The sequence below is a fragment of the Tenrec ecaudatus genome, chromosome 12 (assembly GCF_050624435.1).
Source record: "Tenrec ecaudatus isolate mTenEca1 chromosome 12, mTenEca1.hap1, whole genome shotgun sequence".
Lineage (NCBI taxonomy): Eukaryota > Metazoa > Chordata > Mammalia > Afrosoricida > Tenrecidae > Tenrec > Tenrec ecaudatus.
The window spans coordinates 535,806-812,276 of NC_134541.1; the positions used below are offsets into that span (position 1 = coordinate 535,806).

Genomic DNA, 276,471 nt, shown 5'->3' on the forward strand with positions numbered 1-276,471 from the left:
TCCAGTCTGTTGGGACTCCACGCCCTGGCCCCAAAGTCCACCTTCAGCATTCCCTGGGGACCTCGCCGCTCCATTCCCTTGCTGTTCTGTTGCACCCACTTAGTGTTTTGCCTCGGTGTGGTAGGATCAGATCGGGGGCAATTCCCACACTGTGTCTCCGGTATTGTCCCCTGTAGGGCTATGGGCCAGTGAGGGATGGCCTGTCTCATAGTGGTGCCAGCCATGTGGCTCTCTCTGTGGACTGGCTGCTCTCATCAGGAACATTGTCCTCAAGGCCTGGTGGGCCAGGATGTGCTCCTCCTTCTCCTCCTCCCCCTTCATCTGCTCTCATGTGCTCCAATCAGATACGTCCCTCTCCTGGAACTGCAGATTCAATGCGATCCTTTGAAATAAATTATTCCGGGGGGGGGGGGGGAGGCAGGTGTCCACGTAGTTGTTGGGATTGGGGCCAGCCCCTCAGACCTCTCCACTGGTTCCCTCCTCCATGCCGGCATGTTGCATTCCCATCTTGGAGCAGTGGGTTGAAGTCTGGTCCCTCTTTCCCTGTGGAGATATAAACAATACCCTCCCCTTGGGTGGGTTAGTGCCCTGTGCCCCGCTACCGATTTCTTTTTTATTGTTCTTATTTTTTTTCCTTTCCCCACCTCATTTTTAGTTGTCTATCATATGTATTCCTGTATTTGGTCTGGTCCCTGCCATACTACCTGGTCCTCACCCCAGGAATGTTTGTATACTGTAGCTTTTTCCCTGTGCCCCTTTTGCATTTTTTTTTTAGGCTTACCTCAGTGGACTCATGTTGTACTTGTCCTTTTATGCTTGGCTTGCTTCAGTTAGCATGATTTCCTCCCGTTCTTCCCATGCAGATATGCTTCATACATTCATCACTGCTTTTTAGCGATGCGTAGTACTCCATTGTATGTATATACCACAGCTTTTTAATCCTCTCATCAGTTGATGGAAATTTGGGTTGCTTCCTGCTCCTTGCAATTGTGAACTGTGCCGCAATGAACATTGGAGCACAGATGTCTGGTCTTGGTTTCTTTCTTGCCTCTTCTGGGTATATGCCTACTAGGGGAATTGCTGGGTCTTATGGTAACTTGATTTCCATCTGTTTTAGGTATCGCCAGATTGAGTTCCATAGTGGCTGTACATACTTACAGGCCCACCAGCAGTGGATGAGAGTTCCTGTCTCCCCACAGCCCCTCCAACACTTGTTGCTTTCTGATTTTTTGAATTGGGCTACCTTTGAGGGTGTTAGGTGGTCTCTCATTGTTGTTTTAATTTGCATTTCTCTTATGGATAAAGATCGGGAACATTTTCTCATATGTTTGTTGGCCATTCGGATTTCTGCCCCTGTGAAACTTCTGTTCAAGTCCTTTGCCCACCTCTCAAGTGGGCTATTAGTTTTTTTCTTTTTGGAAGCTTGCAAAGTATTATAGATTTTAGTAATAAGACCATTGTCTGATGTGTCATTGCTAAAGATGTTTTCCCAGTCTGTGGACTCTCTTATTATTCTCTTGGTGAATTCTTTTGATGTACACAGGTGTTTTATCTTCAGTATATCCCATTTGTCAATTTGTGCCTCCTCTGTGTGTGTGTCCTTCCCTATTTCTGATAGCCTGTGTATTCCCTGCGCCAAAGTTCTCAAGTTAGTCCCAATTCCCTCACTGATGGCCCTAATAGTTTGGGGTTTAACTTCAAGGTCTGTGATCTACCTTGAGTTTATTCTTGTGCATGGAGTGAGATAAGGGCCTTGCTTCATTTTTCTGCAGGTAAATATCCATTTTCTCCAGCACCATTTGTTGAAGGGGCCATCTGCTTCCCATTTGATATTTTTTGGGCCCTTATCAAAGATCAGTTGTCTATGCTGATGATTTCCTTTTTGTGGGTTTTCTGTTCTTTTCCATTGGTCCGAGTATCTGTCGTTGTACCAATACCATGCAGTTTTGACAACTGTGGCTGTATAATATGTGCTAAGGTCAGGTAAAGCAAGCCCTCCCACTGCGTCCTTCTTTTTGAGGAGTTCTCTGCTAATTCTGGGCTTCTTCCCTCTCCATATGAAGTTGGTAATCAGCTTTTCCATTTCTTTGGAGAAAATGAGGGTAATTGTATCAGGATTGCATTAAACTTATATAGTGCCTTTGGCCGGACTGACATCTTAATTATATTGAGTTTTCTAATCCACGAGCATGGAATATTCTTCCATTTGTTGAGGTCGCTCTTGGTTTCTTGTAATAGTGTTCTATAGTTTTCCCTGTATAGATCTTTTGTTTTTTCAGTCAGGTATATCCCTAGATATTTCAATTTGTATTTGGCTATTGTGAAGGGTACCACCTTTTTGATCTCTTCTTCTGTGGTCTTATCTGATGTGTATGGCACTCTGATGGACATCTGTTTGTTGGTCTTGTATCCTGCCACTCTGCCAAACTCCTCTATTGCTTCCAGTACTCCCCTTGTGGAGCTTTTGGGATTTTCCATATGTAAAATCATGTCATCTTCAAATAATGGTAGTTTCACTTCTTCCTTCCCCAGTCGAATACCTTTGATGTCTCTTCTTTGCCTCATGCTGTTAGCTAAAACCACCAACACGATATTAAATAAGAGTGGGGACAAGGGGCATCCTTGTCTGGTCCCCTTTTTCAGTGGGATTGTGTTAGTCTTTTCTCCATTGACTGCCACGTTGGCTGTTGGTTTTTCATGTATAGCTTGTATTGTCTTGAGCAACTTTCCTTCCATTCCTATCTTCGCAAGTGTCTTAAACAGGAATTGGTGTTGGGTGTTGTCGAATGCTTTTTCTGCATCTAACAATATTATCATGTGGTTCTTACAGTTTTTCATGTCAGTGTGGCGAATGATACTAATGGTCTTTCATATGTTGAACCATCCCTGCATCCCTGGTATGAATCCCACTTGGTCGGGATTTTTTTTTAATGTACTATTGCTCTTTGATATAAAGTTCTCTCTCATACACACGTGAGTATCTCTGGAGTTGTTTCTCGAGTCGACCCGGACTAACACACCAATGGATTAAGTACATTAAAGAGAGTTGAGCCTTCACCACCGCAATCGACCTTAGAAGAATTCCTTCATTCTTGTACTCAAGATTATTAGCTCTCGGTTGCCCCAGCTGCACCTCGACCCTCCGCCACAACCCTGAGAAAGCGTTCATCTAGCTGCTGTCGGTGTAGATTTACCTCCCCGGAGTTCACATACCCAAAAGAGAACAAGACAAAAGACCACCCCCAGAATAAAACACGGGAAATTCCCAAAGAAAGCAGAAAGCAAGAAAAAAACCCAAAAACCCAGCACAAATGAAAACTGGATGAAGGGGAGAACCAAGGAGAAGATGTGAGGGTCTGACCTAACTTCACCTGTGGCCATCCACCTTCCAAGGCTCTGTCTGGGGCCAGGGTTGTCCACATCCCAGGCAGATGCCCCCACAGAGCTCGCTGGAGGCATCCCCCTGTGGGGATTTGTGGGATATAAAAAGGCAGTTCCCCAACTCCTCTCCCCCAAATATATGTCAGAACTAGGACACTGCTTGCAACTAATGCTAAATGACTGTCAAGTTATCTCCCTGAAGGCAGTCTGCCATCCAGAGCAGGCAGACTACTGTCTGGTCCTCCGTAGGTGGACTCACATCCTATTGATAGGATCGTGACTGCTTCCCTGGAGAGCTTAGAACAAGTCAAACCTGCTCAGTGACATCCAGAGTTAGGCTGCCGGCCTAAATCTAGGATCTGCCCATCTTGTCACATGTATACCCCAATTCCTCCTCTTCCTATTGCATGTATGTCCCTAGATTGTCCCCCTCTCATTGCTGTATAACCTATAGTGCAACCCCTTCCTGTGACGTATGTCTTTACCTGTAATTAGGGGGCTTGCACTCCCCCAAGGATATATAAGCCCCGGTAAGAAACAAATTACCCTCTTCCCTGCCATTCCCATCTTCCACATCCCCACGTGGACCACCAAGGAGGGCTGAGGTGCGCATAGTCCCATGAAATGTGTCTGATTCCTTTATTTTTCTCTTATTCTCTATGACTTTACTATCATCTTTATATTTTATAGCTGTATGTGTTAGTTTGGGTATTTTAGAGAAACAAATCCACAGAAACTCATGTATACGAGAAAGTTTTATATGAAGGTTAAGTGTGCATCAAGAAAATATCCCAACCCAGTGCTGCCCAAGTCCACAAGTCCAACATTAGCCCATATGTCTGACACCGATCCACAAAGTCCTCTATCTCACAAAACACACACAATGATGCCGACTGCAGGAGGAAAGCCGAATCAGTGAATGTGTAAGCATCTCAGCGCTGGCAGGGGTCTCCACACAGCTGGTCCAGCACCCAGACTGCATCAGGGTAGGTCCATGCGGCTTCTCCTCAGGGATGTCTTGCAGGAAATGAGCCTGGCCAGCTGAACCAGGCAACTGGCTAAGGCATCTGCACCTGGTCTGATCATCACAAACCAAGAGACCCGAAAACTAGAAAGGTGAGGCTCACTGAGCTATTTATCTCTCCGCCCTTCAATTAATCCCACATGTGTAGATTTATTGGCCAGGTTGGCACAACAAACTTTAACTACTTCACTGTACAATTACACCTACCGTGATAGTGAGGGGCTGGTTTCCTCCACAGGGACTCTGCAGCTGACCATGACCTCTCACTGCCGCCCACAGCTTTCTGCACACCAGGCTTGGTTTTTATCCTTGCCTCCCTTCAACCCCTAAAAGCCACTAACAAGCTGGGGTCTCTGCAGCACTTTAATCAGGGCACCACCAGGGTCCCTAGCCAGCACTTTGTCTGGCAACATTCTACTGTGATCCGAGGGGTACAGGGGCTTCCTCTGGGAAGTCGGTCATCAGGCCTTTGTTCCTGGTGTGTCTGCGTCTGGAAGTCCTGCTGGACTCGTCCACCCAGGTAGCCGGCTGGTGTTTGCGATGTCAGTGACATTGCTCCCAGCATCACCTCCTAGCACAGTTTGCTGCGGTGCAGCCTTACTGTCTAAGCCTTGCTCCGCCTTGCCCGGCAGGGCCCTCCCAGGTTAACTCAGCCAAGGCTCCACCTTGGGGCCCTGGCCTTGGGAGGCCACATGTGTGGTCACCCATGCAGTTTTAGAACCCAGACCAGTTAGAGTTTTCAAAAAACCCCAAAACCAAACTCATTGCCAGCAAGCTGATTCCAACTCCTCACCACCTTACAGGACAGAACAGAACTGCCTGGTGGATCTTCACAGGATCAGGAAGCCTCATGGTTCTCCCTCAGAGCGGCTGGTGGTTTTGAACTGCTGACCTTGTGGTTAGAGCCCAGCACACCACCAGGGCTCCACAGAAAAGAGCATTCTCAGACGGCTTGTAACATGAATGCACATTCAGAAATGACGACAGGCATCCGGCTGAGCTAAGCCTGGTCTCTACGGGCAGAGCCAGTGTGTCCACAGTGAAAGCAGCCCACCAGGGGTCAGGGAGGCCCAACCAGGGCAGTCCTCTAAGTCCTCTCCCTCTGGTACCCCAGAGCTACATCCACACACTTCCACACATACACACTAACACACACAACGCTGACGCACAGGTACACACCCACTAGTATATGCACATAGCGCGCGCACACACTAACACACAGTTGTACACTCACATAAGCATACACACTAATATCCATTCACACATGCATGCAAGCAAGCACTAACACACACCTGCATACAGACACATTTACAAACCTGCATCCCCAGAGCACATCACCTGTCTTCAGCTCTCCTCATCTGCCCTCACCTGCCCTCATCTCACCTGCCCTGACCCTACAAGGCAGGTAGAACAGCCCCTGTGAATTTACGAGACTGTGACTTTTTATGGGAGTAGAGAACCACCTCTTTAATCCTCATGAACAATAAACGTATCTTAAATATTCTCCTCACTTCCTTAACAATAACTATTCTCTCATTACCTTCCTGAGACAAGAAATGGTCCTTGAAGTCAGCCACTCTGTGGCAGTCTGTCCCTCTGCCACCCTCTCCCATGGAACCCGACCCGCACTTCAGAGATGAACCTTGTCTCTGGCTTCCTCACGTGAGGGTGGGTGTCCGAGGGTTTGTGGACATTTGTGTCTGAGGGGAGGGGTGAGGCTGGGTGTGGGGAGAGGAGAGGTGATGGAGAAGACAGACTCAGGGTGAGCCTAGGGGAGAAGAGAAAGCTGGGGGTGAGGGGGAGCGGAAGGGGAAGATGAGGGTGGGGGCGGAGCTGAGTGGGAGGTGTACAGAGGACAGTTCACTGCACAGGCTGCAGGGAGACTACTGCAAGAGCCCCCACTGAGAGCCAGCGGCCCATCTCCAGCAAGTCCTGCAGAGAAAGCGAGGGATTAAACCTCTGTAGCGGTTAGGCTTGCCACGATCCACTGCAAAAGCAAGGTTTGCGGTTCTCAGCGTGTCTTCTATCGAATATCTTCCCCCATCATGGAACATAGTACCAGACACAGTAGGTTCAGTGTATTTCCATGTACACGTATGCTAGCTCCATGATGCTGGGGGTAAGCATAATTCCATTAATGTCTGGGTATTATATGTGGATAAAGCATTGCGTTCTAGTGACAAGTTGGCAAGGGGTGGACTCATAGTCAGGTTCATTTTGCCAACCAGGCCTCCATAGGAACATGTGGGTGGAGTTTAACCAGGTCTCATGCAGCTTGATTGGAGGGAAACTGAGATAAATACTTTCCAAGCCGGCATCCCCTCTCTCTTTCTCCCTGGTGATTGGACCAGTGCGCTGCTTCTTGAGCTAGTTCTTTGCCTCTACCATGCACTGCACTACCTGTGGGCCGAGCCAACTCACGGATTCTATAGCTAGAGCTTGAGGGTGCTGCCAGTGTGTATGTCGCTTGAATTTGAGATCCCATCGGCGCCTGCTTTGGTAAGCTCCCAGCACTGCCGACTGTTGCTGCCCTACCCTGCTGTCTGCTTCCCTAGCCTTGGACTGGCAGCCTGAGTGAGTTAAGGACCTTCAGTGTAATAACCGTTCCATGAGAGTGAGTTGGATTGAGCCCTGTGTACTGCTGTGTGGACTAATTGGCCGCTATATTCCTTCTCGCTGTATAAACCTATATTTAGTCACAAATGTCCTGGCTTTATTTCTCTAGAGAACCCTGCCTAACACCCCTCCCAACAAGGGTGACGCGCCCAACAGGCTTCTCTGCCCACCTGCAGTGACATCTCTGTGCCCACATGTCTTTGTTAGCCCTGTGCCCCAGTGACCATCTTCCCCCCTCCCTTTCAGCCTCCCCTCCCCTCATCTTCCTTCCTCAGCCTGGGAAGGGGTGTGTGTTGGACTGTAGGCCCATTTGGGCCACCGCAGGAGCAGAGCCACTCTCCCTGCCTCTCGGTCCTCAGCCTGGGTGGGCATTAGGACAGAGAGGGATTTGAACCCTACTTCCCAGTTTGGGGCAGGATCTTTGGTCCTGAGCTTCTTGGTAAGGGTTCCCCCCACCCCACCCCGAGGCCAGCTGGCCTTTCAGACACCTGACCAAGCTCTGTGCTCAGCAAGCACCGGGGAGGGGAGGCAGGTGGGTTCGAGGGGGAGCAGGTGTGTGTGGGGAGATTGGCTGCTTCTTCTGGTGACTGGTAGTGGTTTTTACTGAGGATGACAATGGCTGTGTTAATGTTAATTACCTTGATGACTGCAGCTCAGTAATGACGGTGTCACAGGGATGGCTGTCCTGGGTCCCACAGGAAGCCTGCAGTCATGGGATGTCCTCTGCAGGCTTTTGGTCCTTCCATCACAGCGTCCGTCACTCTGAAAGTGCCCAGAGGGTCACCTGGAACACTCGGGAGGGTGTTGGAAACTCCCAGCTCTAGGTCCAGGACATCCGCTGTTTCTCTGACCACACAGGCAGCTCCTCTTCTCTGCTGGCCTGCAGGAGACAGGGCTGTGGTCAGGAAACACAGGAGGACCAGCTCTGACAAGCAGGGTCAGGGACTCAGACTGGGCTCCCCTCTTGCCCGGCTGCCTTGGTCAGGGACCCTCGTCTGTGAATAGAGTGAGCACCCAGCCTCTGCCTGGGAAGGCACAGACATGCCACCTGTGGGGGCAGGCAGAGGGACACACAGACCACATAGCGGCTGGCTCAAAGGGGTGCTTGAGGAAGGCCCTGGCTGGCCAACCCACAGGGCCAGGGGCACGCAGCTTTGGAAAGAGCATGTCCTGAGACTGTGGTCACAGCTCGTCCCATGTTTGAGTACAATGGACAGGTGGCAACAACCCCCATAGGGCCACCCTTCTCCATGGGGCTGTGCACTGGTCTGGCCAGCCCACCAGGTGCCCCCTACAACAATGTGCATCACCATATTCTACCTTTACTGTGCAGCCGGCCAGTGCCGCCTGCATCACCTGTGCCTCCTCCATCACCTGTGCCTCCTCCATCACTTGTGCCTCCTCCATCACCTGCCTCCTCCATCACCTGCGCCTCCTCCATCACCTGCGCCTCCTCCATCACCTGTGCCTCCTGCATCACCTGCGCCTCCTCCATCACCTGTGCCTCCTCCATCACCTGTGCCTCCTCCATCACCTGTGCCTCCTCCATCACCTGCGCCTCCTCCATCACTTGTGCATCTTGCATCACCTGTGCCTCCTCCATCACCTGTGCCTCCTCCATCACCTGTGCCTCCTCCATCACCTGTGCCTCCTCTATCACCTGCGCCTCCTCCATCACCTGTGCCTCATCCATCACCTGCCTCCTCCATCACCTGCCTCCTCCATCACCTGTGCCTCTTCCATCACTTGTGCCTCCTCCATCACCTGCACTTCTGTGTCACCTGTGCCTCCTGCACCACCTGGGCCTCCGCCATCATAGCAGCTCTAGGCCCTTCATCAGCTGAGAACCACCACACCACTGGGCACCTCTCACCGGGCCTTGGAGCTCATATTCCAAAGTCCAGAGATGGGTGCTCTGCTCCCACGGACAGGAGATGTCACATGACTGTTCCCAGGAGGTTCCCTGCCTCAGAAACCGGGGTGCCACCTACGGAAACCCTGGATGAGCCAAATGGGGTCCACACGAAATGAGATCCTCAAGCTCCGATGTGTCACAGACAGGGGCAGGTGAGGACAATGGGGCTCAGAACCCACCAGAGCCACGCCCATTCCTGAAGCTGCAGTCCCCCCTCCCAGTGAAGGCCCAGCACCCTGTCCCTTTGGATCCCCCTCCTTCTGCTTCCTCCTGGGGCATTCCGTCCGTCTGTCTTTCTTCCTGAGAACTGATGAGCCCTCTCCCCTGGAAACACTGTCCATGCCCCCTGCCATCTGCAGCTGCCCCTCTGTGGTCTGCAGAGAGAGGCACAGAGGCGTCTGCGCTGGCACCGCCTATCCCTCGGACACTTCTCGGAGGGGCAGAGTTTGCAGGGAAGCAGTTTCTCTCCAATGAAGCACACAGGGGGTGATGCACCAGGGTGGGGTGCTGCCTGAGAGTCTGTCTTCTGTCTGTGTCCCTTTCCGCTCCCCACCCCCATGAATACTGATGCATCTCTTTTGTAGGGCCCGCCTGCTGCAAAGCCCTGTGGCTTTGGTGTTGGTGCCGGCTGGCGACAGATGGGCGGGTGCTCTCAGCCTCTACCGGAGCCGAGCCTGGATGTGTCTAAGTGACCAGGGGCCTCCGGGCAGGTTGAAATCCCTGCTCCCCTCCGGCTCCCACGTTTTATCAGTCAAACGCCTGGAGCACTTTGTCAGCACAGACATCTGGCCTCATGTTTAGGAAATTTTATTTGCTGAAATATTTAGAAGTACGGCAGGGGTTCCACTGGAGATGCGGGCGGCCCAGCATGTGCTCCAGCAGCCACACAGGCCCACTGCCGGGCATGGTCCTGTCCCAGTGGCTCTTCTGTGGGTGGGAATCACAGGACATGCCCATGGGGGTCCTGAGGGCTGCTGCCAGTTAGTACTGGGCCCACAGGCACCTCAGAAGACAGGCCTGGCAATTTCCTTCTGAAGGGGACTGAGTGAGGCCCACAGAATCAACACCAGCTCACATCCCATGCCTCAGCGAACAGATGCTGTTCAGCCACACATTAGGGTCAGTAAATGAAATATTGGACCAAATATAGCAGGTCTAGTTTGGGTTAGGGGGTTATACATCATAAAGAAAAAGATCCCCAGCCATGACTTAGAGCCACAGAAGCAGTGCCATCCAGCACACATGGCCGCCAACAGATGAGGTAAACACGCGGTGCTGGTCATCACTGGACAGTGACTTGGCCATGAGACGGAGGGAGCTGGGGCCACACAGTTGCCACGATCTGACTCTGGAGTTGGCATGTCATCTTTCTCCGCCGGAGCAGCTGGTGAGTTTGAACCACGACGCTGTGGTTAGTTGGTCACTTCGTGAACCTACCACACCACAGGGGCTCCTGGCAAAATGCGGAGAAGTAAATCCATAGAGACCAGAGCACTGTGAGTGGAGGGAAGGACGGAGAGTCTGTAGAGGTCTGTGGTTTGGGTTAGGGGGAGTCTGCAGGGGTCTGGTTTGGGTTATGGGGAGTCTGCAGGGGTCTGGTTTGGGTTATGGGGAGTCTGCAGGGGTCTGGTTTGGGTTAGGGGGAGTCTGTAGGGGTTTGGTCTGGGTTAGGGGGAGTCTATAAAGGTCTCTGGTTTGGGTTAGGGGGGTCTCTAGGGGTCTTGTTTGGGTTGGGGGAGTCTATGAAGGTCTGGTTTGGATTAGGGGGGTCTCTAGGGGTCTGGTTTGGATTGGGGGAGTCTGTAAGGGTCTGGTTTGGGTTAGGGGGAGTCTGGTTTGGGTTAGGGGGAGTCTGCTGGGGTGTGTGGATTGGGTTAGGGGAAGTCTGCTGGGGTCTGGATTGGGTTAGGGGGAGTCTGTAGGGGTCTGGTTTGGGTTAGGAGGAGTCTACTGGGGTGTGTGGATTGGGTTAGGGGTAGTCTGCTGGGGTGTGTGGATTGGGTTAGGGGGAGTCTGCTGGGATGTGTGGATTGGGTTAGGGGGAGTCTGCAGAGGTCTGGTTTGGGTTAGGGGTAGTCTGCTGGGGTGTGTGGATTGGGTTGGGGGAGTCTGCTGGGGTCTGGTTTGGGTTAGGGGGAGTCTGTAGAGGTCTGGTTTGGGTTACGGGGGAGTCTGCTGGGGTGTGTAGATTGGGTTAGGGGGAGTCTGCAGGGGTCTGGTTTGGGTTAGAGAAAGTCTGCTGGGGTGTGTGGATTGGGTTAGGGGGGTCTCAGGGGTCTAGTTTGGGTTGGGGGAGTCTGCTGGGGTGGGTGGATTGGGTAAGGGGGAGTCTGTAGAGGTCTGGTTTGGGTTAGGGGGAGTCTCCTGGGGTATGTGGATTGGGTTACGGGGGAGTGTGCAGGGGTGTGTGGATTGAGTTAGGGCCATGAACATACTGTGCTGGTCATTGTAACAAGCGTGGGGCAGGCTGACCTCTACAAAGAGGAAAACCAAAAGCCAGACACCCTGCCCTGCAGTCAGTCCTGACTCGTGTGTCCCTGTGGACTGAGCAGCACTTCCTCTGTGTGTTCCTGAGACTATCACTCCTTCTCCAGGAGTATAGAGCCCCGTCTTTCTCCCTGGAGTGGCTGCTCATTTCGAACTGCTGATGTTGCCATCGGTGGCCCAAAGAGTAACCAACTCTACCATGGAGTGAGGGGAGTCAAACTCAACTCCCCCCCCCCCGGCCGATTCTGATACCTCCACTTGCCAGGCCGCCTTCCTGACCATTCTGACAACAACACTCCCCCCACCCCATCCCCAACCTCTGACCCAGGACTCTGCTTTTATCTGCTGGGTTCAATAATATGAACTCATAGCAATACTCACAGTGACAGACTTTATTAAGGAAGTTAACAGGGTACAACTCAGCATCAGAAATGTTCAGGATACAGTTCTTTGGTCAGAAGTGCCTCTTCTCAACCATGCCTGCAGGCAGACCTCTTTGGGTTTTGCTTGGACACGTGTTAGAAAGCTCCTAGAGATACGTAAGTGCCCAAGTGCTGGTTAAGTGCCCACAGGACTCTGCAGTCCGTCAGAGGCCTCGGCCTGAGAGCACCCAGCTCTGACTCCGCGGGTCAGCAAACCCAGCTCTCTCAATGAAGTGCCTGGTGGCAGCCTACTCCCCAAACCTCCCTCCCGAGGAAGACACTCCGCTCTCTCCCTCCAGGCCAGAAGCCTGCTGCTCTCTGCTGCCTCCTGCTGTTGGTGCGGGGTCACTGCTTCTCGGCCGCCCTCACCATCTCTGGTGCCACAGCTCCGTCTCCAGATGGAGGCTTCCGGCCTCGGGGGCCTCAGGGTTCAGAGGACGAAGTTCACCCCCCTCCCCAGCTCTTCCTTCTTGATGGTGCCGAGACCCCCATTCTTAGTTTCTGAGGTGGCACGCTTTCTATCCAGCAGAAGGGTTAAGCTGATCAATTCCCACATTAGTGCTCAATCCCTCACAACTGGGCCATTTAAGCCACTCAGCGCCCCCTCCCCACCACGGTCCCATGGGTGTCGTCTGGCAGGTGCTACAAACAAGAAGTCACAAGAGCCACATCTGGTGACCACTTTCTTGTCCGTGAGGATCTTCATGTCTGAAAATGTCTCTACATCACCCACGGGCTCTCCGTGGCCAGTTCCTCACACGTGCATGGCCTGCCCCTGAAACAAGGAAGACTGAAGAAGACTCTTCGGCAAAGAATTGTGGCAAACAGTCAGGGTGCAGTGTAGCAAAGATGAAATATACAATTTTCCTCTAGTTCTTGAATGCTTCCTCACATCCACTATCATGATCCCAATTCTTACATATCCAGCTGGACCGGAAGATGTACACTGGCACAGATAGGAACTGGAACTGCAGGAAAGCCAGGACAGATGGACCTCTCAGGACCAGTAGTGAGAGTGGCGATATCGGGAGGGTGGAGGGAAGGTGAGGGAGAAAGGGGGAACAGATTACAAGGACTACATATAACCTCCTCCCTGGAGGATGGACAGTGGAGAAGTGTGTGAGGGAGATGTCGGATGGTGTAAGAGATGACAAAATAATAATAATATATAAGTTATCAAGAGTTCAGGGGGAAAGGGGGAGGGGGAGGGGAAGAAGAGGAAAAAATGAGGAGCTGATACCAAGGGCTCAAGTAGAAAGCAGGTGTTTTGAGAATGATGATGGCAACATATGTACAAATGTGCTTGACACACATGATGTATGTATGGTTTGTGATAAGAGTTGCATGAGCCCCTAATAAAATGGGGGGAAAAAGAATTGTGGCAAAGAATATTGAAAGGATCACAGACTGCCAGTGAAGAGGCAAATCTGTCTTGGAGGAAGTGCAGTCAGATTGTTCCTTAGAGGCAAAGGGCGGAGAGACTTCCTCTCATGTACTTTGGGCACGTCATCAGGAGAGCCCAGTCCCTGGAGAAGAACATCATGCTCAGTAAAGTAGAGGGACAGAGAAAAAGAGGAAGGCCGTTGTTTCAGTCTGGGTTGACCAGAAACAAACTCATAGACACTCATGTGTATAAGACAAAACTTTCTATCAAAGAGAAATCGTGTATGAAGAAAACATCCCAGCCCAGTCCAGATCAAATACCAGTCTATAAATTCCTCTTCAAAATCATGCAGCCCATGCAACGATGCCAAATGCAGGAAGGTCACAGGCCAGTGGTAGAAGGTCTTGTGGATCCAGTGGCAGTGGAAGCATCTCAGCATTGGCGTGGGTCTTCACGTGGCTCCTCCAGCTCTCTGAGTGTTTCAACAGGAAAGGGAAGGCAGGGAGAGTGGGTCTGGCCTCCAGTGAGCTGTTTATCTCTGTTGAGCCTCCAAGTGAGGTCATCGAGCTGCGACCTGATTGACAGGCTAGACTCCACCCCTTCACAAGTTGACAGGAGAGGCTGTCACGGCCACAGCCCTCAAGCAGATGGACTGACGCAGTGGTTGCGACAAGGGGCTCAGACGTCACAATGGTAAGGCTGGCGTGGGACTGGGCAGTGTCCTGTCCTGCTGTGGGTGGGGTCGCTGCCCGGCAGCACCTCACAGCAGTGACACACACGGAACACGCAAACCCAGTTGGAACGGCCCCTGGTGTGTTACATATATCTCACCACAGTAAGAGTTTGAAATAAACAACTCCACATCTTGTTCCGAGTTCTAGCCCGGGGCTGCAGCGGGTCATGTTGGAAACTCCCTGAGTTCACAATGAGATGGTGGCCAGGGACCTGACCAGGGGGCCCAGGTCAGTGGGCCCCAGGAAGCAGGCTCTGAGAGCAGGACCAGCCAGCTGGCCAGCAGAGACACTGCAGCCAGTGCCAGGCAGTCCTGCAGAATCGGCAGAAGCCTCCCCCCACTGGCTCCTGCCTTTATGGGGTCAGCCAGAACTGTCCAGTTCTGGGGCTGGGTCCTGCCCTGCTGGGGCACTGTCTGTCCTGGAGCTGCTGGAGGGGGGCTCAGCAGGGGTCTCCAGGAGGGTGGGAGGGAGACTGATGGCTAGTGACTGGTTAGATGGGAGAATAGTTCAGCTGGACAGGTGTGAGGCAGAGGCAGCCAGGGGTGGCTGTATGTGGTCTGGGAGCTAAAATAGGGTCCCCTCCTGGTCCCTCTCAATTGCCTCCGATTCAGGACACAGAACCCTGGGACTTGCTCCAGGTCAGACATGGACACTCTTGAAGCTGCAGCAACCACATCTGGACAGGTGTCCCCAGCAGGACCCTGCCTACATGTGCTGAAGGCCAGTGTCCGGGCCACATTGCGTCCCCTGGACCTGCCCACCTACCCCAATGCACAGGCGTAGCCACGGCTAGGGGCGCATCCATCAGGTGGACAGATGGGGCTTCCAGGGTGGGGATGGGGAGATGGCTCCTTGTGAGCCCGTGACTGTGGCCTGACTCCTGTGAGCACCACCAGGCTGGGGGTGCCTGCAACCTGTCCCTCTCACAACGTCTTCAAAGGGTGTGAGCGTCCTCTCCCAGCTCACACCCCCTGCCCGCGGCGGCACTCCGTGGTGGGCGGCTCTGCAGCCTTTCAACTTGACACTTGAATCACCGGTTCCCCCCACCCCACCAAAGTGCACCTGTCACATCTTCTCGGGTGCCATCCATTCCCAGGGGCACCATGGGCCTGGGCTACAGGCCCCCGCCAGCACAGCTGGGACCCCAAGCCAGCGGCTGCAGTCTGTTGTTCTCTTAGCTTTAGATGTTCAATGGCATGAATATTCTTATTTCTCATTCAAAACTAATTTGGAGCTCTGCTCTCCAAGGGGCTTCTAATCGCCACAAACCGCCCCGGGCAAGCGCTGACTGGCAGGCTCTGGAGGCGGCTTCTGAAGCGTCCGCCATTGGCAGCCTGCACCCAGGGGCCGCTGTGCTCGGGCTGTTTGCGGGCGCCCAGGGAGCAGGGCCAGCAGCTGCTTCCCAAGCGGGCCGCACCTGTCAGACACCAGGACGCGCCAAATGTCACGTTGCACCGCACTTTGTTTAGAAAGTCATTCCAACCGAACGTCAGAAAACCACTGTCTCTTCAACCAAGCAGCGTCTGGCCAGGGCGGAAACCAGCCTGGTTCTCTGTGGGCCGGGACCCAGGTGAGTGGGCGGCAGGTGCAGCAGCAGCCGGTCTGGCCGGAGGGGCTGCAGCCTAAGTGGACACCTCACAGAGTATGGAGAGCATTCTGACCTGAAGAGTAGGTTGGGGAAGCAGTCCATCCCCACAGCATCGTCCTCCCCCCACAGTATCCTGTCCCCACAGCATCCTCCTCCCCCACAGCATCCTCCTCTCCCCACAGCATCCTCCACCTCCCACAGCATCCACCTCCCCCCACAGCATCCACCTCCCACAGCATTGTCCTCCCACAGCATCCTCCCCCCACAGCATCCTCCTCCACAACATCCTCCCCCACAGCATCGTCCTCCCACAGCATCCTCCCCCCACAGCACCCACCTACCCCCACAGCATCCTCCTCCCCTCACAGCATCCTCCTCCTCCCACAGCATCCTCCTCCCCCACAGCATCCTCCCCCCCACAGCATCCTTCCCCCCACAGCATCCTTCCCCCACAGCATCCTTCCCCCACAGCATCCTCCCCCCACAGCATCCTCCTCCCCACAGCATCCTCCTCCCCCACAGCATCCTTCCCCCACAGCATCCTCCCCCCACAGCATCATCCTCCCCCAGCATCGTCCTCCCCCCACAGCATCCACCTCCCCCCACAGCATCCTCCCCCCCACAGCATCCTCCTCCCACAGCATCCCCCCCACAGCATCCACCTCCCCCCACAGCATCCTCCTACCCCACAGCACCCTCCTCCCACAGCATCCTCCCCCCCACAGCATCCTCCTCCCCACAGCACCCTCCTCCCACAACATCCCCCCCCCACAGCATCCTCCCCCCCACAGCATCCACCTCCCCCACAGCATCCTCCTCCCCCCACAGCATCCTCCTCCCCCCACAGCATCCTCCTCCCCACAGCACCCTCCTCACCCAAGCATCCTCCTCCGCACAGCATCCTCCCCACCCAAGCATCCTCCTCCTCCCATGAGAGCCAGGCTCTGCTCTCCCCCCTGCCCCCCCTCTGTCCACCCATGTTTGTCTTCTCTAGTTTTCTTCTGTCTGCTGAGAACTGTCGCAGAGCTGTCCACCAGGGCTGAGTTGAGCTGGTTTGTGAGGGGAAACCCAGCAGTCCCACGTGGGGTCAGAGTGGCCCACCTGTCCAACGACTGTCACTGCACTGGGCTGGGCTGGGTCTCCACACTGGAGGCCAAGGCCGCAGCTGCTCTGACCTCCTTCCCCACCGTCCCTGAGGTGGAGACTGATCTGACTGCTTACAGACCCCAAACTGCTGCGCAGCCCAGAGCAGTGTAGAGGCTGCAGTGGGGGGCTGCCCTGTGGTGGGCCCAGAGCCCCCAGGTGGCAGGCCGCACCTTCCACCTAGCACATGGGATGGAGGGCAGGAGGGGCAGCTGGAGTCCAGGGGACCTGGTGGCGTCATTGGATGGGGGGTGAAGAGCCAGGCTGGAGGGCCCTCCTTGACCGAGGACCTCCATAGGTCACTCACTAGATGTAGTGGGTGTTGGGCAGCAGGCTCGGGCTAGGCCCAGGCAGTGGGAGCTCACTGGGGCTTCAGCCCCAAGGCCCCTGGAGAATAGATCTGTCTGCGGAGTGTGACTCCATGCTGAGCCAGCAGCCACCAGAATGCTGACAGAGATCCCTGGACCCCGGATACAGGACACTGGACCTGGAGAAACAGAGACTCTGTGGGGGAAATGCAGGGACCCCTGGCATGCTTGGACCAAGGGGGGCCATGTCCTGTAGTCAACAGAACCCCTCCAAAAGAGGTGGGAGCTGATGAGCCCCGAGAAGCTTAGCTCAAGAAGTCAACTGACTTAATGAGGTCAACCCAAGACAACTCGGCACCCCAAATCCATTAATGTGATGGGCTTCTGCCATTAGCGTGGAGACAGATGGTCCTTGGTATCCTAAGGTGGGCCCTGTGGATCCGCCCGAGTGAAGGTCACCCAGGGGAGGCAAAGGGCAGGCCCGCTCTCTTTCCCAGAACAAGCACTGGGACCAGAGAGCTTCAGAAGCCACTGGGCGGAGCCCGTGGACAGCACTCCAGCCCCAGACCCTGTGCTTGCCCACAACAGGATAGTCCTGTCTCCTCCACCCAGTGAGCCAACAGGGGGGAGGCCGCCACCATGCCACAGACCAGGCTCATCCCCAATTCCTGCCAGTAGCGCGGGGACCTTCACAGGACCAGCAAAGCAGGGGCAGCTGACATCTGAGGGGAGGGGTCACCCAGCCTCTGAATGGCCCCCGCAGACCTTCCGGAGTGGCTTCGGACCTATGCAGTCCAGATGCATTTGGGTGACGGCAAGCTGCACCTACAACCGTCCAGCCAGTTTTGTTTTGCACGTCGGGTCTTTCGTGAAAGAAGCCCTGGAGGCCGCAAGCCCAAAGGTGGACAGCTCGGACCCACTAGCTGCTCTTCTAGAGAAGACAGCTCTTTCCTTCCGCAGGATTTCTCCGGGGCTGCCTGGGGGCAGTTCTACTCTGCCCGATGGGGCTGCTTCGGGTCAGACCATTGTTAGTGACTGCCTGCAATTTGCCAATGGCACCATTCTCCCAGGAGAGCGGAGCCCCGGCCAGCTTCCCATCGGCTGTGACTCTCAGGATGGACCGGACAGACGGCCATGTCACCGCAGACTTGCCACAGCCTCTGGGAGTCACAACAGACACTCATTTCTAAGGATGATGTTCGGAGCTGGTAACAAGGACAGTGGTGGGTGCAGGCATCCAGCAGCCACCACCTGACTCTTCCCCAAGGACACTGTCTCCTGCAGGCGACCCACGCGGGTGTGGAGTGGTGACTCCACCTCCCATCGAGGCAGCGGTGGATCAGCGTGCCTGGCAGGTGCCCTCACCACCTCCCAGACATCCCGCCCCAGGCGGCGTCTGCTCGGGCTCCAGCTCCAGCAGATGAGGGCCACACTGCGTGGCCTCTGGAAGAATCCCCACAGTCGTCCTGTGCCCGGAACGTCTGCCCAGGCTGGGAGGCAGCGGCACCCACAGTGCAGTTCCCTCGGACCCAGGCCCAGCAGGAAGTAGGAGGTAGTAGGCCTCAGAGTCCCCACTCCGGGAGGGCTGAGCAAGGTCACGTGTGGGGCACAGGGGTGTTCTCATGTGCCTGTGATGTGCTGGGCTAGGGAAGCTGACTGAGGGCTGGAAAAAGCTAGGTCTCCTGCTGGGGAGCCCCCACCCCCACCCCCACCCACAGCCCCACCCCCACAGGGCCCCAGTTTCTATGGAAAAGGACTGTCTTTTGTATTACCCAGGCCAGGCAGGCTTGCCTTTAATTAAAATGCTCATCCTTTAATTAAAGGCCCATAACAGGAAGGACACTCACTGAAATAAGATGCAGGGTGACACAGTCATTACCCTGCTGTTAATTACTAATTAATGAAGCTATTTCAATTAATAGAGCCGAGGCCCCCAGTTGCAGCCCCAAACGCTAGGGGAATATTCATGCGCCAAGCCTCCCCCAGCAACAGCTCCCTAGTAAGAGCCCAGAGCCAGAGTGGCCAGGATGATCAGTCTCCCAGCAGGGACGCTGCTCCCGTCCACCTGCAGAGCCCCCCCCCCCCCCCCCCGTGCCAGCCAGGAGGGGAGGTCCCTGCAGGCCCACCTGCCCCACTGTGAAGACTCAGCCTGCTCTGGGGGGCTCCTGCCCCCCTGGGTCTCTTGCCATACCCAGTTTAGCTCCTCCCCCGCCTCCTCACTGTGGGGGACACCAGACCTGGGAACGGGGCTGGAGCAGGGCCCAGGTTCTCTCTTTCTCTCTGCCCCTCACACTCACCCTCCCTGCCCTCATCATCCTACCAAGGTGACCTTGAAAGGCAGGAATGCTCTTTCAGTGGGGCAGGAGGGGCTAGGCCCAGACCCAGGAGGGGGAAAGTGGGTGGCCTCATGCCAGACGGGCGCAATCCTGTCCGATGGTGCCCTCTTTCGACCAGCCAAGGAACAACAGCCTGTACTGCAGAGAGCCTGCCTTAGCTGTGCACACTCACCCACTCACTGTCCCCACCCACAGACACACACACACACTGTCCCCCACCCACAGACACACACACACTGTCCTCCACCCACACTGTCCCTCAGACACACACACACACACACACACACACACACTGTCCCTCACCCACAGACACACCCTGTTCTCACACACACCAATTGCCCTTCACCCATCCTCATTGTGTGTGACACAGCCACTCACACATTAACATGCAAACCCTCACCACCATCCCCATACACATACTCTCAGGCATTAAAGGGACGCCCCCACCCCCAGCAGCAGCCAAGAGGCAGGAGTGGCTGACCTTGTGTGGGAGGGGGAGGGGCAGGGGCAGCTATGAGACACACCAGGGAAAGGAGTGGAAGGGAGGGGGAGTTCATGGGGAGCAGGTTAAGGAGGGGTGCTTGGCTGGTGGGTGTCCACCGTGTGGCTGGTGTGGAGAGTCGTATAAGGGACACCCCCACAGGCCAGCTGTCCCAGAGCACACTGTGCCCCTGACCCCGGCCACCACCTCCTGCTGCCAGGCTTCCTGGGTGCCCACCTGCAGGGCCAACTCTACCAGGCCTACACAGACACCTGGGACAGGGACATGTGCACATACCCCCAGCTGTGCCCGGGCCTCCCTGGCCTTCACTTGTGGGTACATATGGCCAGGGTGGACCCAGGAGTCCTGCCAGGGCTGAGCCCACCTGCATCAGTGACCTGTAACAACCACAGGTCCCCCCAAGGGTGGGGAAAAAAAGGTGGCAGAGCACCCCAGACGGAGGGTTCCCAGGGAAGTTCTGAGTAAAAATCAGACTTTTCTAGAGACCTTCATTTAAATAGCTCTTAACAGTCATCATTTACATAAGGCTTTGGGACTCAGGCTCTGAGAGGGCTTCACACCCTCCCCTCAGCTCCTTCCCTTCCAGAAGGGGCCAGCAGCAGTGGGTGTGGACAGCAGAGGCCTGGCAGGCTTCTTCACTGGCAGTCACTGCAGGGTGCCTGGATGATGGGCATGGGGGTCTGTGGCAGCTGCTGGGGGCCCATGACATTCTCAGAATGCAAAGTCAGTTGGCTGGTGCTGAGAACCCCGGGGCAGCCTGCACCCCCAGGAGGAGGGGCAGCACCTCTGGGGGCCTGTGTTCGAGGCTGTGGGTCTCAGTCTGGGAGAGTTCCCCCTGAGGCCATTTAGGGGGGTCATTTGTGGTTTTCAGGACTGCACTGGGATGGGAGACTACTGCCCCAAGTGGGCAGGGGCCCCCTGCAGCACCCAGGACAGCCCACCAGGAAAGGACACACTGTATCTGAAGCCTGAGCACCTGGTCCCAAGAGCTGGGTGGTTAGAGATATGGGTTCCCTGCAGCTGCATCTCCTAGACACACCCCCACCCCATATACACACAGTCCCCAGCTTGGGTGGGCCAGCCGAAAAGGCAGAGTCTGCAGTGAGGCCATGGTGACTAGTGTGTTGGCACCCAAATCTTTGGTGGGTACCCCAGCCTGTGCCAAGTGGGACAGCCCCACTGCTGCTGGGGAGCCCAAGCTCTGAGAGGGAAGGCCTGGGCCTCAGGAGGAGGGGGGAGGCCGGGCCGCTCTGCCAGAGTGGCTGGAGGGGTTACAGGTCTTCGTGAGAGGGGCTCAGGTCCATCCGCCGGGCCTCCCCGAACACCAGGAAAGAGCAGAGCCCCAGGACACTGACCACGGCCACCAAGTCAAAGAGGGAGGCCCAGGAGCCTGTGGTCTCGATCAGGTAGCCGCCCAGGTACACGCCCACCACACCTGGAACAGAGAGAGGAGGAGGGCCAGGTGGGCTGGCAGAACCCAGGGTGCCCCAGAGATAGTCCCTGGAATTGAGGGGTGTCTGGCATGGCCCTGTGGGGCTGATGGGGAGAGGGACTCTGGAATTCCCCTGCCAGAGGGCTGGTGCCTCAGAAGCCCCACCTGATGGAACAGCCCACTTGGTGAGGGCCTTGGGCCTGAGCCCTGTGCTCCCTCAGAGGGGGTGGGTCCTGCGGGTCCCTGGGGCTGTGACAGGGACACTGGCTGCGGGGATGTGGCAACTCGGCTAGTGTTCCCCCACATCTGAGTCTGGGTGGGACCCCTAGTGACCAAGGGAACTCCCGTGCTCCCTCTCCCCACCTGCCCTGGGCAGGCCTGGAGGAGCCAGCAGGGATGGGAGACTGGGGCAGGGGGAACCCTGCCTCTGGGGATCCATTGTGGCCTCCCTTACCTGCCAAGGCCCCTGCAGTGTTGGCCACACCTGTGAATGGGCCAGAGGGCAGGGATGGGGCTGGTCAGTCTGAGAAGATGGCCAAGACCCTCCTCACAGCCTTTGGGGGGAAGGATGGATGTCGGGGGGGGGCGGTGGGGACCCTGTGTGCTCACCAAACAGGAAACCTGCACAGGACGGGGCCAGGTCCTGGATGTTGACAGAGACGCCACTGAAGGGGAACCGGAAGATAGCACCGTGTGACCAAGGGCCAGGGCCATGCCAACCTCCAGACACAGCCCTGGCTCCCTGTGGGGGGTCATACAACCCCCCCGACTGTGGGTCCCTCCCACCCTCTCCTTGTGGGGGTCACAGACGCCCCCGACTGTGGGTCCCTCACTCTGTCTCCCTGTGGGGCACACAGATGGCCCCCCCGACTGTGGGTCCCTCCCACCCACTCCCTGTGGGGGTCACAGGCACCCCCTGACTGCAGGCCCCTCACATGTTCTTGGGGGAGTGCCTTGGGGCTCAGGGCAGAACAGAGAACAGGGGTGGGGGCAATGAGGCAGTCGCTTGCTCAGAGAGCAGGCTTCCTGGGACGAAGGGGGCCCCTGGTATTGGGGCTGGAGAGAAGTGCCTCCTGTCCCACCCTGTCCCCCTGGGAGCCTGGGCCCCCCTCGGGCTCACGTCAGCAGTCTCACCTGTGGTTGAAGGTCTGGAGGCCGATGGAGGCCGACGCGAAGGCCACAGACTGCAAGAAGCTGGAGGTGTGGCCCAGGCCCAGGGCGCAAACGCCAGACAGCCCGAGACCCATGGCCTGCGTGCGCACAGAGGGCGTGGGAGAGCTGCAGCAGGGCTGCCCTCCCAGCTGCCGGGTGCCTGGACATGGCCGGTGTGCCCACACGCCTGCCTGTGCCCTGCCTCCTGGGAGGGGCCTAGGCCTGGGCATCTCCCCAGCATGTGCCTGTGATGCTCAAAGTGAGCTGCCCTGACCCGCTCCCCATACCAATTGATGCTAATAAGGTGACCAGGGGCCCTCAGGGACATGGGGGGGCTGGAGACCGCACTCAGCCACCCAGGGACCTAGCCATTGTGCCCCCGTGAGCACCCCCGGGACGTGGTCACAGCAGTGAGCCTCATGGTCAGCATCACGCATGGGCCAACGCATGCCACAGTCAGGTGCAGATGAAGCTGCCCAGAGCCCCCATGAGCCCAGGCCCCTGGAGGGGTGTCCGTATGCCAGAGGCACAGGGCCCATGTGGGGGCCCAGGGGACACTCCCGCCAGAGGCGGCTCGAGCTCCAGCATGGGCCCCAGAAACCGGCTGACTTGGGGGGCTTGTCCTTGAGTGCAGAGCACCAGGTGAGTGTGTTCTACCTGCATGAACTTCCGCACCGTGATGGTCCTGTAACCTGAGGGCGGGCGGGTGGGAAGGGGCTCGTTAGCCATGTGGCCCCTAGGCCTTCCTGGTGGCATAGGGAGGAAGGCCACACAGGTGGGTCCCCAGGACAGGAAAGAATTCGTGGACACACATGTGTTCACCTGTGTGGTGTACAGAATACGGCATGTGAGCTTGCCTGGATATGTGCACGCATGGGATGCACATCTACACGGCATGTCATGCCGGTGCACACGTGTGTGCGCATGGGCCTTTGTGTGGCACCCACATGCACACACGCTTGAGACATGTGTGTGGGTACCGAGTGTCCTGCGTGATGTGCATCCACTCACAGCCCCAGGGACTCCTGACAGTCACGTGGAGACACCTTGCCCCGGCCCGGCCTCTGGGCGAGTGAGCACACTCGGGGGGCTGTGTGTGCTTGAATACAGGAGCACTGGGGGGGAGGGGCTGGACCGCAGTATAGGTGGGCATGCTCAGAAACAAGGGTGCCCCATGCTGCCCACTGACTCAGGCCTGCCCGCCCACCCGCCGCTGGGAGAGTGGCCTTGCCACGTCCCTCTGCCATTAACAAACGGGTACACCGCCGAGGCAGGGCAGCAGCTCCTCCGGACCCCTGCCTCCCCCTGCTGTGTCCATGCTGAGGCCAGCCACTTCTGGGCTGTAGGCCTCCTCCAAGTGGTAGCTGTACCCCAAGGACCCCAGCGTGGTGAGGCATTCTAAGACCTGGCCAGCCCACAAGTGGGCACTCACCATGACTGATGAGGTAGTCCGCGAGAAACCCACTGAAGAGACCAGCGGGGATCGCCACCAGCCAGGGCACCACATTGAAGACCCAGCCCTAGGGGGGGAGGAGGGTGGGTAGTTGGGGGGAAGCTCAGGGGGCTGGCCATGCCACATGACCCACTGATCCCACAGCCACCCCTGGGGTCAGCAGGCAGCAGTGCCCTGAGCCAGCCCATTCCCCCACTGCTCCCCTATAGGAACCCCACACCCCGGGGCAGGCCGGGTGGTGCCCCTTCCCTGGAGAGTCCCAACCACCTGAGGCCAGGAGATGCAGCGTCTCTCCCCACCCAGGACTTCTGCCCAGCCCCTTCTCCCCATGTCAGCTCTCAGGGCAGGTTCTCAGAGCCCGCAGAGGACATGGGACAGGCCCTCAGTCAACACTGCCACCATAATAGGAAGCAGTGCAGGACCTGAGTCCCCAACCTGCCTGAGAGCAGGTACTGACTGCCCGGGTCCCCAGGGTCACCAAGCCTGGCCAGGGTGCCTAGAGACCCCCGTTTCAAGCCCAGCCCAGCCTGTCCCACCCAAGGCCCAGAGAGACCCACCTTGGAGCTGGGGAAGGTCTCCCTGAAGAAGGTGGGCAGCCAGGAGAGCAGGGTGAAGAAGGCACAGGCAGAGGACAGCTGGGAGAGGACAGCTGCCCTGGAGTGGGAGGGCAGGGATCCGTCACTGTGTGTGTGTGTGCATGTGCATGGCCACCCTGGGGCAGGCGGCAGCTCAGGGCAGGGGTATAGGTGTGTTCAGCCTATAGCTGAGATGGCTAGGCCAGGAGGCGGGCCAGTACCAGCCATCCCCAACTCACCAGACTGCAGGCTTTCGAAAGAGCTGCCCCCACCGGACCTTGGTGTGTCTGGACATGGGGCGGCCTCGCGCCAGTGCGCCCAGGACAATGAGGAGGTCTGAGGAGAAACTTGTCAGGGCACTGTCCCCTGAGCAGGGGGCGGGACACCCTAACAGGCTGGGGCGGGCTGAGAGGTCTGTGATCTCCCACCTGTTCTGTACTAAGTCCCCTGGGCCTACCTCCCATTGTGCGGCTGCTTCCCAAGGGCGGGGGGGGGGGTTAGCTTCTAGGGCAGGTCCCAGGTAGGCATCCCAGCCTCCTTCCTGAGCCAAGGGCCTGTCCCCAGTCCCTGCAACCCTCCCTCCAGGGCAGCAGCCTTGTCTCCAGATGGAATGTTCTGGACTAACAGGGTGAACATGTCCAGGGCTCAGAGTAGGAAGAAAGGCCTGGTGATCCACGTCAGGACTACGGTGATGCTGCAGGACCAGGCGAGGTTCACTCTGCTGTTCCCGGGTTCCCATATCACAAGGCTCTGCAGTGAGGCTGCCTGAGGTGGACCTGGACCCCTGAGGGGAAGGGCAGCCAGGCCCTGGCCCCCTGGCCTCGTGTCCTCACCTTTCTCACTCAGTAGGCACCTGTACACGTAATACACCCAGAGCAGAGTGAGCCCACCGGCGAAGTAGAAGACGCTCGGCCAGCCATGCCACTCCAGGAGCAGGGAGCCTACGCCGCCGGTCACCAGCGTTCTGCAAGGACACGGCCCAGGCCACGTGCTCAGCCGAGTGCTGCCGGAGACACCCTGGGCACCCTCTCCATATGGCTGTGGTCCCCCAGCCCCTGTCCCAACTGCCATGGGACTCACCCAACCTGAGAGCCAGTGCCCACGGTACTGTAGGCGAAGGCCCGCTCACTGTCCGGCACCTTCTGTGACAGCAGGCTGGTCAGCGCTGGGAAGTAGACGCCTGGGACAGAAGGGCAGAGGCCACGCCCCTGCAGTCACTTGGGGCTGGAGGGTCTGGGAAGCAGAGGGGAGCACCTCATGGGTCCTCACCCAATGAGGAGGGTGAACCAGGCTCACATCCTACAGTAGAAAGAGCTCTGCTTCCCAGTGGCACCTCTACTCCACTGACATATGCACACATGTGTACACGCACGCACACCCCTCCCTCCGACACACCACCTACAGCTGTGCTCATGGAGCCCTTGCCCCCCTCCCCCGAGCCCTGGGATGTGGGGAGCCCAGGTAAAGCCCACAAAGGTGGGGCTGTCCCAGCAGACCGGTCTCCGTGTCCTCAGGTGGTGTGAGCAGTCCACTGCTCTCAGGCCCACCCAGAGCCCCTGGTCCTAGGGGAAGAAGACACCTCCCTGCAGACAACATGCCCTCATGCAAGGGACCCCGCTGGCCTACCGGGAGGTAGCGAGGTGCACTGACCAGAAACACCAGCCACATGGAGGAGGAACATCTGACACTAAGACTTGGGGGGCTTCCAGGGGATTATAGAACGTAGATGAGTCTCAGGTGACAAGTGCAAACAATCACGCCACCATCGAGGGCGAGCACACGGTGAATGGACCCCGGACACCCCGTCCTGCAGCTCGGGCCAGGAGCTTCTGAGGCCAAAGGCAGCAGCTGGAGGCGACCAAAGCCTATCTTGTGGGCTCTCCACTACCCCCTCCCCGGCAGCCTGCTCTCTGCCACAGAAGCTGCTCAGTCACTCGCTCGTCCCCTCCTCTGCCGTCCCTTCTGCCACCACCGAGGGCCTCCAGTGAGTTGGCACTGCTACGTGTTTGGGGGGGGGGGATCTGAGTGGGCCACGGCCACACAACAACTGTGGCCGACCAGACCAGATGGCAGCCCTGGGCCCTGAACGGCATAGGACGGGGCGGGAGTATCCCTGGAAGCCTGGGGAACCTTCACGAGGGCAGCTGCAAGCTCAAGACATAGAAAGGTGTGCAAACCGGAAAAGAGGGGGTCCCTCTGGAACATGTTGTTTTCCCAGGACTGGGGTGTGTGGTGATGAAGGCCAGGGCCACCGGTGGCCCCACCTTGTGGCTCCTGAGAGCCTCTAAGTACACTGCCACATACACATACACATGTGGACACACGTGATCAGTGCAAACCCACACCTGCACATACCCATGAGAACCCCACGCGGAGCCAGGCCCCCGCTCACACTCACCTTGGAGCAGGCCCATGAGAACCCGTGAGCAGGTCATGAGGGCCAGAGGGGTGCCGCCCAGGTGGGCGAGCAGGGGGGTGGCAGCTGTGATAAGGCCCCAGGCAGAGGCCGACAGCAGGATAACTTTCTCACCCCCGATCCTGGGGAGAAGCACGGGGTTCAGGGTGGGCAGGGGAGGGAGGTGGAGAGCCAGCAGGGGGACAACTTGCTATCCTCCCCTCTGTCTGTCTCCATGTGTCCACTTGGCCCCATGGGGCTGGGCCACTGGACTGGACCCTCAGGACCCTCCCCAGCTGACCCCCTTCTGCTCCCCACTCCATTGGTCAATGGCCCAGGCCCCTTCCTCCTGCCACCAGCCAGCCCATCCTCCCCCTGCTCAGAGGCCCAGGTTGGGGGCAGGTGGGGAGAAGGGGTATTACCGGTCCCCCAGGTGGCCGCCCACCACCTGCGTCAGGCAGTAGCCCCAGAAGAAGCTGCTGAGCACAACCCCCGCCTCCTTTTTGCTCCAGCCGAAGTCCTGGCTCATGGCGGCGGCGCACATGGGCATGCTCACGCGGGCACAGTACAGCAAGCACGTGCCCAGCAGCAGAGTCCTCGTCCATGCCTGGCACTCAGGCCTGCGGGCACAGAATGGCAGTGAGACCCAGCCCCTCCTCTGTCGCCCAAGCCGCCATGGAGGCACAGTCGCACTGCCCAGGAAGATACCCAGCCTCTCCCGTGCTCCTGAGGAGCGGCCAGGCACAGGACGACCCAGCCTCCCTCAGGGGCAGAGGGCCAGCAGGGAGGGTTGGGTCCTTGCTGCTGGGATCCACACACTGACTGGTGGGGGCGTGGGGAGGGGGGAGGGCAGGAATGGAAAGTGTGAGAGAGGATGAAAGGCAGCAGGGCTGGGCCTCTCTCCGCCCCACCTCAGCCTGCCCATGACCCTGACCGAAGGAAGTTAGGGGACTTGCTTTAGTGACATTGCTCAAGGCAGGCCTCAGCTGGACACCTGGGGCTGCAGGGTGTGCCAGGAATGAGGCAGGTAGCTGGGCTCCTCTGAACCTCCATCTCTTCCTCTGGGAAGGGGGTTCACTCCCAGTACCCCCTGATGGGCCGGGAAAGGGGTGCACCCCCAGCACCCCCAACAGGCAGGAATAGGGGCCAGGGAAGGTCTAGCAGCACTGGATGGCGGCACCTCTGACCAGAAGGTGCCCGTGGCAGGCAAGCAAGAGGAGCCGCTGTGCTGGTGGGGGAGGCCTGCTACTCGGGGACACGCCTGCCAGGCCTGGGTCCACTTTGCTGTATTGTTCCACCACTTGGTGAGCAAGGCTGGCCCCAGGCCTCAGGTCTTTGCGGGTGGGGCCCCGTCCTCCCTGTGCATGCCCCCCCTCCAAGGGGCCCCCCGATTCCACCGGCAACTTCCTTGCCCCTTCTCCGTATAGGCTTTCTGACCCCAAAGCCTCCCTTCTATTCTAGCAGGGGGACTTCCCAGAGGGTGCTTCTCTATGGAATGTACCCCCCTCAGCACCTGGCGGGGGTCAGGGAGGCAGGACCCAGGGCCAACTGCTTGTGGACCTGCTTCGGATGCGGTTCCCTGGGGCACTATGAAGGACTCCAGCCAGTGTCCACAGGTGGGGCCTGGAAGGCGGTGACAAGCTCTGCTGGCACATAGGTGTTGCCTTTTCATTGCCAGTTTGCGGAGGGGGAGGGCAGGGGCCTGGGGGCAGGGCTGCAAATGTCCACCAACTGCTGACTGACATGTGCCTAGGAAAGCACCTGGTGCTGCCTTTCCAGGCTGGGCGGACAAGCAGCGCTGCTGGCCCACAGGCTCAGCCTGAGGCAGCTCCTGGTGGCCTGGACCTCCGCTCCCTCATGGGTGGGGGTGAGGGTGGGGTGGAGAGCAGCTGGGATGGGACCGTCCAACAGGTTAGAACGGTTCAGGAGCAGCAGAGCCATTTCCCTAGCCTGCAGGGGCCTACTTAGATGCCCCTGTGCTCCAGCAAAGCCCCACCCCTGCCTGCTCCACAGGTTGGAATGGGGATGCATCCTATGTGGCCTTTAAGATGAGATCATGAGGACAACCGTGCTGGCCCACAGCAGCGTGCAGGCCCTGCAGACTGAACTGCACCTCGGGCGTCAAGTATGCATAACATTCTGACACCCCCCCCCAAGTTACTCCTGGTGAGCCAAGAGCTAGGCCCACCCACGGGTACAGGCCGACTAGACAGGCAAGAAGGGGTGGGGAGAATAGGCTAGCCTGGGAGGGGTGGGGGTGGGGCAAGAAGGAACCTGAAGGTTGAGCAGGAGCAGCCTGGACAGGAGGAAGTGAGCAGAGAAGCAGGCCCCTGATCTGGGCACTGGAGGGCAGACCCTCCCCCTAACTGGCACTTGGTGGGGAGAATTGATGACTGTAATTTCAGGGGTCACTGCAGGTCCACCATGCTGCCCTCCCCACAAGCTGGCCTTTGAAGCGTCGGTCCCTGGGCCTCCCTCCCCGCTACAGCCCCAGCCTCGGATGGACAAGTCCCCACCTGCTGCCCTTCTGGCTGTCTAGTGCTCTGGGTCCTGGCTCTGCAGGAATGAACCCTGAAGGGGTGCTGGGCAGAGCCAGAGATGGAGCATGGCTGGTTACAGGACAGGCCACTAGGTAGCTGGGCTGAGGTCGGGGCAGGGTGGGGATATTGGCAGGATGCAGGCACCATTCCCTGAACTCACAGTGGCTGCACCTGTGTGACAGACAAGACCCCTTTGGAGGGGGTGGGGTGTGGGATCAGAGCAGGGCAGTGGAAAAGCCACTGTGAGGAGCCCTGGGCGGGGAAGGAGTAGGGGACATGCCTGGCCTGTCACCTCAGCCACCTCCTTCGTGTGCAGGGGCTGCAGCCATGGGGCAGCTAGTGACCATCCTGGGAGTGGACCTGCTGGATAGTGTCAGCTCCAGGACACGGGTGTCCCTGTGCCTATCCTCAGCAGTGTGACCGTGTCACCGGACAGTGTCAGGCCAGAGGATGTCCACACAGGGGCTTCCCACGCCAGGTCACCAAGGAGAGGCGGGTCTGGGGTTTGGTCCACACCCATCAGCTCTTCCTTGGGAGGGGCGCCCCAGGAGGCCCCCAGGCTGAGCCCAGCCACCCTGGCCGGCTCCCTCCCTGCCCAACCGCCGCCCCAGACCCTGCTCCCGCCTTGGCACCCTCTCCTTCCCAGCGGCAGAAGCGCCTCTCCTCTGAGCTCCGAGCAGAGTGGGGCTCACCTGGACCACGGGGCGTCCTGCGCCGCGTCCCCGCGGGCCTCGTCCGGGGTCGGCTGCATCGGCTGCACGGCGGGGCCTGGCTGAGCCCACACCGCAGGGCCACCGCCCAGGGCCACGTGTCAGTCCCGCGGAGCTTCCGTCCGGCGCTCCCAGGACGTGTCGCCCCCGGACGGCCACCCTGCGGGCGGGGCGGGGCGCCACCACGGTCCCCGCCCCGCGCCGCGGAAATGAGAGGCTGGCCTCCCTCCCTCTCGCGGCTCCCTGGGCGTCCCGGGTCGGGGCCGCACCCCCGAGCCCCGCTGGCGCCCACCCGCCAGACTCGACCCAGGAAGCGGCATCGGCTCCGGCCCCGGGGGCGTCCTCACGTCCGTCCGCAGAGGACCCTGGCTACACTACCTGCAATCGCCCCTGGAAAGCAAGGGCGAGGCAGACCCCGGCCTTGCAGGTCTCAGCCCCACCTCTAAAGGAGGGAGGGGCGGGGCAGACACCACCTCCGGGACCTCAGCCCCACCTCTAAAGTGGGGGTGGGATGGGGCGGGGCGGCCCCCAGGGTCCTGATAGCGCAGTGCTGGAGCGCCTAGCAGCTAACGGTCGCTGTGGTTCAAACCCACCTGCCACTCCGGAACGGAGCAGAAGCGCCCTGCGCCCAGCGCCCAGTGCCCAGCGAGGGTCCAGCCTGGGAGCCCGCAGGGGCAGGCTTGCCTTGGCCCCGGAGCCACTGCCAATCTCAGCGGAAGCCATTATGTCGCCTTGCGTTTTGCTCTGCTGATGGGGACATTCCTCCACCTTACAGGGCCTCTGTCCGCCACCTACGAAAGCGAAAGCGGGGCGCGGACTGACCCTGGCCCCGGTGACCTGGTGGCTAAGAACTCGGCTGCCATGAGATACGTCAAGCTGCTCAGTGAAGCTGCTCAGTGAAGATCGACAACCTTGAAGATAGGGCAGGTCTGCTCTGTGTGACAGGGTGGCCATGAGTCTCAATTGATTTCATTCTATTTTTTGGGGGGGGAATGATCCCCATCTTGAAGATGCTGGAAGAGGTGGAGACAGACCCCGACCTCAAAGGACTGTGAAGAGAGGGTGAGTGGGTTGGAAAGAGGGAACTGATTACAAGGATCTACATGTGACCTCCTCCCTGGGGGACGAAAAAGGGGTTGAAGGGAGATGCGGAACAGGGCAAGATAGGAAAAAATAATAATTTATAAATTATCAAGGGCTCATAAGGGAGGGGGAGCAGGGAGGGAGGGAGAAAAAGAGGACTTGATGCAAAGGGCTTAAGTGGAAAGCAAATGCTTTGAAAGTGATTAGGGCAACAAATGTACAGATATGCTTTGTACAATTGATGTATGTATGGATTGTGATGAGTTGTATGAACCCCTAATAAAATGTTAAAAAAAAAAAAGGACTGTGCAGATCTAATGAAAACTGCAGCAGCTGAGTTAACCAAGTGTCCCCCACCCCATCCAAGCCTGCCCCCTCCCACCCCCCAAGATCTATAAGGGGGCCTGGATGGTGGTCCAAGAGAGCTAGTCACTCAGTAGAGGGCTGCTGGAGAGACTGAGCCTTAGAAGTCCACAGGGCAGTTCTGCCCTGGCCAGTCAGGTGAGGTGTCCTGAGCACCTTCTAGGGCTGCCCAGACTGAGGGGGCCCACAGCCCTCCCTGCTCTGAGCCACCTGCCCTCCCAGCATTCAGGTGGCAGTACCTGTGGTCATGCACTCACAGCTCAGGAGTGGTCAGTGGTCAGCTAGCCAGCCCTCTGCTCCCACCCAGGGCAGCACCCTTGGGAGGTAGGTGATGAGCGGGGAAAGGATTTCCAGGGTGCCGGGGTGGAGACAGTTGGGTGGGGCTCTAGTGAGAGGAAGGGGCAAGCGCTGCAGGGATTCTGTTGGCTGGTGGAGGGGAGGGGAGGGGAGGGGAGAGGAAGGGAGAAGTAGCACCTTTTCGGCCAGAGACCCTGAGGCCTTGTTTGGAGAGGGCACTCCTGTCCCCTGGCTGAAGACTCAGGAGAGGAGGGCTTCCTGACTTGGAGCCCTCCTCCGGGAGCCGCCTGGTGCCAGAGTGCAGGCCATGGTGTGGGGGCAGGGAGGGCAGGTCACTGCCGTCAGCCAGTAGCAGAGGCAAGGGGTGCTGCCAGGGCAGGGGGTATGGATGGGTGCAGGTGTGCGTGCCACAGACCTGGACTGGTATGAGTGTATGCAGCGGGCAGTGTATTCGTGGGACAGACCTGTACAGATGTGTGGGTGGGTGTGGCAGGCAGTGTGTGTGTGGTACACACCTGTACTGGTCTGTGTGTAGAGCACTGGTAAGAAGTATGTGGGGGTGGGGGAAGAGGGGGCAGCAGGGAACAGTGCCCACCTCATTCTCCCACCCCTAGGAACCCTGAAGACTGGCCTGCCCTGCTGCAAGGAGACCTGTTTGCAGAGCAGTGTCTGAGTCTCAGGAAATGAGCCCAGGCAGCCAGGTGGGGAGCGATTCCTGGGCAGCAGCTTGGGGGCAGGGCACCGCATGCCTGTGGTACAGCCCCCCCTCCCCCTTCCTCTAGGGCAGTGTCTCTCAACCTTCCTAATGCCACAATCCTTTAATACAGTTCATGTTGTGGTGACCCCCAACCATAACGTGATTTTTGTTGCTATTTCTTAACTGTCATTTTGCTACTGTGATGGAGACCCCTGTGAAAGGGCCGTTTGACACCCAAAGGGGTGGCAACCCACAGGCTGAGAACCACTGCTCTAGGGCCGGTGCCACACATGGAGTTCATAAAGGGCAATGGGGACATCCACTTGTCATTTTATTTTGGGGACAGCGGGTGTCAGGCCTAGAGGCCAGTCGTGTAAAACCCCACAGCCACGTCAGTACCCACTTCCTGCTACAAAACATAAGCATGCACTCAGAGGGGAAGACATCTTGCCCCTTCCGCGCCCCTTCTCAGGCTGGCATCTGCGTCCTGAAAGGCAACAGGTTCAGGCCATGCCAAGGCTGGTCACATGGCGGCCAGGCCCTCCATCCACTTCCTTTGGGAAAGAGGCATGTAGGAGCGGGAAGAGCAGATGAAGGCTGCATCCAGACCGGTCACTCAGCAGGCAGGGGAGAGCTGGACCCGGGGCAGGCCATGCCTCTGCTGGGTGGGGAGAGGGACAGGGGCAGTGAGGGGCAGGTACCCGTACCTCTGGGAAAAAGTGGCCCATCTGTCCTTTGAGGTTGGGAAGCCAAGTGCAGGATGTGGGCTGGTTGGGTTATTTATGTTTGCAAATTTCCATTAAAAAATGTGGTATTGTAACTTAAACCCTGGGGGGTGGGGATGGGGAACAAAAAATAGCTCCAGCCTACAAATAAGAGACTAGGAGCCAGGCAGAGGGGACACCCTGGCAGGCCGCACCGCACAGGACCAGAATGTGCCACACAGCACTGTGGCCGGGCAGCACACCATGTGTCCTTCGCCCTGACTGGGCATCACTAGGGCCAACCACCCAAATCGAGCTCGTAATGACCGTGATGCTGTTCCCAGGCAAATGGGAGCGCGTCACTATCAGAGTCCGAGCAGGCGGCTGGCCGTGCAGCCTTCAGAGATAGCGAGGGCAGGAGGGGTGGGGCTGGGCTGAGGGAAGGCAGCCAGATGGCTGATGATGCGCTTAGTCGTGTGGCAACAGTGTAGTCTGCGGAAAAGCTAAGGGAATGCTTTGCTTCCTGAAGCAAAAGCACAGCCATTATCCAAACGGCACCGTTGCAGTGGCTTAGAACTTGCCAACAAAGCAGGGGCCACTGAGGGCTGCAGGAGTCCTGTGTGCTGACCCAGCCTCGGCTCCGGATGGTCAAGAGTCCTTTGGCCTCATATAAAATGCACCAGGATCTTCCTGAAAGCCCTGTTCCCACCATGCTTCCAGGTGAACAGTGTGCAGAAGGCAGAAGCAGGGAAGTACAAATCAACATCCCTTGCCGAACATTGTCTGAACTAGTGTCCAGGTCTGCGGATCTCAGCATGAGGGGTCAGCTGGAAGAGGCCCATGCTTGCCAACCTGTATTTCTACAGCAGCATCCACAGGACCACCAGTCTGCAGCCATGTGCCAACTTGGATCACCAACGCTGGTTCCTGGAAGTGTGTGCCATTCCAAAAACCCAGACACCCTGATTCCAGGAGTCTCAGAAAGATTCTCCTGGGAGGGTCCCTCCTGTGGGTTTGAGCGGTCAGAGGACCAGCACTCCTCACGCTGCATTGACTTCATGGCACTTTCCACGGGGAGGTGCGCCAAGAACCACCTGTGACACTCGCCCAGTGTCTGGGCCTGGCCTGAGCAGGGGCGGCAACAGGGCTCACAGGCTCCCCGCTCTCAGGGCTGTTTGTTTGCTTGCTGAAATAGGAAACAAAACACCTACAAGGTGGGGAAAAGTCTGGAGTGAGGACCCCAGGGTTCCCCCCCCCCCCGCCAAGGGGAAGTACTGCCCTGGGCCTGGGGTTCACATTGGTGGTGGCTCCTGTGGATGTGGGCTGCTCAGGGCAACACCTGCATTGCTCTTACCCCCTCTGGTGCCTCTGCCAAGAGCGGGCTGCTCTCGTGCGAGCACTGGCCTTCCGCAGCCAGACCCTCCCTTCAGATGTTGACTGAGCCACATGGACTCAGGAGCCCTGGTGGCGCAGAGGGCTGCTGACCACAAGGTCAGCCTCTTGAGTCCAACTACTCCTCAAGAGGATGAGCTGTCTGTCCCAGAGGGGTCCTGCTGCCTTTGTGCAGGGTCGCTGTGTCGGGGCAGCATCTGGGTCCCGATGGCTACATGTTCACACGTGAACTCTCACGTACTCCTTGCAGGTGAGCAGGGATCCGCTGAGCGAGCTGGTGCTGCTCCAGACCGTTTCACCACACTTCTCTCCAGACAAGTAGGCCAGCTTCTACGCTAGTGACCCACCAACGTCCCAAGCGTGCAGCTCCCTCGAGGTTTCTTCTGTCCTCAGCCCCGGGCAGATCCCAGCTGAGGACTGGCTACAGCTGGCAGGAGGAGGGCACTTTGCACCCAGGGCCGAGGGCAGGGTATGAGCACCTCCCAAGGACCCTTGAGTGCATCATCTGGGTATGCTGAGATGACGTGTCAAGTGAGCCATGCCCTTAGGAAGTAACAGCAGAGCTGGACTCCAGGCAGATGCACCACCACCTGCAGCACAAGGGCCTGTGCACACCTGCCAACTTGCCTCCACCGTCCGTGTGGACAAGGCCACACCCATCTAACCTGAGTGGCCCAGGCACCCCTTGCTTCCTAAGTCACAGGCATAAACATCCCCACCATCAACAGGACTGGCATCCTCCCTAAGCCTTGGTTCCCATGTGTGTGCTCGCGCTCCGTGTGCCAAGGCAGTCGGAGGATCCTCGGCCCCTGGCATGGCGTCCAGCCCGGCCTTTGGGAAGCCCCAGGCTCAGCACACACTTCCCACCAAACCCAGGCAATGGTGCAGGTGACAGATGAGCACCAAACGCTACCCTGGATGGATGCTTTGAGCTCTAACTGGGTCATCCATGGCTCTCGTGACGGCCTCACACAGGGGCACCTCCAGCACCCAGTGCTCCTGTCGCCCACAGCATGGAGTCTCACACCATCACAGGACACCCATGTCGGTTTCCAGTGAGTAAGATGTCCTGAGGTCGTTTGGTCACTGTTGAAATCAGAGAAGCCTTTATTTCCAGCAAACTGTCTAGAAAAGAGGGTCACAGGCCGGTGTGGCGCAGCTCTCAATTCCACCCACGCACACGGAAAAACAGGACCACGCAGCCTGCCCCCCTACGCACGCACACAGCCTGAAGCACACAGCCCAAGGCCCCAGGGAAGGAAATCAAACTCCAGACCCGCACGCATCACAAGTCCTTGCATGAGGATTTACAAATGTATATATTGTCCTATGAAAAATGAACAACCGAGGGAGGGTGCCATGTCTCACCAAAAGCCTGCCAGCCCAAAGGGGTGTGAGGAAGCCCGCGTCTGCCTCTAAGCCCTGAGAGAAACAGACCCATGCTTCCTCACCCTCCCAGCTGGGGCCTGAGTAGGCCATGTCCCCCAGTAGGCAGCCCTCAGCCCTCGGTGCCTGTGAGGAGCCCTGCAGCGGAGGCTCCGAGACAGCGACAGGTGGTGCCGCCCCAGCGCTCCAGCACCTGCAGCAGAGCAAGGCTCCGGGAGAGAAGCTGCCTCAAAATAAAACCCAAGCCCGTGTCCGTCTGTCCTCTGCTGCCATCAGTCCCGGACATATGGCGCGCTGGGGCGCCAACTGGTGGACCTACTTGGGCTCCTCAATCACCCCCTTGCTGAGGTCTGTCATTTTGGGGTACTTCACTTTCTTCTGGTCCAGCTCATTCTGAGCCCAAAGCAGGAGTTTCAGTAGCTTGGCCAGCTTGGGGGTGGACTCTCGGTTCTCATAGTCGAGGACAGCTTGGTTCACCTCGCTCCACACCTGGGAAGTAAGCATGCTGACTGATGATGGTAGGGCGCTGGGGAGAGCAAGGGCCTGCCACATCCCGCCCTCTGAGGGGGACAGACGCAGACAGACGGGTAAGAGCAGGTCCTGTCTGTCGTGAGAGGTGGGGAGGGAGGGTGTGTTTGGAGACGTGACCCACTGTCGTGTTTGGCTGGGAACGGGCATGACTGAGACCCCGCTCTGCTCTCTCTGGAGCTCAGCAGAGGGAGATGAGCTGCGCAGTCCAGGGCCTCAGCCTGGAGCCCGAGCAGCAGGTGAGCGCCTTGCTGACACTCACATCTTAGTCGGTCCCCTGAGGCTCCCTCCCCACCCACCAGCACCTAACCTTCTGCCGCTGCATCATGTTGAGGAGGTCTCCGAAGGGCGACTCCTCGGGGCTGTCGAAGGCCAGCAGGGCCAGTGTGCGCTCCATTTCCGTCAGGCACTCTCGGCTCTCCTCGCCCTGCTCGGCCAGCTGTGTCTGGGCAAACTCCAGCGCCGCTTCTGTCTCCCGCTGCCTGATCAGCTCGATCAGGTGTTGCTGCTGCTCAGGGACAAAGACAGCAGCTGAGGTGGCACAGCTGGGTGGCTGCAGTGAGACAGGCCCAGCACCAACCCCTTGTGACAGCAGCACGCGGTTGCGCCTGCACCGCTCACCTGCAGATGGAAGTACAGGTAGCGGTTAGTGTCCAGCAGCTCGGGATGCAGGCTGTTGATGAGCGCGATGGCCTCTTGGATCTGCCCTTTCAGGATCATCTCCCGGATCTTGATTCGCTCGTCCAGCGTTTCCAGGTCCACACTAGGCTCAATCCCAGACTCCAGCCGGAACTTTTCTGCAGCTTCCTTAAAGCCCTCTGACAAGGAAAGGTCCCTCCCATCAGGAGCTCAGGCAGGAGGCTCTCAGGTCCAGCCTACAGCCTTCCTCTTCCAGGAGCCCTGGGCGCCACCCCACAGCCTCACTGGGACACTGACGACTCGAGATAGCCCCACTCCCCACCCACCACACCCCTCTCCACCCAGGGACAACTCCCCTCTGCTGGGCGCATGGCACGAAAAGGCCGAGACCAACCGCACAGACGCTGGTCAGCCTGGGCTGGTGCCAGGTGAGTCTCCAGCGAGGCAGTTCTTCCCAACATCAAAGCCAGAGTCTGTGCCGCCCAGGCCACGCATGCCCCATCACCTTCCAAACCTTCTTACCCGCCTCTCCTTGGGATCAAGTGGAGAGAACTTGCTTTATGAGTAAACTCCCAGACCGTTGTGAGGGCTGCTGAGCCTGAGGACCTGCAACCACTTTTCATGCCTCTGGCCAGGGGACCTGACTCCTGCTTCAGAGCATCCTTAATTCTCCTAAGTGCGTGACCATAAAACCCAAAACTAAGGCCCCACGAGTCCCCTTTGGTCTGAGATCCCCGAATACCTGGTCTCCTAGAAGCGTCTCTCACAAGATGAAGGGCACAGAGGTACCTGCTGCTTAATGCCCAACTATACCACATCAGCTCCTAAACCCAACCCCGCAGGCAAGACGGCCCCAGGCTCACCGGCCCTGTGGGAGATGGGGCACAGTACTTCACAGTGCCCCACAGTGCCTCAGAACACATCTTTATGGGGTGGGCAGCCTCCCCCTCTGCCTCTGGTGCAGCTGGCAAGTTTGACTCCGGTCCTTGCAGTTAGCAGCCCAGTGTGTAACCACTAAACCGCCAGGACTCCTGTGTTACGTGGAACAGGACCGTGTGCACCTAGATGGTGACTCAACAGCATTATCAAAGCCTCATGGGAGCACACTGTGGGCTGTCCTCGTGGGGCCTGGGCAGCTAGAGGACTGGCAATGGCAGGCAGAGCAGAGTACAGCGGGAAGGGTCACCCTGCCAGGCGGCTGTTTTGCTTGCCTACAACAGGAGCAGCAAGCACTGCTGCCACCGCCACTACCACTGCCCACTCACCAGACAACACCGAGCTACCCAGTCTGTAGCCGGGACCCATCCTTGGCCTCATCTGACTGTGGTCCAGTGTGGCAAGTTTGTGTTTGGGGTCTTAAAAGTCATTATCCATCGCCATCAAGTCAATTCTGACTTGAGAGCAGGGGCGCACATGCAGTCAGATGCCCGAGCAACATTAAGCGACATGCACACCCACCCGCATTTATGACGTGTCTGCACACAGCAATCACTCCCCGGTCCTCAGCAACAGGGAAACACGTACAGAAGGGGAGTGTGTCCGAGGACTCCCACCCCTGGTGTGTGCACACCGTTACCTGTGACGAGGTAATTCATGATGAGCCGGTTCATGTCTGCTCGCTGAACGTGTAAGTTATTAAGCTTCTCCACCCACTCATCTTTAGTGATCTCGTCGGGCTTCTCTGTGTAGCTCATTCTGGTTACTCTACAAGGAAAAGAAAGCCCTGGCATCTAGGTCCGACCAGTCAGCGCTCCAGAAATGGAGAGCAAGCTGCTGGTGGGTAAGCACGGGGAGGGGGAGGAGACCATCACCCTGGAAGCCAGGCCCGAGGTACAAACGTGTCTGGAGACCAAGAAGATGGTTACGTGATTAGAAGGTAAGAGAAAGGTGCTGAGAGATCTAGAGCAAAGAGACTAAGAGATTGGAGAAAGATACCAAGACTCCACTATCCATTCAAGGCAGCCCCTGGGGAGCTACAAGCTTAAAGATGACAGGCTCTGGTCATACACCCACTCAAAAAAGCAAAACAAAACCCGCCAAACTCACTGCCATGGAGTCCATGCCGACTCATAGCGACCCTACCAGACAGGGGTGACAGCTCTGTCTTTCTCTGGTGGAGTGGCCGGTGGTTCTGAACTGCTGACATGCAGCACACAGGGGAAACCCCCATGCCACCAGGACTTGTGGACGGAACAACTAAGAAGCCTGACAATACCAAGTGCAAACAAAGCCTGGAATCCCCTGAACACTTTCCCACTGCTCTTAGAATACAGGGGTGGAGAGAGACCAGCCCCTGGAAGAGGACGTCAGGCTCGGTGGAGTGGGAGGGCATCAAGAAGACAGACTGGCGTCAAACATAATCACCAGTGAGGTGGCACTGGGCTCTGCTGCACAGGGGGTCACCATGCCTTGGCCTAACAACTGGGAACCAGCTGGCCCACGTGCGCTCCCAGTCCTTACCAGCAGCTGTTGAGTGACTCACAGAACACACTGCGGGTCGGCTGGCTCGTGCAGGCTGCCCTGTGCTGGAGGACACTGCTTTAGCCACTGCGTATTGAGGGGCTCATCCTCCGGCACCACACTGGACCACGCTCTGCTGTGATCCACAGGGTTTTCAAGGGCTAATGTTTGAAGGTGGATCGCCAGGCCTTTCTTCCTAGTTTGTTTTAGCCTGAAAGCTCTGCTGAAACCTGCCCACCACAAGTGACCCGACTGGAATGTAAATACCAGTGGCACACTTCTGACATCACAGCCACCAAGTGAACCACCACAGGATGATGAGCTAGTAGATAAGGTGGCGGGGAGGGGTTCTTTTTCCCAACCCAGCAACTCCACCGGGGCTAGATGTGGACTCTAAAAAAACTCACAAATGTGCACCAGGGGACATACAGCCTGCTGCCCTAAACAGCTGTGGGATGGAAGGGACTCAGGCTCCATTGGGGTGATGTGTTCTAGAACTCAGAATCCTTCAGAGTGCAGAACATACATGTGGCACAATTCACCCTACATTATGAAGCATCCTCACTGCGAGAGGGGCGTTAGGGTTTCTGAGGCAGGCATCTCGTAATCAGACATCCTCCCACAAAGCAGCCAAGCAAAGAAGACAAAGCCTGTTAAACAGTCATAATCAGGCAGTTTTATCCCCAGAGGGGTTACAAGCAAAAGGGCGTGGTTTTCAGAGCTACTGGGTTTTCTGGGTGGCCAAGAAGGAACTGCAGCTGCTCACACAACACAACTTGACCTTGAAGTTGTACAGCAAGCTCACAGTCACAAAGATGACTCCCAGAAGCTGCCCAGGTGCAAGTCGCACAGGCCCAAGTGTGGTGCCACAGCTTTGCTGACATCAGACACAACCTGCTTGAAGAACACATGCAGATGTAGCAGAACCATGTTTTCACGACAGGGTTTCACTCACCGCCACCACTGAGTCCACTCTGACTCAGGGCGACCCTACAGGGTTAATGATGAAGGGCAGGAACTAGCAAGCCTGGATGTTACCTATGGGGAAGGGGGTGCTAGCTCCTAGGATGGGTCATGGGTGTGCAACGGCCCATCATTCTGTAGTTTTGTGAATTACAGGTGCACAAACACTGTGGGTGTAACTTTATGCCCAGGGACACACGTGGAGTTGTGTCACTGGTAAAATAACTGAATAAGAGTGCTGGACGGAATGCAGGTCAGTGGGCCGAGGAGAGGAAGGCAGGCCAGATCCAATGATTTGGGTACTGACGCCACAATGGGACATGGGGAGGACCTTGGAAGACTGGAGGTGCCAGGATTGAGACCTTTGGCATATGGGGCCAGGGCTTAGGAAGATGAACTGGCAGTGGAACAGGTTTGGGGAGCAGGGCAAGTTTGGGGAGACTATTAAGACAAGTAGGTGGAGAAATCAAGTAGGACACTGATTACAGGTCCCAGGCACTGGAAACATCAATTAAGAAAATATCCACAAAGAAATGCACTTCCCTGCGCAGGCTGGGCGAGCTCACCTAGGGAGAAAGTGCCCGTGGGGAAGCAGAGGAGCGCAGGCCACAGCCCAGGAGGCCAGATCCCAGAGTCGCCCGAGACTCCCAGGAGCTATGCTGGAGAGATATCAAGGCAGTGTTGTGTCACGCGCATTCCTGAGAGAAGACCTGGATCCGGAGATGGCCCCGACCTGTGAAGCAAGCGCCCTTCTCAGAGCCCACGGCGGTGTGGGCTGCCCACCCCCAGCACAAACTGCCCAGGTGCCCGGACCTCCGGGCCTCCACCACCAGGGGCTTTCCTGCCCCGAACCGGCTTTTAAGAAGCAGGCTTGCTCCGCGTTCATCCAGGGCGGCCCTGCCAGCCAGGCACCCCCGGGCCCTCCCAAGGGCAGGCCGGCTGACAGCTCCCAGGTCCCCCCAGGCACGGCACGGCACGCCGAGCAGCCTGTCCATCGCGGGTGTGAGCACGGGGCCGTGAGACGCCGCCACACAGCGAGTCCAAGGGGACACACGTCCGCTGTCGCCCCTCGCGCCCGCGACACTCCCACGTGAGACGCCCCTCGGGCCGGTTCGGCCCGGCTACAGGCTCCAACCTGCCCACGGGCCCCGGTCCGCCCGCCCTCCCCGCGCTCCGGCGACGCTCGGCCGCAGCGGCCATCTTACCGTGGGGCCCGCCGCCCGCGCGGCGCGGTCTAGACGGCGGCTGCTGGGTGGCCGCTCGGGGGCTGGGACCGGGCTGAAGAGCGGGCCGTGGCGCCCGAGGAGAGGAGGCGGCGGCCGCAGCGGGGCGGGGGCGAGGGCAGGAGGCGACACACCGGCGGCCGCCCCCTCAGCCTCCTCTCGCGATATCTTCAGCCGGCAACCAATGGAGCGCTCCCGCGAGGGGGGCGGGGCCCGGCGGCCGCCCGGAAGCGCAAACGCACTTCCGTCCTTGCGCAGAAGTACCCCTCGCGCGGTGCCCTTGCTACGGGTTGGCGCGAGAGTCAAAAGGCATCGACCACTTCCACAGGGGGGTGGAAAATGGCTGACGAGGCGGCGTCCGGATGCAGAAACTTTGCGCGGAATGGCGACGTCTAAACTCATTTGGGTGCGAAGATTCCGGCGTCCTTTCCCGTCGTTTGTGTGAGGCTTGGGGAATGGGACAAGGGTGGGGGAAAAGCTGTCCGGGGCTCCTATGTCGCCCCGCAGACGGAGCCGCTTCCCGACGGCCTTGCATCCCGGGCGCTAGCCCTCTCCAGGCCAGAGGGCGGTGCCGTTAGGCCGGGCCGGGCGCGGGTTTTGACGAAGGCCGTCGAGGTTATTTCTCGAGGGTCGTGGAGCGCAGACCCCCTCGAGGTCAGATGGGTGAAAGAGCCCCGCAGGGAGCCCCTCCGGTTCAGCACTGTCACCTCGCCCCACAAACGCTCGTTTGCGGCGCCTGCGCCGACGGAAGGGACCGGCCGGTTCGAGAGGGTGACCACGGGGCGGGGGTTCGAGGAGGACCACCCTGAGAGGCGGGCACGCGGGGGAGCGCCCGCCGAGGCCAGAGCGCGCGTTTGTGGGTCTGATTGCTTATTTGATTGCATCTGTCTTGACTTCCCGGTGCTGGAGGGAGGGTCACGGTGAAGGTGTCACTGCGCAGCAGGGCGGACGTGTCCTTAGAAACTTTGAGAGGCAGCCCGCCGTAGCCTCCGGCGAGAACTAGACCAGGAGTGAGGTGGGTTGGTGGCATTCATTGCTCGTTCACCTTTGCAACCTGAAGCCTGCCCAGAGAGGTGAAGACGGGTTCGGGCTGTTCTCTTCCAGCCAGTGAACACACTGGACTTGCAGGTCTCGATTTCGACACCAGTTATTGAAGCTGCAGCTGCACCACTATCACAAATTGCGTCCTTTGCAACTCTGACCTGTGATCAATAATCTTAGGTGCCAACTTAAAAACTAGCAAGGGAAACACAGCTTTAAAATGCTTTTCAGAGTTACTCGTGCAGAATTCTCAAAGGCAGTGAGTAACCATTCCAGTCTAAAGAGGCTGGGGCTGTACCCAGCTCAGCACTCCCTCCCCTCAACAACCAGTCCCCTAGCCCTACTGACATCCTCCTCCCCGATTCCAGGGAATAGACAGCGCCTTGCTACTGCTTTCCAGCCTTTTTGCACAAAAAGCTTTATTATTGAGACGGCATTAAAACTGTTCCCAAGGCATCATACACCATCGGATGAAGCGATTGTCAAGAGGCAGAAAAGTGCTCAGCTAGAAGCAGATCCCCTACCTGGAGGTGCACAGGTCTGGGGCGATTTGCTGCACACTCGGGAGTCTGTGTGGAGGGTACCAGATGAATATCAAGGAGAGGGTCTTGGTCCAGCCTGGTTAGGACACAGGTTCTCAAGAAAGACTGGTCTCAGTTGGGACAGGCAGGAAGTGTCCTGCCCACAGGGGTCTGGCTCTGTAGTGCCAGCTGGGAGAGCTTGCTGGTGGGAGAACTGAAGGTACTACTAGGTGGGTGGGGTGAGGCTGTGAGGCGTGGCTCCTGCCTGTGTTTGAGGAGTGGGCGTCACCCCTGGAGGATATTAAGAGGACAGATGTTTGGGTCAGGGGAGTAGCAGGTAGGCCCTCTGGGAGGGATACCAGTTAGGGTGATGCGGTGATAATCTCAGGGGCCAAGCTGATGATGGCTTGGAATTGTGAGGATGTAAGGAAAATGCAAATTAAAAAGATTAACGAAGAGGGGTCCCCTTTTCCAAGTTCTTTATTTTAGATAACTCGTCATGGCAACCTCTTTGTCCCTTGCTGCCACTTGGAAATGTACCTGCCCATATCCTGGAAGATTAGCATTCCCTCCGGGGGCACTTACCCCACCGCAACACCAACTCTGCCTCCCACATGGAGACTTGCTGCCATCGAGTTTGTGTGACACACCTCAACTCCGTTGTTGTTCGCTGCCAGCAAGTCGGGCACTCTGCACAGCAGAACAAAACCCTGCCGGCCCTGCGCCATCCTCACAGCTGTGCTGTGTCTGAGCCTTTGTTGCAGCCACGATGTTCGTCCCCATCCTCCACAGAGTAGGACTGCCCCAGAGGGTTACCAACACAATAACCTTTAAGCCAATTGGCCAGTTGTTACCTACTTCTTTCTCCTGAGGGCCAGCTGGTTTGGAACTAAGGACCTTTTAGCCTCTTGCACCGAAGATAATAGGTAATTACCAATTTATCTTGGAACCAAAGAAGGTGGGTTGTCTCCCCTTACCTGTGCAGTCGGGTGGTGAGGGCCCTAACTATCCGCAGTCGCAGCCAGGATGAAAAGGTGTCCGGGGACTGGAGGGTGCACCAACAGCCCTCCTCAGTGATGGCCAGTTTGTGGGAGCTGGAGTTGGGCATGATGGTTGGAGGAGTCTGCGTAGGCGTGTGTAGCTCAGGGAGTGAGCAGGGCTGGATTGAAGAGTTTATGGTCATGCATAGGGAGATTCAGTGCTTGGGACAAGGGGATTGCACCTAGAGTCCAGGAGACCACAGCTGTGGTCATCTGTGGGAGACTGTCACCCCCAGACCACAGAAGTAGTCAGAGGTGGCTGACAGGAAGCACCCAGGGCCTTTGAGGACTGCCCGGCAGTCTTCAAGTCAAGGGAGTTGGAAACAGACAATCTTAGCGTCTGCAGAGAAAGATTGGGGCTCCCAGATGAGGTTGCAGCTAGCTGGTGAGGAATAAGCAAGGGGAAGGCTCTTTAAGGGTGGTCGGGAGCCCACCAGGTGTTGGGAGAGTGGTGGGACCGAGGCCAGGAAGTCTCCGCTTCTGCTTGTGGATTTGGGATTCAATGGAGTGTATAGGGGCAGGAGATGGGTTGGGAATGGCCAGGAAGGCTGTTTTTGCCAGGAAAAGTTATGTTTTCTTTAAATGTTTTATTTATTATGAAGTTGGCGAGGGTTTGCAGAGCAGCTCATAGTTTTACATGCAACAGTTCATACCCGTTCTGATCTAATTCACCCACCCCCTCAGTGTCCCAGCTTGTGTCCCCCTCTTCCCTGTGTCTCCTCCCTGTGTCTCCCCCTCACTCCCTGGAAGGGCTCTGAAGCACCAAGCAGAGGTTGTGGTAGAGGGTGGAGTTAGGGGTAGTGGGGAGAGGATGAGCAAGCCTGGGGGTGGGGGGCGGGACGTGCAGAGCTACAGGACTTACTATCAGAAGGTTGGTGACCCAGGGGACCAAGATCCAGCCTGGTGAATGCTGGGCCTTGGGCAGGCAGGGGCAGAACTCCGGCATTTTTCCAGCCAGGGTGGTGCCTTTGACCTTGCGAAGTGGTCTCTTTAAGCAGTTAGCAGTGGTGTGCCTTGGGGTTGCTTTGTACCCTGGCCGATGCCCCACAGAGGTGACTAGGCTGGGATCTGTGGGGGCTGATCCCCAGTCTTTCCCCACAGAGTGAGTGCTGGGTTCAGCTGCCAGTTGGCACCCAGCACTGCTTCCCAGCACACCCCGGTTCCTCAGAGACATCGGCAGCCCCTCAGAGTCTTGAAAGCACATTTGCTTTAAAAATAACACGAATGAGGTTTTTAAAAGGGGGAAAAGTGTTTTGAGACTAAAACACCATGTTCTTTGAGACCATAGAGGATTAAAAAAAACAGACTATCAACCATGTTTTGCCTATTACTTGGGGAGATGTTTTTGTTTTTCTTGCAAGACCCAAAAGTGTAAAGCCACACCTCCAGAAGGGAGCCCTTGCTTTCCCCAGAGCATTGATCACTAGGTAAAGCCCCGCCGGTGTGGGGGGCCAGTTAGCTGTCCCAGGTGCCCATGATTTCCAGGGTAGAGGGAGTGTTCTCCTGTGGTTTGGCTGCATCCCGGGCATTAGAATTGAGGCTGAACTGAGGTGCTGGGTGGCGGTGCAGTGCTGCCAGGCTGCTGACTGAAAGGGAAACCTCTGGGAAAGGCCTGGCTGCCCACTTCTGAGAGTCCGTCTGGAATCCCAGTGATGCCGGAATCACCCAACCTGGACTCCTGAGGGAGTTCCCTGTGGAGCCTCGTGCCCCATCTCTGCTTCCACATCCTAGCTGGATCCGGTGACCCTGCTGGACAACCCTGGTACTGGAATGCCGTTCTGGAACACGCAGCTACCGGGCTTGGGTTGGGGAGAAGTGGGCGTTGGCATTCTCATGATTCTGTTTGTGAAGTTTCGATGCCTGCCCAGGTCGAGCAGCCTCTGCGCAAGCCCAGGGCCCACCAAGCCCTTATGACGAGCCTGCCACCACCAGCAGAGCACGTCCCAGCCCGCACTGCCCTCCAGCCGCAGTTCTCTCCATGCCCACTGAAGGCGCCGTGCGTCTGTACTGTTGCTCCTGGTGCCTGCACATTTGGATGGGCCCACAGGGTATGGTGTATGCATGGGCTTGGGCTTGAAGTTTTCTTTTCTGTTTGAATAAAATGTGTGTCTGGGTATGGGGGTGCGTGTGTACACCTAGGTACCACAGACCCAGAGCGGTCTGCCTGTCACACAGCTGGGGCACCAGTGTCAGTGGGGGCAGGAGCAGGACGCAGAGGCCACATGCTCCTTGTGTTGTTTTACACACGTACCTTTTTTATTCTCTCTCGACTTTTGAATCAAAGCCTCTTGCAGTCATTCTTTTTTGGAAAACCTTTTATTGTGAGTGAGGAGCAGGTTTAGAGCCAATTACTACTTTACACATACAACTTATGCGCCTTCTGGTGCAGTGCAGGCGGAGACCCCTCAATACACCAGCGCTCATCCTTCCACCCAAGTTACCTGTCTCCCCTCCCGCCCTCCCAGCCCTCTGAACTTTGACCTTGTGGGAATGCTGTCCTTTTCATCCTATTTGGTTGATGATTCTAACTCAGGGTGAGTTCAGTTCCAGACCCGCGGGGGAGGGCATGGTCTTGAGGGTCCCACCTGTCTCATTCCCACCAGGGAGCCTGATAGTTTATAATCACACTATAAGTCAGCATTTCTCAATGTGTGGGTCGCTCGACCCCTTTGGTGTTGCCCAATATATCCTGCATATTAGATATTTACATTACGGTTCATAACAGTAGCAAATTATCGTTATGGAAGTAGCAACAGAAGTAATTTTATCACCACATGAGGAACTGTATGAAAGGGTTGCAGCATTAGGAAGGTTGGGAACCACTGCTGTAACTGCTTTTTTTGAGGGGGGGGTTGAGAGAAACGGGCAGGATTTGTTCTCTGTAGAAGAACCGCAGTGACTGGCATTTATGGGCATTGATTTTGTTGAAGTTCAGAGTAAAAGAAAAGGCCCCTTTTGGGTCCCTGTTGGACCCCCTCCATAGCACGGCCATGCTGCGGGAAGCCAGGCAAGGCAGGGAGTAATTTCGTGCTTCAAACGCCCCTCTCACTGCTTAACCGCTTCCCTTAGGGGAGATTGTTACGCACAGCGTCCTGTGTGAGAACTGTAGCATCCCGCTGCCCTACCACCAATCATGATAGGATGGAAAGAGAATGGAATTTCTTGAAGGCGTTGTTGGGGTTTCCACCTCTTCTCTGTCCTGCAGGTCCCTGCCCGCTGCCTCTCCTCACCGCACTAGTGCTGTCTTCAACAGCTGCCCCGTGAATTCTGCAGTGGGCCCCATCGCAACTGTGCCCCAGAGGCAGCACAGGAGTGAGGTTCAGGCCAGGCCTGGGACGCAGCTCAAGGACAAAGTGGGGGTGGGGAACTAGAGCCTAGGGATGGGGACACGGTTCAGGGCTGTCTGCTGCTCTGAGAGGAGGGGAAGCTGAGCGCCCCACTTGCCCATTGGGCATCTGCATTTCTGAAGCTGGGTCCATGCAGGTAGGCTTGTCTGAAGTTAACTGTGATACACAGTTAGCTTTTAGCATGTAAATACATGAATACCCGTCTTGCAAAAAGCATGCAGTGATTGTAGCTCTTGTTAGCAATAAAAGCTACTCTAAAAAAAAAAAGCTACTCTAACTTGCCCTATGAATGTGTGCTCCATGGTGGGGTGGGGAGGTGCACTACATAACTCCCTGTCAATTCCTCAGTTCGCAGGGTTGTTGAAGCTCCCGGTTGTCTGGGTGTCACCCATGTTGTGAACTTGGAGATATGTTGTCTGTCAAAAGCCCAGACTGCCAGCAGGAGGGGTCCCCCCTGGCATGGGCTGGGTTGCCGGCTTCAGGGCTACTGAGTTCTCTGCCCCACTTTCAACCTCTCAGAGGCTTCAAGTCCTAGTGTGAGACCCAGTCAACAGAAACGTGTCCCTCAGGTGGTCATTTGGAAGAGTCCTGTGGTTCTCTCAATGCAGAGCTAGTGGTAGAAGCACAGACCCTACCACCCTGCACCTCGTCTGTAGGGTGGGCGGGACTCCAACAGGCCCCTCCCACCCCTATCTGGGAGTGCTGATCCAGGCCTGGTACTTTGGACCGAGTCAAACAGGCTGCAGAGGAAGAGGGACCCCCTCTAGGGTGGGCGCAAAGACTGAGCATGGCATCACGAGGGGCAGCTGCAAGACTCACTCACTCACTCATGGTGAAGCCTACAGGACAGAATAGAACAGCATCCCCCACCCCCACCCCATGTGTTTCTGAGACTAAGAGCTGTCTTGCCTCCAGCAGGAGCTGCTGGTGGTTTCAGACTACTGACCTTGTGGTTGGCAGCCCAGTGTCTACCCAGTGGGCCACCAGGGCCCTTTCTGATAGGCCAGGGCTAACTGCTTGCTCACCTCTGACTCTTCTGGATTCCAACTGAGGGTCTAGTAAACTGGGACTTGCTGATGTGTCCCATGGTTTTAAATCTGTTCTCATTAAAGGGGTTGATCATCTCCATTGAAGAAATGATATTGCAGTATCAGAAAGAGTAGAGGGCTGGAGAATTGGGGAGTAATGGATGCACCAGAACTGATTGTGATAATGTATAGATCACTTTTATTTAAAGCGACTTAATTATATAAATAGTATGTCAAGGAAGCTACTAAAAAAAAGGAAACCAAAGTTGACCAATGGCTACCATGGGTGAAGGAGGAAGTGTTTTTGCTTACGGAGCATTTAGTTTACGTGAATGTGGGAAGAATCATTTGGAAGAGGCTAGCAACAAAGGTTGCACATGAAGAGTGTAGTCAGTGGCACTAAATTATACATGTACAAGTTGTTGAACTGGAGAACATTTTGTTGTGTATATTTATGCCACAATTAAAAAATAATTTACTCTAATGAGTACAAGGAAGAAGAGAATTTTCTAAAGTTGAGTGTGGTAATGAATACAATTCATGATACGGTTGAACTATGGTATGATACACGAATGAAGTGCAAAAACGAAAGGAGAGGGCTGACACCAGGTGACTGGTCTCGGTCGAGAGGAAACTCGCTGTGAGAGCCTACACCTTAGCGAGGACAGGCACTAGTTGGTTTTGCTCCTGAGCAGGGCTGGACACAGGACCCTGTAAACAGGTGGGGAGGACTGTAGGCATTCGGGAGCCCTGGTGGTGTAGTGATCTGTTGGGCTGCTAACTGCGAAGTTGAGACCATCAGCCAGAGAGAGACACACGCTGAGACCTTCTACTCCAGTAGTTAGTCTCTAATCCACAGGGGCAGTTCTGATAGCACCGACCCAATGGCAGTGAGGTTTTGTTTTGTTTTCTGGAGCGACGCTGCCGGACAGGCTAGAACTGCTCCACAGGGTGTGCGAGGCAGGACTCCTAACGGACCTGCCGGCCATGTCTTTCCACGGAGGAAATGCTGGTGGGTTCAAAGCCTTGACCTGCGGTTAGCAGCCAGCAGGTAACCGCCGCAGCACTGTGCAGTCAACCCAAGAAAAGGGCTCTTTTCCTTTTTCCTGTTCGCCACGTCCCCGGGCGCCGGAGTTTCCCTCAAAGTGGGGCGTCTGTGTGCTGCCCACCAAGTGCTGGCTGGATCCTGGGACGCGGGCCTCGCCTCAGTTTGGGAGAGCGGGAAGCCACCGCCCGGAAGATTTGCCCTGGGGTCGCCCAGGCGCGTGCGCACTGGGCAGGCTGCCAGGTGCGGTCCTCCGGCCGCGCGGGGGCGCCACTCGTAGCTAGGCGCTCTGGCTGCTCGGCGTCACCTCGGTGGCTGACGTCGCGCCGACTCCCGCCGCCCCTTCGCGGTACTTAGGAGGAAATGGCTGCGAGACCCTGGAGGCCGTGAGGCCCGCGGTAAGTGGCGGCTGGGATGCGGGCGGAGGGCTGGCACACGGGCCGCGCGGGAGCGGAGTTGGCGTGCCGAGGGCTGCGTCCCAGCTCGGCCGGCGGGCCCCACGGAGCCCGCGCCGCTCCCACAGAAAATGGCTGCCGCCGCCCCGGGGGGGAGGGGCAAAAGTAGCGCAGACGCGCGGGTCCAGGCAGCGGGGCTGTGGACCCCGGGCGGGTCTGGCTGCAGGTTTGGGGCCCTGCGCTCTTTCTGGGGCTTGGGGGAAAGCTGGTGCGGCGACATAGCCCCAGGCCGCACTCGGTTAGCGGCGCGAACGGACGTGGGCAGCCCTTTGCCCGTGGGTCCGAGCGGCCGTCCTCGTGACGCCCTGCTGCGGGGCGGGCCCCGGCCCCTGGTCCTCTGCGACTCGGAGATGGACTGACCATCAGTGCTGGGGCCAAGTGGTTGTGTCCTTGTCGCTGTTTGGGCGGAGAGCGCGTAGGATAGGAACAGTACCACTGCCCGGCGAGCCGGTGAGCGGTGCCGGAGGCCGGATCTCAGAACCCAAAGGCGCTGGGCGGGGGCGGCGCTGCTCCTGCGCGCGGTCGTCACTGTCGGGGTGGGGCTTTGGGACCCGTGGGAACGAGTCTCCGCCCTGTGGGCAGCCCTGCGGGGAAACGGCTGTGGAGACCGAAGAGATGTTTCTGGTGTTTACTTTCACTTGTGACTGACCGAAGGACGAGCTGTTTCCTTTGGGGAAAGGTAACTGCTGCCGGGCTTGTGGCATGTTCGGTGCTGTAAGCAGAGGCTTTCAGGAAATGGGTGTCGTTTCTTCAAGAGCAAATGCCTAAACTTAAAATGGGTTTTTTTTTTTGGGGGGGGGGCTATTACTGGGTCGTGTGTATGCTGGCCCTTCCTTGTTTGTGTAAGCTTTGCCCTCCAGGAATGGTGGAAGTAGAGAGAGCGGCTTTTCATGTTGGCTGCCCCCTTGCTCCGTCTCCCACCCAGCTCTCCTCTGTTGGGGTGACCACCAGACTGGAGGTCAGGCTGGCTGCTCTCTCAGAAGGTGGTCATGAGTGTCCTGTTTGGCCCTAGGTAACAGCAACTTGGTTGATGAAGAGACTTTCACGTAGATTGAATAATGACGGGACCCAATTTGAGGGTAACAAATTAGGCACATTTTACAGGCAGAGAAGGCACATACCGACTCCTGGGACAGTATGGCGTGTGAAGCTGTGTCTCGGGGGTGCTTACAGAGCTGGGAGCCCAGGGCCTGGTGGCAGGGTGGTGCTAGTGTTTCTGTCCCACCTCTTCCTTTTCGGGGAAGCTGAAACCCAAGGCGGTGACTTGCCCAGGATTTTGGAGCTGAGTATGCAGACCTGGTTGGCCAGTTCCAGAACCTGAACTTTTCCATTGCTCCACCAGCCCTGTTTCTTTCGTGTGGCTTCCCCAGAGCCACATGTGCCCTGGCTGAAAGAAACTTATAAGAAAGATGTGTCCGCCGAGCATTTTAAGAAAGTAAAGCCTGTTAGCCCCACTTCTGGGTTTGTGCAGCATTGCTGCGCCCTGCAGTAAGCCCAAAGGGGTGCTGTCTTCATCCATCCCAGCCTTGCCAACCGGTCTGCCCTGTTGTGCTTCTGTTAGAGCAGCGGTTCTCAACCTATGGGTCGAGACCCATTTGGGGGATTGAACGACCCTTTCACAGGGTAAGACCATTAGAAAACATAAATATTTCTCAATATATAGTTACATATTTTGTGATTAATCACTATGCTTTAATTATGTTTATGTTCCATTTGTAATAACGAGAGTACATCCTGCATGTCACGTGTTTACATTACGATTCCTAGTAGTAGCACAATTACAGTTATGAAGTAGCAACGAAAATAATTTCATGGCTGGGGATCATACCACAACCTGAGGAACTGTATGAAAGGGTCGCAGCAGGAGGAAGGTTGAGAACCACTGTGAGAGGGTTCCCTCTGACCATTCTGCTCCTTGCTTTCCCATTTTGAACCCAGGAAGGCTCTCCCATCGGTTGCCTTCCCTCCTCAGCCCTCATGCTCACGGAGAACAGTGAGCTGCAGAGGTGGGAGATCTCACTGACTTGGGAATGTGTATCGTTAATTTCTTCAGACTTTTCTATCCACAAACCTGCCATCAAAGTCACTTCCAACTCATAGCTAACCCTACATGAGACAGAGTTGAGCCGCTTCTTGGGGTGTTTGAGTCTGTAAACTAGGGGAATTTATACCCCAAACTCCACCTTTCTGTGGATCCAGACTATATTGATACTGTAGCTCTTCAAAGAGCAGGTGGCCCCATCTTCCTCCTGTTTCTGCCCACAGCTGCCTTTACTGGTATTTTATTAAATTTGGATTATTCCCATCCGGAGTGAATTCTGTTAAAAAGGGCAGAAACACGTAAAATAGTGACTGCCCCGTGTCCTCCTCATCCCCTAGTGCCCATGGCGACGCTTTCTCTCCCACAGACAGTGCAGGTGTGAGCATCACAATGGCTGGCTGAGGAGCTGTGGCCACAAGGGTAGCAGGTGGGCTTGCCTTCCTGTGGGCTGGGAGCAAAGACTTCCTGTGGGTCACAGCAAAGACTTCGACTCCCATTGCCCTTTGGCAGTCAAGTTTGCAGGTCCTACTGTTGATACTTGTAAGTCTTTCCAAGGACATCCAGTACCTGCTTAGGACGGGCCAACCCCGTCCAGTCTTGGGGAGGCGTTCTCTGTAACACTTCTCATTCACGTGTAGTCTGTTCACAGCTCACATGGGTTTTAGCCTCGGGGAGCTCTGGTGAGACTTAGTGGTCTCTTGTGGCTCCTACCGGAGAAGAGGTAGAAAGCATCTATAGGTGTGAGTTCTTGGTGCCCTGCAGTGTGGCCTGCCCACAGGGCTATGCTGTCTCACCTGCCTGGTGGGCATAGGAAGTCCACTCAGCACACTGTCCCTCAGGAGCATCCCCCTCATTTAAAGGAGGTCCCTTTCAGTGAGCACCTGTGTTAATGGCTTTATGGCCTCTATTGGCCATTGTGTCAGTGTTAATTCCATCTTGGAGATGAAATCACTCCCGGAGAAAGGCATGGTGAGGCTAGGTCTGAACTGTCCTGTCAGCCAGCTGCCGTGGAGTGTCTAATACGTAAGCACCCTTTCCTTTATGAGTCGCACATTTGAGCAGACTGGTCATTACAGGAGTGAATGTGTAGCTGTGCAAACTTTGGGAAGGATTCTGTGTCTAGTTCTAAAGCAGACATTTCCCTCGGTGTCGGGCTGGCCTGCGTGGGAGCACGCAGACGTTTGAATGGCGTATGGAAAGTTCGGTGTGTTCGGGATGGTGGTGGCTGTCACTGTGTTTTGGTTCCAAAGACAATTCCTACATGGGAAATGAAAACCATATGGAAAAGTATAAAGACAGCAGTGAACCACCACCCAGAAGTCCCAGCAGGGCAGTGGGAATTATGGGGAGGCACCCTGTATCCTGCTGACTGGAAACTGCCCTTTCCATGCCCTGAGCAGTCATCAGCCCTTTAACTGTGGCCCTAAAGGGATTGGATTGCTTTTCCAAACCCGACTCCCAGCAGGATGATAGGTACTTGACTGCCGGTGCCGTTTCCTCACCATTGTTTAAAGCGGAGTTCTTGGGTGATGCCACCCCCAGAGTGCGCAGTGGCTAGAATGACCCGACGGGACTGCAAAGGCAGACCTAACTTTAAAATGCTGGATTATGGGCTGTAGTACAAACGTTGCTCACTGCCAGGGGCACTGAGAAGGGGCCAGTCGACCACATAACTTAGGGAACCCATAGCCCTTGACATCCTTATCAACGTCCCTATCCTCGCCTGCTGTGTACGCCCCACAGCCCAGCAAAGCATGCTCAGCCCCTTACAACCCAGTGCAGGAGTACCCGGTAGGCTCGCTGCCACCCACACCTTGGAACACCTCCTGGGCCTTTCTTATTTGCTGCATGCAGGCGTGTGTGACCGGACACAGGGTCATTTCAGAAAGCCGTTTAAGAAGCCCTGCAAGACGCCTGCTTTACAGTCAGGATGCCGGGGCATGTGGGGGACATGTGAGCAGACACCCAGGGTTACATCTGCCCCAAGAATGTAAGCCCAGGGTACCCCTCCCTGAAATCTGCCCCGTGGAAGTGTATCCAGCTTGGTTTTGTGGTGGGGATGGGGGTGGGCACCAGGGCTGTAGATGTTGCGCCCTGGCTGCTGAGTCAGCCTAGAGAGGAATGCAATGAAGTGGTCACACATGGTGACAATGACAGAGAAAGCCCTGTCCCCTGTGAGGTCACCTAGACCTCCCCTACCTTGGAATCCTCTACCCAACCACTGCCAGGCCCAGGAACTGGGGAGGGACCAGGGAGGCAGGGAGAGTCAGGACAGACGACACAGCCAACTTGTGGTGGCGGCCTTCTGCGTGGAGCTCCACCTCTGCCAGCAGCTGCCTGGCCCTCCTCGGTCCTGTCCCTTCTGAGTGAGCCCACAGGCAGCCCCCTGTGACTGTCACCACTTGATACCATCACCTTCTGATTGGCAGTGGGCAGCCCTGACCAGAGTGAGAAGACCCAGGCCGTGGGACACACCCTGGCGTCCACTGCTCTGTCGCTGACCCTCCCTCTCATACCGACCTCAAGACCTCTTTGTTGCCCTAGCATTTGAGTCCACCTAGAACTCTGATCTTGTCTGCCAGTATTTTACCAGATTTAGGCATTCAGAATTTTAAAATCTTAATCATTTTAATGAATCTTTACATGAAAATAAGTAATATTAGATGAGAAGGCGGTCTGCCTGGGCCGCAGGTCTGTCTGGGCTGCCTCTGTGCTTGGCCCCCCTAGTTCTACTTGGAGAGCCTCTGCTCTTGATGGCCCTGCAAAACTCCCTTATCCCCAAGAAACAAGTTTAAAAATGCAGTCACTGCAACACTGACAGCATTTAGGAATAAACATGGGCTGTGTCTAAACTCCATCGTCAGTCCCCAGGTGCAAGTGCAGCTGGTAATGGGCGTGCAGCTTTGCCTCGGTGATCCCACCTGATGAGGCCAGGTGCACTTGCTGTGGGGCAGCCTTCCATCGCCCCAGTGGGAGTAAGGGGGCAGTGTAGTGCAATGGGGGGCATTGTAATGCGGGCGGGGCAGCTTTGGCCACGTAGAGGGCTCTCACACAAGCCTTGGGGGAGAGGTAGCCCAAAAGGGTCAGGAAGGCTATGGTGCTTTCACTCTGAATGACCACCAGGACCTCTCCCTCCACTCTGGGCTTACAGTCCACCCCGCCAACCTGGGCAGGTGTCCTGACAAGACTGGGACGGACAATCTGAGTGACTCAGTCCTGGGGAGCAAGTGGCCTCCACTGTGCAATTCCCCATGACCCCAGTCCTGCTCTGCCTCACAGACCCTCTACTGGACACACACCTGCCACATACAGCTCCCAAGGTGTGTATGTTGGGAGAAAACGCCACCAACCGCTTCCTTTAATAGCTTGGTTTCTCGGTGTTTGTTTACCTCTTGAAGACAGTTGGACTAGCCTGGCAAAATGTAACTTGGGACTTTGCCGTGGGCTTCTGAGGGATTTCAGTGTAAATGGAAGCACTGAGTCTGTGTCCACTGTTAAGTGGGTGCTGCTGTTCTCCCAGTGTGCAGGCCTGAGGGGGACAGGTGCTGGGGCTCATTTCCTGCCCAAAAGATGACTCATCAAAAACTTCTGTGACCCTGCAAACGGCCCCTTGCTGGTAGAGAAGATCCATAACAGACTAGTGGATTTAAAGCAAGCCACCATTGCAGCGGGGAGGAACCAGACTGAGGCCTCACACGCTCCAGGGGGTTCAGTGGGGGGGGGGGGGTCAATCACCAGGCCCTCGTGGTGTGGTTCGTCGCTGAGCATACCACTACACCACTGTGTGCCATTCAGTGAGTTCAGAAGTAAATTAAAATGTTTCTCAGAACTAACAAAAATCGGAAGCCAAAATAATGAGGCTTTGTTGCAACATGCTGTGAACTCTCCAGCTGGTGGGCCTAGAATTGTTTTCCGCTGGACACTGTACCGTAGAATTTTTCTGAGGTTAAGAACTTGCTGTTTCCATCCAGTCTGGAGGTACTATGGGGTAAGCATTGGGCTGGGAACCAAGCAGTCTGTGGTTCAGACCCACGGTCCACTCTGCAGATGAAAGATGAGGCCATCTCCTCATAAAGAAGACAGGCTGGGAAACCCATGGGCCGTTCTACTCTGTCCTGTAGGGTCACTGTGAGTGGTGGCCAACAATATCGATGGGTGGGGCTGCTGCTTTGGAATGAAGCAGGTGGGCACAGCTGGCTTGCTGACTGGAGGTAGGAAGGCCTGTGTTGAGACATCATGGTGGCTGTGGATCATTCAAGACTTGGCACATATGTGGAACTAAAGCTCATTGAGCTTTCCCTCGTGTATTTTAAAGCTTCGTCAAGACGAGCGAGAGCCACTGGGTCCTGGCTACCACTGGTGGCTCTTCGCTGTGCACTCCAGCCTGGGTTAGGGGAGACTTGAAGCCTGTGTAGCGGGGTGGTGTAGGCTGCTTTGGGTTTTTAATCTGATAACACAAAACAGATGTTTAGGGGTTGTTTATTTTTAAGACATTCTACTTAGGAAGCTTATCATTTTACTTATTGGGGAAGTGGAGAGCCACTGAAGAAGGGTTTGTGCAAGGAACTGTTTGCAGTCCTCAGGCTGGAAGGGCTCCCAGCCAGGGCTGCCATCCTCGCTGCATGCCGCTTCTGACTGTTGCTTGGGGAAGTTCTAGACTGAGCAATCACCCAGCACCCTCCTCCCTTCAGTCACCTACCAGCTACACCCCACCCCCCACCCCCAATTCATTTCCCTCGCCAGTAACCAGGGCGAGATGGGTGCACTGTGGCAGCGTAGGTGACGACCCTGGGCGTGTGGCAGCTGTGTGGCCTAAGGACAGCTACGGGTGGTATTTATTACTCGGGACACAATCCAGGCCTTCCAGCAAAGTGAGAACTTCGGACAACTTGTCTCTGCCATGGTGAGCCTGCCAGCTCCTGATGGGGGAGGTGGCTCCTGACAAAGTCTTGTCAGCCAGGGTCCCCGTGCCAGCCTCACCCCAACTGAGCATGGCCATAAGTGGACCACAGGGGTCTGAGTTCCAAACCTCTTGATTTTGTTGTGATGACTTCTGTTAAGCTAGAGAAAAATCTAAACGTTTGCTCTATAGCAAATGCACCCTTTTCTCCATGCTGCTCGTACATTCCCTGTTGCTGCTGAGGTGGCTGTCAGGGCTGTGGCTCCAATGGCCACGCAGTACCTGGACTGCCCGGGGCCGTGAGCATGCCTATTGCAGGTGCGGAGCCACTGAGGGTCCACAGCGCCCCACCTGCCCATTGTCCGGGGGGCAGTGTGCAGTGGGGAGAGTTGTTAGGAACTTCACCACCCCCACCCTTTTTCCTTCAACTTTCACCCTGATCCGTATGCTGTTAATTCCCCATGCTGACCAGAATTGCAAGGGTAGCCTTTGTGTTGAAGAAATGGAAAGTCACCTTGTGCCAGTTGCATGAGAAGTCAGGACAGGAAGTGATCTCAGGGTGTTGTGTCAACCTCGGGTCCCAGTTGGCACAGGGCTTCTCCGTGGGGGGTGTCCTGCCTGTGCTCACTGTTGTGCGCACAACTACTCTCGCTGCCATCGAGTTGATGCAGACTCAGTGGCTCCCGCAGTCTCCCAGGCTGTAATTCTCAACAGGAGTAGAAAGCTCTGCCATTCTCTCTCAGTGGCTGGTGGTTTTGAACTGCTAACCTTGGACTTTGCAGCCTAACCCATAACCACGAGCCACCAGGGCTCCTTATTTCCAGCTCTTTTGAACCAACCACCAAGTGCCTGCACTCGCTCAGAGGTCATTCCGGGGCTTAGGGTGCTACCACTGGATGTGGCAGGGCAGAGTGCTATCCCTTGCCTAGGCAGGGGTCTCTGGGGAGTGAGAAGACACTGTCTCTTTAAAAGGAACCTTGAGTGCCCCCTCCTCCCCCAGAGTTTCTGCCCATTGTTCCTATTCCTAGTTGTCATCTCCAGGGAGACCACAGTTAGAGGGAGTCAGTTGAATGCAGGTGGCCAGAGAGGGAGAGGTAACACTAGCGTGTGCCTGTTGGGGTGCCATTTGAAAGAGGCCATAGAGGGGCTGGTGGGTTTAAATCCACACAGATGGAAAGGAAACATGTGTATCTAATTTAAATTTCAGTTAAAGCCATACCAAATAATAATAATTTAAAAATAAACATACCATGCTGTAATGATGAATCAAGAAAGAAACCCAGAAGCCTGACCACCTTTGTTGGTGACAGCACTGTACCCCGTGTGTGTGCGGTCGCATAGACTGGGTTGGGGAGAGGGTGCCCTTCTCAGCAGTGTTGGGAGATGGGTCTGAGGGTGGGGTGCCCATTGACAAGAGGCTGGCTTATGGGCCTCACCTTGGCCTGCTCTCCGTTCTCAGCTGGGTGCTCTGGTCCCTGGACTCATGGGTGGCAGCCAAGTGTGTGAGGCATGAAGCTCACCACTCAGTGTGTGCTGCCTGAGCGGTTTGGCGCCTTCTCTGGGCGGGTGCGAGGTGTACCTGTTACCTTAGTCATAATAACCCTTTTCTCCCTCTCTTTCAGGAGTGGACGCCACAGGAGTTGGCAGTCGATAGTTTGAGTGGTGGAGACCACAAATACTTTAATTTTTAGACAGCCTTGTTTGGACACCTTTCACTTGATGACCCAGGACCAAGTGATTCCATCGTGCCTGTGACCCCAGGAAGCGTCTCAGGCTCTGCATTGGGTGGGGCCAGGTAAAGAAGCTGCATGTGCCCAACGGCAGCGCAAGTCGCTAGTTCTCTTTCTGAAGTGGCTGCTATGGAAAGACTCTTAGGTGCCGGAGCCCACCTGAAAGATTTGGGGAAGATTTCACTTGTTAGGGATGTGGTTTGGGTGTCCCTTTGTTTGCATTGCTGCTTCACTGGGGCACATACTTACTGCCATCAAGTCCCTCTGACCCGTGGGTTTGCCAGACCGTGCCCTCGACAGAGATAGGCAACCTCCTAGTTATCTCAGGCTGCTACCTTGGGGTCAGCAGCCTGACAGCCCCGTGTGTAACCACTGTCCATCCACCAAGGAGAATGAAAGACGAGGCCTCTACTCCCACGGTGTTAGTTTTTCCCCTAGCAGAGAGTTTGTTTTGGTTCTGGAAGGAGCCCTGGTGACACTGGTTAGACACTGGACCGCCAGCCACTCGAGCCCAACTCCTCTGCAGGGCGGAGAGTGCCCCAGAACCGTCCACACCGTCTCGGGAACCCTACACAGGGAAGCTGAGTCATGAGCCACTTGGTAGCAGTGGGTTTGGGGTCCCTGCACCTTGCATAGTCTCCTTCGTGAGAGCCGAGTTTGTAGGGGAGTTGTTGAGGTGGGGGGTGAGCCTGGCATCGGGACCCTGCTTGGTTCAGCATTGCTGGTGTCACAGCCTTTCAGCTTGAGGAGGAAACAATTACGTGAACGCTCCGCTCTCCCAGGGTGGCGACTGTTTTGCTGCGCCTTAGTTTGCCTCAGCGCAGAGGTTCCAGATGCTGGAGGGACAGTATGTTTGTGAGTAGGGGGTTTGTGTCCATTACCATAGCTAAGCCACCGTTGGAGATTAGCTGGTATTCAAAGCAGTGCTGTGCAGCTGACTTGGGGCCCCCCGTGGGAGCAGGAGGTACCTGCCCTCGGGCTCCATGGGTACCTGCTCCCAGGCATGCGAGCCTTGGCTTCAGGGACGTGGACATAGGCCACCCTGATGGAGTTCAGCTGGGTCCTTTTACAGCATTTTAAGGGACAGAAAGAAACTCCAGGTTTAAGAAAAGTATCAAATCTTAAAACAGGCCAAAGAGGAGGCAAAGACCACAACCAGGAGGAAGGGGCCACCTGCACGAGGTCACAGTGGTGTTCACAGAGAACCAGCAGCTTCATTGGGGACCGGCCGGCAAGGGGAGCTGTCAACGGCTGCCGGAGAGGCACCGTGGTGGGATGCACGTCTCACGCTCGATGGAGAGCACCCCATTTTCCTTAATGGCAGCCCCAATCAGTACTCATCCAGGGCTGGGCTGCCTGGGTGGGCGGTCAGGGGATTGGTGGTGAGCCCTCTGCTTGAGGTTTATTAAAAGACCGGAGCTCAGTGGAGGTCCCGCTGTATGGGGATTTGGCAGTGGAGTTAAGACCTCCCTGTCAAGATTGGCCTTCAGCAAATTAGTGCTCAGTAACAGAGATTGACACAAGTAGGTCCTGCCTGGTGAACTGAGACGTGTGTTGTCAGGTATCGTGGTGGTCGAGTACAGCAGAGGTCACTGTCGGCAGCAAGTGAGAAGGCGGAAGCTAAAACACAAAACCTCAGGTGGCAGGAAATTTGAATGTACGTATTTTATGTTTTTAAGGTTTTTGCTGTATGCCAGACATTCCCTTAGGATGGACCATGGCATCAAGTTGGGGGCATCACTAGCTTCTGGATGCAACTGACACCTGGCTGCTTGAGAGACACTACAGGTAAGGCCTGTCCTGTTGGGGTCCTACAAAGCACCGAGAGGCTGCATGGTCATCCCACAGAGAGGGCAGAAACTCAAGCTCGGCATCTTCTAAGTGTCCAGTGAGCTAGGGCTGCACGACCACTAGCCTGAGGCCAGTAGCTTCAAATGCCGTGACTGGCCGACGGCCGCTTTGTGCAGGACTCAGTGGGGCGGTTCTCTCCTCGGTATCCACCAGGCCCTGCAGCATCTGAGCTGATGTTGGGAGCCGAGGGTCGGTTTAGCTCGCTCTCGGACACTGGGGCCACAAGAGCCCAGAACAGACATAACATTCCTGAAGTCCTGACCCAGATCTGACCTTCATCCCACGTCCCTGCTGTGCTGCCACCAGCCAGTGCCGGGAGATAGGGGCGGGCCTTTTCCATTTAGGCAGGTGTGCAGGTGTAGACTTGAGTTACTAGCTGCGTTTCTTTGTCGTGAACATTGAGTAGATCTACTGAATTTTTCTTCACAAAGCACCTCCAGGCACATCACGCTGCACTGGGCGCTTTGAGAAAGGCAGGTCATAGCGGCTCACCCTAGTTGAGGGCTCACAAGTCCAGGCAGTGGTCTTGGAGCTCCGTGGTGTAGGGGTTGCTCACTCAGATGTGTAAGTGCCTTGTTGGTTTCTCATCAGGCATGGATGATAAAGGGGACCCGAGTGGGGACGAAGCACCCAAGGCCATCAAACCCACCAGTAAGGAGTTCAGGAAAACCTGGGGCTTCCGGAGAACCACCATTGCCAAGCGCGAGGGTGCGGGTGACGTGGAGGCTGAGTCCCCAGAGCGGCCACTGCAGCCGGCACAGAGCCTGTCCCTGCGGCGCAGCGGACGGCAGCCCAAGCGCACGGAGCGGGTGGAAGAGTTCCTGACGACTGTCAGGCGCAGGGGCAGAAGGAGCGCGCCCGCCACACTGGAAGACACCGGAGAGCCCACGTCTTGCCCGGTCACTGACGCTGAGACGGCCTCGGAAGGGAGTGTAGAGAGTGTCTCTGAGGCCAAGAGCGGCCTGAAGCCCGGGGCCACCGACACCAAGGAAGGACCAGGCTCCCTCGGGAAGGAGGGGGACACCTCTGATAGTGACAGTGATGGGCTAACTCTGAAAGAGCTTCAGAATCGCCTCAGGAAGAAGCGGGAGCAGGAACCAGCCGAGAGACCCCTGAGCCGTCTGAAGAAGAAGCGGCACGAGGAGGACCCGGAGGAAGCGATGGGTGTGGAGGCAGCCCCTGCCTCAGGGAGTGCCCAGCCTGGCCAGGGCCAGCCCGAGGCCGGCCAGGCGGCCAGGGACGGTCAGCCAGAAGGGAGAGTGTCTCAGGGACTCGGAGCGCATGAGCCCACAGAGTCGCTCAAGCACAGGCGCGAATGTGAGGGGTACGACCCCAGTGCCCTGTACTGCCTCTGCCGGCAGCCCCACAATAACAGGTGGGTCCTGGTCGGTGGAGCTGCTGCGGAGAAGCTGCTGGGCCTGGTATGAGGCAGATGGGAGGTAGTTTGTTCAGCTGAGAGAGATGAGGAAGTTAGTACCCACCCCTGCCACCTTTAAATACTAAGCCAAGGAGTGGGTCGGGTTTGCTGAGAGCTGCCCCACCTAGTGTGGTCACCACTGGCACTCCTCACGGTCATGGTGATGCGCTCCCTCCTTGAACATTGAGCCGTGGCAGGGCCAGCATCTGGGGTGGCAACTTGGGAGCCCAGTGGTGTTGGGGAATCCCTGTCGGGCAGCAGTGTTGAGTTTTGAGGGGTTTCGGGGCAACTTCAACCCTACAGTGCTCCATCAGAGTGCTCCGGTCCATGGATAACCTAGAATGAACACAGGGAGGGCCTGGGGGGTGTGGGCAAGAGTTCTCTGCCTTTTGGTACTGAGGTGCTGCAGCCTGCTGGGTTGGGCTTGTCCTCTGAGTGGCCCCCTGACCCTGCTGCCTTCCTTTCTGACTAGGTTCATGATCTGCTGTGACCGCTGTGAAGAGTGGTTTCATGGTGACTGTGTGGGCATCTCTGAGGCACGAGGGAGACTTCTGGAGAGGAACGGGGAGGATTACATCTGCCCCAACTGCACCCTTCTGCAAGGACAGGATGAGGCAGACGCCCAGGACTCAGAGCAGCAGGAAGCCACACAGCGGTCTGGCCGGGTAGACGGCACTGACCTCACCAGCATAGGCACAGTCGAGCAGAAGTCCAGTGAAGACCAAGGGATCAAGGGTCGCATTGAGAAAGCGGCAAACCCCAGTGGCAAGAAAAAGCTCAAGATATTCCAGCCTGTGAGTCATTGGTCCACAGAGGTAAACGCTCAGGGCTGGGCAGCTGGGGCTCCGACCTATAGGCGCAGGATATGGCTTAGGTCACGAGTGCTGGGCCACCGCTGTCATGTGCCCTGCTGACACCATCAGGGATAGCTTCTCTGCCTGCCTGCCTCCTGCGAGGTTAGCTACTTGCTGGTCTCTGAAGTGACTGCTTTTTCAGTAGTTCCCTCTGCTCGTGATGGTAGTTAACAAAGCTTCATGTTGGAGAAACGCTTGTCTCACCAACGAACTGGTGCTCTCCTGAGAAGCACTGAGCGCCTGGGGGAGTGGCTGCTGTGTAACAGGCACAGGCAGGAGCACCACTCTGCTATCCATGTGCCCACCCTCCACCTGGGGCCACCAAACCCTGCCTGTCCCTCAGCAGCCCTGGGTGGACAGAGGCTCAGTGGTCAGCCCTTCAGGCTGTGGGTGAGTAGTGGACAGTGCCCCGGGTAGGACATGTCATAGCCCAGTGCATCCTGATTGTCCGAGTGATAGGGACTAAACCTGAACTTGATGTAGGGCTTGGCTTCTGTGGAGAAGAGCGTTTGCCTCCCTTGCGTAGTCTCAGAACTAAGCTGGGGCCGGAGTGGAGAGGGACGGGGCAGCAGGTGCTGGAGAGGCTTCCTCCTGCTGCTGTGAGACTATCTGGGTGACTCGCCGCACTCGAGACCCTGGGGTGGCAGGTGCCCCCGGAGCTCTGTGCCAGGCTCTGTACCAAGTTGGGATTTTGTGCTTTTCGTGGCTGTTCATCACAGCTTGCCAGTCCTTGCCAGAGCCGGTAAGAAGTGGCCTTGACTCCATGGCTCCAGCCCTACGCCTGGTTCATTCGGGCCCTTGTGGGAGCCTTCCATGCAAGGTTGCTGTGCAGCTCCAGGGTGCCCCGGGGCTTGTCTCAGCCGTGCCCAACAGTGGCCTGAGGGAGGCTTCCCCACATGGCTGTGATACGTTTGGGGCCCTCCCTGTTGAGCCAATGCGTGAGCCCATTATAATATAGGGATCCCCACACCTCGGGATTAAAGGGAGGCCTTGTTCTCTGGACACTGGTGCGGCGCAGCGAGCCCCATTTCTCTCTCTGCAGGTCGCCGAGGCTTCTGGGGCCTCAAAGTGCATTGGCCCTGGGTGTCCCAACGTGGCCCAGCCCGACTCGGTGTACTGCAGCAATGATTGCATTCTGAAGCACGCTGCAGCCACCATGAAGTTCCTGAGCTCAGGGAAAGAGCAGAAGCCCAAAGTGAAAGAGAGGCCGAAGCTGAAACCCGAAAAGCTCAGTCTCCTGAAGTGCAGCGTCCAGGTAAGCTGACCCGTCTTCTTGGCAGGGTCAGCAAGGCACGGAGAGAAGTGCTTCCATGTGGCTTGTCCTGCGTCCAGGATGGAGGGACACCCCTCTCTGGCCTGGGAGTAGGAGCAGCTCCGGACCTTGCTGTCCTGGCTCCCATAGCTGAGGGCTGGGACTGCTCCAGGCACGCAGCTCACTCTCCAGGAAGCACCAGGGACCCTTGTAGTTAGTGGAGGTGGTATCCTTGAGCATGGCAGGTGGGGTCTGGTAAGCACCGGCTTCCCTTCCAGACTGGCTCCGACCTGTGGTCCTTCCCACACCCTGCCTCCCTGGGACAACAGTCTGGCCTGCTGCTGAATGGGCACAGCCTAACTCCTGGTGTCCACTGGGCCTTCTCCTTTCATTAGTTTAAATGCTTAGGCACCGTGTGGCATGGCGGGGGTCAGGGCCACATAGTGCATCCTTGTTGCATGGTGTCGCTGTGGACCAACAGGACACTGCTGCAGGACCGTGGTCCATACATGCCACAGGCTCCCGCCTGTATTCGGTCCTTTTCCACACCCATTTGACCTGGCTACTCTGTTTGACTTGGTGGAGCTCTGGGCAGCAAGACCAGGCTATTAGACCTGGGTGGGTGGGGTACGGGAGCTCTGCTTGGGGTGCCCAGGGGGAGGGCGGAGATTGGGTGCTGGCCCTGCAGTGAAGGGGGGGGCCTTCCTGCGCCCCAGTGATGGCGCTTTCACTGGCTATTCAGGCAGGCGTTCGAGTTTCTCCTGCTCCCAAGAGACCCGCTGCAGACAAAAAGGAGGGCGTTGCAAAGAAGATGGTGGTGGCGCCTGTGAGGAGCGACACGCTGGCTAAGGAGGCCACCCCTGAGAGCAGCACGCCGTCCTGGGCCAGCGACCACAATTACAATGCCGTAAAACCAGAAAAGACTGCTGCTAGTTCGGCATCCCTGTTATGTAAATGTATGTATCTCCTGGGGGTAGCTTCGGGCCTTCCCGTCCTGGGAGAGCCCACCCCAGGGCTTCCCAGGCTGGGAATGCAGCCCGTGCTGTCACTACACCTCCACAAGTTGGAGCTGGCCCTCACTGAGCATCTGAGGCTGTGGACTACACCCCACTTTCCCTGAGCCAGCCTCACTGCTGGGTTTTCACCGGGGGTGGCGAGGGTGCCATTGGTAGCTTCCTTCCTGTCTGTCTATCTATCTGTCTATCTATCTGTCTATCTATCTCTTAAACACACATACACACGTTCTCTCTTGCTAGCTCTGTCGACAGGCTTGGTAAGTATGTGTGCCATTAGGAGCCACACACTGTCCACCCAGCAGCAGCGGAGCAGCACATCCGCAGGTACTGGCTGCAGGGCTGCGCCTGGTGCTGCGCCCCCCCCCCCTATTGAGTGGTGGACAGGCAGATGTTCTTTTCATGTCCCACTCACACTACATACCTACACAGACACACAACTGTGCTGCTTCCCATGCACCATGGGGATGAGTGGTGTGCTTTTTGTCCTGCAGGTAAGTCCTCAGAGGCTGGGCCCTCAGGCGGGCCTGTCTCCTGGCCCTGTTTTGCATGTTAGCACTGTTGCAAGTTCTGTACCCCACCCCACCCCCATTACATTAAATGAAGCCACTTCAGACCACGTAGCCCCGTGCCATTCTGCACTGCAGCGCTCAAGCTGCTGGTACTGCTCAGCCTGGGTGCCCCAGGGCTCTCAGCTCTTGGTGTGGACACGTATTTTAGGCCTATTGCTGTGGGCATTGTCCATCATGTACCTGTGGCATCGTGTCCCCTGGATCCATCCTCCAGTCAGTCCTTTGACCCATCATGGGGGCAGGGGCTGCTCGTGAAGGTAGCTTTAGAAGTAGCTGTAAATCACCATCTGCTGGGTTCAGTGTCAGCTGGCTACCTGCTGAGCTGGGCCTCTGAGCTGCAGGTTGGGGGACTGTTGGAGCCCCACAGGGAGCCTCAGCACACATCCAGGGGTCTGCACAGCATCTCATGCTCACACACTCCTATGGGGTCCCACCCAGTCCCCACCTCTACAAAGGGAGCTGCCCTTTTCAACAGTAATGAGCATGTCTTAGAGCCTGGCGGGCAGGGGCCACATCTGACTGCTGTGCTAGAGGAGGCCATAACGTTGGTTGTACAGATACATAACGTTGGTTGTACAGTAGTGGCGGGTCCCTGGGGAGCTATCCTGCGACTCCAGGCACAATTCTTTAGGAGACTGATGGGAGCACAGGACAGACCTGGCCCGGCCCAGAAGGCCCCTTCCCTGCCTTAAAGGGGGATTGCGCAGGGCTTTGAGAGGGGGCCCGATTCCCCAAGGCTCTCCTTTGACCATTCCAACACTTCCCGCACCCCGCTCCTCAGTGGAAGCACACAGACAAGCTGGGAACAGATGGGTGGCTGATCAGGCTCCCCAGCATGGTCATGCACAGTCTGAGAGCGAGCGCTCTGCCCACACCTGAGGCAGTGCGCCCGAGCTCTGCTTCTCATCAGTTATTGTCCCAGAGCTGCCAGCTTCTCAAAGGACGGGGAGGAGAGTAGGGCCATTGTTGAGGGAGCTCAACCGACTCTGGTGAGTAGCTGAGTAGCAGCTCTGGGTCCCCTCCCTAGCAGCCACCTGTCCACCTAGCAGAGATAGAGCCATCCTGTGCCCTCCCTAATCCACCTAGCAGGGTTGGGGCCAGCAGGGCAGCCGGGGGCGTGGGAGACGGCGGGGACTGCACACAGCCCTGTGTCCCCAGGAGGAAGCTGCCGGGGCAGTCAGTGCCTTGAGGGCTGCGCCACCTGCACCTGCTCTTTGATGAACTGGGCTCCCTGCAGCTCTGTACCCTGAAAAACACCCACAGTGAGAGCGCCCAGTGGCCAGTCTGCACCTGCCCTGGATACCCGTCAGACTGCAGGAGGGCTCCTGGGAGTGTTGGGGACACTGTTCGGGCAGCCATGCCCCACTCTGCCTCATAAGGATGGCTGTCCTGTTCCTGGCACACACGTATAGAAGGAAGCGCTGTGCCTCCAGCGGACCCTGTGAAGGCATCTTGTCCCCCGCTCCTCATCCACCCAGACCCCCCCTCTTGTGAAGACTTGTTTCTGCAGCAGCCTTGCACCTTGAGGTTCCGACATGGGCTGCGGGTGCCCCTGTGACCTTCCCTTGGACAGAGGGTTCCTCCGCCCATGTTCCCTGGCCTTGGGGACTAAAGTGGGAAAGCCAGAGTGCTTGAGTGGGCTCCAGGAGAGGACAGTCATTCAGTCACAAACATCCCCAACCGAAAATCCTGCTGGAGGGGGTGGGATGTGCTCTGGGGTGCATAAGCACCTGGCACCTTGGTCCAACTGAGAGGGTGAAAGGGGGAGCGGTGGCAAATCAAGCCCCAACTGCCCTTCACTAGCTTCGTGTGAGGAGCCTGCAGTGGGCACCTGAGGGTCTTCAGAGTGTGTCGCCTGTGTGCTCAAAGAACAACCTGATGCCCAGGGCACTGAGCCTAGGACAAGCTGCAGACAAGGTGCACACAAGCAGTCCTCTAGAGCGGGCGGCCTTGGGCTTGGACTGCTTGACCCAGCTGACCACCTGTTCCTTGTGCTGCATAGCACAGAGCCACTGCTGCCCAGGAACCAGGCCAGATGTCCATGTGTGGTGAGAGGGTGGCCATGTGGCTTCTTTGTAACACAACAACATGCATACAGTTGTATCCTTGTGGAAATGGGGACAGAGCTGGTGAGGGATGTTTGCCACTTGTGTTATTTAAAAGGCAGTTGGGTGGCTTTTCCTCGCCCCCAAGCCTGGAAGAGTTCCACGAGAAGACCGGGAACCTGCTGCCTGTGCTTCCCGTCTGCAGTTCCAGGGGACCCCAAGCACTGCCATCTGGTTGGTTCCGGTTCCCAGCACTAGATCTTGATGGGAGCAACACTCACCTACGGCGCTACCAGAGCTTCTGGTGTGGGGGGGGGGGTGAGGAGGGCAGCCCAGCCGTCTTGGCACGCTCTTCTCGCTGGGTTAGACAGCTGCTTCGATGCAGAGGGAGTTGGTTAAAGTGGAGATGAACGGTCAAGCTGCTTAATTCCGGCCTGGGAGTGCACAGCAGCTCCTCACACCCACCCTGGCGACTCCTGTAGCCGTGCTTAGTGAGAAGCCTGTTCACCTCCAGCTCGGTCCACCAGCCCTCCATGAATCCAGTCAGAACTCACAAATCTGAGTGACACTGTGCCCCAGAGGCATGCTGGGCTTGTAAGTTTAGGGTGTTGTGTCTCCCCCCCTCCCCAAGGCATAAGTGTAAGCAGCTGGGTTAGCAGGCACCATGAGGTCCCTGCCCAGTGTTACATGCTCCCCAAACATGGCAGGGGATTCCAGTGCCACCTTTAGTAGTAGTAGGGAATTATCCATGCTTCCTGATTTAGAAGAGTAGTTCGGTTGGAAGTGCTTTGGGAAGAGCAGCAGTCACCTGGACTCCCACATTAGGGAACCCCCACTGGGGGAGCAGTGAGGTGAGTGGGTCCTGGTGAAGACACCTCGCCAGTATCTCCAGTATCAGGCCATGCTAACAGCACCTGACACCCAGTCTTCAAGACAGCACAGGCCAGGTTGGGAGGGCCCCTTTCGGTGTACTGCCCATTTGCCCTCTCCCTAAAAGAGGCTTGTCTTGCTGCAGAGGCCTCTCGGCCCCTTTAAAGACAGCACTTAATGGCCAGGAAAGGTTCCCTGTGGGGCTGTGTGGTGTCTAGTACATAGCTTGGAGGGAAACCCGGCATTTGCAGTGCTTGGGCAGCAGGAGAGATCTGAAGAGCACCCACCGAAGCCTTGGTGACTAGGGGGATGGATTCCCCCTCTCAGAGCAGGCAGGGGACTCTTCTACCAAACCACTCCCTTCTCAGCACCCCTCCAGGCACAGACTTGTTCATGCTGCAAGCCCTTGGGCGCCACCCAGTGGTGGTGAGCACCCTCACCCGCAACCAGATACCAGGGTTCTCACTAGTTGGGAAAGGGCGTGGCAGCGTCCATCCACCCTGCATGTCGACTCACTCAGCTTTTTGCCTTATAATCAGATTGAGGCAGAAACCATTTTAATCCAGCCAGGGCCGGTGGGGCAGCTTTTCCCTCCTGTGGTGGAACTTCAGCATGACCCCCGAGGGGTGCTCAGCTCTGAAGCTGCGCCAGGAAGGCATCCCTGGTGCAAACTCCGGGGTAGGCTCTGGCCAGGATGAGCGACGGCTGGCAGTGAGTGTGCTGGTAGGTCGGCCCTGGCTTCAGTGACCTGTTGGGCCTATGCAGCCCCCTGCTGGCAGGTTGGAGCACAACCGTGTTGCCCACCACAGCCCCCTCTGTAGGGAGGTGTGACCCTAGCTTTTCAGGGGTGGCTAGACCCGGCTAGTTACAGTGACTCCTTGTTCTGGACACTTGGGTACAGGGCAGGAGTGGGTTCCGGGGGGGGCTGATAAATGACCCCCAGCACGGGCTGTTTTTCTATCCTGGGCATCCTAGTGTTGCCTTCCAGGATGGAGTCCTGAGCTTTGGAACCTGCCAAAGGGGTGTATGGTGGGACACCCCCTTGAGACATTGGCTAGAGGGGCCCATTTCCCCAGCAGTGACGGTTGATGAGGGACTTAGAGCAGCGACGAGCCCCTCCCCCAGGAGGCTCTGAAAGCAGGACATTGTGATCAGGTGCACTGGAAGCCCTGCTTGGGGTTTTGCTTTCTGGGGCAAGGTTGTGGAAACAAGGCCTGACTTGAAGTGCGCATATTTGTGTCCTGAGTCGGGGGTGAGGGTACCTGCAGTCCCCCTGTTTCCTGGGGCTTCAGGAAACAGGCCCACTGCTCAGGGTCTGAAAGCTTGCTGCTAATCCTCAACTGCCACGTGAGGTGGTGAAAGAGCTGTTGCCTCACCTGGACTAAGGTGTGGGTGGGGGTCCCTGCAGCAGCAATACCTCTGGGCACCCTCACCCAGCACTGCTACTCTGCTGAGCCTTATGTTTTCATGCCTACCCCCTTTAACACCCTATCAGGCACCAGCATATCAAGTTTGGTGCTGTGAACCTGTGATCTTTCTGGTATGGGTGGGGCCTGCTCAGGTGCGCACCCTGCTCTGATGAACAGGCTCTGCACAGGTACAGACACTTGTCAGGGGTGGGAAAGGATGGTTTTTGTGTGCTGCTCAGGTGTTCCTGGTTTGGGTGATTCTGAGTGCAGGCGGGAGTGGGGTATGGGTGGCAGCAGGGGCTGGGCAAGGCCTTCTGGGTGTTGGCCCTCTGTGACTTGTTGCTGTTGAGTGATTCTGCTGAGGGCAGAGAAGTCCACCCGCGCTGCCTGAGAAAGCCCAAGCACGGTCATTCTGGGCTCCTGCCTGGCTGAGGAGGGAACTCAAAGCCTGGGCTGCTGTTGTTCATTTGTGTAGCCCTGCAGGTTCCACGCCAGCCTCTTGGAGGCCAGCTCGCGGGAGGAGGGGTAATTGAATTCCTATGAAAAGGCAGGGGTCCTGGCCCTGCGGGGCCCTCCCTGCTTCCTGGTGGGGACCAACCCTCAGTGGCCGGTCCCCCTTGGGGACTGATGCAGGGCTATGTCATGCTCCCCTCCTAGGGCCTTTGGAAAGGGGGTTGACCTCAAGTTGGCCCTGGGCCATGCCGCCCTCAGGCCGGAAGCTCTCGCTTCTGCCTAGTCACCCTCCTGCCGAGGGTGCAGCTAGCGTTCGGCCGTCAGACTGCCGCTGTGATCGCATGGCTCGGTTCCTGCATCCGGTTTTCAACGGAGTTGGTTTTCCCCGTGTCTGCCAGCATGTCCTTGTGTGCTGGTGATGTCGTTTGTCCCCGCTAGCCCAGGACTCAGCCTGGGGTGCTACTTTGGGAGGACGGGTGTGGAGGAAGACTTGGTCCTTTGACCTTTTCAGGGCCACACTCTGTAGCACGTTTACAGAAACGGTATGGATTTGCTGTCTTTAAACCGGGGGATTTGGTAACAGTTTTCCAGGTGAGGTAGAAGTGTGGTTTCCACAAGAGAGAACTTCTCTCTGTGAAACGGTTTGGTTGTAGTCACTGGCAGCCCTCCTTTTCCCACCCCTTTCCTCGGGGAACTCCCTGGTGAGCCTGGCCACTAGCCAGGTCCACTCTTGCTCAGTGGAGGGCCTGGGTGCTGGGCGCTAAGATGCCTGTGTCTGGTTCCCTTGCAGCTGTGAAGGATGAGCAGAGGCCGCCGAGGGAGAAGACGGCGGTTGCTGCGGTGACAGTCCCCAACAAGAAAGTGGCTCCGTCGGGCCCCACACTCAGCAAGCAGCCTTCCGCCCCACCTGGAAAGTTTGTCCCAAAGAGGTCGCCTGCTTTCGCTCACATGTCGGCTGCCAAGCCATTGGTCAAGAAGTTGCCCTCTGCTTTCAAGGGGACCATACCGAAGAGGTCCTGGCTCTCGGCTGTGCCCACGGGTAGTGCCTCTGGTGCAAAGCCGCCGGGGATGGCAGTGTCTGGCCCTAAGAAGGTAGCCGGCCCTTCTGTGGCCGGCTCAGTCCGGAAGCCTGTGTCAGGGTCTGCCCCAGCGGCCTCTCCTTCCCCAGCACGGCTGGCGGCTGAGGGTCCTGCCCCATCACAGCCCAACTCGCAGATCCGCCAAAACATAAGGCGCTCCCTCAAGGAGATCTTGTGGAAAAGGTGGGCCGTAGTCCCTGGCCCTGTGCCCCAGCGGGCTGCCCCTCTGCGTGTGCAGCAGCTTACAGTCGGCATCTACTCCCTCCTGCAGAGTCAGTGACAGCGACGACCTGAGCATGACGGAGAACGAGGTGGGCCGCGTGGCCCTCCACATCGAGAAGGAGATGTTCAGACTGTTTCAGGTCACAGACAGCCGCTATAAGAGCAAGTACCGCAGCATCATGTTCAACCTCAAGGACCCGAAGAATCAGGTGTGTGTGAGCGTGGTGGCTCGGGCCATCTGCCGCCAGCGGTGGGCGTGCTGCCTGGTCCAGCCAGGAGTGGGTGAGGAGAGGGTCGTGTGCCCACCGTCCCAGCCAGAAAGCACCCTCTCTGGCACCTTCTCTCTAGATGTGCACGCGGGGCGAGCCTGACGGGAAGCCTTTGTTTGCAGGGACTCTTCCATCGGGTTCTGCGGGAGGAAATCTCGCTGGCAAAGCTTGTGAGGATGAAACCGGAAGAGCTCGTTTCTAAGCAGCTGTCCTCGTGGCGAGAGAGGCCGGCGAAATCGGTGAGTGCCCGTGGCCAGGCTGGCCCTGGTTCGGCGGGCTGGGTGTGCCGCATGCCGTGTCCTCCGAGTGCGCCGTGGATCACGGTTGTGCTCTTCTCATGTCAGGGGGCAGAGGCCAGAACCAAACCGCACGGTGAAAGCAAGAAGGCAGCTGTTCCACAGGAGCCCCTCCCTGATCTGGAAGATTCCCCGCCCGTGTCGGATTCAGATGTAAGCCTGCCCCTTTCACACACGACCAGTGTCAAGTTAGAGGACAGAGACATGAGCTCGTCATGGTTGCCCGTTACTTCTGGGGGCTTCCAGAAGTCCTGGTGAATTTCCACTGCCTTTCAGTCTTCTGGCCCACAAATGTTTCGAAGCCCTTTCCATGTACTTGTAACTCTGTCGTCTTTTCTGAGTCCTTGTGTCAACTGGTTCTTCACAGCAGGTGTGTGGAGTGGCAATCGTGTGTGTGTGTGTGTGTGTGTGTGTGTGTGTGTGTGTGTATAGGAGGGGCGAGGTGATGACAGTTCATCCGTGGACCCCTCTCCCATGGTGGCAGGAGCAGCCTGAGACAGCCCGTGCGGCCCCCGAGAGGAGCAGTGCCCCCCTGCTGGATGCCTGCAGCAGCATGCTCAGAGACACCACCGCCCAGCACCGCGCGCACCTGTTCGACCTCAACTGCAGAATCTGCACAGGTGAGCATGGTAGAGCGGGCAGCCGCAGAAGTGGGGCCGCTGGGATTTGGTTTCAGACCACCTCTAGGGAGCAGCTGTTTTGTGTTGAAAACACTCATGCGCAGGCTGCCTTTTGATGCTGGGGAAATGGCAACACGTTGACAGGTACAGTGTGTCAAGAGAGCTCAAGAGACCTTTCCCCATGTGCAGGCCAGGTCCCCTCGGATGGTGAGCCAGCGCTGAAAAAGCCCAAACTGTCGGTGGTGGCGGTGGCGAAGAAAGACGACAGCAGGTCCCAGTATGATGGCGGCCTCCCAGGGCCTGCACCTCTAGCTGATGAAGCAGCACCCAACAGTCCCCCCGAGGGCGCTGTGGACCCCGAGCCCAAACGGGTGCCTCGGGCAGACGGGGACAGAAGCCAGCCTCCAGGATTCAGCCACATGGAGCCGGCCCCCTTGCAGGACTTTGCCTCCTTCCCGGCCTCCTGTGGGGGCCCAGTGGTTACCACAGTCACGGTGTCTGGCAGAGACCCCCGGACTGTGCCAAGTTCGATACCAGCCTCCGTGGCAGCCCGCCCCAGCAGCGGCCTGCTCCTAGACAGTGCCCACTCAGAAAGCAAGCCAGACGCGCTGAAGCCAACTCTGCCCTCTGTGGTGATGCCCAAGTCCATCCTGGCCAAGCCGTCATCCTCCCCGGAACCAAGGTAGCCGGGCTAGCAGAGAGGACACCGCGGGAGGGCACACTGGGTGCGGCCCCCAGGATGCAGCTCTGCCCTTTCCTGAAGAGTTAGGCCACACAGGCTGCACGCAGGCGCTGGGTCTGCACAGGGAGGTTGTAACGTGCGCCAAGTCGTCTGCTGCCAGCCTGTCCCGGCGCGGTGGTGGGAGGCATCCATTAGGGTCATTGGGTGGGTGGGGAGGTGCGTGTTCAGAGCCAAGGGCTGAACGCCCTGTCTGTCTCCCAGTGTCTTAGAGTCTAGGTCACCCCCAGAAGGGGATACGGCGCTCTTTCTGTCTCGGCTCGGCACCATCTGGAAAGGATTCATCAACATGCAGAGTGTGGCGAAATTTGTCACGAAGGCCTATCCGGTGTCCGGCTGTTTCGATTACCTCAGTGAGGTGAGGCCTGTGGTGACACTAGACTTGGTTGGGCACAGAGTGCCCGGGTGTCTGGATCCCTCAGCAGAACAGACTGTGCTGAGGGGCAGAAGGGACCTGGGCCATCCCTCTCCCCATCGTCTGTCCCAGGGACCGTGCACCCAGCCTTCAGCTTGGTCGGGTCTCAGGGTGACCTTGGCCAGAGGTGGGTGGCGGGTGTGCTGTGGATTGTTGCTCACGAGAAGCGGAGGCATGCTGTCCGTCTGGCTGTCTGCTGGCGATGGTGGCTGTGGCATCCTTGAGTCTCCTGCTCGGTGCTTTGGGGTTGTCGGCCGTTGTTGGCTTTGGTCAGGGTGCACTTTGGCATTGATTAACTCCATGTGGGTCTTGTTTAGGACTTGCCCGACACTATTCACATTGGCGGAAGGATCCTACCTAAGACTGTCTGGGATTACGTCGGCAAGCTCAAGTCTTCTGTTTCTAAGGTGCTCGCTCACCGCGGGGCCAGTGCTTGTCTGGTCGAGTCTGTCAGCACACAGTGGTCCTGGTGCTCCTTTCCTGGGGAGGTGCGGGGGCAGTGACGGTGGGAGGGGGCAGATGGCCCTGGGTCTAAGGTGTACCCAAGCACACATGCTCCTGTGTCCTCCAGAGGGGATCCTTATAGGCCTCATGGAGACAGGAGACAGTGTGGCTGCTGCTCCTCTGGGGCGGGTGGGGGTGGGGGGGCAGCAGGACGGCGGGTAGTGGAGCTGTTTCCCCAGCCTCCAGTGAGTGATGTTCAGCTAGAGCTCTGGGAGTGCTTTCCTGGGCCTGCTGACAGGACGGCCAATGTGTCCTTACCTGTGCTTGCCCCTAGGAGCTGTGTCTCATTCGCTTTCACCCTGCAACGGAGGAGGAAGAGGTGGCCTACATCTCCCTGTACTCCTATTTTAGCAGCCGCGGCCGTTTCGGGGTTGTGGCCAATAATAACAGGCACATCAAGGACCTCTACCTGATCCCACTAAGCTCGAAAGACCCTGTGCCATCCAAGCTCTTGCCCTTTGAGGGGCCAGGTAAGGAAGCGCCAGCGCTGAGCACGATTGGCCGGGCCGCTGCCCTCAGCACAGGGCCAGCTGGCTGGCTGGCTGGGGTCACGGGGGAAAGCAGGGTCAGCGAGCCTCCCTCGGGGGCGGGTTAGCACCAGTTGGTGGGTGTTGACACAAGCAGGGCAGGGGAGGTGCCTGTCACACTAGTGTGGCCTGAGTGGTCAGCACAGCACGCCCTGGGGCCTCCCGTGGCAGAACTAGGAAGTCGAGACAGAAACCCTGGCCGGCAAATCAGTGCTGACACTGGCACACCATGCCCTCTTTGTGATGCTGCTGGGCGGGCGGTGGTGGGGAGGGAGCAGGGGCCATGCGTGAGCCTTTACAGCAGCTACCTCGGGTCTGTGGGACGTGGTGGAAAGGTGAGTCATCCGAGTGGACGTCCCTGTGGCCTTCGTCGGAGAATGTCAGCTGCCACATGCAGGCGTCTCCTTAGGCCTGGGTTCCACAGAGGTGACGTAGCCTAGAAGGTGGTGCTCCTATTCTCCAGCGCGTGGCAAACGCGCATGGAAGGTCTTTGTCCTGGGAACAGGTGCTGGCATAGGCCCTGTGCCTCCGGTGTCTGTTCCAGGTGCCCGGCAGTCCTGGACAGGTGCTCTCTCTCCTGGGGCCAGGGTCCCTCTGTGACTGAGCTCACTCTCCCCTGGTGCTGTGGGCTGGCCATTGGTCTTGGTGAAACTGTGCCCACAGGTACTGTGGTACCGTGGGACTGACTGAGATGGTAGGTTCTTTCAGTGCCACTGGAAGGCAAAGTGCTTCAACATGTCACCTCTTAACACACTTCAACACCAGCAGTCACCAAGGGGGCCCCCCAAGGGTCTTGGTGCCTGTGACACAAAGAGTGCTGGCCAGAGGTAGCCATTGGAAGGAAGCTGAAGACACTCACGTAGCCTCTGCCAGGAGCCTCCCGTCAGCCCCAGGCTGACCACTGTGTGCAGGTGCTGTCCCTATAGCAGCCGCAGGGGTGACCAGGCATGCTCCTCCCGGGGAAGAGAGCTACTGACAGGCGGCTGTAGGGCTAGCCAGGTGGCCTCTTGTCTGGACCAGCAGAGTCCACGGAGAGCAGGAGGGCACCCTCTCACACCCTCAGCACTTCCTCAAACAGGGCTGCCCACGCCTGCCTGCACTGCAGAGAACAAGTCTGGCAGGTTACAAAACAGGACAGGTCGGACGTATGGTGGCCTCACAGTAACTTCTCACTCTCAGCCTGGGGGGGGGCTCCACAGGAGGCATTCCGTTTCCTTTCACATTCCTGAGACCACGCTCGATGCAGTCAGTGCACAGAGCACTTAACACACTTCGTTCTCGCTGACCCTGACCAGGGCTGCTCTCTTTGTGTGTCTGGCATGTGCACGTGTCTCATCGTACTGTCCCTGTTGTCGGGTTTTTGTGTGTGTGTGTGTGTGTACGTGCGTGCACACACCTACATCTCCCCATTCAGGCTAGCCTCTGTGCAGAGCTCTTTAACTGTGGGTGTGGGAGAAGCCTGGTCATGATGGCCCCCACCCCACAGCAGTCAGCATGGGAGCTGCCCTATTTTTAGGGGGGCTCCTGTATCCCCATTCATGCCCAAACCTCGTAGAGGAACTGCTGGTGCAGGGGTCCGGTGGCGTGTGCGGGGCGCTGAGGAGACCGACCGGCACAGGAGAGGCTGCCTCCGTCTTGGGGACAGTCTCGGCGGCTGCAGGAGAGAACAGGCCACCTCTCCCCACCCTGTTCCTCAGGACGCAGTGGAGGCACGTCTTCCGTGCCTCCCTGTCCCTGCCTGCCAGCAGGCCTGCCCTGAGGCCCAGAACCTTGTCCATGGCAGGCAGGTCAGTGAGTGGGCAGCCAAGCCTGTGAGCTCTTGGAGTGGGACGGGAGCTTAGGGGCCCTCGCTGTTGTCCCTGAGAACACAGCCCCAGGCCTCCCATCTCTCGGGGACAGGTTCCCCAGTCAGGTCGAAGGCAGGAAGGGGATTGGCCTGCTGGCTCCACAGGGTGTCACGGCACCCATGCTACTGTTGGGAGTCCTGGGTCCAGCCAGCCAGTTCCTGGTGCTCCTGTGGGTATCTGTAGCGCTGCCCAGAGATGTTAGCGGGCAGCAGCCACCACTGCCCACACTGCACTGCTCACTCCCCACAGAATCAATAAAGTGCTTTGTGGAAACTGGTTGTGTTTCTTCGCACATGAGCAGCTTGGTAGCTCCTGGGCACCTGTCAAAGGTCCACTGGCGGCGGGTGTCCAGCCGGCCCAAGAGTCGTCCCCAGTGCCTACTCCCTGGCCCACCAGCCCTGAGGCGTCTGCCCATCTCGACCCTTGGTCCTTACCTCGCACACGGTCTCTCTCCCAGCAGGTGTGCAGGTACATCACAGGCCTCGTTCAAGGCAGGATAATGGCACAGGCCAGGTAGACAGGGTGGGGGTGGGGGAGCAACACTTGGTAGCTTTGGGGTAAAGAAGCCAAGTCGACCCTCAGTGGACTCCTGCAGAAAAGTAGGCCTCATCTGTCCCATGGGTCGGGAGGCTGTGCAGGGAGCAGGTCGACCCTCGCCTAGAGCTGGAGAGTTCTGGGCACACTGCCTCTCCACGTCTCTGGTTCTCGCTTTGCCCGCAAGTCAACCCTAGCTGCCACAGAAGGCCTCCCCTGTTCCCCCTGCCTCGGCACATTGTGACAGAGCTCCTCGTTTGTGTTTAGGGGTCAGCACCCATGTGGAGAAGTGGGACAGCACATGTAGCTGCTGCTCTCCAAAGCCCGGCCCTGATGCTTTCTGCCCCCTTGATTTAAATCCTGCACAGCAGCCCTGAAGGAGGCAGTGCGGGCTGGGCAGGCGGCATCCTTGCACCTCTCCGTGATGAAGCGCAGGGGTCTGTGGGAGAGGGAGGCCCTTCCCTGAGCCTGCTGGCACTCTAGGTGAACCTGCAGCGTAGGAATGCTGGAGCCCCATGCTTGGACGTGGGGCTCCCATCACCCAGAATCAGGCAGCCTGCCTCGGGCCTGCTGTGTAGGACCCCGCATGGAAGTGAGCTCCCTTGAGCTCAGGCGCCTTCTGTCCAAAGTAGAAAGGGCTTCAAAAGTGGGTCGAGAACGACCAATCGCATTCTCTCCTAATTCCAATTTTGGGCACTCTGAAGCTCCTCGTATCAGTCCCTGGCAAAGTGCTAAGGGTGTCTCATGTGCCACTTAGATGCCTGGGCGAGAGGTGTTCCCCAAATCGCAGGCATAGGCTCACCCCGCTCGGTGTAGATGGAACCTCAAGGTTGGGGTACCCCAACTCTGACAGCTGCTTAGAGACGTTGGAAACATGAGACCTGGTCTCACAGTGACAGGCGGCACAGGCTGGCATCCAATACGGCATGCCGGAGGGCTGGGAGGCAGGAATGCTGGGCACACGCCTCGGGGACCAGGCCCATCGAGCCAGGCTTTGCCCCAGCTTTATCCCCACAGTGGTTGCCTAGCCTGGGTCTTGACTCAGGGCACTCTGGTTGCCCTTGATGAGCTCAGCTTTGCTCTCATGAGGTTGGGAATGACTCAGGAACGAGGGAGGGACCCCTTGGGTAAGGGCGTCCAGCCTGGCCACTGGTGCGCCCGCCACTGGACCGTAGACCCTTACTGGACCTGCCCTTCTAAAGCTTCCCTGGGCCCCATACTGGGGGCTCTGCCTAAAAACCTGTTTTGCCAGTTTGGGAGCTCCTGGCCCAAATCACCTGCCTGAAGAGGCCAGCTGCACTGCTGGCTGACCGGAAGCCTGGGTTTGGACAAGCTGTGGGGGTCACTGCAGCAGAGCTGGGTTTTGAGAGGAGTATGCGTCATAAGTGGACGTGACCATCTTTCCTAGTGCTCAGGTGTGGGGTGTGCTTTCTGCCTCACTTTACTTCCTGCCCTTCCCTGCTCAGCTCTCTGCCACACCTACCCCCTCTGCAGACCAATCCGGCCACCATAGCTCTCAGCAGGGCCATGGTCAGATGCTGGGATCCAAGGCCAACTTTGGAATCTCCACTCTGATGCACCTGCCTGCCAGGTGGCCCCATGTGTTGGCCATCCCTGAGGGAGAAGCCCTGAGGACTCCTGTGGGAGGTCAGGAAGGGTGGTGCAGGGTGGCAGTGCTGAGTAGGAAAGCGTTCGCAGTGGAGGCAGGCGCGCCCGTAGCTCTCGTGTGTGCAGCTGGGGCTCACTGACACCGCTCACCACAGTGCCAGATGCTGGGGGTTCTGTTCCTATGCCCTGCTCTGCTCGGAGTTGGGAGCAGGTGCCAGTGCAACACGCACCACCATCCTCTGCACATGAGCAAGTCTGTGGCATGGTGATGTCACTCTTTAAATGTCCTTTCCCAGCCGCCCACCAGCAGGACTGTAGGCCCGGTGCCCCCTGCCCCAGCAACCAGCGTGGCGTTGGGTTTCCTGTACAGGAGACCAGATGTTTGTTCTTTGGCTGTGGTGTCCGTGTGTGGGGGCAGGGTGCTGTGTAGCCTTCTCTCTCTCAGGTGGTACTTACTCTGAACCTTGTCTGTCTGTGGCTGTCTCAGCCGACCTCTAAAAAACACTTGGCTTTCGGTTGTCTGTGCAGTGGGCACAGGCTCCATGTACTCACCGCCAGCCTCCCGCAGGCTTTGGGGGCCTTCCCGTGGCATCTCCACCAGCCATCATTCCCCCCCTCCCCCATGTCCATCTGACACTGGGAACGAGTGAGTTCGCCTAGGGGTTGAGCCCTATTGCTTGGGTGACTAACATTTCACAGCAACCTGGGAATGCCCACTTGGTGACCAAAGGGCAGCTGGGACCATTGCTGTCCTTGAGGCTCTGGGCTGCAAGAGGCTGCCAGAGACAGCTGCCCAGATGGGCTGCACAGACCCCTCCCTGCTCAGAAGAGGCAGCAGCTAGGCCCTTGTGCCTGGAGGATCTGGGGGAGGAGTAGACAGCCAAGGAAGTTGACCGTGCCAGACCCTGGGCCTGCCTGGCGCGTCCTGCCCTTGGTTGTGTGTGGCCCTGTGCGTCCCAGGCCGGCCTGTGAGACCCACCTGCTCGGAGCCCTCAGTACAGTCAAGAGGAGTAGCGCTATGGTTGCCTAGGTTCCCAGAGTCCCCATGTTCTGTCTCCTAGGTCTGGAGTCCCCGCGCCCGAACATCATCCTGGGACTCGTCATTTGCCAGAAAGTCAAGCGCCCCTCCAACGCCAGCGAGGCGGACAAGGTGGATGAGAAGCGCAGCCGAGTTCAGAGCCAGGAAGACGGGGACGCTGCCCCAGCATACCCTAAAACCGCCCCTGTGCCACTGACCGACAAGAAGGTCCCCAAGTATCAGCTCCAGGTCGAAGACTCTATCACCACACCCCCTGGGTCCCCGCCACCACCGCCACCACCACCACCGCCGCCCCCACCCCCAGAGACCCCAGGCACCCCAGCTTCGTCATCCATTTTAAAAGTACTGTCCTCATTCAAAACAGGGATCCCACCCACCGCGCCCCCCCCAGCTGTGCCCCCAGCCATCCCAGCCACCACCATAGCCCCCACACCAACCTCGAAGTCTGCCTCGCCCCTCGAGCACATCCTGCAGACCCTCTTTGGGAAGAAGAAATCCTTTGACCCCCCCGCCAAAGAGTCCTCAGAGCCGCTCCCAGCTGCCCTGCAGGACTCCCAACCCAAGGGGGACGGCACACTGCCGGCAACCCCCCTGCTGGACCCCATAGTGCAACAGTTCGGTCAGTTCTCCAAAGAGAAGGTTCTTGAGGAGGAGGAGGACGACCGCCCCTACGACCCCGAGGAAGAATATGATCCTGAGCGAGCCTTCGGCGTCCCCCTCCGCCAGCCCCACGTGGCCCCCGAGCCCCAGCCCTCCGAGCGGGAGGACGTGGCCTATGACCCCGAGGATGAGACCATCCTGGAGGAAGCCAAAGTCACTGTGGACGACCTACCAAACCGGATGTGTGCCGAGCGGCCGGCTGAGGGTGCTGCAGGCACGGCCCCGCCCTCCCTGGTGCAGCAGCAGAAGCTGCTGGAGGAGCTCAACCAGCAGATCGAAGAGCAGAAGCGGCAGCTGCAAGAGCAGGAGGAGGCGCTGCGGCAGCAGAGAGCCGCTGTCTGTGTCTCCATGGCCCACTTCTCCGTGTCAGACGCACTGATGTCACCGCCTCCCAAGTCCGCCACTCCATTTCTGCCAGAGCAGCCGGCCCTGACCTCCGCCACATGCCAGGCAGGCCAGGGTGCAGAGGCCAGGCCCAGCCGAGACCCAAGGCAGGCCAGGAGGCTGGCCACCGAGAGCGGGGAAGGCGACGGGACCTCGAGGCCTTCGGCCAACCCCGGGGGTGGCCTCCCATCTCCCAGAGAGGACGCTGGGGAGCAGGCCCCACCTGGGCGCAGCCAGGACCCCCAGCAGAGTACGCACCTGGAGCCCCTGGCCAGGCCACCCACCGAGCCCACGGCCAAGCCAGCACGCAAAGTCCTGCTGCCCACACCCCCCAGCAGTGCCTTCCAGCCCCCCTTTCCTCCACAGAGCTTTGGGGCTGCTCCTGGAGGACGGGACCCCATGGCAGGCACAGTGTTTGCCTCGCAAGAAAAGGCACTGGGCCTGCCTCAGAACGAGGGTCCAAGGAGCCCCCCGTTCCAGGAAAGAAACGGCGGCCCGGATGCGGAGCTCGAAGGAGAGGGGGTGCCCCAGCCCAGGCCCAGCGAGGGCCCTCCAATGATACAAAAAGGCGGAGGACCCCTGCCCCCACCCCAGGGCCAGCGGGAGCCTGCCTCTCGCGCCTTTGCAGTGGCAGGGCCCCATGGCCCTGGCTTCCCAGGACCCAGGGGCCCTGTCCCCTCATTTCCAGAAGAGGGGGTCAGCAACGATGGACCACGGGGGCCCCTGCCTGCCCGGTTTGGGATCCAAAAGGGACCTATCCCCTCCTTGTTTGCAGGTCAGCAGGGGCCACCTTATGGGGACCCCAGGGGCTCCTCCCCGTCATACCTGGGTGGGCCTAGAGGGGGAGCACCATCACAGTTTGAAGAGCGCGGTGACCCCCACGGGGAGAAGAGAGACTTTCAGGATACCCCATATTCAGAGATGTCTGGCCCACCTCCCCAGTTTGAGGGCCAGGAGCCAGCCCCCTTCATGGGGCCACGAGGCACAACCCCGTTCCAGTTTACAGGCCAGAGGCGGCCGCTGCCAGCACAGTTTAGAGGGCCACGCGGAGGGCCCCCACCCTCCCAGTTTGGAGGCCAGCGAGGCCCACCCCCTGCGCACTTTGGAGGCCCCAGGGGGCCCCACCCCAACCAGTTTGAAGGGCCCAGAGGCCAGGCCCCAAACTTTATGGCAGGACCTCGGGGGGCTCCCCCCCAGCAGTTTGAGGAGCCGAGGGTAAACTCACCACCAAGGTTCCCGAACCAGAGGGCGCCGGCCCCCCTCCCCTTTGGGGGCCCTCGGGGCTCTGCACCCTTCCTAGAGAAGAATGAGCAGGCTCCACCACGCTTCCACTTTCAGGGCCAGCCCCCCCAGGGCACGAAGCCGGCCCCAAGGCCACTGCTGGAGCTGCCCAGCCACCCGCCTCCCAGGAAGGACCGCTGGGATGATGCGGGGCCTGCAGCCAACATGGTGGCCAGTGGGCCCACGCCTGGCCCTGAACCTGAGTCTCCTTGGCCACAGGCTGACTTCCGTGAGGGCAAAGGGCATGAATACAGGGCCCAGGCCTTCGAGGGGAGGCTCAGGGAGAAAACTCTGGATGAGGCTGAGGCCCAGCCGCAGGATGGCCGGCAGGGCCGGGCCTTTGAGGAGCGGCGTCGAGAGCGGGAGCATGGGAAAGCCTGGGAGAGGGACCGTGGCAAGAACTGGGGCCGTGACTGGGACAGGCACAGGGACAAAGACTCGAGGAGCACCAGTAGGGACAAGGACAGGGAGGCGGAGCGGAGCCGGGAGTGGGAGCGGAGCCGGGATCGAGGTAGGAACCGAGACCGGGACAGGAGGCGGGACCGAGACCGCTCCCGGAGCAGGGACCGTGACCGGGACAAAGCCCGGGACAAGGGCCGGGACCGCAGAGAGAGGAGCCGCAGCAGGGAGCGCCCCCGGGAGCTGAAGCCCGACACCCCCAGGGGCCCGGATGTACCTGGGCCCATCCCTGCTGCCCAGTCCTAGTGGCCTGGGCAGGTGCCCACGGCTGTCTGCTCCCGGGGCACCCAATAGACTACCCAGCAGAGATGCTGTTTCAAAGCCAAGTTTATAAAGCGTGTTGAACAAATCGTTTTGAAATGACTTTGAACTTAGGTGAAGAACAATGTTCTGGACTCCCACGGTTACTGTGATTCTGTGTATAACGATTTCTTAGGGAGTTTTCCACCTTTTCAATTCTGATGCTTTTGTAAAGAACTTAAGAACTCTTAATATTTCCGTTTAAAATGACAAATGGGAACGTCTACAAAAGCATATTGCTTTCCAAATTATAAAGTTATCTTTTCTGATGACTTGTGCATTGTAAGGGAATTTCAGTGGACCTTAAAGCCATATTTTCGCGGCATCGTTCTCTGCTGCCAGCAGCAGCTCCCCTGCCGTCTCTGGCGGGCTTCCCACGAGGGCCGTCCCCCGTCGCCAGGCGGCCTGTGGGTGCCTCTCTGTGCAGGAAAGTGGAAAACAGTATTATTTGTATTTGGAAAGTGGAGTAAACAAAACTAATGCGTGCATTTGTATGGTTGTGGTAAAAAGAAATTGGAGTTACCAAATTTCAGCCAGGGAAAACAAGCCGTATTTCTTCATTTTGCTGTTTTTATAAATTGCCTATAAGTTTCTTCCAAGTGTGATTAAAAGCAACAGCTGAGTAGAACTTGTTAAGTTGTAAATGACGATGGATTGGTGAGAAAATAAGCCAGTGAAGAATGCCTTAGAGAAAGGCGGGGGGTGGGGGGGGGTGGGGGGGGGCGTGTCTTTGTTTTGCTTAATCAGGAGCTTTTTGTGGGTGGAATTTTGTCACCTGGGCAGTTCTTCCCACAGCCCAGAAAGGTCCACTGGGCCTCAAACTGGTCACAGCCATCAGCTGATCCATTTGAAAGTTGGTCATTGAAAATGGCACATTTGTCTCCACGTCTGGTCCTGGTTCAGGCACTCCAGAGGAAATCAGAAGGTTTCTCTGAAAACCCACCCTGCCCCTTCCATGGGGATTTTCAAGTTCCCAAGTATGAGATAGAAAACATTGCTGGTTTATTTGACTGTACCAACATACTTTGATAACTGTTTGCGTTTCCATAAACTGCAACTTTTGCGAGTGTAGGACTAGCGGTTTGTTGTCTGACTGCAGAGACGCCCCTCACAGCGCGCGGTTCTCAGTGAGGAAACCCTGGTTGGCGTCTCTCCCAAGTGTCGGCAGGTTGAAGTCGGTCCCTAACATCTAGCACGCCGTGAAGGTTTTTTTAACATGTAAAACTCAAAATTTTCTAATTTAAATATCCAAGTGTAAAAATCAAGTGTTTCGTTAGGTTTACTTGATAGAAATTTCTGTATGTAAATTGTATTTTATATTGCAAACTATATCACTGTACATTAAAACGTGGAACTTGATAGGTTTTGTTACTTGAAATAGAATAAACATCCACAGGAAGTTTGTGTTTTCAGCATGTCCTCACTCCGCCTTCCTTGCTGCCAGCACATTGGGGGCTCGGCCTTCGGTGCCTGTGGGGGCCCTGAGCACCAGGACCCCCATCTGGGCCACAGCCAGTGACTTGGCTCTGCTCATTGTCCATCCAGCACCCAGACTCTTAGGGTGGGGTGAGGGGGCAGTGCCCAGGGAGTAGCCGGGGCTCCCCTCCCTTGCTTCTTAGCCTCTGAGCAGGAGCAGGTAATAGGACTGAGAAGAAGGTGTCCAGAGCAGTTGACTGTGAGCCAGATGCTGACCACCTATAGCCCATGGGGTCATCCAGTAGCCCACCAAGAGTCTAGCCAGAACTACCAAGGACAGTAGGAACCAGCAAGGTCTGAGCAGGAGCCAGGTTGTCACCAGAGCCTGAAGGGCCATGTCTTGGCAGGGCTTGGTCAGGGCTGACCATCTAGGGGCAAGGAAGGGAGCACCTACTATGCCTGAGTCCCCAGAGGTTCCTGGGGGACAGGTCCTGAGAGACCGCCCTGGGCCTTGCATAAGCTACAGGGGCAGACATACAACTGGGCTAGGGAGGATCTGGGGCAGAGTCTGTGCCCAGACATGACCAGCAGGCCAATGGGCACAAAAGGAGAGCGGTTCTTTGCCTGCCAGGTGGACGTGTCACTGACCTCGTCTTGTAATCTTGGGCCAGAACGGGGCTCCTCGGCCGTCCTGTGGCGTGCTCACCCCAGCGCAGTGGGACTGCTGCACTTGCCTGTCCAAAGAAGTGACTATGGTGTGAGTTCAGCTTGAGGCCCAGGACCCACAGCAGCTGTGTTCTCGCCAGAGAAGCCCCAGGGACACGAGCTACGATGCCTGGTTCAGCTGGTGCCCAGCACTGCAGAGGCCGTGCTCAGGGACGTGGCCACAGCTATCTCCCTGGGCAACCCTGGGCGCTCAAGGAGGATAACAGCCCATGGGAGTGGGGTACTCTACCTGCCTCCCTCTTCCACACTGCGCCCCTCAGCACAACCAGCCCAATAGCAAGCCAACAAGCAGTGCCCCAGGGGTGGAGGCAGCCAGGGCCACAGCACCAGCGGGAATTGTGGTTATAAAGGGCCCTGGCCATGGGGAGAGGAGAGGAAAGGCCGGTGGGGGTGGGGGCAGAAGGGGGCCGAGAGATGCAAGCATTTTCAAGTCTAGCCACAAGTCCAGACAACTGAGTGGCAGGGAGGGCAAGGGATTGTAGTCCATTGACACTAGAACCTTCAGGGCCAAACACGGGAGAGGCAGGCCAAAAGCACCGCAGCTCTGCACCCAGCAGTGAGTACCATTCACACTTTGATACATTGTGTTTTCCTCACTCGTGCTTCATTGATCTTGTTTCACACAAGCAGAGTTCTATGCACACTTTTGTATCCTTCCACTTGTCATTTCTTGGTAATTCACAAAGGCATCAAACACTAGGAGTAGTCCTTAGTATTTATGCTTGGCTTCCAAACTGCATTTTCTTTTAGAAGACATCCTGGTGGAGTAGCCAGAGCACCCGACTGCTAGCCCGGAGGTCGGTCGGCGGTTCAACCCCAAAAGCTCCTCCTCGGGATGTGGGCTTCACAGAGACGACAGGTTGGGAAACCCCGTGGGGCAGTTCTGTTCTGTTCTCTAGGATCCCTGTGAATCGACCTTGTCAGCCAGTCGGGCTGGAAGGACAGAGAAAGGAGAGCCAGACAGAGGAAGAGAAGGGATGGAAAGGGTGGCTTGGAGCCTCCACAAGTCACTTCCTCCACCGCCTCGGGACCAAAAGAACTGGATGGCGCCCGGCTGCTATTAAAGTTTTAACCAAAGATTCCGTAGACGAGTACTGACCACAAGGGGCAAAAACCGTGGAGGATTTCAAATTCTCATGGAACCTGGCTTTCTGGAGCCACGGCAGGTAGGCGAGGCCCTGAAATGACCTGTGACAATCTCCAAACTTTATTAAACCAAAATTATTTCTTGAGATCTTGAAACCTGTGGGAAACAGAGTTCTCCCAAGTTGTCTCCCCCAAATATATGCCGAATTTTGCTGCCTGCTACATGTGGCAAATGACTATATACCTGGAGGTCAACAGAAATAGGTCAGGGGTTATTCTCCCTAAGGGTTATCAGCCATCTAGAGCAATCACACTGTACAATCTGTCCCACCCTAAGTAGGGCCTACTCCCTTCTGACCAGGATAGTAGTAGATTGTTTCCCTCAAGGAGAGGTCAAGCCCACTCAAGGGTGACCAAGGTTAGGCCAACATCTCGAATCTAGGGTTCACACATCTTGTCACATGTATACCTCTAGTCCCTCCCCTTCCTATCATGTGTACACCCCTAGCTCATCCCCTTCCTGTTAGGCCTATGTCCATTGCATATCCACCTCATATTGCCTACTGTACAAACCCTCCCTCTGATGTGTGTCTTTACCTGTAATTAGGAGGCATGCACACCCCCAGAGATATATAAACCTTGGTTAGCAATAAATCGCTTGTCCTCCTGCACTCTTTCCTGCCCACCCCATCTCCCATCTCCATGTGGACCACCCAGTGGGCTGAGGTGAGCATGCGACCATAAAATGTGTCTGACTTATTTTACTCTCCCATTTCTCATTCTCTAAGACTTTATTATAGTCTTTATATATCTCAGCCATACAATTGTGCCTATCGAACCTGCGATTAGTTGTGGGGGGCTGGCCTTCCACCACAAAACCAAACATTAGCTTAACTACTAAAGAAGGCTTGCCTTGAGCATTGGTGCTGGTGCTTTTAAGATACACACCTGAGTGATGTGCATGGACACGGTCAAATAGACAGTCAGCCGGAACTGGCAAGGTGATGGGGAGTTGACCTGCTAATGAGAAAGCAGCAGCTCAAACCAGGAGGCTGAGCACTCCGTGTCGTGATGTCACGGAGAAGCGGAAGCTGTTGGGTGTGTGTGTGCTCTGCCGTGGCTACCCTCAGCCACAGTGAATGAAAGTGTGCGTGCCTTCTATATCTGTACTGCTAAGGTCTAGGAGGATGTCACACACACACACACTGCATGTAGTTTCCAGAAGTAGACAATCCAATGGGGACTTGATGGCAAAAAAGCTCTGTCTACGTGGTGTCACACGGGGAAGTGCGGTGAGCGGCCACTGCTACCGTCAACCACCTGGGCCCCACAGACTTCATGCCGTCATTAGCTCTAGCTCTTGGCGTTTGTCCGGGTTGAAGATGACTATTGCCCTCAGGCGTTACTGCCCTGTGTCTGAGCAAGAATCAGGCAGGAGACTGGCAGGGTGTGACACAGCCTCTGATCCCCTTTCCTCCCCCTGGCAGGCCACTGTGCCTGCAAGAGAAGCTGGGGCTAGGGAGTCTGCTGGGCACACCCCTCTCCTTGCACGTCAGGGGCTGTTGCCAAGGAGAGGACTAGGACACTGGGGACCACCTGGGGGTCCATGGGTCGCTAGAAATCTGACTCCCAGCATGAAGTGTCAGCTCCAGGGTGGTGGCCAAGGAATTTGTGAGGGGAATTGACATCCTGTTCCCTCACCGTGGAGTCACTGCCTGCTCTCCCGTTGGGAATAGACCTTCAGGGCATGGCAGTCTAAAGCCATGCATGGTCCATTGCATGTACCGAGCAAGTCGACAGGAAGACGGCTCTCAAAGCACTGTCCCAAAGCAAGGGCCCAGGGAGCTGTAACACCTGAGAAGGAGGGGCAAGGACACAGGCTCACGAATTTGGGGGATTTGAATAGATTATTCGTAAGGGGCTGGGGAGACTCTTGGCATGGAAGCCTGCTGCTGCACTCCTCACTTCAGAAAGTGTCTGGGTACCTGAGGAGGCATTTGGCACATCCTGTCACTTTCTGTTCCCTGGCATGAGTCCTTTGGGTTTAGGGTCAAGTTGAGGGCAGTCGGGTTTTTACTGTACCGACACTTGGAACTGGTGGAAGCTGGTCCTTGGCAAGGATGAGTTGGTAAAACAACTCATGCCATCAAGTCAATGCTGACTCAGAGTGACCCCCTGTGGCTTACAGAAACTGGCTGTCTTTCTCCACGTGGATCGCAGGCCAGAGTATAACCATTATGGCACCAGGCTTCCTCAACAACTTAATTGGGGGAGAAATACTAATACTGACAGAAGAGAAGCAAGGCAGGTGTTCCACCTCAGGAGCTTGGGGGTTTTGCATCTTCGCACGATCCAGCTTCTCTGGTTGGCGCAACCTACCGATGAGATAAGTCTATTGAGAGGACGCAGCCCCGATGCACACCTTTCCTGAGCTCCACCACAACGTGAGCCCGTCCTGCTTCGTGGGGCTGGCTGGTTTGCCGAGCTCATTGATTGGTGTTGTGAGGGGCCGGCCAGCCAGCCTGACTCAGTGCCCCGCTGTGCAACAGAAGGGTACATGGTCCACTCTGGCGCCATCCTCACGGCTCGCCTTCTCTTCAAGCCCATCACCATGGCCATGATGCCAGGCTCCATCTCGAGAGCTTCCTCTTTCACCGCCCTTCCACTTTACCAAGCATGACGCCCTTCTCCAGGGGCAGATCTCTCCTGATGACTTACCCAAAGCACATGAAACACAGTCTCGCCATCCTTCCCTCCATGCATACTGGCTGTACTTCTTCCAGGAGGTCTGTCTGTTCTCCCGGCAGTCCGTGGTATGTTCTTCACCAACACCACAGTTCAAGTGCATCGATTCTTCTGTCTGTCTGCCCTATTCAGTGTCTAACTTGCATATGCGTTTATGTGCAGTTGAAGATGCACATAATGTTATTCAAAGTAACACCCTTAATTTTCAACATTTTAGAGAGACCTTATGCAGCAGATTTCCCTCCTGTGACTCTTCTTCCAATCTCGTGACTGCTGATTCCTTGAGCGTTGGGTGTGGATCCAAGCAAGACAGAATCTTTGACAATTTCAATTTTCCTCCATTTATCATGATGTTGCCTATTGGGCCACTCAGGAGGATTTTGGCTTTCTTTACACTGAATATTGCGATCCTTGATTTTCTTCAGCAAGTGCCTCAAGTCCTTCTATCAGAGTGCAAATTTCTGTCATCTGCATGTTGAAGGTTTTTAATAAACCTTCCTCCCACACTAATGCTACCACCTTCTTTACCTGGTCCAGCTTCTCTGGTCATTTGCTCAGCCTAGAGATTAAATATGTATGGCCAGAGGCTACAACCCCAGCACACACCTTTCCTCTTTTAAACCGGGCGGTATCCCTTGTTCTGTTCCCACAGCTGCCTCCTGACCCGTGTACAGGTTTAACAAGAGCACTGTGTGTTCTGGGACTCCCATTCTCCTCAGTGCTCTCCATAGTTTGTTATGGTCCACATGGTCAAACGTCTTGGCACAGTCAAGAAAGCATCTTGTTGGTATTGTCTACTTTCAGCCGAGATCCAGCTAACGTCAGCAATGATATCCCTTGTTCCGTGTCCCCCTCTGAATCTGACCTGAGCCTCTGGCAGCTCCTTAACAATGTACTGCTGCAACTGTTGTTGGATGATCTTCAACAAAATTTTACTTGCGATCAATAGCAACGATATTGTTCCGTAGCTCACACGCTCTGCTGGGTCAACTTTGTTTGTAATGGGTACAAATATGGATGTCTTTCTGTCACTTGGTCAAGTAGCCGTCTTCCAAATTTCTTAGCGTAGACAAGTGAGTGCGTCCATTGCTTCATCAGCTTATTGAAACGTTTCGTTCTTCAATTCCTGGAGTCTCAATGTGCCTAAAGCTTTCAGTGCAGCTTGCACTTCCTCATTTGGCACCATTGACTCATGCTCACATGCTGCCTCCCGAAATGATTGACTGTGGACCAGTACTTTCATGGTACAGTAACTCTGTTCATTCTTTCCATCTTATCTTGATGCTTCTTGCATCGTTCAATATTTTGCCCATAGGATCCTTCAACATTGCAACTCAATTCCATTTGCTTTAGCTACTCTATGATTAAGAGCAAGTTCCAGAGTCCACTTTGATCTTTATTTCCTGTCGTTTTAATCACAAAATTATGCAACCATTCGCACAATTAATCCTAGAACATTTTCATTACCCACAAAAGATATACACTACCCTTCAGCATCACGCATCTCCCTCCACCCTCACCCCCAGTCCTGTCATTGGTAAGTGCCGTTGGATGGACTGTGCGTCATGGTGACCTGATGAATAAGAGAACAGAGTCCTGGATGATCCAGACCCTCCCGTAGTTATTGTGCCAGTCTACCTCCCCACAGCTTCCCTTGTTCAGAGTGTACCACACCAAGGATATGACCTCTCCTAGCGTTGGACCCTTCCCATGACATGTCCCAGGCAACCAAGTCAGACGATGTTCTGTTGTGATTTTTAGAAGTAGACAACCATGCCTTCCTCCCTAGTCTTAGTTTGGAAGCTCCAGTAAAACTGGTCCACCATGGGTGAACCTGTTGAGAGTTGGTATACCAAAGTGTTAGTCCATTCTTCCACTGATGGGCACCGTTTTGTTTGATGCTGTGCATTTATCAATTCAAGTTGTGGCTCTTATTTTTCCAGGATACATTCCAAGTGGAGGGATTTCTGGGCCATATGGAATTCTTGCTTTAAACTTTTTGAGCAAGTCCACTGCTGCTTTCTGCATTGGTTGTGGATTTTACAATACCACCACAATGTATGTACATTTGTAGCCTGGCACTTTGTTGAATCTTTCAATTAGTTCCAACAATTTTCTTTCCAAGTCTGAGATTGTCTATGTACAGGATACTAATCATCTGGAAATAGAGTTTCATGTCTTCTTTCCCAATTTCAATATTTTCAACTACTCTCTCTTGCCTCATCGCTCTGGCTAAGATTCCGTGACAGTGTTGTCATGTGTGTTACTGTAGACTTCTAGCTATTGTTAGTTCTCTGTCCTCCCTTAGTATTTCTTGTATGGTTCATCTGGTGTTTACAAAATCCTTTCATTTCTGTTTATCTGGAAATGTCCTGATTTCACCCTTGTATTTGAGGAATAGTTTTGCTGGGTATACGATTCTTGGTTGGCAATTTTTTTCTTTTTTATTCTTTCAGATAGATAGATAGATATACAATTCCATAACCTTATTGCTTGTATGGTTTCTGCTGAAAAATCTGAATTGAGGTCATTGGCCCCCCTGTGGGTAAGTTTTATTTCTCCTGAACTGTTCTAAGGATTCTTTGCTTGTCTTTGATTTTGTCAACATTGACTATGGTTTGTGGTGGTGCTTTTCTTTGGGTGTCTGTCCTGTTTGAAGCTTGTTCAGTTTCTTGAATGCGTATCTTCGCATCTTTCGTAATGCTAGCGAATGTTTCTTCCCACAAATGTTTGACAATTTTCACTGTGCTCTTTGTTTTTTTCTTTCTCTTTGGGATTTCAGTCAGAAGTTATTCCTCTTGATGATGCCCCACATAATTTTTAGACTGCCTCCAACTCTTTGCTTCTTTATTCTTTAAGTGTTCCTAGGACAGGTTAGTATTGAGATATTTGTCCTCGAGCCAACTAGTTCAACCTTCCATTGATTCTTTTCTTTGCTCTTTCCTTTTTTTTTCTTAAAAAACAATGTCACCAGCTAGTGAGAGATCAGATAAGTCTTCACCTGAGATCATCCCTGAAGTATATATCTCAGGCGAGTTACATCTGCCTCCCACAGGCTGGTAAGGACTATAAAGCCAATTTATTTCTTCTTTTTTTTTTTTTTAATCTCCACTTCCCTCACTTTTCCTCCCCACTCCATCCCTCTCTCCTGCCTCCTGGTAAACACCAAAGTCTTTGAAATAAAAATTAATGGTGTAACAGCTTTATTAATGCTGTTGGTCACTCCGCACACCGTCGTCTAAACCCGTCCACATCACGGGATGCCGGACGCTTTTGTCATTATTCTCTTCCACTGGATGCACCTGCTAGAATTTGTTGTCGGCTCCTCCCCAGTGGACATTACTCTCTTCTCGTGGTCCTGCTATTGTGAGGGTCTGTGAGAGAGGTGGGCGTGCACATGTCTGCTCTTGTTTTGCTCCTATTCCAAGGAGAGACATTGCCAGGTCATGGCATTTCTATCATCCGTCCCCCCACCCCCTTCTTAATTTTTCTGAGGCAGCCTCGTACCACTGCCCGCAGCAGTCGGGCCATTTGGCAGTTCCATCGGGATTGCACCAGAGTTTCCCTGTCTGTTCGTTCTCTCCAGCGTCTGTGACTCTGTTTTTGAACTCTGCGCTCGATGTCAGTGTGAGGTGGCATCTCATTGCTGTCTTAATTTGCATGCCCAAATGGCGAGTGGGCACAAACATTTCTTTGTGTGTTCGCTGGCCACCTGGATGTCCTCTTTAGTTTACTGTCTATTTTGGTCCTCTGCCCACTCTTCGGTAGCATTATTTATCTTATTTCTTGGTGGGTGTTGCAGTTATTCTATTGATTTTGCAGATATATCATTGCTAAAAAAATATGTCCCAGTGGGTTTTTTCCCCCTTACTCTTTTGATGAAGTCTTTTGATGCACAAATGTAATATTTTTCGGAGAGCCCTATCTAGGGGTCCTCTGCTTCATCTCTTTTATGTGTTTTTTTACTATGTTTGACAGTGGCATGCATTATGGTCTTCAGTTTGGCCCCATTTTTTCATGGATGAGCTTTAATTCTAAGGTTTATAATTAGGGCTTTAATGCATTTTAAGTTCATTTTTTTGCATACAGAGTGAGGTATGTGTCTTGTTTCATTCTTCTGCAAATTCAAATCCAGTTTTGCCTGCACCAGTTTTTGAAGTAACAATTTTTCCCCCTTTAATGTATTTTAGCCCTCTGTCAAAAATAAGTTGTCTGTAGGTGCATGGATTTATTGCTGAGTCTGTGTTGTGCCAGTGGTCCATGGGTCCATCACTGTAACACTGCCAGGCTGGTTTGACTACCATGGCTGTACTGAGGTCAGGAAGTGAGAAAACACATAGATACCGTGTTTGTTTGTTTGTTTGTTTGTTTTTAGCAGTTAGTGGTTTATCCTAGTTTTCTTTCCATATAAAGTTGGTGATTTGTTCATTGATTTCTTTGAAGCATGATCCTGGCATCTCGATCAAATTTGCATGATTACTTTGAAGAGTGTAACAAATTCACAGACACTCATATGTTGTAATAGAGGATTTTATATCAAAGAGTAACGGTATAATAAGAAAACATCCCAGCTCAGTCCAGATCAAGTCCATACGTCTGATATTAGCCCCTATGTCCAATACCAGTCTATAAATTCCTTCTCATATTCCCGCAACACATGCAGTGATGCCGAATTGAGGAAGATCACAGGCCAGCGGTAGAAGGTCTTGTGGATCCAGTGGCAGTGAGAGCATCTCAGCACTGGTGTGGGACTCCACGTGGCTCCTCCCACACCAGGGCTCCACGTGTCTTCTCAGCAGGAAGACCAAGCCAAGAGTCTGAGTGTATCTGACTTCCAGTGAGCTGTTTACTTCTGTGGAGCCTCCAAACGAGGTCATCAATCTGCAACTTGATCGACAGGCTAGACTCCACTCCCTCACAGGTTGACAGGAGATGACGTCACTGCCACACATAGTATTGGCTCACTATGCTTGCTTTATCCATGAACCTAGAACATTCTTCTATTTATGTAAATCTCTCTTAATTTCTTGTGGTAGTGATTTGTGTTTTCTATGTATTAGTCTCTTTCCCCCCTCTGGTTAGATTTATTCCTAAGTATTGCATCCTCGCTTTGAGTGGCAACTGTAAGTGATATTTTCTTGATTTCCTTTCCAGAGTTCTCTTCGTTAGTATTCAGGAATCTTAATGATTTTTGTATATTGATTGTATAACCTACTACATTACCAACATGTTAGATTTAGTTCCAATAATTTTCTTGTCAAGACTTTGGGGGGTTTTGTATATTGAATCAGGGCATTTGCAAATAGAGTTTTATCTCTTTGCCAAGCTGGCTGCCGTTAAGTTGTCCAAAAGCTTTGGATCAGACTTCCAGCACCACATTGAGTGAGAGAGATGATCAAGGCATACTTGTCTGGTGCTCATTCACAGAGAGGACACTTCCAGTTTCTTCCCAATGAGTGAAATGTTGGACATTGATTTTGTGTAAATGGTCTTTAAAATGTCGAGGAATTTCCCTCTGCTACTATTGGTTGAGTGTTTTTATCAAGGCTGTATGGTGGGTTTTGACAAAGATTTCTTCTACTCCAACTCATGTGGATCATGTGGTTCTTTCTTTTATTTATATGGTGGATTACATTGATTTTCTGATCTTGCACCAATCCTTGCATGCCTGGTGTAACTCACATTTGATCATGATATATTATTTTCTTATTTTGTTGAGTTTTGCTGGCTAGGATTTTGCTGAGAATTATGTTCATAAGGGATGTTGGTCTGTTAGATTTACTCTTGAAAGTTCTTTGCCAGGTTTTCGTATCAGGATTATGCTTGTCTCATAAATGTGTTCAGAAATTTGCTGTTCTTTGCTCTATTCTGGAATAGTTTGAGTAGAATTGATATTAACTTTCCTCTGACTGCTTGGTAGAATTTCCCAGTGAAACTATCTGGTCCTGGAATATTTTTTGTTGTTGGAATTTTTTTTAATGACCTGAACTATTTCTTTTGTTATGAGTCTATTAAAGCCCAAACTCCAAACTCATCAAGTCAATTCCAACGTATAGCAGCACTATAGGACACGGTAGAGCTGCTCTTGTGGTTTCTGAGGCTAACTTTTGATGAGAGTAGAAAACCTCATCTTTCTCCTATGGAGCAGCTGGTGAATTAGAACTGCTGACCTTGGGGTTAGCAACCCGGTGTGTAACCATGACACCACCAGGACTCCTTTCAATATCAGTCTGTGTCGACATAGGTAAGCTATTGCTAGGAATTGTCCATTTCTTCTAGGTTTTCAAATTCATTGGGTACATAATAATCTGTTGTCATTTTTCTTTGCATCTTCTCCTGGTCTTTTGTTAAGTTTGCCAGTTTTGTCAAACCTTTCAAAGAACAAACTTCTCTTCATGATTGTTTTTATAAACAGTGAAAAAAATATACTTTTAATTTACTTTGTTGAATCAGAGTGTAAAAATATATTGCTAAAACAGATATCAGGCAAACAGGTGTTTATAAGTCCAGTTACCTTCTAGTTTTGTTTTGTTTTTTAACTAAGAGGAAAAGCTCATAAAGTTTTCATGCAGCACATATTTGGTTCTCTAAATAACAATTATGACAAATAGCAGAAGAAATTAGTGTATGCTGTACTTGTGATCCATCCCAAACACCAACATTTGGGGTTGTATAACATTCCACAGAGACACGCCTTAAGTGGACATAGTAATGCAGTTTAGAAAAGTGGTGGGTGTGGTAGCTACTTTATCTGGTGTTAACTTGAGACTATTAAGAATGAAGGGGTGGAGTTTAACCTGTCAGTCAGGTCACAGCTTGAGGACATCATTTGGAGTCACAATAGAGAGAAATAGTTCACTGGAGGCCAGACACATTCACTCCCTACAAGACATTCCTGTTGACAAGACACATGGAGCTATGCTAGAGCCCTGGAGCTGGAGGAGCCACATGGAGACCCACGCCAGCGCTGAGATGCTTCCACCTCCACTGGTCCTCAAGACTTTCCACCCACTGGCCTGTGACCTTCCTGCATTCAGCATCATTGCATGGCTTTGTTAGTCTAAAGATGAATTTATAGACTGGTATTGACATATAGACTAATATCAGACTTATGGACTTGATCTGGACTGGGCTGGGTTGTTTCCTTAATATACAATTACAATTTAATATACAGTTCTTTCTTTTTATTCTTTAGTCTTCCCCCACACTCTTCTTACTTCTGAAGTTTGGATTTTCCCCAGTTCTTTCTTATACACACATGAGTGTCTATGAATTTGTTTCTCTAGTCAACCTGGACTAACACAGAGTGGGGCAAACATTTTTCTTTACATTCACTGAGCAAGAAAAGCAACATTGAATTTCACATGCAGATTTTACACAACTTCTACATGGGATCTTGACTTAAATGTAAGAGCAAAAGCTAAGAGACTGCTCTATTTTTGGTGAACAACTGCATGGTAATCTTGGATGACTTCCCCCCCTGGCTGGTTTGGCACTTTTAGGCTGAGGTCACCAATGTTGCTATTTCTTGGGGTCTCAGGAAGATTCAGACTCTACAGCTGACACAGCATGGGCTGGAGCGCCTGCTAAGCCGGCCTCAGATTTCTCCAGTTTATTCTGTGCATCCATTTGTGTAACAATCTCATCCATGTTGCTCTGCAATGCTGTCCCCCACGGCAACAGTTCTGCATCACCATTTGCAAACCTTATCTACATGAATTAAATCGAGTTCACATTTTCAAAACATTTGTCTAATCTTTCCGTGAATACCTGAATTAGATCTAAAACGCTAAGTCCACTTTCTGCAGGACTCACACAGAAGACAAATTATAATGTTGTGAAATGTCTGTATCTGTGCTTGTTGTCGGATCCTCCTGACAATTCTCCTTCTAAGAAATTACAAACATTTCATCTCTTAGATATGAAATGGACTGTCTCCCTGATGACTTGTTGTGCATCTTCACTGGACAGCTGGCAGGGTTTGGGGAAGTGGTGGCTTCCCACGGCTGCTGAAGATGACAATCACCTGGATCGTGGCTGTCCTGGAGCGACCAAGTGGGTGCTAGGGGCTAAGTTGGGGGTGGGGATGTGAGCCTAGCCTCAGGGTATTGCCGGTGATCCCTTCCCTCTGCTCCAATCTGTATTACTTATTGTCTGCGTGGCTAAGGGTTTATTTTGCTCCAATTGTTGAAGATGTTGGGCCATTGTGTTGATTTTGGCTCTATTTTGATGAGTGGGCTTATTGCTGTCCATTGTCCTCCAAGTACTACTTATCCTGTGTCCCAAAGGTTATTGTGTCTATTGTATTTTTGTTCTCATTTTACACTAATTTAAAATTCCATTCATTATTTCTTCGATTACCTAGTGTTTCATAAGCAGAGGGTTGTGCAATGTTCATGTGTTTGATTTTTTTCCCTCAAGTTTCATATTGATTTCTAATTTTATAATGTTGTGGTCTGAGAAATGGTTTGTAATATCTCAGTGATGTTAAAGGTGTTATTTGCTTTGTGGCCTAACATATGATCTGATCTGGAGTACGTTTCATATGCCATGTTAAAGAATGTGTATTGTACTATTGAAGGGAGTGTTCTGTGTATGCCTAAGGAATTGACTATCTATCTATCTATGTGTGTGTATTTGTCTCTCTAGAGTTTTTGACTATTTGTCCATGTGTATATATTTGTCTATCTATAGTTTATATGTCCAAACGATTGATTAGCTTTTCTCAGGGTGATGTTCTCCAAGTCCATCCGTGGCCTGAGATGCTTTACGGTTTCATTACTTGTTTAGCGATACACTGTTTTCCATTATGAGAATGCACCAAAGTTTCTTTATCCGTTCTCCTGATGGGCCTCGGACCTGTTTCCAACTTCTTGCTATGGTGAAGAGTGCTGGGATGAACAGGGAGTGCATATATCTTTTCCTATTTTGTCTCTTATTTCTTCAGAGTACGCACCCAGCAGGGAGATTTCTGAGTCATATGGGATTTCTCTTCTGTTGTTTAGATAGCGCCTTATCATTTTTCACAATGGTTGTGCATAGGTATATTTCTTGTAAGCAACATATGAAAAGGTCCCACTTCCTTATCCATTCTGTGAATCTGGGTGCCTTTAATCCATTTATATTCAGTGTCATCATTGGTGGGTATGGATTTATTGCTGTCATTTTGCTGTATGTGTTGTTTTTCTGCTGTGTGTGTGGCTATTGGTTTCTTTGTTCTTTGTCATTTCTGTGTTAATTTTGTTTGTAGATTTTCTTGTCATTTGTTTTCTGTCTTTGCTTTTATTTTGCTGGATGTGTTGTTTTTATTTTGACAACTTTATTTTTTAGGTTACCTTGATTGTCTGTTTCTTCTTTTTTCCTTCAAAACCATTGTACTGGGGGTTAACACAAATAACAAACAGCACTGTACAATTGCTACCCCAGATTCTCCCTTTTTAAGGCATTTGCTCTCCGGTTAACTACTTGATTTCCTCTGCATTCGACTGTTTGCATATGCTCGAGCCTATCATTTCCTACTGGTCTTCATTGTGGAATGATAGCTCTTGGAAGTTGGTTTCAGTGATGCCTTAAAGCGGGCGGGTGTCTGAATGGTGGGTGTTAGAGTTGCTATCGGATTGCTGTCTGTTGCTGTTGCTATTCTGTCCTAAGAGCTCCCCTGAATGGTTTTGTAAGGTTGGTTTTTGTTTGTTTGATTTTACAAATTCCTTTAATTTTTTAAAATTTAAATCATTTTATTGGGGCTCATACAACTCTTATCACAATCCATACATACACCGATTGTGTAAAGCACACTTATACATTTGTTGCCTTCGTCATTCTCAACATTCGCTTTCCGCTTGGGTTCCTGGAATCAGCTCATTTTCTTTTCCCTCCCCCTCCCCCTTACCTCATGAACCCTTAATAATTTATAAATTATTATTTTATCTTATCTTACACTGCCTGGTGTCTCCCTTCACCCACTTTCCTGTTGCCCATCCCCCAGAGAGGAGGTTATATGTAGATCCCTGAGATCGGTTCCCTTTCTACTCCTCTTTCCTCCCACAAATTCCTTTAATTTATCCCTATCTGAAAATACCCTTATTTCTCCTTTGCATTTGAGGGATAACCTTGCAGGATATAAGACTCATGATCGACAGTTTTTAATTTTTTCTTTCAGGGTTTTGTATGTATCATTCCATTGCCTTCTTACCTGCATGGTTCCTGTTGAAAAATCCAAGCTAATTGTTTAGTTTTATTAATTACTAAATTAATTATTTATAATTTACATGCCATCACATTTATTGATTTTATATTAATTTAATTAAATATTAAGATGTAGTAAATATTAGTGAAAAGCATGTGTCACGCTTATTCATGTTGGTTCCCCTTTATGGATGGCGTTACTTTACTCAAGTTGCTTCAAGAGGCTCTGCTTGTCTTTGTGACTGGAGAGTTTGACTACGACTTGCCACGGTGATTTTCTTTTTTTTGTTTTTTTTTGCGGCCCTGAAAAGGGCCTTTTGTTTCCACAATAAAATCATACAGCGCTCAGCCGCCGAAGCCGTAGAGGGTGCGTCCCTGGCGCTTGAGCGCGTAGACCACGTCCATGGCCGTGACCGTCTTGCGCTTGGCGTGCTCCGTGTAGGTGACGGCGTCGCGGATCACGTTCTCCAGGAACACCTTGAGGACGCCGCGCGTCTCCTCGTAGATGAGCCCCGAGATGCGCTTGACGCCGCCGCGCCGAGCCAGCCGGCGGATGGCGGGCTTGGTGATGCCCTGGATGTTGTCGCGGAGCACCTTGCGGTGCCGCTTGGCGCCGCCTTTGCCCAGACCCTTCCCGCCTTTGCCGCGACCAGACATGTTGAGAAAGTCAAAGCCCCAGAAAGCTGCCACGGTGATTTTCTTTGGGGCTCAGTTCTTCATTGGGTTCTTTCAGCCTCTTGGATGGTTTTCTCCTCTGTCATCATGTTAGGAAGGTTACTTTTCCACCAGTTCTTGGAACATTTTCTCTGTTTTTTAAAAAAAATAAATTTGTTGGGGGATAAGCTATAAGAATAGTTCTTATCACAATCCGTACATACATCCATTGAATCAAGCACATTAAAAATCATTTGATTGGGGGCTCAAACAACTCATCACAATCCATACATCCATCAATGTTGTTGCCCTCATCATTCTCAAAACATTTGCTCTCCACTTAAGCCCTTGATAATCAGGTCCTTATTTTCCCCTCCCTCCCTGCTCCCCCCTCCCTCATGAGTCTCCACAGTGAAGACCATTAGGAAATGATAGGCTTGAGCAGATGCCTATCTGATAATTTATAATTATTTTGTCATATCTTGCCCTGTCCAACATCTCCTTTCACCCACCTCTCTGTTGTCCGTCCCCCAGGGAGGAGGTTCTATGTAGATCCTGATAATCAGTTCCTCCTTTTCACCCCACCTTCCTTCTACCATCCCAGTATCACCACTCTCAGCACTGGTCTTGAGGGGTTTATCTGTCCTGGATTCCTTGTGTTTCCAGTTCCTATCTGTACCAGTGTACATCCTCTGGTCTAGCCAGATTTGTAAGGTAGAATTGGGATTATGATAGTGGGAGGGAAGAAGCATTTAGGAACTAGAAGAAAGTTGTATGTTTATCGTTGCTACACTGCACCCTGACTGGTTTGTCTCCTCCCCACAACCCTTCCAGAAGGGGATGTCCAGTTGCCTACAGATGGGCTTTGGGTCTCCACTCTGCACTACCCCTCATTCACAATGATAAGATTTTTTTGTTCTTTGATGCCTGATACCTGATCCCTTTGACATCTCGTGATCACACAGGCTGGTGTGCTTATTCCATGTGGGCTTTGTTGCTTCTCAGCTAGATGGCCACTTGTTTACCTTCAAGCCTTTAAGCCTCCAGACACTGTATCTTTTGATAGTCGGGCACCAAGAGCTTTCTTCACCACATTTGTTTATACACCCGCTTTGTCTTCAGAGATTATGCTGGGAAGGTGAGCATCATGGAATGCCAGGTTATTAGAACAAAGTATTCTTGCATTGAGGGAGTACTTGAGTGGAGACCCAATGTCCATCTGCTACCTCAATACAAAACCTAGATATATACACATAGATCTATTTCCCCATCCTCATATGTAAATATATTTGCATATGTACATGCCTTTATTTAGAGCTCTATAAATACCCTTTGCTTCCTAGCTGTTTCCTCTGTTTCCTTTGACTTTCCTCTGGTCCCACTATCATGCTCAGCCCTCATTGGGTTTCAGTAATTCCTCTTGGTTACATTACTCTTGATCACACCCTACCAGACCTCCTACACCCTCCTCACCACATATTTGGACCACTTGTTGTTCCCTTGTCCCTGGGTTTAACACCATTTCCTTTTCCCCCCACCTCTCCCTCTCCCATGTCTCCCCGGAACCATTGGTCCCATTGTTTTCTCCTCCAGATTGTTGATCCAGCCTATCTTACTTAGACAGACCTGCAGCAATAATAACATGCACAAAAACAAGACAGAGCAAAACCAAGCAACAAAAGAAAACAAAATAACAACAAAAAGCCAATGACAAAAAAACAACAAAAATGAAAAGCTTGTAGTTAGTTCAAGGATTGTTTGTTGGCCTTTAGGAGTGTTTTCTGTTCGAGTCTGATGGGGCGCCAAGCTCTGGCCTCAAAGTCCATTTTTGGTATTCCCTGGAGACTTCGTTGCTCCGTTCCCTTGCTGTTTTGTTGCTCGCCCTTAGTGTTTTGCCTCGGTGTGGTGGGATCAGATCGGGCGCAATTCCCACACTGTGTCTCCAGAGTTGTCTCCTGTAGGGCTAAGGGTCAGTGAGGGATGCGTGTCTCATAGTGGGGCTGGCCATGTGGTCCTCTCTGTGGACTGGCTGCTCTGAGCGGGAAGACCGTCCTCCAGGCCGTCCTCTGAAATCAGTTCTTCTGGGGAGGGGGTGTCTGTGTTTTTGTTTTGTTTCTTCCTATTCTGGAATGCTATAATTCATAAATACTCCAGATAATGTTCCACATAATTCTTAGGCTTACTTTGTTTTGTACTTTTAGGTTTTTAGTTGTTTTGTTCTTTTTATGGATTATCCTAGTAGATTGGGCTCAAGATATTTGTCTACAAGCTCACAAATACAGCCTTCCATTGATTGAGTAATACTGCTGTGTTCTTTCAAAGTATTGACTGATTTTAATATACTAATCATTTGGGTGTCTAGTTGGTGTTTTGTATGGTTGCTAAGTCTTCATTTATTTTTGTCAGATTTTTATTTTTGTAATGCATTCCTGGGTTGTTTGTTATTTTCCCTTCTTTGCCTGTCGTTCTCTCGATCTTTTCCTCTATCCATTCAAAGCACCTGAACAGCATCTTCTGCGTGTCTTCTCCAGAGATGATGATGCCTTTTATTTCTCAGGAAGGTCCCTTGGCTCCTGCAGTGGTCCCTCACGTGTGCCACATCATCTTGCTTCCGTCTGTGTCTGGGGGTGTCTCTGGTTTCTGAGACAGTGCCTCTTTTGTCTGTTGCTTTGATCAGGTGTATTGGAGTGGGTGGTAGCCGTTGGCCACTAGGCAGTTGCTGCAAGTGTAGGAGTGGCTTGGACATGAGGCAATAGACGACTCTGAGAAATGCATAAAGGGACAATTAGTAAAACTGAAAAGACAACACTCCCCACCCCCCAAAATATACACACCCAATAGCTGGCGCCAACCGGCATTCTCTCAGGAGCGCAGTCTCAGGTGCACAAGAGTGGAATGGTGTGACCTCTTTCATTGGCAGAGGGTTGTGGGAAGGAGGGATGATCCCACCCCTGCTGTCTGGTATCTCATAATGTGTGGTTTATCTGAGAAACCCCAGAAAAACACCAAAACTCCAAATCAGATCTGGCTGCCGTGTCATCCAGACTTTGGCCCTCCAATATCCCCAAAGGCACCTGAAGACGTGCCTGTCGTTTGGCAGCTTCTGTCAGCGGTGCCTTCACACAGGACCCAGGTTTGACTTATACAGATCAGCCGGAGGAGTGCCATGGGGCTCCCAGCCTCTGCACCTTTCAGGAGCCTGTGGCCTATTCTCTCCCCTATAGGTTGGTGAGGAGAGCATCTAGGCGATGTTGTAACAGAGAAACATCGTCAGCAGTTAACGTAATGGCATTGATGTGTAAGGTCTCACTCTCAGAGCTAGATTTAAACCTCCTCGGTCCTTGGCTCGGCACGAGAAAGAATTCACGCCAGAGCCGGGCTCGTGATCCAAGTGAGTTTAATGAGAGTTAAAAGAAGCTTCAGGTTTCACACGGTACCCATAGGATTCCTCTCGACCACGCAGCCTGCTCGGGGTCACACAAAGATCTCTAGCCCAAGTTTTCCTCTGAAACAAGACTCCCTCTCCCTCTCGGTTCCTGCCTTTTCAAGGATTCCCGGGGGAGGCGTGGTGAATGACCCCAGGTCGATCCCATTGGCTGAATTGCAATCACCTGGCCCAGGTGGGCTGATCCAGGTTTAACGCCCATCCATGCCCACCGGTGGGAAAACCCAGGCCTTTGTCCTATGCTGGCTCTCCTGGGCATGCGTCAATGGACACCCCAGTCCCTATGCTAGCTACCTAACAGATGGAAGGAAATCAATGAAAAGTCACAGGAAAAGGCGGGGGAGGGAGGGGGAAACATGAGCTGACACCAAGGGCTCAAGTAGAAAGCAAATGTTTTGAGAATGATGATGGCGATAAATGTGCTTGACACAACGGATGGATTGTGATAAGAGTTGTACGAGCCCCCAGTAAGATGGTTTATAGATAAAAAAGGAAGACCAGATCCTCACAACTGGACCAACAGGTAACGCTGTGATGAACAGAGGAAAGGCTGAAGTTGCCCGGGCTGTTCTCTCGCTTGGAGCCACAATCAGCTCTCTTGGAAGCACGGGAGAGATCAAAAGATGAGCTGCCCTGGGTAAGCCTGCTGCAGGACACCTCTTCGCTGTCTTCAGAAGGAAGGGCATTACCCTGAGGAGCAAGGTGCGCCTGACCCAAGCCTAGGTGTTTTTAATGTCCTCATCTGCATGTGAAAGTCTGAATAAGGAAGGCCAAGGAAGAGCGGTGCATTTGAATTGCGGTGCTGGAGAAGAATTCTGAAAGGACCACGGACTGCCAAAAAGACAAACTGGTCTGTCTTGGGAGAAATATGGCTACCGTGCTTGTGCTAGTCTGGGTAAACTAGAGAAACAAATCCACAGAAACTCATATGTATAAGAGAGTTTCATAAATAGGGTAAGTGTACATTTAGAAAGCATCCCAACCAAGTCTAGTCCAAGCCCATAAATCCAACATTAGCCCGTATATCTGACACCAGTCTACAAAGTCCTCCTCTGTCTCACAAAACACACGCAATGACGCCCACTGCAGGAGGAAAGCTGAGTCAGTGAGTGTGTAAGCATCTCAGCGCTGGCAGGGGTCTCCACACGGCTGCTCCAGTACCCAGGGCTGCATCAGGGTAGGTCCATGTGGCTTCTCCTGAGGGATGTCTTGCAGGAAGTGAGCCTTGCCAGCTAAAGCAGGGAACTAGCTAAGGCAGCTGCACCCTGGTCTGACCATCAGAAACAAGAGACCCAAAAACTAGAAAGGCGAAACTCACTGAGCAATTTATCCCTCCGTCGTTCGAGTAACCCCACATGTGTTTATCGGTCAGCTTGGCACAATAAACCTTAACTATCTCAGTACTCCATAGAGCAGTGGTTCTCAACCGTCCTCATGCCGTGACCCTTTAATACAGTTCCTTCATGTTGTGGTGACCCCCAACCATGAAATTATTTTTGTTTTTACTTCATAACTATTATTTTGCTACTGCTATGAATCATCATGTACATATCTGATAGGCAGGATAAATTTTAATTGTTACAAATTGGACATTATATAAGCACAGTGATTCATCACAAAACATGTCATTATATATTGTGAAATATTTCTAATGACAAATAAATGAAATTTTGTCTTGAAGCATGGTGTAGCATGGGTAACAATCTTCATGCCAGGTACTCGTAGGTGAGCATGTCCGCATGTGGGTGGGCAGATAGAGGAACGGTGTCTTAGTTCCTAAGATCATCTGGTCTTAGGTGACCCCTGTGTAAGGGCCGTCTGACCCCCAAAGGGGTTGAGACCCACAGGTTGAGAACCGCTGCCTGAAAGGGTAGGATAGTGAGACTTGTCTTACATACATTGGACATACCAAGAGACCAGATCCTTGAGGAGGACATGGTGTTTGGTAACGAAAGTGGCAGAGACAAAGAGGAAGGCCTTTGTGGTAGCTACACAATTTCATGTCAACCTAGTAAAGGGAAGGGGTGAAGTTTGGGCTGTCAAGCAGGTCACAGCCTGATGATGCCTCCTGGTGGGTGTGGCCTTCCCATTAGGATTCTGTGAACTTCCTCTCTTTCTCCCGGGAGGAGGGCCACACTCTCTCTGCTTCACATTCTGTTGGCAAAGCACATGGAGCCACGCTGATGGCAGCCAGAACCCTGGAGATGCGTCCACGCCACTGGATCCACAAGACTTTCTACCCACCGGCCTGTGATCTTCCTGCATTTTGCCTCATTGCCTGTGACTGCGTGAGCCTAAGTAGGAATTTATAGACTGGTATCAGACATATCGACTAGTATCAGACTTATGGACTTGATTTGGTCTGGACTGGGATCTTTTCTTAATATAAAGTTCTCTCTTACACACATATGAATGTCTCTAAACTTGTTTCTCTAGTCAACCAAGACTAACACACTAATGAAATTGCACATTTCTTCGTGGGGCTGTGGGCTGCCTGAATGCCATCTTTGATAAATTGTCTCTCATGTCCTGTAGCCATTTTTTGATTGGGTTATTTGTATCTTTATTAAGATGCCCTAGTTTCCTACAGACTGGCCCTTTATCTGATATATTGTTAATGAATACTTTTCCCAATCTGTGAGCGCTCTCTTAACTCTTTTTTGAAGGCTTGATTTGCATACATGTAATATTTTTGGCATGACAGTTTATTTTGTCTTCTATAGTATGGGTATTTTTCATTATGTTTGGTAGTGTGTTTATTATGCCTTGTATTAGGGTCCTTACGTTTGTTCCTATGTTTTCACTGATGATCATATAGTTTATGTTTAGATTTTTGATCGATCTTGTGTTTGCTTTTGTACACATGGTGAAGTATGAGCCCTATTTCATTCTTTTGCAGATAGAGAGCTACTTTTTCCAGCACCATTTGTTGAAAAGTCTGTCTGTTCCCCATTTAATGTCACAGTGCTTTCTTCATATATGAAGGTCAAAGAAGACAAGGAAGATGTTCCAAAGAGACTCTGAAACTTGCTCTTGAATGTAGAGAGTAGCTAAAGCAAATGGAAGAAGTGAGAGAGTAAACAAACCCGATAGAAAATTTCAATGTGTAGCTTGAGGACACAAAGTAACATATTACAATGAAATGTGCAAAAACCCTCCAACCTCCTGCCCAGCTCTCCAACCTGCCCAGTCTCCACCCTACCTCTCCTCAGCCCATGCTGTGCGTGGACCTGGCTGGTCAGACCATGGCCATCCAGGAGGTGAGCGTGCTACTATGAAATGTGTCTGACTGCATTACTTGAGTTTCTCTTCTATCTCTCATGCTCTCGATGACTTTAACATAATACTTATATATCTAAAAAATGTGCAAAGACCTAAAGTTAAAAAGCCAAAAAGGAAGAAAACATTCAGCATCTATCAAGCTGAGAGAACTGAAGAAAAATAGTCAGTCCTCAAGTTCCAATGTTGTAGGCTTCTAAACATTGAATGATACAGCTGAGTTTTGCCGGTTGACCAGAGAAACAAATCCAGTGACACTCATACATGTGTAAGGAAAAACTTTATATCAAGGAGTACTTGTACATCAAGACAACATCCCAGCCCAGTCCATTCCTGTCCCGAAGTCCGATACTAGTCCATAAGGCTCTCTTCAGACTCAGTCACAAGCAATGGTGCAGAATGCAGGAATATCACAGGGAAGTGGGAGTGAGCGAGCTAGACGTGGGGTGGGGGAGAAGAGAGAGAGACACACACACACTGGCCTCCAACAGAACTATATCTTGTTCAAATCTCCAAGTGAGGTCATCAGCCTGTGACCTGATTGACAGGTGAAAACTTCAAAGTTGACATGAGATTATGTAACTACCACAAAAGGAACACACAACTGCAGTACCATGGACTTCCAAAAAAACAAATTTGTCTTGGAAGAAGTGTCATGAGGATGCTCCTTAGAAGCGAGGCTGGTGAGACATGTTATCAGAAAGGACCAGTCCCTGGAACAGGGCACTGGGCTTGGTAAAATGCAGGCTCAGCAACAAAGATGAAGGTCTACACAGAGATGGACTGGCCCAGTGGGCTCAACTGCAGCAAGGCACAGGACCGGGCAGTGTCTCCCACTGTTGTGCATCAGGGCACCTCACAACCACAAGCTTTACATCACATCAGGGGAGAGGGTGTCTCTGAAACATTGAGAGTGGAGACACCACGATCGCGGTGTGACTTACACTTGAAATCCCCTGCACCTGGCCTCCGCACACCCTGACCCTGGGTTCCTCATCAGGAAAGAGCTGCAAGGTGCGTTCAGGGTCTCCCAGATGATGGACTGTCATGGCAAGGCTGCATGCATTGCGGGTCTAGTAGCCATGTGCGCCCCAAGTCTCCTCAAAGTGGGGTGGCCGCTGCCTTGTGCGTCCCGGAGGTCCTCTACGTTGGATGTGTCGTGGGTCTCCAGGAAGGCTCTGTGCACAAGCCCGGCTTTCTCAGCGGAGGCTGTGTGCCATGGCCGTGCGCTTGCTGGCCCTTCTCCGAGGGCCTGGCCATCTTGTGCATTCCAGGTGTCATCGGAGGGGGACGGCTGCCCTGTGCACCTCGGGTCCTCTCGGAGAGGGGCGGTCACCGTGTGCATCCTCGGCCCGCCATCTCAGGGCGGGCGCCTCGTGCACCCCAGTCTCCTCGGTGGAGGGCGGACACTGCATCATCCCAGGTCTCCCCTCCCGGCCGCCGTGGGCGTCGCCGACGTCACGCACCCACGCCTTGAAGCACGAGCCTGCCGGCGGGGAGAGACGGGGGTCGTGTTGGGGTGTTCCCTGGGTCCCCGCCGTCCGGTCTCCCTCCCCCACGCACTGCGCGCACCGCATCCCGGGCGGGCAGTCCGCGCGGCCCCGCCGGGGGCAGGGCCCGGGCGGTTGGAGCGGGGCGTGGCCGCCGGCGGGTAACGGGGCGTGGCCAGAGAGGGGTGGGGTTACCGTTGGGAGGGCGGGGCCGAGCGCGTGGCCACGCCTGCGCAGCGGCAGCGCAGCGGTTTCCCTCCCCCCAACGGGCTGGTGGCCGCGGCGTCGTGCTAGGCCGCGCTGTGCTCCGCCGCGTCCCCGCCGCCGCCGCCGTCTCGGAGGCCCGCGCGCCGGCCTCGGGGCGCGCCCCGCCGTTTTCGGCGCGAGCTGGCCGCCGGCCCGCGGCGGGCCTCGGCGGGCCTCGGCGGCATGTCGGGCCCGGCGCCGCGGGAGGCGTCGGCGGGCGCGGGGCCGGCGGGGCCGGCGGGGCCGGCGGGCGAGGGCGGCGGGGACGCGGCGCTGGAGCCGGCGCTGAGCTTCACCACCACGGACCTGAGCCTGGTGGAGATGACGGAGATCGAGTACACGCAGCTGCAGCACATCCTCTACTCGCACATGGAGGCGCAGGCGGCCGACGGCGAGCTCGAGACGCGCCTCAACTCGGCCTTCTTCGCGGCGGCGGGCGCGCCCCCCGGCCCGGCCGGCTTCGCGGCGGCGGCGGCCCCGGCGGGCGGCGCGGGCTTCGCGGCGGCGGCGGGCGCGCCGCCCGTGTACCCGGTGCTGTGCCCGCCGGCGCTGGCGGCGGACGGCGGCTTCGCGGCCTCGACGCCGTGCCTGGGCCACATCGACTTCCAGGAGCTGCGCATGATGCTGCTGAGCGAGGCCAGCCTGCCGGTGGCCGTGGCGGGCGCGGCCGAGAAGACGCCCGGCGGCGCGGGCGAGGCGGCCGCCCGGGCCAAGGCCGCGGACGGCGCCAACAAGGAGAACGCGGCGGCGGCGGCGGGGGCGGCGGCCGGCGAGGGCGCGCCCGAGGCCCGGACCAAGTCGGCCGTGCGCGTCCGCCTGGAGGACCGCTTCAACAGCATGCCGGCCGAGCTGCCGCGCGGGCCCGAGCCCCCCGAGGCGGGCGTCGCGCTCAACAAGTGTGTGCCGCCCCGGCCGGGAGGGGGGCCGCGGGGAGAGCCCGGGGCCGGCCGGGAGGGAGAGGCTTGAGTGCCCGGGCCGTGCACGCCGCAGCGGTCCACGTGGGGCGCCCCCACCCCCGCGACCCGCCTCCGCCCCAGAAGCCGCCTCGCTCCCCGGGCTTCGGACTTGGGCGCCAGGCGCTGGCCTCACCCACAAGGTCCCTGCGAAGGGAAACGAGAGTTGGGTTCCGGGCCAGGCCCCAGGCCACCCTCGGTTCCCTGAGTGTCCCTGCCCGCTGCGCACACGCACGCACACACACGCACGCACGCACGCACGCGTCAGGCATCCGATGATGGGCACCGGAGGTACAATCCAAAGAGGACACTGGCGCTGCCCCGTCCTCCTCCAGGAGGAAGGCACAGAAAACAGCCCTTTTCCTCCAGCCCCCTGGGTGATCACTGTCTTGTTAGGCTGGGCCGGGACCGCGACCCTGACCGGCAGATTTCCCGCTGGAAAGTCCAATGGCACCCAGCAGAGTGAAAAGGAACTGAGATGTTCCAGGAAGCCGCCTGCCATTCCTCAGGAGTCTCTGGGGTTTCTTTTGTCTTGGCAGTTTGGTAACTCTTATTCGACATCCATCTGAATTAATGAATGTTCCTCTTCATCAGCAACAAAACAAATGTACAACGTTAGTGAAGAATAAAACTGCTGCTGCCACTACCGCTTTGCAGTTTACGTACCCGCTGTTCACCACAAATGCCTGCTCTGCTGGGAACGCCAGCCTTTCCCAAACGCAGGTAGGGACGGTGACTGCGAGCTCCCTCACAGGGCGTGCTGAGGGGCCTTTCAGTTAGGTGCCCAAAGCTGCTGGCTTTTGCGTGACTGCAGAATTGCGAGAACTTAACGTGGTGGGGGATTAGTTGAAAATCCTGAAGCTTATCTCGAGCGCTGACATTGCTTCTGTTCGCGTGCACTTTATCTGTGTGGTACAGAGGAGACCCGGCCACGCAATAGTAACACGGCTCTTCATTTCCTCCCCTTCCCCCCAGAGTTCTGGCAACTCCTGTTCTGTACTTGAAGCTGCCAAGCACCAGGATATTGGACTACCTAGAGCGTTTTCTTTCTGCTATCAGCAGGAAATTGAATCCACTAAACAGACGTTAGGCAGTAGAAACAAAGCTTTACCTGAGCAGGTTTGGATTAAAGTAGGAGGTAAGCTATAAAGCAGAAGGTAGCAGTAGCCATGATTTTCTTCTAAATAAGACTTAACGTTTGGTGTCAGTTGGTCTTAGGGATGGGGGAGCCGGAGGTGGGGCAGGACAACGAATGCTTAGAAACAGAAAGACCTTTCTTCCAAGTGTGTTGATTTCATGGGGATCCTTACGCCTCAGTCTAATGTTCTGGATGTCAAGCATCATTTCACTTGGTGCGGGCATCTTGAGTTTGGGGGTTACTTTTCATTAAAACAGGGAAGGGACTCAGTGACTAGAGAAATGACGCTAGGTGCCATCGCTCCCACTCAGTGACAGCGGAAGAGAGCACTGCCCGGCCTCCTGCCCAGCCTTACAGTGGCGTCTTGTTCCCAAGCCCGCTGGGGAAGCCTCTGCCAGTCCACTTCCAGCCCACTTCAGGTTACACTCAGAACACTGAGCAGCTTTTTTGCCTTCTCCTTGACGCGAGGCAGGCGTCCAGATCCCGCCCGCCTCGTAGGGAGCGCTCAGTCACCATACCTGACCAGTAGCAGAGGACATAGGCGTGAGTGGGGACTGAAGGCTGTGTTGCTTCAGGGCTCTGGATGAATAGACAAGTGGAAACAGACTGCTGACTGAAAGTGAACTTTCTACTTGTTTTCCAAAGTACATGAATACAGACAAATAGCACAACCTTTTTTTCAAACGTTAAATGACAATAGGCTGGGAGAATTACGTTTCTCCCGTGTCAGTCACCTTGTTGATGTTGTGTGGCCTGTTTTACGTAATGCAGTCCAATAGCCAGCCCTGCATTGGCTACTCCGCGTAAGTTGTGAAATATTGGCAAAGCCTCTGAAAAGTTATCACTGCTCGGACAGTTCTGTTCAGGGATTTTCCCCTCTATGGCATCTCAGGGGGACACATCTTTATATATGATCCCAATGCCTGCGTGTTCCATGTTTGACGTAAATTTGACATTTCTATATCACTCCTTTATGGGGAGGAAGACCTCAAGGGTGAGGACATGGCTCACCTGACACCACCTCTCTTCCGAGGACCACCACTGAGACACCAAATGTCGCATGAAAGGGATTGCATAGAAAGAAGAGGTCACTAAGAGGATATACGACTGTCTTGATGCTAAAATATCCTAAGGAGTGGTTCAGTTGTACCTTCACGTTGAACTTGTTAGCATGGACTAGATTGCATGCAGCTTCTGAATTAGCTCCCGCAATACAGCTGTGACTGGTTTTATTCTCTGTGCTGTGTGTTGGGTTGTAAGTGCCAGAAGAGGTGTACTCAGCATTAATGGGGATAAGTTAAGAATACAAATTGAAATTAAAGTACCACTTTTTTCTTCTTTTGCAAAGAAGAAGCGCTCTGTAAACAAGCAATAAATAAGAGGAATCGAAGTAGAATACGTCAGTTGGACACACATGTAGAGCGAAGAGCCCTTGGAGAGATTCAGAATGTGGGCGAAGGCTGCACAGCCGCACAGGGCGCTTGGCAGTCAGCGGAGTCCTCACAGTCCAACCTGGGGGAGCAGACCCAGAGCGGGCCCCAGGGAGGAAGGTCTCAGCGTAGGGAGAGGCATAACCGAATGGAAAGAGATAGAAGGTAATGTGTGTGATTGCCTCGCCAGGCAGATCTATATGATTCTGTTAAAAGTGCGAGTTTCTGATAGATAAAGCAATGGTGACATTGGGCCTGGGCGAGAAGGGAGCAGGAGTACATGTGAACTCAGGTGTGCCAGGTGGATTGGGGACCCCAAGACCACCCCTCCCTCCCCAGGTTTCTCCAGGAGGATTCACGGGGCTCAGCATGGAGTCACACTCCTGGCTAAGGTCCATTACAGCCCAAGATAGGCTTAGCCAAGGGAAAAGGTCCCTGGGCCAATATTGGAAACAGCACTTACAGGCACCTGAGGAGAGTCACACCGGACACCCTTTCCCAGCAAAGAAGTGGGTGTGACAACACATGTGAAGGCTCCTCAGAGGCTCCTTGCCTCCTCCCTGGGAGACACCTGGCCCCCTACCCACTCCCCAGGTGCCCCAGCAGAAAGCAGGTACTCCACATAGGCCACGCGGTGTGCACAAACCGCCGAGGTGAAGTGAGCCAGTTTTGTCAGGGCTGGTGGGGGGCATGGGAAGCCCTGGTGGGGGAGTGATGACAAGTGGGGCCACTAACTACGAGGCCAGCATTTCCAAAGCACCAGCTGCTCTGTGGGAGAGAGGTGGGGATTTCTACTCACTTAAATAGTTACAGTCTTGGAAACTCCAGGGCCAGTTGTACCCTGCCCTCTGGAGTCGCTCAGAGTTGGCATTGACTCAAGGCCAGTGAGGTTGGGTTTTGGTGGTGGCCAGCCTCGTAAGCAGACCTTTGTCAAGGGCGCCGTCTGCCCTGCGCATTGGATGACGCAACTGTGCCTAGTTCTTTTAAAGAATGTTGGCGGAGGAGGAGGTTAAACTGTTACTTAATTTGTCTTACCTGCAATTTTCATCCTGTTCATCTGTGTAAAGTCAAATGAAGGTTAATTTTTCTCTTGTTACAGTTGAGCTTTTACCCAGGGTTTCCTTAATCTGTTATTTTGCTCTCTCTGCCCAACTTCCTCATCCACAAAATCGGGATAACATCAAGCTCATAGACGTGATTAGAAGGAAATGAGGCCATAAGCAGAGTTTAGCTCCGTGCCTTAGAAAGCAGCTGGTCATGCTGACTGCTGTGATTTTTTACCTTACAAAATCTCTGATTAAAATGGAAACTATACGGTTTTACAGATGGGTAACGAGGGCTATTTTGTACACATTTAACCATATTACACTGCCATATGCAAGAATTGAGTTGTGGGTTGGGCTGGGAGCACAGTAGTGGGCACACAGGAGGCTAAGCGATCATCTGTTGTAAAGAAAGCGTGGCCTTCCCAGAAAAGACGTATTTACAGATGGAGCCTGGCCCCTGGGTCACAAATGAGGAAAATGTGCTAGAGCGTGCCTGGCGTCCAGGCCAGGAAAGAGCAGGACCTGGTCCACACTGGGGCACTGTGGCTCTGCCCCTCCCTGGGTGGGCCTAGGAGCCTGGTGGCACATTGATTAAGTCCCTCAACTGTTGACTGAGGACCAGACCCACTAGCTGCTGCTCTGGAGAAAAGATGCTGTTTTTCTAAAGGTGACAGCCTGAAACTCTAGGGGACATTTCTGCTCTGCCCTACAGGGGGCTGTCAGTCAAACTCTCAGAGCAGAACTTCTAGTGACACCCCCCTGCCCCGCCCCCTGGGCTCCCATACCTTGAGGTGACAGGAGGAAGCTTGTCTTTCACTCCTTCACCTCGTGACTTTGGGTTCTGACTGCAGGCGCCGAATCCGAATCTGTTGCGACGAGCTGAATCTTTTAGTCCCGTTCTGCAACGCCGAGACAGATAAGGCCACCACTCTTCAGTGGACAACCGCCTTTCTGAAGTATATTCAGGAAAGACACGGAGATTCACTCAAAAAGGTTAGTGTGCCGCTGGGTCAGGCCCACTCCCAGTGAGGTTCCTGCTTCTCCCCATTCCTTAAGACACCATCTCGAAGTGTCCTGGCTGTTCCGAGACCCAGTCTTAAATACTGAATCCAGCGTGAACAAGGTGCTACCTAGTGACTGAAAAGGAGTTACAGCCCAGATTTGTTTCTAGACAAACAACAGTATAAAAGTGGGTCCATGCTGCCCCTTAGTTCGTGTGGCACGTCAAGCCCCCTGCATGTGCAGTGCGTGGTCCTGGGGCATGTGGAGGACGTGGTCTTTGTCCTCAGAAACGTTGACTTTGTAAAAGCGCTGAAAGCACGGAGCAGGAGCAGCAGCAACCAAACCCAACAGGTGACTGTTAGTCTGGGCCCCACATGCTTGCAGAAGGCCGAGGGAGCCAAGCACTCCGGGCTGGCGGTCAGAGGCCTCTCGGTTGACTCTCCAGGTCTCAGTGTGCTCAGAGCTGCCTTTTCCTGGCCCTTAGGTCGTGGTCCACGGTGGTTCGCTGCACATGGGCCATCCTGGCAGTAAGTGCCATGGAACTGGGTGCTTGGTCTAAAGAGGAGTTGTTGAGTTGGTTCTTTGGGGTTCAGATGAGAGAATGGGGCATCCCTAGGATGTGATATACCCTGTGGGGGCCTGAGCCCTTTTCCTGGCTCTGAATTCTGTCTGGGGGAGCAGCTCCATGAGGTGCTGGTGAGACAGCAGTATTCTCAGCAAAGGTGCGCCTTGTCCAAGCTCCACGCTCTTGCATGCAGCGAGGGTCTGGCTAGGGAGCAGAGCTCACCTTTTTAAAAAGGACTGTGGGTTAGACTTTGAGGTCGGTGGTTCAGACTGACCAGCTGCTATGTGTGAGGAAAATGAGGCTCTCTGCTCCTGTCAGGACTTGTCCTCTCAGGAACCCTGTGTGGGGTTGGTCAGCATTGGCTGCTAACCACAGGCCCGGTGCTGCAACCCACCAACTGCTGCTGGGAGAAAGAGCAGGCCGTCTGGTCCCGTGAGACCCACACAGTCACCGTGCGTCAAGGACTGGGTGGGAGTGAGCCCTGGGTTGGAGCAGACTGGATGGCGGTGGGGCTCCCTCATCTGCCCAGCCCCCCATGGCCCCATAGGCTCATGTGCTGCTGCCCAGCAGTGGGTAGGAGTTCATGCCTTGTCTTCCCCTTCTCAGTCTGACACCGAAAAGGCTGACAGTCCAGGGACCCTCAGGCCAGTTCTACCCTGTCCTACGGGGACCTTAGGAGTGGTCGTCAGCTGGCTGGGGTGAGTTTTGTTTGATAATTGCAGGGTTTAGAGTGCTCTCCTGGGACGTGGACGGCTGATTGTGCTGCACTTACACATTACGTTCATTTGCTCGAGGTTTAGACGATTGGCTTGTTTTCATACAAGAAAGCTTGCCAACTTTTAAGAATGGCTTAATGATGGGCTTTGGGTACCTATGAGGAATATATTGCTATTAATGTAACAAAAATAGGACGATGGCCTTGAAAACCTAGAATCAACAAAGTTTTGTTAACTATATTTCTGTGTATTCTTTATTTTCCTAATTTTTAAAATTTCTATACTTAACGATTAAATACATCATAAGCCAGTTGATATTATATTACCAGAGTAATATAATGCTAGAGAGAGTCACCCTCTAGGACATGATAGAACTGCCCCTTTGGCTTTCTGAGACTGTAGATCTGTACTGGGACAGACAGCCTCGGCGTTCTCCTGAGGAGCTGCTGGTGGGTTTGAACTGCTGACTTGGTGATTTGCAGCCCGGCTCATGCATGGTACCCATGCGTGTGCGCCTGTGCGAACAGCTGTGTGGGGTAACCGTGAGGCAGGACTCACTCGATGGCAGTGAGTGTGTGTGTGTGTGTGTGTGTGTGTGAGAGAGAGAGAGTGAGCGAGAGAGAGAAAGATACGCTTCCTGGGTATTTCTGAACTGTGCTCACATTGCTTGCTTTCAGGACAGGTGTTAGACACAGGCCGGGGGGACCTGGAACGGGAATAACCGAGTCACAGCTGACTCGTTTCCCGGGAGCTTTCACCCTTTTGACTGGATGTTGGTTGCTGTGGAGAACATCCACCGGTTCACTGACACCTCAGCATTCTTTGAGTTGAGTGGGGATCTGCCCTTCATTCTTTGTTTTGTCCACAATAAACTCACTGCCCCCTAAGGTTTCTGCCTGTAACTTGTCAGCTCTTCCTTTGTCCCGGGTGGGAGTCATTTGCTGTGCGGAGGTGCTGAGTGCGGCCTGGTCTGCCCGCCGGCTCCTGTGCCACCTCACGACGGTCTCTGAGTTTGAGCCCACGGTTGCAGCCCGAGTCCTGTGGCAGTCTACCTCCTTAGCAGTCTCCCTCTGGTCCGACGACCTTCGCCAGGGGCTGTTCTTGCCCAATGCCATGTCCAAGCTGTGAGACCGGGGTCTCCAGCTCCAGTCTTGCCTCGGAGGAGCATTCTTCCACGTCACATCTGCTTGTTCTGCACCACCGCTCCCAGGCACGCTCACAGCACAGCCGTTTGAAAATACCGTGGCTTGGTCCCCAAAGTCATATCCTTTAAACATTTTAAAGAGGTCTTGTGCAGCAGAGTCATTGTTTGATTTCTTGTCGGCTGTTTCCTTGAGCGTTAGTTGTGGATCCAGCAAAATGAGGTCCTTGACAACTCTGACGGTTTTGACGATGAACGTGACACCCACCATTCCTCTTGGATTTGTCGTTTCTGCATTTTAAACCATGTGGCTGTCTGATCCAACTTGGCCAATACCAGCCGTTGCCACTCACCGATGCTTAGACATCGACCTCTGCTTGTGACCGCTTCTGACCTCCCCAGACGTGGGCTGTGCTCTCCGTGCCCTGGGGGATGTTGGCTGCCCCGCTCTCCGTCTGGAGTCCTGGGAGGATCCACCGAGTCCCATCTGCTGCGGTCCGTAGGGTCCCTCAGAAGCAGGCGGCCCTCCAGAGACGTCACTGGGGGCCCTGCTGGTATTCACAGCGCCGCACACAGGCCACGGTGATCTCATGCCCTGCTGGTATTTACAGCGCCGCACGCAGGCCACGGTGATCTCATGCTGGTCGCTTCTGAAAGCGCATATGGCAGCCTCACTTACTTGTCACTAAACGGTTCTTGGACTGCAGGTTCTGGGTGATCTCAGGACAGCTGTTAGCGTTTGTGCACTTGCCGCCTTCCGACAGGGTTTGTCTGTGGACTCTGGGGTGTTCAGGGCTGGTGGGGCCCATGCACGTCTTGCATTCTTGAAGCAGAGAGGCAACTAGCCACGCCATCTCTGTCCCCTTCCTCTCGACTCTTGTGCTAGTGTGCCGAGGCCAGACAGAAGCACCAAACACACTATTAGGCCAGTGAACTGGGGTGTCCCAGAAACCATGAGCCTAAAGCTCCCAACCAAGGAATCGAGTCCCACAGGTGTTATGCCTCCGATCTGTGCTTTCTTGGTGGTGGCGGTTGTGTTTTCAATGTCCCTGCCACACCCCTTTGCCAGTTCAACTCTTAACAGGAGGACAGCTTACTGACAGTGGCTTTGTCCGTAAAGGTGCAGTTGGTGGGAGTTGTAGATGACTGCCCTACATCTAGCCAACCTCTCCTGCTGCAGATGCCAGGCTGCTTAGCCAGTGTGTCCCTGCTCCCCTGGAGCTGTCCAGGAGCCAGCACACAGGTCAGAGAGCCAGGCTGCCAGGGGCCTTGTTTACACTGGCGGTCAGGGGTCGAGGAAGACCTCTGAGATGCACCATGTGGGCAGAGCTGGCAGCCTGTGTGTGGGTCTCAGGGCCCTGGGGTCCTAAACAGGCTGGCATTTTGCGGAGCCGGTTGGTATGACTGCACAGGAGGTGGGGCAGCAGCATACGGCAGTGGCTCTGGTGAGAGGTAGCCTGCCGGAGGTAGTGGCGGAAATGAGGAAGACAGGGCTTCATGCCGTCGGCTGTGGGCAGAGATGAATTCGACAGTTGGCAGGTGGGAGGCAGAGTATGGAGAAAAACCTGGGCAGGTGACGGTTCGTGATCTTTCTCGTGAACAGTGAAGGCCCTGATCACATGCTTTGTGTCATCACGTGGTCTCGCCAGTCCGCTCCATGTTCACGAAGCGTGTGCCAAGAGTTTAAAGAAAACAGCAGGCATACAACCAATATCCTCGTGGACAAATAGTTCAACATCTGCAAAGAGCAGCGGGTCCGTCCCCCCTCCCCCTACAGGTTTCATACTCCCAGCCTGTCCGTCGCACGCATAGGTCCCAGAGTGACCGCACTGCACTGGCCGTGGGCCTCCCTCTGTCCCAGCCGCAGTTCTCGCCCAGCAGCCAGACCAGACTCACTGCCCGCAGGGCCGTGCCGCCGCCCAGCAGCCTAGAGCACAGGGTGGGACTGCCCCCGGAGCTTCTGTGACGGTAACTCTGTGGGGATAACCAGCCCGTCCTTCTGAGGAGCTGCTGGTGGCTTCCAGCTGCTGACCTTGCCGACGGCTGCCTCAGGGCTCCTCCCCACCCGGAGAGCTGTTGGCAAAGGGTCTGTCCTGACCAATCGTAGGTTCCGTCCGCGGTGTCAAGCACATCCACAGGCTGTGTAACTGCCACTATCTCAGTTCCTCATCTTGTTTGTCACCCAAAATAGAAGTCCAGCACCCATTGAACGGGAGAAAGAGGGGCTCTCTTCGCCCATAAAGAGCTGCAGCCTCGGACCCCCAGGAGCAGTTCTACCCTCTCCTGTAGGCTGTGAGTCGGCCTCACCTCGGCGGCAGTGAGTTTGTTTCTTTTTTCACCTCTTAGACAGTCCCTCCTTTCCCAGGAATCCCTGCCTTTCTGGATGTGTCTGACTTGTGAGCGGTTCTGTTCTCAGTGGGGACTCACGAGGGGCTGACTGCGCGTATCTGATGGGCACGAGGTCTGCGCCCACCTGCGGGCTGCTATGACGGAGGCATACAGGTGTCTGCGTCCCTGCTCTGGGGCACTTGTACACTCCTAGGCGTGGCCTTGCTGGGCCCTTGCTGCAGGGCTAACGTTCTGAGAAATGCCGCTGCCGTGCCCCGTTAGCCTTTGTGACACTGACATTAGGACGAGACCTGCCTGGCTGTCCACAGCACCGCCTGCATCCTGAATTTAAGGGACTCGGCTGGTTTGTCCAAGAGGACACTTCATTTTGGTGGCACTTTGCCTGGAACTCTCTTGGTGATAGTGGTGGTGAAGTGGGTTCTAAATTGGGCCATTAGCCACCAGTTGAGCGGTCCGAACCCACCAGTTGCTACACAGGAGAAACAGAAGGCTCTTCTCTCACCCCAGAGGCCCCGGCAGCTCCGTCCGGCCCTCTGGGGCACTGTGCGTCGCTCCGTCCAGCAGATGCACCTGCGACACGTGGGTGGTCGGTCTGACCCAGCCAATGCCACCAAGTCATCCGTGTGGCTGCCCCTTTTTTAATGTAAGAAGGCTTCACAATGTAGCCACATGGAAAATGTTCTGGGAAAGGAGATTAAAATGCATTTGCATTTGGGAAAAGCTTGCCGGGGAGGCAGTACCTGCCTGGGTCTCTGCTGGCCCGGCAGCCGTGGGTCCTTGGAAGACAGCAGCGTTGTAGCAAGGCCCGCTTGCAAACCCGAACTCAGCACATCTGTGGTCATTTCTCGGCTTTAGGAATTTGAGAGTGTCTTCTGCGGGAAAACAGGCAGAAGGCTAAAGTTGAGCCGACCAGACCCCCTGCTGGCGTGTCCTGCCCAGGAAGGTCTACAGAGCAGCCCAGCGATGGAGATCAAGTGATCTGAACTGGACACGGGCTCTTCGGAAGTGAGCCTCTCCCCCATCGGGGGTCTCGGAATTTCTGCAGCCCATCTCCCGTCCCTGCCCCTCCCCAGGGCTCTGCTCGGAGAGCAATGCGAAAGTGACGTGGCTCACGTTGGCAGGAGGCCGGCAGGGACTTTGCAAGCAGATTTTGTAGCGATATTTCTCTAGAACAGGATACTTGCCCATCAATGTCCACTTAGACCACTGGGAATGAAGACATCTTGACACAATTATTAAGCAAATTTTCAATGATCTGTCTGATGCCATCATGTTTCCTGACATGATAACTTAAAAATTAACATCCTTCAAAATTGGTTTAAAGGGTACATTGCCTTTTACTTATTTTGTGTACATTTTCAATATGCCCACATAGCAATTGGAACTGGTTACATTGTTTTTACCCTAGAAGTAGTTTGGCCATTTTATTTCATTTCAGTTTTAGCACCCAACCCTCCCGTAACGATCCCCACTCTGAAGCTCCTGTGTTGCGAAACAAGTGCTATTTTCAACCTTGTTTTGGCCAGAAAATTCCGAGACCCCTTTTGAAGCGACCTTTGTCCATAGATGCAATCCTGTCACTGTGGACATCCCCATCGTCAGAGACATGGCTCTCTGTGTAATAAATGGTCGTGTTTGGAACTGAGGTTTTCCAACGAGTGGCTTTATTTATCACAATGAGCAACATCAGCAGACTTGAGTGCAATCTAAAGTCACCTTCAATAAATACTGTTCGGCAGAGACGTGGCCGTGACCCGGGCACTGTCTCTGGAGAGGAGGGGCGGGGCCGTTAGCAAGCGTCTCAGGGTGGAAAGTACGACCTTTGGGGAATCTTAGTGTAATCTTCACACAGCACTCTGTAAAAAAGCTGCGGAATATTTTGGTCTCGTGGAATTGGACAGATTTCCCACATTTACACTGGGTCCCTCTCCCACGATGGGGTGGGTTTCCCGTTTGATTACATGGGGCCTGTGTTTGTGGTCTAGGCTCACAGGTGAAGGGGCCACCCATGCAGGACACGTAGAGGCGAGCAACTTGTGACAACAGCTGAACACGGTCCTGAGGCCTGCTGGGAGGACAGGCCAGGAGGGCTTTCCAGATGTCTTGAGTGGGCTGCTCCCGCTGTCCGTGGTGTTTGGCCTCCTTATGCCGAGTTTTATGAGCTTCTGGGGCCTGACTTCTCCCCGCCCCCACCTAACACAGCTCCTTGACAGGCTGAGGTGTCACAGATGCCTGGGGTGCCCTGAGCCCCAATGGCGCCGGGAATGCCAGCGTCGCCAGGGGGTCCAGGCTCCCCGTGGGCGCCATCCTGACCGTCTTTGCTTGTGCCAGGCACCCCTGGTGGACCTAGAGGACACACAGGGGTTAGGGGTGCAGTGCAGGCCTGCTCCCACCCTCACCCGGCCCTTCTCCTTCCACTTCGTCCCTGGATCATGGGGCGGGGGCAGCCCCAGACCTGCAGTGCCACCTGCGGTCGGATGAGAGTGGGCAAGAGGGGAAGCTGTAGACCCTGTGTGGGAGACTGGGTGGGGGTCTTTGGAGATGGTAGGGGTGACAACTGTGCAGGTTTGTTGGGGAGCAGCCAGGCCTCTAAGTGAGGGGTAGAGGCCTTGCCCGGGATTCTCAGCCCAGAGGTGACCCTGGAAGCTGAGTGTGGGACCCCAGGGAGGAGGCAGAGAGGAAGGGGTAGTGGCAGAGGCCACCCTCTACTTAGGCCCTGGCAGGAGGCCCAGGCCCGGTGGGGGGGGGTGCCAGTGAGCATAACCCTGAGCAGACACCTCCACTTCCTTACAAATGACTGACGCGCATGTCTAAAATGGACACCGCCAGTGGCTAAGCACTCAGCTGACAACTGCAAGGTGGATGGTCCAGCCCCCTAAGTGCTCCCAGGAGAAAGATGAGGCCATTTGCCCGTGATGGTGCGGGCCCTGGAGACCATGGGACAGGTCCACACTGCCCTTGGTCACGCAGCCTCAGGATTGGCCTCAGCGGCGTGGGCGTGGGTGGGTCAACACAGCGAATTCTGCTTGGGTTTAGCAGACAGTTGGGGTCACCCACGGGCACGGGCAGTGGTGATGAACGCAGGTCCTGGTCCTGCCTTCAGGGGCGCTTTGCCGGAAGGGGAAGGTTGTCTGGTAGGGAAAGGAGGCCCAGCCACAAGGCAGACTGCTGCTCATCAGGAAGGACGTGGCGAAAGCCAAGCCCTATGACCTCAGGGCCTCCTACCTTGGAGTCCTTGGTCCCCATCAGGCCCATCCAGGCCGATGCCGGTGGCGCCCTTGTCCCCTCTGTCACCTGGGCTTCCTGTTAGAAGACATTGAACAGGGACAGTTTGTAGAGAATCAGTTTAAAGGGCGAGCATCCCGGGGTGGAGTCCGAAAGCCACTGCCCTGGCCTCCCGGCATCTGGCGGGGCCACCTGCCTGCTGCTGACACCTGCTCTGTCCAGGCTGTCTGCTTGTCAGCCAGGATTTTTGACCCAGGAGTGACTGAAGTGTGTTCTAAAATGCACCTTTGCCCAAATTACTCAAAACCTCTTTCTCCCGAGTTACCGCTAGCCACTGATTCTCCCTAACCAGTGATGGCCCCTAGCCAGAGGGAGAAGCGCAGGAGGCTCCCCGTCTGGTAGCCCGCTTGCCAGTCTGCTTTGCCCATGCTGAAGCTGTGCTGACTCATTTAGGCTCCTGCGGACAGAATGCATGATGGGACAGTCTCTTTGGCCCGATCTTAATAGCAGTGACCAAGCTGTCTTGTGTCAACTCACCTTTTGTCCTCACTCTGACCAGACAGCCCTGTGGCTGTCATTGTACCCACCTGGGCCTCAGGTAGAGGGGGACCTAGAGCTGTGTGCTCAGGTTGGCCTCTGCTGTGGAACAGAGACCCACTCAGGGCCTGGGCAATGTGCCTGGAGGCTGCTTCAGAGCCAGGGCTGCTGGCCTGGAGGGTCCTCAGTGGGCACAGCATGCTCCTGCCCGGTGTTGTCTTTTCAGAGGGAAGATGGAGGTCCCCCAGTAACAGGATCCCATGTGAGCACCCATATGTGAACCCTTCACTCAGGGCTCAGCCCCCACTGCCGTCTTGGCCTGTCCCCTGGACAGAAGGCAAGAGGACCAAGCTCCTGACGATGCACACGTGTCCCCCTGTGGTGGCCCTAATACAAGTGGCCAGTTCTATTCTGGGTTTTATTATCAGATGTCTTAAAGTTATGCTCATCCTTATGATGTGACCTTTGCTAGACTTGGGGGACCCTTGTGTGGCTGTCCAGTAGTGAAACTGACCTGGCGAAGGCCGGAGCTGAAAGTCTGGGATGAAAGACGCATTGTGCCAGGCACTGGGGGTGGGCACTGCTCAGGGGAGGTGAGCTGTGTCTGCCAGACCCGCCCTTTAGTACCGCCGCCCCTTAGCCCATCGTACGGCTGTGGCCTGCTTTCTCCTGCTCACACCGGAATGTCAGCCCCAAGGTGGAAAGCAGGAATTCACAGGATGTCCTAGTTCTTGTAGACAGGAGCTTTGGTGGATGAGTGGTGACATGTGGGGCTGGTAACCACGGGGTCAGCAGTTGAGCACCACCAGTGTTCTGCTGCTGTGGCGAGTGAGCAGCTGGGAACCCCAGGGGCAGCTCCATGATGTCCTACAGGGCCTCCGTGAGGCAGAGCCGCCTTGGTGCCTGGGCGTTTGGTTTGGGTGTGCAGACAGTGACTTGGTCAGTAACTGAGGATCAGTAACTTGGAGGTGCCGGGGCCACACTCTGTGCCTGGCCTAGGCCCTGGGCTAGCTAGACTGCAGGTGCTATATGCTGCCCCAGTGGATAGCTAGGGACCCCAGAGCACCCTGTAACGGTGGCAAAGAAGCCACAGAGACGAAGTCTCAGCTCCCACAGGGTCTGAGCCACGAGGACTGGCTACTTCCATGGTGGCTGGCAGGTCCAAAATCTCCAGGCGCAGCCTGCTGTGTGGGCCCCAGGGGTTGGAGTCGCCTTGACGGTGGCAGTGGGTGTTGAGTGCCCCTATCTGCTGAAGATGCCCCCTGGCGCCGAGCATTTCTGCATGGGCAGGTCCTGAGATGACAGGCACCTCCCTCCCCCCAACCCCCACCCCCTGCGTTCCGGTCCGACGGGCCCCTCCCCCGAGTGCTACTCTCATGATACAGAGACAAGGAGGCCTTCCATCACGCCTTCTCCGGCACCTGTTGTGGTGGCACAGCGGGCTGCGTGTTCAGACCCACCAGCCACTCTGGGAGCAAAAGGTGGAGAGTTACCGTCTTGGAAGCCTGGGACTGTGTGGGGTGGCCCTGAGTCGGCTGTGTTTTGGGTGAGTCCCTGCCAGACTGATCAGGAGGTACAGACAGTGAGGTTTCAGCACAGCATTGCTGAGGCCACAGGACAGAGCGCTGGGGTTGGGCAGAAAGATGGGAGGCCACAAGGTTCCAGGCGTCTCCAGGCATGTGCCCAGAAGAGCACCGTGTCTTGGGGCGCACCGACTCACCTCGAGGTCCGGGGTCTCCCAACTCCCCAGTGGGCCCTCGGTAGCCAGGGGGCCCTCGAGCGCCAGGGTGGCCGATGGAGCCAGGAGGCCCTGGAGGTCCCGGGGGGCCGGCCGGGCCGGGCCTCCCAATGGAACCCGGCGCCAAAGGCTTCCTCAGGTGAGCTGCTAACTGCGCGATTTGCTCTGGAAGCCAACAGAAGAGGCAGCGTGAGCACAGCACGGGGGGCTCACAGCACCCCCAGGTGTCCCCAGGGCCATTCACAGGCCCTCCAAGAACAGGGCCAGGCGCAGACCCTCATCTCTGCCCATGGCAGACTGGACGGGGCGAGGGACAGGGCGAGGGGTAGGGGGCTCACCGCTGATGACACCCCCACACAGCTCGCGGATGTGCTGCTCACTGGCTTCTTTCCCCTGGAAGTCACCATAGGCCCACCGTCAAGCGCAGGGGGAATGGGGGGGCCACAAGAAATGCACCCCCAATCCCTCAAGGGCCAAGCCAACACTTACTGGGGCACCTGGTCTCCCTGTAATCCCAGGGGTGCCCTGGACCCCCTGGAAGCCCACAGGGCCAGGGGGCCCGGGGACCCCCTGAACACCACTTGTGCCGTTGGGACCCTGGATGCCTTTGGGGCCCAGCTCGCCTCTGTCACCAGACTGGACGGAAAGAGGGAAAAGCGGTGGTCAGAGGGTGGCCGCTGAGCTACCCTGACACCCCTGAGGGCCAGGCTTTCCTGCCCGGGCCGACTCCACCTTGGGGTGCCCTCTGCACTCACCGTTCCCTTGGGTCCAACAGGCCCACTGGGACCCTGCAAACAGAGAAGGGCTTTTTGTCAGTGCCTGTGCTGTGGGCGCCAGGTGGGTGGGGCCAGTCACAGTCACCAAGGCGCCCATCCAGCACTGCCCCCAACCAGGCAACAGGTTTGGGGCGAGGCTGGCCATGGCGGCCCCAAAAGGTGAATGTGGAACCGGGGCTGAGATGTATTTTGTCACCATGCTCTAAAAGCAGACACTCACACACACACCATCTGGTCACAGTAAGACGTGAGGAGGGGCGACTGTGGGGCAGGCAGGGCCCAGTCTTGGCTGGGGCCCTGGACGTGTAGATGCCCCACCAAGCTTCCCACTTACCAGCTCGCCTTTGTCCCCAGGGAGACCATCAGCACCGGCGATGCCCTGGAAAGAACCCCTCAGGTCAGGGCTGCCCCAGCCAGGGCCCTGGGGCCCTGCATAGCTGACAGAGACCTCGCGGCACAGTGGCCAAGTGCTAAAGGCTGGCGATTTGTACAGACCCCGAGGCAGTGACCTCTGGGGCAGTGCTGTGGGTGTGGGGGGAGGGGGGGTAGCATCCAACACCAGGCAGCCCCTGCCCGCCCGCAGGGGGAGGGGCTCGGTGATGAAGCAAGCACTGCAGGAGGGGCTGAGGGTTCTGGAGACCGAGCAGAGCCCTGAGGGCTGGGCAGCTATTGGAGTGGCCCTCACCTGGTCTCCCTTGGAGCCTGCCATTCCTCCGGGACCCTGCAGGCAGAGAGAAGGCACTGCAGGAGCTGGCTTACCCGCAGGCCTCCCCTGAGCACCCAGGCCGTCCCCAGCCTGCCCTAGGCACTCCCTGTGGGCCAGCCTCCCCACTGGCCATCAATGCCTAGGCCTGCACAGACAGACGCTCCCCAATTCCCCCACCAGCTCTGTGGCCCTGGGCATGGGGGGGGCAGTCAGAGAAGGGAGGGGAGGCCGCAGCAGCAGTCACACAGTAACCAGTGGCCATTGCTCTGAGTGGCCCTCGGACAGCAGCTGCCCCCCTGTGGGGCAGACAGGAAACTGAGGTCTGGGCTGTTGGCAGTCCCCAAAGCCGTGGAATTTCCATCCTGCAGGCGAATAAAGGGCCCGCTGTCCCCTTCGCCCTGGAAGGGATGCCCATGAGAGAGGTGCCCACCCCCGCGACTACAGAGCTCCTGAGGCCCAGCCCCTGGGGCCCAAGTTTCCTGGGAGGGAGGGGCCTCCACACCTCGGCACACGCTGAATAGCAGCGTTGTCCCATTGGCTCCTCCCTGATAACCTCAGAGGCTCTGGAGGTCCCCCCCCCCACCTAGGCTCCTGGGGTCACAGGTACCCAGGGACAGCCCTCCCCACCAAACCTGCCTCCCCATGACACGGCCGACTTCTCACCAGGGTGAGCACCAACTAAGTGCCATCCCATGGCCTCTGGCGGGGGCTCTGCTGTCCTCCCCCAGCACAGGGGCTCGGAGGGACCCCAGGCACCTTGGGCACGAGGAACAGGAGGACTGGTGGCCAGGACATCCCTGGGACCAGCATAGCGTGATGTTCCTGGGCAGCGCCCCCCTCGGGGACCTGTGAGTCCCGGACTGGGAGGGGGCAGGCAAGGCCCATTTGGGACGGCCACTTACCCGCTCACCCACGCCACCTCGGAGGCCCTGGGGGCCTGGCAGACCAGGCTCCCCGATGCTGCCTTTCCGGCCCTGCGGACACGGTCCAGTCTGTTAGTGACCCCACACAGGGGCACACACCCACCTACCCCTGCTAGGCCTGTGGTCACTGCTTGCACACCCACCTGGAATCCCCGCACACCAGGTGCACCAGGAGGACCTTGTGGGCCAAGAGCACCCTGAGGGGAGAAGGGAAGGAGTGTGAGCCGCTGCCAGGCGCTCTGGCACCAGCACTACAAGGGGTGGGGGTGCAGCCAGGAGGTCTCCGTTGGGGCCCAGCCACAGGAGCCCATTGCCCCCCAGGGAAGCTGGCCTAGGTTGTCATCACTGGGCCTGGAGGGCTGCCCACCCCCAGAAGACAAGGCTGAGAATGCGGGGCTGTGCCCCCCAAGCCCTTGAGGGCAGCTGGCCACACGTGGGAATTGCCCTTCACTCACCGCAGAGCCCCTGTGGCCAGACTCGCCACGTTCCCCTGGCATCCCCACATCTCCCTGTGAACACATGGATGGAGGGGGGCCATGAGCCTGAGCACACAGGTTGGCGGGGGGAGAGGGAGGGGTGGCTGTGAGCCCCTACCACACAGGATGCGGGGAACAGGGCAGGGTGGTCACGAGCCCAGCGCACGCAGGATGGGGGGGGGGCAGGAAACGGCCGTGAGCCCTATGCACACAGTATGGTCAGGGGCAGAACAGGGAGGGGCGACCGTGAGCCCCATGCACCCAGGATCGGGGGAGGGGTGGGTACATACAGGCACCCCAGGCTCTCCGGAGGGTCCTGCCTCGCCCAGCTCTCCAGCTCTGCCCTGTGGAGGGATGGGCATCTGAGTGCTCTCTGCAACACCCGGTGAGGCCCCTCCCGCCCCAGACGGCCACTCACCAGCTCTCCCTTCTCTCCTTTGGACCCTGCTCGTCCCGAGAGGCCCTGCCAGGACAGGGTGGTAGTCAGAGGTGTAGCCCAGACCCTGGCAGGTAGTCAGTGGTGCCCACAGCCAGGAGACAGACTGCTCAGTGGTGACAGCTGTCCCCGTGCCCCAGGGAGGGCCGGCTAGGTGGGGAAGTACTTAGGTCTGCTCCCCCAGGGCCCAGTGTGCAGTGTCAGGCCCCTGCTCCACCACCGCCCCTCAGCTGCCCCCTCCTTTCTGCATGCACCCACAGGCCAGGCATGCCCCCAAGCCCCCATGCTCACCGGCAGCCCATTGGGCCCCTTCTCTCCTGGGCCTCCATTGCGGCCAGCCTCTCCCTGGGAGGACAACCAAGCAAAACAAGGAAGATGAGGCCAGGACTCTGGCTGAGCGCCCCCCTCCCCAGCTGACCCCTGGCAGGACCTAGCCTTTGCACTGACCTTCTCACCGTCCAGTCCTGGCACACCATCCCGGCCATCCTTGCCTGGCATGCCCTGGGGACAAAGGGACTGATGAGACCCTAGATCAGGGTATGTCCCTCCCCTGCAGCCTCCCTGTCCCCTCCCAGCATCTGCCATTCCTGTGGGGGCCCAAGCTGTCTGTGGGGGGTGGGGTGGGAAGGTGCCTCTAAGAGGGGTGGCAAAGGCCCCTTGAGGCTTCCACCTAAACCTCTGGGGAAAGTCTGGCTTATGGATGGGGAAACTGAGGCCAGGGAGCCAGTGCCTAGACTCTTGAATGCAGAGGCAAGACCACACACAGAAGGGCCAGGTTCCTCCGGGGCGCTATGTCCTCGGGCCTGGGTCAGGACAGGCCACCAGCATGCAGGGGGTGGTCAGTGCATAGGACCCACTGGTGTGCACGTTTGTGTGCCCCCCGCCTCTCACAGGCCCTTTGGAGAGGGCAGGTCATAAGCGTGGGGTGGCCTGTCCAACACTGACCCCGTGCCCCAAAGCAATGTCAGCACTGAACCAGTGTGCTCAGAGACAAGCCCTCAGTGGACTGGGGCCCTGGGGAGGAACAGGACATCCACTCTAGGAGCTGATGCCATCCAGAGGCACTTACAGGCTCTCCCGCTGGCCCAGTCAGTCCAGGGATCCCTTTGGGGCCAGGTCTGCCCTGAAAGACACAGCAGTTGGCAGATGCAGCCGGAACAAAGCTGTCCGTCCCCCCCGCCCCACCTCGCACGGTCCCACACATCTCAGGACCATGCAGTGCTCAGGACCCAGCTTGGCTCTGTCCATGTGCCAAGGCAGGGCTCGGTCCTTCCAGTGTTCTGGCCCTGGTCATCACAATGGTCCAGAGGGCTGGGTCAGAGCAGCCAGAGACATGCCAGACTTGGGATGGCCACTCAGTTTGCCTATGGATGCCACACACATCTATTGTCTGTCCCCCGTGCCCTCTCTGCCCCCCATGGGCAGCCGAAGCCAGAGTCCACAGCCTGCCAGCCACAGTGACCCCAGGATTCCAGGCTCACGTGGGCCGAGCACAACTCGGAGAACAGCCAGAGGCACAGGGCACGAGGGGGTGGGCTGTCTCCCAGAAGGCCTCTGGCCAGACCCTACACCCCTGGGCATGTGCCCTCTTCCCCTACCCCTGGGGCCAGAGAACCAAGCCCACTGCTCACTTACGAGGTCTCCCTTGGGTCCTCGGAAGCCCTCTGGGCCCCTCTCGCCTCTGTCGCCCTGGGAGACAGTGGGGAGGGGAAGAGTCAGCAGTGCAGGGCAGCCTACAGAGCCCAGCAGGGCCAGACTGTAGAGTGGGCTGCCCTGGCGCAGGACAGGAAGCACCAAGCTGCCAGAGGCGGGGGCCTGTTTGATATCCATGAGAAACAGAGAGCCCCCAGAGCCCCGTTTGCAAGGGCTTATGCCCACCAAGGGTCTGTTCCAGCTCCCAAAGACCAGGCACAGTCAGGCAAGGGGGTGGGGAGGGGGCTTTTCACCCCAGACACACACAAACACGTACCACCTTCCCAGGTGCTCCTGGGGTCCCGGGGGGTCCTCGGAACCCAATGGGACCCTGTAGAGGAGAAGGGAGTGGGAGGATGTCCCTCAGTTGCACCCTCCTCCACAGAGCAGCCCTGTCGCCAGCACCCGCACCCCCTCCCATCAGTGAACACAAACATCATCCTCTTCTGCAAGTCAAATATGCCCCACCTCCCTCTGGCACATGGTGGGGGGGAGCCTCTCTAGGGCCAAGAAGGCCCTGCCCTGCCACATTCCCCACAGCCCAGGGTCCCCTGGGAAAGAGGCTTGGGTCAGTGTGGGGTCTGATGAGGGGCTAGGCCCTGGTCCCCAGAACCCCCTGGAAGAGTGGTCTGCATCACTGAGGAAGACTGGCCCTGGAGCGTCCAGGTACTGGGGGGGGAGGGCTGCCCCCAGGAGGGTGGTGGGACTTACCCGGTCCCCAGGGGGCCCAAGTGACCCTGGTAGGCCTCGGAGTCCCCGGGGGCCCTGCAGGGGGAACAAGAGTTGCAGGGTTCCTCGGCCATCTGTCTGTATCCTGGTCCCCAGCCGCAACCCGAGGGACCCCTGAGGGAGCTGGGCCTCCGACCCCCCACCCCCAAAACTTGTGAGTGGAAGGTCCAGATGCTGGGACCTGGGTTTGCTCCCACATGGGCCCATGGCTCACAGGGGTAGACTGTCCCCTGGGCCACCAAGCTTACCCCTCTGTCCCTTACCTGCAACCCCACGGTGCCTGGGATGCCAGCAGGCCCAGGGGGGCCAGGGTCTCCCTGTAGCAGGGATGAGAGAAAGCCTGTTAGTCTCACCCCACAGGGCTCACTGCCCGCCCCCAGGGGACAACCCATTTCCCAGGGAGTGGCTGGCAGAGGAGTCACTCGTCCGCAGGCCTGTCTCCAGGTGGTCAGGCATGTCCACAGGAACCTCATACGTGTCCTTGAGACTCATCCAGGCCTCCAAGCCATCAGGTCCCCCAGACCTCTCCCCAGGGCCCTCACACTGCACCACGGCCACCCTCAGGCTGCCCCCATCCTACCCGGGGCCGCGCCCTGCCCCAGTTCTGGTCCGCCCTCGGCTCCACCTGCTTTGCCCCGCCCCCTGCTCTACTCCGCCCCACCTTCAGGTCCATCGGCTCCGGCCCCTCCCCCTGCCTCGCTCCGCCCTCAGCGCCACCTGCTCCTCCCCTCCCACCCCAAACTATCCAGTTACCTTCTCGCCAGCCTTGCCGACTTCTCCTTGTTCCCCTTTGTAGCCCGTCGGTCCCTGAAGCCAGCAGGGCAGGAGAGGGTCACAGCCCACCCAGACCCTTGGGTTCCCCTCCTCTAAGAGAGTGGGATTCAGCCATACCAATTGCTCAGAACACAGGACCAACCCTTGACTTGAGGGAGGGAGCGAGCCCAGTCCCCCACTACAGGCACTAGGGTGCTGAGGGCCACGAACAGAACAAGAGCTCCCCAGCAGGGTTCAGGGGACCCCCCTTCCTGGGCTAAGGCTTCTGGACCTCGTCCTCTCTGCCTTGCTCCCAGGTAGAGACAGCAAGAGCCCCCCCAGACTGAGTCTCACCTTGAATCCTGGCATTCCTGGGGGGCCGGGCGGGCCTGGTGGGCAGATGGCAGGGCACTGTTGAACAGCACAGAAGTCAGACCCCTCCCTCGGCAAACAGGCTGCCACCCCACCCAACAGAGGTCAGCGGGGGCCAAAGCTGCCCAAGTAGGGCCCCTTGTTGGCCGGCAGGGCTGCTTAGAACTGGCCTCAGATGCCCCAAGACCCCTCACCTCTGGGTGGCTCTCCACAGGTGGCCCTGGTACCTGGCACTGTGATTACAGATCAGTCCTCAGCTACTCTGGGCAGAGTCCCCCCTCCCCCCACCGGCCCAGGGCCTGAGAACGCCCTGGCAGCTCATTCAGACATGGTGGCCCACAGGGACAGCTGACATGCTCTGCAGGCCCTTCAGGTCAGTGGTGGACAAAAGCCCACTCCCTGAAACCTGATGCTACCCACCAGGAGCCACACAAAGGGGGAGATGTGAGGTGGGTCTCCCTGCCCAGTGACATTGACTCCCACTCAGTGACTCAGGGCTGGCTCCGGTGCTACCCCTTCCCCACAAAGGGCTGGGCCAGAGGGTGGGGGTTGGGGGGAGAGGAGGGCAATTACAGTCTTCTGTGGAGCAGTGCTGGCGGGGGTCCCAGTGGAGAGGGCACAGGAAGGCCTTCTGCTGACTCCTCCCCTGGGCTGGGCCAGAGCTGGGGCCACTCAGCCTTGTAGACCCAACTGGCCCTTCCAGCCCTGGCCTCTTGTGTACCAAATCTCCCTTCCTATCCCACTTGTCCCCAAGAGCTTCCAGTCCTGCTGCCTGTGGATGGGAACAGGGTGGCACCAACCACTCCAGACAGGGAGGATGTCATGTGTCACACTGGAGGCCCCGGACAGAGACTGTGGGTCAGGCCAGACCCACACATTCACATACATATACACACAGGCACATGTACACAGAGATACATGTACACAAGGCATGTATTTGCGCACACACACAGATGCACATGCACACACAGCACATGCACAGACACATATACACAGATGTGCACCCAGGCACGTACACACAGGGACTTGAACACATAGGCGAACACTGGCACCTCCAACCTCAGCTCTATCATGGCTGCAGGCACCCACCTGCAGGTCTGTAGCACCTTCAGGGAGGACCCCTGGGTGTCCCTGGAACAGAGAGGGAGCTGATTTGTACAGACCCCATCCATGGCCCTCTTGCTCCCTCCCACTGGGCACCTTCAGCCTCCCATGGAAGCTTCTAGACATCTCCTTCACTCGTCAGTGCTGGGGCCATGTGACAGACAACAGAATCCCTCTGTCCTTGGAGAGTGAAGCCTGCCGGCCCCTCTGGCCCCTCTCTGCAGTGTGCTGTCTGCACACCAGAGGGGCTCCTGGAGGCAGCCTGGCACTTCCCTGTACCCATTCCCTGGAGTCTCCTGCCCAGTACTTACAGGGGGTCCAGGAGGGCCTGGGGGGCCTGGAGAGCCTGGGAGTCCAGAGGGACCCTAAGAGGGAGATTATGGCTTAGCTGAACCAGCCTACCTGAGGTGAGGTGACCAGCTACGTCGCGGGAGAAATGACCTTCTCAGACTGTCCCACATGGGCCTGTGTGAGGGGCAGCCAGGCAGGGCACAGGAAAAGGAGCAGAGAGGGGAGGTAGAGCAGGAGGGAGGGGCAGGAGGAGTGGGGCTGGGGCAGACCCCGAAAGCTGGACAGGTCCCTATATGCTCTGGGAGGTGGTGCTTACTGCAGCCCAGCTGCTGCCAGGAGGGGCACTCACTCACCGGGGGGCCTCGGAGGCCAATTCCACCTGGTAAGCCGCTCACTCCAGCCTCTCCCTGGGGGGAGAAGAGGTGTCTCACCTGGAGCTGCTCAGGGTCCCGGGGTTGGGTTGTGGGATGGTCTCAGATCCACAAGGGGTGTTTTCATGTGGAGTGGGATTGTTGTCCCGGGACAGCCCTCCCATGCTATGGGACATCCAGGTTGGTTTGGGGATGGGGCAGGTCCAGGGTATTGCTTGTGGGGCTGGTACTCACAGGGGGTCCAGGGAGGCCTTTACCCTGCCAAAGTAACATGGGAGTCATTGTGTATGGGGTCGGAGGCCCTCAGAGATGCAGGTCTGCTCCAGGAACCCTTCAGAGCACCAGCCAGGGACACCCCCCCAGCACTGCCCAGGGCCCCCCAGCACTTCCCAGGGACCCCCAGCACTGCCCAGGCTCCCCGAGCACTGCCCAGGCTCCCCCAGCACTTCCCAGGCTCCCCCAGCACTGCCCAGGGACCCCCAGCACTGCCCAGGCTCCCCCAGCACTGCCCAGGCTCCCCCAGCACTGCCTAGGGACCCCCAGCACTGCCCAGGCTCCCGGAGCACTGCCCAGGCTCCCCCAGCACTGCCCAGGCTCCCCAAGCACTGTTCAGGAACTTCCCAGAGACTATGAAGGTGGGTTCATGGAGAATCACTAACTTTCATCAAGACAAGAGGGCAGACTCACCCCAAGTCCAGGAGGCCCCGGAGGGCCCAGACTTCCCTGTGGGAACAGCATAGTGGCCTTCAGGGACCAACGCAGGCCACAGGCAGGTCCTTCCCACCCCCAGGTCCGTCCAAGGATTCACAGGAAGGAGAGGGATGAAGCCCTTTCCACAGAAGACCAGGCCCAAGGGGGCTCTCACTGTACAGGTGCTTCCTGAGGTTCAGTGAACCCCACAGAGCCTGAGGCCAAGCCCCAAGTACGTGGGCACCCTGTGCAGCTGCTCAGCTGTGCAGACCATCAGCCTGGCCTCGAGACCCAGGGCTACTTACCCGATCTCCAGGAGCACCCTTGGGTCCAGGGGGTCCATCTCGCCCTGTCAGACCCTGGGAAGGAAGAAAGAGGAGGGTCAGGGGTCACCTGGGAGCCAGGACACAAGCTGTTTTGGCACGGCCCCTCTGGCATTGCCACCCTGTCCCTTTGCATCTGGAGTTGGGGTGGGGTGGGGGTAGCTGGTGGGGGCCCACTGGGTGGGCTAGCCCTGGCCACAGACTATCTCCAGTCCTGGCCTTAAACCTGCCACCGACTTCAGGATGGACAGAGGGATGAACAGATGGGGGTGGGGACAGATCCAGGACAATGGCCCTTTGTTCCTGGCCTTGCAGGGGCTGGCAGCTCTCTGCTGGAGCTATGGGCTGGCTCTGCCATCCCCAGACGCCTTCAGGGCTGGGCTGAGGGTCAGGGGCCCTTAGGGGACATCTGGGATGGCCTTCTAAGGGCTGCCTGGCTGGGTGGGCTTGGCTGAAGGACAGAGATGGAAGCCTGCTGCCCCTGAGACAGCGGCTGGGCTGGAGGGCAGAACTCACATCTATACCAGGCAACCCCGGCAGCCCGGCTTCTCCTGGCTTCCCGGCCTTCCCGGGGGTGCCCTTGGGTCCCTGTGGGGGGAAAGGATGCATGAGACCGGCCCATACCCTCCCCAGGGCAGGAGAGCCTGCAGCCATCCAAGAAAGACCCTCTCGCCTGCTGGAGACCGCAGCCAGGCCCCTGGCTTGTCCTCCTGCCCTGCCCCATCTGCAGGGGCCGCCCAGGAGTGACTGACTGTCTATAGGACGGTACTGTCCCCACACACCTCTCAGTGCCCCAAGCACCCAGGCAGGTCTCTGTACCTGGCACTTCACAGCCTGGGTGGGTGGGAACTGGGCGGGATCTACCTCCCTTTGTTCCGTGTCACCCAGGCACCGCCAGGTAGCAACCCAGAGAAAGCCAGCCCCCACGGAGCCCCCTGCCCCCACCCCGGACCAGCCATGCCTGCTCCTAGTGCCCAAGGCCTCCCCTCAGGTGATTTCCATGGGAGGGCCCTCCATGACCACTGTTTTCAGTGACCACACGGCCCCCAGCCTCCACCCCACTGGGGACACTCACCAGGGGCCCAGGCAGACCCGGAGGGCCAACTTCTCCCTGTGGCAGAAATGGAGAGACCCACCCATGACCAGGTGTCCCCCGAAACCCACCCCAGGGGGCAAAGACAGCAGGAGGGACGAGACAAGAGGGTCCCTCTGTCCCTACTTTCCCAACCCCACCTGAGGGGTGTCCCTTCCCCATCAGGGGCTGGGGCAGGCAGTGCTGAAGAAGGCAGAGAGATAGAGCTGGGTCCCCTGTGGGAGCTCGTGACCCCCAGAAACCTGGGGCTGAGTCACAAAGCCTTTGCACCCTAACCCCTTTGGCTGCCAAGAGGCCCCAGAAAGGCACCCAGGATCCCCGCTGGTAGCTCCCACCTGGAAGCCCCAGGCTACTTGTGTAGCATAAACTCCTGGGACCCAGAAGGGAGCTTGGGGCTGCAGGGCACAGGGGGAGGTAGCAGCTGAGGGGGGGGGGCAGTAGGTGTGGGGCCTTGGGTGGCAGTTGGGGGCCAATAGCACCTGGGACGACGCAATGAGGAGGGACCCCCCCAGAGGGGGCAGGAGGGGACCTGAGGGCACAGACAACAGGAGTCCATCTATACCCTCACCCTGCATTGCCTCACCTGGGACCCCCACAGGTGGCACCCCTGACCCCCAGCTGCTCCCAGCACATCCACAGCACACTGAGCCCAGAACCCACCCAATGCCCACAGCCCTCATGCACTGACCACCGTCTGGTCTGCCCCACATGCTAACAAGGAGGATTTGTGTCCCGGTTCAAATCCTGATGCTGGCTTTTTGCCAAGTATGCCCTCCCCAACCTGGAGAGGAGATCAGGAAGCGGGCGGGGCTAGAAGCTCACAGAGCCCCCCACCCCCATGGGGAGCCCACTTACGTCAATGCCATCCTTGCCTGGCTTTCCTGGGGGGCCCTGGGGGCCAGGGGGGCCCCGAGGTCCCACTTTCTGAAATGCAGAAACTGGAAGTAAGGGAACTCACCTCTCAGGCCTTCCCTGTGGTGACTCTCTGGTGTGTCTGGGAGCAGCCACAGGGGCCTTGCAAGACACCCCCAGAGTTCTGACCCCCCACCCACCATGTAGCCCCCTCCCCACCCCAGCCACAGGCCAGGAGAGCCAGAGCAAGCCATCCGCCTTCCTCTCCGACCATCCATCGCCCATCGCCTGTGAGCCCCGGGAACAAAGGGGACATTGTGTGCCCCAGTGGCAGCAGCCACGCAGGCAGGTCCAGTGGACGGAGAGGATGGGGGGGCCCCCAGACTCGTCCTCGGAGCACCTCAGCGCTTGTGGGACAGTTGGGGCCCCACAGCTGTGCACCCAGTTGGCACTGGGGCACGGGGGCCTAGGCTGTGCCTTGGAGGCTGGCCGGATGGCAGGGCACCCAGGTGGTGGGAGTGGGGGGTCGTCCCCTGGGCTGCGCCCCCCATGACGGCTCAGAGTCCCCCAGCCTCGGGTCTTGAGGGGCCGGGGTCCAGCACCCACACCAGGCCTCACCTGTGGCTCGACCACAGCCAGGAGCTGCCCCAGCAGCAGCAGGGCCAGCGCGGGGGATCCAGTCATGGCAGAGTCCTGGCTCCGGCTGGCGCTCTGAGGGGGCAGCCGGCAGCTCGGCAGAAGCCAGGCGGGCGGGGCGGGCAGGGCGCCCGAGCACGCCCCCCGCCCGGGCACAAGCCCCCCATTCATCCGGGCCCACCTGGGGCTGGGCGGGGCTCCGCCGCCCCGCCCCGCCCGCTGGGAGCCGGCGGCATTTGGGGGCCAGTCTCTCAGTTAAAATTACTCTGGTCGGTCGGCAAGCAGCACACAGCCAGCTTTCAGCAAACAAGAGGCGCTTCTCTCCTTGCCCGCCCGCTGGGCACCGAGAAGGGGGGCAGCGTCCCCAGTGGAAGGGGGCTCTTTCCCCCCACCCCCACTCTGCCATCCAGCCCTTTCAGACGCAGACCCCAGAGGTAGGAGGAGAAGGTCCCCTGTGCGCTCCAAGGCCCGGAGTAGAAGAGCCCAGTCTCGCCTCTGCCCCGCTGGTGCTTCAAACCGCTGACCTTGGAGCTAATGTGCAACCTACAGACCAGCGGTCCTCAAACTTTTTAAACAGGGGAGCAGTGCAATGTCCCTCAAACCGGTGGAAGGCTGGACTATAGTTTTTTTTAAACTACGAACTAATTCTTATGCACAGTGCACATATCTTATTTTGAAGTGAAAAAACAAAACGACCCAAAAGCACCTGGAGAGCAGGATAAATGTCCTCCGGGAGCCGCATGTGGCCGGCGGGCGGTAGTTTGAGGACCCCTGCTATAGACCACCAGGGCTCCTGTAGCCTCCCTCCCTGGTTCCAGACACGGCGCACGGTCCGGGAAGACCCCACGGAGGGCAAATGGCCCAGTGCAGAAGGCCACCCACCAGCACTGCCCTGGTCTCCCCACAGACCACCCCTCCCACAAGCCCCTGTGAGGAAGCCCACATGGAAGGGACCCTGTGAGGGAACACCGAGCCTGCTGTCAGGGCCTGCCTCCTCCAGGACCCCCATCTCTGCGGCCAAACCAACAAACCCAAACTCACCTGGATGGGGTCAGTGTGACTCACGGCGCCCCCTGGGGGGTTCCGAGAGGAACTGCTTACGGGAGCAGAAAGCCCAGGCTTTCTCCCGCAGCACTGCTGTTGGTTTGGAACTGCCGACCATTCGGATTGCAGCCCAACCATAGCACCACCAGGGCTCCCTGGCAGGAGGAAGGAAAACCTCCACAGGCAGTGGAGAGGGAGGGAAGCTGAGCCACACCAGCAGTTCAAGCCCCCCAGCCTTGGCGTCTGCTCCCATGGAGAGCTGCAGTCTCAGGGATCAGCCCTGTCCTGAAGAGTGGTAGCGTGGCTGAGTGGACCCCAACCTGATGGCTGTGGCTTGGGTTTGAGTTGAGAGCCCTCTGCTGCTGTGGGCTCTTCCCCCTTCTCACAGGCCCTGGGCATCTCAGGGCCAGCAGGACTGTCCAAGCTCCACTCACCCCAGACAGGGGCCACCCCACCCCCATACTTTGAACCCAGGGAAACCCCGAGACATGGCTTTTAAAATTGACAGGAGGCAGTAGCAGGGGCCTCACTTCTGCAGGGTCTTCGTATTGGTTCCAACTCACAAGACCCCCTTGAGGGAACCAGAAAGATCTCTCCCAAGTCATCCCCCACAAATATGTTAGACTTAGGACACTGCTTGCAGCTAATGGTGAAAGTTACTTCCCTTGAGGCAACCAGCTGCCAGACTGCTGTCTCCTCCCACCATGGGTGGGCCTGCTCCCTGTTGCTGGGGACAATGGGCTACTTCTCTGTGAGGCTGGAGACCATTAGCTTGGTCCCTGTAGGTGGGGTTTACACCCTACTGATAATGGTTCCTATGGAGATCCAGAGACCAGGGCAAATCTACTCAGTTACATGCAAAGTTAGGCTGTCAGCCTGGATCTAGGATCCTCCCTTCTTGTCACATGTATACACCCAATCCCTCCTCTTTCTATTACGTGTATGTCCCTAGATTGTCGCCCTCTCATTGCTGTATAACCTATAGTGCAACCCCTTCCCGTGATGTATGTCTTTGCCTGTAATTAGGGGGCTTGCACTCCCCCAAAGGCATATAGGCCTGAGTTAGCAATAAAAATATCTCTCAGCTCCTCCCTTGGCTCCCCCTCTCCTCTTCATCCTCTGCTCCCCTGTTCCCTCTCCCCTTGTCCTCCTTCCCTTCCCACTCTCTCCACATGGACCACCAATGGGGCTGAGGTGAGCATTGCTACCATGAAATGTGTCTGACTCTATTATTTCAATATCTCATGCTCTCTGTGACTTACTTACTTTGATATAATAGTGACATATCTCAACTGTACAATTGTGCCTATCGAATCCGTGATTAGTGGTGGGGGCTGGCACCCCATGTCCCACAGAAAGCAGCACTGGCCAGTCCCACCACATCCTCACCCTGTGATGCTGGACCACCTCGCTAATGTCCAGAGCAGGAGGGGACGGGATTTCGCACCAAGCACAAGAACCCAGCTCAGCACATGCTGCTCTGTCTGATCTTTCCTGCGCTGGAGGGGCCACCACATTGCCCAGGGGTGGTGGTGGTGGTGTTTCTGTGGGCAGCTTGCTCAGGTTTGACGCACCCTCAGGTGAGTGTCTGGGATATCAAGAAGGGGAGAGATGAGGTGTGAACTAAGTCCACATAGAAGGGCGTCAGAAGTGCAAAGCCGAAGGAGGGAACTACAGCGGAACTTAAATTGTGAGCACCTGATTTGCTACGGCAGCAAATGCATGTCCAGCAGGCACGCGTGGATTTAGTGTTCCGTGGGTGCCCTCCGGTCGCAGCTGAGGATGTGAGTAGAGTCCTGTCAGAAGTATGGTAAAGTCGGGCATGGCAGACACAGCTAGGTTAAAATGTAATGATTTATCAGTTGATCTCCCTCTTAATTTTAAAGTTGTTTAAAAAAAAAAGCCAAGGGGAAATACACATGGATTAAGCCTCTGGTGAACCCCCTCCCCATGGACCAGGGATGTGATCAGTGTAGCTGTCATGCAGAATGGATGGGAAAGTGATTTATTGCAGGTGTATTAAGTTAAAATATAACCTTATCTGATCTTCCTTTCCATCCATTTTATATTTGTTCTTCTTTTTAATATTCGTTCTGTGTTTTAAACACCTGTATTTATTACTACAGTTTTCATTCCTGAAAACTTGGCAAAACTTTCCGCAGAAAGGTCTTACACACCTTACACGATGAACACTTTCCTAGTCACTCTTATTTATATTCACCCATGGGTTTTGTGTTCCAAAAAACACAGCAAAACAAATAAAAAGAAACAAAAAAGCAATAACCAAAAAAGGTAGAGAAAAAACTCTAAAGAAAGCAGAAAGCATTAAAAACCAAAACAATTATTTTTCATTTATTTTTTTTTCTGGAACAATTTTAAAATGGGTCAAGTGTGGGAGATCCAGGGAGAGGTGTTAGTTATATTGTAACCTAGCTCCATCTATCAGAGCCCATTCCCATACCTGGTCTATGTTTACGTGGCATTTACCTGAGACTGAATCATGTGCATTTCCTCCTCAGTTTCTTTTTCCTTAACTGATACATTTAAGTGGGTCAAGAAGCTCAAATGTAACATTTTAACCAAACTATATTTACTCTAACCCTCTCTATAATACTCTGAAGCTATTTATATCTCTATGACTATGGTCATTTATTTATAATATTGATTTATATTTATATGACTACGGTCAGAGGGAATTCACCAGAGCCTTAATTCATATGTTGAGGTAGTTTATTGTGCCAACCTGGCCAATAAACACATGTGGGGTTACTTGAAGGGCGGAGGGATAAATGGCTCGATGAGCCTCCCCTTTCTAGTTCTTGCTTTGTGATGGTCAGACCAGGTGCAGCTGCCTTAGCCAGTTACCTGCTTCAGCTGGCAAGGCTCACTTCCTGCAAGACATCCCTGAGAAGCCACATGGACCTACCCCGATGCAGCCCTGGGTGCGGAAGCACCCCTGTGGAGACCCCTGCCAGCGCTGAGATGCTTACATGTTCACTGACTCAGCTTTCCTCCTGCCGTCAGCATCATAGTGTGTGTTCTGTGAGATGGAGGACTTTATGGATTGGTGTCAGACATATGGGCTAATGTTGGACTTGTGGGCTTGGGCAGCACTGGGTTCGGATGGGTTTTCTTGATGTGCACTTATCCTTTATGTAAAACTCTCCTAAACATGGGTTTCTGTGGATTGGTTTCTCCATAGTCCCCAGAGGAACACACTGAAAATGGATTTTGGGCTTCCTGTCATCTGGAGTCTTCTGCAAACTGAGTGCTACAATTTAAGTTCTAATACCATTCCTTCCTGCAGCTTTGGATTTTGTTTACAATCTTTGGCTCTTACAGGCTGGTGTTGCTTCTTTCATGGGCACTTAGTTGATGCCTCACTTAGATGGTTGCTTGTTTTGATAAGCCTTTAGGTTGCCAGTTGCCACTCTTGCTGATAGCCGGCACCACCTGGTCTCTTACACATTGCTGTAGCACCCCCACCGTCAGTGATCTCCTTATGGGGGTCTCATCTGCTTTCTTTTCAATTGAAGTTTTTGGAAACAAAACAAAACATTCTCCTGCATATGAAATTCCGGTGAAGGTAGTCACTGGATTAATGGCTCCTGGGAGGTATGGCAGGAGTTGGGGGCAATAGAAAGCTTAATAATGGTGAGAAAACGTCCTAAAACTGACTGGGGATGATTGTACATCTCCTTGTAGTTCAATTCTGAACCACCAAATCGTATGACATGTGAATTATATACCAATAAACTGTTAAAGACAATGGGGGGCTCATAAGGCCAAGTCTGCTGGGGACCCAGGAGTCATCTTGGGACAATTCTCGGGGGATGTGGGGACAGAACACACAGGCCAGCTTCCATGGCAGTGCAGTGAGGTTCCCAGCTGCATTCTTCCTGATGCCGCACCTCCCCCCAACACACACATACACATGACTTGGGTGTGCCCACCTCCACCTTGGCACTTATCTGGTGGCCTGCAGGACTGGCCCTGGCCAGGAACGGGGGTGGCTGGGCCCCGGGGACTCAGGGGGCTATTGCTGGGGTTGAAGGAACGATTTGGTGCTTGGACTCAGCTCCCAGGAGGTGGAAAGAGGGGCTACGGGAGCTCTTTGGCCTTGTTGCCCCTGCTTTGCCCGGCAGGTGGGGATGAGTAGCAAAGGCAGGTGAGTTGGTGGCAGGGGCGGGCCACATCCCTTTAGAGTCCAGTCCCCTGCATGGCAAAACACAGCGAGCCCAGGGGCCCAATACTGTCCAAAGCTGAGGCCAGGTGCCTGCACACCAGGACAGACAGATCCTCTAGACCAATCCAGTCTTCACTGCCCTTCTGAACCTGAACTATAGGCCCCACGTGTTCATGGGAACCCACCTGCTAACATGACTGACTCACTTTAACACCTACAGTCACACTCCTGTGCCCCCCCCCCAATTAGCAGAAACCCCAGAAAGGAGCCAATCGAGGCGGGAGCCACACTGGAGACATTGAGAGGAGCGTGGAGGGCTGCCTGGGGGTACAGCTGGTCAGGCAGCTGCTGGACAAGGCCTCTTTGAGGCAGGGAGGAAGCAGTCCCCAGGCCCCCACCCTGACACCCCCGTTCATGCTCCAGACGCAAAGTTCAACGAGTTTATTCAGAAAAGGCCTTGGCACCACACTTAAGAAAAAGAGCCCCCTACCCCAGATCCCTAAGAATCAGCTTACAAAGACCAGGAGGGGCACGGGCAGAGAGCCTGAGATGGCTGAGGTAAGGGCTCTCCAAGCCTCACGTGAGCTCGTTGGGGGCTGTTCTTGGTCCTCTCTGGGGACCTGGCTGCTCACTGGGCAGGGCCCTCCTCTATGGGTCTGCAGGTGCTGGCCCCCTGTCCCCTTCCCCCACAGGGGTTCTGGTGGGGGTCTTAGCCCCTTTATTCACGGGGGATCCAGTGGTGGTCTTGGGCCCTTCACTCACGTGGGCTCTGGTGGGGGTATCAGCCTGTGCACTCACTGGGGGTCCAGTGGTGGCCTCAGCCCCTTCCCCCACAGGGGCTCCGGTGGTAGCCTTGGCTCCGTCACCCACAAGGGGTCCGATGGGAGTCTCGACCGGATCTTTTTTAGGGCTCTCAGGAGCACCCTGCTCCACCTGTGTGGGGCCTGCAGGCTCCTTGTCCTCAGGCCCCTGCAGTGCGGCTGGGAGGCAGGTGGGGGCCTGCGCCTGGGCCTCATCACCACTGCCCACGCCTTTGTCCACCTTACGGCGCTTCCTGACCTCATCGGTCACCTTGGCCCCCGGGGTCTGGGGACAAGGCTGCTCCTCTTCCTCCACCTCCAGGCTGCCCCCCTCGGGGCTGGCCGTCCCCAGGCTGGCCTGGCTGAGGGCACAACCCTCCAGGTTCAGTGCGATCCTCTCCACCTCCGAGGTGCCCTGCGGGCCTGGCTCGGCTGCGGCCTGTCCACCTCGCGTCACCTCGAGTTTCCTCTTCTTGCTCTCCTTTGGACTTGAGGGCTCCGGGCTCCCCACGTCACTGGGCGGATCTCCAGAGTCCTTCTTGGGGGACCCCGCCTCCTGAGGGGCCCTGGCCCCGCCCTGCCCGCGAGTCTGGCCCTGAGGGTCGGCCTCCTCCGGGGACGCCCCGGCCAGACGGGGAGGTGAGTGGGGTAGGGGCTGCTGCAGCTTGTCGTGGGGCGCCCACACGAACTTGCTGCGCGGGCGGAAGTGCGCCCAGGCGAAGCGCAGGAGCGCGCGGCGCTGGCGGCGACAGAGCACGGAGAACACGAAGTAGTCCAGTGCGCTCTGGCGCACAGCGGGCAGCTGCCTCCGCAGCAGCGTCTCCTCCAGGAAGAAGCGCACTAGCGGCGCCTGGTAGTGCTCCAGGCCCAGTTCCCCCAGCGACTTGAGGATGCGCGTGATGCGCAGGTTGTTGTGGCTGTGCCTGCGGGGGCGGGCAGTGAACACGCATCCCCCGAACCGGTGCCCACCCACCACCTGGGGCCCGGTGGGCAGGGCTTGGGTGCTCGGTCCAGGAGCGGCACCCAAGGTCACTGGGGCCAGCTCCTGATCTCCCTCTCCCGGGGGTTGGGCTGGAGGACGCCCCACAGCCTGCAAAGTGCCTGTGAACCCTGATTCTGTGCAGGTCCCCCTTTTCAGTGCAGTCCCGGAGCAGGCCCCCAGGGAGCCCCACTCGTGAACTGGTGATAAACGTGGCCGGGCGTAGCAGGCGGGCACCAAGACCTCTCCCGTTGGGCTCTGTACCTGCCACACTGTGAGAGTCCTGTCCACACTGCCCAGGAGCGCTCCCTCAAGCTACGCCCCCCACAGGCACCCCTCCATCCTGGGCCCCTACACCCCCACCCACCCAGAGGGCTCCTGGCGGGCGCGGCCTCACCAGTTCAGGTTCTGGAAGCGCTTCTGGTAGTTGTGCGCACGGCGCACGGCCCCCGAGTCGCGGTCCTCCAGCTGCACCCCGTAGAAACCCAGCATGAGCTCGTAGGCCTGCACAAACCGCTCCATGACCTCCGGGCAGTTCTTGAACGCCTGGGGAACCCGAGCACTCAGTCGCCCGGCCGCACGGAGTACACAGCTTTCGGGGGGCACGGGCAAAGCTCAGCCCACCTCCACAGTGAGCCCAAGGGCGGCTGGGACAGGGCAGCAAAGGGGACGTCCTCGGCCCCATTCCTGCCCTGGCCTCTGCTCCCAAAGGCGTCAGGAGCGGTGTCTCTATCAGCCCCACAGATCAGCACTGAGGGGCCAGGGATGACAGACGACACAGGGTCCCTGAACACACCCAGGTTGCAGCAGAGGCCACCCACTGGACCCGCTCCCCCAGCCGGGGCTCACCTCAATCTCCCTCAGCGTGAGGGGCTTGGCGTGCCAGTTCACTCCTGGCTCCCGCAGCGGAAACAGCCTGGGGAGGTGGGGGGGGGGGGGTGACCTGTAGTTGGCAGCCTGCCGCCAGCAGGGCGCCTGGAGGGACGTTCAGCCTGGCTCCCAGGCAGTGACTCTGGGAATGCTGGGGGGCCATCACTCACTGGGTATCTGTTCTCTCCCCACCTGCACAGGTGTACACACATACCCCCCACTGTGCCCAGCCCCACATCTCCTCCCCAAGGACAGCATTGGCTCCACCCAGAGGCGGCTTTTCAGAGTGGGAAGCCCAGCTCTTCCCAAGGGTTCACGGAGATGGACTTGGGGGCCCAGTCCTCCAGTCCTCTTCTACTGGCCCCCCAGCCCATGGCCGCCAGGGTGACAGGTCCAGCGTCTGGCCTGAAGTGCTTCTGGCCCCCAGTCTGCCTGGAAATGTTTGTACGAGATTGAAGGGTGGGATGTGCAAAACTGGCAGAATCCGAGCCAACCCACATGTGGCCTACCAACAGAAGCCACCCCCACACTCACCAGCAGACGAAGAAGTGACCAGATACAGTGGGCACTGCTTCTGCCCCCACTTGCCACTGGACATAGGAGTGATTGTAACTCCCAACCACCTGCCTTCCCTCGCCCACACTCACCAACAGACCTAAAATCAAGTGCTCCCTCCCTCACAAGTAGGGGTTCAAGTGACTGGCCCTCCCCAATTCACCACTGGACATAGGAGTGACACCCGCCCCCCACTCACCACTGGATGTAGGAGTGTCACACACACACACACACACTCACACTCACCACTGGATGTAGGAGAGACACACACGCACACACTCACTCACCACTGGATGGAGGAATGTCACACACACACACACACACACACACACACACTCACTCACCACTGGATGTAGGAGTGGTTACCCTCCAGGAGCTCGTAGTCATCCCTCCAGTCCAGAAGAATTTCTTCAATGAAGCAGCCTGGGAGTTCAAGATGGGTCAGCAAGGACCCTCCCCCCACCTGCCACCTTAGCCCCTGAGCCCCCACCCCTACCCCCAGCCCCTTGTCCTCTCAAGGACTGCAGTCCCCACCAATTTTAAGCCCCTAGCATGCCTCCCCACCACAAATGAGGTGGAAGGGGGCCCTTTGCACCCCAGCCCTGTACTGGCAACTCTAGGGGTGAAATCAGACAGGCAGCAGAGATAAGCAGGCACCAAGCACCCCCAAACCCAGTGAGGGACCCCAGCATGTGGGTTTGAGCCTTCACCTGTCACAACATCACACTTTCAAGTCAGTCATCCTCAGCCCCTGGGCAGCTCGGATGTGCACTTGGGCTTAGCAGTGGTGCCCTGGGGCCTGCCTGAGTGCTCAGAGCCACGGAGTACCCTGTGGGGCCCCGCTCTATTCTGACAGTCAGGACCACCTGGCCCGGAGGGCACCTGGAAGCTCCCCCTAGTCTAAGGAGCCCTGGTGGCACTGTGAGGTATGTGCTGGGCAGCTAACCACAAGTTGGCAGTTCAAACCCACCAGCAGCTCTGTGGGAGACATGAAGATGAGAACAGTCAGTGCCTAGGCCCGTGAGAGCAGCTCTACACTCCGTGGTACACAGAGGACAGCGCTTATTAAGGGCCCCTTGTCCTTGGATGGCCCGCCCACATCACAGCAACAGCCACCCCAGCAACGTGCCTCCCAAGACCTCCAATGCAGAGTTCAAGAGCAAAGATACCCCTTTGAAGACTAAGGTGCACCTCACTACGCCGTGGCAATTGTCCATCTCCCCCGTGCAAATGGAGGACGAGATGTCGTCTCCCCCTGCCCGTGTTCCCCGGAGAAGGGCATCACCCGCGGTCCCTGGAGGAGGAAGACCCTCCAGGAGTTGGACTGACTGACGGCAGCCTGGGCTCAGCCCACGCAGTGAGGAAGGCACAGGGCCAGGCAGGCGGCCACACACTCCCTGCCCTCGAGTCGATGCTGACTCAGCGATCCTACAGGGCAGGGTTGGACTGGCCCATCAGTTCAGTGACTGGACCTCTTCATGGGAGCAGAGACCCATGTAGACAGATGGAATGTGGGTCACTAAGTGTCACATCTAGACTGGCTACAGGGCTGGGAGTCCCAGGTGCTGTGGAGCCACGTCAGAGACACTGCCTCACAGCGGCAGTGGCTGGCAGTGGAGGCGAACACGTACCGTTTGGCATGAAGCGGGTCTCATTTCGGTAGAAGCTCAGGTTGGGCATGTCCCCGTTGCAGTCTCGTTCTACCAGGTCCTGCAGAGGCGGAGAATGGGTTGGCGACCTTGGCCTCATCAGAGCGTCCCTGGGGCCAGTCACCCTGAGAGCTGGACAGGTCACCAGCAGGGCTAGGCTTGATGTGATGGTTGGGAAGTCCGCTGTGTCTGGGATCTAGAGGACCTGGCACCAGCCTAGATGAGGACAGTCATGAAGCGGGGCCAGTGTCTGCAGGTGAGGGCTGAGCTCTGGCCACTGCGATGGGAATAGGGCCAGTGTGGAGCCTGGGCCATCGTGTGAGAGCAGTCCCTGCCTGGACCTTGGGCGGGCAGTGCTTACCGGGTAGTGGTGCCGGTACCTGCGCATGTCCTGCATGGCCCGCCAGTTCCGTGTGTCCAGCATCCTGGCCTGGGGAGGAGAAAGTTGGATGAGACACCCTTTCCCCAGATCCCATGGTGAGCGCCCCCCTACAGGGAGAGGGCATGGGTGTAGCCCCTCCCACTGTTGGCAGACACGGACCTGGAAGGGGTCCTGGTGGGGCTGCAGGCTAAGGAGCAAGACCAGGGCCTCCAGCCCAGCAGGGCTTCCAAGGGCCAAAGTGAGTCTAGTTGTCCCCGTCCACTGACAGCCTCTGAAGGGGCCACTTGGAGTCTCTGGTGGCGGAGTGGATTAAGAGCTGAGCATCGTGCCACAGGGTCAGTAGTTTGAACCCACTAGCTATTGCAAGAGAGAAAGAGGAAGCTTTCTACTCCTGTAAAGATTCACAGCCTCAGAAAGGGTCAGAATCAAATGAGTTTGCTTTGGAAGGCACAACTAATGAATGGTCTCTTCCTATCCAGACGGAAGACTGGAATGGGAGCAATTAGCAACACTTGAAAACAACTGGAAACAATGAGTCAAATGCATCACAGGGCCACGCACACACGAGTCTCTACCACCAGGACACCACATGAACTGGACAGTGCCCAGGGACGGCTCCCAACCACCCTCAAAAGGGACTGCATCACGTGGGACAGAATTCAGACCAGCGAGACACTGAAACCAGGCTCAGCGGTCAGAAAGCAACAGGTGGGAACCTTAAGGCCATGGCCTTTAGTTTAGAAAAAACGAAAGAAAAAATTACAGCTCTAGAAACCTTACTGCGCTGCTCGGCACTAGCAAAGAACAGATGGCCACGAAGGAAGGCCTGACACTTCCTTAGGCTGCAAACTGTCCTGGAAGCACACGACATCATCCTTCTCCCAGGAATGGCTCAGAGCTCAAAACTTAACCCACCGCACCACAGGCACAAGGTGGGCAGCTTGACCCCAACAGCCAATCTGTGGGAGAGGGGTGAGCCTCTGCTCCCCTCAAGAATGACCATCTCAGAAGGGTAGCCATGGCAGTAGCTCAGATGATCCTGTGCCCCAGCCACCCTCACCAGGTCCCACTGCCCCATCCCCTGCAGCAGCCTGACACTGCACTGGAGAAAGCTCTCTTTTCCACCCCCATAAGCTTCAAGGACCCAGCCAGGCTGATAGCCACTCCTCCTCTGGTCCAGGGTGCCCAGAGTCAGGCCCCCCCCAGCTGCCCTGAGATGGCAGCTGATGCCCGGGGGTAACCCAGGAGGGGACCCTGGTGTGTCATGGTTACTGCCCTAACCCCCAGCAGCTCACAGTGGCTTCTCCAGTGCCACAGTCGGACCCCAGGCCTCTGGGTCAGTGGGCTGTCAGGACTCAGTGACGCCCCCAGGGCTCCCACCGGGGTCCCCCCCACCCCATGGCAACTCAGCATGGATCCCGGGGTGGGCTGGTGTGGCTTTGGTGCCACTCAGCAGGGCTGGCCACCCTGCCTGACACTGGTGCCCTTTTCCTCCCCTGGGGTCCTGACCAAATAGCATCAAAGGGACCAGCTCAGAGCCCAGCTGGATTCCAGTCCTGGCCCTCTGCCACCACACTCTCGGCACAGCAGTTGTCCAGGTGGCAGGATGGCAGCTGCTGGCCACCAGGCAAGCTCAGGGACCCGGCCCAGCTCTGGTCACCCTCACTGAGCATGCACTCCACCCAGTGAGCCCAGTCACTCACTCGCTCCGGGCAAATTAATGCCACCACAAAGGCCACGTCTGAATTCTAGATACCTTGGGTGCAGGTCAAGGCACCTGTCATCCAAACATGATGTGGGGAGAATGAAGGTCACTTGGGGCCTGCCACCACACCCAGAGCAAGGGCTCCGGCCAGGTACAAAGCAAGGTGCAGAGTGCTGTAAGGAGGGGTCACACCAGCATACCTGAGGGATTTACACTGCCACAGAGTTGGGCTAACAGCGGAGCGTTCTTGGACAAGAACGGGGGGTGGGTGGGGGGGTGTCTGCTCAGCAGCGGAAGCACGGGGCAGACCCCCAGTGCCCAGACAAGTCACCAATGGGACAGCCAAGTCTACCTTCCAAGAGGACAGTGGGCTGGACAGTAGGCAGCAGAAGCGCAGAAGAGGGGGGTGGCAAACGAGGGGAGGGTGGGATAGGGGCAGGGCGGCAGCAGAGCTCAGGTAGAGCTCGATGGGGAAGTACAGGGCAGGCCAAGGAAGGTGTACATCATGCAGAAGTAAGATCCAGGTAGGAGAATTAACAGTATTGCACATAGTGGGGACAGTGTCACTCACTCCAGATACATTGGGGTCCTGGATTCCTGGTTTTCGACCGTGGGCAGTGTGGGTGGCCCCAGATTGAAAAGGGTCCTAGGACAGAGGACCCCTGGTGGAAACCGGGAGAAAATAGGCCCCAAACCCCAGGACCCAGCGCCTGACCTCCAACCCCAGACAGGAGGCCAGCTCCCCCTGCAGGGCGAAGGTATCATGTCACTGGGCATCCCCAAGGCCAGGGCAGCAGGGCAGAGACCACAGTGGGTCTGCAGGAAGGAGAGGGGCTCAAGCAAAGGTAGCAGGAGCCAGGAGAGGGTGGGATGCGGGGAGGGCTCGGGGGCCTGTGTGGGTGGACGCTGGGAGCAGAATTCGGGCGGAAGTGGGCTCGGAGAATATGGGTGGGCTAGTGGGCGCCATAGGATCGTAGGACTGGTGCCCTGGTGGGGCGGCGGAGGACGTGGGGACCATGAGGAGCGGGAGATGACTCGGGACTGGTGGGCGGCTGGTGGACTGCGGGGACCAGAGGGCGGGGAGGACTCGGAGACCAGATGGCCGAGGGTAGGGGAGGACTCCGGGTCCTGGGAGTTGGGGCGAGGGGGTCCCGTGGTGCGGGCGGGGTGGGAGCCCAGGCCGGGACCGCACCTGGAGGGCGCTGGGCCTCGTCGTCCGCGGCGGCTCCTCATCTTCATCTTCGTCATCGTCCTCCTCCTCCTCCTCCTCCTCCCCCGGCGCGTCCCCGTCCGCGTCGCCCACCGCCTTCGGGCCGCCCGCGTCCCCCTCCGCGTCCTCCACGTCTTCCTCCCAAGTCGAGTCGCAATCCGGGTCGTCCATGCCGGCGGTGGGCGGAAGCGAAAGCGAAAGCGAAGGAAGCGCGGGGGCGGAGCTTTGGCGGGGCGGGGCCACGGTGGGCGGGGATCACATGGGGCGGAGTTTCAGCCGGTGTCCAGGCGGGGCTTGGGGCGGCAGGTGGAATCCCGCCTCTCCCAAACTATCTTCCAGGGAGCGTGTCCCAGATACCATAGGACACGCTACGCGGGATCGCCAACAGAAGGCACCCCCCTCCCCCAAGACGTGTCCTTTATGCCCTCTTCCCAATTCAAGCTGGACCAGGTAATGCGCACTGCGGGTCCTCTGCAGCCCGAAAAGGGTCTGCAGGTGACAGCCCTCTCTCCTTAGAAGGCACGCAACCCAAGGACTCAGCCTGGCGGCGTCCGCAGTCTTCATGGACCGGTCCGACTTTATGAACTTTACCTGGACACTGTATGGCCAGGGGCCTGAGCAGCCTGACATCATCTGAAGTTGGCCTTGGAGACCTGGCCATTGGCACCTTGCCCTGTCTAGTTGGGGCCACTGATGGAGGCACTGGTAGGTAATGTGAGCACGTGGATGGGGGACTAGGTCGCCGGTCCACTAGAGGACCTTGCTCACCTAAGGGCCCTAGGCCAAAGCCTCTGTCCTCTTAGCGGACAACAGATGGGTCAGCAGCTTTTGGAAGATTGAATGGAAATGCAGTCCCCCCAGAAGTGAGTCTGGCACAGCCCCTGCCCTTGGCTTTTAGCCTTCCTCCAACTCTAGTCCCCCTTTGTGCCCTACTTTAGATCATTCCACATGCCAGGTTCCTGTGGATGGCACACCAAGGGCAGCCTCTCCCACTCTCAGCATGCCTGCAGCAGGTCACCCACACCCCTGCCTGGGATCCCTCAAGTCCAAGGGTGACCCTGGTGCAGGGTCTCCATGTACGCTGCCTCAGCCCTGCTGGGCAAACAGGTGCTATCTAGGCCAGAACACACAGAAGTGGCCTGATTGCAGGTTCGGTGGTTCTGACACACTCCTTCGGGGCGCTGCCTCCTGACCAGTCATGTGCTGGGCTTCACCACCAGGTGAACCCCTGGGCCCTGAGAAATCGTTGGTGGTGGGTGGGGCACCCTGGGTGGTGGGCCTGCATGACTGAAGACGTGCTTCTTTAATGGTCAGCCTGAAGGAAGTGTTGCCCTGGGTTTTTCTTCATGTACTGCTGGTGGAGTGCTGGATACACACACAGACACCTGCGGTCAAGTTAGCCATTTAGTGTGTCTTTGAATTTCTTAGTTCTGCCCTTCATAAAAAATGGTGTATTAAAAGTCTCCTATTATTGTAAAGCTATTTAATTGTTCTGTCATTGAGTCAATTCTGACTCATAGTGACTCCACAGGAGAGAACAGACCTGCCCGTGTGGGCTCCCTAGACTGTATACCTCTTTCTGGAAAGCAGCCAGCCTCATCTTCCTCCTGCGAGTCACTGGTGGTTTGAACTGCCGACCCACAGTAGTTACCAGTCCAACTTGCAGACCACTGCACCACCAGGCCCCTTCAGTTGTCCTCGTTGACTCATTTTGAGGCTCAATTACTGGGCGCATGGGCATGTGTTTTCGTTCAGCTGACACGTTGATCAGGACGCAATGCCGTTTGCTGTCTCTGAGGCTTCTTGCCTTAAAGCCCATTTTATCAGGGGTGAACACTGCCACGCTTCTCTGCTGATTGCCATAACCCGGCACTTTTCCAGCTTCTGATTTTCCTGTTTATTGTTGTCTTTGAGTTTAAGGTGTATCTCTTGTAGAAAGCATATAAAAGGGTCCTATTTTATTTATTCTGCTACTGTCTCTTAACGGGTAGAACTAATCCATCTACATTCAGTGTAGTTAGCCACACGTACCAATGTATTGCAGTCATTGTGTGTGTGTGTGTGTGGGGGGGGTGGTCCTTGTACTTGAAGTGCTTGTCAGATAACAAAGTCCCCTCTTAACCAGTTGTTGTTACTTTGCAAATACACTGTATCAGAGGATTATTAGTGCCCTTTAGTTGCAGTTATTTGAAAAAGTAAAACTTCCTGGGGTGGGGGAAGATGAATTGATTTTGGTATCAAACTCACAGGACTCCAAGGTAATTTTTTGTGTGCTTTAATGTCAGCAAAACAAAGTACATTCCCACAGCTCTGGGTTACCTCGGCCCCAGGCTGTGGCTAAAGCCTGTCCTACTCACCCACTTGGTCTATTTGCAAATTAACTGGTAATACAAAAATAACCACTACAAATTCTCCATTTGTGGCATATAAAAACAGACAAAAAGTACTTCATTCTCATCACCTTCACTAAACATTTTCTGAGAAATACAACATAGGTTTAACTGCTAGTTTTTTTTTCCATAAAAACAATAGTAAAATAGTCTTCTTATGAATTAGTGAAAACACCAACTGAATTATACATAACATTACAGTACAAGTGACAGGAGGCAAAGTTCTCCTCCGACTGTCATTCCCTGAGGTGGCATCCTTCCCAGGAAGACCACTGCTACTCCTGAGGAGACATAGCTGGGCATTTTTATTGCTTGCCAACCACACCAGTTTGTTCTCCAGGTGGGTCCTCTGGGGTGGGTGTTAAAGGAAGGAAAGTCTGGCAGGAGAGCCCACTCAGCTCTCCAGATCTGAGACAAGCTGTCCACTTGCCAGAGGACATGACCTCAGCCCTGAGGCAGAGCTGACCCTGCTAAGTCACCCCTGCCTGCTGACCACCAGCCACCTCTGCTGCTGCTGCAGACACAGGGTCTCTACGTTCGACGCCGTTTGGCGGCGCTGGGGCTCGATGGGTTACTGTTTGCAGTTAGAACCTTGTCGGTGACCCGGCTGCGCTTCCGTTTGTCTGCCCCTTCTTTGGACCCTAAGTCGGAGGAGTTCTTCTCCTTTTCTTTGCTGGACTTTTCCGTGGCTTTCCCCAGGCTTCCTGACGACACAAACACTGCCACACAAAACCATCTGGCTGGAACCGTGTCACCACAGACAGTGCGCCCTGTCTCTCCCAACCCCGTGCCCCTGGGCCTCAGCCACCAGGGACATCTATGGCAGACTGTCCTGAGGACCCAACTCTAGCTCAGAACAGCAAGCAAACTGGCTGACACTGGGTGCCTCCAGGGGTCCTGTGCCTGCCCACTCTGGGGTAGGGGACAGATGCATGCCACCCGGACTCACCATCGTCAGGTCCATTGTGGGGGTCCACGTCTTCCTTCATTTCCTCTTTCATTTCCTCCTCGATGATGACCTTGCCTATGGGGAGACCATGGACACTGACTGATATGCCAAGGTAGAGGGCAGGCCTGGCTGGGGGCCTGTGAGCCAGGCAGGACAAGACCACTCATGGTGCAGGAGGCACACCGCTTCTGTTAGGCAATCTCTGAAGGGAAAACCCTCTCTCCTACCCTAGAGGTCCTCAGACCCCTCAAGTCCAGGTTTGGGCAGGGCCCCACAGCACCCACCACCATAGTCCCCACCTACAGTCGACCTCCCATGTCCGGGGCTCACCTTCCCGGACCTCTTGGATGATTTCCTCTGGAAGGACAAAGTTCCTCTCCGGATTCGGAAAGGGGAGAATCTCAGACTCATGCTGGTGCCAGACAGGCCGGCAGGGATGGAGAGAAACAAAGAATAGGTATGTCAGAAGCCAACTCAGGGGCAAGCAAGGAATGCCTACACCAGAGCCTTGGGGAGATGGGGATGGAGAAGAGGGTACCACTCTGGGTCAGGAACTGACAGGGACCTGCCTACCCACTGACGCACTCCCGGGGTGCTGTATAGCCGGCTCCCAGAATTGCCCCCTGAAGCCTGCAAGTGTGAGCGCCCAAGGGCACAGGACAGGGTGGGGCTGGCAGCGGCAAAGGTGCCATTGGTACATTACCAAGCCTCCTGCTATCCCTGAGGTGGAGAGTGCCAAGCTAGTGGGATGGCTCCAGATGACAAGGGGGGTGGGCTTCATTCCACCAGGGAGCCTGCCTTAAACATGCCCATCAAAACCCGTGTGCTCTGAAAACGCCAACCTCAGCACCCACCTTGGGAGCAGGCCCCCTCTTCACTCTGCCCTCAGTGGTGCTGCAATGAGCCATCACGGGATAAAGTGAGGAGGAAGAGGGCTGAGGTCACGTGGTGGCTTCTGCAGACTGGATGCCCAGAGCCTGGCTTCATGTGACACCGGTCCTGGACTGAGCCTGACCACTGTTCCTGCCCACCCCACCCCATCCCAAATGGCCATGGTGTCAGGAGCTCCAGAGACAGGGATGGTGTTACACAGACCACAGCTTGCACCAGAGTCAAGGCTTGGCACTTTCCCACCTTTCCCAGAGTAGGAGTCCAGAGGCACTGTATCCTGGCTCCCACCATGGCCCCCGGCTGGCAGTGTGGCCACAGCTGGCACTCCCCCTCACTCCCATCAGGGGCTGCCAACCACCAGCAGGCGTGGTCTTCACAAACCACCTGCCAACCAGGAGAGTCATTCATAGCTGGGTGGCTCCTTCAACAGCCCAGCAGCTTGGGGAGGGTGTGGTGTGGTGCTTGTGCTCATTATGGGATGCAGGGTCAGGGGTCAGAGCTCACCAGGGCTTGCATGTCATACATGGTGCTCAGATGGTCCCAGATGACCTTGGATGGGACCTGCCGCCCAATGTTCTGGCTGAACTTGTCTCGGATGCAGATCATGTGGAAGTGCCTGTTCACACCTGTGAGGGGTGGAGTTAGCACTGTGGGAGAGGCTGCCTGGGTGCTGAGGTGCTGGGCAGTGGGGAGGGGAGACGCATCAGTTGCACCTGAGGGGGGGCTCTGAGAGTTGGGGAGGAGGTGTGTGTGGGATCCAAGATGTGTGTCAAGGGGACATCTGCATGGGGTGTGGGTGTGAGGGCTCAGGCGCATGGTGCGGGAGAAGTGGGATGGGGTCTAGGGGGTGTGTGCTGCGGGGGGTGGGGTGGGGTCAGCAGGAGCTCTAGGGTAGTGTGGGGGGCTGGGGATGTGTCCAGGGGAAGGTCCCCAGGGGTGGTGTGCATGTGAGGGGGAATGAGCCACCTAGTGTGTGAAGATGGTAAGGGTCCTAGAGGTGTGCAGGGGTCTCAGGGGTGTGACGGGTCCGAACGGTGTGAGGGGTCCGCGGGTTGAGGGTCAGGGGTGGTGTGGTGGTGGTGTGTGTGTGTAACGGTCCTGGGGTGAGGGGGCGGGGCGGGGGGCGGGGTGGGGTGAGGGCCCGCGGGGTGCGGGGTAGGAGAGGGGTGAGTGTCGGGGCGGGGTGAGGGGGGTGAGGAGTCCGCGGGGTGAGGGTCGGGACGGGTGAGGGTCCGGGGCGTGGGATGAGGGGGGTCTGCGGGGCGAGGGTCCCGGGCGGCGTGAGGGGTCCGCGCCGCCAGGGGCGCGGTGGCGTGTGGGAGGAGCCCTGCCGGACCCCTCCCCTCCCCCCTCCCCCGACGGTTGCCGACCGCTCGCCCCGCGCGAGCCCGCAGCTCACCGACGGGCTTGTGGCCCAGCATGGCGTGGAACAGGCACACCTCCACCTCGGGACTCCACACCACCGTCTCCTCAGCCGGGCTGGTGGCCGCTTCTCCAGGGCCCTTGTCTCCCGCGGCGCCGCCGCCGCCCACCTCAGCCTCCCCCATGGCTGGCTGCGTCGCTGCCCCGGCGAGAGGAGCGGCCTCGCTCCGCGCAGGCGCACACACAGGCGCGCGCTCGACGCGGACCGCGCTCCCGCTCCGGCGCCCGCGCAGGCGCAGCGGGGTCGGGCCGGGCGCCCCCTGGCGGCCCCTCCGGCGCGGCGCGCGCACGTGGGTGGAGACCGCGCTAGCCCCCCGCCGTGCGGTCCACGTGCCAGCGGAGCGTGTGTGGTTCCCGCCGGGAAAGGTGAGGCACTGCGACCTACGGCGACGCGAATGCACGTGGAAAGCACCGTGCTGAGTAAACAGGACTCAGTGAAGGCCGACAAAGGGGGAACACTAGAGACAGGACACGGACCAGTGGCCGCTGGAGCAGGGGGGCTGCTAGGGAGAGATGGGGAACGGGGTGTCAATGGTGTCAGGGGCCCTCCTTGGTCATCACTCGTAGGGACCCCACGGACAGCAGGAGCCACTGGCCCGTCCCGCCCTGCCCTCGTGGTCCTTGCTGCAGCGCGTTCGAGTCCACTGCTGCAGCCGCTGCGCCACGCCCTGCCATTCCTCGGTCTCCACTGACCCTCTGCTTTTCCAGGCACGACGCTCCTCTCGAGGGCTGGCCGCTCCTGAACACCGGGTCCGCAGTTCGCAGAGCGAAGTCTTGTCATGCTCGCTCTGAGAAGCACATCCTAGCTAAATCTCTTCCAAGTTAGATTTAGTCTTTGTTCTGGAAGCCCAAGGTCCATTCAGTCTTCTTCACCAGCAACAGGCGGCCCCCTCTGGTCTTCCTTTTTTATCGCTCGCTTTCATATGCATAGGGGGTGATTGAAAACACCAGGACCTGGGTGAGGAGCACCTTGGTTCTCAGTGACAGCTTTCCTGTTTAAGGAGTTAAAGAAATCTCTTGTGGCCGATTTGCCCCATGAAACGAGCCATTTGATTTCCTGACATCGATGGTGGATCCGAGTGAAGTAAAGTCTTTGACAACTTCAAGCTTTTCCCCATGGATCGATCCTGCCGTCTTGGCCCAGTAAGGAGGAGGTGTTTATATTATGTGTAGCTGCCATCCACCCTGAAGGCTGTCCTCTTTGAGCTTCCTCAGGAAGTGCTTCAAGTCCTCTTCCCTGTCAGCAAAGGAGGTTGTGCCATTTGCAGGTGATACCATTCAGCTCAGACATGTGCCTTTCCCGAGTAAAAAGCACACTGTCCCTGCTCTTTGTTCGGGAGTCCTGGTTGCTACCAGTCACAACATGCCCGCATCGGAGTTGGGTGTGTCTGTGCGGTCAACAGAGCACACCAACAACACCCTTCTGGTATATCCTGCCCTTTCTGAGAAGATATCCCTCGTTCCATGTCTCCTTCGGAGTCCAGTTTGAAATTCTGCCAATTCCCTGCTGCAACCAACTTGCAAGGATCTTCAGCACAGTCTTGCCTGCCTGTGATATGGGTGGAATTGCTCAAAGATTTCCATGGTATCTCGTCTGTAGCATGGGCATGCATGCCTGTGGATCTCTTACAGTAGTGGTTATTTGTCTCGCAAATTTCTTGGGAAAAATCATCACACAACTAGAATAGTAAGGAAAACAATTTTATTCTGAGTACGCAGCAAAGAGTGAGAAGAGAGATGGAGACGGACCGGTGCACCGTGAGAGGATGCTTGACTAAAGGAGAAACTGTCGTGGAATCAAAGACCTGGCACTCAGGGAAAGCCTCAGTGGGGAGATTGGTTGAGGAACAGAACATCTAAGCCAAGCAGCACAGGGAGAAATTGTCAAGGGTGCCGGCAAGCTGGAGATAGAGCGTGGTTTAAATGCAGAAATAGCAGGAACCAACAGGCAGTGTTCTGGTGCATGGATATTACAGAGCTTTGTGTAATCCATCGTGAGGTTATCACAAGAGCCCAGAAATTTCAGCTGAAAGACCATATATATATATATATATATATGTCATTTTATTGGGGGCTCATACAGCTCTTATCACAATCCATCCATCCATTGTGTCATGCACATTTGTACATATGTTGCCATCATCATTTTCAAAACATTTTCTTTCTACTTGAGCTCTTGGTATTGGCTTATTTCCCGTCCTCCCCGACCCTCCCTCCCTCATGAACCCTTGATAATTTATAAATTATTATTATTTTTTCATGTCTTACACTGACTGATATCTCCCTTCACCTACTTTTCTTTTGTCTGTTCCCTGGGAGGGGGTTATATATAGATCATTGTGATCAGTTCCCCTTTTCTCCCCCTACCTTTCCCTTAAACTCCTGGTATCACTACTCAATATTGGTCTTGAGGGGTCTATCTGTCCTGGATTTCCTGTGTTTCCAGCTCTTATCTGTACCTGTGTACATGCTCTGGTCTAGCCAGACTTGTAAGGTAGAATTAGGGTCATGATAGTTGGTGGGCAGAGGAAGTATTAAAGAACTAGAGGAAAGTTGTACGTTTTGTCGGTGCTATACTGCACCCTGACTGGCTCATCTCTTCTCTGTGACCCTTCTGTCAGGGGATGTCCAATTGTCTACAGATGGGCTTTGGGTCTTCACTCTGCACCCCCCCCCATTCACATTGATATGATTTTTTTCTGTGTCTTTGATGCCTGATACCTGATCCCTTCAGCGCCTCATGATCATACAGGCTGGTGTGCTTCTTCCATGTGGGCTTTGTTGCTTCTGAGCTAGATGGCTGCTTGTTTACCTTCAAGCCTTTAAGACCCCAGACGCCGTATCTTTTGATAGCCGGGCTCCATCAGCTTTCTTCACATTTGCTTATGTACCCATTTTGTCTTCAGCAATCATGTCGGGAAGGTGAGCATCACAGAATGCTGGGTTATTAGAACAAAGTGTTCTTGCATTGAGAGAGTACTTGAGTAGAGGCCCAATGTCCGTCTGCTACCTTAATACTTAACACATAAATATATGTACATAGATCTACTCTCCTATCATTATATATAAATATATTTACCCATACATATTTTTAAATAACTTGTTTTTCTAATTTACAGACATCTTGGGGCCAGATAAATGTTTTACAAACATGATTTTCACCATTTTTCCTGGTGTAAACATTCTGTCCAAGAACAGGCTCTGCTAAGAAGAAGAGTGGGTAGTAGGTCTCCTGGATCAGCCTGACCACGTCCCACTGTCATTTGCTAAGGACAGGCTCAGCTAGATCAGAATCCAGAGACAGGTGGGAAGCAGATAGTGGCTAGCGGGGATAATGGAATGTCACCTGGACCGAGGCACCACCTCTCAGGTGAGCCTCTCCTAGCCACAGGAAGGGCCTCTGGGCCCAGCTGGCCTGCACTGTATGTCTCCAGGGACAGGGGTGGGCAGTTGGGCCCTAGGGGGTTCCCTCCTGGCATGCAGTAGAAGGTGGTGATGGTGGTGGAGGGGGCTGGTGGTGGTGATGTGCCGCCTCATCAGTTCTGACTCTCAACACCCGGCTGGGCACAGCAGATGGAATCCCTGCCCGGTGCTGTGCCCCTCTCACAGTAGCTGTGTCAGCCCATTGCTGCATTCACGGTGTCAGTCCATCTTGTCTTCTTTCCTACTGCCCCTCTGCTTCACTTAACATAATGTCCTCCCGGGGAGGCCTCTCCTGATAGATAGCATGCCCAGAGACCTGGGTGGCGTTTCACCAGCCTGGCTTCTCAGAGACAGATCTGCTTGTTTTTGCCAAGAGCTCGAACACCAAGACCGGTGATGGTGGGGTGGGGAAGTGAAAGGAAACGGGGGAAAGGAGCGGAAGGCAAAAGCTAGTTGTAGAGGTGTAGCTATAGGCACGTATCTATGTAACTATACTAATTTATAATGAAAGGGATAGAGGCTGGTGTACATATATTTATGTTAAGTATTAAAATAGCAGCTAGACTTTGGGCCTCTACTCAAGGCCTCTCTAAACACAAGAACACTTTCTTCTAACAACCAGGCACTTTTTGACACTCACCTTCCCGACACAATCGTTGAAGACAAACTAGGTGCATAAGCAAATGTGTTAAAGAGAGTGGATGGTGCCTGGCTATCAAAAGATATAGCATCTGGGGTCTTAAAGGCTTGAAGATAAACAAGCGGCCATCTAGCAGGGAAGCAACAACACCCAAATGGAAAAAGCACACCAGCCTGTGTGATCATAAGGTGTCAACAGGATCAGGTATCAAAAGATTCAAAACAAACAATTACATCGATGTGAAAGAGGGTGGTTGGAGTGGAGACACAAAGCCCATCTGTAGATGATTGGACGTCCCCCCATAGAGGGTTTACAAGGAAGGACGAGTCAACCAGGGTGCAGAATAGGCGAAACACATACCATTCCTCTAGGTCCTGGATGCTTCCCGCTAACCCCACTACCATGACCCAGTTCTACCTTACAAATCTGGCTAGACTGGAGTACACACACTGGTACAGATAAGAGCTCTTGACACATGTAATTCAGGACAGAGAACCCCCTTGGAAACTGTAGTGGGAGTTGCAGTATAATGAGGATAGTGGGATGATGGGGGCAGGAGGGGGGAGAGAAAGGGGGACCCCTTCACAGGTTGGATATAGAGCCCACCCCCAGGGGGACAAATAACAGCAATGTGGGTGAAGGGAGACAATAGAGAGTATAAGACACAAAATAACAGCAACAATACTATATAACTGATCAAGGACTCACCAGGGTGGGAGGTGGGCGAGAGTGGGTGGGGGGAGGAGCTGATACCAAGGGCTCAAGTAGAAAGAAAATGTTTTAGAAATATTGATGGCAACAAATGTACTAAGTGCGCTTAATACAATTGAATGATGGATTATCATAAGAATTGTAAGAGCCCCCCAATAACATGCTCAATTTTTTTAAAAGTGCAGATGCCATTTTTGGCAAAAAGCAAAGCACCAAGGACCAACCTCAGTGCCATCCAGTTGCTTCAGCTTGTAGTGACCTTATCGACCTGTCCCCATAGAACTGTCCCTGTGGGTGTCTGAGGCTGTACCTCGCTTTCTTTTAAATTATGCTGTATCATTACTTTAGAGATCGCTTCATCTGCCCCTCTCAAGACCTTGGTGCCCTGCTCTCTTTGGCAGCCAGTCTCTCGTCTCTCTCTGCAGCAGTGGTGCAGTGGACACTTGTCCCTCAGGGGAAGGGAGATCCCTGGTTTGTTGCCTTTTCCAGTGACGAACATTCTGGGAAGCCGGGCAGCCAAGCTGTTGCCATTGGCAGCTCTCACAGGCACCACCTCGAGAGCCAGGACGCCTCTCCTTGGCGATCACACCTGTTCTTCTCAGGTCAACCCTTCTCGTCACCAGGCACAAGTGAGTGGCCTGGGAGGCAGGTGATGAGTCTGTCATCCCTCCAGGCTCCGGACCAGTGTCCACAGTGTTGTTCCCTGGGATGAGTGGGTGGCGGGAGCAGCACCAGCCACCAGACCAGGGGAGCCGTTTGTGCCAGGAAGACCTTTCTTACTTTGCTTTGCCTCCTCGGGGGTCCTGTGATAAGCAGCCAGGTGGCCCCTGGTGTCACAGACCTGGCGGAAATTCTCTCCTGGCGACGCCCATACACCCAGCCGGGTCGGCTCTGACAGTTCGGTCCTAGCCATCTTCTTACACTTCATCTCCTGTGGGGGCACACGTGCAGTCTAGTCCTAAAGGAACTGACCCAGGGGAGACATTCCCTCAGCTGTGGGGCCCGTGGACGGCGAGGAGCAGATGCTGCTCAGCTCGCCCAGCGCCCAGAGCTTCGGAACAGCCATGCACGTCAGATGCTTCTGGGGACCCCGGGCCGCAGAAGGCTGCGCGGAGGACAGAAGGTGAGCCAGATCTTCTCCAGAAGAAAGGTGAGCCTGCAGCTCTGTACCAGCAGGGAGTAGGAAGCCTCATTGTTCTCCTTCAGGGTGTCTGGTGGTCTCAAACTGCTGACCGTGCCTTGGCAGCCCCGCGTGTAAGCCCCTAAGCTACTAAGGCTAGCCCAGGATGAGGGCTGGGTGAATAGCACTAGGGAGGGGGTGCTGGGTGCAGGCTAGGGTGGGGGGTGAGTGGGCTCTAGGCATGACCCACGGCTTGGCCTGGGTAAGGTTTGGATGGGCAGGGGTCAGGTGGGGGTGCCAGTGTGGAGTTTGGGTGGGGCAGGCCCTGTGTCTGGGCCAAGTCTGGAAGGTCTGTGGTCTGGGTGGACTGGGGTCTGTGGGGACAGCCAGCTGGGACCTTGTCCCAACTATGCCCAAAGCAGGCCTCTGGGACCACCAGCCACCGCCCTCTCCAGCACTGCCCACACTTCCCAGCTACACCCAGGTAACCTAGCTGGGTCCAATAAGACTGGAAGGCCAGCCAGAGCCCTCTAAGAGCTACAGTCCCTCCACATTTGCCACAAGCGGACCCCGTAAAGTTCTGCCCACCCCACCCCCCCGCCCCTGGCCGACCCTGGAGACAGTGCTGCTCAGATGGGAAAGATGTGCTTTTCCCGCCATCGAACCGAGAGTGGTGAACGGGGACAGCCAGACATGGCTATGAGGTGCATTAGGACACGGTGTGGTCAAGAAGGCCCCAGCCTGTATGTCGACCCCAGCCTGTATGTCCCCCCCAGAGGGGCTGAGCTCCTTTCACATCTCTGTACCGCACAAAGGGCAACAGACCCTGAGCTGGGCGCTGAGGCCTGGCACAGCCTCAGCCCGGCTGATGCCCTGTTCTGCCTCAGCCAGTCTGCACCCAGGCGAGAAATAAACTGCAGGTTGTAAGCCCCCTGGTCTCGTGAGTGAGCTGAGTCTCTTCTATCCACCTTAACCCCCACTGCTCACTGTGTCCAGCTTCACCGCCCTCATACTTGGCGGGCCAGCCTCCTGAGACCCATCTCCACCCCCAGGAGTCTGACACTGGCACTCAGACCTTCAGTGGTGGCACAGGGCACAGAGACGACGAGACGTGGCTCCTGCCCCAGTGGCCACACTGGGGAACCCCATCGGAAGCAGGGAAGTGCTTGTGCCGGAATCCCGGGGGATGCCAGGCACCAGGAGCTGACCTGAGCCCAGGGCCCCTGGTCTCAGTCTATGGCTACCCTAGCCACCTGCACAGACCTTGGGGGGGAACAGGGTTGGCCAAGACCAGAGTCTGGCCCCCTAAACCTCCGGTGGGGTGGTGACCTCAGAAGGACAGGTGTCCCCAGGAAGCAAGATGTGAAGTCCCCCCCTCCCCTTGGCAGTGAGGACTCTGGGCCAGGCTGGACCTTCAAGAGGGACTAGTTGAGGGGGCTGGCTGGGGGCTGTGGTGTCTCTAAGGAGCCGCGGACAGTTGGCCCCTGGGACCTGGGGGAGGTCTGTCCTGCAGTTTCGGGAGAGGGTTCAGGTAACTGACAGGCCTGACAGTGGTCTGATGATTTCTCCGAGGGTTCAGAGTCTAAAAGCGATTCTTTGATTGCAGCCCTGAGTGGACACTGCAGCTCAGATTTACAGGCAAAAGCTTAGTCTTCAGTTGTCGAGGACTTCAGCAAGCGTGGGCAGAGCAGAAAGCAAAATGAACGTTATTATTCTTCAGAGTTTAGTGAGCGTTATAGGGGTACAGCATTGATTATAACCTCCTGGTTAATAAAATAAAAATAGCAATATCCTAGTTACCACATCCAAAGGAACAATATCATCAATTGCAGTGTTCTGATCTTGAGACGCTAAGAGTATATTCTAAAATTAATCACTAGTGGGACTTTCCGAGATGGGAGGGGGAAGGAGGCAGGTCATCGGCAGTCAGCAAGCTGGCCTGACGGGGGCTCCTGTGGGTCTGTCTCAGGAGGGCAGTGGTGTTCGCCTCAGGCCCCAATGTGTGTGTGAGGACATATGCTGTTTTAGGGTACCAAGGAGACCCCAAATCTCAAATATAATTTCAGGAGAATGTTTATTGTCTTAAACAGGACAGAGACTTGACAAAGATGTCATGGGGTGGGGGTGGGGGTGGAAGGTCCTATAAGAGTAGGCTGAGATTCATGGATAAGAAAAGGGCGTGGTGTCCACATTCTCCTCACAGTGCGTGCTCAGCACCCAAGGAGGGCTAAGAAAACTGTCACAAAGCACGATGAGGGTTCAGATCAAGACGTCATGGTGACAGGCAGGGCTGCCGAGGTGGGAAAAGACCATGCATGGAACATGCATGTGTGTAAGAGGGAAGAGCTCACAAGATTGGTTCGGGGCAGTTGAGGCATGACTCGTGACTGTTGGACCCCAGCACCGAGATCTCCATCCAGGACTCAGCCTGGCAAGGGGCTGGGGGTGAGGGGTGGTTAGGAATCCACTTTCCAGTGCACTCTGCTTGAGGGCAGCTTGCTCACATCCTGCGTAAAGGTCAGAAGGACCTCAGTGGAGCCTTAGTCCAGTGGGGGTCGCTGCAAATGGACTTTGAACTCACTGTGACCCATAACCTTCTGCAAACGGGGTGCTCCAAATTTAAACTCGTGTATGTGTGTGTGTGTGTGTGTGTGTGTGTGTGTGTTTAGGGAAGACATTCTCCAAGAAGCCAGTCCTGGGGAGAGGTGGAAAGACTTAAAAGACGATGCACACAGTGATGTCTCTACGGGGAAACAGGCATATAAACCACAGAGATATTCATGGATCTGGGGCTCACACTTAATTCTAGCTTGACTCTCAGACAGTTAGTTCTATGACATGGCCCTGCTGGATGCTCATCCTCCTGAAGCGATCGCTGAAGATGTGGGTGCACACTGCGGCAAAGTGTGGTGAAGACACTAGATGGCGCCCACCTATCAGAAGGAACAGCATCTGGGGTCTTGTCTTCAAACAAGCAGCCATCTAAGTGCAGGCATCAACTAAGTCCCCATGGAAGAAGCACTCCAGCCTGCATGATCCAAGGATTATAGATAACAGCATCAAGCCCAGAGGAGGGAATGGTGTCAGAGCTTAAGTTGGGGACAGTTAGTTTGCAGAAGACTGTGGATGACTGGAGCCCCAGTCCATTTGCAGGGTTCTCCTGTGGACTGAACCTTGGCGAGGCCCCTCTGGGCTGAGTTAGGGAGTGAATAGTGCCCTGTCACCACTCAGAGAGCCTTTCAAAGTTGACCATGGCAGACGGAGCGACGTTGCAAGAGTGTATCCTCTCATTTGATCTCCCGTTTGACCCGTTTCAAAGCTGTTTCAGGTAACAGAAATGTGAAGGAGAAATACGCGTGCAGAGTGTCTGGCGAATCCCCTCTAGAGCAGAGCCCAGGGATGCACTAGCCTTGCCACTGGGCGCGTGCCCTGGGACGCAAAGGACGGGGAACCTTCTCCTTTGACCTCCCTTCCGAGCCTCTTTACATTTGTTCTAGTTTCTAGTATTTCCTATTTCTTTTCAGTTGAGGGTTCCCTCTGTTTTCCTTTGTTAGTGTGTTAGTTTTGCTGTTGTTTTTCCATGCACCAGATGTATCCATCGTGGGCACACCTACAGAGATTGTTCCTGGACTCATGGATGGGGGGAGGAGCTGAGAACGATGGGCCCATGACGAAGAAGAAGCGCTGAGGCTGATTGTGGTGAAGACGTGACTGAACCACTGAACAGAATGACACGCGAATTCTACGCCATCCGCTCTGTGAATCACCCGCATAATCATCACAAAGAAGCTGAAGGTGGAGGAAGCACCAACAAAGCAAAACGAAAGAAAGCAAGAGGCGATGGACACGCCTGCCTGTCTGTGCACAGAGAATATGAGAGATGATAGGGGCCCAGAGGAGGGGTGGGGGTGGGAAGCGGGCTCTGGGGTCCAGAGCCTCTGGATGAGGATTTACCCAAACAATAAACCGAGTGATGCTGCTCGCTGCAGTCAGAAAGGCCAGGACGGGAGCCACCTGCGTGAGAAGGGGGCCGTCCTCTCTGCACACAGACACAGACAAGGGTGCCGGAGTCAGAGATGGGCAGGGGCCTGGGGGGGCTGGACCCCAGCACACACAAGCCTGGCATGGGGTCACCTGCCATCCTAGCATCCCTCTCTGGGACAGGGCTATCAGAAGGCCAACTGGTTTGGTGTGACTTTTCATGGTGGCTTGAGCAGGCCTTCCAACTGGCCATCCTTACAGCTTGTTTCCTCCCAGAAACCTCCCTTCCTCAGTGGAGCCCCCCCAATCCTGCCTCCTCCCTGTGCATCCTGTTTCTGCCCTCCGACCTCCACCCCAGCTTTGTCCTGCTCAATGCTTCCCATTCAGCCTCAGCTGGCTGATGAGTCTAAGGCATGCGAGCACCCCGGTCACTTCTCCCAGATGGACCTGAGTAGCGTTGGGTGCCCTGGGACACTTCTCACTGGCTAGACCTGACCAGCGTTGGGTTGGAAGCTGAGTCGCTGGAGAACAGAGTCTGCTCAGAAGGGACACAGAGGCCCATGGTCCCTGGTTGAGGTGCCTGGGAGTTGACGTGCAGGTTCTGGGAGGTGGTGGCCGATGATGGTTTGGTGCCCTGGCTCATGGCCTGAGGAAAGAGAGTTTGGGAGACTTAGGTTGTTGAACACACTCCTGTGTGTCGCTCACTCTTGGCCTCGTTGTTGTCCTCTCGGACTCAGTCTTGGGACAGACATCGAATGTCAGCCCAGGGTGGCTGCCCTGTGTCCACCCCCACTGTCCTGCTCCCTCCCAGGGCCCTGGATACCGGGTACTGAGGAAAGTGCCATAGAGTTGGGGCTGGGTGCGTGCATCTTTGTCCCCTGGGCCAGGACCCCACATGTCCCCCGTCTGGAGAAACCTGGGTCGTCAGGTCTGCAGTTAAGTCCCCACAAGGAGCTGCAGGCCAGGCCCCATGCCAGGCCTGGTGTCACCGGCAGCCAGCCAGCCAGCCAGCGTCTCGCCTCTAGGGGGCGCATTGCAGCTGTGTGTGGACCCAAAGCTCAGCTTGGAGTGTTTCAGCCTGGGAGGGGGTTGGAGTCCAGTGGGCCTTGGCGGCTCCTGAGCTCTCAGCTCCGCTTCCAGAGGAGAGCGCTACACGCCTGCCATGGTTCTGCGAAACTTCAGTGTCAGCATTGCCCTCCGCAGGCACGTCCCCACCTGCCAGCGCGTGGACGTGGATGGTGTCCTGTACGGAGCCCACAGCCAGCAGGCAGGAAGGAGGCCATTGCTGGGAAGTGTGTGTGTGTGTGTGCTTGCATGTAGGGTGTGTATGGTGTGTGGTATGTGTGCAGGGGTGGGCTCCCTGCCTCCCCTCCCCAGCCCAGGGTCACTCCTCTGGTGTCAGAGGTGTCGGGACTGTTAGGTGTGTGTGGCATGTCTGTGTGCCTGTGCTATCAGGGATCCTGGAAGCTTCCAGAGGGTGGGTGGGAGCGGCTGCTGGGTGCGGGGTCTGTGGCCTGTCCTGCCCAGGGAGGGACGGGGGCTGCTGGGAGGCCATAGAGGGGTTGGGGTGTTTCTCCAGTGGCAGCTCTGGGGTGCGGTGGGCCTGGGAGCCGGGCTGGGACTCCCGCACATGGGACCTTCTCTGAGGAAGCAGCAGCTCTCTCCGGAGCTCTCCCCCTCCCACCCCTGGGCCCCTTGTGCACACTGTCCTCCCATGATGGGCCAGGAAGGACAACCCTCCGAGAGAGGAAGCATCTGAGAGGTCCCTGCAGAACTGCTCCCCCCCCCGCACCCCCCAGCATGGGGCCCACCTCAGTCGCCGGGTCCTCCACTCCCCTAAAGACACTGGCCTTGGCTCAGGGGTGCAGGCTCATTTTAAGCCTTCTGCATGGCATCCCTCCCTGCTGGAGGAAGGCTACAGCTGTGCTGTGTGCACCCAGACATGGGCTTGCCCGGCAGCACAACTGCTTAGGCCAGGAGCTGTGGCCACGCCTGTCAAAATTTGTTTTCCGCATGGAAATGCTCTGGGAAAAGCCCACCTCTCCCTGACCTCCCTGTGCTGCCTCTCTTCAGACAAAGAACCCAGGAATCAGCAAGGAAAGCAAGGGACCTGCAGGGCACAAGCCCACATCTGTCCACCCATCCATGACCCATCCACCCACCTATCATCCACCCAACCATGACCCATCCACCCACCTAACATCCACCCATCCACCCACCTATCATCTACCCATCCACCCACCTATCATGCACCCATCCACCCACCTATCATCCACCCATCCATGACCCATCCACCCACCTATCATGCACCCATCCACCCACCTATCATCCACCCATCCATGACCCATCCACCCACCTATCATCTACCCATCCACCCACCTATCATGCACCCATCCACCCACCCATCCACCCACCTATCATGCACCCATCCATCCACCCATCCACGCATCTATTCACCTATCCACTCACCTATCATCCATCCATCCATTCATCTATCCATCTACCCATGTATTTCACCCTCACCCCCATCCATCTATTCTGACAAATGTTATGCGTGTTCATGCATGGGATTCTCTGTCTGTTGCACACACCCTCCTTTCTGCACAGCTGTGAGCGGTTACTCTCCCTAAGCCCTTCCCAGGCCCAGTTCCACCATGCCCTGTGAACAGGGTACAGCATTTTCAGAGGGAACCCACCTTCACACCTGGGTGCCCTGGAAGAATGGATACGTGTTTTATCCCCACGGCCTTCTCTTGGCTCCTCTGCCCACTCCTGGGCTGCACGGTGGGCTCTCTGGGCTCTGACAATCTGTAGATTGGCTGGCTAGCAGTGGCCAAGCCTGGCACGTCTGGCGCCGAGCAGAGAGCTCCATCAGTGGGTGCGGTGGACACACCACCAGACACTGGACTTGAGACCAACCAACTTTCTTCCTACTGGTGCCTTCAGAGTGCCAGGGACCCTGTGAAGTCACGGTGCACTGGGCATGGACCTCTGCGCTCAGGGCACAGCAGGAGGCTTTTCCCGGAGCCAGCCCTTACTTCTGGACTCCAGAGAAATGCTGGACCCAGCCTGCCAGCTTCCTAGGGAGGGCTCTCTCCCGGGACAGTTCGGGCTCCTACCCGCAGGGGAAAGGAACCAGCTAGGCCTCAGCTGGTCGGGCCTGTCCAGGCTGATGGCCCTCGGTCATACTGTCCATTCCTTCCTACAAGGGGTGCCAAGGCCCCTGCTGCCGGCTGGTCCCACAGTCAAGGCTCTGCCCCATTTCTGCAGAGACCCCCAGCACAGGGCCACCATGCAGCCCTGCTCAGGGTGTGGCAGGGGACACATTGAGTTTCCAGATGCAGAGGGCATCCTCCAACTCTGGCACATCCCACCTGTCCTCTGGCTGGCCTAGCTGTGTGTGCTTGCCCCACAGGCGCCTTGCCTTCGAAAACTCTTGGGCCTTCTGAGGCATGTATAACTCAGGTTCAAGGGCAGACTGTGGTTCCCCACCCCCACCTCACCCTGAGCATGCAGACAACACACAGGCCCTTCACTGCAAAGCCTATCATGTAGCAAAGGTGAAAGGAATGCTACTGAGAGGCACCGTTCGATACATTGTAGCAAAGCCATCCAGGATTCTGTGTTGGAGTCTGCTTCTGCTTCGGTTCCCTCCACTTAGCATTGCTCTGTAGAAGAGTCCCTGAGGTGGGCACCGCTGCTCGCCGCTGTGGAGGCTCGAGGAAGGGTCCATTGTGGCCGTCTGAGCCCTGCAGGCGCCGGCTGAGTGCCATGCCCAGCTCTCATGTGGAGGCCGCATGCAGCCCGTGTGACAGGGGCCCCTCCATCTCCACAGACAGCAAAGAGCCACGTCCTTTTCTCATTGGGATTTCTAACTTCCCCGCAGGATTCCTCTTTCCACCCAGCCACTCTGCTTCCTGCCAGCGATCAGAATGGAGGCAAACCATGCGTCTAAGAACCATGACTTTAGCCTCCTGGGCCGACACCCTTGGTTGTGTCCTGAGGTCTGCTGGGAGGTACGGTCCCAGGTCCCAGGGCAGGTGCAGGCTCTGGCTCCACTCAGCTTCGGCAGCAAGCGGGCAGGGACCGGAAGACCTGGAGCTGGAGTCTCAGAGTGGGCTGGATGCTTGGCTGAGTGCACAAGCCAGCTGTCCAACACGGTGAGCTCCCTGCACCTATATCTGGTGAACTCTCGGGCACAAAGAAGGCAGGGCTGCCAGGGAGGAGGCCTGGGGTGGGGTGGGGGGAGTTTGCCTTTTCTGTGCACCCACTTTGCCTTGGTGGCCCAACAGTCAGGCGCTCAGCTACGGATACAAAGGCTGGCGATTGAAAAAGACCTGTTTGCTCCTGCAAAGCCTCGGGGTAGAACACGGGGTGGCGCCCACAACAGCCCAGTCAGACACAGAGAGCAACTGACGCTGCAGCAGGCACAGAGAAACTGGGACTCTGGCCCTGCCGGGGGCTCAGAATACATACGGCCCCGTGGAGAGCGACGGGGGAGCCCTAAAACAACTGGCAAGTGAAATACCATGTGAGCCAGCAATACCTGTGCTGGGCTTACACCCCAAAGAAGCAAGAGGCAGGACACGGACAGACGTACGCTCTCTCGTGTTCACTGCAGCACAATTCACAGAGGCGGGAAGCTGGAGACAGCCCAAGGGCCCATCAGCACAAGAGTGGACAGAGAAACTCTGGCACAGACACACAACGGCATCCTGTGCACCCCTAAAGCAGCCACACAGCCATGCGACAGGAAGGGGCCGGTTATATCTTATCATTTGATCTCCTGTGGTCAACTGAGGGGCTGGATGAGAGCATCAGGCAGCTGACCCCTCGATGCTCATCCCTGTGTGTCTGGAAAGCCGACTCCAAACACAGCCCCTCCAACAGCCCCCCATAAAGGAGCAGTCATAAAAGACGGCCCCTACTTGTGCCTGGCTGCTCCCTGTGCCTGGAGGGTAGATCAGAGCAGGCAGGTTCCAACCCCCTGGGCAGGGCTCGGGGCACCCGAGGTCAAGACGATGACCCACCTCACGGCGGATTCATTAGGCTACCCCCTTATGATAGTACCCATCAACTATGTAATTCGTGGCTGTATGACACACAAGCTTTTGAAAGATCTGTACGCCCCATTTATAAACACCCACTAGAAAACACAGAAGTCACTCTCTTGGTCCGGACATGGGGACGAGCAGCCCCTGTGTCCCGCTGTCTGTGTCCATCTGTCTTTATCGTTTTCCACAATCTCAAAGTCACTCCTGAGGACCCCTTCGAGTGTTGGGGAACCCCATACCATGACAATATCCCTTTTGACTTGTTTTAAAGTTGTTTCAGTTTGTAATGTTTTCTGCTTTCTTTTACACGGCGTTTCCCCTCTGTGTTGTCGGCTATTGTCATTGGGTTTTGTTTGCTTGCTTCTTGTTTGTGTTTGTGTGATTTTCTGCCTGTGAAACCCTGGGTGAGTCACCCTCGCCTAGGGCACAACATGAGGCTGGGGCGTGGGGAGCTGGCACAGGAAGCTGGGGCGTGGGGAGCTGGCCACAGGAGGATGAGCAAGAAATGTTGTGAAGTGGACAGTGGCCATGGCTGCTCAACCCTCCTTCGTCCACCTGAGCATTAACCTGGGTGCGATGGGCAGGAATGCCCTAAAGCCTTGTTTCAGTCAGAGAAACCCTCACGGGCCAGCTTCCTTCTGCCTCAGGGGGCCACCGAAACCGGAATCGACACACCCACCGGACGATGTGCATACACTGCCAACGTGAAAATGATCTATTGAAAACATTGTCTATTTTAAAACTCCCTGTTTTGAAACACTGCGAAGACACGATTTAGAAAGAAGTTTGGGCCAGGCCCACAGCGTGGCATGCAGACTAAGAAGCTGTTCTGGGCTTCCCAGTAGGACGTCACTAATGGGAAGTCATTTAAAGACACACTGGGAGTCGAGGACCGAGCTCAGCTCTGGTCGCAGGCAGCCGCCCGCCCACCACTGTTGTGATGGCTTCTTGAATTATGCACGGGGCTGAGTTTCTGGTTGGCTGGGAAAGCAATTACTACAAGCTTCAGTCACCTCCAGCCCCCACCAGGTGAGGCCTGCAGGGCTGCGGCGTGTGTGCACGGAGATGTGTGTGTGTATGTGTGCATGTGGATGCAAACAGTGCCTGTGCATGTGTGTGGGGGTGGGAGGGCTGTGGATGCATGAGGGTGGAGGGGTGTGCTATGGTGTATGGTGTGGAGGTGTGTGTACACGTGTGTCTATGTGGAGGTGTGGATAGATATGTGTGTACACATGTGTATACTTTGAGGTGTAGATAGTTATGTGTGTACACATATATACTCCGAGGTGCGGATAGATATGTGTGGAGCTGGCATTTGTAGGTGAAAGTGTTTGCATGTGTGTAACAGCATGGACTCGTGTGTGTGCATACATGTGAGGTGTGTGTGCATGTATGTGGAGGTGTATGTGCAGAGGTGTGTTAGGTGCATGTGCATTGCATGGAAGGGTGTGTGTGCATGTGTGGCAAGTGTTTGTGCATGTGTGAAGTAGTTTATTGTGCCAACCTGGCTGATAAACACATGTGGGGTTAATTGAAGGGTGGAGGGATAAATGGCTCAGTGAGCTTCGCCTTTCTAGTTCTCAGGTCTCTTGCTTTCTGATGGTGAGATCAGAGTGCAGCTGCCTTAAACAGTTCCTTGCTTCAGCTGGCAAGGCTCACTTCCTGCAAGATATCCCTGCAGAGAAGCCACAAGGATCTACCCCGATGCCGCCCTGGGTGCTGGAGCACCCATGTGGAGACCCCTGCCAGCGCTGAGATGCTTATACATTCACTGATTTGGCTTTTCTCCTGCCATTGGCATCATTGCGTTTGTTTTGTGAGATGGAGAAGGACTTTGTGGATTGGTGGCGGACATTTAATAGGTTAATGTTGAACTTGTGGGCTTGGGCAGCACTGGGTTGGGATGTTTTCTTGATGTGCATTTAACCTTTATCTAAAACTCTCTCTTGTACATGAGTATCTGTGGATTTGTTTCTTTGAATGTACTTCAATGTGTGAGGTGTGTGCATGTGTGTGTGTGTGCATGTGTGAGGTGTGTGTGCAGGCATCTGCATGTGCATGTGTGTGGAGGGGAGCACTGCAGTGTGCATGGAGGTGGTGACTCTCCCCCAGCACCCTGCCTCTCGGGGGCCCAGTCTCCTTGGGGAAGGCCCCAGCAGTGGGGTGAGAATCAGGAAGAAACTTCCCCAGCTCTCCTTGGCTCAGGTAGTCCCAGATGGGGCCAGAGCAGCCACCCTCTCTACTTTGGGACTCGGAATGCGCCTGCTCACGTGCTCACTGACACGCACCTGCCCCACATCAGGGAGCCTGGTGGCACCGAGGTGAAGCGCTTCGTGGAGGTGGACAAGCCGGTCTGCCTCTGCTGGGTTACAGTCTGCTCTGTCCCGCACGCTCCTCCTCCTCAGATGATGGCTGGTGAAGGAGCCCAGTGCTCCTCGTTAAGGGGGCTCAACTGCTAACAGAAAGGCTGCAGATTCAAACCCAGGAGCCAGTGGGGCAGCACCAAGGCTGTCTGCTTCCAACACACTCAGCCTTGGGGACCCTGCGGGGCAGCCCCACTCTGCCCAGAGCTGCACAGCCAGATGCCAAAAGGACTGGCTTTACCGCACGAGGCCAGGGGTGGGGGGAAGTCTCAGCTTTGGACGGAGTGTGTCAGACCCCTCACCAGCCAGTCTGTCTTGGGCCCAGGTGAGATAGCCCTGGTTGGAGTGGGGGCATCTTGGGGACACACTATCCCCTCCCACTTTGTGTGCCGGGGCACCATCTCCTCAGTGGGGTTAAGCTTGGAGACCACGTGGGCGGCCCCGACTTGCAGCGATTCATCCTCTCCCGGTTCTGGGGGCTAGAAGGTCAGACCGGGGTCCTAGCTGCTGTCTCGGCTAGGTGTCAGGGGTTCTCACAGGCCAGGGTAAACCTGGGTGGCATCTCCGCTCCCCTTGGCTCTGCACACCCGGTCTCCTTAGCCCTCAGAGGTGACTGGTAGTTCTCCAGCAAGACAGGCCCTCCCTGAGACTGGCGTGGGGGATGACCCTCCCCCCCCTGGGATGAGGAGGCATCTGACCTCTGAGTCCCCCTCTCCCCAGGTGTGGCCAGACTCAGGATCCACTCACAATACAAGGCTGAGTTCTTTGAGGTGGGGGTCCCACATGCCCCCTCTGTCCATGCTGCTGATCAATTAGAACAGCAGCCCTCCTCCCACATCACTCTGTCCCTGCCGGCTTCCACAATTCATTGTAGTCCTGCCCTCAGCTCACACACCGTGTGCAGGGCAGGGGCTCCCAGGAGGCCCTTGCGGGGCTGCTAACCACAAGGCCAGCAGTTCAGAAGGAGAAGACAAAACGAAGCTTTCTACTGTCAGGAAGATTGACAGTCTCAGAAAGCCCCAAGGACAGTCCTCTTCTGTATTAAGAGTCAGATCGGCTGGAGGTAGGGAGGGTGAGTGTGTGTAGGGAGGTCACAGGCTTAAGGTTCAGACGCAGAAATCCGCAGGAGTGGCGTTTCTGGCCAGGACAGCCTTCCCCCAGCTGGGCCTGCAGGCAACCTCTCTGGCCCCGGCCTCTTAGTCCAGCTTCTGCCTGCTTGGCTGAGTGTCACAGAGGGCTCTGTGCTCTGCTGCAAGTGCCCACAGACCCCCACTCCCACAGTGAGCCGGCCTGCAGGGGCTCAGCTTTCCCGCCAGGGGGGCAGAAGCCCAACGTGAGTCTGCCTGTCCCTGTGCTGTGCTTCTTCCGAGCCTGCTTCTCGCCGGGCCCTGGGCCCCCGAGGCCTCCCTGTCTCCCGGTCACAGTCCACCCCCTTCACCACCTGCCTTTCAGGCCTCAAGATCCAGCAGGGCCTCATGGCAGGGCTGAAGTCCAAAGGACACGTCTACGCCTGGCTCTTCTCTCCTGGTGGTCAGGAGGCCCCCTTTCTGTCTCTGGGCAAGTTCACCGTAAGCCTGGGTAGGAAAACTGACCCCCCCTCCCACCAAGAGGGCTCCATATGCCCTCCTGGCATGACCCTGCCCCCTTGGGGCACCATGCCCCCGACAACAGTGCGACCCTTGGTGGACACACACCTCACCGAGGTGCAGTGCTAGCCCGCCGTGGGAAGGAATTACATGGATTGTGGTCACTCCTGCACCTGGGAGGCTCCTTATGCCTCCTGCCCACCCCGCCTAGGCTGCTCCTGGGGTCTCCTCCCCAGCACCTTCCCTCCCCTCCTCCTTCCATTCAGCTCAGCCCTCACCTACAGCAGGTATACACACACACACATTCACCTATCCACCCTCCCCACCCCTATCCATTCATCCACTCATAAGCCATCTACCCATCTACTCACCCACCCACCCATGAACCAGCCTACCCCGCTGTGCACCCCATCTGCCCATTCACCCGTCTCCATGCTCAGCCATCTGCTCATGTAGATGGAGGGTCTGCCAGGCCCCGTGGGGAAGAGGCAGCTGGCTTTGGGGTGCTCACATATGGTCTCACACTCCTGCACACCCCATCAGTCCTGTTTCCACCAGGTTCCCCAGAAGCAGAGTCAGAGGCCAGGGTTCGTGTGTAAGTCCTTTATTTGGGATGAATTCTCACCAGAGATGGGGGGTAGGGGGGGCCAGTACAGATGGGGGGTAGGGAGGTAGGGGGAGCTGGTGGAGGGGTGCTAACTGATGTCCTGCTGGGGTCAGTCCTGAGGGACCATCTGAGCCTCAGGGACCCTCTCCAGCAAGGCCCTGGGATTTAGGACCGACGCTTGTCACCGGCCTCTGGAGGAGGGACAGGTGCTGTGGCCCCTCCCTCTCTGGCCGACTGATGGAGAAGAGGGTCTTTGGGCCAGGCATGGTGTGGGGCAGGGGGCACTTCTCTGAAGTGTCTCCAGTGCAGCCTTTGGCCCCACAGGCTCTGGGAAGACCTCTGTTTCCAGGGCCTCAGCCTTCACCGTGGCCCAGGCTGGCCCTACTCTGCACTGATGGTTTCGGCACAGAGGAGGCCTGAGGGTGCTGGGCCCTGTACCTGCCAGTCTGGAAGCGAGAGAGTGCATGGCCCTGAGTGCTAGGCCCTGGGCCTGCCTGAGGGCACAGGATGAGCTCCCTGTTCTCTATCCTGGAGGACAAGGTGGAGCAGGCCGGGGCCGCTGGCCAGGTGAGAGTCACAGTCCCCAGAGCTTCCTGCAGCCGCCTGGGGGACAGGGCCAGGGCTGCAGGCTGCATGTCAGACGTGAGTGTGCTGTGTGCATGTGTCACAGGATGTGTGTGTATGTGTGACGGCACGCGCCCACATGTGTGCATGTATGCAGCAGTGAGAGCATGTGCATGCTGGTACCTGTGAGCACGCGCCTACATGTATGTGTATGTGTGTGCATGAGCACACAGCTAAATGTATGCACACATGTGTGCCTGTGTGTGTGGTGTGTGTGTGTGTCTGTGTGCCGGTTCGATACGTGAGTGCAGAGTGCACGGTGGGCTCCCTCCCCGGTGGTTACGCCCCCTCCTCCTTGCCTCTCACTCTTCCCGGCCCCATCCACCCCCTTGTTCCTTTCATAAATTCAGCCAGGACGTGGTTTCCATGGTGTTCTGATCAAAACTGGAATTCAGGGCATAATTGCCGCGGGGATGGGGGGGGCAGAGGAGCGGGGGCGGGGCAGCTGCTTTTCCTTCAGATGTATTTAAGGGACATAGGGGAAGGCTCTCCCCACGCCTCTCCTGTTGCCTAGCAACCTCAGTGTCACGGGTCTGCAGCTGGTGGCCTCCCTCTGTCCCTCTGCTGAACCAAGACCCCCTCAGCCCCCAGCTCAGGAGCCCACGGGGGGGGTGGTGGCGCAGGGAAGGCTCAGCATCTGGGGGCAGTGACTGAGCACCCAAAGGCAGGGAGCTGTGATGTGGGTCCGGCCCGTTGGCAGAGATGACTTGGAAAGGGTACTGAGGGCCGGGCTGTGGCAGCCAGTCACATCTTTCCTGGACACTGGCCCGTCCCCTACACTTTGGCCAGCTTTCGTCCTGTCCCCAAAGCCCTGCTTCTTGGATGTGGGACCAGGCTCCGTCCATCCAGTTGCGACCCTGAAATGGCCCAGGACTGTGCTGCGTCGGGCCTAATAATGTGGTGGGACCACGTCTGCAGTGCCCAGAGCTTGCCAAGTGTCCGTGCAGTTTCCACATAGTCCCAATGGACGCTCTGGTCACGCCTGTGTTGGCCCCATTTGGCCCAAATGCAGGGTCTGCAGGTGCCTGGTTCAGCCCCCAGCAGCCCACCCATGGATCCCTGAGCCTGGTGGGGACAGCCCCTCCTCCCTTCACCCACCCATAGTCAGGAACGGATCTGGGGAGGGATGACTGACTCTGTGACTGGTGAATGGGTGAATGAGTGAACTGGAGTCAGAACTTGGCCACTTCCATGTGAGAGCGGGGTCACTGGGGCACAGGTCTCTTCATTGTGGTCACAGGGCATCGTGGGGACTCGGGGGCTATGAGCAGCCATTGAAGACAGCTTGTGTGCTGCCAGACTGCTGGGGCTGGTGGTGGGGAGGGCACTAGAGAGCGGCGGCTCCTATTCCAGGCAGTGGACTTGGCCCAGGGCTGGAGGTGACAGAGGTCTGATGGGTGAATATCTCCCTAGGACGGCACTGTGGGAGTCCTGGCCCTGTGTCTGTACTGGGCCAGCTTGGAAAGGGGTTTTCCCTGGTGACAGAAATGAAGCCCCTCAGAGGGGCGCACACACAGACTGAAGATATACATGTGAGGGGAGGGACCCAGGCTGCAGGGGAGGCGGGGCTCCCCAAAGTCGCTGGGTGCCCCCAGAACTGTGAGGCAGCGATTCCTTTGCTCAGGATGCTTCCCCCACTCCCACCCTGTGGGAGGTCTTGCACAGTGAGGACAGGTAGCTGAGACAGACGACAGGTCACTTCAAACACATGGCCATCGGGTAGATGCAGTCTCACGGCGACCCTGCAGGACAGAGGAGAACTGCCCCATGGGAGCAGAAAGCCTCGTTTTCTCCTGAGGAGGGGGCCCTGACAGAGAAGTCGCCCTACAGCTGTAACCCCCCTCCCCCACCAAGGCAGAATGACCAGGCGGGGAAACCGAGGCTCGGGGGACTGTGGGAGGGGTGAGTCAAGATCCTTGATCCAAAGGTCAGTTCTTGCTCTGTTCCAATGCCCACTCACAGATGGAGATGGGGCACCCTCTGTCCAGAACAGGCCCTCCTGGAGAGCCCCAGGTTCAAGAAGGCCCCTGCAGAGATGGAGGAGCAGGGTGGGGTCCCTGAGTCTCACAGCCCACAGCAGAGGGGTGGCCTGCAGCCTCTCCTCTCACAGGCAGGGAGACTGAGTGCCAAGAAGCCCAGCTACAGAGCTTCTGCGGGGCAGCGACCCTCGGCCAGCCTCCCTTCTTGGGAACTTGAGGCTGAGCACAGGGAGACACAGTAGCCTGAGTCTGCCGCTGGGCCCTGCTGACACCTGGCTGTCCGGGGACCTGCCTTCCCCAGGGCAGGCAATCTCCTGTCCTGAGGGGGAGACCCCCAGAGGCCGGGCCTGCTGGTTGGCAGCGGTTGGTGGTGGGTGCATTTGAGGCTCTGGGGGCCCTGTAGCCCAACCCACTCCTCCTCCCAAGCAGCCCAGCTCTATCTCTGTCTGATTGAATGGGCTTACTGGGGCAGCGGAAGCTGGACCTCAGCTCAGAGCAAGGGGAGCCCCCCCCACACAACCCGCCCTCCCCTGCTCCCCGCCCCAGGATAGGCGAGGATGAGGGGCAAGCCCGTGTCCTTTATCCATTTCCTTTATGAGCGGGGACAGCTTACCTGAGAGCCAGGTCTCCTAGGTGGGCCTGGTCCTGGGGGCGAGGGCAGCAGGATGAGCACCCTCTCCCACCAGTCCTAGGCCTGAAGGAGGGCAGCCCCTGCCTCAGAATTGCCTCTGTGGGGGTGGGAGGGTTGTGAGGGAGGAGCAGGCCTGGAGGTCAGGGCCAACGCCCTGGGCAGCGTCCTTCCCTGGCCCCAGCCAGAATCACAGCCACAGGCAGGCTGTGCAGCAGTGGTCACCCTGCCCTCCCAGGCCAGCGACAGAGATACCATTATGCTAGCACAGCCACTGCCCGGAGGATGGCCCACCGTCCTCCTGTTCACCCGTGGGCAGATGCAGCCGCTGGGGTCTGGGTGTGTGTGTGGAAGGCAGGGGGACTTGCTCGTTGGTTTTCAAGGGGAGGGTGGGGGCAGGGACGGGGCACGGGGGTGGTTGGAGCAATGGCGCTGGGCCAGCCAGGCCCCCCCACCCCACTGACCCTGCCTAGCTCCGGGGTGCCCTCCAGCCCCAGCCCGCCCTAGTAGAGTGTCTCCCGGGTGACGTTGGTAGAGAAAGTGTGGTTGCTGGACACACTGTTGGCTTTCCTGGCCAGCGCTGGCCGCCTTCTCCTGCGCCACAGGGGACAGAGGCAGGCCAGCGTGGACAGGAAGATCTGGCGGAAGTTGGCGGAGACCAGGTTGTAGAGGATGGGGTTGATGGTGGAGCTGACGTAGAAGAGGGCGTTGGTCAGCATGTAGAAGTAGTGGTAGAAGTCATACAGGAACCTGTGGGCGGAGAGGGAGGCAGGGGACGGAGCCGCTGAGGGCCCAGCGAGGCCTTGAGGGATGTGAGGTTGGGGCCCAGACCTGCTGCCCCCAGTCACGAGGGACAGGAGGGCAGGGGATCAGGCCTGGCCTGCCGGTGTCTGGGCTTGAGGCGCATGGAATGAGAGCGTCCCCTCCTGAGCTCCAGGGCTCCCCATCGCTCCCTGCAATACATGCCGCCTGTCAGAGAGCCAGGCCACGGAGGCTTCCTGGTGGGGGGTGGGGTCCCGTGCTAAAAGGCTCTGATGCCAGCCCCTCAGGGGGATGGGGGGCAGGTCCCCTGGGAGGACCCTCACCTCCTCTGTGTTCTTGTCTCCACCATGAGGGTCTCCCTCTGTCACCAGGCCGAGTTCTGGAAATACTTCATCCTGGGGCTTCTTACCCCTCCTCTGCCTGCACATGGCCCCCCAGCACCCCTCTCCCTCTGCAGACCCCAGCCCCTCCAGAGACAGCAGCCCTGCTGTGCAGAGAGTAGGTCCTACCGCAGGCAACTTGAACGGGTGAGGGGTTGGTATGAACCCTGCCTGAGGGCAGTGTGGGCTGGGGAGACTCGGGCCCTGTGACCAGCACCTCTGCAGGAGCCCTGCATCTCGGAGGCCCTACCCTTGTGGACAGAACTGCCCATATGTTTTCACGTCAGTGCTGGGGAAATGGTGCCTTGTGGTCACCAGCAGCTCCTGCCCTCTCTCCTGGGGGCCAATGTTGCGTGTCCTCTCTTTAGTAGTCACAGCTGGGAGGCTGACCTGCCCCACGCTGACTGTCACACCGGCCTCCCCGGGGGGAGGAGGGGCGGCCCTGCTATGGCCCCTGGTCAGAGGTTCTTCAGGGGACTCTAGTCCGGCCCGGCTGCTGACCAGTCCCCTCCCCGGCCCTGTGACACTACACCCTCCCTCCCCTGCCGGGCCACCCTCTACTCACGGGGTCCACTGCTCCTCAGACACGTAGCAGAACAGGAGGCGGCGCACATGGTAGGGCAGCCAGCACACGACGAAGGCGATGACCACAGCGCCTAGACACAGGGGCTCAGTGGGCGGAGTAGGGGCTCAGAGTGATGGGGGGCTCTGCTGGGAGGACTCGGCGTGGCTGTGGGAGCTCAGCGCAGCTGTGGGGGGCTCAGCAAGTTAGGGGACTCCACTGAGGGAGGGCCTGGCCAGTCCCTTAGGCAACTTGACATCCCAACCTCATCTTTGTATGAGCACAGGGCATCCTCAGCAGCAAAGTCAGGGGGACAAGTGGGATGGGCTGCTGGGGCCACCAGGAGCACAGGCAGGGACTGGGGACACTGTCAGCTGTCCCCATGGGACAGAGGCTGGGCAGTGAGCCCCTGACCAATACTGGCCTCTGGACCAGGGAGTGGACGAGCATGGTCCTGCTTTCTGACAACAGGTCGGACTTGGGGTCACCCCGGAGCCTCCCCTGGGGACCCTCAGTTACATACGCAGGACGCGGGCACCGTGCCGCAGGGCCTGCACCCGGCCAGGCTCGATGGTTATGTTGAACGTGGTCTGCTGGCCGCCCAGCGTGCAGACCTGGCCCTGCTCGGCCGCCTGGCGCACCATGACGGTCAGCTTGTTGGCGATGATAGTGTTCAGAATGGAGATGACCACCATGGGGAGGACGAAGGACACAAAGGCATTGACCTGCAGGGCATGGCCGTCAGTCACCACTCAGCTCAGCCTCTCAGTCTCTCAGGACACTGGCCCGTGGGCTGGGACTCAGGGCCTGAGGTTGGGGTGCCCAGATCTCTGTCGGGCCTCTGCCACCCGCCCTCCCCAGTGATGAGCTGCTGCCTCCACCCCCAGCCCCTCGGGGAGCTGGTCCGTACAGTGTGGGCACAGGGTGGAACTCAAGTAAGCTCCCTCCTGCCCTTGCTGAGCCTGAGGCTCTGATCCAGCATGCAGAGGTTCACAGGCAGGGACTGCCTTGGCTAAACCCCAACTTTTCTCAGGCTCCAGGCTTCACCTGACCCGACACTACCTCAGACGTAGTTGTGTTAACCCATCCTGCATGAGGGAAACTGAGTCTGGCCCAGAGTTACTCAGTAGGGGCCTGGTGTTGATGTGACTCTCTGTTCTGAGCCTGGCTGTCTGAGTGCCCCTCCTGGGAGTGCCTCTCTGGGCATTTGCTTAACCAGGGCGGCTGTGTGTGTTCTCATGGGCACCAGTCAGCAGTGGGCAGCTGTCCCCAGGAGGGGCCTCAGCCTCCAGCCTGGGAGTGCAGCCAGAGAGGGACCCCGGCTCCCACCCACCCCTCCCTGGGCAGTCAGGCTGTGGCTGAGGCTCTGGCTGGGTCTCAGATGCCCAGGTTTCTGGCTGCTGGGTGAAGCCACTAGCTGGGGCGAGGGTTGGGTGGTACAGCAGAGGTGGTGCTTTCAGGAGGAGACTGGGGGTCTACGCAGATTCCTGGGTCCCATCTCACACCCCAGCCAGCTCCTGCTTGAGGCAGAACTGTGGCTCGTGGGGTGAGGTCTCAGTGGCAATGGCCCCGCCATCAGTCATCAGGGTGAGGATGAGTCAGTGCCACCCAGCAGACCACACACAGCTGCCTGCACATGCTAGGCCCCTCCTCTGTCCTCAACTCAGTCTGCTGCTACTCCCGGAAACAGGTGTCAGTGCTCCCTTTACAGATGGGGAAACTGAGGCACTCGGGGTTGAGGGTAGGGGCCTTGGGGTCCTGGTGCTAGTACACAGAAAACACTGCCCATCTCAGTGGCAGCTCCCTGAGCGCCTGGGCCTCTCCCTGCCTCTGACTTGGGCCCAGGGCCACAGCAGGATTGGCAGGGACATCTGACCCTGCCGGAGCCCATGGCAGGGTTCTATTGAAGACAACGTCGGAAATCGTGCGACAGAATTTTGCAAGATCAACAACTCTTCATCGCAAACGTTTCTTTTCAACTAGTGCCCGTCAGCTAGACACAGAGTTCACCAGATGGACTCTGTGGGCTCGGAGCACATCTGTGGAAAGGTGTGATGGGAAGCTCAGTATCATTAGTCAGGAAGAGGCCAAGGGCCGATGGAGGACCAGACTGTCGACTGCTCACAGGCACGTTCACTCAGAAGGAAGTTAAAACAAGTCCACAAGGGTCAAAGCACGGCTTGGGGTACGTCTCCCTTGACTCCCTTGACTTTGGAGATGACCCCAAGAAGACACTGACACACTGAGCTGCAAAACGTCTCCGACTGTCCGAGCGCATGAAAAGACAGGGAAAGAGGAAAAGGGAGGAGCATTCAGCACCAGGGACAGAGCCTAAGGCTCGCTGGGGTGGGGTGAGAGTTGGGATGGGTGCTGGAGGGAGGCCTGGGGGCCCTGGAGGGGAGAGGTACTGGAGGAAAAAGCTCTAGTGGGGGAGACATTAAGGGACACCCCTAAGCCAGCTAGGGCAGGGGCGTTAAAGAGAACCCCCTCACCCCAAGTCCTGTAGACCCCCCCTCTTGTGGGAGGAGGAGTCTCTTCCTCCATCTGCAGGAGGCAGAGGCCGCTGCTTGAGCTGGACCTGGTCAGCAGCGTGGGACAGGAGCCACATCCTGTCTGCTCCCCGCCGGACCGCAGACTGGCACCAGCCTGAACTCCGTTCCGGAGCCCTGGCAGAGACTGGAGCCTTCATAGAACTGTGAGGTGGCCTCCCTACACCACTCGCCTGTCTGTCACCCGAGCTGCTGCCAAGCCTGCCCAGGGCCTGCTGGATTGCCCCGTGTGTGGCATGACCCGGTGCCTCCTCCTCCCCCAACTCGAGTGGCTCCTCAGCGCGGTGAGCACCTCTGCAGGGGCGTCAGAGGGTGGTGTGACCTCTGGCCACCACCGGGTGCGGCTCAGGGCCTGTTGGATGTTTTCGGATTTCTGCTTTCGGGTCACTGGAACGTCTGCTCAGTAAGAGGCAGGGGCCAGGCGGCTGGAGGGTGGGTGGGTGGGGTCTCCGAGATCAGGGGTCAGGGAGACGCGAGTGGGAAGACACTTGCCTTGCCAGAGGAAGAGAGGCGGAGCCCGCGCCCAGGGTACGAGGGGCGGAGCCTCGAGCCCAGGGTACGAGGGGCGGAGCTTTGAGCCCAGGGTACAAGGGGCGGAGCTTCGCCGACCCGCGTCTGAAAGCAGGCTGCTCACACACTTCCCGAGTCAGATTTGTCTGTCTTTGGAAGTCTATAGTGTAGAATCAATATTCCTCAAAGTGTCACTTCTCCCGGCTTCCTTTTTCCGTCCCTCTGGACGCCAAGAGGCAAGACCAACTGCTGGGAAAGGAATCAGGCTTGGCGCAGTCGGCCTACGGCCGCTATAAAGGCAGTTTCCACCCTTGGCCACGCGACGAGACCTAGCAGAACCGAGCAGACGCCTCATGTTTCTTCTGCAGAGTGGACGGTGAGTTTAAAACGCCAGGCTTGCCTTTCCTGGCCCCGCGCCTGACCCTCAGCGCCACGGGGCTCCTTCACCACACGGGGAGTCATGCACTGAAACCAAGAGCCGCGGTGAAATTCGTAGGAACACCCTCCCTCCGCCCCCGTGAGAAGGTCCCTGGCACTGACCACAAAGTGCCCTCGGGCCTCAGTGAGCACGGCTGGCAGGGACCATTGCCCGGGGCCGGTGGGGTGGTGGCTCGCAGCGCCCCCAGGACGGCACCTCCGGCCACCTTCTGCCCCGGCAGCAGCAGGCCTCACCCACGCGCCTTTCGCAGCATGAGCCCAGCCCCGAGACCCAGGGACTGGGGGGCATGTTGGGGCTCCCGTGACCCCCACTCCTCATACACATCTCAGCCTCGGTCTCTTCACCCACAAAATGGGGGTGTAAACGGGGCCCCCGAGAACAGGGCTCAGCACAGAGCCGTGGATGAAGGAGAGGAGGGGTCAGAGAAGGGGATGTGTCCTCACCAGGGGCTCCTCACCACACACCGACTGCCCAGCACTTAGCCCACAGTGCCACCAAGACGCCTTTGATGATGCAGCAGGCCAGGGGAAGCGAGCCCCGCCCCCCAAAGTGGACTGGCCGGTAACTCCAGTAGTGGACTCCATGTGCCTTGCCACAGATCAGGAAGAGGTCGTGGGGACCCAGCCGCGTGCGCTCTCTGCTGTTAATTTCACAGCAGCTAACAAAGATATGGACCCACTCGCTCTTAGGCAGGAAACCCAGGCCTGATGAGGGTGTGTGCACTTCCTGCTCCACGCTCGCGACGACCCTCAGGCTTGCAGACCTCCTAACCTGACCGGGGACTCCTTGCCATGACCACGCCCCTCACCACAGCACCCGCCCCTCACCCTGACCACGCCCCCTCACCCTGACCGCGCCCCTCCCCTTCTGGTTGGGAACCCTGGATGCTGCTGCTCAGTCCACCCAGATCAGAGCCCGTCCTTCAACAGCTTTGCTCAGCCTGTTGGCGTTTTCCTAACATTTGGGCCCTCATCTACTCGGGGCCTTCAGCCCCTTCAGTAGAGAGGGTCTGGGGGGTTAGCAAGGGCCGTGGTAGGCTTCAGGCTGCCGCTCGTTGGGAAACTCTGGTCTTTACTGACAACCAAGGGCTGTGCCCAAGCTGGGGTGGCTTCTGAGGAGTTTTCACACCCCTTAATGGTTTCCCGGGAAGTGAGGTCCTGCAGGGTGGGGGCAGGGCTGTGCAGTTACCTTCAGGAACCAGGGTGGGCTTGGTGCCCGCGTGGCCTATTCCCCTGCCTTGTGCATAGCCGGTAGCTGGTCACTCTTCGGCCCTCACTGCTTGGCAGCCGAGTCCCAGCCCCACGACGTCAGCCACATAATTGTGTGGTAGCTCAGCAAATACCCTCTCCCTAGCCATCCTAAGTCACCAGCCCCGGTAGTCAGGCCCTAAGTGGCTCCCTGCGTGGACGCTTGGCCTGGCACAGCCTCCTGGGCACTTCAAAAGGATCAAGATCCGCCTGTGCTTTAGGGCAATCTGATTACAGGCCCGCAGCATCGCCCCCCTCTTCCGCCCACATACACAACAGAAGAGGTGAGGGGATGGTGCCAGGGGCTCCTGCTTCTCCCACAGGGAACAGCCCCTGGAGGGACAATCCTCGGTCCCCAATCCCTCCTAAAGGCAGTCAGCTATACGGCTGCCCTTAGGACCACGCCCTCCGTGATAGCCTGGGGTCCCATCCAGACCCCGCAGTGTGAGCCCTTAGCAAGGAACCGAGGAGGGGCAGTGGGCAGCATGGAGTGTGTTGGGGGAGGGGGAGCAGCTCCCTAGAGGCATTAATGAAAGGCCATTGTCCATTCCGGCTTCCTACCCTGGCCCCTCGGGATTCGGTGTGGGCTGGCGCGCACTGTCTCCTCTCAGGTGACACGGGGCCTTGCTGTCCAGTAGTAAACAGCTCGGTGGCCAGCCTTCTCAAGGCGCCAACAGCGTGAATGCTGACCTCGGGTAGGAAAAGGGGTGGCTGTGGGGCCAGGCCTGCTGCAGGGGTGTGAGGCAGGATGACTATTCTGGCCAAGGGCCTGGCCTGACCCCCATGTACAAGTCTTGGCTGTGGAGGCCTGGGTGTGTCCATAGCCCAGAGGCCGCCCTGCGGTCAGCTCTGCTCTTGGCCTAGCCTGCTGTCCTCCCCCTCCCCCATCGTATCAGATAGCAAGGGGTGGGGGTTGGCGCCCGGAGATGCTCAGTGGTAGCTGAGGCTGTGAAGCATGGTGACACCCAGAAGGCTGACACACAGGTGGCTGATGGGCCCTCAGGAAAGCCCCTGGTAGGAGCTCTGGCCAGGAGCGGCCCTAGGCCCAGGCCCAAGCCAGCGGGGCTGCTGAGACTGTTTCAGGAAGTCTCTGCTTGCTGGCTCCAGACTGCCTGCAGGATGCCTGAGGCCGACTGGCAGGGGCAGACTCTGATGCACCCCCTTGTGGAATGCTGCAGCTGCCCCCTTCCTGCCCACTGTGCCCCTCAGCACCAGCACTGCCTGTACTTCGTGTTGCGGGCACAGCAACCCCCCCCCCCCCGCCAACATCCCCTGGAGTTCTGTGTGGCAGGTGAAGCTCCTATGTATGCCTCACTTCAGGGCTGACACCCTCCCTCCGCCTTCCCTGTGGCCTGGTCCCATATGAGACCCCCATGGTGCCATCAGCCCTCCCCCAAGTGCCCACTGTCCCTGCTGTCCCCCACTAGCGGTTGGAGGCTCAGCACTCAGGGTGTGTGCAATGGGACTCCCAGGTGGCTCCCACAACGCTGTTATCAGAGCCGGCCCCTTGGCCTGACTGCAGTTGGGACCCTCAGATCACTCCCGCTCACCCCTTCCTCGAACACTGCCGGAAATGGCCTGGGTAGACCCTGCTGTCAGGAGGCCCAACTGCTGGTGCTGGGTGCACGGTGGGCCACCTATGGCAAGGGATGTGGCCCTGTGCCCCAGGCCCGCTGTGGTTGTCCACGATTCACAGGATCAAGCCCCAACCTGGGGCCCCTGGGAACAGTGTCCCCACCTGTGTCCGTGGTGGCACCCGACTCTGTGACATCTTCAAACGTGGCCACCACACAGCCTTGCAGGCACTTACTGGGAGACAGGGTTCCACCCCTCATGGGCTTTGCTGGGTCTGGCCCTGAGGGGCACTGGCTGGTGTGAGACTTAGACCCCTGGGTGTGGCAAGCTCGGCACGGGTGCTGCCCAGAGCCCAGACCAGCCTGGGACCTCCTCCTGCAGGCCCTTGGTGCAGGGGCTCAGGTCTTCCCAGAGCAGGGGCCAAGGCTGGAGAGAAGCCCTTGCTGCCTGGCTCAGGTCAGAGAGGGCTTGGAACACTGCCCCCACCCCACCACTCACTGGAGGAAGCTCTGCCACGGAGACAGCTCAGCACACGCTTTTCAGAGCCCAGCCAGTTACCTCTGAGGGTGGGGATTAGCAGCCTCAGGCTGTAATAGCGGGGCTCTGGGGACTTTTTTCAGGGGCCAGGCTGGACTGCGTGTGTTTGCACCCACCCCGCCCGCCCTGGAAGAGAACTCTCCCGGAAACCGCATCAGCAGGGCCCTAGGCTGGGCAGGGGCTGCTGGCTCTGTCCACCACAGCAGTGGCCACTGTGGCTGCACACCTCTGTCCCACCCCACTGTAGGAGGTAGCCTCACACTGCCTGGGAGGGAGCCCGGGTCCTGGGGTCTCCTGTGCTTCAGAGAGGAGGAAGAAGGGGTGGGGTAAGGACAACTAGGCCTCTGGGTCTCCCCCAAAACAGGCTGTGAGAGAATCTATGCATGGTTAGGAGGGGGAAGAGGAGAAGGAGGGGTGGAAGTACACTGGGAGGAGGAGAGGGGGAGGGGAGGAAAGACGGAGGAAGAGGGAGGAGGGGGAGGAGAGTAGGAGGAGGGAGGAGGGGGAAGGGAGAGAAGGCAGAGGGGGAGGAGGGGAGGAAGAGGAGACTGAGGGGCCGGAAGGAGAGAGAGGAAAAGAGGGAGGGGAAGAGGGAGAGGGAGAGAAGGAGGGGGCCGTCCTTGGGGGACAGTGTGAGGGCTGGGGCAGGGTCTTTGGGGGCAGCAGGAGCATGAGGGGTGGGCCTGTGTGTGTGGATGGGGCAGGAGGGGGTGCACCAGCTCTGGGGACCCTCTGGCACTGGCTCCATGTTCCATGCTTCAGGACCCCTTCCCTCTGCTTTGAGCCCCCGCCCACAGGAGGAATTTAATCTGCCACATAATGACGTGTTTGTACAGAGACAAACAGTAACTGGGCCCCTGTCAGCTGGGCTGTGACGCTGGCCTGGGGCTGGAGGAGAGAAGGCTGCAGTGTGGCTGGGCTATCCTCTCTCAGAACTGGGCCCAGGGCCGTAGTCTCTGTACCCCGAGTCTCTCCTTCCCCCCAGCAGTTACCTGACTGCACAGCTGGAGGATGCAGGGCCCTCAGTCAGGGGCACCATCCCCTGAGTGCTGGGCCACAAGATGGAGGCATGTGTTGGCCTCTGTTGTACCCTGTCCAGAGCCTGGCCCTCAGCTGGTCACTGGGAGGACCGGGCTCACCATCTGTAGCCCCTTATTTGCTGTGCTTCCTCCACACCATGAGCTCCCCGACAGGCAGCATCCTGACACTGGACTCTGGGAGTCGCCACCCAGCAGCTGCCCCTTCATTCTTGAGTGACCAAGAAGGGAGAGACCAGCCCAGGAGGGATGAACTGCCCAGCACAGGACACCCCACCTGGGACCTGGTCCGGTTCAGGACCCTGGCCCAGGTGGGGGAGGGAAGCGTTTTGCTCAGCTCTTCAGAGACAATAAGACACCCCCAACTCCGCCCAACACAAAAGTGGCAGGGGACAGAGACACAAATGGAGCTAGGCTCCTGGGAGATGTGGGGTTCACTGGAGACTTCAAGGGGAGAACCTGAAGGGAGCACACCTGAAGGGCTGGGTTGGGGGGGCTTGAGAAAGAGCCACGGCTGGGGAAGGACACGCTTAGTGAGGGAGGAGGGCTGGAAGACGGGGGAGCCCGACAAGATGGAGTCACAGGCACAGGCCACCCGCTGGTGGGCCCAGTTGTGGATCTCTAGGGAACAGATGGCCTCCTCTTTCACAACAGAAAACCCCCAAACCCAAGACAAAGGACCAACTCCCACCCACCCTAAACAAGACAGACTCATCACCATGGAGCTCACTGGGGTCCCAGCAAGCCCATGGGGCCACGGAGCCTGCTTGGCAGGGTTTCTGAGACTGCCCAGCCTTGTGGGAGCAGACAACCTCCTGTTTCGCTTCAGAGTGGTCAGTGAGTTTAATAGGTCAGGCTTGCCCTTCGTGGCCCTGTGCCTGACCCTCAGCACCACCAGGCTCCTTCACCACACGGGGGTCTGTGGCCCCTAGGACCATGTTTGCTGTTGGAGGTGGGCTGGGTGTCTCTGTGACTGGGAGCAGGAGGTCACACACAAGCCACCTTAAGGAAGACACCCCATTTCATTCCCAGTGGAGGGCAAGGGCCTGTGGGCCCCCCCAGGGTGAGAGGGACACCCTCTGTGTTGCAACTGAGAATCAGGTGGCATTTTCTCTGACATGTCTTCTTCAAAAAGACACTGTGTCCCTTAAATGACTTGGAATTTGCAAGTCCAATGTCACATGCATATTCATGGAGCTGGCTGAGGCTGTTGGGCTCTGTGGGGAGGGGGGGGCGGTTCCCCTCTGCAGGGGGCTCTGCCACAGGGAGGGCAAGGCCCACAGGCAGCCACCCACAAACCAGAGAAAGCTCCAGAGCCCTGGGTCAGTGCCCAGCCTGAGGACGGGCCTCAGGGAGGTGTCCCCGGAAGGAGAGAGTGACTGTGGGAGGAGGTGAGGAAGGTCCCTGTGGAAAGGGGTGCCTGGTGGGGGCCCAGAGTGGTCTCAGGGCACTCTGAACGTCACACCTCTTCACTGATGGCCCTGCAAGACCCCAAAATTCTCCCAGCACTCATTGGAGAGGGCCCACGTACTTGACCCTAAGAACACTCCTGTTCATCTGTCCACCTTCCAAGGCGGCGGCATGACCTGGACGTCCATGCTGATGTGGGTCGTCCCCCCTGGCCCCGCGCCCCTGCATCCCTTCCTACTGCATGTTTCCCTGTCTTTGAAAGGGCTACGCACACAGAAAAAGCAAGAGGGACTGAGTTTAGGCCCAAGGGCGAATTTCCTGCGTAAGTCGCTCGGTCACTTCGGTTAGTCCCTCCAGAGGGGCAGCTGGCTTTCCCTGGCGAGTGGGGATGGTGGTGTCCCCTCCTTCCTGGACAGACATGAAGCCCCCTGACAACCCACAGGGGCGGGAGGCGTGCAGCACACCCTGTCCTCCTGGGACCTCTCAACCATACATGTTAATTTGTCCCAGATCCAGAGCAGAGGCTGAGCACCGGGCCAGACCAGTGGTTCAGAGCCACCACTGGCGTATGGGAGAGCTGAGGCAGGCTGCTTCCACCAGGACTCAGCCATGGCTGGGGAGTCAATCCTGATCTGAGACCTGGGGAGGCTGTCGCCTCATCCTTTTCCCTTGGAATGGCTGGTGAGTTTGAACTGTCCAACTGGCAGTGGATGCCCTATACTCTGCTGCCCCAGCCACGATGCTGGAGGACCCCACCCTGGCTGGAATGTGCTGGGGGTCCTGGTGCTGCTGTTGAACATGCCAGGGAGGGGGCTCACAGAGGGCACAGGCACCCCTATCCCCCTGTCTCTTTAGCAGCTTCACCCAGGTCAGCAGAGACCAGTCCTCTCAGATCCAGGCATGAAGGGTGTGGGCCCTTGGACCCTGCTCCCCCTGTCCCCCACGGCCATGGTCTGTGTCCTCAGGAATATTCCAGAAAGACTGAGGCCTGGCCCCAGATTCTGAGGTTGGGGAGCTACTCATTATAGAGAGCTGGAGTCTTTCTTCCAGGGTCCACAACTGGTCAGGCCTGGACACCCCTGGCCAGTACTAGTCAAACTTTTGTGTGCTCCACTTGGCAGCCTGGAGTCCCTGAGGCCCTGCCTGGCCGAGGTGCTGCATGGGAATTCTCCCATGGCCCTGGCATGGGGATGGACGCAGCACTAGCCGGCATCCACTGGCAAGGCTATGGTCAGAGTGGCCCGGTGGGTCCCCTGGGCTGGCTCCTCCCCAGGAAGAAGCCTGTCATCCCCGCTGACTGCTCATTCATCTTCTGAGCCCCGTGGGTGGCTGGCTCCACGGCAGGCTGCCTGGGCCAGGCCCTCCGCCAGCTCTGGGCTCCCTGATGTTGTGGGTCTGGCAGCCTGCCAGTGGCAAGCCAGTGTGACCCCAGAGGATACCCATCCTCACCGCCCCTCTGAGTCCTGGGGATGGCTGCTGGTTCAGGAGCCGATGCAGCTGTGCCCCGACGTGGTGAGCCCCAGGCACTCATCTGGGCGGTGGTGAAGGTGATGGAGACATCGTCATACCAAGGGCCCTGCTGGCTGCCCAGACCTCACGATACACAGCGACCGCTCCCAGGGGCTCACTGGTGATACCCTCCCCCTAGCTTGTGACTGCCTTCTGTGGGCAGGCCTGATCCAGCGACCCCAGGAGGCCTGAGGATGGCCGTGTGCTCTCAAAGGCAGAGGCCAGAGGAACTGGATGATAGCCAGAGCACACTAGACTGGGGGAAGCTTCCAGACTAGGCTGAGGGAGGCCAGGGTGGCCCGTCCACACTTGCTGTTAGGCTCTGGGCCCACTCAGGATGGGAGGGCCACCCCCAACCAGCGCTGCCCCCATGACAAGAGTCCTGCTCAGGAGCACAGGGCCGCCCTGGGCAGCAACTACGTTCCCAAACGGCCCTCGGCGGGCGATGAGTGAAACCCACAGACTCTGGCCTGAGGTTTGGTTGTGAGCCTCGGGCAGAGCCTGTCCTGTGCCTTCACGGGCAGCAGAGGGGCTTCCTGGGCATGGCGGGTGACAGGTGAGGTGCTGGATGACACAGGTCTGGGTGTCCCCACCCTGAGCTGGCCAGTACCTTGGTGATGCCCACCCATCGTGACTGGGCCATTGCCCAAGGGCCAGAGGGTGGAGAAATGGTCCTCCTTTGTAATGGAGCAAGGTCGGTGTGACTGTCGTGGGCAGACCCACTGTGTCTGGGTGACCGAGGGTCACCAGGCTACAATTATCTGACATCCGCCGGGCGGGGTCAGGAGCGGCGGGCCAGTGGGTCCCATTTGTCTTGTGAAGGAGCTTAGAAGGTCGGGCACAATCCCATTAGAACGGGCCGGAGGCTGGCAGGGTGGAGGCAGGGTGAGTGGAGCGAGACTGAGCTTGTCCACACTGTCCCCAGCACACGCTGTCCTCATGCTGGGCTCAGACAGAGCAGGCAGGGTCAGTTGGCCCTGGGGGTAAGGCGGTTGGCAGGATAGCACCTCCACATCCCACCCACCCCCAGCAAGCTCCCTGCTCATGACTCTTTCCTAGTCCCTGGTGCCCACTGCAGCCTTCAGCCTCAGGACTCCTCACCCCAGGCCTCTGCAGCCCCAGGGACTGGCCAGACAGAGGCTGCCTGGCCAGACAGTGGTGCCGTTGTCTACTGCACCCTGGGGTGCTGGCGTGCTCAGCAGGCTCCCCAGCCGTCAGCAGCACTGATGACCCCGAGCCCCGTAACCACCGTGCCTGCTCACTGAGCTTGGCGGCCAGCTCAGGCAGTGGCTCCTAACAGCTCCCTGACCCCAGACCACTTTGCAGCACGCTCGGCCAGTTCTCACTGTCCCAGCTTCTGAGCCTCCAACGGTGAGGGGACTTCAGTCAGAAAAGGGCCACCAGTCGCGGGGGCGGGGCGGGGGGCAGTCAGTATTCACATCTCTTCCCCTTCACACAGCCCAGCCCTGGGGCCCAGCAGCTGTCCTTTGGGCAGTGGCTCGGGTCACTGAGGGGACAGTCCACTTCCTCAAAGCAGGCCTGTCTGCATTGCCCATCCCCGGCCATGGGCCTGGGCCCCTGTCTGCTGTGGTGGGAAGCCGAGTGACCACCTGGAACCTCTCTGAGCCTGTATTGGGGGCTACTTTGGAAGACTCCAGAGCTCATCCTTGGCGTGGACTGTCCTCTGGGTTAATCGCTGGAGTGGGGTCACAGGGATGAGGCTGGGGGTCTGCAAGTGCAGATCCAACCTTCACAGGCACATCTCAAGAGAGGCTGAACCCTCTCCCCCCACAAGTGGGGGCTCATTAGCAATCAGACACCCTGCTGAGCTGTATCCCTCCTTCCGAACATACCTGCCCCCCCCGCCCCAAAAGCCCAGGGCCACACCCAGAGCCAGGCCCTCCCAGACCCACCTTCACCCCGTGCCCTGAGTTCATTTCACTCATCAACCTGCCAGATCAGCAGCACGACCCTGGGATTCCTCAGGCTGTCGGCCTGAAGCAACTGACCACCTGCCTCCACTGCTGCTGGGCTCGCACCGTGACCTCCAGGTAGCAGTGGAGGGCTGAACACACCGCCCAGCCAGGACTTCCGGATCCACCCGACCAGCCCAGCCTCAGAGAGGGTCATGGGGTGTGGAAGACTCCTGAAGCCCAGCCCTGGGGAGGCTGGAGGCGGCCCTGCAAGGGTCAGCGTAGACACACAGCTTCTCCCTCATCTCTGGGCAATAAGCAGTGACCTCAGACAGCATTTCCTGCCGCTCACATCCTGCCTGCCGGGCTGGGCTCAGCACCTGAAGCAGCCGGTGCTGCAGGGACTTAGCTGCTTCCTGGGCCCAGGCATCACATGCCCCCACCCTCTTCCCTGCTCCAAGCCCACCTGACACGTGCTGGGGACCTTGGGGTCCTGCCAAACAACTAGAAAGTCTGCCACTCCACCCCCTTGCTGGGCCCAGTTCATAATCCCTAACTGCAACAGTTCCCAAGCACCAGTCTCTGAAGACCTCAGAGAAGTTGGGGAGGGGGGCGGGGGGCTGGGGGGAGGAGGGGGCCGTTCTGTAAATGGCTTCGCTGCCTGGAGTTACAAAAGCACACAGTCCCCAAGGAAGCTTTAACCTTTGAATATGTCAGAGAGGAGGCGCTGGAATTTACAATAAATTCACCTTCTAACAGACAATGGGCGACGGAGGCTTCAGCCCCACGGCAGGGAGCCAGCCGGATGGAGTCCAGGCCGCACTCTGTACACATTGTTTCCAGGATAGCTTTCTCTGTGATCTGTTCCTCGCAACATTGTTTTAATCATTCCTTCGAGGCAGAGTCTGTTATCATAAGCTGCCTCCCTATGTTGGAAAGTGGGCAGTTTACAAATCTACAGATGGCATCCACTTGGCAGGACAGCGGGTACCAGACGGATTGGCCATTCATTAAACAGCCGCCCTAGTGGACCTAGTGTTTCAGTGCCAGGCAGTGGGCCCGGCAGCAGGGACCCTCACCAGGTGACCCTGCAGGGGAATGGACTGGGGGCAGTTCTCTGATTGCTACCAGCTGAGGCTGGAGGTGGGTAGGTGGATAGGGGTGGGCAGCAGCCAGGGACTTGGAGTACAGAAGTGGTTGGAATTGGTCAAGCAAAGTACCAGAGCAGGGCACCTGAGTGGTGGGGTCCTCCAAAGGGTGGGAGGGGTTTTCCAGTAACTTCTGGGCCAGCACAGGCTCATTGGAGAGGGGCTGGCTATTCTAGAGATGATGGGGGGGGGTGTGCCTCTGTGAATTGGGGGCTCATGAGACACCCCACTCAGGTGCCAGGAAACCCACCCATGAGGAGTCAGCTGTGCTTGGGACCCACCTAAAGGGCAAACCAAACTAAACCTGTGGCTACCAAGTTGACCACACCCAGGGACCACCAGGCCTTTCTTGTGAGGCACCTCCGTGTGAGCCTGAACAGTCACTCTGCCAGTTAGCAGAGGAGCACACTAGCCACGGACACCACCCAGGGGCACAAGACCCACTCCACACAAGCCTAAAGCCAGGCTCTGACACAAGCTGGCCAGGGGACCTGATTCACATTCTGCATTATACCAAGTTGGGGCCTGGGAGGCACTAGGCTGACACAGCCCAGCAGGAGAGCCTGGTGGCACAGTGGGTTGATTACATACTGCTAGTCAGAGGTCAGCAGTTCAAAACCAGCAGGTGCTCTTCAGGAGAAAGATGAGGCTGTCTGCTCTCGTAAGGACTGCAGGCTCAGGAACCCACAGGGGCAGTTCCACTTGGTCCTACACGGTCACCGTGAGTCAGAAGTGACTGCTGGCAGGGGGTCTGCAAATTCAACACGGTGATCAGCCACAGAGCTGTTTGCTGGAGCAGCAGCGTCCCTCTCGGGAGGGAAGTAGGAGAGGCCAGAGCCTCACCACCCTGTCACCCACAGCAAGCAGTGACCAGGTTTACAAACCTACTCCCAAACTACGGACCGAGGCTATCAGGAAGAATCGTGTCTGGGGTCTTAAAAGCTTGTCTTAAAACTGGCAGACATCCAAGAGAGGCTTCAGCTAAGTCCACCGAGAAAGAAGCACACCAGCCTGTGTGATCCAAAGATGGAAGGTAATAAGATCCAGGACTAGAGGAGGAAGTTATACCAGAGCTTAAATTCTGAGCGGCGATTTGCAGAAGGCCATGGGTGACAGTGAAAGCCCAAAATCGACCAGCAGGGTTCCCACAAGCACTAAAGCCTCCAGTGAATCCCCTCTGGCCATTGGCCAGGGCTGTGACCAGGGCTGCCGGCAGGCAGAATGCAGCGGAAGGTGGACTGATGCTGACGTAGTTAGAGCGGTGGTTCTCAGCCTTCCTCACGCCGCCACCCTTTCATACAGCTCCTCAGGCTGTGGTGACCCAGCCATAACATTATTTTTGTTGCTACTTCATAACTGTAATTTTGCTACTGTCACGAATCATAATGTAAATACCTGATATGCAGGATGTATTAGGCAACCCCTGTGAAAGGTTGAGAACTGTGGGAAACAGAAAGATTTCTCCCAAGTCCCCAAATATGTTAGACTTAATACACTACTTGCAGCTAATGGTAAATGATTGTCAAGTTACCTCCCTGAAAGCAGTCAGCTGTCTGGACTGGTAGGCCCCCTCCCTGCTGTTAAGGACAATGGGCTACTTCTCCCTAAAGGCTTGCAACCATTAGCTTGGTTCCTGTAGGTGGGGTTTACACCCTACTGATAATAGTTTCTAAGGAGATCCAGAGACCAGGTCAAACTTGCCCAGTGACATCCAAAGTTAGGCTGCCATCCTTAATCTAGGATCCCTCCCATCTTGTCACATGTATACCCCAATCCCTCCTCTTTCTATTACGTGTATGTCCCTAGATTGTCCCCCTCTCATTGCTGTATAACCTATAGTGCAGCTCCTTCCTGTGACGTATGTCTTTACCTGTAATTGGTGGGCTTGTACAACCCAAAGGTATGTAGGCCTGAGTTAGCAAGAGAGAGCTCTCTCTCAGGCTCCTCCCTTGGCCTGTGGGTTCCCCCTCTCCTCTCCTATCCTCGTCCTCGCTCCCCTGTTCCCTTTCTCTTTCTCCTCCTCCCCTTCCCCCTCTCTCCACTTGGACCACCAAGTGGGGCTGAGGTGAGCATGCTACCAAGAAATGTGTCTGACTCCATTATTTCAATCTCTCTTCTATCTCTCATGCTCTCAATGACTTTACTATAATCTTTACTTATTATCGCTGTGCAGTTGCACTTACTGGACCCGTGATGATGTGTTGGGGCTAGATTACCCTGACAGAGAACCACTGAGTTAGAGTAACATTTAACATTTTATCAGCTGTTTTCCTTTTTGAGTCATTTATAACTTGTTCTGTTAGACAGATAGGCAGGGATGGGATGTCCATTGACGCATGCCCAAGAGAGCCAAGCACGAGAACAAAGGGCGGCACACTGCACGTGCTCAAAGGCCCAGGTTTTCTCGTGGTGAGCATGGGTGGGTGTTAAACCTGAATCGGCCCACCTGGGCCAGGTGAATTCAATCCAGCCAATGGCGTTGATCTGGGGTCGTCCACCACGCCTCTCCCTGGAATCCTTGAAAAGGTAGGCGCGAGGGGGAGAGAGGAGGAACTGGGGAGAGAACTTGAGAAAGAACTTGAGACAGTCTTGGAGGAGAACTTGGGAAAGTGATCTTTGCATGACACCGAGCAGTCTCTGCCAGGCTGCATGGTCGGGAGGAGTCCTATGGGTGCCGCGTAAAACTTGGAACTTCTTCTAACTCTCATTAAACTCACTTGGATCACGAGCCATGCTTCGGCGTGAATTCTTTCTCGTGTGGAGCCAAGGATGGAAGTGCAACTCTATCCTCGGAGCGATCTTACAATTCTAGCTTTTTATTTTCTGCTTTCTTTTTGATTGATGTTTTTAAAAATCAGTTTTATATTGTTATTGTTGGTGAGGGTTAAAAATGCCTTGGGTATGTTTTTCCTTATATAAAACCCAGTATAGATAACTCTCTCAGGACAGTAACGGGATTAATAGTTTCTTAAGAGCCCTGGTGGCATAGTGGTTATGCATTGGGTTGCGAGCTGTAGGGTCAGCGGTTCAAAACCACCAGCTGCTCCTTGGGAGAAAGACGGGCTTTTAGTCTCGGAGACCCGCAGGGGGGTGGTCTCACCCAGGGCCACGCTGAGCAGCATCGACTGGATGACAGAGAGGTTGTTTTGGTGTGGTGGGTTATTTATGGCAGGTGGGGTTGACGGGGAAACGGGAAGCTCCTAGTACTGAGTACAAGAAAGAAGAAGATGTACTAAAGTAGACTGAGGGGGTGATCGCACAACTCTTGTTAATAAGTCTCAGCCGTTGAATTGTACAACCTGTGAGCTGCACGTCAATAAAGCTGCTGAAGTGAAGAGGGGAAAAGACAGCAGCACGTCCGATTCAGAAGCACAGAACACAAGGGTCTACCCCAAGAACGCAGCCCTCCTCCACAGCTGAAGAGCAATCCGTGCAGCCCACCGTATTGACGAAGGAAGAGCGGGTCTCAGGACCCTGGCAATAGATTCAGGTAAAGCATCGACAAAAGTCAACATCTGTTTATAATAAAAAACACTTGCAGACAACTGGAAGCAAAAGGGAGCCTTCGTGGCCTGATAAGGAACATCTGCTGAAAGCCTGTGGCGAGCATCAGACTGGGCTCTGAAAGATGAAAGTCTTCCGACTAAGAGCTTGGAAGAAGTACAGCCAGCATGCGTCCTGGAAGCAAGGCTGGGGAGACGCCACCTCCCGTGCGGTGGACATTTTCCTCAGGACAGGCACGGCCTGCTAAAGGAGCAGCGTGCTTGGTGAAAGCAAGGCCGGTGCAGAAGGGGGAGACCCACAGGAGACGCCTCGGCCAGTCGCTGCCACAGGGCCTGGCGCAACACGGCTGTGAGGTGGCGGGCTCCAGACAGTGCTTCGCTCTGTGTGCCACAGACGAGACGACCCTCTCGCAGCTTCTTCCCGGCGTTGTCCTGGACGCTGCGGCAGGACTCGTCTCAGAAAGGGAAACGAGAAGGGTGCATGTGGGAGAGGCCTCTCTTCGTAGAGAGCTGCTTGTCTTGTAGAAAACCACAGAGAAGCGACGGAAGAATAAGAGTTTATCCCAGTTAGAAGACACTGACCAGAATGCAGGCCCCACCCCAAACCCAGCCACGTTTCTATATACTAGCCACGAAGGTTTGGGGTGGTGTGTGGGAGGGGGAGAGGTACTATTTATAATCGCACCCAAGCCAGGGAACAATTAGACATGAAGCTAATAAACGAGGTGCAGGAAACGTGCTGGAGCGCTCTCCTGGGGACAGGAAGCCGAACCTAAACAAACAGACGTGCCTCGCTCCGGGGCCGGGAGGCTCCGGGGCCGGGAGGCTCCGGGGCCGGGAGGCTCCGGGGCCGGGAGGCTCCGGGGCCGGGAGGCTCCGGGGCCGGGAGGCTCCGGGGCCGGGAGGCTCCGGGGCCGGGAGGCTCCTTCATGGCGAGAGGCCCAGTCTCCCCACATCAACCTACCGACCAACACAAGTCCAATCAAACCTCAGCAGGCTTTAGGGCTTATTTATTTATTTTTTTGTAGCTAGGGAGAATCCAGTTCTAAAAGCAGAGAAACCTGAGGGGTCAAAGCACACAGCCGGAGACGCGGCATGAAAGTGCAGTCTGGGGAAAGCTCGGCTCGCAGGTGAAAGGAGCTTCGGGCCGAATGCAGGGGCGTTCGGTGGAGAAAGGGGGGTCTTCCGACACGTGGCTCTGGAACCGGTGGACCTCTGCAGACGAAGAGGTACCTCTACCTCACACTTACTCCAAGCCGTCATCAACCTAACCGTGAATCTGACATTTCCAGAGGAAAAGCTTGGTGACCCTCCTCGGACTAACGATCACGGAAAACAAGATTCACAGAACGGAACGAAGCGGAAGGATCAATTGGACAACACAGAAGTGAAAACTCTATAAAAACATCGCGCTGTCGAAGTCACCATCAGGACCACGAAGAGACAGGTGTGGGAGGCTACTTTGGAAATCACACATCCATCAAAATCCAGACTGTAAAGAACTCTCCCAACTCAACAACAAAGAAGCAACTCAATCTACAGATCGGAACAGTCAAGAGATCGGGATCAGAGCGACCCCGCCAGAAGCGTGTCCAAATGCCCAGGAGGCACCTGCAAAAACGCCCAGCACTGTCAGTCGTTCGAGACCCTCACATCGGACACGACACAGTGCTACAGCAACCCCACTGTTGCCAGGTGTGGTCCAGTGGCTCCGACGCATGCCACCCCTTGTATGCCGGCATGAAACCCTGCCCGCCCTGGTGCCCTCCCTGTCAGTGCCACGTCTGAGCCCACCATGTAAGTCATCTCACGGCGGGTCTTTGTTGGTGTGGACTCTCGACTCTACCCACACGATGTCCTCCCTCCGGGGCTGGTCTCCCGATGCCAGGCCCAGAGTGTGCGCGCGTTCTGACTGCACTTCTTCCAAGACGGATTTGCTCGTTCTTCTGGCAGCCTGCGGCACATCCAATAGTCTTTGCCCACACCGCAACTCCAAGGCATGCTGTATTTTCAGTCTTATTTGTTGCCGTTTCCCATGCACATTGTTCTTGTTGTTGCGAAGTGCTGGTGGTGTTCGGTGCCAAGAATGAATCCGCTGCTGCAGCCACTGTGTCCTCCCATCTTGTTGGGGGTCTTCCTCTCTTTGCTGCCCCTCTACTTTCCCAAGCGTGATGTCCTTCCCCAGGGACTGGCCTCTCCTGACAGCATGTCTGCAGTTCATGAGATGAAGTCTCACCACCCTTGCCTCGAAGGGGATTCTGGCTGTACTTCCGAGACAGGCGTGTCGTTTGTTTGGAAGTCTGGGGTACTTCCAGTATCCTTTGCCAGCTCCGTAATTCAAATGCACCGATTCTTCTTCAGTCTTCCTGATTCAGTGTCTAATTTTCACACGCAGAGGAGGCCATTGAAAACACCATGGCTTGGGTCAGGCAGGCCCTAGTCCTCAGAGCAGCATCCATGTATCATTCAGATTTACCCAAGGTAATGTGCCATTTTATCTTTTGATTTTGGGATCCAAGAAAGACAAGATCATTGGCAATTTTAATTTTTCCCCATTTATCATGATGGTGCCTATTGGTCCAGTTGTAAGGATTGGGGTCTTCTTTGCACTGAGTTGTCATCTACCCTGAAGGCTGCACTCAGTGAGCTCAGGCATCAGCAGGTGTTTCAAGTCCTCCTCACGTCCTGCCATCTACATGTCGCAGGTTGTTCATAAACCCATCATCCAGCCGGCTGCTGCCGTCTTCTTCATACAAACCAGCTTCTCTGGTGGTTTTCTCAGCGTACAGATCGAATAAGTGTGGTGAGAGGACATTGCCCCGGCACACACCTTTCCTAATTTTAAACCACGAAGTGTCCCCTGTGCGTTCCTACACCCGCCTCTTGATCCACCTACAGGTTCCACATGAGTACAACGCAGTGTCTGGAATCCCCATTCATCTCACGGTGACGCCAGCTTGTTGGGGTCCCCACGGTCAGATGCCTTTGCAGAGTCAGCAGGACACATGTAAACATCTCGGTGTCCTCTGCTTGCAGCCAAGATCCAGCTGACATCAGCAAGGATGTCCCTTGTTCCGCATCCTCTTCTGACTCCCACCTGACCCTCTGGCAGCTCCTCGTCACTGCACTGCACAGCCATTGTTGGACGATTTTCAGCAACATTTTACTCGCATGTGATATCAATGATATTGCTGCTGCGTTTGCACATTCTGGGTCACCTTTCTTGGGAAGGGGTACAGCTGTGGCTCTATCCCAGCACAACTGGCCCAGGAGCTGTTTCTCAAGTTTCCTGGTAGGAACGAGTGAGTGCTCTCAGTGCCCAGGGCTTCCTCAGCCGATGGAAGCATTCTGGTGGGTGGCCCACCAATGCTTGGGCCTTACTTTTGGCTGACACCCCAAGTGCAGCTTGGACTTCTTCCTTCACTGTCATTATTTCGTTGTCACATGCCACCTCCTGACATGGCAGCATGCATATTAAACCAAACAAAGACAGCTCGCTGCCACCATTGAGTGGATTTGGACCCACAGCGACCTGCAGGACAGCGCAGAACTGTCCCTGTGGGTTTCTGAGGTTGTCAACGCTGCATGGGGCTGGAAAGCCTCATTTTTCTCCCGCAATGTGGTTAGAACTGCCGACCTTGCATTTAGAAGTCCAGTGCCTCACCACTGCGTGGCCTTGGGCTGAGCTGAGCATGCGTATGGACCACTGACAAGAGCATAGCCTGAGTCAGGCGCACCTGAGCCCTCAAGGTGAGATCTTGGCTCTTTAACCCTTTAAAGAGGCCTTTGTAGCAGATCGACCCGTTGCAGTAGTACACTATTTCTTTCTTTTTAAATAAATCACTTTATTGGGGGCACTTACAGCTCTTATAACAACCCACACATCAATTGTATTAAGCACACGTGTTACATATGTTGCCATCATAATTTCCAAAACGTTTTCTTTCTACTTGAGCCCTTGGTATCAGCTCCTCTTTTTCCCCTCCCTTGAGGACTTATAAGTTACTTTTATTTCCATGTCCTACACCGGCTTTTTCTTGATGGCGGCTTCCCTGGCGTGGACCAGGGAGCCGAGGAAATGGAAGCCCTGGCCGCTTCCACCGCTCCTCGTTTCTCATAGTGCTAGTCCTGCTCCAGCTGGGAGAGTTCTGGTTTCACTGTGCTTTTGTGATCCGGCATCTGACTTTTAGGTCTCACCCGGCAGAAAGGAAATGGACATTCACACACAATGCCGCATGTGATTTCCATAGCAGCTTGATTCACCTTCACCCCAATTGGAAAGAGCCCCACTGCCTCTCACCGGCGAGGGGGAAACACCTGGTGCTGCTCCATAGAACAAGGGCCGGCTCCCACCTTCCCTCCGAGTGAGAGAAGCCAGAAGCAAAGGCTGCGTTCCATATGGCTCCGCTGAGCCGGCATTCCCCAGACGAGACCAGGCTGGGCTGTGAGCAGCTGGGGCCAGCCACGGAGGAGCAGCACCAGGGGATCTTCATGGTGACAGGCACGTGCCCCCTTCTCGGCGGCGGGGGTTATGGGGTCCTACACCTTTGCCAAAGACTCAGATGTAACCATCCAGGGGGTTTTACTGTATCTGGATTGTAAAAGAGTCTCTCAGACACCCAAACTGATGAGTCCATTCTGACTAGAGGGGCCCTGCGGGTCCAGAGGAATGGGCCAGTGGGTTTCCAAGACTGGACCTCTTCATGGGAGCAAAAGGCTCATCTTGCTTCTGAAGAGCAGCTGCAGCTGGTGGTTCACACTGCTGAACTTATAGCGAAGGTAACTCATGTGTCCAGGTTTAGGGGAGAATCCCCCCCCCGGCCCCCTTACCCTGGCATCTAGGGGGCAGCATCTCTAGGAGATGGACAGACTTTGGACAGTGGGGGTGGGGGGCAGCTCTGTGGAGAGATGGATACCAGAACGCCCCCCCGCCCCCGGGCAGAGGTGTCCCAGCACTGGATTGTGCTTGAGGGCCCCTGCTCAGGGAGCAGGTTGGAGCAGGGGTGGGGGCCTTGTGTGAGATAAGAGGATGGCGAGGCGGCTAGACCTTCTCCCCAAACCACTTTCCAGGGACGTGCAAGGGGCAGGCAGACTGGTGGTCAATACATCCTGTCCAGAAGGGACCAGACCACAGGGACTTGCACGGCCTGGCCACCACCGTCTGCTCATTACACCGCAGTCAGGCATGGACTGAATGACAACAAGTGGATTATGGGTAGAAACATGCCCAGGGGGTTCTGGCTGCACAGCCAAGCTGTGGCCCGTCATTAGAGGCTCTTGCCTGGGCGGTTCCAGAGGGCAGAGAGAAGAGCGTCACAGGAAGGCTGTTTGTTAAGGGCGCCTCCGGCAAGGCAAGGAGCTACTGGCTCTGCCCGCTGGGCGTCGGCAGGGCAGCCTGCTTCCTGTGCACCGAGGCTCTCGCTCTGGCTCCGGCACAGGGCTCAGCCAAGTGTGGCTTCTGCAGAGGCACCATGGTGAGACCGTGGGCGTGTTGGTGCCCATAGCTGAGGCAGAAGGATAAGGTGCATGGTGGAGGGGGAGTCTGAGCCGCGGTGGGCATGTGGGGGAGTGTGTGGTGAAGTGAAACGAGTTGCTTTGCACTTCTATCCAAGTCTCTGCTGCCTGGTGCCGCTGAGTCCGTTCTGACCCGTGGCGACCCGGTGCCCACAGAAGGAAGCACCGCCTGGTCCTGCACCGTGCTCGCGATCGTTCTCGTGTCTGAGTCCGTGCAGCAGCCACGGTGTGAGTCCATCTCCTGGAGGGCCTTCCTCCTGGTCGCTGCCCCTGCCTGACCATGCATGCTGTCCTCCTCCAGGGGCTGGTCTCTCCTGACGACACGTCCCAAGTCTGCAAGCGCAAGCCCAGCCATCCTTGCCCCTGGAGAGCATGCTGGCTGCCCTTCTTCCAACACAGATGGCTCTGTCCTTTTGGCCAGCCGGGACACCTTCTGTATTCTTCTCCAGCACCACAACCCGAATGCATGGACTATCCTTTGACTTTCCTTATTCAGCCTCCAACGTTCACGGCACGGGAGGCAATCGAGAACACCCTGACTCGGCTCAGACGCACCCGAGTCTTCAAAGCATGGAAAAGGCTTGTGCAGCAGGTTGACCCAATGCTCGGCTCTGTCCCTGTGACTGGACCCTCAAAGCTACCCTATCGGTCAGAGTAGAAGTGCCCCGTGTGTCTCCAAGACTGTCATTCTTTTTGGGAGACTGAAACGGAGGGGAGCCCCAACACCTCCACAGAGGCTGGCTGTATGCCCAGATTCCTCCTTGACCACTGGCTGGCTCTGTCCACCTGGCAGCTGGCATCACACTGGGGAGGCACCCCTGCCCCCCCTCACCACACCATAAGCTAGTATTGACAGGCCCCCTCCCCACCACCTCCCGTGGTACAGGCAGCTAAGTCCCAGGCTAACAGGGAACAGGCAGCAGGGGGCTGCTCTACTGACGGCTCTGGTGGGCAGCCTCCCCACCTTGTCCTCGGCCTTGGGGTCCTCACTCAAAGCTGAGCCTCCTGGGCAGTCCTTTCCTCAGTCACCCCATGCCCCTGGTGACCCCTTCAGTGCAGCAGCAGGTAGGGTGCCAGACATCGCTGGGGAGAGGGCAACCTGGGGCCCAGCCACCGCCTCCCCTGCTGGCACCATCAGAAAGCCTGTGTCCTTGCCCGGTGCCCAGCTGGTACCCTGTGGGCCTCTGCCAGGTGTCCAGCTGGTGAGAGGGCAGCTGTTGGCCTGGCATAACCAGTCATGGGTGCTTGAGGGCCTTTGGGGCCACTGGGCCCTCTGTGAGTGCCCGGATGTGGAGGGTGGAGGCAGGCTGAGACACACTGCTGCCAAGAGAGGACCGCTGACCCCATTTGCTCTTGTTAAAGACCCCTGAAGAGGTGCCGCTTGTGTCTGCGGCCCAAGACCAGCTGTTTCCAAACACCACTGTGACCACACTAAGCATGTCTGTCCCTCGTGGGCAGCTCCCCCGGCAGCCCCACTCATCCTGGGCTCTCACTCCATGGAGGGCTCTGGGTCTCCACTGAGGACGCCATGCCACATGGGTCCTGCGTCTGTCTGGGGCCTGGCAAGAGTGAGCAATCCACTGCCGGGCCCCAGCCTGCACGAGACTCATTTCTTTCAGGGCTGGAGGGGCAGAGGAACCCGTTTTGAGAGTCTGAACACTGCTGACCTCCTGGTGATCGTGTGCCGAGCTGCTGTGAGCAGGCACAGTGCCCTGTGTTCTCAGCATCCCTGCCTCCCCGTGTCTGTGGACTGCTGTGTGACAGGATAGCCCTTCCCTCTAGGGAAGGGTCGTTTTACCCCCCCCAAAGGAACCGCGTGGATGGCGGTGGGGGGTTGTCTTTGGCAGACCACGCCCAAGGACACAAAGGGTGTGTGTGACTTGGTTCAGACCCTCTGCTAAGGTCCAGACTTAACCCCACTTGGTCCTGGGCACCAGCGGAGCAGAGATCACTCTCCAAGATGGGGTCATGCTGCAGGCCGGATAGCTGGCAGGGCTGAATGAAGTGACTGAGACCATCCCAGGAACGGAAGACAGTTTCAATGAAAAGCAGAATTCCAGCCAGCACGGCCCTCGGAAGTGATGATGGCAAGACTCTCTCTGTCTCCCGCACGCTGGACGTGTTGTCAGCAGAGACCAGCCTCTGAGGAAGGATGTCATGCTTGGGGGGTCAGCAAGGAAGGAAGACCCTCAGGAGGTGGATGGACACAGCGGCTCATGACTGCATGGATGACACAGGGCCAGGCAGTGTTTTGTTCTGTCTGATACAGGGCCACTATGCAAGGGGTGCTCTATGTCCTGGTCAGCTACTCCTACCGTCATTTGACTGAGGACACTGGACAGTAGCCCAGGATGGACGATCAGCCACTGCCTGCTCCTGGAGGCTGAAAGCCAGCGTGGCTTGAGTTAGGGGCCCTCATCAGCAGAAGCCTGGGCTGGGGGTGAGCGGTAAGGGGCAAGCCCTCGGCCTCCCTCAGACTGAACCAGCTGCTGATTACCCTGCTTCCATGTGACAGGTGTGCTGCCTGCCCCTACGTCCATTGACACTCGGCACACACGGTCAGCATACACTCCCCTCCTGGGCCATTGGGCCAGCACACCTTCTACGACACACAGCCTGCCATCTGCCAGGGGACAGAGCTGCTGCCTCCTCTACTTCCCCCAACACTTCCCTCAGGAGCATCACAGGCAGCCTGAGCCAGCCGACCGACCACCATGCTGTGGGCCCCGACGGAGACTTGTGTAAAAGGGTGCTGCAGGGGAGGGTGCTGGACAGACCAAGTGCCTTGGTTCCACCAAAGGTTCAATGGTGCCCACAGACCTGGGCCTCACCCTGCCTTCTGCTCAAGAAACCCAGCCGGGCGGCCTGGGCTCTGATCTCAAGGGATGGAAGGCCCCAAGGAGGCTGGGGACCCTTACAGGTGTAGCCGTCTTGAGAGGAAAGCCAAGCTGAGCCCTCCTTCATCCAGCTCTGCTCTCATGAGGTCAGGCTGGGTCTCAGAGAAAGCTCTGGGTCAGAATGTCCAATCCTGCCACGTACTGTCTTGTCTCCCAGCCCACCCTGCCTGGGGCCCCAAACCAAACCGAACCCACAGCCAGGAACTGAATCCGACTCAAAAGCACCCCTGCAAAGGGTTCCTGAGACTTAATTTATGGGAGCCCAGAGCCTCACCTTCCTCCCTTGGGGCAACTGGTGGGTTTGAACCGTGGGCCATGCCGCTCAACTTCTCGACTCAGCTCCCTGCTGCAATCGGGTCCGTTCTGACCCTTAGCGACCCTACAGGGCAGGGCAGAGCAGAACTGCCCCCGTGGGCTTAGCCCTTATCTTTCTCCGCTGCAGCGGGCGATGGCTTCAAACTGCTGACCCTCCGGTAAGCAACCCCGAATGACCACTGCTCCACCGGGAGCTGCTCACACTCAGAACACGTCCAGCTGCTTCAAGCAGCGGTGAGTCTGTGTTGCCCAGAAATCTCATGCCCTAATGACCTCACTCTAGACACACCTGTGTGAGCAGTGCTAGGGATGACACGAGGTTTGGGGGTGGGGCTGGCCTCAAAGGAGGCTCAGGGGGAGGGGCGAGGCCCTTTGGCTTGGAAAGCAGGGCTCTTTTGATTGGCCTGTGTCCTGAAACGCCCCAGGAGACAGCAGAGAAGGGCACCTCTGTTTGAAACCCAGGAGTGTACCCCATCCCCCCGTCACAACCCACGTGGGGACAGTGGTGGCTGAGGGGATAGGTGCCACATGCCCTGTAAGGATGCCTTTTCCCAAGCTCATGGAGCTGGGCACCGAGACCCCCCACCAGACCTGTTCCATCAGTCGGCGTCCCTGCCAGCAGGTGGCTGAGCCTCACAATAACCGCAGCAGCTCCTCGAGCGTCCCAAGAGGCCCAGGGGCGCCCAGTGACACTCAGCCAGTGTTGGGTGTGACGGGGATGGGTGGGCCACCCTCAGCCGATGCTCACTGAATGGGCGAGTGACCAAGATGCTACTAGGTCCCTCCCAGGGTCACGGCCTCGAGCCACAAGGCCCAGGTGGACTGTGGCATTGGGTATGATTAAGAGGAGCTACAGAGTCAAGGCGTCAGAAGGAAGGGGCAGGGCCCGGCTGCCCATCCCCCAGTAGGGTGACAGCAGAGGGCCACCCACTTTCCCCCAGAAGAGAGGAACAGGGACCCATTAGGAGAGGCTGATGCCTCTATGATTCCCCCCACAACTGTGGCTGGGCGGAGTCCTGGGTCAGGCCCACTGGAGACCGGATGACGGAGGCAGACGTGGCTCTCAGCAGGGTGGACCTCCAGAGAGCCTACTGTCCCTCCACTGCTAGAGAGGGGGAGCCTCCACTGGGGGACCCTGCAGCCCTAGCCCCAAAGCGCTGCCTCAGTCCCTGTGTGGGAGCCTGTGGTGCCAGCTCCCACCCTGTTGCAGCCAAGTCTGCCACGTCAGTCCCTGTCACCCTGGGGCTCACGAACACAGTTGGGATTCTTCCTGTACAGGCTTCAGGGACCTGGAGCCAGGTCCTTCCCCCTGCTCGGCCATGTGCAGACCCTGCCTGGCCCCTCCCTCTGCCCACCCTGAGATGGAAGCCCCCTGCCCCCATGGCCACCCATACCCCGAGGTGCCAGTGTGAGTGTCCCTTCTGCCCTGACGTGCTCAGCCCGGGCACCTTGCTGCTGGCAGCTCCCTGCCTGGTGAACCCGAGGTGTCCAGGCCCCTGGCCTAGGCTGTGGTGCTCTGTGCTCAGACCCTCAGAAGCCTTTTGTCCCTCAGCTCCGGCTTCGGCCCCACCCCCCTCCAGCACAGGCAACTTCATCACCACTACCATCACCATCACCATCACCACCACCACCACCGGGGCGGGGGGGTGGGGCAGAGTTGTTTGGGCACCTTCTGCATGCCAGGGACCACTCCACTGCCATGCTCTCCCACCACAGTGGCTGGGTGACAACCTCACCTTACCAGTGGGGAAACTGAGACCCAGGATAGCGTCGGTCCCGCTCTGGCTCCCAGGCCTACCCAGTCACAGTGGGTGGGGCCATCTGGGAGGCTCGCCAGCAGAGGACAGAGCACCAAGCCACTGAGAAGCTGTGGACAGGGATGACCAAGGGGCCCCCTGATGGGAGGAGGTGGCAATGGGGTGGGGGACCCAGTAGCTGTTGGGGGGGACAGGCAGTGGGGAAGGAGAGAGGTGGGCCTGGGGGTCGGTCCACTTGCTGTCTGCCCAGTAGTAAAGCTCTTTACCACCCCATCCCTCCCTCGGACCTGAACAGGGTGTCAGGGGGAGGGGCAGGGCAGCACGGAACGCCCACTGGCCCAGGCTGCTCACCTGGATGACGGCTTTGATGGTGGTGGGGTTCACCACGGGGGTGCACACCAGGCCGCCGGGGTGCTGGCCATCTGCACTACGGTTCTGCTGGCCCATGGTGAACAGCATGGGCACGGCCAGCAGCGCGGAGGCCAGCCAGACAGCGCTGATGAGCTTCTTGGTGCGGCTGCGGGACATGAGGGTCTTGGCCTTGAAGGGGTGGCAGATGGCCAGGTAGCGCTCCACGCTCAGGCTGGCCACGTTGAGGGCCGTGGCATAGGTGCAGGCGTCGCGCAGGAAGTAGTAGCCGCGGCAGACAGTGTCCCCGAAGGCCCAGGGGTGGTGGACCCAGATGAAGTTGTACAGCTCCACCGGCATGGCCAGCAGCAGGGTGAGCAGGTCGGACAGCGCCAGGCTGCCCAGGTGGTAGTGCACCGTGCTCTGCAGGTTTTGCAGCGGCTTCCGGCGCGCCAGCGTGAACGCCGTCACCGCGTTGCCCACCGTGCCCACCACGAAGAGCGCCAGGTACACGACTGTGACCAGCACTTTGGAGTAAATGTCCGTGTTCACGTCCAGGTCGCTGCTGGGCTCCACCGGGGCGCGCTCTGTCGCGTTGTCCGATCCGTTCTCGGCTCCCAGGACCAGGAGCGCAGCCTCCAGCCCCGACGGCGGGAGGGGTTGGGCTCCCGGCGCGCTCGAGGGTCCCGCGGAGCCGTTGCGGCGCATGGCGGGGCTCAAGGTGCTGGTGGGCGCGTCTCAAGGTGGGGCTGCGCGGCGGCAGGAAGAGGGAGGGCGTCGTCCAGCTGGGAAGCGCCCGCTTCCACCCCCGCTCCCCGGAGCGCTCCGGGCCGCGCTCACCTGGCTGCCGGGTCTCTCCGGTGTTCCGGGGCGCCGTTCCCGTGCCCGCCGGCTGGGCTGCGCGGGGCCTGCAGCGCGGAGCGGAGCGGAGCGCACACGCCCGCCCGGCCGCCTGGCGCGCACAGGTCCTCTAGCCGCTCGCGCGCTCGCTCGCTCTCGGCTCTCCTGCTCCTCCCTCGCGCTCTGCGCACGCACCCCTCCGCGCAAGCCCGTGCACCCCTTCCGCGCACCCCTGCCCGCACACACCCCGCCCGGGCTCTGCCACGGCTCAGTGACCTGGTGGCGGCGCAGCGCCCTCGGCTATGTGGGGAGGCGCTCTTGGCAGGCACTGTTACACACCTCCCCCCCTCCCGCCCACGCACCCCCCGTGGCATCCGGACCGAGGTGGTGGCCTAGGGCAGAGACCCGGCGGTGACAGCCACATGGGATCCTGGAGAGAGTAGTGGAGAGAGTGAGGGGGACTGAGTCCACCCAACTTTCCCTCCCAGGGCATCCTACTTGTCTATGCGTCGTCTCCATCAGGGTCCCTCTGGGTTGTTTGTGGGACACACGGCTGACTAGCCATGCCCCTCCGTCCCTGGGATCCCCCTGGTGTGCCCCAGTTGTTTCCAAGGCTCAGGAGGAAGCAGGAAGCAGACTCCCAGAATTCACACCATCCACACAGCCATCCTGGTGGCCGGCTGCCCTGAGGAGGCCCACAGCCTCGGGCGTCCATCGAAGGAACTGCTGTAATTGTCACTGCAGGCAGGTGGTCACAGAAGGGATTGGGAGGGACCCACCGTGTTGGCCCCAGACCTGAGAGTCCTCAGAGAACAGCACCTTGTCACTTTCCCCACCCCAGGGCCCCCTCAGCACGGGTCGGGTTGGGGGAGGGGAGCCTTGGACACAAGCTTGCTGCCATTTCTGGGCTGCCTAGGGTGGGCACCCTGAGATCCCTCACAGTGCTTTCTGGAGCCCCTTCCTTCCTCTCAGTCGCCCACACTGGGCGACAGGGGGCAGCACCACTGTGTCTGAGGTCAGGAGAGGCCTGGGCTGTCAGTCTCTGCCCCCTCCCCCAAGGATGGGGGGAACCTGCCAGTTGCCAAGGAGCTTGCTCTCAGGCCTGGGTGGGTCAGCGTGTTTCTTTCGGAACTTGGGCCAATGAGGAGGAGGGGCGGGCACCTGGGGTGGGCTCTGGGGCTCGCTTCCCTGGGCACTGAGCTTCTGTGAAGGGCAATGAGTAATTTGGAGAATGGATAGGAGCAGTAACCCTTTGCCCAAAGCAACCCTCTGCCAGCCAGTCGGTCCCGCTGAGTGCTTCCGGGGGCTATAAATCTTGGCGGGGAACAGACAGCCTCATCTTTCCCCGGAGGAGTGGCTGGTAGCTTTGAACCACCCACCTTCAGTTAGCAGCTGAGTGCCTGGCTCCTTGGTTGAAGAGCAGGCTGAGCATATGAGGGGGTCTTGCCCGTTTTTGTTTCCCCTTTAGTGTGAGTGAGCCGGGGGTATGCTTGTACCGAATAACTCCCCTTATCAAACCTCCGAGAGCTAGTCTTGCCTCTCCCGGACCCTGTTTTTCTCTTCTTCCTTTTGTAGATATTAGGGTCTCCTCCCCACCAGATAGCCCCTGCCCACACTCGAGCCGATTACTCTCCTCCCCCCAACCAGCAAGCCCACTTTTTTGGCCATGAAAAGCATTTCTTGATTCCTGTCTTTGACAGTGGTCTCCCGAGACATTTGGTTCTTGTGATGCAATGCCCCAAGCCCTCCACAGGGGTTGGCGGTGCTCTGCGGCTTCTCTGACGTCCTTCTTCAGTGAGGCGTAGTATTCCACCGCGTGTCTGCGACGCTGACGGCTGAATTCTTCCACCGAGGTCCCAGCTCTTGCTGTTGTGGGTGTGCTGCCCCACGCACGGGTAAGCACAGGTCTGCTCCTGCTTCCTTCTCTGTTTCTTTAGGATATTTGCCCAGTGGAGGGATTGTGGAGGCCTGTGACTTTCCTGTTTGCAAAGCTTTGAGAAATCGTTTCAGTACATGTGCATTTACCACTCACGCCCCCCCCCCTTAATTACGAAGGAAGCCCCGATGGTGGGCGCACCTGGTCAGAGTGCTCTCTGCTGACACTGCCCCTCCCCGAGGGCGTCCGTGGGCTGTGCTGTCTTAGCACCTCCAACCCAGAGCGCCTGCCGGTGGGAAGGTGGGGCGTGTGTGCAGGGCAGCAGCTGGTGGTCATCGCTGGGTGGGCGGCCAAGGCCCGAAGGCACATGGGACCACGCTTGGTGCTGCTAAGCCCCCTGTTTGGTTTCTCAGCCCCTGACCTTTCAGCTAAGCCGGCCTTCCTGCCGCGGGTTTGTTTGCACTGCGGAGGAGCGGGAAGCGTCCCGAGAGGCAGCTTCCAACAAATATTATGACAGGGCGTCTGCTGAAAGCCACGGGGAAAACGCCACCTGAAGGGTGCCTCACAGAGGGCGGCCCAACCCTCAAACAGAGCCCCCCGTGGGCGCGGGTCCTCCCAGACTCTGCCGCAGCTGGCCCGAGGGGGATGATGGATTGCCCACAGATCACCCACGAGTGCCCTGGGGAGTGGGGTTCCAAGACCTGAGACCCCTTAAAGTGTTGGGGGGTGTCTGGCAAGCAGCTGAGCCCTGGCTGGGGTCCTGGTTGGAGACCTGTCACTCCCTGGCCAGGACCCATCCTGCCCACCACACTTTGTGGCCTGCCCACTGGCTGCCTCTCCAGGCACTGATTGGGGAAAGAACTGGACTGAGGGCATGTCAAACGAGTGGGCAACAGGTGTGGATTGTGGGAGGTGTGGCTGGCCCTGCGTGTGACCGGGGGTGAGTCCACACACCCCAGGGATGAGAACAGCTGCAAGGAGGGGCCCTGGGGCCGCTTCTCCCCCTTATTTGCTAATTTAGCCTGAACCTGCAGCAAGGGCTGGGCTGGGCTGGGGGTGGGGTGGTGGGCAGAAACGATGTGGCTGAATTCACTGGAGAAACAGAATAAAAGGGACAGTGACGGAGGAGCCCTGATGGCCACAGCTACTCACTGCCATCGAGGCCTGCCAACTCATGGGACCCACGAGACAGGGCAGGACCAGCCATGGGTTTCTGACGTTGACATTGTAACTCTCTGGGGAAGTGGAAGGCCTCGTCTTTCTCCCGCACAGCAGCTGCTGGTGGTGGACGGCTGACCCTTTGGCTGACTTTTCAGCAGTCCAGCTCGTCACCCACATCCCCCATCCCCGGCTCCCTTTACGAGGAAGTGGACCAGCCCAGCCGCTGGGGCTTAGATGAAGTTCTTCAGCCTACAAATGGAGTTCTAGTCTGTCCTCCAGAGCCACGGAGTCACCGTTGGGCACAGGGATGCCACACTTTCTTTTCTCAGCGGTGTCCAGGGGCAAGTGGGCGCTCTTCAGGAGCCGGCCCCGCTGCACCCACCCCACCCACCAGCCCAGCAGAGGAGTTGCTTCCTGTGACCCACCCCCCCGCCCCCAGGGCGCAGACCCTCTGCCTGCTTTCCACCAGCTCCCTCCACGATGTGGCCGTGGGTGCTCCTCGGTGCTGCTGCAGTCGGGTGCCCTGGAGTCCTTCCTACCTGGAGCGACCCCAGGCCAAACAGCAGGAGCCACTGCCTGGTCCGGAGTGGTGGCTACGTTCGAGCCCAGCAGTGCAGCCCCTGCATCTGTCCATCTCGGCAAGGGCCTGCCTCTTTTGCGACCTCAGTGGGCATGGTGTCCTTTCCAGGGGCGGCCTCTCCCAACACCAGGCCCCAGTGTGAGAGGTGAAGTCCCCACTGCCCGTGCCTTGGGGACAGACTCATTCATTCTTTTCACGCTGCCGTTGCTGGCAGCTCTTCCGTCGGCACCACAGCTCAAGCTCACCACTTCTTCTGTGGCCTTTCTTCACTTCCACGATGACGCCATGGAAAACAGCACGCCCACCCTCGTCCTGCAGGGCAACCTGGCTTTCCAGAGCTTTCAACAGCCTCTGCCCAGCACAGTGCGTCACTGACCCCTCGACTGCTTCTTCCACGAGCAGGACGAAATCCCCAGCTTCAAACTTTTCTCCATCGATCAGGCTGTCACCTACCGGTCCAGCTGCCTTCCTTCCCTGAAAGCTGCCATCCTTGACCTTGGTCAGCAACTGCCTCGAGGTCCCCCTCGCAGCAAGCCAGGCTGTGCCGCCTGCATCTCTCCAACCTGACGCTGCATTGGTGCCAGTATGCCCCAGCGTCTCTGACGACTTGCTCAGCACGTGGATCAAAGGAGCACATGGAGAGAGTGCGGCCTGGATGCACACCTTTCCCAATTTTGCAGCAGGTTCTGCCAGCACAAGTGCCTTTTGGTCACGGGCAGGTTCTGCGGGAGCACAATGCAATCAATGTTCTGGGATTCCCAGGCTTCTCAAGACCGTCCACTGTGTGTGGGAAGCCTCTTCTTCAACCACAAGGACACATTTATAACATGTGCTGCCACTTCAGGTTGGTGTCTGTCACCGAGATTCACAAACCCAACACCAGGAAGCCCTCAACCACAGGAGGAGCACACCTGTCCATGGCCAATGGAATAAGACCCGTGGAGAGCAGTCTCCCATCATGGGCTGGCCCTGGGGGGCCTGGGACTCTGCAGAGTGTGGAGGGCTGGGGGAACGGAGGTGGTGTGGCTTTACTCAGGGGGGTGCAGCTACCAAGTATGTGCCAACTGGGGTCTACGTGTACCTGCAGCCTGTACCTGTGTGCACCTGAGCTGGTGTGAACCTCGAATACAGGGCCTGAGGCTGTGGGCACATGCTTCTTCTGGAATGAGCTTCTTCAGAATAGTGTCGGGTTGGAAGGAGACGCCATCCTGGCAGTGAGCTGCACACCTGAAGCCCACAGCTATAGCTTCCTTTTCCTTCCCACCGGCCCACCTGCACCAACCCCTGAGGATTTCCAGGCCTGTGCGTGCTTGGGGGTGTGTACACGTGTGAGCATGTATGTACATATGCAAGTGCACATGTGCGCTGGGTTCAGACTGTCCCATCAGCCCGGCCAGGGCCTCCCATCATAGCCCCGCCCCGCCACGCTGCCCAGCTGCCCGTGCCCCTACCTCCTGCAGCCTTTTCATGGGACTCAGGAGCTGTTCTCCAGCCAGCCAGGGGTCTCCCTCCTCCCCAACGCTGCTGCTCCCGGCTTGGCTGAGCAGGAACAGGACCACTGGCTGAGGGATGACAGGGAGTGGGGACTGTGGGGCATGTACCAGTCCGTGGTACATGCAGCAAGCTCGGCCACAAGACGTGCAAGTCCCAGGACCCTCCTCACCTCCAGCTGCCCGAGCGTCTGTCGTCTCTCCTGGGGGTGGCCCACCATGAGAGGAGGGAGCCCGTTCCCCCTGCTCCACCCCCTATCATCCATGCTCACCCCACCCCATCAAGATCACCCCTCACCCGCCTCTACCCCCAACCCATGCCTGTGCCCATGCCTGGCCTGCACACCAACACCCCTTCTCACTGGTGCCTGTCCTACCTCTCCCTTGTCATTCCTGCACCCTCCCTTGGCCCCCTTCCCCACTAGCCCCCTCTAGCCTGGGTGGGTGAGGTAGGGCGGGGCAGGCGTGCGAGTGCTGGGGGGGAGGGGAAGCAAATGCTCCATCTGCTCCATCTGCTGGGAAAGCAGCCTCTTGTCTGCTCCCAGCCACGCTGCTCAGTGTGCAGCCTCTGCTCGTGCGTTGGGGACCCTTCCTCTCCACTGCTATCAGAGCCGAGGGTGGCTCAGGCTCCATCGGCCAGCTGAGGCCAAGCCCCCACATCAGGGGCTGTGTTGGCCGGGGCCTCTCCCCATAGGGGCTTGGCAGACGCCCGTCTCAGTCACCCATGCTCCTCTTCCTCAAGGGAAGGAGGTTGGCATCTCAGAATCTGTGACGTCCCTGACATCCCACCCCCCCGAGAACTGAGTCAACTCCCCAACCCCCCGAGTACCAGCCTCTTAGGGACCTTGAGCAGGCAAGCTGCCCCTGTGTTTTGGGAGCTGGAGTGGGTCCCACCCTCCTGCATCCTTCTTCCCGGCCTTGGAGCTGCCCCTCACCCCCCCCCCCCCGCCATGGCCATGCCCTCAGGGACAGCACAGCTGCAGAGAACCACACAGGGATGCTGGGTACTGGTGCCTGCCCAGCCCGCACCCACGGCCGGCAGCCTCGGGGCTCAGGGTCCTGGGGTGCAGGGCGTGTGTGGGTGGGTGGGGTTTCTGACAGCGGAACTCTCACTGTGCTGCTGGCAGTGGGGACCAGGGTCAACTTTCCTGCACCACCAGCAGCACCGTGGGACCCCCAGCCTCCCCAACGTGCCCCTCCATGGATAGCTCTAGGGAGAATGGGGGGCTGTTCCTTGGGGCCCTGGGGCAGTCCCTGGGAACCCTTGGCTTTGATGTAAGTCTGGGGTCCATTCAGGGAACCACTCTCTGGGATCTCTCCTTTCTGGGGAAAGCAGAGCCCAGTGGACAGGCAGTCAGCCACACGGTGTCCAGCAGGGATTGTCTCTTACATGAGCCTTGAGAGTGGGGCTGGGTGGGGGGTCAGGGGAGTTGTCGGGGAGCTGGTGGCAGCAGCTCCCTTGGCCTCAGGGTCTCTCTGGTCCTCACATCTCCCCCCTGTGAAGACCTCAGGTATGTGTCTGGCTGCCTTCCTTCCAGTCACTGGTTCATCCAAGCTGGCCTGGGTGCTCCCTGGCAGCAGGCTGGACCCCACCCCCCACCCTGTACACTGCTCTCACACCCAGAGGTTCTCTTTACACCTGGTCAGCACAGGCTGAGCTCCGGGAGGCTGGGCCAGGGTATGGGCTGAGCCTGTCAGACTGTGAGGGTGCTGTCTGCAGAGAGTGAAGGAGGAGCTGAGCAAGAATAACTGAGTTTAAGGCGTACCTACCGACCACACAGTCAGACAGAGACATGAAACATGAGGCTTTCTCTCCCTCTGGGGACACGCTCCTTGGTTTATTGGGGTTCTGTGAATCCCCTCAGCTGTCCTTGGCTCCACAGGTGGCCAGATGGGGCTGTTGGCTTCCCTCTCTGGGAGATGGAGGTGACCCAGGCTCAGTTCTGACCTGTGGGAGCTGTGCTCTTCCTCCAGGCGTGGTGGACAGTGGCCACATGCTGAGAGGAGTCCTGGTCTGAGCGAGTGCTCTTCCCTGCCCCTCACCCTGCTCTGTGGGCCCAGGGAGCTCTGTGCCTGAGAGGCAGAGGTGGCTGGGGGCTTTAGGCTCAGACACTGGCTCTGTACCCCAGGACAGGCTACCTGTCCTGCTTGTCTGGTGGGAGAACTCCTGCCAGCACCTGTCAGTGGACATCAGAGGTTCAGACGGGACTTCCTGTGGTCACACATGCCCTGCTTCAGTGCCACCCATTTCAGAGTTTCCACCTGAGAATGAGCCTTCAAGGCAGCCCCTTGGGGGGACCAGCTTCCATGACTCAGGGTGACCCCACTGTCTGCCTGCTGTCGGCCTGTGGCATTGCAGATGCCAGCAGGGTCGGTCACCCGTGGGGCAGTCTTCGGCAGAAGAGTCCTTCTCGATGAATGCGATGGCCGGGGGACCTGGTGGCCGGCCGGCAGCGGGACTCTGTGGAGTGCCGGGCCAGCAGAGGGGCCCCTCTGACTTCAGGGCGCTCGGTATGTGACTGGGGACCACTGGCCTTGCCTGGTAGCATCGCTGCAATGGCACGGGCCGAGCAGAGCTCCGGGAGTCTCCTTCTGCCTGGTCCACAGGACACGGCGGCCCCACACCTCATAGTTGGAACATGGAAAGTATGAGGCGTGAAGCTACAGCTGTTGGCAGAAAGGGAACAGAGCACATCCAGGTGGACGTGACGGCACCAGGAGCCCTGGCGGTGTCGTGGTTACGTGTCAGGCTCTCACTGCAAGGTCAGCGGTTCAAAACCCCCAGGCGCCCCTGCAGATAAAGGTGAGGCATTCTACTCCCATGAGGAGACAGTCTCGGGAGCTCAGAGGGCAGTCGCTGTGCTATATCCTCTATGCATGGGCATCAACGATGGCAGTCGAGTTCTTTTGAGTCTACAGTCTGCAGTTGATCAAACAGGTCATCAAAAGGCATCAATAATGACTGGTGATAGGAACGGGAAAGCCGGCAACAAAGAAACACCCCACTCACTGCCATCATGTGGTTGGAAAATAGGGCCCCAGTGACTGGGTTGATCCCAGAGACTGAATGACAGACTTTTGCAAGCCCAACGACTCAGTCGTTGCAAACACCCTTTTAACCACCTTAAGCGGAGCCTGGCAGACGGGCCACGCAGGCACCTATCAGTTACACCTGTGGGAAGAGACGATGGAGCCACTCCAAGCCTCGTTCAGAACCAAGCCAGGGTCAGCCGTGGAAGGGGCCTTCCATTGCCCTGTGCAAGTTCAAGTTGAAGCTGATGAACACTGCAGCAAGTCCCTGGGTGCCAGTGTACTGCCCGAGTATGGAGACCATCTCAGAACAGGTCTGCTGCCCGGAACACTGGCACCTGCAGAGCAGGAGGACCGTGGGCGAACACCCAGGACACCGGGCGTGAAGAATGCACAGAGCACCCCTAGATGGCTAGCGGGAGGAGAGGCCACCGTGAAGCTCAGCAGAGCTGGTGGGACTTGTCCTTGCGTGCAGACTGGCCACAGCGAATGGAGGAGTGGAGGAAGCACAGACCAGGACAGAAGATCCCAAAGGGAAACTCAAGGTAAAGCGTTTCACGGAACTGCGCAAAGATCTGGGAAGAAAGAGCAGGAAGAACACGCTTGTTATTTATTCAAGCTGAAAGAAGCGGAGCAGGAAAACAACTCTAGCCTCGAGTCACAATACTGAAGGATGCTACGGACAAAATATTGGGCTACAGAGGAAGCCTGAAGCGGGATGGAAGGAAAGCAGAGTCACGGTAGCAAAAAGACCTCGGTCAGCACAGTCTCTCCAGAGGTGACATCTGAGCAGGAACCAGTGATGCGAAAGGAGGGGACCTCACGGCACAGAGGCACGGGCAAACTGGATTCCAGGAGTGGACGGGGTACTGAGCGAGGTGTTTCAGCCAATGATGCAAGCCTGGGAGCACATGGTCTCCGGTATCAGGGCATTTGGCAGGCAGCGACCCGAACAATTGACTGGGACAGGTCCGTATTCGTGCCCATTCCAAAGAAAGGAGACTCATGGAACGAGGCAATTTTTAAGCAACATCCTTAACACCAGGAGCTGTGGTGGTGCAGTGGCTATGCTTTGGGCTGCGACCCGGAAGACCGGCAGTTAGAAACCACCAGCCACTGCCATAACGAGTTAGTCTTGGAGGCTCCCCGAGGCAGTTGTACCCTGTCCTGTAGGGTCGCCGGGAGTCGACCTTGACTCGGTGGTGCCAAGGATCGTGAATGCCAACCTACAACTAACACGAAGCTGAAGATGATTTGGAAATAGTCGCGGTAGAACATCCACCGGGACCTGCCCCAAAAGCAAGCCCGCCTCAAAGGCAGCTCTGGAATGAGGGATGTGAGGGCTGGCATCGGACGGGTCTTGGCTGAGGGCAGGGAAGGCGCCGACTTGGTGGCTTGCAGCCTGTGGGACACTGAGAAGGACGGGGACTCCAGAGGGCTTCCTGGAGATGCTGTGGGGCGTGGCCAGCGGCTCGAACAGAGCAAGGTGGGGCTGCACGGGGATCCAGGGGAGGGGGTGCCCACGTGCGTCCCTCACCACGTGCACACAATCCACCGAGGGCCTCCTCTTGTCCGTCCTGCACCCGGCTGCCTCCCTGAATCGGGTCCTGGGACAGCGGTGAGGAGGCACACGGCCCGCAGTCTCCGGTGTCCTGGGGCCAGAGGCGACTCATTGGGAAGGCAGAGGTTCGGCGGGAAGAGGAGACAGCTGACACTGTGTCTCCAGTATGGCGCAGTTGCGAGCAAGGTGCGCAGTGGCCGGTGTGTCCGTGTCCACGTGGCCGCTGGGAGCCATTCGCTCGCCCCCAACACCACCAGCATGGCCTGGACTCCTGGATGTGCTGGAGGTCTCGGTGCAACCCGAGCACACGGTGCTGCCGGCTGGAAGTCAGCCCAGCGCAGCGCCAGTGTGGCCAGCGGACATGGTGAGGGAGGGGTGGAGGGGGACGCTGCCGCCCGCTCATCCGGCTCTCTCTGTGGGAGGAATGAGCCACCGCTGGAGGCTCCTGGCTGGGATCCTGCCTGCCGACTTCTGCAGGACAGCTGCCCAGCCTTCCCCGGGGGGTGGGGTGGTGGTGGTGGTGGAGGGCATCTTTTCTCAGCAGTAGCCCGAGACCTCTGTGTGTTGCTCTGTGGTGTGGAAGGACTAGGGACCCCTCTGGGGGTCAGCTGGAGCTGCGTGGGGCTTCCCACCCTGCTCACCGCCCAAGAGCCCGTAGGACACTGATGCACGACCATATGAGGCAGCTGCAAACAGCCCCTGAAGACACACACACACACACACACACACACACACACACACACACGGCTCCTGCATCTGAGGCCCCTAGAGAATGTGGCCAGGCCCAGAACATGGCTGAGGGCTGTTTTATAGTGCAGGCACGGGGTAGGGTGGGATGGTGTCCCTGACCAGTCTGGCTCCGCACCCACACTGGCATATAGGGTAGTGGTGGCATAGGTGGCGGTCTGGGGCCGGCAGCTGCCTCTCTCCCCCAGAAGCTGTCCACGGGCACCCATAGGCCTCTGCGTTGGGTCTTCCTGAAGGCCACCATGGGAGAGAGAGGCGTGGAGCACACAGAAAGACTAGGCCCTGGTATGTGAGGGCTTCCAGTGCCAAGATGACTGGGATGGGGGGTAGGGAGGTGCCCCTGCCGCCCACTGTATGTGCCCTCCACTCAGCCCTAGGGGATGGCAGGCAGAGTGCTCCCGCGCCGGCAGGTGCCTATAGTCTGCATGAATCATCACAGCCTCCTCCTCTCCCGCGCTGCATCTCTGTCTCCCTCGCAGAGGCAGGCCTGTGTGACGCGGCCATCTCCGAGGGCCCCCCGAGATCCCATTTTTCTGAAGCAGAGCGCCAGGCTGCCGCAGGCCCCACGGGTGAATGATTTTGCTGTCTCCCGCCTAATAGCCCTCCAACCTCTGAGCCTGGCTCCTGTCATTCTTTCAAATGTCATGCTCCCGAACCAGCTCCCCTCGGGAGGAGACTGGACTTCTTCGCTGGTCTCGTAGACCGGCTGTGCAGACCACCGCTGTGAGCAGCTGGCGCCCAGGCCGGTGCGACATCTGCTGGGACTGCTGGTCCAGACCCCCGTGCCCAGTCCAGCGCTGCTCCTTCTGCCCGGGGCACCTGCCCCTGGCCCTCTCCTCCCCCAGGGCCCTGGCTGGGCAGTTAGAGGACAAGGGGATCCCCTGGGACAGTGGCCTCATCCAAGTTGCACCCTCTGAGCCACACTTCCCCCCCCACCCTCCCAGTCCCTCCCACTGCGGTTGTTGGCAAAGGGAGGCAGCAGCTCACAGGGGACCTTGTGGGTTTAAGTGACCAGAACCCAGAGACAGAAAGAGACATGAGTCCAGGGACGTGACCCTTGCCCCAAGGCCCACCCCTTGTGTGTCGGGGGACACAGAAGACAGCCCCAGCCCAGCCCAGCCTCCTGAGGCTCCAGGTAGGCAAATGGTTTGGGACAAACCTGAGGTTCTTGAGGGCCCAGGCCCTGGGGAGGGCAGAGGACTGGGACAAATTCAGGGCCAGGAGAGTGACCCCCATGCTGAGGGGAGGCTGGTGGGGTCCCCCATCACTTGCCCCAGAGAGGGACCCCTGCCTGATTCAGAACCTGCAGGAGCCGGCTGTGTGTGGCTCCCTCACCAGCACCGAACCCCCCAGGATGATGGACGCAGTAGAGGACCTGGCCTATTGACCGGAGCATCATGCATACCGGTGGTCTCTTTGCTCAGAATGTTCTCCAGGCCCTGCCGCTCGGGCCTGGCCCCTCCTTGGGCCCCTCAGCCCTCTGCTCTGGGCTTCCCTTGTCAGTTAGAGGCCAGAGCTGGGCCCCACCTGGAAATCAGGGCTTACGGTCTGTGTGGTGGGGAGAGTGTGGGGGCTTCTGGCCGGCACCAGAGCAGCCTGCCTTGCCCATCAGCCCCTGGTCTCGGCCTCAGCAGTGCGAGGAGAGTTGTAAGGGCCCGCATGTCTTGGACTGAGCAGGCACACTGGCGCCGGCGCCTGTCTGCACTCTCCCTTCCTGCTGGGCAGCTTCCGATCCACTGCAGGGAGCTGCCCTGTCTCTGGAGCAGGACCACAGGTTTCCTGCTGCAGGTGGGCCCCTGCAGCGTGCCCTTTGCTTCCTGAGCAAGACAAAATCCTTGGCAACTTCAGTGTGGCCTCCATTAGGGTCTCAGGGTGCTGCCTGGTGGTCGGTTGTATGGTTATTCTCTCGGAGAGGAGTGCGTTCATCTGAAGGCTGCTGTCTGCTTAGCGAAGGCTCCAAGGCCCCCTCCCTCCCTTTCGGCAAGTGAGGGAGGCTGTGTGGTGTGCACAGGGAAGGCTGAGAACGAGCCTCCCTCCAATCCTGCAGCTGCTTGCTTCCCCGTGTCACCAGTTTCTTGGAGCACTGGCTGTGCATACAGATGGGATACGTGTGGCGAGGGGACACAAGTCTGATACACACCCTGCGGGCTCTAAAGCCAGCCATGTTCCCTTGCTCTGAGCACATGACTGTCGCTGTGCAGTCTGTGCTGCAGGAGCCCAGGGGAATGCACTGGAATCCGCGCTCTGCTCCATATTTCTTGTCCGCTGTGAGCCAGAGTGGAGTGCTTTCCCAGAGTCCATGTAACATCCTCCTCTTCCTGCAGTCAGGGTCCGTCTGCCAGCGACATTGGCATCCTCAGCCCCGGCCTCTCCCACCTCCGCTTCCTGGTCACCCGTCCACGCTTGGGCGCGTGGATTGCCAGCACGATTCTGCTCATGATGTTGTGACCTGGTCTCAGCCTCTGCTTCTCTCACACACAGGCCTCGCTCTCCATGAGACTGGATGTTCCACCTGGCGTGCCCGCTCTGTCTGCCGGGGGCTGGCACAGTGGACTTTTCCAGGGGGACACTGACAGCTTCCCCGAGAAAAGCTGAGGTCTAGGTGGGAGGTGGGACCATCCAGGAAGCCCCCTTGGCTTTCTGTCACGTCTTGATCTCATGAGCAGAGCAGGGAGACAAGGCAGGGCTCAGCCAGGTCTCAGTGCTGGCCAGCCAAAGGGACGCTGCCCGGGAACACAGGGGGAGAGAGGGAGGCAGTGTGTGTGTGTCCCACACAGAGGTACTGGGGTAACTCAGGCTGGTGGGGACAGTATGGAGGGGGCAGGCCATTACTACACCCCAAGCCATTCCCTTGCAATTTCCAGCTCCCCACCCTGTCCTCCCCCACTTCACTCCTTTCCTTCCCCAGCTCCCAGCTCCTTCCCCCCTACCTCTGCACCCCCCCTCCCCCTCCCCCTGCCTCCACCACTGGGGACAGAGTGGTCCCAGCCTGGCCTGACCTGGAACTCTGGGAGCCCTCTGTGCAGTCAGTGCCTCTTTAGCTGCAGCAGGGAGGCAGGGAGGCAGGCAGGGAGGGAGGCAGGGAGGCAGGGAGGGAGGCAGGGAGGCAGGCAGGGAGGGAGGCAGGGAGGCAGGGAGGCAGGGAGGTAGGGAGGTAGGGAGGGAGGCAGGGGCTGATGAGCAGCCTCCAGATGCAGCCCTGCTGGCCACGGGGACAAGTGGTGATGGTCCTGAATCGCTCTGCAGGGAATTCAATCACCGAGGCTGCAGGTGGGGGGTGGCCATGAGGGGCAGCCCAAGATGGGAAGTCAGTGGCCCCAGCAAGGTGCCTGGAGCCCCATGAAGAACAGCTGCAAGAAGATTCTGGCCAGGGGCCCGGGTCTCAGTCTGGCAGGGGCTGAGCTTGATGCTAGTGGGTGTGTTGGACTTGGGACCCCAAGATGCTCAGCAGGCAGCACCTGGGAAGACCTGAGCCTCCCAGATGTCAAGTCTCGAGGGCCCTGATTTCGTGTCCCCACACACCTCGGTCTCTGCTGGGCCACCCGGCTCTGTGCCTTGGTTTCCTCCTGGTCCAGGAGTTCAGCCTCACATGGGGACTCAGCAGCAGACTCCTGCTCCGTACCCCAGCCCCACACTGAATTCTAGGTGTCTTCAGGGCCCCCGCCACCCCAGAGGCTCTGGGGGAAGCTGCTCCTGGATCTCCGGGCTCAGGTGGCCCCAGGCGCTCCTGGGTGTGTGGCCACAATGCTCCAGCCTCTGCTCCTGTCCCAAAGTGGTGTCCCTAAGCTGCATTGGGCTGCTAACTGTTCAAATCCACCAGCCGCTCCTCGGGGGAAAAAGGAGGCCCTCTACTCTTCCAGAGAGTTCGTCTCCGAAGCCCACAGGGCAGTGGGCCCTAGAGGGTCCTACAGGGTCACTGAGAGTCAGCATTGACTCCATGACAGTGAGTGTCTTCTAAGGAGGTGGGCAGAGCCTTCAGATCACCCAGGACACACCCCAGACCCTCCGCTCAGATCACTCTGGATGTTTGTACCTCTCCTGCCCCCACAGACCCTTCACTCAGTCTGTCCACAGAGGCCATCTCTGCAAACAGGGAGTGGTTTGGGGTGTGTGGGGCTTTCCCAGGCACAGCCCTCTCTGTTTGCAGTGCCATCATTCACGAGGGGGCGGGTGGGCAGGGAAGACAGACACACAGTCTGGGCCAGAGCTGGGTACCTGTGCTCAGAGCAGTGGACCGTGCCTGTCCTCACACATCCTCTGTGGCCTTGTGTACCCTCTGGGACCCCCTCTGCTACGAGGGAGGGGGGGAGGGATTCCCCTGCTGAGAACCCAGGCCCCCTGGAGAGTGAGGTCAGGCGGAGGCCCAGCTGCCCAGGCCTCGTTCTCTGGAAGCTGTGCGAGGAGGTGGTTCCCCAATGCGCAGGCCCGTCACCCCATGGAAAAAACGAGCAAGTTATGAATGAACACAGCAGAAATGTAATTACAGCGGGAGCTGCTGAGAATAAAGTGGATTATCCATCCAACAGTCATTAAATGGGTGTCACACAGCACAGACCATGTTCAGACTGCCCTCGGAGCAGCCGCTTCAGGTCTCTGTGGGCATCCTGGTGCCCACGGCCTGACGTCCTGGGCCAGGACCCCCCATTCATGGGGCCCTGAGGGGATGAGGACCCCCACCCACCTTGCCGTGGGCCTGTGAGGAACTCGTTTGTGAAAGGGGCAGGGCCAGGGCTCCAACTGGGCTCCAGGCCTGGGTTCATGGGACTGCACTTAGAAATGTGTGTGTACACGCGTGGGCACACATGTATGCAGGGTGTGCGTGGCCACGTGTGTCGGTATGCACACACTCTCTCACGTGCTGAATGCCCACCCCTCACCAAGTGCAGTCTGGCTGGCCTCCTTTGGGGGTGCTCTCCCCAAACTGGAAGTGAGGAATGATGGGAAGCACCTGGGGGTCCCCACCAGCCCTGGAGGAAGAGTCCTCTCCTGGGCCATTTTCTCAGCGCTCCCAGAGAGGGGCTCTGGATCCAGGGTCCCCCCCCCATTATAACAGACCCCAGGAGGAGGGTGAGGCCTCCCGTGCCCTCTCCTGCCGCTGCTGGCCAGATGGGACTGACTGTGCCCATCTACGAGGCAAAGGTCCTGGTGCAGAGACTGTGCTGTTGGGGCTGCTGAGCCCTTCTGACCCACAGGGACCCCATGTGACCACCTGGACCTGTCCAGGGGGCTCCCTGCTCAGCAGGCCGCTTTCCCGAACAGTCCCTGGGGGGGGGGGTTGAACCCCGACCTCTCCTCAGTTATTAGTGGAGCACTTTGTCCTTGTGTCACCAGGCCACTGGCTTCCTGGTCCCTGATGGGGGACCTTGGGGTCCCCACCTCCTCATGCACCAGCCTTGGACTTGTCCACCAGCCTGCCCATGACCTCCAACCTCCAGACCCTGGCCCCATGACAGCCTGATGGGTGGGTGCTAACCCCTCCCACCCCAGGCAGGACTTTGGGGGTGGCCTTCCAGCTCTGCTGAGTCCCGGTGATGGAGGGTGGGGTCAGGGACTCTTCCCGAGCACAGGGCCACTGGGTGGAGGGCCAGCTCTGGTGACTGTCATATGGTGAACTAGCCCAGAGGCTCCCTGCTCTCCATCAGGGGGTGGCTGTCCCTGAACTTCCATGGCACCCAGAGTGTGGGGGAGCCCCTGCCCCCTGCCCTCTCTTGGAGAACATTCTAGTGAGAGGAGGGCTGGTGGTAGCCTGAGCCAGCCAGGCCCAGGCAGGCAGGCGACCACTCCTGGGTGCACTCACCCACCTGCCCTCCCCATCCCTCCCAACGCACACACACACACACACACACACACACACACACACACTGAAGACCCTCTTGTCACCACCCAGAGCCTGGTGCTACCCTGCCGTGTGGTATCTACAGCTCCACACATCCCAACATCACACCTGCCTTCACCCCCACTCAGCCTCATGCCTCAGTTTCACCCCCAGGTGCCACCCCCAGGTGTCGCTACCAGATGGCCAGCTAGGCCCCAGGGTGGCTGGCTGAGGGGCCACCCGGACGCTGGCCCATCTACAGAGGGCGCTTTGATCTGCTTGATGTTCTGGCTGGTTTTGATGTCTGGTGCCTCTCACATCTGACGGGGTTCTTGGAACTGCCACCTCTCCTTTCAAATCCTGTTGTGTCCATCCCACACGGGTGCCCTCTGCCCACAAAGAGGGCCGTCTGCCCACTCTCCACCGTACCCTCTCTCCAAACTGCCTGTGTCTCCTTTCATCCAGAAAGTGGGGCATCTCTCCTGGCCCTCTGTAGTCTGGTAAACAGACGGATCTAGACATTTTCATAAGAACGTTGTTCACAGTGGGTGCAGACTCAGTGAGGGGTGGGGGTGTCCTGCCAATGGCAGTGGTGTTTTGGTTCTGGCTGCTGCTAGCCCATGGTTCGGGGGGCACTCATGCCTTCCCAGTGTTCGTGAACCTGCAGGCTGGGCCAGGACCCCGGCTTGTCTTGGCTCCTCGTGGCATCTTAAGCTGTGGGCTCAGGCAGGCTGGGGTGACTGAGTGCGGGGCTCAGCCCACCGAGCCCAGGCATCTCTGTTCATCTCACAGCTATGTGATCCAGAGGTAGGTAGAAAAAGCACCGTCACACGGCTGTCACGGCAGATGCGTGTCCCTCGACACCACGCAGCCACTTGGTGAGGCCGTGACTCTCGGTGAGGTGGGGCCTGCCCCCTTCCTCTTGTGACGTGATGCCATGATCCTCCCTTTTGCCAGGGGTGCTGTGAGTTCCAACTTTCCTAGGTTAATGAAGCAGGGCTGGGGTAGGTGGTGTGACGCAAACCCCACCCTGATTCTAGTGACCACCCTTGCTCCAAACCCCAACTCAGCTCTCCACCATTGAGTCCATGCTGAGACCCTAACTGTGGACAGGAGCAGCAAGCCCAGGCGGTTTTTCTCCCCTGAAGCTGCTACTGGTTTCGAACTGCCTGCCATGCGGACCACAGCCCATCGCATAACCACGACGCCACCAGGGCTCCTCAGTCTCGCTGCAGACGCACCTTCCCTTCACAGGAGATGCAGAGGGGCAGGGCCTGACCATCAATGGAAGTAAGAGCCAGAGCAGAGCAGGTCCCAGGCACCCAGGGCCCTTGTGCTGGAAACTCCAGACCCGGGAAGATGGACGCCAAGTTGCTTGTGGAGCTCCCAGGAAGTCCGACGGGGTCTCCAAGGCTCACTGATGTTGAAAGGAAACCAGGATCTTCCCCAAGATGTGACCAGAGAGAGGGGGCCTCCTCTGCTGTGGGCCCCCCGGTCCCCGACGTCTGGCCTCCTGACTAGGAGCAAATAAAGGTCTGTGGAAAGTCCCTCCCTGTGACACGTCTGTGACAGCAGCACTGGGCATCTATGGCCACAGCTGAGGAGGGTTTATCCTGGGATGGAGGGCGGGTTGGCTATTCCAAAACTAACCAGTAACCACCCCACCCCACCCTACACCCCATGTCAAAAAAGCCCTCCAGACTAAAGAAGGACCATCAGACAGAAAAAACACTCCGGGAAATCCACCGGCCACCTGTGATCCAGAAGCAGACAAACCAAATGAAAGCAGCAAACCAGGGACAGAAGGACAGCCTCCCCCAACCCCCCCCCCCACCCCCACCCCGGTTCAATGGCTTCTCTTAGCAGCATCTGCATCGGACAACAAGCTCGACGGGAATTGATGGAATGACCTCCTCCCAGACAGAGAGCCAGGCAAGGAGATTCTCCGTCATTCTTTGTTGGACTGGGGTTCCAACCGGTGCAACCAAGCACGGGGGAAAGTGGAAGCAAACACGTGACAGAGGAAGAAATAAACAGCCCTTAGTCACAAACGGCATGCCTGTCTCCAAAGAGACAAACCTGCTGCCATCAATTCAGTTCTGACTCAGAGCGACCCTATGGGACAGGCAGATCTGCGCCTGTGGGTTCCTGAGGCTGTCACTGTGCAGGAGAGGGCCTCCTCTCTCTTCTGCCATGCCTGCCTAAGTGAGACGAACCCAAAAACTCCCCTGGAGTCCCCTGGAAAGATTCTGGAAGAAACCAGCAAGTCCACCAACTTGTGCGACACACACACAACAGTGTTTCTACATGGAAACAAAGTGTACCGGCGTCTCTACTACGTGGAGACAAAGTGTACCCGCGTCTCTACCGCGTGGAGACAAAGTGTGCCGGCGTCTCTACCGCGTGGAGACAAAGTGTGCCGGCGTCTCTACCGCGTGGAGACAAAGGGTGCCCGCGTCTCTACCGCGTGGAGACAAAGTGTGCCCGCGTCTCTACCGCGTGGAGACAAAGTGTGCCCGCGTCTCTACCGCGTGGAGACAAAGTGTGCCCGCGTCTCTACCGCGTGGAGACAAAGTGTGCCCGCGTCTCTACCGCGTGGAGACAAAGTGTGCCCGCGTCTCTACCGCGTGGAGACAAAGTGTGCCCGCGTCTCTACTGCGTGGAGACAAAGTCTAACAGGGCCCAAAGTTCAGATGCAGTAAATGTACGTGGTCATTTGAAAGATTCTGTGTGTCCTGGGCACCTTATGTGGACTCCCTTCCTTAGTCATAGGCCCTGTCCTCACCACTGGTTGAAAGGAACCTTCCCCTCTCTGGGCTGCCAGACGGCTGTGGGCAGCAGCGCAGTGAAGAACCTTGGAAAGACCTCGTTTTGTGTAGAGGACCCAGGGGCCCTTTTGAAGGCCCCGTGTCTGTTCTGAGTCAGCATAGACTCGGTGGCAGTCAGCTCAGCTTTGATCTGGTGTCTGTCTGGACACTGGAGCCCTGGTGTCATACATTTGGGGCTGCTAACCTCAAGGTCAGCAGTTTGAAACCACCGGCTGCTCTGTGGGAGAGGGACAGGGGTTTCTACACGCACAAAGACGTGCAGTGTGGACTTGCGGGGGTCATTCCACCCGTCCTGTAGGGCGCTGTGCACCGGCACCCACACGGTGGCACTGAGCTTGGCGTCTGCTCCCCAGGGTTTACAAATCACCTTGTTCACATTCCCAGGGCCAACAAAGGGTCTCCTCTGCCCGACAGCATTCCAGGTCCGCTTCTCGGCCTGCGTGCCAGCCGCTCTCAGCTTGAGAATCTTTTGCCATCTGGAGAATCTTGGAGTGAGAGGCAGTTTTAATTTTTCAACGATATGCAGTGAAGTTCTTTTTTAGTGTACACTTCTGTGACTGTTAGCGTGTGCAAATGCACAGCCCCCATCACAGTTGGGATGCAGACCAGTTCCTTCATTCCCCAAACTCCTGCGGCCCCTTGAAAGGCACATCTCCCCACCCCTGGGCCCCGAGAGCGCCGGCATTTTTCCCACACCCACAGCTGGCCCTCGCGAAGTGTCCTACAAAGGAAGTCCTACCGGCTGTGACCTTTAGGGGCTGGCTTCTCCTACAGAGCACACCTCTATGAGATGCCTCCACATTGCTGTTCACTAGGCCAGGCGGCTTGCGGTGAGGACGCTGGTTGATGAGACACGTGCAGGGGAAACAGCAAGCGCTTGGCTGAGTGCCGAGATCCAAGGAGACAAAGAGACTGCCTTCCAGGGTGTCCCAAGGCGGCTTACCCAGAGAAGCAGCACCAGTGAGCTTATCGGTGCTGACACACACGAAAACCTATGTCAGGAAAATGGCTCACAACCCAGATAATGACACCCCCCAATTAAAGATGAAAACTGAGATTCTTGCACACACACACGTCTATATAGGGGGAAAAGGGCGGCGGCGGGGGTGGGGGGCGGACAGTCAAATCTCAGAGTGCAAAAGTAGACAGGAGAAGGTGAGCACATAGCCAGCCCTGCTGGCTCAGGGTCAGCTGCAAGGGGAAGAAGACCCCCAGACCAGGGGGACAACGGACGGCATAAGACACAAAACAACAGCAGCAATATGGAATTGATCAAGGGCTAAAGAGGGGGGAGGGTGGGGGAGCTGGAGGAAAAGAAGAGAAGCTGATGCCCAGGGCTCAGATAGAAAGAAATTGTCCTGAAATGTGGATGGTAACGTAGGCACAAGTGTGTGTGCCTGATACTATTGAATGGTGGGCTGTTAGAAGATTTATAAGAGCTCCCCAATAAAATGATTAATAAAAGAAAAGAAGAAAAGAAAGAAGGAAAATGGCTGACACAGGGCAGAAGTGGACAGGTCCAGACAGCTTCTACGAGCCAGCTGTCAGCTGGAGGCTTCTCCTGGCTTGCCTAGCCGCAGGGACTGATGGGTCGGAGTACAGCAGAGGGAAGAATTCCCAGGTGAGCAGGTTAGAGCAGGTTGCTTACAGCCCCCAGGATCAGCAGGTAACCTGACAGGCTGCTGCCTCAAGTCCAAAGAGCCGAGGCGGTGATGAGAGGATGCAGGCAGGCAGGAAGCAGGCAAGCTTTCCCACAGCCTCTGCTTCAATTGGAAGCAGGCCATGCCCTGAGGAAGATCCCTTTCCTCTGGCTGCTCAGAGCTCTGGTCTGAGTGGGGGCAGGGTGAGGGGGATGGGGGTGGGGTTCGCCTAAACCTAGTTTCACAACGGGTTGATTGTGGTTGCGTTCTGTAAGGCCAAGGGTCGGAGATTCGCTATGTGCTCACAGCCAGGCCACAGAGAACCCTGGCCCAGCAAAGTTGGTACAAGACCTGAAGGGTCGCGTGGAGCAATGTGCTGATGGGTTTTTAGGGGGCGCCTGTAAATCCAGAGAGGAACCCTGGTGGTGCAGTGGGTAAACATCTGCCTACTACCTGCAAGGTCAGCAGTTTGAAACCACCAGTCACATTGAGAGAGAAAGCCCGGGCTTCCACTCCTGCAAAGAGTTGGAACCTCACAGGGTGGTTCCCCCTGTTCTGTGGGGTCGCTATGGGTCAGCAGGGACTCGGTGCCATGAGTGTGGCTGTGAATGGGGGGTGGGGGGTTCTGGAGCAGTGGCATGCTGATGCGCTTGTGCCCAAGACTAGCTGTCTGGTCCTCGGGCTGTTGTCCATCGTGGGAAGTGGGCAGAATCTGGCTTCTGAAGGGGGAAGGTGGAAATATGCTAATCATCGTGAGTCCCAACAGGAAGACAAGCTGGCGATCACACGGGAGCCAAGCCCACCACCCCATGGACCACAGAGGCCTGGCGCCAGCCCTACTGATGCGCTTGAGCACCCAGCTGCTAGCCGCAGGGTTGGGGGTTCAAGCCCACCGAGAGGGGGCCAGGAAAACGAGCCTGGGATCTACTTCCTGAGTACCTTCTGGAACAAGTAACCTCTTCACTGCGGTTCCCGTGAGCTAGGACGGGCTCAGTGGCAACACATCTCCCTGTGGTCTCAGCCAGTGCACCCACTCACCCCCGACGGACACGCAGGCCACTTCGACTTCATAAGGCCACGTGCACGCTTTGTGAGGATATTGCCTTTGATTTCTCAGGGCTGGGAGACCCTTAATGAGTGGATGGACACCGGCCATCTCGGTGTTGAGAATGGTACAGGGCAGGCGGTGCTTTGCTCCATGGTACACAGTCACTCCCTGTGAGCCAGAGCTGACTCCAGGGCCCCTCACCAGAACGGCGGGGTGATGCCTATGAGTGGGTGGCCGGCTGTGGTCGTTACATACTGGAGACTATGGAGCGTGAAGGAGGGGTGGAGTCTAGCCTGTCAATCAGGTCGCAGCTCGATGGCCTCATCGGCAAGCGCTGTAGAGATAAATAGCTCACTCGCTGGAGGCCAGACCCACTCTCGCTGCTACAATTCCTCTTGACAAGCCACATGGAGCTATGCTGAGGGAGCCAGAGCCCTGGAGCTGGAGAAGCCACGTGGAGACCCACACCAGCGCTGAGATGCTTCCACTGCCACTGGATCCGCAAGATTCTCCACCCACTGGCCTGTGATCTTCCTGCATTTGGCGTCATTGCATGTGTTTCGTGAGTCTGAGATGAATGGGTAGACTGGTATCGGGCTCCTGGGCTGGATCTAGCCTGGGCTGGAGGTCTCTCTCTTAAATCACCCCAGTGAGGGCTCTTGCTGCTCTCATCACAATCCATCCACACACCCACTGCGACAAGCACATCTGGGACATCTCTCAACAGACAACTGATCTTTCATATAACGCTCTCTCTTACACATATAGGAGTGACTATGGATTTGTTTCTCTAGTTCTGTAATAAGTGAGTGTTTGACTTAATAGACAGCATTTCAGAGTGGCATGCTGTCTTTCGTTTCTACCCACCACGCAGGTGCGTGCCAGCTGCCCCACAGACTCACCAACACCTGGAATCGTCAGCAGTCCTCCCGTTGATCTGAGTCCTTCCGGGCATCTGTTTCTCTCTGCATTTTGCTTGAAAACAAAAACTTAAATAAGAAAAACTATCTCCATGCTTGTGGTCTACCCGCTGTACCTCCTACTTCCCCACTGCAGGCCCCGGGGACACTCTGCTCTCTGCCCCACTGGGCGAGAGTCCCCTTCCCAGTGGCTTCCAGCATCTGCTTCTCGGCTCTCTGGTCCCTCAGAGTAACCTGGGCTGCACTTGGGGGGAGGGGGGCTCAGGGGGGAGGAGTCTCAGCTCCATGTGGCAGGGGGCAGGGGAGGAAGGCAACCAGGCCTGGGAGTTTCACTCACATGGCCGCCTGTGGACTCAGCCAGGCTGAAAACTGGGTACAGGGGCCTGGCACCTCCTGTGCCTTTTCACAGCGTGGCAGATGTCCCCACCGTGAGCATCCTGGGGCAGTGAGAGCCAGGTGGAGGCTGTGTGGCCTTGGGGACTGACTATAGTGTCTGTCTGTTAGCAGTGGTAATGACAAGGTCTGGCCCAGGTTCAAGGGACAGGGTCCCCGGAAACTCCACCTCTTCATGGAAAAGGGAGGGGGCTCTGGGAGAGCCTGGGGCATGGCTGTATCCTCCTGGTACCCGTTGGCAGAGTGGGAGGGTGGGAGCAGAGATGTCTGTAGCTCTCTCAGCCTGCTGGTGTTCTAGAGGAGCAAGCAGGGCCCGCACAGGTTCCCCCGGTGTGCGCAAGCCCCCGTTCTGCTGCTCAGTCTGGGAGGGAGGGTCAGCAGCGCCTGCTGGGGGTTGGGGGGGTCTTGTGGTCTCATCTCCGGATCTGCCCCAGGACCTAGGGCAGTTCGGGGCTCCTGGCATGTGCCCAGCATTTTGACTTGATTTCTATTGCTTGTTGAGTGTATCTCTCGGTTCTGCCGAGACACCATTCACAGGTCACGCGCTCCCTCTCCAGGTGCATGGCTGTGTTTACAGCATATTCCTTCCAGAAGTCTCACCACCCACACAGAAGCCCTGTCCCCGCTAGCAGTCCCTCCCTGGCCCTGGGAACCGCTCAGCCCCTTTCTCGTCCCATCGATGTCCCTGTTGTGGACGAGTCATTTGCTCTGACAGTGTCCATCCTTCTGGCGTCTGACCTCCTTCCTGGAGCCCGTTTCCAAGACTCGTCCATGTGTGGCGTGAACCGGCACGTCTATCAGTCCTTGGGCATCACGGCTTGCCCCACGGATGCACCCCCGTTGGATCATCTGCTCCCATGCCGACGGTCACAGGGTCCTCTCCGCCTTGGCCACGATGAAGAAGAGGGTGGTGCACGTGCGCGTACAAGGTTTTGCTCGGACATTTGTTCTGCACTCCCTGGGTGGCCACCTAGGAGAGAGACCCTGGGTCGGATGTCACTCCGTGTAGTTCTGTGACGCCGCCCGGCTGTTTGCCAGAGGTGGCTCCGCTGTCCGTGCGCAGCAGCGAGCAGCTGCGTGCATCCTTCTTATTGGCTGCTCACTCGGTGCAGCCGTCCTAGTGGGGGTGAAGCAGCGCTCCCTCCCTGTGGCCGCCCGGACACACGCATCTCGTCGTGCACTCCTGCACTGTCCTGGTCACGCCCTTTGCCGTATGAGCAGTCTGGCTGCTTGATATGTCCTGGAAAGAGCTCTGCGTGTGCTCTGAGGCCCAGGCTTCTCAAACGAGCAGGGGACCAGCCGGCGGGCGTCTCAGGGAGTCATCAATGGCATCTGGTGCCCAGAAAGAACATTTCACCACCACCCCCACCTCACCCCAATGACCGTGGGAGGGACATCCCTGCTCTTCAAGCTCCAACTCCCACAGCTCTAAAAGCCGCCTCTCAGCAGGAAGCCAAGAGGCGAGGGGACCCTGCCTGGCCCTCCTCCCTGGCCCCAGCTTTCCCACTGCAGGTCATCCTGGCTTGTCCTGGACGCTGTCTGCCCAACTTGGTGCCCTGGGCCCTTCTGCAGTCTTATGTGTGTTGGGGGAAGGGCTCAGGGCTGACCAGACCTCCTGGTGGCTGGGGACCTGACATGGGAGGAAGATGGGTCCCAGGACTCCGGGCAGGGCTGTTCTCAGTCCAGACCCAGCTCTGGGACGGGCCAGGACTGTGCTCCACGTGAGTCACACAGCTGCTGTGTCACCAGCCCTGGGGACCACGCCAGAGCCAGCTGCTGCCTCTAGATGTCTCCAGTGAATCTCTCTGCTCCCGCTCCCACGGGCTCTGGGTCTGGCACCCAGCGGGTAGGCTGTCTGAGGAAGGCAGGCCTGGTCACTGAGGATCAGGCAGGGGTGGCGACCACTGGGCACCCCAGGGCTTGAGGGCCACATGCTGGTGGCCAGGCAGCAGGGCATGGTCCTCAGGGAAGCACTGTGGGAAGCAGCTGCACCTCATTAGTCAAGTGTGGCAGGTGCTCTGTCCACGATAAGAGAGGCCAGTCAGTCCATCCTGCCCCCGCCCCTCCCCCAACCCATCTAGGCTCAGTGACTTCTAGTCTGGGGTTCACTCGGGTGGCCTCCTTCCACTCCCCATCCTCTTGCACCCCTGGGCCATTCTCTCAATCTGCTAAGTGGAGCAGAAGTGGGCCACGATGGGGGGCACAGTGCCTACTCAGCCTACATACACCCCTCAACCCATTCTTAACCCTGCCAACACCCACCTGCCCTGCCCCCATTCACCTGCCTTACCCTCCTGAAAGCCCACCCCACCCAGTGGCCTTGCTGCTGGGGAGGGCCCGCAGGGAGACCAACTGAAGCCTGGCCATCGGTCCTACACCAAGTGACCAGCACTCACTTGCTGGGTCTGGGGTTTGGCCTGGGTGCCCCTCCTGCAGACACACCTCTATCCGGAGGCCTCTCCACCACCCTCACCTGTCTGTGTCTGTGGAGCCTGCTCCTCCCCCAGCGCCCAGCGGGCAACCCGGTGAGGGCCTGTGTGGTCCCATCTCCTGTAAGTCAGAGCATGCCCGTCCTTCAGGGAATTTACCCCCACCTCAGACCAGCGTCTGTCCGTCCTTCTGTCTGTCCCGGTTCTGCTGGGGTGGACACCAAGTCTTATGCAGAGACCTGCACACTGTAGACACTGCCTCACGCCTCCAGGGTCCAGTCCTAGCTCACTGTCTGCTGCTCTCAGGAGGCTGCTCAGGGTCACATGACCTGAGGTTCCCCCCCCACCCTCCCCAGATCTCCCTTCCCCCAGCTCTGCGTTTCACAGCTCTGCACCCTCTGCTGGTCGCAGGGCAGGTACTACCCAGGTCAGTGTCCCTCGGCCTCTTCCCTTTGCTCGGAGCTGCCCCACATTGAGTCCAGGGTGAACTACGCCAGGTCCAGTCGGGGCTAAAGCAGGATGCTAGGCCGGGCAGCCACAGGCTTGTCCTGAAAATGGCAGCTGTCCACTGCCCTCATCAAACGTCTGACCTGGCCAGCTCTGCTCGGGGCTCCCAGAGGTGGGGGTGGGTGGCAGGGTGGGAGTGCCTGGGAGGTGCAGGCCCAGCCCAGGGTCTGGAGGAGGGGTGGAGAGTGTGTGGCTGTCACAGCCCCCTGGCAGCCACAGAGGGAACTGCTATGCTGCCCACCCTTTCCCCGGCCCCGTCTTCCCCCACCCTTCACCACTGGGGACACGCAGCTAGATGGTAACACATACCCACAGGGCAACTTTTGTGAGGAAGACACCTTCATTCCATGCCCATCCATCTTCAAGTGGGATCCTTCCCCACCCCTTGGCATTCATCTCCACCCCCACCCCACCATGACCTTGGGGCCGAGACCCCTGACCCTGGGTGGTGAGGTGCCAGTCTGGGTGTGTCTGGCGGGAAATCTGGTGTGCACATGCTGAGTGACATCATCAATACACCAGACCCATGCACCTCTGCAGAGACATGAGGCACTGAGGACCTGGGGAGCCTCGAACACGTCAGCCTGAGTCCCACCCCCAGGGACACGGACAGGCCACAGGCCAGGCGAGGGGCTGGGTGTGGGTTACTTCTGGGGGAGGGAGAGTTCACAAAACCCACGCATCTCTCTCCCCCGGTTACTGGGGGCTGTGCACAGTGGGCGATAGTAGGGGCGAGCTCTGCCCGCTCGCTCTGTCGGACTGTCATCCAAGGGAAAGAGGGAGCAGAAGTCCCTGGAGGGTGAGGCCGGTGAGTGCCCTCTGGTGCCTGTTCAGCCCCTGCCTGCTCAGGCGTGGCTCTGCCCCACCTAGCTTTTCCGGAGGTCTGAGCCCTGCCTGGTCTGTGCTGCCCCCTGGTGTCACCAGGCTGTAAGTTCAGGCCCCATGCCAGGCTCTGTCCACTGCCAACAGGAAGACAGGCCAGCCTATTAGGACATTGTCCCTGAGTCCCAGTCCCCTAGCCTCTGGAGACCATCAGAGAGGCCAAAACAGGGTAGGTGTCCTCCCAAGTGTCCTGGTGGCGACCGGTGTGGGCCAGCGGGCTGGAAGAGGGCATGGGACACCCCACTCTGACCGTGTCGGGAATCAGGGTGTGCAGAGACAAGGGGACCTTGAGGGGCGGGGGATCGGACCAGGAGGGGCGGTGGGGCCACATGCCACTGAGGGCTGGTGCAGACTGCCGGCGGTGGGGGCAGGGGCAGCATGAATTGTAGGCAGGTCTGATCCCGCCTGGCCACCGAGGAGCAAGCGGGTAGCGCCCCTATTTTCCTCCCTCCGGGGGACATGCTCATGGTCCATGGTCCCCTAACTAAGCCATGTCTCCCCTCCTGGCTCCCACCCACTGGGGGGGGGCGTGTATCCACCTAGAAGACACACAGCACATACATGTACCCAGAGCACCTACACAGGCACACACATGCAGTGAACCCACCCACCCACTGAGAGGGCTCACACAAGTGTGCACATGCACACCCATGCACCGCTCACATGTGTATCAGGGTGCTTTCCCACACGCGGGAGTGGAGCTGAATTATGTGAATCCCTTCACATCTGCACCTGTGACACCAGGACCCTCAGGGACACCTGGTCCATGTTTGACTGACCCCGAGGGCCCCGCCCTGATGGTGACCCGGGCCGCCCCACAGCTCATCCTTGGGAGACAGGACAGAAATGCTTCTGATAAATATCATTTAATACAAAACAAAAATCAATAAATACAGCTGCCCGCTCACTATAGACAGACATGTGGTGGACACAAGCTGTCCGTACAGCATCGGGCGGGAGGACCGGGGGACACCCCACAGGGTGCAGGGGAGCGGGGCTTCAAATGCTGTCAGGAGCCACTGGCTTGTCCTTCACAGTAAAGGCTGTGCCCAGCAGAGTCCAGGAGCAGACCGGGGTCCTCTTCCATACCGAGAGCTCCCGAGTTCCCCGAGGGGACACCAGGTCACACAGGTGACACCCACGATTCAAAGCAGCAAAAAGAAATGGGTGTCCCATTCCCCACCCCCCGTCATGGAGAGTCCTGTGTCGGCACTGCCTAAAGTTGTCAAACACAGTGGGTGCTCAGTGGGTGCTCAGGACAGGGGTGCAGGGCCTCAGTTCAGTCCCTTCAGTGCCTTCTTGGTTCAAGCTCTGGGCAGTCTTGCAGCCCCCCCCCCACGACCAGTGTGAGGTGTTGAGCCCCTGGCCAACTGGCAACTCCCTGCCTCCCCCCTGCCCCGCCCCCCCAGCCACCGCCGGGGAGAACATCCCTGAGACAGCAGAGGTCTGGGGCCCAGGGCGGGCATCAGACGCTGCTCTGGTGCTGGAGTGTGGAGGAGTCATCTTGGGGGTCTGTGGGGTTGTCAGAGGCCGAGGACTGGCTGGGCAGAGACGTGTCGAGGGCGTCGGGAGTGCCCAGTGGGGGTCTGTAGAGGCAGCAGGCGGCCAGGAAGCAGAGGAAGCCCAGAACCTGGGGCAAGAGGAGGGGTATGAACCTGGACCAGGACCCCCAACCCCAAGAGTGCACAGGCCAGCCTCGCTCAGGGTCCCCCCTGCCCTGCACCCCAGCTCCCAGGATGTGTCCTGACCCCAAGTTGAGCACGTGACTGTACATGTAAGGAGGGTCCAGCTCAGGGGTCACCCTGGGTCCTGATTGAACTCGGAAGAGGGAGACGTGGGACAGTGTAGGGGTGAGGCTGGGGAGGCAGCCTGGGGAGGGGTGTCTGGCTTGTACTGAGAGGCAGGGATGGGGTGGGGTGAGGGCCACCCTGCTGACCTCAGCCTCTCCTGCCCCATTAGCTAAGCAGGAAGTGAGGTCAGCACTGGGAGGTGTGGAAGGAAGCATGAACTCAGGAGTGGAGCCCAAGGCTGCTCTGTGGGCCCTCTCCCCACACCAGGGCCCTCCCTGTGCCCCCTCGACTGCCCCTTCCTGAAAGTGAGCCTAGGCACCCCAGAACTCGGCTCTCCAAGTCACAGCAGAGGACCTGACTCCGGGCTCAACAAGGAAAGAATGCTGGTTCCCAGGCGTGGTGGGGAGACAGCCCAAATCAATATGGGGAGAAGCAGGGAGAGCAAAGGCAGACGCCAACTTCTCAGAGCAGCCGAAAGGGGAGATATCCAACCACTCCGGGTCAGCAGGGGGATTCTGAAATCCCCTTAGTCAGTGTGGGGAGACCCATGTCAGCAGAGGGGCATCCCGGCTTCCCAGATCAGCCAGGAGGGGTGATCACTTGGGCCAGCAGGGGGAGAACCCCACTTCCTAGATCAGCCAGGGACCCCACACAATGTCCAGCAGTGCCCTGTGTGGCCTCTGCCTACTCACCTTGTACAGAAGGCCGGTGGCGAGCAGGTAGCGGCTCATGGCGGCGTTCTGGTACATGAAGCAGGCTCCCTCAGTGCCACACTGCTTCTGCCACAGCAAGCAGGCCTTGTCAATCACCCAGCCGAAGGCGATTGGCCCCGGGATGCTGCCTGCGGAGAGGGGGGCTCAGCTCGCATGGGAGGCGGGCTGCGGGGGCAGCGGTAGGCATCGGGGCTGATGTTGGCGGTGTGGGTGCTGTGGAGTCCATTCTAGGGCAGGGGCAGAACTTCCCAGGGAGTTTCCTAGGCAACCGCCTAAGGTGCCTCTGGTGAGGGGAAAGTGAGGCTTTTCTAGGCCACAAAGAATCACAGTGCTCACACCCATAGGGGCAGCTCCCCACCGTCCTGCGGGGTTATGGGAGTCAGGTGGCGTGACTCGATGGCTGAGAGAAGGGCCCTCTAGTGGACACTCAGGGAGCCCCCATGCTGTCCACACCCTGCCCGACGGACCCTGGCCCCCACAGTACCTAGAGTCCGGACAACAACCCACTGGATGCCCAGGGCGAACGACCTCTGCTGCTCGCTCACACACCTGCAGGGAGACGGGGCTGGTCAGCACCTCGCGTGCCCCCTCTCACCCAGGCTGGCCACGCCCCGGGCTGCCTTCCTCCCGCCAAGGCTAGCACCCAGCACCACGAGGGCAGCCAGCTGTGTGTGCGAGCCGTGCGCAGATCCACTGGCTGTGCGCAGGCATGCCCGGGGCAGGACCGAGTGCCCACAGGTCCGGCGAGCTCCAACCTGGTGGTGTGCAAGAGAAGGTTTGGTGGCGAGCGCCCCGGTCTTACCGTAAGGTTGCGGTCAGCGCGGGAACGCTGCTGAGGAATGTAAAGATAATTACAACGAACATGACAACCAGGAGGAGGGACCTCCTCTGGCAGGCCGAGGGACACTTCCCCGCGGTGGTGTGGCCGGGGCCAGAGGCCAGCCTCGGGGGGATGCAGCTGCAGTCTCGGTACACCTGAGGGCCCAGCAACAGGCTGATTACAGGAGGAAGGGCCTGGGGGCCCTGCCCACATCGGGGTTTGGGGGGGAGAGGGCCCAGCGGACACGTGCTGCACCACACTGACCTTCGGGCTGCCGGGGTCCACGGCGGCCTCGGCCAAGCAGCCGGCGTAGCAGGGGGAGTAGTAAAGGACCCCGTCGGAGCCGCACACGGGGCTGTAGTGCTCGGGGCGGCAGCCACAGGCGGCGTTGCAGGGGGCTGTCAGCTGCGGGGGACCTTCGGCTAAGGGGCTGTGGAGGGAGAGGTGGAGTGTGGGACGGGGCCCAGCATGGCCCGGGGTCCCATCCCCATCCTGTCTACGTCTGAGCGGACCCTGCCGGGGGCCCTGAGTCGGCCGATCCCGAGCATGGCTCTGGGAGGGACTGTGGTCTATCTGAACGACAGCCCACCCCCCCCCTCCTGCCCTGAAAGGTGTGTGCTGTGCCAGCGAGCCCATGCCCACGCCGGTGAGCCCGTAGGACAGAGCACATGGCCAGGTCTCTGTCGCAGGGCCGTGTCTGGGTAAGGGAGCAGAGTTGGTGCTACAATTGTTGGACGGGGTCCTGTATGTGCACGCAGCTCGGAGGCTCCAACTGGCCCCTCCTGCCGCGCCGGAGCACTGGGGGAGAGGCACCCCGTCCTGCTCTCAGCCCAGCCCCGCAGTGCACCCCTCAGAGGGGAGGGGGTCTGGAGGCATGCAGCAGACGCACACGTCTGGGTGTGCATACGTCGGATCCCAGAGGCACACCTGCACGTGCACCTGCCTCTCTTACAGGCACAGAGTGTGCACACGTGCCCCTTTTCTGCCGGGCAGGACACCCGGGCAGTGGCCCAGAAAGAGCTCTATGTCTTTTGCCCACACAGTGTGCATGGTGGGATGTGCTGCAGCCTTGCCAGCCTGCCTGGCTGGGCACTAGGCAGTTTCCAGGGGCTGCCTCTGCCAGCACTCCGCAGGGCAGGGCTGTCATTAGAGGCTCCTGCACGCTCCGAGCTCACAGAGCCACCGGCTGCGTCCACCCAGAGACAAGCCTCAGGAACACCTGGGAGTAGGTGGCGGTCATCCACCCACAGATGGGGAGACTGAGGGTGCGGAGCTAGGAAGGCACCCACCTTCCCTTAAAGGCTGACCTGGTGCCAGTTACGACGCAGCCGGTGGTGTGGCGGTGCAGTCTGTCAGCACGCCGGGTCTTGCCCGCCCTCCGCTCGCTCACCACAGCCGTGTTCCCACACAGGTGAGCCTGCACACAGGTGAGCCACCATGCAACTGTGTTCCCACAGGGGTTCCCACACAGGGGCGTATGCACACAGGTGAGACTGCATGCTAGTGTGTTCCCACAGGGTTTTCCACACAGGCGAGCCATTGCATAGGTTAGTCACCACACAGGTGAATCTCCACACAGGTAAGCCTTTACATAGGTGTGTTCCCATATAGGTGTTTCCACATACGTGAAGCCCCCACACAAACACATGTCCCCACATCCACGACCCCAGTAGAGGCCCCGCCTGACTTACTGCCCATGGTAGGAGGTGGTCACGCCGGCCACGGGCACGTTGGGGCAGTGCAGGACGAAGACAAAGACAGCCAGGAGGCTGATCAGGGAGCAGAAGAGGCAGAACCTGACAACACCTGAGCCTTGCAGCTTGAGCTTGTTCACCAAGAAGCCGCCCAGGAAGGTACCACCTCCGCCTGCGGGCACCACCAAGTAACCTGGGAGGAAAGTGTCGTGAGTGGCCATCCAGTGCCCAGGGACCCCCCCAGTCCTGGCACCTCCTCTGGTTGTGTCCTTGGCAAGGTCAAGCTGACCCTTGGAGCTGTGGAGTGCCCATGAAGGTTGGCAGGAGGGGGGTGGTCAGAGGAGGTGACCACCCCTGTAGTCCCAGGGGACCAGCAAGCCCCTGCCCATGGAGCACACCCACTGGATGGGTCCAAGAGCTCCAGCCAATGGACCTGTGACCTTGGCCCAATGGGCACCCAACTCACTACCAGGCCAGGTTCTGGGTGCTCAGGAGGGGCTGCCCTCCCACCCTCACCACCAGCCACTCGTGTCTGTGCCATGGCAATGGGAGGAGCAGGGAGCTCCTCAAGGCGCCCCCCCCCCCGCCCCCTTGGACCGAAGCTGCCCTGGGGGTCTGGCCCTGACTCGAGTCAGCCACTATGTGTTGTGGCCTGTACCCCCAAGCCCTTGTGAGGGGCCAGCCTGCCCCCAGCACTGGCAGCCTAACCATCTGGTAGCAACATGAATTCCACGCAAAGCCCGAAGCTGCCCGCCTGCACTGACTGCCACCCAGGCCCAGCTCCCGCTTGGGGCTGCCCCATGCAGGTCTTTCTAGATGTCCTCAGAGACCCGCACTCCGAGAAGAACTCACAAAGAGGGCAGGAGGACCCCGGAGTCTCTCACCAAACAAGGTGGCGGCCTCCGAGGCGCTGAGGCTGAGCTGGGACTCGAGGAACTTGGGACCGAAGGTGGACATGCCGGCGATGAGCGTGGCCTCCATGGCCCCAGCCAGGCAGAGCAGGGTGAATGTGGGGTTCTTCAGGAGCTGCCAGACGGAGCTGAGGGCAGGCAGTGTGTGGAGCCCAGAGAGAAGAGACAGAGGTCAGGCCGTACCAGACCCACTTCCAGAACGTCTACCTCCCCCAGGGCCACTGCGCCTCTCACCACAGTGGGAACGGGGGCCCAGAGGTTGAGGCCAATGAGCAGAGGGGACATCCTTGTGGACTCAGCACCACCTCAGGCCAAGCCCCGGCTTCAGAGAAGGGACGGCCCCCTAGGGGTGACATGCCCACTTCTGTGTCACCTCTGGGTGGTGCGGTGGGGCCAGATAAGCTGGGTGGGGCAGGGGGCAGGGGATGAGCTGGATCCCCAGCTCCTCTTGGTTTACACTTGGGGGGTGTTTGAGGGTCCAACACGCCTCTGCCAAAGACTGAGCAGACCAGGCGTCGGCTTGCAGGCCGCCGCAGGTGCTCCAGGCAGGATGGAGCCAGTGCCTGAACACACGTGAGATCGGTCCCAGCAGTCCTTCCCCAGGGACTCGAGTGACAGCCCCTGGTGCCCAGCACCGGAGCACGGTCGACCTGCGGGTTCTCACAGAGGACTTTGTCCCCTCGGCTGGGGGACCGGCTCCACGTGTCTGCGCTCAGGTTGCAAGGCTGGAGGTGCTAACACACGAGTGACCTGTTTGCCACTGAAGATGCTGAAGTGCATCAAAACGTATGAAGTGTACTTCCGGCAAAGTGGCGGACCGGCGGCCTTGGGGTTCGCAACCAAAGGCCTCGGCAAGGCTGGCCCTGGACCCCTGCGCCCAGAGGGGAGGGCAGTGGCACAGCAGGGAACGAGGACCGAGTGTGGACGCTGAACAACAGTGGCAAGGAGACAAGGCGCAACCACGGAGGACTCTTGCCATCGGCCTGGTGCACTGCGCTGTGACAGGAAAAGTGGCCACCCGACGTGTGTCCAGCATCCCCACTCACCACCCCCACCGACCGCCAGGTGACGTGCTGCCTCCACCCCAGCTCCACCCCAACAGGACGGCTCAGTTCTGGGGTGCCGCACCTCTGTGGACCTACTGGCACCCCCTTCCCCATCAGACCGCCTGGTCACTGGCCTCCCTGGATGGATAGGGACTCCTTCTGTACCCCGCTGCCTTGCCCCCACACGGTAAGAGTTTCTTCCGGAAACAAGAACCCTGATCGTAAACACCATCTGAGGCTGCAAGAACTCCTTCCAGGGCTGATCCTGACCCCTGGTGACATACAGCCTGGCAGGACCCCATGTAGGGCCTGTGTCCCACCCCCACCTCCCCAAAAAAATCCATGAACAACTGAGCTGGCAGAGGGTGCTGACTTCTAGTCTGTGCTCCCCAGTCTCTCCTGGCTTTTCTGTTTCATTTGCCTTCCTCTTCCCTCATTTTTAACCTTTCCTTGTGTTTTTACCCTTCTTTTTCTTAGCTTCTTTTTTCTGTTTCTCTTTTATTTCTCTCTCACTTTTTCGTCTCCTGTTCTCTCCCCCTAGTTTTGCTGATTGCAGGCTCCTCCTCCTTTGTTTTCCTTTTCTGCATTTTGGTTATTAAGTGACATTTTCTTGCTGCTGTTTGCCTGCTTCCTCTGCCTGCTCTTCCCTTTATTTTTCCTTTTGACCACCTGAAAGACAGCTACAGCCGTGCCCACGTGGCCCAGCCCCCCTCTGCTGCAGCCTCACCGACAGGGCGGGGACCAAACCACCCTCAGCCGGGCCACACGAACAGCACACAGGGAAATGTGCACACACTCACGCTTCCTCTCACACCCACCAGGAGACCGGGCGGGGATGCCCGAGAACACACCAGTCCGAAGAGACCACAATGCGTGGGAGACGAAGGACAGGTTCTGATCACGTGAAGAAACAAGAATGGAGCGGCTCAAACCAGCGACCAAAGCTCCGAGCAAGATGGTATTTCCGAGGAAGAAATACTTGATGAAGATTTCAAAAGGATGCTGTTTAGACTCCTTCAACAGGTTGAGAACAAGATCGAGAAAGCTGCAGATGGAAGCAAGAAAAGCACTGTGGAAGAATTCGAAAAAGACTACAAGAACACGCTAACAAAATAATCGAAAGATGAGAAGCCACGCAAAACGGCAAGTAGAAACTGCAGGAGGTTAACAGGTCCGTTTCAGAAATCGACAATACTTTGGAAGAGCAAACGAATAGAGCTGGATCACTGCGAGGCTGGATCAGGGAACTCGGAGACAAAGCTCTCCGTGCTAATCTGATCGAGGAACAGTCGAAAAGAAAAGAGTGGGGAAATTCAAAGAAATCCCAAGAATTATATGGAACACAATGAAGAATAAGTTATGTGTGATCAGAATTCCAGATCAGGAAGAGGGGGGGGGGTGAAGACAAAGAGGAAATTGTCAGAGTTGTTGGAAGAAAAATACCATTAGCATCAGGAAAAGCGAGAAGACGTGCACTCAGCAACCAAAGGAAGTCACTGCGGCACATCAGGGGCAGACTTTCCCAAACCAAACTCCAGGGGCGAATCCTGGGAGCCGCTCAGGAAAAGGACAGAGGGTTCCTGGGAGGGAGCTCCCATGCAACTAAGCTCTGGGTTCTCAGCAGAAACCACACAGGCAAGAAGGCCGTGGGATGCCATACATGCACCCAGGGGAAGAATCGCCAACCAAGAGTCACATACCTAGCAAAATGGACCCTTCCATAGGAAGGTGAAATTAGGGCATGTCTGCAATAAACGGACGTTGAAGGAATTTGTTAAACAAAACAGGCTGACTTTACCCAAACACTAAAAGGGGCCCTTCAGACAGAGAACCAACAGCGTGAGATCCCCAACCATGACCCCACCACCCGGAAGTGGACCCCGACATAGAAACAGCCAACGTCAGACAAACCTGCAGGACCTAAAGCAGGGAACCAGATATCAATGTGTAATGAAGACATTATAAGTAACAAGAGAGGATGTGTGATTACGGAACTGCTGAACCAAGAGGAAGTCAAGTACATTTCAGGAACTTGGGTGAAGGCAATGGCAGAGCATTGTGAGAGAGAGGTTGGCCAGGAAAGATGGAGGGCGGGGAGGATGCCGGGAGGAAGCAAGCTTTAAGGGCAGCCGGGAAATAACTGTTACAGACGCAGCTCTGCGGGAACGGGGATCTTCAGCGGTCACGGGGACAGGCCCGAGGACTGAGTGCGTGTGGAGGAGGGGAGACACCGTCCCCACACAGCTGGCAGAGGATGCCTGGGCAGGTATTTACCTCCGCAGAAACTATGCCCGAGACCGCGGGGACGCATTCAGGCGGCAAAGTTACGAAAACATACCGGACATAACCAGGAGCCTCAGGGTAAGGGTATCTGAGCCTGGCATGACCTATGCCCTCTGACCGCGGTGAGTTCTCACAAGCTCACGGGCAGTCAGAAACGTGCCCAAGGTGAGTGACGACGTAGTGAGTGCCCTGGACGAAGGGCCACGCAGACATCGGTCTCCACAACCCTGAGACCACAGCTGGATGGTGGCCGGCCACTTCCGCCGACTGCTCGGAGGGCGACCCGTGAGACGATCTTTGCGGAGTGGGAGGGAGACGTAGAAGAGCATGGAAAACCTCGAGGGAGACCAGGCTGGTTCGATACGGACCAGTGGGATCCCAAGACAATGGCCCAGGGCGACCTTCTTCCCTAGCCCACCCCTGGGGCTCAATTTTCAGTCCCACAGTGAGCAGAGGGATAAAACTATTGATGTGTGCAGCCTTGGAATGACCACAGGCCGCACTGACCCCAGGACAGAGTTCAGAAGGATTAGGAGGCGGGGGCGGGGGCGGCAGGGGACAGGAAAAGAGGGAAGTGGGATAATGGGGTGCATCGCAGGGCAAAGCTGATGATCTGCCCTGCCAGCCTCCACCCCGTTCACAATAAGAAGTGAGACAAGACATGCCGAGTGCCAACGCTGGGACGGGAGCCTTTTCACAGAGACCGGGAGGCGTACTGGCTTGTGAGCTGGGCTGTGCACCACAAGCTCACTAGTTCGAAACCACCAGCTGCACCTCGGGAAGAAGACAGGCTTTCTACTCCTGCACAGAGCTGCAGTTTCAGAATCTCACAGACAGGGCGCTCCACTCTGTCCACAATCAGTCTCAGCTTGGTGGCATGGAGTTCGTTTGGTTTGTGTCTCCCCAGGGGACATGTTGACATTCTAAGCCCCAGAACCTGTGAGCGTGACCCTTTATAACCAGGGTCTTTGAAGCTGTGGTCAGTCAGCGTGAGGCCATGCTGGAGTAGGGTGTTCCTACACCGTAAAAACAGGAGAAGACACACTGGGACAGACAGATGGACAGACTGAGGGCAGTGGCCACGTGAGCAAGGAAGCAGGCACTGTATTGATGCTGGAAGAAGCCCAGGGACATCTGGGGCCACCAGAGCTGGGAGGGACCAGGCAGGGCTCTCCCTGGAGCCTCGGAGAAAGAGGCTGAATTGGGACTTTGACCCCCAAACCATGAACCTGTTTCTGTTCCTTCAGGTCCCCAGTGAGTGGCAACTGGTTAGAGAGCCAGTGGGTGGGGGTGGGACCTGCACACTCATTGCATTGAAGACATCCACTAGAGAAACCCATTCAGCAGACAAAGGCTCTGCCCTCTCTAGGGGAAACAGAACCCCAACCGCTGCCCTCAGCCGCCATGTCTCCCTGGGGCCCGAGTCTCAAGTGGCCCTGGGCTAAGATCGGGGGCCGTGTGCCAACAGGGCCACTGCACTGTCCCCAGCACTCAGGAGTGACCCACCAGCAGAGGCCCCTAGTCCAAGAGTCCATGCTGGAGGAGGTGGGTCCCCAGTTGAATCAGGGGTGGGGGCGGCGGGCTGAGGCCCCCTCCTTGGGTGTGGGCCTGTGTGTCCTGGGAGCCCTGCTCTGTGCATGGGACTTCAACACACGTGGCCCGTTCCCTGTTACAGTCTCACTGTGCTAGAAGGAAGGGCTCCCTTCTCCCGGCTAAGCCAGCCTGGGGGCCGGAGAGCAGCTTCAACCCCTTGGCCCTCTCAGGGCCCTCATCCTGGAGGCCACGGGGTTGGGTTCTGAGGGGCAGCAGTGGCCGAGGCTGGCCACACACAGCCAGGGAGCCCGGGGTTCCCAGCACCCACTAGGGGCGTCAGGGGCGAGAGGACTGCCGGGGGCCTGACTGCAGAGGGCCGCTCCGGAGGGAGTCCCCACCAGGACAATGCAGGGCTGGGCCGGGCAGGCTTGGGTGTTGGTCCTCTGCCAGTCCGGTCTCCAGCTGCCCTTGAGACCATTGCCCTGGCCCTGGGTGTGGCTGCCGGCCTGTCCCCGGGCTTTGTCTGGACCTACCCTCCTGGAAACCACCTGTGTCCAGGCACCCAGGTCCCACTGGGCCCGGAGGGGTGGGGCCCTTGGCAGCTTTGCACTTCCTTGTTCCTCTGCCCCTGCTGCAGCTTCCTGCTGGAAGTTTTGAGCTGAATTTGCCTAGGAACCAGTCACCACCATGCCAAGGGCACACGTTTGGGAACTTTCTATTCATAGAAACCAGTTTGAGGAAGCAGGCCTGGAGCTGGCCCTCCTTACCCCTGGAGGAACCAGAGTGGCCTGGTCCCCGGGTCCTGAGGGCTCTTGTCCCTCGCTCTGCAGGGGGCTGGGAGAGGCAGCTGGCCCTCTCGGGATGCCCCAGAAACCCAGCCAGTCTGGCTCCTGGCTCGCTCAGCTGTGACTCGTGTCCCCCAGCAGGCACTGCCAGCACTCTCAGCCCATGGGAAGTGAGGCGGGGCAGGGGGACCCAGGGACAGACACCCTCACACTCCCTACCCAGGGGCCCATCAGACACAGCCCTGAGAACAGACTCCAGAAGGTTCTGGGGGCAGGCACAGGGTCCGTGGAGAGCTGAGGGTCCTCCAAGTTGAGGTGCTACAGCCCTGACGGGACCTTGGCTGCGGCACCTTCACTCCGGAGGCCTGGGGGCTGTGACTCCCCCGCGTTCATCCCGCCCTCCCTCCCGCTGGGGTGGGTCCCTGGGGCCGGGTGGGTGCTTACAGAGGCAGGTCTCGAATGGTTTTCCCGAATTTAGAGCCAGCTTCGGTCGTGGGGCTGCTGTCCTTGAGCTGGTGGGTTTCAGATGTCCTCACGACCACATAGCGCTGTGTGCCTGGAAGGACACAGGGGTCAGAGCCAGTGCGGGCCTGAGCTCCAGGACAGAGCAGGGGTCCGGGCAGACAGGTGGCTCTTGGGACCATAGGGAAGGGACAGGAGCTGAGGACGGCCCCCAGCGACACCCTGCAGAACAGCAAGGCCTGGCTTCCCACCACAGCCGTCCACATGCCTGGTCCATCCCAAAGGGCCAGAGGACTGGGTGTGCTGGGCCTTGCTCGTGTCGGGTGGGCATCTGCATGCACGGGCCGGGGGCGGGGGGAGGCACCCACCTGGCAGCTGCCGCGGGTAACCGAGGACTGGAATGGCGATGAACAGGGCGGCAGCGCCCGTCCCCAGGAAGCCGATCCACCAGGCGCCGACCCAGCGTGGGCTCTCCGTGGTCAGCTCCGTCCTGGGGGCCGTGGATCTGGTTGGCACTCACGCTGCACCCAGCCCACTGACCTACCGCCCACCCTGCCCCTCTGTCGCAGGCTCTGGCTGTCAGTACCTCTCTGTCTCCCACTTTTTTTCTCTCTGGGTGTTTGTCCTTGTCTTTCTCTGTGTCTCTCTGCCAGTCTCTGTTTCCCCGTCTGCCTCGGCTCTCTGTATTTCCCTGTTACTGTCTGCCTGTGTCTCTGTTTCTTTCTGTCTTGACCTCTGACTATGTCTCTCTCTCTCTCTCTCTCTGTTTCCCTCACTCTCCCTCTCTCCCTGGGTCTTTCTGTCTCTCTCCTTGTGTGTCTCTCTGTCTCTCTTCTGGTGTCTTGTCCTTTTTCTCTCTCTGTCTCTGCCCCCTCGAGCGTGCCCTGCAGCTCCACAAAGGGCCCAGGGGAGAAGGAAGCAGCATTCTCCACGGGCAGCAGGAAACCCCGTTGTTCACCAGGGACCAGGTCTCAGGAAGTTTCCAGAAAGCCCCTGGACCCTGGGCTGCTGTCTACACCAGTGCTGCCTCCACCAGGCCCCTGACCTGGTCAAGAGCCTACCATGGGCTCTCTGGGTGTGACCAGCTGGGCACCCTGGTGGCACTAGGGCAGGCCAGGCTTACAACCCGCACTCACCACTGCCCCAGCTCCGTGTAGATGTTCAGCAGGGCACCGCCCACCAAGTAGCCGGCCGCTGGGCCCAGGATGGCCGCCGTGTAGAAGATGGCTGGGAGGAGACTCAGGGTCAGGCCCCTGCTGCTCAGGCACCCGGAACAGGGACACAACTCTCAGCCACGCCCCGAGTGCAGAGCCAGCATCCCGACATGGGAGCTGCACCCCAACAGGGGCAGCAGTACCCCCCAGATGCAGGGAGCCTACCCCCTGGGAGAGCCCCCTCCCCCAATGTCCCAAAGACCAGGGGCCAGGAAAGCACAGCGCTCTGAAAGACCAGCCTGGCCTGTGCCCGGCCCCGTGTGGGGTGGGCGAGTGAGTGGGGCCCGGCACAGGCTTCTGCACTTGCTTCAGCCTCCCGAGCATGGCACCTTGGCTGGGGGTGTGCAGATCATCCAGTTGGGGTAGGGGTCAGGTGGGGGGGTTCGCAGGTTTACCCCTCCTGCTGCCAGAGGCTGTACAGACACCCACACCTTCCAGGGGGCCATCCCCATCCACCCCCACACCCAGAGTCCCATCCAGGCTGGTCAGCAGGAGGTGGCGCTGCTCACCCTGAGCCTGCCACAGGCTGGGCACTGGAGCCCGCAGTGGCCACTCACCTATATAAACAGGTGAGTGGCTGGACTGGACGTTCTCATCCAGGTAGGTGACACCCAGTGTGTAGAGCGGTGTGGCACCAGCACCATGCAGGAACTGGCCCAGCATGAAGACCAGCCGGTACCGGGACAGGCCCGAGGCACTAGGCACGCAGGCTGCGCTCTGGTTGCCCGTGCAGGTGGCCACATCGGCCGCTGCCGCCTCCACCCTGTAAGGGCCCGTGGTGAAGTGGGGCAGGGCGAAGACGAAGGAGCCCAGGCCCATGAGCAGCATGCCCCAGCCCAGCCAGCGGGGCTTGTGGCCCGAGCCGCCGAAGTAGCTGACAAAGGTGAGGCAGAGGCAGGCAGCGATGTCGTAGGCGCTGGCCACCAGGCCACTCTGGTAGCTGTGCAGGTCGAAGCGGCGCTCAATGGAGGTGATGACCGTGTTGATGAAGCCGTTGACCGTCATGCCCTGCAGGAAGGAGGCCAGGCTGAGGAAGAGCAGCACGCCCCACGCGGTGTTGAAGGGCTGCAGGCACTCGGGCGTGAGCGCCCACCAGCCGCAGGCGGTACCCGGGGGCTCCATGGGGTCGCGATGCTCCTCGCCGGCCGGGCCTTGCTTCCCAGTCCCTGGGCAGCACGGGGGCCTGCAGCGGGGGTCAAACGGGCAGTCACCCATCGGTGTGCTCAGGGGTGGGCATTGGCCGGGGGGCGTGTTGTTGGAGCCAGCGTCGGGGGCCAGGCTGGGGAAGGTGAGCTGGGGCGTAGAAGTGAAAGGCTGGTTCCCCGTCGGGTGCTGGGACATCTTGATGCCAGTGGCTGAGCACGGCTGGGCGTGGTGTGTTCTGCAGAGAGAGATTCCGGTTAGCCAGCCCGCCTCTCCCCATGGACACGCAGCCAGGGCTCGGTCTGCCCAGTGTCCGGGTTCTCTGGCCCAGGCCCGTCCCACCAGATTCACATTGCTTGGTCCTGGGATCTGCTCCAGGATGGACTGTGGGGGCTGGCCACCAAGTTATTGTCAGAGCAGCACCGCCATGGTCAGGCTCGGAACCCCACCTTCATCACCAGATCCCCACCTCCGTCACCAGACACCCACCCACGCAGAGCTGCCCAGAGATATCAGCACTTTGTCTGTGCCAGGGATGAGCAACTGAGCTTCGGCCACTGGGTCGGGAGTGGCTGAGGTGCCCAGAGCCCCTGGGGTCTCTCCCCATGGACTGATTGCTCCCACAGGTATTGGCAGGCTGGCGTGCCGGAAGCCTCCCTAGTCTGAGGTTCAAGGAGTGTGGGATGAGGGATGCTGATCTCTCTGCAGGCCTCTCCCTTCCCTCTTCTTGGGGCCGCTGATGCCCTGGGAGCCTCTAGGGAGCCCTGACAAGGGGACCGCCTGAAGCCAACGGGGGCTGGTGCCAATTTCATGTTTGTGCTGAAAGATCTGCTCTGCGGCCCCCAGCCAGCCCCCAGCGCCTGCCTCCCGCATATCCCTCCAGGGGCTCCGGGGCCCCTCCAGCACCTTCATGACCACACAGACTTTAGACGGGGGCTTGGCCGCCTGCCTTGTGGCATGCTTCCTAGTGCAGTCTGTTCACTGCCCACTTCATGTGGCCGCAGGGCTCAGGCTCCCATGCCCAGGCTTCCAGGGCCCCATTGTGCTACCGGGTCCTAGTGACCCAGGTGGCAAGAGGTCCTGCCTCCAGCAGCTGGTCAGCCATTCAATCCCATGTACACTCTTGCGGCTGCCAAGACTGCCCTCAGTTGCCCGGCACCCACCATCTTTACCCAGGTGACCAAGTGTCCCTCTACGGCCATTTCCTGTGTGGACTAGGGCCTCCCATGGGCAGCCATGCCCAGAGACTCAGAGAGGCTGTGGGGAGGGGGAGGTCGCTGCCCGCTCACCTGCCCAGCCTGGGCCAAGGGTACATGGGAAGCTCTCCATCCACTGGCCTTGCTTGGACCACGCCCCTTCAAGCCCAGTGCCTTGTGCGGGGCCAACTGGGCCACCCTCAAGCCCTGTCCCCCACCAAACATTTCAGCAGCTTCACCTCCAAGCACAGGACCCTGGGCCTGCAGTGGGCAGGAGGGTGCCCCCACCCAAGGCGTGTCCGTCCAGAACCGAATGCAGTTTCCTGTGGAGGGAGGGTCTGCCCCGGGTTTAGGGGTCCTGAGGGTGGGGCTGCCCCAACCCCATAACCAAGTGCTGCCTAGCTAGCATGTGGCCTGTGGGGACAGAGACGTCCCAGTCCCCACACCTGGGGCTTCTCAGGGTTGGGCAGCTCCATGCCTCTGTCCCAGTGACCTTCCACCTTGCTCACAGGGGGCTCCAAAGATGGGTCAGGGTCCAGCCTGCTCAGTGTGACTTCACGTGGTCCCCCCGATAGCAGAGGCACACTGCACACACATGCACACTACATACGTGCACATCCAGACATACACGCATACCCAGGCACACGCACCCCCCAGCAAACTGCATATGCGTGCTCAAAGAGACACTTGAGGCAGCAGGTGGCTCTGCCACAGCCGAGGGTTCCTGCCACCCAGGAAGAGCACCTTGGCTGGTGGGGAACTGAGAACGAGCTCCCGCCATCCCTGCAGGGAGCTGATCTCTCCTCTGGGCCTCCTTGACTCTCCAACTGTCAAAGAGCCACAAAGAAGCAGAGGGACCCCCACAGGACCCCCCCCCAGGGCCAGAGGCCCTACAGCCTCCATGACCCCAGAATCATAGCAGAGAGCTAGACATGGCCGGTGGGAGGACAGTACTTACCCAGAGCTCACCTGGGGCTCCTATGGGTAGTGGGCGTGTGTGCATGCAGGTGTGTGTACCTTTGTGGGCACATTATGCACACGCCCTTGTGCACTGTGTAGGTGTGTGTGCATGTATGTGTACCAATGTGCATGCACCATTGATATGCACATGTGCTCTGGCCTAAGCCTGTGTGTACTATGTCTGTGTGTGCAGTGGGCCTGTGTGTGCACTGTGTCTGTGCAGTGTGACTGGGTGTGCAGTGGGCCTGGGTGTGCACATGTGTGCAGTGTGTCTGTGTGTGCAGTGTGTCTGTGTGTGGAGTGTGCCCGTGTGTGCAGTGTGCCTGTGTGTGTAGTGTGTCTGTGTGTGCAGTGTTCCCATGTGTGCAGTGTGCCTGTGTGGGCGGTGCACCTGAGTGTGTAGTGTGCCTAGGTGGCAATGTGCTCATGTGTGCAGTGTGCCTGAGTATGCAGTGTGTATGTGTGTGCAGTGTGCCCGTGTGTGCACTGTGTCTGTGTGTGCTGTGTGCCTGGGTGTGCATATGTGTGCACTGTGTCTGTGTGTGCTGTGTGCCTGGGTGTACATATGTATGCAGTGTGTCTGTGTGTGCTGTGTGCCTGGGTGTACATATGTGTGCAGTGTGTCTGTGTGTGCTGTGTGCCCGTGTGTCCACTGTGCCTGAGTATGCACTGTATCTGTGTGTGCACTGTGTCTGTGTCTGCTATGCGGCTGTGCGCCTGGGTGTGCATATGTGTGCAGTGTGTCTGTGTGTGCAGTGTGTCTGTGTGTGCAGTGTGTCTGTGTGTGCAGTGAGTCTGTGTGTGCTGTGTGCCCGTGTGGGCACTGTGCCTATGTATGCACTGTGTCTGTGTGTGCACTGTGTCTGTGTGTGCTGTGTGCCTGGGTGTGCAGTGTGTCTGTGTGTGCAGTGTTCGCATGTGTGCAGTGTGCCTGTGTGGGTGGTGCACCTGAGTGTGCAGTGTGCCTAGGTGGCAATGTGCCCATGTGTGCACTGTGCCTGAGTATGCAGTGTGTATGTGTGTGCAGTGTGCCTGTGTGTGCACTGTGTCTGTGTATGCTGTGTGCCTGGGTGTGCATATGTGTGCAGTGTGCCTGTGTGGGTGTGCGCCCGGGTGGCAGTGTTCACATGTGTGCACTGTGCCATGTTACCATGCATGCACTTGTAGACACTGTGTGGCATGTGCCCAGGCTGTGCCCATGTAGTGTGCATCCTGATTTAGGAGGAGAACCCCATTTCTTCCAAACTCCTCAGCCAGCGGTGCCTTTCGAACAAGAACCGCTGTTTCTCCTGCCTGTGGCCAGACCGTGTGGGCATGCTGGCCTTCAGAGAGCCCCATGCTGGCAGACTCATGGGCCTCTGAAGAAACCTCTTCCTCCCACGAACAAGCAAGCGATCGAGCCCAGCCCCTCCTCCGCCATTTGTGCTGGTGCCTTTCTGAGTGGGGTCTGGGGGTTCCGCTCTCCAGAGGAGGCACAGAACAGAGGGCGGAGTAGGAGCACTGCTGGGCAGAGCCAGGCCTGCCCCTAATTTGCATATCTGAGGAGGGCAGGGACGGGCAGGGAGGGGAAGCCATCAGATTTGCCTGGAACAACAATGAGGGGTTGTTATTAAGAAAACAGATGGACAGTGGGCCCCTGCTCAAGTACTCCCTCAACACAAGAACACTTTGTTCTAACAATTCGGCAGTCTGAGATGCTCACCTGCCTGGCACAATTGCTGATGGCAATGGGTGCACAGGAAAATGTGGTGAAGAAAGCTGATGGTGCCCAGCTACCAAAAGCTATAGCACCTGAAGTCTTAAAGACCTGAAGATAAGTAAGCAGTCATCTAGCTGAGAGACAACAAAACCCACATGAAAGAGGCATACTAGCCTGTCCTGACTAGATCACTGAAGACAAAGTGAGTGCATAAGCAAAAGTTGCAAACAAAGCTGATGGTGCCCGGCTATCAAATGATATAGCATCAGAGGTCTTAAAGGCTTGAAGACAATCAAGTGGCCATCTAGCTAAGAAACAAGAAAGCCCACAAGGAAGAAGCACACCAGCCTACCCTGACGCGAACGCTGAAGACAAAGCGGGTGCATGGGCAAGTGCGGTGAAGAAAGCTGATGGTGTCCAGTTGTCAAAATATATAGAATCTGGGGTCCCACCGGCTGGAAGATAAACAAGGGGCCATCTAACTGAAAAACAACAAAGCCGACATGGAAAATGCACACCAGCCTGTGAGATGGCAAGGCATCGAAGGGATCAGGTATCAGGCATCAAAGACAACAACAACAAAAAAATCATAGCATTGTGAATGAGGGGGAGTGCAGACTGGGGACCCAGGACCTATCGGGATATTTGGACATCCCCTTGCAGGAGGGCTGTGGGGAGGTGAGGAACCAAACAGAGTGTAGTGTAGCAACGATGAAACATACATTTTTCCTCCTGTTCTTGAATATTTCCTCCCCCCGACTATCATGCTCCCAATTCTACCTTACATAACTGGCTGGACTGGGAGATGTACACTGGCACGGATAGGAACTGGAAATACAGGGAATCCAGGACGGATGAGCCCCTGAGGAACAGTGGTGAGAGTGGCGATATTGGGAAGGTGGAGGGAGGGTGAGGGAGAAACGGGAAACAGATGACAAGGTCTACATGTAACCTCCTCCCTGGAGGATGGACAGCGGAGAACTGGGTGAGGGAGACATCGGATGGTGTAAGATAGGATAAAATAATAATTTTTTATAAATTATCAAGGGTTCTGGGGGAAGGGGAAGCGGGGAGGGAGAGGAAAATGAGGAGCTGATGCCAGGGGCTCAGGTGGAGAGTGGGTGCTTTGAGAATAATGTTGGCAACATATGTACAGGGCTGTAAACCTGGGTCCCTGTTCCCCCCTAACAGCCCACCCTATTGTGGAGCCCCCAAACCTCTGCCCTTGCAAATCAAAGGAAGGCTCTTCAAGCAGACAGACGGCAGCGGGCTACCCTGGAGCCTGGCAGGACCTTTAGCTCCCTCAGGCCGCCGGCCTGCTCTGAGCTTCAGTCACCCCCTCCTCCCTGCAGCATGGGCAAGACTTCATGAAGGACACCAGGGAAGGGCCCAGCCCCCAACCTTGGGCGGGTTTTCAGTGCCCTGTGTTGCTCTGAGTCAGGGCCCCACTTGTCTCCATCCTGGACTTGGTGCGCCCGGTTCTAACAAGCCTTCCTTTCCCTGTGGGGACAAGGACGGCTACCCTCACCAGGCCCCCTGTGGACTTCACATGGGCTGCTGGTACAAGGTCTGTGCACGAGGCCAAGCCCGTGTCCTGCTGGCGGGCATCCCCCCAGGGCCTGGGGATAGCTCTGGGGATTGAGGTAGGTAGCCCAGACCCTCCTGATGCGGGGCGAGGGTAGAGATGGGGTAGTCTGGTGGCCATGTCATACTCGAGTGGGTGGGGTGGGCTGGGTGTCAGGAGCGGGTGGATGTCAGACAGGGGGATCCACACAGGGCCATCAGGGTCCCTCTCTGAGCTGAGCCACCAGAACCAGTTCCCGCCTACTGCACTGCCCTCAATGGGGTAGGGACCAGGTCAGCCATGCCCAGCAGCTGCTCGGGCCACACCTAGGAACCCTGGTTGGGTCATAACCACCTGGTGAATAACCAACCAGCGTACCTTTGGCCCTGCTCAGCAGGAAGGAGAGGTGCTCTCAGTGATGGGGCCCTGGGCCCGGGCCCCCAGCCTGCCCAGAACTACACTTCCCACAGTCAGTCCACGGTGGCCCATCTTCTGGGACCGTCCTCTTCCTCAGCTCTCCTGGCCCTTCACCAAGAGTTGTGCCCGCTCTGGGCCCCAGCCTGGGCTCAAAGGCCCCCGCCTGGGGGGCGGATGGACACTCCCAGATGGCTGGGGAGGAGATGGCCGGGCCAGATGGGGCCAGGGCTGCGTGTGCAGCTGCCACCTGTTCTGTCACCCTCAGCCCAGTTCACAATGAAAGGTTAAAAACCCTAACAAGTCCTGCTGCCCCTGGCTGAGTCGGGGACCCTTGGAGCCCCAACACCCTTGTGTGTGGGACAGGGTGGGAGTTGTGGGGATTCCATTAGACAACCTCACACAGCACACATTATCTGTTCCACAACCAACCGCGGTCACAATTGCCCCCACTAGTCTGTGTCTGTCCTGCTGCGGTGGCTTTTGGGTGGCTGTCACCCTGAGTCGCTGGTATTTCAAAGGCCAGCAGGGTCAGCCACAGAGAACAGGTTCCAGAGAAGCTTCCGTACTAAGAATAGCATGGTGGTTATTAGGCGCTTAAGCGGGGCAGCCTGTAAAGCCAGGTCTCTCTCCTCCAGGAAGCCCCCCTTCCTTGTCCCAGCCTGTTATGCACAGCCAAGTTGCGGATTTTCCGCCCCGGGCAGTGGGCTTCCGGACTCAGCCTCGGATTCCAAAGCAGAGTCCCAGGCCCTCTGTCCTCAGCCAGCATGGCGCCGGGACTCTCCGCGGTGGAAAAATACTGTCACTTCGAACGCGTGCAGACGGCGCGTGGCTCCCCATGCGGACCCCTCGCAGGGGCTGGAGGGCCTCCAGCAGCCCGCGCTCCCAGGGCAGCGCGAGGGAAGTGCCCGTGGCCCAGGACGCGGAGTCGAGGGTAGGGGCCGCCGCACCTACCGGCCCCCGCAGACCATGCTCAGGACGAAGCTGCGATGTGGGGCGCTGTGCCCGGCCCCGCCCTGATCCTGCGCCAGGCTGGGACCGCGCGGTGGGGCGGGACCGGGGCGCGGCTGGCGGCGCCCGTGCTGGGGATCTGCCCGGCGTCTGTCTGGAGCCCGGCCCCGCAGCGCGCTCCGCCCGCGCTCAGCTGCCCAAGGTGTCCGCGAGCGCCCGGCTCGAATCCAGCCCGGCCCAGCGTGCCCGGGGACGATGACCGACCGACACCCGGCTGCGCTCGAAGCTGGTCTTCTGACGGGCGCCCACGTGCCCTCTGCGCCCTCCCTCTCCCCATCTTACCCCACCCCGCACCGCCGCCAGGACTCCGCGGGGTTCGCCCACCTTCCACGGGACTCGAGGGCTGTCCCGGGAGCGGGCTGGACGCGAGGCCCGGCACCCGACCTGACCCCCGGAGGAGGCCCGTCCTTGCTTGGCCGCCGGAGAGGGGGCTCAGGCCGGAGCCCGGGTCTCCGAGCCCCCCAGACCTGCGCCCCCCGCGCCTGGGCCCGCCGGCACTCACCACTGGGACCCGACCGCCGCGCTGCGCGCCCCGCTCTGTGCGCCCTGGGCCGCAGCGTCGGCTTCATTCATCGGGCGCGGGGCGCGCAGCCAGGCGGGGCGCGCCCACCCCATGGCCAATGGCGACGCGCCCGGGAGACCCGCCCCCACCCGGGCCCGCCCACGGACCGCAGTCGGCGCATTTACTTCAATTACTCTAAAAATGCCAGCGAACCGCAGAACGGAAGCTGGCCTCTCTAGGGCGCCGCTCCCAGAGCACGTCCGTTGTCGCCGGCGGGCTCCGCCAGGGTCGGGCAGGTGTGTGTTGGGGTGGGGGGTGGGGCAGGTGTGGGGAGACCGCCTCCAGGAAGCCTCAGCAGCCGGAAGCGGGTTTGACTGTAGTTCACGTTTAAGTTAAGACCGGCACCGGTCTTGGTCCTGGGCGTCCGCACCTGTCTCTCCCACTGTGCTGGTCCCTGGGCCCCTTCCAGGTCGTCCCCCATCCACTTCCAGAGGAGCCCTGGCCACATTCCATCAGTGTCCGCGCGCGCGCACACCCTCCCCTGCCCCTCCCCCCCTGGGGACCTGTTTCTGTCACTCTTGTCCCTCCCACCCCTCTCCCAGCCGTGTTCCGGGAGGGCAGCCGCTACCTCAGGGCTCTGTGGCTGATGGTTCTCAGAGCCGTGCTGTGGTCTCCCTGTTCATGACACGGGCCTGTCTGTCTGCCGCGTGGCTTAAGGGGGGCCTCCTGGGTTCAGTTCTGGACTGGAGGGGGGTCTGTGGGTTCAGTTTCAGGCTGGAGGGGGGTCTGAGGGCCACGGTCTTGGGTCCACTGGGCTTCAGCAGACCAGGCCCCCCCCCCTGTCCTTTTCAGCCTGTGGGAGGTCTTGTTGGGGCGTCCCAGGCACCACAGGGAATGTCAGCCATCAGGAGCTTGGGGTGTGGCATGTGGCAGCTCAAAGCTCACCTGCTGGCTGCCCTGTCATGCCCCCTGGCCATTGAGGACAGTCCCCTCTGAGGGTCCTGTAAGATTCACCCTGATGTGAGGCAAATGGGGCTGGTAGTGCAAGGTGCAGGCTTCTTGTCCTTGGAGCTGGGGGACGGGGGTGCCTGTAGGCCCTGATCCCATCCCCTGAAACCTGTCCACAGGATCCTGACTCAGGGGGCTGGGGGCCATGCCATGTGGCCTCAACACCAGACTTCCTGCTCTGTAGACTCAGGCTGTGCTTGCTTCCAGGGAATAGCACTGTTTTAGAACAAGGACAGCCTGATAATATGCCTGGAGTGTTCTGAACTCGTTAAGTTCTGCCCCAGTGGGACTTTCTGGACAGGACATAATTGAAAGGAGGAGAGTTGCACCCCCCGGCCCCACCCCAGTGTTTCGTGGTGGTCAGGCATCTGCAGAGCTCTGAACAGGGACTGGCCATGACAGCCCCACACTGCCTCTGGTATCCCCTGGGGAAGCACCTGTCCACTGAACCTGGACCTCTCCTGGCTGAGGGCAGCCTGCTGTGACAAATACTGTCCCTTTGGACGTTGGGAGACCAGGGGGAAGCCTTATGTGTTGGGGACCTGGTGTCCAAGCCCTGTCCATCTGCCTGGAGGGCAGCATCATTCTCAAAGGTTTACCCAGGTCCGTTATGCCACCCAGCTGGCTCTGCCCTGCCGTGACCCGAAGGCCCCTTGCTCCTGCACCTACAGCTGGCCTGGGATCTTTTCTAGTCGGTGGCTCCTGGCTACACCTGCCCAATCATTGAATCCGCCACTGTCCCCTTTTCTTCACAGCACACCTGGCCGTCCCTGCCTCATGGCCACGGACGGGAAGCCACGGAGTGTCGGGAGCAAAGTCTCAAGCAGGTCCGCCTTGGATCCCAAGCCCAGATCTCCTGGCAAGAGGCCATCTTGCCTACCTGGAGGTTTTGTGCCATGTGGGTGAGTGTGAGAGGGAGGGAGGCGGCTCTGGTGACTACTCAGGGTTGAGGTCCCGCAGCAGGGTGACTGGAGCAGATGCCAACTGGCCAGTCGGGGGAAGTCTGACTGGGAGAGTCAGACTGCTGGGACAGGCGGGGCAGGGGTGGGGGAGCATTTTCAGTCTCCCCCTGCAGATCCCCCAGAGTCGAGCTCACACGTTGCAGCAGTGCTGTCATCGAGCATCTGGAACAGGGTCTGGCTGGACCCCGCTGGTGGCCGGCCCCTTATCGGCTCGAATCCCACCCAGAAAGCGGGCACAGGCTTTTGTGGGGCCACAGACACCATCTTCTGCCTTGACGGGGAAGCCTCCTCATTCCCAGTGGTTTCTGTCTCCCACCAGGAACACTGTCACTCCCAGTGGGGCTGCCTGCCTTCCTGCGGCCACCAGCCAGCTCTGGCCATGCTAGTGGGCAGGTGCCAGCTTGTGCCACGGGGACTTGCCCAATAAGCAGCGCATGACCTAGCCATCCTGGAGCGAGGTGACCCGGAGTTGCCTCAGTTCTAACTTTGTCCTGCAGGGACAGCTCCCAGGAAATTGACTCCCTTTTCCTGGGTCACAGGCTCCTCCAAAGGGCAGGTGGGGGCTTCCCTGGGGCTCAGGTGCCCAGGACATCATGTGGGACAGGGGGCCCTCAGCTCGTGTGGCCTGCAGGCCCTCTGCCAGGAGAGCGGGACCACCACACCCTTGGGTATCCCAGGCAACAGTGCTGGCGTTGGGGTCTGGGCAGCAGGGTCAGCACCATGTCTAGTGCCCAGTGCCAGCGTTGGAGATGCAGGTTGGATGTGTTCCTTTCCAGGGCAATGGTAACAACCACAATGGCTGGGTGGGGGGGGGGAGCTCTGAGTGGCAGAAACACACCGTCCCCACTTCCAGAGCCCCTATGCCGGACCCAGATTGTCCGCAGGGCCTGCTCTCTCCGAATGCTCTGGAGGAAAGCTCCGTCGAGCCTTCCCCGGTGCTGGTGGCCCTGGCAGCCCTTGGCTTGTAGACATATCCTTGCATGAACACTGTCCCTCTGTGTCCCCATCCCTGTCTCTTCTCCCCAAGGGGCATCACTCAGGGGGACCCAGTACCCCTCCCTCCATGACGCCACGTGGGCTGCTCTTGTAGTCAGAGGCTGGCTCCCCAACAAGCTCAGCTTTATAGACACCAGGTTAGGGCTCCAACGGGCCTTCCTGGAGACACCCTGGGGTCACAGACAGGGTCCCGACTCCGAGGCCGCCCCACTAGGGGGGGACACAGGGGAAGGCCTTTGTCCAGACCCAGGCCTTGGCTGCACGCCCTTTGCAGGGGGTGTAATTGCCACGGGCCCACCTGGGTGGTCTCCCTACCCATGGCTTTGCTGTCAGCGGGTCTGAGCTGCCCAGGCCTGCCAGTGCCCACCCAGGCTCTGGGGCGGATGTGGGCAGAGGCCCACTTGGCCAGGGCCTTACATTCCAGAAAGACATCCCGTTAGGTGAGTTCTATCTCTGAGTCCGTCCACCTCACCGTTGCTGTCCTGCTGGCCGGGCAGGAGGGTGGCTCCAGGAAGCCTGGCCACCCCTCCTATCACCTGTTCTGGGTGACTGATGGGGCCTGGCATAGCCCATGCACTGAGGGACCTTCTGTTGACACACAGGCTGAGTGCCCGCAGGCCAGGCTCGGCTTGGCTTTACTTGGCTCTCCCTCACTGCCCTGAGTCCACGCCCTGAGCCAGGGCAGACTGGCCCATCTTGCCAAAACAGACAGCCTCCGAGTTCTCCTGAAGAGCTATGGGTGGGTTTGAACGGCTGACCTTGCAGTTAGCAGCCCAATGTGAAACCCACTGTGGGGGTCAGGGCCTTCTCTGCAGCTCCCCTGGAGGGACAGGCGTCGGCTGAGGGTAGGGCAGGGTTCTTGGACCCCAAGTCCCCCAGAGCCTGCTAGTCAGCCCACCCACACCTGTGCCCCTGTCCTCTCTGCCCGGGAAGGGCTTCCTGGTCCCTGCCAGTCCCCCTCCCTCTTCCTGGTCCCCACCAGGCCCCCTCCCTATATCTGTGTCTGTCTCTCCTTCTCTCTGTCTCCCTTTCTCTCACCATCTGTGTCTCTCCCCACCCTCTGTCTGTCTATCTCTGTTCATGTCTCCCTCGGTCTCTTTCATCCTGTCTCTCTCTACCTCTCCCTCGCTCTCTCCTGTGGTGTCGGTCTGTCCGTCTCACAGTCTGTCTCTCTGTGCCTTCCCATGTCCCTGTACTGCCCCGGCAACTGGGTGGGGAGGCCCGTGAGGAGAACACCTCGGCCAGTGAGGCGGCTTCCACGTTGTCCTGGCTTCTGTCCTGTCTAGCTGGCCGTGCCTTTCGCTCCTCAGCCTTGCACCTCTCCCTGTGGCCCCATTAGTGCCACCTTTGCCCGGGAGCCCCTAGCCGCCTCGTGGATGGAAACAAAACAGGCCCACATGGTGGTGGCAAGGGTGCCTGCCTCCGGCCCCAGGCGGGGGGTGGAGGGGGTGGGCTCTGGAGGCCACCTGGAGCCGGGGCTCACTTCCTGCTTGGCAGGCCTCAGGCAGCGCTGGCTGTGATCGTCAGGCGTGGACAGCCATGTGAACAGGGGTGAACCTGGGAGGGGCTGTGGCAGCCACAGACAGGTAGCACCTGGATGCTGCCCAGGTATGCCAGCCAGGGCACAGCGGCCTCAGCTGAGGTGGAAGCGTGGAGGGTTTGCGTTCAGACAGCCTCACTCACCAGCGACAGGGAGTCCCCTGGAAGATGCTGTACCCCCCCCCCAAGGGGGTGTCTGTCTGGGTGGCCTCCTCGCTGTGTGGCCACTGGTTCTAGAGTCAGGCAGTTGCCAGGGCAATTACCGCCCACCTCCCAGGGCGCCGTGATGCCGGGAGGCCTTCATCCAGCCTCAAGGTGGGCACGCGCCCTGTCTGCAGCTCCTGCTCAGCCCGCCCCATGCCCCCTCAGTCCCTCTGGCTCCCCAGCTCCCCGCCTCCCTCCTCCGCCTCTTCCCCATCTCCTGTCCCTCTCCCTTGCTCCCTGCCCCCTCTTCTCTGTCTCTCTTTTTCTGGTTCTTTCTGTCTGTTGAATATGAACATCTATAGGGGCTCTGTGAGAAAGTGCTCCCAAACTGGAAACCGCCCAAGTGTACCCTAGGGAACCCCAGTGGGATGGACCTGAAGTGCACTCTTCTGAGTGGACTAGGCCAGGCACACACAGCTGCCCACTGCATGGTCCCCTGCATAGAGCCATTGGGGTGGCCCAGCTGGGGTGGGGTTCAACCTATCTACAGATGTGAGGGAATTAGGGGGGCAGAAATACTTTGGGGTGTGGTCACATGATTGTTTGCTTTGGGAAAACTAACAGAAGTGTTCATGCCGGGGTGGATTTTATTGGAGTGAATTATGCCTACTTGGAGATTGCTGCTGGAGCTGCGGTGCTGGCACTGCCACGCGGGCTGGTGGTGGTGGTGGTGATGGTTGTTGGTGGTGGTGGTGGTGGAGGGGGTGTTGGTGGTGGTGGTGGTGGTCGAGGGGGTGATGATGATGGTGGTGGGGGTGGTGGGGGTGGTGCTGATAAGGGTGGTGGTGATGGTGGAGGGGGTGGTGAGGGTGATGGTGGTGGTAGAGGTGGTGGTGGTGGTGGTGGTGGTGATGATGGTTGTTGGTGGTTGTGATAATGGTGATGGTGGAGGTGGTGGTGGAGGTGGTGGTGGTGGTGATGGTGGTGGTGGGTGGTGATGGTGATGGTGGTGGTGGTGGTAGTGGTGGTGGCGTGGTGCTGATGAGGCAGGGCTGTGGGTATTTAGAGCCCAGGCCTCAGACATGCAGCCCTGGGTCGGGACCTTGGTTTTGTAAATACTTTGCCTTGTGACCTTGGCAGGTCTCTCAATCTCTCATCACCTCTATTTTTAAAAAAATCTCCACACAGGGTTGTTGGCAAGATCCAATGAGGTGGTGCTGTCTGGACTGACCCGGTGCCTTGGACAGCAGTGAGCGTGAGGAGGGTGTGTCTGTGCCCGGCGCGCACGTGGGAAGAGGACTAGGCAGACAGGCAGACGAGGGGCAGCCTCGGAATCTAGAAAGACCCAGAGGTGGGAGGAGAGGGTGCCTGGGAGGGGGGTGTGCCCACACTGGCCTGGGGCTGAGGGCATGATATGTAAGCAGCTCAGACCAGGAAGGGTCCTATGAATGTCTCAAGGGGTGAGGAGGTGGCCAGGACCGGGACAGAAGAAGACGCAGTGGGGGAGGGGAGGGGAGGGGGAGGGCTGGGGCAGGTGAGGCGGGGGCACAGAGGGCTGGGACGAGTTGCTGCCCCCTGGCCCCAGTGTGGGCCTCAGTGAGGTGAATAGCCAGGGTCTGCTCTGGTTGAAGGCAGTCTAGCTGAGCAGCCTAAGATGGGCATGTCTCAGGTGGGTGGGTGGGGCTCAGGACAGTGGGCTTCGTGCTTGGCTGAGCAAGGTGGGGCCACAGCCAGTCCTGGCTGACATGGGGTGACAAATGACTCACAGCCGGTTGCATCAGATCAGGGAAATGGAAAATCCCCAAGAGGGCTAATACATATTTTCCTCGTAACCTTCACTAATTTTGGTCTCTAAATGACTGGGACGTGTGAGTTCCCTCCTGCCCAGGCCTGCACACCTGGCTCCAGTGATGTCATGGGCTGTTCCTGCTTCCAGGCCTGCCTGTCACCTCTGGGAGTGTCTACACTGAACCAGGTCCCCTCTTTCTTGGCAGGGAAATGATGGTGATGATGATGGTCATGATGAAGGTGAGGGTGAGGGTGCCGTGATGAGGACCACCGTGGCGGCGGCGATAGTAAGGTTTTAACCTGAGCTGTGACACCTCCCCACCTTCCCCTTTTGGTTTCAGGAGCTGTCTGAGCTGTTTGGGTGGGGCTGGTGGGGACCAGAGCAGGAGCAGGAGGGCTGGTGACAGGAAGACAGGGCCACCAGGATTTGGTCCTGAGCCAGCTGTGGCAGGTGAGGGGCTGGAACCAAGTCTGGGGGACCCACGGAGCTCCAGGTTAGGCAATGGGTGGTCCCAGGTGCCTCCAGGCACCAGAGGGGTGTGGCTGCCCGGGCAGGGCCATCAGGCTTCAGATTAGGACCAGGAGTGCTGATTGGATAGCACCTGTCTGGCACCCAGCCTGGGTGCCTGGGGTGGGAGCTGGCCTGGAGGAGCAAGAGGAGGGGTGGGCCAGCAGAGAGGGAGAGCCCAGCAGGGTGGGGACAGTGCTGTGGAAGCCCCTCACAGTCCTGGACTTTGGGGTGTCTCAGAGACACTGCTGAATTTGGGATGTGAGCCCAGACATCCCCACAGGCAGAGGCAGAGGACCTGGTAAGCACAGACTGACTTGTGCTTGCTTGTTACTTATCAATTACTTCTTAATCTGTGGTGCACAGCGGCAGATGTGTGCTCACCACATCTGCTCACCGCAGATCTGTCAGCAAGCACACAAGAGCTCGTGCTTGCCCTGCTCACTGGGTGCCCTCTGGACAAGTCTCCTTGAAGCCTCAGTTTCCCCAGGTGTTTCCAGGCTGAACCAGCCCCGAGCCCACAGACTAGGACAGGTGCAGGCAGAGCGGTGGGGCTTGGGGACATGCAGGGCAGCCCCTTCCCACGGCCACAGACACCTTGCTTTGCTGACCCCTAGAGGCAGAGCTGAGGGCCGCTGGGCTGAGGGTTCCCGAGAGGGGGCTTGGGCACTGAATTCAGGGAGCTAGGTTTGCCAATGCACGGGGGTGGAGCTGAATACCTCCAGATTGAGGCTCTTGGCCTGGAGAGGGCCAGTCAGAGAGGGTCAGTGCTGGGGTCCTCGCTCTGAGTAGCCCCACCGTGTGGCTCAGTGCCCAGGCTGTGGGCAGGCAGCTCCTCACACAGGCCAGGCTCCTGCTCTGCCCGGGGCCCTGCTTCCTAGCCCACGCCACTGGCAGTCCTGAGGCAGCATTTCTCAGTTGGACACACAGAGCAGGTGTGTCCTGTCCCACCCGGGAAAGACCCCCCTGGTCCTCTCAGCCCTGTGTGGACCCTCTGGTGACAGGGGGTCCTCTTGGGACTCATTCATTCTGACAGGCCAGTTCGGCGTTTCCAGCCCCGTGCCTGTGGGCCATCAGCCTTTTGTGCTGGTGACACAGTTGGAGAGCCACCAGCAGCTCCCCAAAGAAGCTCTGCACACACGGCTGGGTGGCCAGGCTGGCCTGCCTCCAGCGCACCCGCCAGGCTGGCAAGACAAGTTGCCGCAGCCAGCTGGCTCAGAGCCCCAGGGTGCCTTCCACTGCCACCATCCCCAGGACACCACAGGGAGGGTGGTCATGCCACTAGGAAGGAGGTGGGGAAGGAGCTGGGGGGGCGTGGGGTCAGTGTTAAGCTTGACCTCTGGATGGTTTGGGTTTGGTCCTGGTTTCAGTTCAGGCCCAACTGGACAGAGTTCCTGCCAAAGCCAGTGTCCTCCTGGCCGACAGGAGCCTGAGGCCAGGCCCACACTTGTTTCCCCAGATGGCCCTCACAGCCAGGGGCCAGGAACGCATGACCTCTCAAGTCCCCGCCCCATTCCTGCACACACGTTTAGCCTGGACTCTAAGTCTCCCCAGAACCTTCAGACCTTGTCCAGGCCACCCATGTGTGCCTGGAGGCCCAAGTGCTGTGAGAGACGGGGAAGAGACTGGAGGCATCGAGAGCGCATTCACCCACAGGCTGCCGGTGCCCTCTCCCCTGCCCCACTGGCTCTGCCGGCTGTGGGTTGAGTCATCTCCCGGGCCAGCTTCCGCTCGCCAGGCACTGTGGTTTCTGCTTGAGCGGCCAGAACTGCCTTCTTCCCGCCCAGAACAAAGTTTCCTCCCATCTGGAAAGTTACCAGGCCAGCGGGTCCAGGCGGGTCCACACCGGCTCTTCTCTCTCTTCTAGACCTTCTCTGAAGCCCTGGCAGCCAAGAGCCACACCTGTGTGGATAGGGGCAACTCCAAACCTCTGCTCCTGGGGTGGAGGCCCCTCCAGAGAGCCCAGGTGCCCTGGGATGACTTACCTGCCATGGGAGCAGGCCCACCCCACCCTCTCTGGGCAAACTCCCGCTCAGAGCACCTGGGGCCAGGTAAATACCAAGGTTAGTAGGTAAGCCCCAGGTAAGTCATTAGAGCAGAAAGCACTCCGCGCAGCTTGGCAGCAGGAGGTCCCCGGCGGGCAGGTCCAGGCCTCACCAAACCCCCCGCTCTGCACGGGACGTGCTAAACCTGCCCAATGATGTCATCTGTGATGTCTTGACTAATGTTCGCTATTTTGTCTCTCTGCAATCTCAGACCCAGTGTCACAGCTACACAGAACACACAGCCAAAGTTCACAAAGGGGTTTTTAATGAGTTGGGATTTAATACATATGGCATTCCATATTTTAATCACATCAAGTAGAATTAATTGTGCAATTGCTACCCCCATCAATTTTCAAATCTTCCCTTTCGACGCGGCCTCCGAGACGGAGAAGCTCGGGGTTGAGTGTGGGTCAGGACCTCACAGGGTTCCTTCGGGTTTGCTGGCCCATGCCCAAAGGGCAGACCACCCTGTTGAAGGCGTCCAGCTCAAGTTCTGTGGGTCAGTAAGCCCAGCTCCCATCTTTCAGTGTCCAGTGAGCCCCAGCCCACGGCCCTCAGCTCCCCTTCTCAGGCTAGCCAGCCCCTCTCCTCCTGCCTCCCAGAGGGTTCATTCTATGCCCCCAGGATGGCACGCCAGGGATGCCCGTCAGCAGTCACTCTCAGGTTGATCCTATCAGTATCTCCCCACCTTCGAACCAGACCCGGGCAGGGAAGGGTCATGTGTGTGAGCTGGAGGAGCACATTCAGTAACTCACTGCCCTGCACCATGCACTCCCAACCTCACGTGGCACCACCTACCACCCGCAGGTGCTATGCCCACCCCAACCTCCGTGACACCACTCATCCTCGGCGGTGACAGCCTCTCCTGTCAACTTGTGAAGGGGCGGAGTCTAGCCTGTCAATCAGGTCGCAGCTCGATGACCTCACTTGGAAGAATGACGGAGATAAACAGCTCACTGGAGGCCAGACACACTCGCTCTGCCTTCCCTCTCCTGTTGAGACACTCGGAGAGCTGGAGGAGCCACGTAGAGACCCACGCCAATGCTGAGATGCTTCCACCGCCACTGGATCCACAAGACTTCCCACCCACTGGCCTGTGATCTTCCCACATTCTGCATCATTGTATGTGCTGCATGAGTCTGAAGAGGAATTTATGGACTAGTATCAACATATGGGATAATATCGGACTTATGGACTTGATCTGGACTGGACTGGGATGTTTTCTCAGTCTACAATTGCTGTTTGATACAAAACTCTTCCTTACACATGTGAGTGTCTCTGGATTTGTTTCTCTAGTCACCCCGGACTGACACAACCTGCACTTGACCCCCTCCACGTGCAGAGTGCAGGGGATGTGTCAGCGCCTCGAGTGTTAATTTCCGGCAAGCTGGAGGTTCCTGCTGCCCCGCTCCAAACACAGCAGCCATTGGGAGGGTCACAGGACCTGCAGTGCGTGGCTCTGCTGTGCGCGGGGTCGCTGTGCGGGCAAGCTAACTGGGTGACACGGCATCACCACCAACAGCAGGAGTGTTCCCTCACTGTAACTTCACAGAACTGTGATCATCAGGACGTGGCTCCTGAGCCTGTGGAGGCTGCCCTGTGGCAAATCTGTGGCCGAAATCTCCTGACTCGCCTGGTGGCAGAAGGTGGCAGACCGACTGGTGGGTCAGATTGGCTCAAGAGCCAGAGGCCAGATGAGGAGGGAGCCAGATCCAGAGCGAGGGAGTATGGCCTGAGTGTCCGTTCAACTTGGGGGCAGACCATGCTCGGGCGAGCTGATACGAGGGCGTGGCCTGAGCACTGGTGCTCAAGGTGCCGTCCAGGGAGGAAGAGACTTGACCACACCCTCTTAAGAGACATCGTGCTCTACCCTGGCCTCAGGAATGCAAAGACCACGGCCACCACGGGGGCTCTGGCCACAGGCCTAGAGGCTAGGCCTCACTGCACGCCACGCGACGGAGGCTAGCTCCATCGTTACAGTAAATCCGTACCGTCAAACCACGGAAGCCACAGCCCAGCCACGTTTCCACGTAACCCGAGCCTGCACCAAGTTCCCACGCCTGCCCTGCATTAGCAGCAGAATGTCCAGTCCCCGTGGACAGCTCACTCGCCCAGCTCTGCCTGGTCACAAAGACTGGAGCTGCAGGGGCCGCATGGTCACTCACCTCACCACGTGGTCTCTTTCCGTCATCGGTCCTTTCGTGCTTGAAGGCTTAACTGCCCACTCCCGATCGTGCTTATGGCTCCCCGCCAGTCATTACGAGAGTCCCCCAGAGGAGCAGGAGCACCCTGGAGGTGAGCTTACTCAGGGCCAGCGATCAGGGGTGCTGAAAGCCTCCCTCCCTCCGGCCAGGCTCTCCGAATGTCGGCTCCCCCTCTCTGAACTCTAATATAGGGGTGCTCAATACATCGATCCCGATCTACTAGCCCATCGCAAATGTAGTGTGGGTAGATCATATGGCATTAAAAAAGTAGACATAAGCCTATGATCAATCCCGTCACTTAATTGATATACAGTGCAGCCAATCAGATGCAATCTTAGGTGTCAAACACATGTTCAAACAACTGCGCTAAGTGCAGCAACACTGACAGGCTAAGTTATCGCCAATTTTTAGACCTTGTTTTTTTCCTCTTAAACATAAGAAGGAACATTGGAATGAGTGGGGGAGCTGGACCAAGTAAGAGGACAAAAACGTATCACAAACATACAGAATGGGAGATTTTGATGCTACAAGCCGACATGCAGCTGAAGTCCAGAGTGCATGAACAGTTCTGGATCTTACTCGCAGAGAGAAAGTACCCAAACATGAGAAAATGTGCGACCTCCTTGACTGCATTATTCGGCTCTACTTATTTACGTGAGTCAGCCTTTTCCCACATAAAGGTCATTAAGTCCAAGTACTGTTCCACCATGACGGATGATCATTTGGAAGTGTGCTTGAGACTGGCTGTCAGCAGCTCCTGTCCGGACTATGCATCCCTGGCTCATTCCGTTCAGAGCAAGTCTTCAGAGTAAACTCAGGTAATGGCGAAAACGTACGGAGTTAATTGCGTTGTGTTGTGCAATGTGGACTCATGCGGCTATGCAAGGTACATAAACATACATTGTAAGGTGAACAAGCGGCCATCTAGCTCAGAAGCAACAAAGCCCACATGGAAGAAGCACACCAGCCAGTGCGATCACGAGGTGCCAAAGGGACCAGGTATAAGGCATCATGCAATATATATATATATATATATACCATAGTGAATGAAGGGAGAAGTGCAGTGTGGAGACCCGAGGCCCAAATGTCGGCCACTGGAGATCCCCTCATAGAGGGGTTTAGGAGAGGAGATGGGTCAGTCAGGGTGCGATGTAGTACCAATGAAGAACACAGCTTTCCCCCAGATCCTGGATGCCTCCTCCCCCCAACTACCATGATCCAAATTCTACCTTGCAGGGCTGGATAGGACAGAGGCTGTACACTGGTGCATATGAGGGTTGGAGGCACAGGGAATCCAGGGTGGACGATACCTTCAGGACCAGGGGTGTGAGGGGTGATACTGGGAGAGTGGAGGGTGAGTGGGTTGGAAAGGGGGAACTGATTACAAGGATCCACATGTGACCTTCTCCCTGGGAGAGGGACAGCAGAGAAGGGGGGAAGGGAGACTCCGGATAGGGCAAGATATGACAAAATAACAATCTGTGGATTATCAAGGGCTCATGAGGGAGGGGGGAGCGGGGAGGGAGGGGGAAAAAAAAGAGGACCTGATGCGGAGGGCTTAAGTGGAGAGCAAATGCTTTGAGAGTGATTAGGGCAAAGAATGTATGGATGTGCTTTATACAATTGATGTATGTATATGTGTGGATTGTGATAAGAGCTGTATGAGCCCCTAATAAAATGTTTTTTTTAAAAAAAGACAGGAAATAACGAAAAAATACCTACATTGTACATATAAAGAATTGTCGGTGCACTTATGAATAAATGTAATGAGTAATACAAAACAAATGTATGCTTTGCATTTTTGTAGTTGGTAGATCATTTTGTAAGTAGCTCGCATGCTGAATAAGCGTGGGCACCTCTGAACTCACAGAATTCAGCTTAGAGGAGCATCCTCGCCTTACGTGTGTCATAAAGTGAGATTCCCACTTTCCTCCAGCTGTTTATCATTCCTTCCGTTCGGCATCGATGCTATGCCAAATTGCCCTTCCCGGGGCAGGACCTGAGGTTCTGTGGCTGGGCCAGTCCAGGTTCTGGCAGCAAAACCAGACTGGCAAGTGTGTCTCCCTCAGTCCACCCTCTTTGACACTGGGCAGGGTCACACAGGGTCAAGAACAATGGGCTAGCTCAATCGCTTGGCCATATGGCAGTGCTCTCCGTGGACCCCAAGTTTGCCAGATGGGGGAAGGTACAAGCCAAGCCCCTCAGGACTGTAGGAGCCCCGGGGCAGGGCACAGCCACAGTCTCTAGCTTAGAGGTCAGCCCTGCTAAGCGGCACCAGCAGCCGCACCTGGAGCCACAGTAGCGTCCCAGCGGGTCAGCACAAAGCTGTTTGCGGAGATGTGGGAAGAACTGTGCCTCCCCACCCCCCACCTTCTTCCCCTTTCCTACAGAGAAGGACCGGAGTGCCCTGGTGAGAGTCCCCCTCTTGCCCTGCGCACGAGCCCACCCTCAGGAAGATCTGCGGGCCAGGGCTTCATGCCTTCATCTCCCTCCAAGTTGGGCAGCGGACATGGCCATCAGGGTGGTATAAAATGTGGCATGTGCCTGGCCCGTGGCTGCCCCTGGGGCCTTGGTGCATTCCTGGGTCCAAAGGGACGTGGCCCGTGAGCTGAGTGAGTGCACTGCCCTTGGCCGTTGTGCGTGACGTGGGCATGTCACCAGCTGTGCCAAGCCCAGCCCGCAGTGAGCATCCATCCCTGTCAAGACCCGCTCGCAGCTCGCTGGCACCACGGGCATCAAGGGTCCAGTGCAACCGACTTGCCAGCCGTAGACAGGATCTTCTTTCTACTCGGGGACTCTGCCCCAAAGCCATCTGCAATCTCTGTCTTTCTTGCCGGTTGCGAGATCCACCCTTACTGGCAGCTTGCGCCTCCGAGGTGCAAGAGGGATGTGCCCCATCTCTGCGTTACCGCAGCCCCACATGGCTGCTCATTTCATGGCCCACTGGGTCGTCTCAGGCGAGCGTATCAGCCTTTGACCCAGGACTAGCGTCCCTCTGACGGCTGTTGGCCTGTTCCATTCTCAGGAGCCCTGGAAGTGCCCGAGTGCTCCCCCAGGTCGATGCCACACACAGGCATGCCCGTAACAGCGCATCACCAATATGCTGGCCAGGCCGTGGACCGCTGCCCAGGAATCCCACCGTCCCAGACACCGCATAGGCTCTCGTCACGGCCAGGAGGACGGCCCGCTGCACCGACCTGGCGTGGGGGGGAGTTGCTTGTTTTCCCTTTGGTAGGCTTCGTTTCTCCAGCTCACTGTCTGTTTATCTAGGTTTTAAAATGGTTTGCACACAAGTTTGCGATGCCGTTGCCTATGATTTTCCTTTCCCTCTGTTTCCGTGCTGCTCCCCTCTTGTCGCTTCTGATTTTGCAGGCAGGCTTTCTTCTCCTTTTAATTTGATTTATTTCGCCGAGCTAGTGGTTTTCCTAATGTGTTCATTTAAAAGATGAGGATGTCGACTTATTAATTGGGCCGGCTGGCTCTCTAATCTCCATCCACCCACTCACGCCGCCTTTCGTGCTGATGGCTTCCTTCCTCGTGCAGCCTGTGTCTTGCTTTTGATGTTTTCTGTCGTGATAGAATATGGTAATGTGAGTGTGTGTGTGTGCGGGTGAGTGTGTGTGGGGGTGAGTGGAGGTGAGTGGAGGTGAGTGTGTGAGTGTGTGAGTGTGGGGGGCGCGAGTGTGCGTGTGTAAGTGTGCATGTGCACGCATGTGTGAGTGCATGTGTGTGGGGGTGAGTGTGTGAGTGTGTGTGTGCGTGTATGTGAGTGTGCGTGTGTGTGAGTCTGTGTGGGGCAAGCGTGAGTGTGTGTGGGGGTGAGTGTGAGTATGTGTGAGTGTGTGTACGCGCGCGTGTATGTGTGAGAGTGTAGGGGGTGAGTGTGTGTGAGTGTGCATGTGTGTGAGTGTGTGTGTGTGAGTGCATGTGTGAGTGTGTATGTGAGTGTGTGTGTGTGTGTAAGTGTGCGTGTGCGCGCGCGTGTGTGAGTGCATGTGTGTGAGAGTGTGGGGGGGTGAGTGTGCGTGTGTGAGTGTGTGTGTAAGTGTGTGTGTGTGTGTGTGTGTGTGTGTGTGTGTGTGTGGAGGGTGACCACCAGGAATCTAAATTCACTCGCTTTCACTATTACTGACAACATGTTTAACCCTACGAACTCTGATCACTTCTTTAAAAGGAACCCACAGTTCTGACGTGTGCTATTTTGTTATTATTTTTAATTCCCTGAGCAACCCCCATGTGTGCCTCTCCTTACACGTGTCTGCGTGTCTGTTTGCTCCCCCCTCCCTCCCCTCCGCGTACCATCCCAACCGACGTCTGCTTCCTTTGCTGTGGAGACCCGTTTTTGGATTGTTTCCCTTACAAAGCGGCCGCGTACAATGCCCGTCGCTGGGTGATTGACTAGCAGGTGCGCCCGGGGGAGAGATGTCTGGCAGTTCCCTCACTGCCCCCCGGGGACCCGTCACCTCCGCGCCGGCCTGCTGCTCTCCTTGGTGATGTGTGCATCCAAGCTCTCCTCACAGAAGGCTCCAAACTCATTTCTCTTTTGCTCTTTCCCTTTCCCAGCTCCACGGACGGACGGACGGAGTCAGGACCTGGCGGGCGAGGAGTCTGCAGGGCTCCGCTGTGGAAAAGGGCGCCGTCACTCACTTGTTTGGGTGGGTGTTCCGCTGCTGTAGGAACCCCTTGCCTGTGGACTGTGACGCATGCAGAGACGTGTTCACAGCCACACAGTTCTTTATGTCTTTGGGGTTTTCATCTTGTTTTATAACTCGATCAACGCTCATGTTGTGTCTCGTGAGGTTTGTCTTGAAGATCACGGGTTCTTGATTCCATAGTGTCAGTTTTCCCTGTGGCTCCCTCTGTGAAGTGTCAGTCTCCCAGCTCTCATGCTTCAGCGTTCACCTGTAGGGACTCGCTGAACGACTTCCCTCTCTGGTTATTTTGTCACACGGGCCTTGACGTGCTTCCAGCAGCTCCTCTGTCCTCCTGCTTTTTGTTTTGTCCTGTATTTCTATCAAATGGCCCCCCAGGGGCTGAAATTCGCTGGAGATCATCCCCCTCAACTCCCTCTTTTCTCCTCCTCCAAGCCCTCCTCCAGGTCCACATCCGTGTGCATCGCACTGAAGTGAGTTGTTTCCTCCTGATCCACGTGGGTGCAAAGATCCTGCTGTTTATAAGACGTGGTGTTCTTTTCTGTGACACACACACACAGACATATGTACACATGCGTGTGTATGTACATGTGTGTATCATATCATGCCACACTCTATGCCCTGTACATCTAGATATCATCCATCTGCACCCTGTACGTTTATATAAAGTCCCCAGGCACTGACTGTGGCTCCCGGACGCCCACGGGTGATCTTGGCACCAGCCTACTCCCAGCAGGAGCCAAAGGCAGAAAAACAATGAAGGACTGCTCCGCACATTTGGGCACACTGGCTGTTTCCATCTCTGGCTCTGGCGGCTGGCGCTGCCACACGCAGCTGCCTGTGTTCTGTAGGGTAAGTTCAGGTTTTTCTGTCGAAATCATGCAGCCATTTCTTGGAGTATCCACCACCTAAGCAAGACTTGCTGAATCATACGGTATTTCAATTCACAGTTTAAAAGGAAGTGCCCCACTGTGTACATCATGGCTGTGCAGTTCTGCAATTCCACTGGCAGTGCACGAGGGCTCCAGTCCCCCAGGTACCCCCAGAACTCAGTACTGACTGTTTGCTTCCATTTCATTTTGCCACCACCTTGCGGGGTGAGGCGGCCCCTCCGCATTGTGGGAATCAGCGTCTCTTCGATCATTCCTGAGGCCAGCACTGCTTCCCTTGGGTGCATCATCTCTGTGTCTTCTGCCCATTTTTTAATTGGGTGATTTGTGTTGCTCTTAGTGAAGTCTTTCTGTCGATTATAGAGATTCATCCTTGTCCAATATGTCATTCACAATGGACGGAACGTCTTCTCAGGCACGCCAACGTGTCTTTAGGGCCCCGGTCTTCCATTCTGTCTTCTGCCGCCGCCTGGCTGTTTTTCATTATGTTGAGCAGCGTGTTTATGCACTCAAGTTGGTCCCTGCTTTTCATAGGCAATACTTAGAGTTGTAGGGTTTATATTTAAGCCTTTACTCCATCTTGAGCTCATTGCTGTGAATGGCGTGCGGTACGGGTCCTGGATCGTTCTTTTGCAGATGGGGACCCACAGCCGGCACTGCTTGTTGGAAAGAGCATCCCTCCCGCTCCACTCCTTTATCAAATCAGGTGTCAGCACCTGCTTGCTTGTGTGTCCAGAACAGGGCTCTCTTCCATGGTGTGAGCGTCTATCATTGTACGGATGGACTGGGCATGGCTACCATCTTACTCACAGTCGGGGCTGTTCTTACCTTCGTTAATCAGGATCTTTCCATCCATGGACTTTGTTTTAGAAGCCCTTCACCTGTCATTTGCCTAAAAGCTAGGTGTGCACACCGGAAATGGAATGGGAAATTTGCATATTTCCTGTCTTCAGGACCATCTGTGGACCGTAATGCGCAGTCACTCCCATCAGATAGCCTCCAAGGCCCCTGGGACTGCTCTCCGTGAGCCAAGCCGCCTACTGCTGGTCAGTAGGAAGCTGGTCAGAGGGCGATGGCCATGTGGCAGCTACTCAGGTGGCCCCAGGGAAGGGCCAATGTGAAAAAAGGGCCCTCTGCTCCTGGGCTGGCGGATGCTGCCTGCGTTCCCCAGTGGCTTGTTCCTGTGGGAGCCATTCCCCTTTGATGATGCAGCTCTTTGGGGAAACCACCTCTCCTCTTAGAACGCTTCCCTGACCGTTGCCCAGGACGGTAGGGTTACCCCAAGGCTCGTGAAGATTGTAATGCTCCTGTCGCTGAGACAGTCTGATTAGAACTCCACAGGGGGCAGGCCATGGCCTCTCAGGGGCATTCACTGTGCTGCGGCCTCCGGACCACGTCCCAGCCCAGAATCCCAGTGGACACCCTAGGGCACACCTCCAGCCTGCACCCCAATAAAGGAGACAAAGTCGACATCTCTCTGGCTCCCCCTGCTTTCAGCCAAGATCTGCCCGGCATCAGGAGCAGGAGGCTCAAACCAGAGAAAGGTGGGTGTCAAGGCTGCATCCTCTCGCCGTCCTGACTCAATCTGTGTGCGGAGAAAATCGCCGAGAAGCCAGGTTCTCTGAAGGACACTGAGGAAGGCTCTCGACCAACCTGCGGCACGCAGTGAACACCACCTGCTCACTGACATGTGAGGACGGAAAGCCCTTGCTGGTGAGGACCAAGGAGGGCAACCCTCAGGTGGACGCAGTCAA

General features: G+C 57.4%; 10 protein-coding genes and 1 pseudogene across 22 annotated transcripts; 2 read left to right on the forward strand and 9 right to left on the reverse strand.

Moving 5' to 3' along the window:
- Positions 1 to 20,311: 20,311 nt before the first annotated feature.
- SLC17A9 (solute carrier family 17 member 9) lies at positions 20,312 to 30,547 on the reverse strand. 3 transcript variants are annotated; one of them, XM_075528325.1, is made up of 13 exons: positions 30,080 to 30,542; positions 27,270 to 27,467; positions 26,851 to 26,990; positions 25,533 to 25,632; positions 25,286 to 25,416; positions 24,692 to 24,788; positions 24,435 to 24,531; positions 23,857 to 23,944; positions 23,082 to 23,116; positions 22,407 to 22,522; positions 21,882 to 21,937; positions 21,727 to 21,756; positions 20,312 to 21,275 (listed from the first exon to the last, which is right to left on the reverse strand). In XM_075528325.1, exons 1-13 carry the CDS (start codon positions 30,136 to 30,138, stop codon positions 21,112 to 21,114), a joined length of 1,311 nt encoding a protein of 436 aa, XP_075384440.1. In that variant the 5' UTR covers positions 30,139 to 30,542; the 3' UTR covers positions 20,312 to 21,111. The 3 variants fall into 3 exon arrangements, with proteins under 3 accessions (XP_075384440.1, XP_075384441.1, XP_075384439.1); XM_075528326.1 differs by lacking the exon at positions 21,727 to 21,756 and having other exon boundaries at positions 30,080 to 30,543; XM_075528324.1 differs by lacking the exon at positions 20,312 to 21,275 and having other exon boundaries at positions 21,282 to 21,756; positions 30,080 to 30,547.
- A 5,164-nt stretch (positions 30,548 to 35,711) lies between these two features.
- GID8 (GID complex subunit 8 homolog) lies at positions 35,712 to 42,013 on the reverse strand. Of its 6 annotated transcripts, XM_075528335.1 has the most exons (7): positions 41,815 to 42,013; positions 41,176 to 41,342; positions 40,452 to 40,540; positions 38,763 to 38,890; positions 37,169 to 37,365; positions 36,858 to 37,055; positions 35,712 to 36,508 (listed from the first exon to the last, which is right to left on the reverse strand). In XM_075528335.1, exons 4-7 carry the CDS (start codon positions 38,878 to 38,880, stop codon positions 36,335 to 36,337), a joined length of 687 nt encoding a protein of 228 aa, XP_075384450.1. In that variant the 5' UTR covers positions 38,881 to 38,890; positions 40,452 to 40,540; positions 41,176 to 41,342; positions 41,815 to 42,013; the 3' UTR covers positions 35,712 to 36,334. The 6 variants fall into 6 exon arrangements, with proteins under 6 accessions (XP_075384450.1, XP_075384451.1, XP_075384447.1 ...); XM_075528336.1 differs by lacking the exon at positions 40,452 to 40,540 and having other exon boundaries at positions 41,176 to 41,268; XM_075528332.1 differs by lacking the exon at positions 40,452 to 40,540.
- Positions 42,014 to 42,114: 101 nt separating this feature from the next.
- On the forward strand, positions 42,115 to 84,890 carry DIDO1 (death inducer-obliterator 1). 4 transcript variants are annotated; one of them, XM_075528327.1, is made up of 17 exons: positions 42,115 to 42,273; positions 58,873 to 59,045; positions 60,660 to 60,768; positions 61,423 to 62,206; positions 62,721 to 63,063; positions 64,145 to 64,357; positions 65,097 to 65,310; positions 71,507 to 71,978; positions 72,067 to 72,226; positions 72,409 to 72,525; positions 72,631 to 72,735; positions 73,067 to 73,202; positions 73,392 to 73,884; positions 74,146 to 74,299; positions 74,674 to 74,763; positions 75,135 to 75,330; positions 80,438 to 84,890. In XM_075528327.1, exons 3-17 carry the CDS (start codon positions 60,732 to 60,734, stop codon positions 83,443 to 83,445), a joined length of 6,522 nt encoding a protein of 2,173 aa, XP_075384442.1. In that variant the 5' UTR covers positions 42,115 to 42,273; positions 58,873 to 59,045; positions 60,660 to 60,731; the 3' UTR covers positions 83,446 to 84,890. The 4 variants fall into 4 exon arrangements, with proteins under 4 accessions (XP_075384442.1, XP_075384446.1, XP_075384445.1 ...); XM_075528331.1 differs by having other exon boundaries at positions 62,721 to 63,042; XM_075528330.1 differs by having other exon boundaries at positions 42,122 to 42,238.
- Positions 84,891 to 96,905: 12,015 nt separating this feature from the next.
- Positions 96,906 to 98,024, reverse strand: LOC142422267 (AP-3 complex subunit sigma-1-like; annotated as a pseudogene).
- Positions 98,025 to 99,985: 1,961 nt separating this feature from the next.
- Positions 99,986 to 100,324, reverse strand: LOC142422308 (histone H4). Its single transcript, XM_075527712.1, has one exon. It carries the CDS (start codon positions 100,312 to 100,314, stop codon positions 100,003 to 100,005), a length of 312 nt encoding a protein of 103 aa, XP_075383827.1. The 5' UTR covers positions 100,315 to 100,324; the 3' UTR covers positions 99,986 to 100,002.
- An 8,630-nt stretch (positions 100,325 to 108,954) lies between these two features.
- On the forward strand, positions 108,955 to 120,739 carry TCFL5 (transcription factor like 5). Of its 3 annotated transcripts, XR_012779103.1 has the most exons (7): positions 108,955 to 109,667; positions 110,264 to 110,447; positions 110,700 to 110,862; positions 112,214 to 112,457; positions 114,190 to 114,331; positions 118,954 to 119,079; positions 119,967 to 120,739. XR_012779103.1 is itself a non-coding variant. In XM_075528340.1 (6 exons), the coding sequence occupies exons 1-6, from the start codon at positions 108,955 to 108,957 to the stop codon at positions 120,087 to 120,089; spliced, it is 1,572 nt and encodes a 523-aa protein (XP_075384455.1). In that variant the 3' UTR covers positions 120,090 to 120,739. The 3 variants fall into 3 exon arrangements, 2 of the variants coding, with proteins under 2 accessions (XP_075384455.1, XP_075384456.1); XM_075528340.1 differs by lacking the exon at positions 118,954 to 119,079 and having other exon boundaries at positions 112,211 to 112,457; XM_075528341.1 differs by lacking the exon at positions 118,954 to 119,079.
- Positions 120,740 to 121,266: 527 nt separating this feature from the next.
- COL9A3 (collagen type IX alpha 3 chain) lies at positions 121,267 to 136,882 on the reverse strand. Its single transcript, XM_075527713.1, has 32 exons — positions 136,817 to 136,882; positions 136,202 to 136,270; positions 135,329 to 135,364; positions 134,770 to 134,841; positions 134,236 to 134,289; positions 133,928 to 133,963; positions 133,475 to 133,498; positions 133,223 to 133,276; positions 132,890 to 132,943; positions 132,564 to 132,605; positions 131,457 to 131,513; positions 131,103 to 131,156; positions 130,613 to 130,666; positions 130,332 to 130,385; positions 129,898 to 129,951; positions 129,564 to 129,617; positions 128,998 to 129,051; positions 128,376 to 128,429; positions 128,220 to 128,273; positions 127,911 to 127,955; positions 127,783 to 127,836; positions 127,472 to 127,525; positions 127,160 to 127,213; positions 126,996 to 127,067; positions 126,073 to 126,108; positions 125,722 to 125,766; positions 125,367 to 125,399; positions 125,101 to 125,247; positions 124,950 to 125,004; positions 124,594 to 124,776; positions 122,337 to 122,414; positions 121,267 to 121,457 (listed from the first exon to the last, which is right to left on the reverse strand). Exons 1-32 carry the CDS (start codon positions 136,880 to 136,882, stop codon positions 121,267 to 121,269), a joined length of 2,043 nt encoding a protein of 680 aa, XP_075383828.1.
- Positions 136,883 to 142,490: 5,608 nt separating this feature from the next.
- On the reverse strand, positions 142,491 to 150,389 carry OGFR (opioid growth factor receptor). Its single transcript, XM_075528342.1, has 7 exons — positions 150,197 to 150,389; positions 147,279 to 147,347; positions 146,900 to 146,978; positions 145,613 to 145,691; positions 144,693 to 144,759; positions 144,241 to 144,389; positions 142,491 to 143,787 (listed from the first exon to the last, which is right to left on the reverse strand). The coding sequence occupies exons 1-7, from the start codon at positions 150,383 to 150,385 to the stop codon at positions 142,713 to 142,715; spliced, it is 1,707 nt and encodes a 568-aa protein (XP_075384457.1). The 5' UTR covers positions 150,386 to 150,389; the 3' UTR covers positions 142,491 to 142,712.
- A 2,084-nt stretch (positions 150,390 to 152,473) lies between these two features.
- MRGBP (MRG domain binding protein) lies at positions 152,474 to 156,027 on the reverse strand. The gene is made up of 5 exons (XM_075528343.1): positions 155,844 to 156,027; positions 154,949 to 155,070; positions 153,884 to 153,965; positions 153,554 to 153,628; positions 152,474 to 153,323 (listed from the first exon to the last, which is right to left on the reverse strand). Exons 1-5 carry the CDS (start codon positions 155,989 to 155,991, stop codon positions 153,136 to 153,138), a joined length of 615 nt encoding a protein of 204 aa, XP_075384458.1. The 5' UTR covers positions 155,992 to 156,027; the 3' UTR covers positions 152,474 to 153,135.
- Positions 156,028 to 179,085: 23,058 nt separating this feature from the next.
- On the reverse strand, positions 179,086 to 209,202 carry NTSR1 (neurotensin receptor 1). The gene is made up of 4 exons (XM_075527676.1): positions 208,498 to 209,202; positions 180,810 to 181,011; positions 180,290 to 180,380; positions 179,086 to 179,332 (listed from the first exon to the last, which is right to left on the reverse strand). Exons 1-4 carry the CDS (start codon positions 209,200 to 209,202, stop codon positions 179,086 to 179,088), a joined length of 1,245 nt encoding a protein of 414 aa, XP_075383791.1.
- Positions 209,203 to 237,706: 28,504 nt separating this feature from the next.
- Positions 237,707 to 250,833, reverse strand: SLCO4A1 (solute carrier organic anion transporter family member 4A1). Its single transcript, XM_075527921.1, has 11 exons — positions 250,050 to 250,833; positions 249,415 to 249,505; positions 248,647 to 248,768; positions 248,261 to 248,372; positions 242,143 to 242,297; positions 241,256 to 241,451; positions 239,829 to 239,994; positions 239,547 to 239,719; positions 239,229 to 239,293; positions 238,724 to 238,872; positions 237,707 to 237,871 (listed from the first exon to the last, which is right to left on the reverse strand). Exons 1-11 carry the CDS (start codon positions 250,831 to 250,833, stop codon positions 237,707 to 237,709), a joined length of 2,178 nt encoding a protein of 725 aa, XP_075384036.1.
- Positions 250,834 to 276,471: the final 25,638 nt, after the last annotated feature.

Excerpts from the sequence above, each read along its gene's own strand:
- SLC17A9 (XM_075528324.1), bottom strand. The coding sequence starts at position 30,138 with ATGCAGCCGACCCCGGACGAGGCCCGCGGGGACGCGGCGCAGGACGCC. Across the intron at positions 23,945-24,434 it reads AGACCTTCCCCAGCTCCAAG|GGCTGGGTCTTCAATGTGGT; the intron begins GTGGGTCTCTCT and ends CTCCCCCCCTAG. Across the intron at positions 22,523-23,081 it reads CGGTGCGGAAGTTCATGCAG|GCCATGGGTCTCGGGCTGTC; the intron begins GTAGAACACACT and ends GTGCGCACGCAG.
- GID8 (XM_075528337.1), bottom strand. The coding sequence starts at position 38,880 with ATGAGCTACACAGAGAAGCCCGACGAGATCACTAAAGATGAGTGGGTG. Across the intron at positions 37,366-38,762 it reads CATGAATTACCTCGTCACAG|AGGGCTTTAAGGAAGCTGCA; the intron begins GTAACGGTGTGC and ends TTTCCTTGTCAG. Across the intron at positions 37,056-37,168 it reads ACCTGTACTTCCATCTGCAG|CAGCAACACCTGATCGAGCT; the intron begins GTGAGCGGTGCA and ends GTCCCTGAGCAG.
- DIDO1 (XM_075528327.1), top strand. The coding sequence starts at position 60,732 with ATGCAACTGACACCTGGCTGCTTGAGAGACACTACAG. Across the intron at positions 71,979-72,066 it reads AAGGAGATCTTGTGGAAAAG|AGTCAGTGACAGCGACGACC; the intron begins GTGGGCCGTAGT and ends TCCCTCCTGCAG. Across the intron at positions 74,300-74,673 it reads GTTTCGATTACCTCAGTGAG|GACTTGCCCGACACTATTCA; the intron begins GTGAGGCCTGTG and ends GGTCTTGTTTAG.
- LOC142422308 (XM_075527712.1), bottom strand. The coding sequence starts at position 100,314 with ATGTCTGGTCGCGGCAAAGGCGGGAAGGGTCTGGGCAAAGGCGGCGCC.
- TCFL5 (XM_075528340.1), top strand. The coding sequence starts at position 108,955 with ATGTCGGGCCCGGCGCCGCGGGAGGCGTCGGCGGGCGCGGGGCCGGCG. Across the intron at positions 112,458-114,189 it reads CGAATGGAAAGAGATAGAAG|GCGCCGAATCCGAATCTGTT; the intron begins GTAATGTGTGTG and ends TTCTGACTGCAG. Across the intron at positions 114,332-119,966 it reads ACGGAGATTCACTCAAAAAG|GAATTTGAGAGTGTCTTCTG; the intron begins GTTAGTGTGCCG and ends TCTCGGCTTTAG.
- COL9A3 (XM_075527713.1), bottom strand. The coding sequence starts at position 136,882 with ATGACTGGATCCCCCGCGCTGGCCCTGCTGCTGCTGGGGCAGCTCCTG. Across the intron at positions 135,365-136,201 it reads CAGGCAAGGATGGCATTGAC|GGAGAAGTTGGCCCTCCGGG; the intron begins GTAAGTGGGCTC and ends TTTCTGCCACAG. Across the intron at positions 133,277-133,474 it reads AAGGCCTCCCTGGACCCCCT|GGAGAGGCTGGAGTGAGCGG; the intron begins GTGAGTACCAGC and ends TTCTCCCCCCAG.
- OGFR (XM_075528342.1), bottom strand. The coding sequence starts at position 150,385 with ATGGACGACCCGGATTGCGACTCGACTTGGGAGGAAGACGTGGAGGAC. Across the intron at positions 147,348-150,196 it reads CGAGGCCCAGCGCCCTCCAG|GCCAGGATGCTGGACACACG; the intron begins GTGCGGTCCCGG and ends TCTCCTCCCCAG. Across the intron at positions 143,788-144,240 it reads CGCTTCCAGAACCTGAACTG|GCACAGCCACAACAACCTGC; the intron begins GTGAGGCCGCGC and ends CCGCCCCCGCAG.
- MRGBP (XM_075528343.1), bottom strand. The coding sequence starts at position 155,991 with ATGGGGGAGGCTGAGGTGGGCGGCGGCGGCGCCGCGGGAGACAAGGGC. Across the intron at positions 153,629-153,883 it reads CATCCAAGAGGTCCGGGAAG|GCAAGGTCATCATCGAGGAG; the intron begins GTGAGCCCCGGA and ends GTCTCCCCATAG. Across the intron at positions 153,324-153,553 it reads CCACAATGGACCTGACGATG|TGTTTGTGTCGTCAGGAAGC; the intron begins GTGAGTCCGGGT and ends TTTGTGTGGCAG.
- NTSR1 (XM_075527676.1), bottom strand. The coding sequence starts at position 209,202 with ATGCGCCGCAACGGCTCCGCGGGACCCTCGAGCGCGCCGGGAGCCCAA. Across the intron at positions 181,012-208,497 it reads CCATCAAAGCCGTCATCCAG|GTCAATGCCTTTGTGTCCTT; the intron begins GTGAGCAGCCTG and ends CATGCCCTGCAG. Across the intron at positions 180,381-180,809 it reads GCACGGTGCCCGCGTCCTGC|GCGCTGTGGTCATCGCCTTC; the intron begins GTATGTAACTGA and ends CCCTGTGTCTAG.
- SLCO4A1 (XM_075527921.1), bottom strand. The coding sequence starts at position 250,833 with ATGTCCCAGCACCCGACGGGGAACCAGCCTTTCACTTCTACGCCCCAG. Across the intron at positions 248,769-249,414 it reads TACACGGAGCTGGGGCAGTG|GACGGAGCTGACCACGGAGA; the intron begins GTGAGTGCGGGT and ends CACGGCCCCCAG. Across the intron at positions 242,298-248,260 it reads ACCATTCGAGACCTGCCTCT|CTCCGTCTGGCAGCTCCTGA; the intron begins GTAAGCACCCAC and ends GCCTGCCCTCAG.